Here is a 264,922-nt window from a genome sequence, read left to right on the forward strand (position 1 = left end):
ATTCCACCTCCATGCCTGGGGTTGTTTTGCAGAAAAAAAAATGAGATCATGTTTGTAAAGCACTTGGCAAACCTGAAAGCATGATATAAATGCCGGCTATTATTCATATTTGTAATCTTGTATTCTTATCAAGATGAAAGATCATTATTCTTATAAGAGAAAACACAAGCCAAGTGAGAATTGAATAGTTCACTCCTCTTGTCTTCATCTGATACCATGAGCTATCAGCCTGAGCTCCGGACCTTCCCCTTCCCTTGTCCCCAAGCCAGCTGAAGGATTCCATCTGGCTGTCCTTGGTATCCCCTGCCAGCTGCAGTGCATTCTGGGCTTTCTTGCCCCAGGCCCTATTCTTCCAGGGCTGGGCCATGCTTTTTTTTTTTTTTAGTGAGGCAATTGGGGTTAAGTGACTTGCCCAGGGTCACACAGCTAGTTAAGTATTAAGTGTCTGAGGCCGGATTTGAACTCAGGTACTCCTGACTCCAGGGCCAGTGCTCTATCCACTGCGCCATCTAGCTGCCCCTGGGCCATGCTTTTATGTTGCTGTTCAGACATTTTAGTCACATCTGACTCTCCGTGACCCCATTTGGGGTTTTCTTGGCAGAGATACGGGAGGGGTTTGCCATTTCCTCCTCGAGCTCATTTTACAGAGGAGGAAACTGAGGCAAAGAAGGTGAAGTGACTTACCCAGGGTCACACAGCTAGTTAAGTGTCTGAGGCAAGGTTTGAGCTCAAGTCTTCCTGACTCTAAGCCCAATGATGCTTTTGTATCCACCCTTCCTTGCTTGCATTTGCTTCCATCTTCTCTACATGTCTTTTATTTGTTTTTGGTTTTTTGCAGGGCAATGGGGGTTAAATGACTTGCCCAGGGTCACACAGCTAGTAAGTGTCAAGTGTCTGAGGCCAGATTTGAACTCAGGTCCTCCTGAATCCAGGGCCAGTGCTGTATCCACTGCACAACGTAGCTGTCCCCAACATGTCTTTTAAATATAGGAGTTGGTCATTGAGCATCTTGTGTATGCACATTCGTCTCTTCAAGCAGAGTCAGAGGCCCTGGGTTCAGATCCTGGGCCAGGACCTCTGACTCCAGACACAGCATGCCTTAGGCTGTGCCACCCTCCTTCCCAAATGGACAGAGATGCTGAGACACGAAGACATGGGGAGGAAGCAAAACAAACCCAGAGAAGAGAGTGACCCAGGTAGAGGGACCCAGGCAGGGAGTGGGGAGACACAGGATATGTCTGTGGGATTGCACCATGTGCCCCCAGGGGCTCAGAAGCCACTGGCTGTTGCCTTTCTTCCCTCCCCACAATAGCGGGGTGCCAGGGTTTCTTCTCCCCACAGCAGGTGCCTTGCCTTGCTGAGCACCTCCAGCCATAACTGGCAGCTGCCTCCGGGGATGCCAGGCGAGTAAGCTGGCATGACAAGGGGGGGTTCTCCACGTTGTCACTGGCTCAGCCAGGAGGCCTGGGCTGAAATCTTCCAGCCCCTCCACTGGCCCTCCCAAGTGGCATCTAGTGCCCCAGGGGGGCGGCTCCACACCCTTGGCCTTTGCCCATGAGCTGGGCGAGCCTCTGGTGTCTCTTGTTTCTTCTCTCTTTCTCTCTCTCTCTCTCTCTCCCTCCCTCCCTCTCTCTTTTGGTGGGGCAATGCAGGTTAAGTGACTTGCCCAGGGTTAGTGTTTGAGGCTGGATTTGAACTCAGGTCCTCCAGAATCCAGGGCTGATGCTTTATCCACTGTCACCCAGCTGCCCCCCTCAGGCAAGTCTCTTAACCCCCATGTGCCTCAGTTTCCTTAACAATAAAACAGGATAATAATAGCACCCACCTTTGAGAGTTGTTGTGAGGATAGAATGAGACAATATTTGTAAAGTGCTTAGCTTGGTGTGTGACACACAGTAGGTGCTATATAAATAAATGCTAGCTCTTTTATTGATTTTTTTGTTGTTGGAGTCTGTATCCACTTTGGCTGCATGTTATTAGATCATATGTTCGTCTGTTTATATGCCACGTCTCCTTGTTATGTGTCTGAGCATACGTGTGACGGTGTGTGAACATGTGTAGGCAGGTGGCCATCTGTGTACCTACGTGTCTCTGTGTGTATCTGACTGTGACTAACTGTATATGGGTGTCTGTGAGCTTGGCCCACAGGCCATATGTGATACTCCCTAAGGGAGTCACCTTCCACAGTCTCTCTTGCAGGGTTGTGTGGTCAGTAGCTGTAGCCTTGGGTCTAGAGGTAATTGATTTTCAGGGAAGACACTAATCTGAAGGTGGACATGGCCGGAAGGCAATCAGAGTGGGGGCGGGGGCAGCTAGGGAAGTGTGGAGAGGCCTTCTGCCCCAGAAGCAGCCCCACGCCCTCCGTGGACTCTGGAATGGGGAGGGGGGGAGAGGAGGAGGAGGAAGGGGGTAGAAGAGGAGGAGGAAAGGACAGGGAAGAGGAGGAGGAGGAGGGGGACGAGAGGAGGGGGAGGAGAAGAGGGAAGGGGGGGAAGGGGAGGGGGGGAGGAGGAGAAAGAGGGGGAGGAAGGGGAGGAGGGGGAGAAGGGGAAGTGGGAGGGCGGAGGAAAGGGAAGACACAGAAAGTCTGATTCTCAGAGAATCAAGGGGAGAAGATGCTGGATTGTAGACTAGGAGCTGGGAAGGGCTTTGGTAATGACAGAGCTAAGTTCCATATGGTAAAGAAATTGGACATGGCCAGGGGGCCGGGCCCGGAGGTGGGTTTCAAACCTAGGTCGGCCTGATCCCAAGCCTAACACGCTTTTCACTGCAGCAGGCAGAGACCTTCAGAGCTGGGCAGGGAGTGTCTTCTCTGCCTGCATCTGCGGCTCTCCGTCTTTGTGTTTTGAGCTTTCTCTGGGTTTCTGGGTCTGTCTCCGTGTCTGTCTCTGGGTCTCTGGGTCTGTCTGCGTGTCTGTTTCTGGGTCTCCGGGTCTCTTTGCGCCCCCCCCCCCCCCCCGGCCTCCCTTGCGTCTTCATTTGGTGCGGTGGAAAACACTCTGGGTTGGGAGCCAGATCACCTGGATTTGAATCCCGGAGCTTGGGTGGGAGAAATTGACATCTTAATTTCGTGTCTCTCTGAGGTTTAGCGCTTCCTTCACTTACTTCAAACAATGCTTCTGAGAGGGGCCTTCCCACGGGCTTCCCCAGACGTGGGTGGGGCGTCTGAGGCACGGAGGGTGTAGGATTCCCGGGCCAGGTGATTTCCGCCCCCTCCCAGCTCCTGTCCCATGAGCCCAAGGCTTTCTCTGTGCGTTTCCGGGATGGGGAGCTTCTCGGGAGGCCTTGGTTCACCACCCCTCGAATGCTTAGCGCCGTACCTGGCAGCCAGTAGGCGCTTAATGTGCATTGATGACTGATTAGTTGCTTCTTGCTCCGCCTCCGCCGCCCCGCTCCGCCCCGCCCCGGCTCTCTATCTCTGTCTCCCTGTCCCCTTTTCTCGGCCTCTGTTTCTCTGCGGCTGCTGACACATGTCTCGATGGTGCTGCTGATGCCTTGGGGAGAGAGGTGGCAAGTGCTTCTGACGTCTGTCTCCCGGACATCTCTGCTTCTTGCCAAGGCCCGCTCGCTCTCCCAGCTGGCCTCTTCTCACCCGCGTGCCTTCCCTTTGACAAGGAGGCCAGGCCTCTGGCATTCCCAGAAGCTGAATCCCTGCTCTCCCAGACCCAGACCGCAAGGTCCCGCGGGAACAGCTACCTCCGCCTTTCGACATCCCACCATTTCCCAGGTCACCTTCATCCTCCTTCCTCGGACTCTTTGTCCTGACTTCCAGGTCCTCCTGCCAACTCTGCTAAGCCTCGTTCAGGAGGGTCTGCAGGACCCCGAGAGGGAATGGTCACGCTGCTCTGCCGGCCGTGAGCAGTGGCCCAGCCAAATGACAGGTCTTTACCTACCACCCAAAGGGCTGCAAGGCCCCTCCAGGCACTGCCTCAGTTGGGCTCCCAGCCCTGAGAGGACAATATTATGGATATGATTATGCCCATTTTGCAGGGGAGGAGACTGAGGCTTGGAGTAGTAAGTGCTTCGTCTAAGGCAGAAAACCCATTTGTGTCATGAAGCACTTGAACACTTATCTTCCTGATCCTCGAGTCAGGTTCTCTCTCCACTGATCCTCAGCAAAGGGGGCCGGGAGGTAGCCCAAACACTTGAGCTGAGATGGGGGGGGGGGTCCTCCTCCTCATGACATAGTGGATCAGCAGACTGAGTTCAAATCCTAAACCTGTCCTTTACTAGAGGAATGACTGCCGGCTAGGTGGTACAATGCATAGTGCTTGCCCTAGAGGCAGGAGGACCTGAGTTCAAATTCAGCCTCAGACACTTACTAGCTATGTGACCCTGGGCAAGTCACTTAACCCTGTTTGCCTCCATTTCCTCATCTGTAAAATATGGCTGTAGTTGGATTACAGCTCTGAGCTCTGACTGCATGGTACAAATGAGGTCATGTGTGTAAAGCACCTTTTAAACCTCTGTGGTCTTTGGGCAGAGGAGACATAGGCCTGTTCCTGCTGCCAAGGAAGGAACATTTTGGATACAGGTTAGCCAGGGGTCTTACAAAACGTGCCTCTGACCGTGACCCACTTCTAAATTAATGCCAGTGACTCCTTACTGTCTCTACCATCAAAGAGACTCTTCTGATGAGTATATAAAGTTCTTCACAAGGTGGCCCCAACCCATCTTTCCAGTGTTTTTTTCCTGACTCTCCCTCCTGCCCTCTGCAGTCCTGCCAAAGTGGCCTCTCTCTGCTTCTCTCCCACAAGCCTGCCCTTGCACTGACTGACTTTCATGGCTGGAATGCCCTCCTCAATAGCAAGACTAGCTAACATTAACAGAACACCTACTATGTGCCAGGTAGTTTATAAATAGCGTCTCCTTTGATCCTCATAACAACCCTGGAAGATAAATGCTGTTATTATTCTAATTTTTACAGATAAAGACCCTGTGGCAAACAGAGGATGAGCCTTGATGAGGGTCACTCAGCTAGTTAGGGTCTGAAGAGGAATTCGAATTCAGGTCTTTCTGAATCCAGACCCAGGGCTCTATCCACTGCATCACTGCCCTTCACCCTTAAGACTGCTTAGAAGCCTTTCCTATTCCCAACCCCCCCCCCCAGCTCCCTTGTATAGAACTTCTTTGCATATCTTTGTATTTATTTACTGCCTATTGAGGCTCTTGGGTCCTTAGATTTCATCCAAGAGATTAGTGAGCTCCTTATAAGGAGCAATGGTGGTGTCCAGCCTACAGCAGGTGCTTAATGAAGCCTTGATTTTTCTCTAAGTCCAGAAAGGTGAAGTCCCCCATCCCTGGCTGAGGTCTGGCTGAGGTCTGGCAGACACTCAGTCCGTCTTCCCCTTTGACAGGCTGGGCCAGGAGGCAGGAAACACTCCATCAGGTGTTTCTTAGAGACTCCACAACCTGCGGCCTGGGGGAAAGCAGGGCTTGGACCGTCCCATCAACGCCCCTGTGATGGGTTGGCAAGGCCATATCCTGAAAGAAAATCACAATGACTTGGAGAAAAGCAACTACCCACGGCCTAGGAGGGCACCTTTGGGGAATGCCAGGAGGGTGGGCAGTGCTCTGGACTGGAGGTCAGAGGCCCTGGGCTCAAGCCCGACTGAGTGGCTCATCCCCTCGAGATTGGGGACACGTGGGGGCAGATACTCTTTACGGTGCCTTCCAGCCCCAACCTTCCCTGATTCTTCCTGTCACTCAAGACTCACCACAAACTAGGTGCCCTGTCTCTACCTCCCCCACCCCATGTCCCACACTCCTCAGCTCTCTGATCCTTCCCTTCGGGGGACCATGGAAAGAACTGCATCTTGGGGGTTGGTGCTTCTCGAAAAGCCCTCTGGGCTTCGTGAACCTGAAGGTTCTGACAGAATGCCAGAGGTGGTGGGCCTCAGTCATCCCACCTGCTGCTGGTTCCTCTTCCACCCACATAGATCCCACGGACACAGCGGTCTGCATCCTGCGTCTGCCCCCCTTAGACTGGGAGCGCTTTGAGGCCCGGCACTGGCCTCCACCTTCCTTTGTATTCTCAGCACAGCCAGCACATAATGCTTGATAGGTAAGTGCCAGCCTGCTGCTCTTCTCCATTTATATCCCCCTTCTTAGCACCAAGGGGAGTGTGCGTGCGTGTGTGTGTGTGTGTGTGTGTGAGGAAGTGATGGTAACTTGCAAAACCCTCCATGAGTGTTTCTCCAGCCCTTCTCGCTGCACTGCTGGAAACCCCTCCAGGCTTCGAAGTCCAGGCCCCGTCAGGGGGTGACTGTGGTTAGGGGAACCTCCTGCCCGTGGGGCCCTGAAGCGAGGCTGATTCTCAGAGGACATCCTATCACTCCCCCCACATTCGAAGCTTCCCCAGCTTAGGAGCCCAAGCTGGAGCTCAATGGGCACAGCCTCAGGATCCAGCCCCCTCAGAAAGGGAAACTGAGGCCAGAGAGGTTCAGTGTTGCCCATGGCAAAATCTCGGACCATAGCTCTAGAATCAGAGGGGTCCCCAGAGGCTGTTTAGTGCAACCCCGTCATCTTACAGAGGAGGAAGCCTGGAAGTCGAGTGACCTGCCGATGATTGCCCAGAAACGAGTAGCAAACCCGGGTCTCCTGGGACCCAGGTCTTGTGCCTCCACATTGAGTGCTCTACCCCATGATGAGTGGACAGCTGTCCTGTCTGAAGGGTGCTCTGGGTGTGTGGGGGGGCGGGGGAGGTCCTTCCCAATGACCTAGGAGTAAGACCAGAACTCAAGGTTGGATCACATCAGCTGTTTATTGATTTGTTTTAAAAATACGTCTTTATTCTCTTTCTTTTTACACGAAGCTCAGTGACAAGTGCTTGTTCAGTTCAGACATCATCTGGCACTCGGTTCCTGTCCCTCCCTCCCTCCCTCCCACTCCCCCTTCTTCCCCCCACTTCCCATTCACTGTGCAATTCTGAAATAAAAATGCCAGAAGTATGATAAGAGAAGTCGTCTGCTTCTGTCTGTCCCGGACTGTGGATGGAAGCACACTGCCTCCCCGGTGGGAGGGGGGGCCCAGCCTTCTGGGGCCCGGCCAGCTCTGGCCAGGCAGGCCAAGAAACCCTCCTAAGGGCCCCAGGTCACATTCAATGTGCCCACTGTAGAGTCCATCCTCGGCAGGCACAGACAAAGCCACAGGGGCCTACATGGACAAGCCACCTCCCCTGAGGGTACAGAAAGATGACTCTCACTTGGGGAAGTCTTGGAGAGTAAAATTCGCTGATAGAAAAATAAGGTTTCCACTCAGAAACATAGTAGGAGCCATCACTCAGTGAAATCTAGCTCCACTCTAGATTCAGGAGGAGCTAGGAGCTCATGGGAAGGGGAAAAGGAGGGATGGGAGGACGGGATGGGGGGAGGGAAGGGCACGGAGGGGACCCGAGGGGGGTTGTAATGGAAACATTTTGAGAAAGTGAGGAGAAATAATACTTTACACTCCTGTAGTGCCTTTCATTCTATCTCACCCAAAACTTTGCAGACATTCGCTCTGTCAACACCTGTGAGAGGTAGGTATCATTAAACCCATTTTTCATGTGGGTCCAACTGAGGCACAGAGAGATGAAGTGACTTGCCCAAGTTCACACGCTAATTTGGCTGCTAGACATTGGCCCAGACCAAGGGGCTCTGGAACAAGTCTCCCCTGGCTGCATAAAGATGATGTATAGAAGCCATATAGGTGTGTTACTGATCCAGGTCACTTGTCTCTATATGTGTGTGTGTGTGTGTGTGTGTGTGTGTGTGTGTGTGTGTAGAAACACAAGTGGGGTATGCAGATGTGTGGGGTTTTACATCTGCATGGACAGGAGCTGATTAGGTCTCAAGGACTATAAAAAGATATTGGTTTTCCCTGAAAAATCCTTCCTACATGGGCTTCTCACTGTTAGCCCCATGTGGATTCTGCCTGCCTCACTCAGCAACCCAGGCTGTGACCCACAATCAGCTGTGACACAGGGTAGAGATGTCCCTGGTACCTCCATTTCCCCCGATGGAGAGCAATGGCTACTTTTCCTCGTAACATACCCGTTCTCTGGGCAGACCTTCTGAACGCTGAGGCTGGAAGTTTGGACAGGTGGGAAAAGAGGGGTGTGCTTTCCATAGGGTCAAAGGGAGACCTTGAACATGGCCCAGAGTGTCCTTCCTTTGCCTCTCCCCTCCTGCTGTTCTGAACTCCATTGTGTCGCTCATGTCCTCTCGGGACCAGAGGCTTCATTTCAGGAAGAGATGCAGGCTCTGATGTCGAACCCGGAATTTCCCTCCCTGGGCTGAAGCCACCCCCACCCCCCCTCTCTTTACACACAAAGCCAGGTCTTGGGCAGTAGTCACAGATCAGGAGCCTGGCCCTACTGCTCCCCGACTCCCTTGGCTCTGGCCCTTGGAGGCTCTCACTCCCCTGAAAAAAGAGCCAAGCCAGTCCTTGTCTGGTGGGTGTCGGAGCTGACTTCCTCACTGGCCAGGCTCACTCCCAGAAGGCATGCTGCCCTCCCCAGTGGCCCACCCATAGCCTGCCGGCCTCCCAGAAGAGGCAGACAGGGTCCTCCAAAGTGCCCATGATTGTCATCATGTTTTGTTTTTGTTTTTGTTTTTAATACTCTTACTTGAGTGAGGGCCCTACAGGGAGCTTGTTTCTGGAAGGACTAGGTGGGACACTCCCAGACTCCCTTTCAGAAGGATTCCTCTGTACTTGTGATGCTAAAGGAAAGAGGTTCCACCTTCTTTTTCTGGCCTGGAGGAGTCATCATGAAACTGAAGGGATGTTCTGAGATTGCCTTGTCCAGCCCCTCCATTAGATAGATAAGGAGACCCAGCCAGGGTGGGTGGCCTGCTCCGGGTCAAGTGACAATTCAGCTGCAGAGAAGAAAACAGGACCTGAGCCTCTCGTCCCAGCTGGGCCCCTGTGACATGGGACCTGACTCCCTTAGTGTGGGAAGGAGAACACAGCTTTACTAAGGGCCTCCCAGCCTGAAGCGTAATGTGGCTGTTGCCCTGTCCACTTGTCTGCCGTGGATCAGAGGAGCCAGTGACCATGTGGCTCCAGACCTCGGTGAGGCCGACTGCTTGGAGCTGGGCACCCAGAGAGATCCCCGGAGCCTCGCTCTCCTTGGAGAGAGCAAGCTTTGCAGTCTGTCAGCTCAGAAGGAAGAAGTCACTTGAGCTCAGAAACTGCAAGAGGCGGCACGAGTTCGCATCACTTCTGAGGGTAGGGGGTGGGGAGGGGACCGTTATGGGCTGAAGTAAAAAAATATCAAATATAACAAATCGATGAAAGCCCGTACATATATAGGAAGAGAATCCCATTGTGCTACGACAGCTAGGGTTGAGAAGTTCTCAAAACCCAAGGTGCGGGAGGCGTTCGCCTGACTTCTGTCGGGGCGACGGGCTATGGGCGCTGAGACTAGCTTCAGGCGCCTGGAGTGTGGCCGCCCCACCCCGCCCATGAGGCTGACCCTTCCCGAGTACTCCCTGCGCTTACGCAGCCACATCACTGGGGAGCAGCGTCGAGGGGGCGGGGTCAAAGGGGATCGCTTATCCCTGGGAGCCGGAGGAAGGAAATCTGCGGAAGCCGATTTTGTCACAAACACTCAGGAAGAAGGTGCCTTGGTGGATTGTCGCGGCAGGAGAGGGTTCTGTTGACCTTGTCCCAGCCGTGCGGCCGGGAGGGCCTCACACGATGGACTCCCGGTCCCTGTCTGGGGATGTGGGGTAGTCCACAAAGTCGTCGGTCTGGCTGTACTCGGACATTCGGGCCTGGATGTTGTCACTCGTGGCTCTGGTGACGCTATCGTAGGATGGGGGGAGGGATGTGGAGGAGACCGAGTCTGACGGGCCCGAGCGCCGGGAGAAGTTCTCGTTCATCATGTAGGCAATGAGGCCCTCGCGCTCCGGGGCGTCGTCCCCAGACAGGGTGCCATCGCTGGTCTGCTGGCGGTAGAGGAAGGAGGCGTGCTTCACGGACCTCTGCAGCAGGTGTCTTCGGAACGCCCGCTGGATGACCGTGGCCGACACCTCCTCGTGCTTGCGCCGGAGCGTGGTGGTGATGGGCTCGTAGGAGATCTTGGAGGGATTGGCCGCCATGAACTTCTCTTCCATCTGGATCTTCAGGGCGTCCATCTCCCCAGACTCTCCCAGGACCCGCTTGGTGAAGGCAAAGAGGATGTCCATGCAGTGAATGCGGTCCCCACTGACCATGGGCAGATCCATGTTGATGAGGCTGATCTGGTTGGGCTTGGCAATGCGCAGGGGGTCGGACAAGGCGTCGGCAAAGTCCGACAGAGCGGAGTACTCGATGAACTGAGTGGCCTCCGGGTCGAACTTCTCCCAGATCTCATAGAACATGTCAAAATCGTCCTCGCTCAGCGGCTCTGTGCTCTCCTCCGTGGCCACACTGAAGTTCTCGAGGATGATCGCTATGTACATGTTCACCACGATGAGGAAGGAGATGATGATGTAGGTGACAAAGAAGAGGATGCCCACGGCCGGGCTCCCGCAGTTCCCCCGGGAGTTGGTGGGGTTAGGCAGGTTGGGGTCACAGTACGGGGGCCCCGTGTTGAGGATGGGGCTGAGGAGCCCGTCCCAGCCCGCGGACGTGGTGATCTGGAAGAGGCAGAGCATGCTGTTGGCGAACGTCTGGAAGTTGAACATGTCATCGATCCCGGCCTCCCACTTCACGTAGGCAAAGTTGGCCATGCCAAAGATGGAGTAGATGAACATGACGAGAAAGAGCAGCAAGCCGATGTTGAAGAGGGCGGGGAGGGACATCATGAGGGCAAAGAGCAGCGTGCGAATCCCTTTGGCCCCTCGGATCAGCCGGAGGATGCGGCCGATCCGCGCCAGGCGGATGACTCTGAAGAGCGTCGGGGAGAAGAAGTACTTCTGGATGATGTCGGAGAGGACAGTTCCTGAGCAAAACAACAGAGGAGAGGAAGTCACCGGATGTGACATCCCTAGACTGTGGGGGCTGGGATCAGAGGCACCCTTTAGTGATCAGGTCCTGGGGATTAGTGGGCTGAGATGAAGGGCGGGGCACAAGGGCAGAGGATGACCTAGAATTCAGGTGTCCAAGATTCCGGCCCTCTCTGCACCATGACACACTAGGCTGACCAGTGAAAACGATGGAGCCCTATCCCTGGCGCATTATTTCCTTTTCTTTTGTGAGGCAATTGGGGTTAAGTGACTTGCCCAGGGTCACACAGCTAATCAAGTGTCTGAGGACAGATTTGAACTCAGGTACTTCTGACTCCAGGGCCAGTGCTCTATCCACTGCGCCATCTAGCTGCCCTTGGTGCATTACTTCCAAGCTTTCCTGGTGTTCTATGCCCTCTACCCAAGTCCCAGGGCATGGCTGCCTGCCGAACAGGGCCTTGGCATACCCCCCCATGGGGCTTCTCCTCCAGTGACCCTGTGCTCCCGTCCAGAAGTATTTCTAATAGTTTGTCAGGTAGGTTGTTGGGGATACTTGTTCAACTCAGTCGTCCCTGAGGGCCTTTCCAACCCTATGATTCTGGTACAAGATCTTCCAGGGTACTAATGGGTTAAAGTGCCCCTCTTCCAAGGGGTCCCTAGCCAGCCTGTCTCTTTCTATCTGGTGTGCTTGGCCTTGGCACTTTTACACTTCTGATTTCTAAGCTCTTGCCTGGTCAAGTTCTGTCCTATCCTCCATGTTACTTTTTAAGACTAAAACAGGAGGATTTGGGGGTGGGCAGAGAAAGGAAATGCTCCATTTCTGTCCCCAACCTAGCTTCTAGTCTTATTTCCCAGGATACCTCTAGGGAAGCCAAGAGACAGTAAAAAGCACAGTGACTTTGAAATCAGAGGAGCTGAGATCAAATCTCACCCCCTGAGTCCCCCAGGGCAAGTCAATCTTCCTGGGACTCAGATTCTTCCTCTATAAAAAGAGGAGGGAGGGACCAGGGGCTTCAGAAGTCTCTCTTAGCTTTAGGAGCCAATGACTCTGAAGGTCATTTCTGAGTCTAAACTTCCAAATGTGCTTCAGCCAAACCAGATGGTTCACCCTTCTCCAAGCACTGTCTTTTTTTGTAAGATCTCTTTTCTTTTCTTTTCTTTTGGTGAGGCAATTGGGGTTAAGTGACTTGCCCAGGGTCACACAGATAGTAAGTGTTAAGTGTCTGAGGTCGGATTTGAACTCAGGTCCTCCTGACTCCAGGGCTGGTGCTCTATCCACTGTGCCACCTAGCTGCCCCTCCAAGCGCTGTCATGACTCTGCCTGGAGTGTCCTCCCTTCTCCACCTCTGCTGACTGAAAAGGGAACCATCCTTCAAGGCCCAGTTTGGATGTCGCCTCTTCTCTGAAGGTTTTTCCCATCCCCAGTCCCCATCCACAGGACAGAAGAGGTCTCCCCCATTCTAGGCCCTCATGGCTCTTCCTCAGAGACAGCCTACTTGGGGGGGAGGGTAATCTGTTGGACCATTTGTTCAATGCAGTAAGAATCGCACCCATCTGTCCATGCCCATGGGTTCATGGAGTTGGAGCCAGAAGGGCTGTTAGAGGCCACTGAGTCCAACCTCTTTGTTTTACCAATAGAGAATGCGAGGCTGAGCACCAGCAGAAGCCTGCACCTATGAAGTGTCTGGGGGGATCCCATGCCTGGGTCCTGACCCCCCCATCTGGCGCTCCCCCCTCAGCAATGCTTACCCGCAATGGAAAGAATCACGACCACAAAGTCAAAGATGTTCCAGCTGTTGGTGAAGTAGTAGTGGCGCAGGGCGATGACCTTGATGACGCACTCGCCCGTGAAGATGCCCACGAACAGCAGGTTGATCTTGGCCAGGATGCTGATCTTCTCAGGGCTCTGATCGTCCGTCTCCACCATCATGGTCACCATGTTCAGGCAGATGAGGAACATGATGGTGACATCAAAGGCCTGCTTGGTGACAATGTCGAAGATGAAGCCCTGGTATTTGTTCTGTGAGAAGGAGTGAGGAAGCCACAAGGGTGTTAGCAAGACCTGAGGGCCAGGACAGGCTGGGCCGGGGTGGCTGGTGAACCTGCTGGGACACCCAGTCTGGCCCCTTCACAGTGCTACAGGCGTGGGAGGGAGGGACAAAGATGCTGGGTGGACTGTAGAAAACCTGGACAGGGGTTGGTCATTCAGTCTCTGCTTGGAGATCTCTTCTAAGGGGGAACCCATGCGCTGCCTTGGGAGGTCACGCCACTTTTCATGCACAAGCATTTATTAAGCACTCACTGTGTGCCAGGCACTGTGCTACACCCTGGGGATACAGAGAAAAAATATTCCCCGCCCTCTAAAAACTTCAAGATTCAGCTCAAATTCAGGAGACCTTTCTCAATTCCCCCCACAGATGGTGCCTTCTGAGATTGCCTCCCATTCATATTGTAGATGCCTTGTACATAACAGTCATTTGCCTGTCTCCTCCCCATTATAATGTAAGCCCCTTGAGGGCAGAGCTGTGTTTTTGCCTTTCTTTGTAACCACAGAGATTAGCTCAGTGCTTTCACATAGTATTCACTTAATAAATGCATCATCCATCCACCCACCCATCTACCTACCCACCCATCCATCCATCCATCCATCCATCCATCCATCCATCCATCCATCCATCCATCCATCCATCCATCCATCCATCCATCCACCCATCCATCCATCCATCCATCCATCCATCCACCCACCCACCCACCCATCCACCCACCCATCCATCCATCCATTCATCTATCCATCCATCCATCCATCCATCCATCCATCCATCCATCCATCCATCCATCCACCCACCCACCCACCCACCCATCCATCCATCCATCCAACAATCCAAACATCCATCTATTTTTAGGGTCCAGGGGCAGGAGGGCAGAGAGATATGGTAGATTCAGCTAGGGTCACATCAAAGACCAGAGCTCTCTAGAGCAAAGGTGATGCCTGCTTGGCTTTGCATATCTCTGAGTCTTACCAGGGGCCTTGGGATTGGTTTCTGGGGCTTCTTAGACCCAAGCTTCTTCATTGCATTGTAATACTTCTTCTGTTCCTCTGTCATGAAGATGTCTTGTCCCCCTAAGTGCAGAGAAAGAAGCCCTCTTGTTATTTTTGTGTTCTGAACCATCACTGGGCCCCTGCCCCATCCTGGCAGGTTGGGGTCACTCTGGGCATGCAGCAGGGAGTACCAGAACTTACTACTGCAGCTGGGATAAAGATGGAGCTCAGTTACATTAAAGGAGGCGATTAATCCTTGACTCAGACCACCAAGGAGGGTGTGCCAGGCCACAGCAACAGTCAGGATTGGGGATCTGGGGCTGGAGAGGACCTTGGAGGTCATCGGGTCCAACCCCTCCTTTTACAGATGAAGAAACTGAGAGCTATCGAGGTGAAATGACTTGCCTGAGCTTAGAGGGTGTGAGTGACAGAGCCTGTTCCACACTGATGTCCCCATCTACCTTGGTGATTGATCCCCTGCTCAGAAGGCCAAGGAAGGAGGAACATGGAACTGATCATTTGAAAGTGCCCTTGGCAGTCATCAAAACTATCTGGTACTGGCTAAAAAATAGAGTGGTAGATCAATGGAATAGGCTAGGCACAGGAAACACAGTAGTAAATGACACTAGTAATGTAGTGTTTGATAAACCCAAAGACTCCAGCTTCTGGGATAGGAATTCAGTATTTGACAAAAACTGCTGGGAAAACTGGAAGATAGTATGGCAGAAATTAGGCATAGACCAACATCTTACACCTTATACTAAAATAAGGTCAAAATGGATACACGATTTAGACATAAGAGGTGATACCATAGGTAAATTAGGAGAGAAAGGAATAGTCTACCTATCAGATCTTAAGGAAAACAGTTTATGACCAAACAAGAGATAGACTATATTATAAAATGCAAAATGGATGATTTTGATTACATTAAATTAAAAAATTTTTGTACAAACAGAAGCAATGCATCCAAAATTAGAAGGGAGGCAGAAAGCTGGGAAACAATTTTTGTGGCCAGTACTTCTGATAAAGGCCTCATCTCTAAAATATATAGGGAACTAAATCAAATTTATAAGAATCCAAGTAATTCCCCAGTTGAGAAATGGTCAAAGGATATGAACAGGCAGTTTTCTGATGAAGAAACCAAAGCTATCTATTCCCATATGAAAAAATGCTCTAAATCTCTAATAATTAGAGAGATGCAAATTAAAACAACTCTGAGGTACCATCTGACACCTATCAGATTGACTAAAATGACAAAAAAGGAAAATAATAAATGTTGGAGAAGCTGTGGGAAAATTGGAACACTAATGCATTGTTGGTGGAGTTGTGAACTGATCCAACCATTCTGGAGAGCAATTTGGAATTATGCCCAAAGGGCAATAAAGCTGTCCATACCCTTTGACCCAGCAATACCACTTTTGGGTCTTTTCCCCAAAGAAATCATGGAAAGGGGAAAGGGACCCACATGTACAAAAATATTTATAGCTGCTCTATACATGGTGGCAAGGAATTGGAAGTTGAGGGGATGCCCATCAATTGGGGAATGGCTGGACAAGTTGTGGTATATGAATACAATGGAATACTATTGTGCTGTAAGAAATGATGAGCAGGAGGAGTTCAGAGAAACCTGGAGGGTCTTGTGTGGGCTAAAGATGAGTGAGATGAGCAGAACCAGAAGAAGATTGTACAAAGTATCATCAACATTGAGTGCTGATCTACTGTGATGGATTAGATTCTTCTCACCAATGCAATGGTACAGAAGAGTTCCAGGGAACTCATGATAGACGAGGATCTCCAAATCCAGGAAAAAAAAGAACTGTGGAGTATAGATGCTGAATGAACCATACTATTTCTTTTGTTTTTGGTGCTGATGTTTATCTATTTTGAGGTTTGTCGTCATTGCTCTGATTTTTCTCTTATAACATGACTAATGCAGAAATAGGATTAATGTTATTATGTGTGTGTGTGTGTGTGTGTGTGTGTGTATATAAAACCTATATCAGATTACCTGCTGTCTAGGGGAGGGGAGGGAGGGAGAAAAATCTGAAATTGGAAAGCTTGTATAAACAAAAGTTGAGAACTATCTTTACATGTAACTGGAAAAAATAAAATACTTTATTAATTAAAAAAAGAAAAAGAAAAAAAAGAAAGTGCCCTTGGGCTTCAGTCCAGGCTCTGCCAGGAGCTCACTGTGTGGCCTCAGGCAAGCATCTTCACTTGACTGGGTTTTTGCTTCCGCATGTGTAGAATAAGGACAAAAACTACCATTCCGGCCTCCCAGGGGCCTCAGGTCATGGGAAAACCCTTTGTCACCCGTAAAGCTCTGGATGGCATCATTCCCATCACTGGTGGGTCACCTTTATTATCTAGGTCTTTTAAGGAAAAGTAGGAACATGTGTGAGCTGCAGGAGCTCCCCTTTTCCTCATTTATCCCCAGCCTCTCCTGTCCCTTCCAGCATCTCAGTCCCTCTCTCTGTCCTCAGACCCAGGCCAGACCCCAAACGTTGGGGACCACCTGGCAGGGAGGGATCCTGGTGAGTGAGCCCTGAATCTAGAATGCATGCAGAATTGTGAGAAAAATAGAGACCGGGCCATAGGAAGATTGGCTGAGAACACTAGTCAGGGAGGAGACTCAGAAGGGAGCATGATGACTTTCAGAGGCATCAAGGACTTAGAGTGGCTTGAGGGTATTGGGTGTCCTCAGAGAGCCGATGGCCACTTGTCAAATGTCCTGGAGAACGGCTCTTGTTCAGGCAGGGGCTGGATTGGGGCCCCCCGAGGCCCCTGCCCACTCAGAGATTTCACTGGAGTTAAAGCCATCCCTGAGCAGGAATTCCCACAATTGCTTCCCTGACAAGAGGTCACCCAGCCTCAGCTCGAACACTTCCAATGACTGGAAGCTCGCAACCTATCAACGTTGCCCATCCTTCCTTTGGGCAGCTCTGATTCTTAGAAAGTTTTCTCTTGATGTGGCATAGGGGGTGGAGCATTGGACTTGGGAATTGGGAGGACCTGGATTCTAATCCTGCCTCACACACATAAGGTGTGTGATCCTGGGGAAGTCACTGGATCTTGGTAAGTCTCAGTTTTTCTTATCTGTAAAATGAAGAGACTGAACTTGATGACCTCTAGGATCCCTCGCTACATCCCTAGTTCTAGCCAACAAATCCAATCCCGTCAGGTGGCCTGAAATACCCCAAGCTTTTCTTGGATCTTTTAAATACTTGAAATTAATCTGCTAATCACCACTCTTTGAATCTACTTATTCCAAATTCATCTAATTCTATTGCCTTTGGCCCCATCTCTCTGCATCAGGCTATCATGAAAGACCCTGTCCAATGCTTGGCTGAAATCCAGGTGTCCTTTCTCCCCTCCACTCCCTACCTGTACTTTTCTGCTCCCTTTGGTGTGTTGTCTTTCCTCATTAGAATGTAAGCCCCTTGAAGGCAGGCTTGTCTCTGCCTGTATTTGTATTCCCAGTGCTTAGCACAGTGTCTGGCACAGAGTACCCACCTATTAATTGACTCTTGCCTTGCCTGGACATGCCTAATAACCTTCTCAAAAAATGGAAATGATTCTGACATGACCTGTCCTTGGTGACCCCACACTTGCTTTTAGTGACTGATTACTGCTTCTCTTTCTAAATATTTACAAACCACTCTTTTAATAACACATTCTAGAATTATGCCAAGAACTAAGTCAGTTGAGATTGACTTCTCCCCATTTTGCTTGTTTCCCCTCACTAAGTTTTGTTTCCCCTTCGTTTACGCTATAAACTACTGCTCTGGATGGAGTAGGGAACTGTGACTATACAGTTCAATCACTCAACATTTATTAAACACCTACTATGCACCAGGCGCTATGCCAAATGCTGGGGATACAAAAAGAGGCAAAACGGTCCCTGTCCTCAAGAACCTTACAATCTATTATAGCTGTGTACAGCTTAAAGGGGAAGGGAGGGTTACAAAATTAGGCACAAATCAGATGGACCTCTCTTAAGGACACATTTCTAAATTGGTCTAGATGCTCTAGACAAATACATCCAGGCTGTAGGCTCAAGGAAGACAGGCTGGTATCACTTTTAGAATCCTTGGCCTCTCTCCTGGGGTGCATGAGGCCCCAGTTGGTTCCCATTGGGCTCAGGCTTCACTGTAGTCCCACAGTGCAGCTTCCCTGTGCTCTGAGGGTATTGTTTTTGTCCCTGGCGCCAAGAATTCTTCCTCTGGGCTTCAGGCCATTTTGGGTGGTGACAGGTTGCCTGAAGTATATTCATTAGCCACCCATTAAAGCTGGTTCTCCATTAAAGAGAAGTTCAGCTTTATTTCCTTATAGAATGTAAGGTCCCTTTCTTGGTATCTCTAGTACCTACGACAGTGTCTGGCACACAGTAGACACTTAATAAAATGCTTGTTGATGATGATGGATTGTTCACATCAGTAGTCATAGAATTATAGATATCTATAGGGATAGAAGGGACTTTAAAGACCACTGAGTTGAACTCCCTTATTTTACAGATGAGGAAACTGAAAGCCAGAATAGTTAAGTAACCCAAGGAAGGGGAATTTTCTTTCCAGTGAACAAAAGGCACAAAGGCTGCTCCTTGGGAGGGCACTTACCCCCTGCCCTGCTCCTGCCCCAAAGCTGCCCCAGTAACCCCTCCCCCCCAGCCCTGCAGAACCCGCCCTCTACGTATCTTTTTCTTTTGTTGGTTGAAGTTGTCAATGATAACACCGATAAAGAGGTTCAGGGTGAAGAAAGATCCAAAGATGATGAAAATCACGAAGTAGAGGTACATGTAGAGGTTGTACTCCCACTGAGGCTGTTCTTCACACTGCGAGGGAGAAAGAGAAAGCAGACAAAGGCAAGGAGCAGCTGATCACAGAGCAGAAACATGAGGACCCCGGCATCTGACCCTGATGGGCAGGAAGTCGAGGCTGCACCCGGGAGTGGAGATGTGTGTGAGAGTGGAAAGTGAGAGCATTCTCCTTTAGTGCCAGCCATTCAGAGGGCTGGGGAGCAGCAGAAGGGTACGAGGAGGAGTAGGAGGGAGCTATGCGGTGTCACTATCCCATCTCCCACCTCCAAACCTTTGCTCAGGCTGGCCTCCATATCTGGAATCTATTTCCTCCCCAGCTCTGACTTTTAGAATCCCTAGCTTCCTTCCAAGCTCAGATCATGTCATCTCCTAAATAGAGCTGCTCCTGAAGTCTGCAGCTGCTGGTGCCTCTTCGGAAATTACCTGTTATCTACTTTGTAAAGATGTGCATATGTCTTGTTCCCTGAAAACAGACTGATTTGTTTTTGTCTTTGTGTCTCTGGGTCCTACCTAGTGTAGTGCCCAGCACATAGAAGGCATTTCATGAATGCTTGCTGATTGACTGGGCTGGAAGAATGAAGGAGGCTGTGGGGGCAGGAAGCTGAAGGATGGGGGTGGGGCGGGGCTGGAGGGTGGATTTGTATTGGAGAATGTGTCTGGCACAAGTATGTGTGGACTGAGGAAAGCTTTGGGTGAACTGAGGCAGAAAAGGAGACAGTGATGGAGATGAAGGTGGAGTCAAAGATGGAGATAATGGGAGAGTATAGGGACCACTCATGAGTATCAGAGGACTTTGGGATCTCAGTTAATATATAGATCTCTTTGAATGAGAGAAGACAGAGACATTTGAGAAAACTATTGGCATTTCCCAACCTTGTGCAGTGGAGATTTTGGTGAGGATGGCCAATTGTTCCATCCTTTGAATCCTTGGTGCTTAGCACCATGCCTAGAACACAGTAAGTGCTTTATAGATGCTTGTTGAATAACTGGCAGCCAGAGTGGCCACTGGGAGTTGTGGAAGGGAGGAGACAGTATAGATGTGGCAAGATTGTGCCTCTCTCCCGCCTATCGTTTGGGACTGGAACAGGTTTATTTGTAAGATGCAAGTCAATGAGAATACATTTTCTTTGAGTATTTCTTGAAACATTCACAGCTTCTTGTGGGGCCAGGGGCAGAGCTCAGCCCCTTGTGCTTGGCAGAGAGAAGAGGGCAGTGATCTCCCTTCACCATGGGTGGGCTCTAGCTGCAGCAGAGTCTGATTCAGAGGGCCCTTGCCACTCCTGGACCACAGTCCCTGCCCCCAGAGGATAGATGGGACCCAGGACGGGTTCACTTGGCTGACTTACCCCCCTGGAGTCCACAGCAGCATACATGATGTCCATCCAGCCTTTAAATGTTGCCTGGAAGGAAAATGCACACTTAAGGAATATGTTTAGGTTTGGCATCAGGTTCCCTGACTGGAGGAATGTAGAAAGGGAGAGAGATGCTGACCCAGAAGGCAGAGCAAGAGCTGCCAAGAAAGACTGTCTGGTGTCATGGAATGGGCGCTGGAGGAGGGCTCAGGAGGCCCGAATGAAGCTTCCCTCCAGGGCAGGGGCCAGGCTTTTGCCTTTCTTCATATCCCTAAGACTCAGCATAGTGTCTGGCACACAGCAGGTGCCTAATAAATGCTTGGGGAGGTCTTTAGGGGCTAATTTTCTTTTTGGAAAAATGAGGGGAGGAGGAGGAGGATCATAGAAACTCAGAGGTAGAAGGGACTCAGAGGGTGTCGGGCCCAGCATGGCTCCCCCCACCCCGGGGTCTCCTCTACAACACATCTGACTAATTAGTGGCCCTCCAGACTCCATTGGATGCTGCCAGTGATGGGGAACTCACTGATGATGGTGGTGGTGGTGAGCAGTATTTATACAGTGTCTGAAGGTCTGCAAGCCACTTTATAAACATCATCTCATTTGTTACTCACAGTAAGTCTGGGAGGTAGTTGTTATCATCCCCCTTTTACAGTTAAGGTAACTGAGGCAGACAGAGTTAAAGCGACTTGCCCAGGGTCACTCCTATGTGACTGTGCTTGAATTTGAACTCAGGACTTCTTGACTCCAGGTCTAGTGCTCTGTGTGCTCTGCCCTCTAGCTGCACAAGCTGAGATGCCTCAAGGCAGCCCACATCACTGGTGGGTGGTTTTTCCTGACATTCATCTTAACTCTGTCTCTTCCACCCAATGCTCCTGGTTTGGCCCCCTGGGGCTAAGCAGGACAAGTCTGAGCCCTCCTTCTAATGATAACCCTTCCAATGCTAGCAACTCCCCTAAGTCTTCTCTTGCATAGGTGCAGTGGATAAAGTTCTGGGCCAGGAGTCAGGCAGATCTGAATTCAAATTTAGTCAGACATTTGAGTTGTGTGGTCCTGGGCAAATCACTTTTGCCTCTGTATGCTCAGTTTCCTCCCTTATAACATGAGGGGTTTGAGTGAAGTGACCTCTGATGTTCCTTCTCATTCTTCTTTTGTCATTCTATGACCCTACTGTCCCTGATCTCTCCACCTTGTCCACAAGAATCTGTGAGTAGCTTTGCTGGATGCAATACAACATCCTCCCAGTCCCCAGGCTCAGCACCCAGGAGCCATCCTAGACCCCTTTCTCTCACCTTCCACAACAAAGCTGTCCATCTCACCTTTGGACCATCTCTCAAATTCTGACCTTGCCCTCACCCTGGTGCAGACCCTCATCACCTCACATCTGGGCTACTGCAATAGCTGCTGGTGGGTCCACCTGCCCTGAGACTCTCTCCACTCCAATTCATGCTCCATCCAGTCACTAAAGTGATTTTGCTAAAATGTAGGTCCAATCAGGTCACCCCACCAACTCAATAACTCCACTGGCTCCCTACTGCCTCCAAGAACAAATACAAAGCCTTCCATTTGGCATTGAAAGCCCTTTATAACCTAGCCCCTTTCCAGTCCTCTTACATATCACCTCCCAACACATACTCTTCTTTTTTTTTTTTTTTTAGTGAGGCAATTGGGGTTAAGTGACTTTCCCAGGGTCACACAGCTAGTAAGTGTTAAGTGCCTGAGTCCAGATTTGAACTCAGGTACTCCTGACTCCAGGGCCGGTGCTCTATCCACTGCGCCACCTGGCCGCCCCCAACACATACTCTTCTATCTAGCGATGCTGGCCTCCTGGCCATTCCATGAACATCTCCCAGCTATTCCTCCATTTCTCAGCTCTGGGCATTTTCTCTGGCTGTTCCCCAGGTCTGAAATACTCTCCCTCCAACTACTGACCTCCCAGGCTTCCTTTAAGCCCCAACTAAAATCCCACCTTCTACTGGAAGTCTTCCCTAATCCCTCTTAATTCCAGTGTCTTCCCTTTGTTAATTATTTTTACTCATCCTATATAATCTTGTTTATACACAGCAGTTTGTCTCTGCTCCTTAAAGGCGGAGACTATCTTTTTGCAGAGCTAGATCCTTCAGAGCTTCTAAAGCCAGACCCATAATGAGAAAAACAAAGAGCAAGCATATGAGTTCTGCTTTACTTTATGATGAGTTTTCAAGGTTAGCCACTAGTTCATCTTAAAGAAGGTGTGTCCTAAAAAAATTAATTAAAAAATTAAAAAGAAATAAAAGAAGAAAGTGTCTGAAAAAAAAAGAAGTGTGTCCTGTCTTCATTAAAGCAATTAGTGCTCCCAGGAAAGTGAGTGGGTACTTTAGTTTCTAAGTTTGGATTTCAAACATTTCACAGAAGGGACTCAACTCTTTCCTAGGCTGACTCCCAGAATCAGGACAGAAGGCCTCATTTAAACTAATGAATGGTTATCCTTCACAATAGGGAAGAGTCAACAGCTTCCCCAACATTCATTGTTCTTTTCAGATGTGAATCAGTATCTGCTCTTTGGACTACACTAAGAGCGCCAAAGCAGGCATTCTATTTGGTGGAGACAGGAAATCAAACTAGTCACTGGGTCCACTGACTGATGGCTCCTGGCCCAGCAGTTGACTCAGACACCTCTTTCAATCTGTCTTGAGACTGCCCTAGAATTTTCCACGGGCAGGGAAATTGGAACCTGAGAACTTTCCAAGGTGCTGAAATATTCCCTGAGGAACTCGAGGTTTCCCTGTGTTGATTCTGCCATGCTTCTGGACCCCATATTGCTGGAGTAATCCTCGACCCCTCTTCAGCCTGTCCTCTCTCTTTCCAGCACAGAATCTCCACAATGTGGCTGGAAGAGTTTATTGAAAGGTAGAGACCTCCTACAGGGCTAAGAGTGGGAAACCCCTCTGGGAAACTCACCACTTGCAGCAGGGCCAAGTAACCAGCTCCAACGTTGTCAAAGTTGACTTTCACTTTGATCCAGTACAATTCCCCAGTACTGTTGTGCAGCTCGCACTCACTTTTGTTGTTCACGAAGGTGTAGTTCAAGGGTAAGTCTCCCTCTGTTTGGTTGATACACCTTCCAAACTTCCCAGCAAAGAGATTCACGCCCATGATGCTGAAGATGAGCCAGAAGATGAGGCAGACGAGCAGGACATTCATGATGGAAGGGATGGCACCAACCAGAGCATTGACCACAACCTCAAGTAGGTATAAACACAAGTGCTGGTTACTTGAAATATCCTCTGGAAGAGATTTCCTTGAGAACATCAGGGATCTAAGGTCTATGGACTAGGTGGGAAAATCCATAAAATGACCCAATGGGAACAACATGGGATGAAAGCCTCCCTTTTTCTTTTAGGACCTTGATCCTCCACTGGGGTAGGGAGGTGAAAAAATGACTAGGAAGTATGAGTCCCCCCCAAATTATTCTTCTTCTTTTTTTTTGGTCGAGGCAATGGGGGTTAAGTGACTTGCCCAGGGTCACACAGCTAGTAAGTGTCAAGTGTCTGAGGCTGGATTTGAACTCAGGAGCTTCTGAATTCAAGGCCAGTGCTTTATCTACTGTGCCACCTAGCTGCCCCCCCAAATTCTAAGGGGAAAGTGTCCCACCCAAACTCTTGGGGGAAGGTGTTCCCTCCAAGCTCTAAGGGAGAGATGTCCCACCCAATCTGCAGGGAAGAGCTAACTTGTTAAAATGCTGGAAGAAAGGTATCCCCTCTAAACTCTAGAGGAGAAATATCCCATCCCTCAAACTCTAGGGGAATTACAGAATCACAATTCAGAGATGCAAGGAGCATCTAACCTCATATATACAGTACTTGAAAAAAATTTCCCCTACAAAATTCCCAGAAAGAGTACCTCCAACCTCTGCTCAGAGATCTCCAATGAGAGAGGATCTACCACCTCCTAAAGCACTTGGGGCCAGGTCTAATTAGTAGGAATTGGCTCCTGACACTTGGTCTCAATCTTCCTCTTTATGACTTTATCCAGTGACCAAAGAGATCAGGCCCAGCTCTTCTTCTGTGCGACGGTCCTTCAGATTCTTCAGGATCACACGGGCCATTCTGGGGCTCTCAAGTCTTCCCTTCCCCTGGCTAAACATTCCTAGCTCCTTCAAACTCTATATGTCATCTACTTGAGGTTTTCACCCTTCTGGTTTGTACTATTTGGAAGCTTAAATCCAAGTTCTTCTTAAACTATGTATCCCAGAATGAAATATAATACTTTGGCTGTGATCTAACCTTGGCAGAGGACAGAGGGATTCTCACTTCCCCAGAAACTCTGTGTCTCTTAATGAAGCACAGGAGGAAACTAGATTCTTTGTCTGCCATATTATGCTACTGACTCACATTGAGCTTGTGGTCCACTAAGCACTCCACATCTTTATCAGACAAATCACTGTCTAGTCCTATTTCCCAACTTATTCTCATGAAATTGACTTTTTGGACACATGTGAGAGATTTTACTTTTCTCTTTAGTCTGGATCTATGATTGCATTAGCATGGAGGACTCCCCATAAGGAAACTTGTTCTACCAATACAGATCAGTGGTTTCTCTGTAACCTATGCTCTTTGAGAGTTGCCCAGGGCCCCAAGAAGTGACTTGTCCAGGGTCACCCAGCCAGAATGTGTCATAGGTCACATTTGAACTCAAATCTTCATGACTCTAAGTCAGGAACCCACCATGCCAGCTGCCTCTCATTTACTCCTATCAAACGTCATCTTATTAAATTCATTCCAAAGCTTATCAGGTTTTGTCTTATTTTAGGGTACTAACTCAATCATCCAAAGGGAGATAAACCTTCTAAACTCTAGGGTAGAAATGTTTCAATCAATCTCTCTAGAGCTGCGTCTGTGGAAGAGTCTGAAGGTGAACAAAGGAGAATGAAGGAATGACAAAGATTCCAGGCTCTGTGCAGAGCAGCTAAGATTTGGGGAGTCAGCTCCAGATGGCAGTCAAACTAGCCAGGAGGGGTTTTGCCACTAGGGTCCTGGTTGATAGGCTTAGAGCCTTTGTGAGGGGCACACAGAGGGACCAGGGGGTGGAGCCTCACTCTGCTCCATCACTGTCCCCACGTCTGCTTGCTCAACATTATGACTTACCCCCAGGTGACGAGGCAGCAGACACCCTCATCAGTCTGGTTTTCTCAGAGGGAGACAATATAGATAAAAATAAAACACTTTGCAAAGCACGAAGTGCTTCGGAAATGGTAGATATTATTATTGTTGCTGTTGTCCTCTTCACTGTCTAGAGGGGAGCCTGGAGGAAGCTGGGGGCCCAAAGGCTAGCCTGGTGCCAAGGAAGGAGTGATGGCTTTGTAATCAGAGGCTCTGGGTTTGAATCCCAGCTCTGTCGCTGTGTGTCACACTTTGTGTGTCACCTGTGTGACCCAGACAAGTAACCCCTCTGAGCCTCCACGTGCTTATCTGTAAGAGGAGGGGCTGTCATGGCTTCTGAGGCCACACTAACAGAGAGGCAGTGCTGCCCAGTGGTGAGAGATCTGGCCTCAGAGTCAGGAAGCCCTGGGTTCAAGGCCCTTTGACATAGGCTGCCTGGGTGGCCCTGGGCACCCCTCTCACTTTCCAGGCTGAAGAATGAGTACAGGTCTATACTGGCAGGAGTCTCCTCAGAGATCTAATCCAAGAAATCTACAGTAAAGACAAATATTTGTTATAATGTTTTTTTCTGGTTTGTTTGTTGTTCCACTGGGGGATCAAGAGATAATAATGCATATCAAACCTATTAATGAAAAATCCCCAGTAACAATAATGCCCATAATAGCAAATTGATACGTTGAATCATAGGGCTTATAGGCTCCTCTCATACCTCCCAAGCACTCGTGAGTTAGGCCCAGCAGACAGTCATGTCGCCCTTTCACAGAAGAGGAAGGCAAGCCACAGAGGTGTGAAGCAACTGGCCCAAGACAGCTAGTAAGTGGGACCAGGGTGGCTGAGGCTCTCGGTGTCACTGCACTTCAGGGCTGGCAGGGACCACAGATGGCTCCTTCTTTTTAGGAGCCCCAGCCCTGGAGTCAGGTCTGACTCCAGAGACTTGGCACTTCGGCCCCTGGTTTCCAGAGCTGGAAGTTGCCTTAGAGAGCACCCCCCTCATTTTACAGAGAAGGAAACTGGGGCACAGAATGGTCAAGTGACTGGTTCAGGATCGCACAGCAGGATCTAAACCCAGGTTTTCCTAGCTCGGAGACCAGTGCTCTCCTCATTACTCCACACAGTCTTCTAGGCTGTCATGTAGAAAAGAGACTCGCCTTTTCCCCACTTAGCCCCAGAGGACAGAACTAAGAGAAAAGGGGAAGGGTATAAAGAAGCAAGCCATCCAAAAAGAGGCATGTTGCCTTGGGAGGTAGTGAGGTCCCCATCACTGGAGAGGCTCGATGGCCACTAGCCGGGGATGTTATAGAGGGGCATGGGTTGCATCCCATAATTGTTAAGGTCCCTTCCAATTTGGATGTTTTGTGGTGCTGTGAAGCCTGTAAGGTGAACAGCACATGTGAAATTATCTCCATTTTACAAATGAGGAAAGTCTTTTACATGGTTGCAACACAGACCCTTAGGTTTGTGTGCATCCGGTTTCTGCCCCTGGCCTTCTGTTTCCCTTGTGCTATAAGACTTTTTTTTTTTTTTAGTGAGGCAATTGAGGTTAAGTGACTTGCCCCGGGCCACACAGCTAGTAAGTGTTAAGTGTCTGAGGCAGGATTTGAACTCAGGTCCTCCTGACTCCAGGGCCGGCGCTCTATCCACTGCACCATCTAGCTGCCCCAAGACTTATTTTTTAAGCTTTACAACCACATACCCCAAGACCTGAAGGGGCCCTTAAAGGTTATCCAATCCAAGCCCCGCATTTTGCAGAATAGGAAGTGGAGGAAGCCCCTCCTGGGGATCCAAGCTCCCGCAGACCTGCCGGGAGTGCTGGGGTCTCTGCAGGGGGTCATTTCTGCCCAAACGTGGCACCTCCCACTTAGCCACTGGGCACTCGCATCCCCTGGGACCCGCTCAGTCGATCTTACCCTCATGCCTTCGAATCGGGACAGCGCTCTCAGGGGCCTCAGAGCACGCAGTGTCCGCAGCGACTTGATGGGACCCATTTCCGCGAAGCCGAGTGTGTTTGCCACGAGGCTTATTAGAGAGACCTGGACAAGAGACAGCACGAGAGGGTGTGTGGTCAGTACCAACTGACACTAGCTGGGCCCCATTCCCAGGCAGGGGGCTGATGGGATGGGGATGAGAAGACGAGGCAGGTGTCCCCGTGAGCAGAGAGCAAATTGGGGGGTGGGAGAGAGAATGTGGACACAACTGAGACACATCATGACTCGTCAATAACGACTGCCCCCCCCTTACAGATGTCAGTCACTTAGGGCAAAGAGGACATAGGCTGAAGTAGCTGTATTTTTGTCATTCTAGCTTAGTTTATCCAATGAGTGAAACCGTTTAGTATAAATTCGAACAGTCTCAAACTCATTAGAAAGGTTACAGTAAATGAGGCACCAGATCAAAGCAAGGATGAAAATGAAAACACCTCTAAGTCATTTGGAGAGCTGCCCCCCCCATCCCCTGCTCTCTTCCTGTGAATTAATTGCAGTTTTCTCTCTCCTCTGTTTGTCGGGGGCCCTCAGAGAATTCTTTGCTCTGGCCCTAGAGAGGGGACCTATTGGATCATCATTAGTGGCTTTAATCAGCAACAACTGGGCTTTGCTTGAGGACTTCTTGGCTACATAACATAATAACCCTTTGAAGCAGGCAGAGCAGCGATTATCACCCATACTTTACACAGAAGGGAACCAAAGGCCAGAGACATTAGAAGGTTTGACCAAGATCATAGATAGGAAAAGTGGCGGAGCTGGACCCCCACCCAGCACTCCAGGCTCCTAATTCACGTTACTTTACTTCAAATGGATTGCTGTGCATCGCATGCTTGATGTGATGGGAAGCAAGCCGGTGAGTGATTAACATATGCCTATTAATACATTCATTTAGCATTTAATAAACATCTACTATATGTAGAGAAAGCCTGGGTACGAGAGGGAGATGCAGAGTTGAGTAAGGCAATGGCCCCTGCCTTCATGAAGCTTATAGTCCACAAGAGTAGGAAGGCTGATGCTGGCCTTGACTAAATTCTCAGACATTACAGCACCAGGGTAGACATTCCGAGGGTCATGACTGAACTGGATGGGATCTCAAGGGCATTTAGTCCAGGGCTTCTTAAACTTTTCCCACTCATGACCCCTTTTGCCTGAGAAATTGTTACACGACCCTGGGCACATAGGTATATAATATAGGGATCCCCCACATTCAGTTACTCGACTCTACATGGGGTCACAACCCACAGCTTAAGAATCGCTGATCTTAGTCTACCCTTCTCCCATTTTACAGATGAGGCAACTCTTGGATTAAAGAAGTTAAGTGACTTGCCCAGGGTCACAAAACTAGTAAGTGCTGCAATCAAGATTTGAACCCAGGTCTTCCCAACTCCGGGTGCAGCCATCAACACTAAGGGCCTGGGGCAAAGCCCCTGTCAAGGTCTTCAGATGGTAACACCCAGGGGCAGGAAGGACACAAGACTCACTTTCCCTGCTCTGTTGCAAAGCAGATGCTAAATCGTAGTGAGCATATAGAACTCTAGTGGGACAATTGTTTCAAGGATTCAGGGGAGGAAAATGGGATACCAAGAAGGGTAGACTCCAGACTTGGCCCTTTACCCCAGCATGGGCACCTTCTCCCCCTCCTACTCCCTCTTTCAGGTCTTTTGTCTTCCCTCTTAGACAGGAAGATCCCTGAAGTCAGGGACTGATTTTTGACTTTCTTTGTATGCCAGTGCCTGGCACATAGTAGGTACTTAGTCAATGCTAGCTGACTGACTGATGGATTGTATTTGTATCTCCACATTTAGCATAGACAGTATGGTATGTTCTTAATAAATGTTTGTTGCCTTTCTCTACCATGATGAAATTATACAAGACTCAGAAAAGGGTCCCTGTGAGGCCTCCACACAGAGCCAGAATGGTCGTAGACCAGGTCAGGAATCCTTTCTACCACATCTGGGACAAGGGACCATTTGGCCTTTTCTTGAAGACCTCCAGTGATGGGGAACTCACTACCTCAGCAGGTCATTCATTCTACTTGTTAGGATTCTTTCTTCTGTCTGGCTCTATGTAACCTTCCCCCCCTGGTCCTCATTCTGTCCTCTGGTGTCAAGTAGAGAACCTGGAAGCCCCTTCCTACATGTCTGCTCTGTGGGGGCAGCTGCTCTGGCAGAGTGTGCTGAGGGCAGGGAAGAGGGGGGAACCAGGGGGCTCTCATACCAGTTCCCACAGACTTTTCTCCTGCTTTTCCCTGCTCACAGAATCATATTGGCTCTCCCCAGCCACAGCTCCTTCCTCCCGGCTCATGTCTATGGGAGGGTTTCCTTCCCACTCATTGCTGGGGCCGGTTATTAGCTGAGCCTGCCCTGCCTGGCTGGCTCTTGGGGGCATCTCCATGGCTGCACCCAGCCCTGTTGCCTGAGCCAGGTGCCTTCAAGGGAGTGGTCAGGTCTCCATCAGAGCCAGACACTTCTCCTAGTGCAGATGGGGTGAGATGCTGAGAAGGGGCACAGGGAATGGGACCGGCTGAAAGACTTGGCTCTGGCCAGAGATGTGCTGGGAGCAGGAAAGCAGAGAGGGGAAGGGCTTCCTGGGCCTCTCAGCCATTTCCCAGAAGCCTGATTGCTGGCATGAACCAATCAGTAAACAATGATTAAGCACCTACCATGTGCCAGGCACAGCAAGCACCTACTATGTGCCAGTTTGGGGAGGGGAGTGAAGGGGAAAGAGTCCTATTTGTTGTTTGTTCCCCTTTTCTGCCCATTCAGTTTAATGGGTTTGATCCACTTAAGAATTTCATGGACATCTCGGCTCAGCCACGGCAGCAACCTTTTGGAAAGACTACTGATGGCTGGCGACTGACCACCAGTGAAAACTATCTTGCCTCCCCTCACTCCCCTCCACCCCCTGGGCTGGCTGTCCCATCTGATTGCCTCCGGAGAATCTCAGCAAGGACCCTTTGTCCCAGGACTGAGGTTGGTGGCCCATTCTCCCTCCCCCAGAACCATAACTAGCAGTTCATAGGGTTTTAGATGGAACTGGAAGGAACCTTTTATGCCAATCCCCTCATTTTGAGTAACCTGTGGCTGAGGTTATGTGACTTGTCTAGAGTCATACAGAGAGCACCTTCAGAAGCAGGATTTGAACCCAGGTCTCCCTAGATCCAGGGCCAGTGCCCTATCCTATGTTACACCACCTCTAAAACATACTTACTGAGGGACCTCAGGCAAGTTACCTCAGGTACTCTAAACAGATTCCAACCTGCATCTTGAAGGAGTTCACTGCCCTGATGAAATCCTAGGTCTAGTCCTGGGAAAAGGGCAGAAATCTTGCTTGCTTTGTGCCAAGTTTAGTTGTTTCTACTGGATGAAGGCGCACAGGTGCTGTCAGCACCTCTAAATTCCAGCGCCCTGGGGCCCAAGCCCTGCCACCTCGCCTTAGTTATAACTAGGCCTCCCTCCTCCTTCTTCCAAGTTTTGATCAGCTCCAGCAAGAAGGCCAGCATTGCCCATTCTGTAGCTCTCCCCTCAAAAGAGGCCAGGGAAGATGCACCAGCACAGGCACATGTGTGAACATTTAGGTGTAACCCCTTGTGCAGACCTACCACCAGCCCGCTCATGCCCTCCCTCCCTCCCACAGATGGGCCAGCCAGGAGGGGCTGCAGGGATGCCTGTCCCCAGCCCCAGCCCTTTGCTGGGCATCAGTGCTTGCCGATGCCTCCCTGTGTCACATGCCACAGCTCAGCGTGTCAAGCTCCTGCCCCAGGCTTGAGCCGAGCTGACAGTCAGCCTCTCCCTCTGTCTCAGTCCCAGCTTCAGCAGCTTTTCTGTCTCTGTCCCTTCCCAGCTCTGGTTCTCTGAGTCAGGGCTGGCTTTGTGGCTCACCTTGACTGTCTCTATTCAATGCAAAAGGTGGACTTGTGGGTCCATCCCTCCAGGCATTTCTCTGGGTCCTGGAGCATGCCTCCATAGACAAGTATCTCAGCCCAGGTCAGATCCCCTTGTCTCTCCAACTGCATCAGCACACTCTGCCCTCACTGTCAATCCCCATACATAAATTCCTTATTACCTTCCTCCCCCTTAATGAATCAGGTGTCTCCCTCCTCTCAGTCTTGCCCTCCATGTTTCTCCAGGCAAAGGTGTCCTCACTCCACCCATGTCCCTATCACTTAGCCCCCAGGCTCTCCATGGGGTGGGCCAGACCAGGGACCCTTCCAGGGAGCCTGTGGCTCCCATGGATAGTGGATCCGTACCCTTGGCTCTTGCCCTTTGACACCCAGCAGAAGAATACTGATCCCTTGTCCCCATAGCAGCCCTTCAACTATGTGAAGACAGGACTAGAGGAGAATTCAAAGGGACCTTAGCAATCCTGGAGGCCAAGCCTCTCATTTTATAGATGAGGAAACTGAGGCCAGAGATGTTATCCTGTCCCTGGATCCTGCACAGCCTTATCAGCAATAGGTCTTGCCAAACGAGGCTCATTTACTGTTTTTTTTGGGGGGTGGGGTAGGGCAATGAGGGCCAAGGGACTTACCCAGGGTCACACAGCTAGTGTCAAGTGTCTGAGGCCAAATCTGAACTCAGGTCCTCTTGAATCCAGGGCCAGTGCTCTATCCACTGTGCCACCTAGCTGCCCTTACTTTTTTTAATGAACGAAGCATTTATTAAACACTTGCTGTGTGCAAAACATTGTATTAAGCACCAGTGTTACAAATAGAAAAGTTTTTTTTACCAGGTTATTAGATGGGTGAGCCACAGGAATGTTTCAGACTCCATATGTCTCATGCTGGGGATACAATTACAAAAGTCAAACCAGTCCATGCCCTTAAGTACTCACATTCTTTCAGGGGAAATGACACATACACAGAGAAAGGTAGGCAGAGGATATGGGGATCACATTGGGATGAGCCCTGGGCCCAGCTCATTGACCCTACCTCAGTCCTGAATTCCCCTATGGGGGAGTGCTGGGTGTGTGAGAGGAATGGATGGGGGCTGGCGGCCAGGTAGTGAACATGTGGTCCCCAAAGGTACCCTCGCCCGGGGCAAGGCGGTAGAAGAAGAACAAGGTGTTGGCTGGAGAGGAAGTAAGGAGGCCCCAGAAGGGATGCGGCCAGTTTGGTTCCCACCCCCCTCCACCCCTGCCTCTGCATTCCTTTCTTTCATGACATAGATGAGGAGCTGAAATCCGACATGTGCTTTTAAGATAATTTCCCTGGAACACAAATTGAGTTGTTTGGGAACAAAACTGATTACAGCAGATTGGGCAATTACTGGGGAGGAAAGTGGGTTTTACCTTGGCAGTCAGCGGGGACCAAGCTTCAGGGCAGGCTCTGTCAGCTGCCCCCTGTCAATACTTACCTCTTTGACAAGCACTTTAATTGGCACTCAGAGACAATAAGGCATGTGAGCCTCATGCCATCCCCAACCTGGCTCCTTCTGAGCCTTTCTCCTGAACACTGACCTTCCTCTCTAAGCAGACTGAACCAGGGAAGTTGGCAGTGAGAGGCTCCAAAGACCCTCACACCTGTCCATGTTATGGGACATTCATTGGTTTGTTGAGCCTGCCTCTCCCCTTGGCCTTGAGGTCAGCCTATCTGATTCTCCTTCTTCTGCCATCTTAAAATGGGACAAATCTGATTTCCTGCACTGAAAAGTGTGTTTGTAGAATTCTGAGTGGACATGAAGCCCTGGGCCATGGAGTATGCAGCTATGGGTAGAACCCTGCATCTGGGGTCAGAGACCTGGGTTTGGACTGCTGCTGTTATTGACTGTATGATCTGAATCTTTCTGTGCCTCAGTTTCTTCATTTGAAAAATAAGGGAATTTGACCTGGATAGATTACCTCTCAGGTCCCTTCAGCTCTATAGGTATGACTCATTAAGTTGCCAAAATTCCAGAGCATATTAAAGAGATGGTTGGTGAATATTTAGAAAGGGAAGCAGTGATTATCGAGAACCAGCCAGGCTTAATCAAGAACAGGTCTCACCAGACTAACTGCATTTCCTTCTTTGTGGGGTTACCAGATTGCTAAATTGAGGGAATATCTCATATACAGTTTGCCTAGTTTTTAGCAAAACATTTGACAACGTTTCCCCTGCTCTTCTGATGGCCAGGAAGTAAGTTCAATGATAGCACTTTTGGGTGGAATTGGAATTGGCTAAATGACTCAAATCAAACAGTGATGAGGACTAGATTGATGCTGACTTGGACAGAGGTCTCCGGTGGAGTTCCCAGGGATTTGTGCTTGGCCCTGGTATATTTGTCATATTTATCAGTGACTCAGGTAAAGGCATAGGTGAAATCCTTATTAAATTTGCAGATGACACAAAGTGGTCAGTGGACCACAAGTTCACTCTGAGTCAAGAGTGTGATACAGAAGCCGAGAATGCTGATGTGATTGTGGGTCACATTAAGAGAGGCCTAAGTTTCTGTAATTGTCCTGCTGTACTCTCTCCTGGACAGACCACATTGGGAGCATGGGGTTTAGTTCTGGTATCCACAGGTTCTGTGAAGAGAGTTGACTACCACCCTCTGAAGGTCACATGGGAGAGTTAAGCACTTAGCCTTTCTCTGCTTAGCTCTAGAGGCCAGAGCCAAGAGCAAAGGATGGATGCTACAATGGGGCAAATTCAAGCTTCTAGAAGGAAAAGCCTGTCTCCCAGGGGATGGAGGTGTGGTGCCAGATCATGGGCTCCTCCTCACGGGGGTCTTCTAGTAAAGGCAAGAAGCCTGAAGGGACAAGCTGTCCTAATGCATTCGGGCATCACATCTGGGCTGCTGCTGGCCAGACAAGCACCGATCCAATCCCATGCTCTTCCTCAGTGTCAAGGGTCTAAATTCACCCAACAAAGAAACAGAGGCTTCTGGGATATAGGAGGCACCTTCTGGGCTTGATTTTATCTTCGGTATCCATAGCTTCTGTAATGGGGCTGGAGGAGGGTGTGGGAGCTGGGTCACATTCTAAGGGGATGGGACCAGAGTCTCAGGGCCACAATGGGGTGACAAGAGTGAACATGGCTACCATGCCTCTATTCGAAAAGGACCATAGTTTTATGATCTGGAAGCGACCTCAGAAAGTATCTAGTGCAACCCTGTCATTTTACAGAGGAGGAAACTGAGGCTTATGAAGGCTAAGTGACTTGCCCAGGGTCACACAGCCACCCAACATTGGGGGCAGGATTTGAACCCAGGTCATTTGTCTCCAAGGCCAGCACTGCTACACAGATGATTGTGTCCCCGGTGCTCTGTGATGTCTGGCTTTCTCTCTGTGCTTGGCGCATACGGCTCCTGACTTTGGACCTTGTAAACCTGGGCTCTGGTAACAGCTTCCTGCTGAGCTGCCTGGATCTGCTGTCTTTGGGAGCTCCCTGCTTTGATGTTGGCCCAGTCTTCTGTTTATCCACTCGGATATCCCTTTGGAGTTTTTGTTCTCAGACTCAATTCCCAACTTCCTGCCCATCCCTCTGGATCCACCCCAGGCTTTGTGAGCTCCTGGCTCAGCCCTGTGTCTGGCTTTCTGTTTATCTGTTTGGACTATGCCCTTTGCTTCTGGTGAACCAGCTCATTGCTACTGATGTCCCATCCCATTGCCTGCCTCATCCTTTCTCATAAGAAAAGGGGACCTGATAGAGCTCCTGGTGTCACCACTGAGGGCCATGTGGAATGGACGAAGCTTTAATGGAGAGTTGCAGGCATCATTCTAGGTGGTGGAGAAGACATTTTTGGGTAGGGGTCCTTTACTAGAATCTCTCATGTCATGGATGCCAAGTACATGTCATTGTTGCTGAGTTGTTGCAGTCGTGTCTGACTTTCTGTGGCCCCATCTGGGGGTTTCTTGGCAAAAATACTGGAGTGGTTTGCCATCTTCCTCTCCAGTTCATTTTATAGATGAGGAAACTAAGGCAAACAGCATTAAGTGACTTGCCCAGGGTCACACAGCTAAGCGTCTGAGGCCAGATTTGAATTAAAAAAAATGAGTCTTAGGGGGCAGCTAGGTGGTGCAGTGGATAAAGCACCAACCCTGGATTCAGGAGGACCTGAGTTCAAACCTAGACTCAGACACTTGACACTAGCTGTGTGACCCTGGGCAAGTCACTTAACCCTCACTGCCCTGTAAAAAATTTAAAAAATAAATAAAAGGATGAGTCTTTTTGGTTCTAGGCCCAGTGCTCTAACCACTGCTCTACCTAGATGCCCTTCAAGCAGGTGACTCAAAATGTATCCTCTCTCTATATCTTATATACTCCTGTGAGAAGCCAGTGTCAGCCATCTTTCTACTTTGATTCCACGTTTGTGCGTATAACCCCTAGTTGGAGCTGAGATTAGGGAGTGGAAATATGGAGAGCCCAAGATCAGATACTCCACAGGACAAGGCATGCGCAGCTTCCTTTGTATAACAATGCGAGCACACACAGAATTGGCATCTACAACAACAGTGGGGATGTGGCAGTGGTGGTGATGAAGGTAAGGATGGAGTGTGCAGATGGTGCCTATGTGTCATGAGAGGTGATACGAGAAATGGTGCTGATAAGGGTGAGTGAGAGTGAGTCTGGGATTACAAGGGCAGCTTTGGTGGTGAGGGAGTGAGGAAGCTGGTTCTGGTGGTACTAGGAACTTAGAGATGTCTGTAATGAAGATGAGATGGGTGATGGGGATGACGATGGTAACATTGACTATGGAGATGGAGATGGTGATGGTGGTATGGGGCACTGACAGTGGCCATGAAGAAGGCTACAAATGGAGGCACTAGTAATGCTGGGGTGGCAAGAGTGATAATGGAGATGACGGTCACAGGCTTAGTGTCAACGATGGGGATGATTCCAATGACAATGGTGACAAGAGGGGAAGCTAGGTGGTGCAGTGGATAGAGCACTGGCCCTGGAGTCAGGAGGACCTGAGTTCAAATCCAGCCTCAGACACCTAACACTTACTAGCTGTGTGACCCTGGGCAAGTCACTTAACCCCAATTGCCTCACCAAAAAAACAAACAAACAAAAAACCCAAGACAATGGTGACAAGTACAGTGAGGAGATGATCATTTATGGTGGAAGTGGTGACGATCACACTGGTGTGGGGGGGATGACAGTGGTGATGACAACCAAGGGTTGGGGATGGGGATGGTGAATACTTGGTCAGTGGTGAGGAGGAAGATACTGATGCAGACAGTTATTGTGCTGGTGAAAATGGCGCTAAGGGAGGTGGCAGAGCTGGTACCGATGAAAATCATCGGCCGGTATCAGGACAGGTACAACTAACACTGACAACAACAACAACTAGCATTTGGGTAGAACTTGAACAAAGCACTTGACAAATATCATCTCATTTTATCCTCACAAAAACTCTGGGAGGAAGGTGCTTTATTGTCCTTGTTTTACAGAGGAGTCAATGGAGGGAGACAGCTGACTTGTCCCGGGTCAACCCAGCTAGGCAGGACTCAATTTCAGTTCTTCCTGATTCCAAGTCTCCCACTCTAAGCACTCACTGCCTGGGGCACATGGAAGGCTTATACACTTTTCTTTCCCAAGGGGAGCAAATACACCAACAGGTTTCCAGACCAGCTGCTGTCCTCATTACCCCCATCCCCACCTTCCCCAAGCCCTGACAAATCCAATTCCTGGCAGCCTCAAACACCGAAAAAAAGACCGGTTTCCCTGGTGCCCTTGGGACACAAACAGAAGCCATATGGATCCTGTGAAAGGGAGACCTCTGGCTCTGTACTGGGGGGAATCCCCTGACTGTCTGCGTGACCCTGAGCCAAACCATCCCCTGTCTAAGCCATCATCTCCTCATCTGTGAAATAGGGTTAATCACGCCTGTTCAGCCTCCGGCAAAGGGCTCTTTGGAATCTGACGAGCCCCTGGATGGGAGAACATGTGGCAACAACAGAATTCCATCCAGATGTGTGGGGCATGTGGAGTTCTGCGAGCAGATATTATCCTTTAATGATTCATTGGTCATGGAGGTGAGGAAACAGCGCAGAATGGAAAGCTGGATGTCAAAGCGAACCAGCTGTTCCGTCTCTCTGCTCCCCTGCTCCCCTTACTTCCCCCCTTTCCTCATGAGAAGTGCCCTGTGCTGGGTCAGACATGGGTGGTTCTGGGTGGAGGGGGAAGGGAACAGAGAGGCCCACACAGAGGGGACTCATTAATTCTTGGTCCATTCCCAGCCTGGAAGCCCTGACTGATGGTAGGGGGGCTTCAAGGGTCCAGAGACCCCATTGCCTCCCCCCTTTTCTGATCTGACCCTCCAAGCCTCCCCCTTCCAGCCTAGTGGGCCACAGTTCCCCAGCAGGTGCTCCCATTTCAGGCCAAGAGTCACCATCCCTGGCAGAGGCTACTCCTCCCTCCCCCCATGACTCATAGCAGCCCCACTTCCCTTCTCCAATCCTGGCCAAGGCCCTGCCAGTCCTCCCTGCACCAGAAAGCATCTTCCCGTGCTTATTGCAGCCCACGGTGACCTCCTCCACTGACCGCCTTCTCACAGCACTCACAGCCTGTACCTGACCCTCTTACACTCAGGAGCCACCAAAGGCCTTGGCTTTATTCTCTGAGCGTTCTGTACACGTACAGCTTGTCTCTGAAAGCCCTCGGCTCTGAGTGCTCTCCCGAAGGCAGAGATTGTGGTTTTCCCTTTTGCTTTCTCTCCCTAAGTGCATGGAGTCTAGCACGTGTCTGGGTCCAGGAGACAGAAAGCAATGCCGGTTCATTTATCGATCACCTCTACCCACAATGTCCAACAACTGCTCTCATCTGCACGGATCTCCCATCCTCTCCCCTCCCCTCCTCCTCACTCCCTTCCCCACCCCCATTCCCTTCTCTCCTCTCCCATCCCCCTCATTTCATCTCATCCCCTCCCCCATCTTCTCCCCTCCCTTCTCCCATTCCCTCCCCTGCCCCTCTCATGCCCCCATCCCATCCCCTGTCCTTCTCTCTCATCTCATGTCACCCCATTTTCCATCCTCTCCCATCCTCCCCGATCATTCCTTCCCCTCTCCTTCCCTCCTCCCTTCCCCTTCCCCTCCCCCATCCCATCCTATCCCCCCATCCCCATCTCTCTCCTCCAATCCCTAAAACAGCAGGTGCTCTTCCTGGGAGAAAGAGTTATCTCTGACTCAAGTTGGGAGATGAGCAGAGCAGGGTCACTGAATCATAGACCTGAGAAGCTAATCTCCCCATTTTTCAGATGAGAACACTGAGGCCTAGGGAGGCTAAGGGACTTTCTGAAGGTCATACAGGTAGGAATCATAGTCAGGATCTGAACTCGGGGCACCTGAGGCCAAATTCAGGGCCCACTCCGCTGGATCACTGGTCAGTACATTGGGGACAGAGAATACCACCTTGGCGATATAGGGGACATAGCAGTGGGTGTATGTTTTGGGCATGGGCTGGGCCAGGTGGGCTCTGGGATCCTAGGATCATTTTACTGTCCTCTGCCTTATCCAGACCAGATGTCTGGGGTCCCATGTCTCAGTGGGGACAGTGGTAAGGGAAGGTAAGGAAACAATGAGTCCTGTGCATGAGGATAAGTGCTTGGGGCAAAGGGATGCAGTGGTCACATCATTATCCTATTATGTGCCAGGCACTGTGCTAAGCACTTTACCATTATTATCTCATTGAATCCCCACAACAATCCTGGGAGGCAGGGCTATTATTACCCCCATTTTACAGATGAGGAAAGTAAGGCTGTATTTGAACTCAGGTCTTCCTGACTTGAGGCTTGGCACTCTATGCCCTGCATTGCCTGGCTAGCTGACCCATATTGGGGGCATATATTAGGAAGGCCAGACTTCTCCTGCCTGGTTCTTGTGGGAGAATCAGTGGAAGGCCCTGAAGTTCTCAGGGGGCAGATCTAGGTTCAATATAAGTACAAAGACCCCCACCCACAAGTGCTGTCCTGAGGGAGAATGGACTCCCACTCACTGGGGGTCCTTGAGAGGAGGCCGGATGGCCACTTGCCAGGGACAATGTAGATGGGGCTTGGCTGAGATCATCTCTGATGTGCCGGGTCTCACCTTCCTTGCTTCTCTGGTTGCCCATATGACTTGCAGCATGCAAGGAGTGTGAGGATAGTCATCTCTGACACCCACACACCCACAGACATCTCCACTGTCTCTGTTGAAGGCTTCTGAATCGTCTGCTCCCCTCTCCCCCAGGCCTCACTGGGCACCACTCACCTGTTCATCTTTGTGCTCATGATGGATGGCCTCCCCTCCCTTCCCCCTGCCCTCCTCCTGGCTGCCCCCTAATTACTCACATCCACGATGAGGAAGTCCAGCCAGCACCAGGCATTGGTGAAGTACTTCTTAAAGCCATAGGCCACCCACTTGAGCAGCATCTCTAGGACAAAGATGTAGGTGAACATCTTGTCCGCATATTCCAGGAGGACCTTGATGGTCTTACGCTCCTCCAGGTAGATGTCTTCAAAGGCCTGCAGCCAGAATTTAACAAAAGATGCAGGGGCCTGCTGGAGAGGCGGCTTTGGCTGGGGAGAAAGGTCTTTATGACTGAGATGGAATGGGCAGTGAGCTCCCCTTCCGGGCGGGGAGTCAAGTAGAGGCTGGATGGCCGGCTCTCAGGGACACTAAGGGAGGGATTTGGTTCTTCCTTGGAAGGGGTTTGAATCAGATGACTTCTCATGACCCTTCTGACTTCATTCTAAGATTTAGGGTTGATTTCACTTCTGTGTCTCTACCCAGGTTCTCCCCCAATCTTGGAACGTGCTTCACCCTCCCTCTGTCCAGACTCAATCCTTGGCTTTCTTCTAGACTCTGCCTAGGTTCCCCTTCCTAAAGGACAGATCCCTCCAATGGCTGGGGCTGACTCAATCCTGAAATCACCTTGAATTTCCTCATCTATCCACATGTTATAGCAATAGAATGGAAGCACTCTGAGGGCAGGCACCATTAAATTTCTGTTTTTGTCACCCTGGGGCCTCACATGGCACCTGGCACAGAGCAAGGGCTTGATTCCACTGTTTGATGGGACTGCCCGGGTGTTCCATCTCCTGCCTCTCAGAGTCCTAGACCGTAGGAAACCCTGGGGCACATCAAGGGCAGTATGTGTTTGATGTGGCTATTTGGGTCCTTGCTTTAGAACTCTGGATTAAAGCTGTTTGTTCCAGCTCACAGTGTGCAGCGATGCTTATGACTCTCGAGGCAACCTGGAAGCAACATGAGACATGTGTGGTTGGGAGGCCACTGTCTTCCAGGGCTAGGTGTGGCCCCCACGGTGGGGTGAGTGCTGACAGAAGGCAGAAACTTTACTATGATGCTCTGGGACGGCTGACTGGGGCTGCCTAACGTTGGTCCAGTACACTTAGCCAGGTGAACCCCACTAGGGTTCAAGGAACCTCAGAAGCCCTGAGCTTGCCCCAGTTGCTATCAGTGTCTCCTCCTCTGCTTAGCACCCATCTACGCAAAGGTATCTGCTGCCCTGGCCTGCCAGCCTGCCTCCCTCGGCAGCACACAGTGCTTGCTTCCTTGGGTGGCTGGCTCTTGGTACGTGACTGACTTTGTGTCTGCCGTCTGTCTCCTGTTTGCAGCCAAAACACGTTCCCTGCTCCGATGGAGTGGGCTGAATCAGCAATATGTTAAGTAGTTTTGTTTTTTTTAAACAGTGATAAACAAAAGCCTTTTAAGCCAAGTGCAGCCGTACAGGGGACTGAAGGAGAGGCAAGAAGGAAGGGCGACCTGACCATCAGCCACTTGGTGCAGCCTGGACAGATGGGAGACTCATCACCATCATCCACCTTGCCCCAAGGCAGGTGTCCCCTTAGCCCTTGGATCCCATCCGGGATTTTCCTGGATGCCTGTCTACACAAGTCAAAGAGAAACATGCCAGGTCTACACATAGAGCGGAACCAACTCTGCCAAGGGTGGAAGCTTAGTTCATCTAATTCCCTCCGGCTCAGGGCAGCCCCATTTCCTCTGAGGCTCTGTCTGGCAGATCCTTCTGCTGAGTCGGCAGTAAATTCCAGATCATTTTATTAGTCAAACCTCGCCTGTCCCTTGAGACTCGAGCCCCATCGAAACGACGCCCTCCAGGACTGTTGCGGCCCACACTGGCCTCCAGCCCTTTCGGCAAATGAGAACCCATTCTCTAGTGCTAGAGAGACATAGGGTCAGGGATTTGGGGCAGGAAAGAGCCTGAGAAGTCATTGTACAGGTGAGGGAAACTGAGGCCTGAGGCCAGAGCTAGGATTTGAACTCAAGTCCTCAGACTCCAAATGCAGTGTTCTTTCCAGTAGGCTTCACTGCCTCTGGCTGTTTTATGCCTGGTAATCCCATCTCCCCAATCAGAGAAAAAGCTTCCTGAGGTCAGGGCCTACGTTGCCTTCTCTGGCCTCCCCAGCAGCTGGCGTGGGGAAGTCTGGGCTTCACAAAGACTTATAGAAGATGGGAAGGTTGGAATTGTTGGTCTTGATTTTTCCTGCTCGAGATGTGTGTGATTTGAATCAAGGAATGTCTCTGGACAGATGACCCTAGCTGAGGGCCTGGACTGGGAGTCAGGAGGCGGGGTTCACATCTCAGCTCCTCCATTAGCTGTGTCACCTTGGATAAATCACTTCCCCCCACCTTGGTTTGCTCATCTGTCAAGTGAGAGGGTTGGACCCTCTGGCTGCTGAGGTCGCTTCTGGTCTAGCTCTTGGGTCCCATGAACCCTTGGGGAGCTCATGCTGTTGAGCTTTTGGGGCAATGGACGTGGATTATGGGGCCTTTCCCTACAGGGAGTGGGCATCTCCCCCAGTCCGTTCCCTGCCATTCATAAGGAGACAAAAGAAGCTTCAGATGAGGTCTTGGTGCCAAGGCCTGGCAGGCTCTCATGAGCCCAGAGCAGGAGGCCTTGGGCCCTGCTCTTCCACTGAGCTAACAACCATTGTGGGTCCTAAATTCTCCTAGTGAGCCGGCTAGTGCCAGGTGTGCCTGTTGTGGGCCACCCTGGGAGGCCCAGTGGGGAGCGAGCCCCCTCCCCCCCCACCCCATGCCCTCCTCTCTCCACCGCCCCCCCCCATGCGCTTTGCACCCTCGCCCAGCATTACCAGGGCGCCGCTGCTCAGCAAAATCATGAAGATGATGAAGGTCTCGAACCAACTGTGCTCCACGATGCGGTAGCAGGTTTTCCGGAGCCTCCACCAGACCTTGCCAGGAAACTGTGTTGTGTCCACCGTGCAGCAGGGACAGCGCCGGACACAGCCTGCAGGGGGAAGAAGGAGGAAACAAGATGGCGCCAGGGCTGGGATCATGGAGCCTGCCGTAGGACCTTCGCTCCAACACTACCCAATGGTGAATGAATGATAGAGAAACAGAGGGCTGGGCTGGGTCAGGCGCCCTCGGGAGCTCCGTCCTGGCTTATTTCTCTGTCCCAGAACAAGCCCAGGCCCTGCCAAGGAGCCCCCGCCCTCCCAGGGCCTATCTCTGCAGGCAGGATGCTAGCTAAGTCTTCATGAACAAGGCGAGTGTTCTCTCCAGTACACACGTGCACACGCATGCGTAGCTTTATAAAGCTAGAGCTGAATGTATTGTGTTGGGAGGAAATAATGAAGCACTTTTCAACCCTTCAAGCATTTTATAAATAGGAGTCACTTTGCTCCTTCGGGAGGGTCCCTTGACTTCTTTTCACCTCACTGGAGAAGGACAAAGTCCCTGGAGGCAGCCCGCGGGGCTCCCCACATCTGATCCCCCCCAAAGCAGGCCTGGCCCACAAATAGTGGCACACCACAATTACAGCGATGTAACACAAACCCACGCATGACAAACGTCCCAACAACACACATGGAGCTGTATACCATAGTCCAAGAGTTAGTGCAGCCTTTGGCACACAGCAGGTGCCTAATGAATGCTGACTGACTGACAGTCACTCCCTCTCCAGAAGGCTATGAATCCAGTGGAATGAAAAGCCCTCTGTTATAACCCCATGACAGGCCCGAGCACAACTCCCCACCCCAAACACAAAGGAAGGCTCCCACCTGGGGCTTCTTACCCTCGGTGAAGCAGTCCTCGGGGTCCTTCACGTCCTCCCCCAGGTCAGCTATCTTCTCCAGGAGGTCAGCAGTATTGGTCATGTCAGCGGTGCTGCCCTCGGAATAGGTGTCGTCATCGTGTCTCTGCTGGGGGACAGGGGGAGCACGGGAGAGCGTGGTCAGAGCTGGAGAATGTGCTGATGTTGGGCCTTTGTGGGGTCAACACTCAGAGCTCTGCTCTGGCCAGACCTCCAGGGTCCAGATCCCTGGGCATTGATTCCCATAATGGTAGTACCTTAGAGGTGGCTGACTCTACCCCCTGCCCCAGGTCCTGTCTCCCCCCATTACAGATGAGGAATAGTCCCAGAGAGGCATCAGACTTTCCCAAGGCCATTATGGGTATGAAACAGCAGAGCAAGAATTGGAACTTGGCTCTTCATGAATCTAAAGCCACACCCTCTCTTACCCCCTTTGAATAGGTTGTGGAGGAAGACTGAGAGCTGGTGTGGAGGTAAGACCCCAAAGCTTACAAAGCACCACATAAAATTATCTCAGTGAATCTCATAACAAGTCTGAGGATAAAGTAGTGCATTTGTTATCTCCATTTTACAGATGAGAGAGCTGAGGTTTGACGAACTGAAGTGACTTGGTCACACAGCTACTTCAGTGTGGGAAGAGGGATCTGAACCCACTCCAAGCCCCCAGGGTCCAGCTTCCCTGTGCCTAAGCTTTTTCCTCAGCAAAGAAGCAAAGACCAGCTCAGGTGGGGAGGCTTTAAACACCCAGGGTGGCCCAATGAGGCCCCAACCTCTTTAATTTAGAAGCATTAAGAGCAGAAGCCTCAAGCACACCCAAGTCCCTTTTTTTGTTCCTTGCTTCAAGACTCAGAAAGGAGCAAGGGGGCTGGCCCGGGGGGATGGAAGGAGAGAGGCTGAAAAGCTGAGATGGCTCAAAGGGATGGGGGTGGGGTTGCTTTCTGCCCCTGAACCCATCCTGCTGGTGACTGCCCAGGGCTTGGATGGGTACTTGTGTTGGTGGGCGTGCAGGACTGACTGCTGCCATCCCAAGGTCACGGGTGGCTCTCGCCCCACCATGTGAGGGGTGCTGAGGCGGGGGGTCGGTAGAACTGTTTCTGAAGCCTGGCAGGTTTGCTTTAGAGAGGCTAGAGCATAGAACTGGTTGGAATCTTACACATCATGTAGTCCCCACCTGTCATTTTATGGATGGGGAAACAGGCTCAGAGAGGTCTCCAATGTGGCGCATAAAAAACCGAATGAGTCTTCTAATTCACCAATACACATTTGAAAATCATCGGTCATCTGCCATGCACTGTTCTAGGTGCCAGGGATAAAAAATAACAACAAAACAGACCTTGCTTTCGAGGAGCTCACATCTCCCAGGGGAGATAGACATCTACAAAACAAATACAAAATGGATACAAGGAAGATATGGCCAATTCCATGTACTCCAACCTCTTCATTGTGCAAAAAATAATGTAATTTTGAAGGCAAGCATTCTATGATTTTTGTCTCACCCCGTGACTAGGACAGTGTCTAGAACACAGGAGGTGATTAATAGATGCTGTTTGGATTAGAAATGAGGCCTAGAGAGGGGAGCAGCGAGTCAGTAGCAGAGATGACTGGATGTTTGGAACTGAAATCTTTGTGTGATGGGTGTATGGTGCATTAAGATAGAGGCACTCATGTGAGAGACACCAGGGATTTGGGAGACAAGGACAAGTGAGTGCGGGTGCAGACTTCCACGTTGGCCTACCCGCTGGTTGGGAGCAGAGCCTTTCTATCAGCTGCAGAGCCAAAGACCCCTGCACTGTTTTCACATTCCCGTCTCTTTCCCCAGCACTTAGGATGAAGGACTCCTTCCCTCATTAAGTGACACTGGGCAGCAAGAAAGGGCCTGAGGACCACCTCACTCTCCCTAGTCCACATGGCCCCAGGAAATGGTCTTGGAAATTTGTTCTGTTTCATTTGTCCTTTTCCATTCAAGACACAGGGAGCAGAGTCATATATATATATATTTCTAAAACGTGGATCTGACCCTGTCACTCATCTGCTCAAGAAGCTTCACTGGCTCCTTCTTGCCACTAGGCTGATCACAAACTCCTACAGTTTGGCATTTAAAGACCTTGGTAAACAGGCTTCCCACCTAAATTTCCATGTTCATCATGCATCGCTCTCTTCCATGCACTCTCTGGTCTAGCCCTGCTGATCTGTTCGCTGTTCCCCATACATCATGTTCCATTTCCCTGCCTCTGCATGGGCTGCCTCCCATGCTTAGAATGCGCTCCCCCTACACCTCTCAGAATACCCAGGTTCCTTCAAGGATGAGCTCAGGGGCCAGGACCCCTCAGCCCCGAAATGACCTTGTTTTTACTGTCTATTCACTTTGACATTTACTTATCCACAGCATGATAAAGTAGGAAGGGGACCTGGCTTCAAATCCCAGCTCTTCCATTTTTCACCCATGCAGCCTTCAGCAAGTCACTTACCCTCAATTTCCTTAACTTCAAAACAAAGGGGTTGTATTAGATGGCCTGGAATGTGCCTTCTACTTCTTGCCCTACTGCACATTAACTAGCATTTACAGATGCAGTGCTTTCTGGTCGGCAAAGGGTTTTCCAAATGCTCAATCCCGTCACAACCACCCTGGGAAGTAGGTGCTATTATTATCCCCACTTTACAAATGAGGAAACTGAGGCAGATGGTGGTTAAGTGACAGTGTAAGTGTCTGAGGCTGGATTTGAACGCGGGGCTTCTTGTCTTTACTGCACCACCCAGATGTCCCAGCACCTAGCTGTATGGAAGCCAGCTGCCCCATTTCATTTTGTCCTTGTGTCTCTAGCACCTAGCACAGCACCTGGCCCATTAGGGATATTTAAATGAATTAATGCCTTAATTTTTGACACTGTGTCCTGCTAAAAGAGTGTGCATTTGGGTGGGGAGAGAGGGGGAGTAGCTAGAAAATGTTGAAGAACAATTTCCCATGCCGATTTCTTCTTTCCCCATTCATTCCACAGCTAGTTCTTTCAAAGGCTCCATGCAACATGGTGGAGGTAGCCTTTAGTTCACATGGATGACCAAAGGAACATTGTCAGGGTGGGGCTTTTGTTCACAGGATTTTACTTCTGACCCATTTCTGATCACCCCTGGATTTCTAGGCATGATCACCCAGGACTTAAAGCCCCACCTGGACTCCCCAAAGATTAAGCCAAGCAATGTTTTGGGGATTGCCAATGCAGAAGAGGCTGGGGCTTTAGAGATGAGTCTCCTCGGACCCCTTGGCCACAGAGATTGGGTCTTTCTAGAAGCTGATGCTGGCAATGATGCCACGCAACCTAAGTCATCCTCAGTCCGCCTCAAGGATTGTGATTTAATAAAGCCCCAGGAGGTTAGAGCTGGAGGGGACATCGGAGCCCATTTGGCCCTGCTTCTTCATTTATAAATAAAGACACCGAGATCTGAAAATTGAAGGTTAAATGATTCACCTAAGGTCACAATAGAGTGTAGATCTGTTCTGGAAAGCCACCTAGTCTAACCCCCTCATTTTACAGGTGATAAAACTAAGGCCCAGGCAGCTTAAGTAAGGGCCCCTTGTGTGTCTCATTGTCATGTGGAGTATTTGATCCTGGGCTCTCCATATTTGCACCAGTAGAGCAGAAATAGGCAAATCCTCCCAAGTTGGAAAGACTCCAAGACTGGAGCAGGAACTGAAATGCCCTCTGTGGACTAGCCCAGAGGCCCACCACTTCTGCGGGCGGCTGGCTACCAGGTGACGCATCGACTTGTTCACACTAACTCCTGACACCCTTTAATTCATTCCACAAGCATGAATTAAGCCCCTCCTAGATGCCAAGCACATGCTGGAAGCTCAGGGTACAAAGACAAAAAGCACACCATCCATTCCTTCCTCTGAGTCACCATTAACAATGTGAAACAGCACAGACCAAGGACAGATCTCTGGGGCTCTCTGCTAGAGACCTACCTCCCTGACGTCAAACTGACATCACACAACCAATGATTCCTCTGTGAGGTCAGTAACTTGTTCAGCTCCGAGTCTATCTAGCCCCATTTCACCATCTTTTTCAGAAGAATCATGAGAGAATATGACAAAGAATTGGCTACAACCCAGACACAGTACCCCAGTTAGCCTGGTAACCCTGACAAAAAGGGAGAGTCAGGTTAGTTCAGCACGACCTCTTTTGGGTGAAGACACGACAGCCCTTGCTGATCACTGTTTCCCTTTCTAAATAAGCATGAGCCATCCCTTTAAAAATATGCTCTGGATTCTTGTCCCAAGGATAGTTTGAAGTTCCTGTCCTGATCCTTTTTTGGACATTTGGGACCTCATCTGTTTGTACAGTAGACCCATATCATAGTCAAACTCTGATTCATCCGGATCTAGTTCCCCAAGCTTTGAATCCCTGGAGGCTCTGGGGTCAGTCTGATGACTCCGGGCCCAAATCGTTGACGTCTGACTGGGATTCAATTTCCCACAGCCTGAATCTCTGGCATCTCCAGTGTCTGATTCCCTGACATCATTTACTTCAGCGTCTGATTTCCTGGAATTCTTGGGACCTGATATCATGGGCTCCAATTCTTTAGGATCAAATTTCCTGGGCCTGAATCCCTGGAATCCTCAGGGTACACTTCCCAACAGTTTGAACTTCTGGAATCTCCGGGGTCCAAATTCCTTGGGGGGGGTGAATCTCCAGGCTATTTTCATTGGATTTCATCTTAACCATGACCTCTGCCCATCAGGGACACAGGGATCCACCTTTCACCTTACTCTGTTTGACATTTCTGGCAGGCCCAAGACCCTTGACCTCCAGGAGGACCACTTAGTCAGGGGGCAAGTCCCTCATTGTTTTCTTGCTTGGTGTCAAGGGCAAGATGTCTCCGTTATGCAATCTGTCCAATCAGTCAACAAGGATTTAGTGCCTACTACGTGCCAGGCATTGTGCCAAGCAGCGGGCTCATGAAGACAAGGGAAAACATGGGAGACAAAACACAAACACCTGTGCATGTACAAGTTACACAAAGGGTGGATTGGAGATAATCTCAGAGAGAAGGTACCAACATTGAGGGGGATTGGGAAAAGCTTCCTATGGGAGGGAGCTTTTTAACTGAGACTTGAAGGGAGCCGGGAGTTAGAGATGAGGAAGGAGAGAGTCTCAGGCATGGGGGACAGTCAGGGAAGATGCTGGGGGTGGGAGAGGGCGGGTCTTTGTGAAGGACTCCAACAAGGCCAGAGGTCTGTGCAGGACAGGGAGGGGAGTAAGGTGTAAAGATACTGACGCACTAGGAGGGGACCAGGCTGAGCAGGGCTTTTACAAGCCTAACAGAGGATTTTATATTTGATCCTGGAGGTGATGGGGATGAAGGGAGCTTATTGAATGGGAGAAAGGGACATGAGTGTGTGTGTGTGTGTGTGTGTGTGTGTGTGTGTGTGTGATGGAGAGAGGGTGAGTCAGACCTGCACTTAGGAAGATCACTGTGACAACTGAGGAGACAATGGACTGGAGGGGGTGAGACTTGAGGCAGGGAGCCCCACCAGCAGTTCTTGAAATGTCCAGGTGTGAAGAGATGAGAGCCTGCACTGGGGTGTCAGGCAGTGTCAGAAGGGACAGTGGGTAGATATGAGAGATATTGTGAAGGCAGGATCTCCAAGGGCTATGGGGGGTGGGGTGGGGCATTAAGGATGACACCTAGATTGTGAGCCTCAGTGACTGGGAAGAAGGTGGGAACCTTGAAAGTAATTGTAACAGTAACAGTGAAGTCTGGAAGAGGGAGGGTTTGGGGGAAAAGATAACGAGCTCAGTTTTGGACATATGGAGCTGTCTCAGGGATACCCAGTTGGAGATGGGAAACCAGAGGTCAGCAGAGAGGTCCATACATTGACATCACCAGGTGCTGGGCTCCTGCCTCCATGGCTGCATCTGGTTTTCCTGTTGAATATAACCTTGGATGGTCTGAGTAGGCTCAGCTTTTCTCTCTCTTTCTCTATGTCTCTGTCTCTGTCTCTGTCTCCCTCTGTCTCTGTCTCTATGTCTCTCCCTTTCTCTCTGTACGTCTCTCTGTTTTTGTCTCTCCCTCTTTCCCTCTATCTCTGTCTCTCTCCCTCTCTCTTCTCTCTCTATCTCTGTCTCCCTCTTTCTCTCTGTCGCTCTGTCTCTGTCTCTTTCTCATCCTCCTTTCTTTGGAAAGACTACAAGTTGGTGGCTGGGCTCTGGAGGAAGGACCTCTGGGGCAGCCAAACTCAGTTAGCAAACATGACCCTCGGTGGCTACATGTTTAGTACCCAGCAGGAGTTGTGTATGTAGAGAGGAGGGAGAATTCCTGGGGACCAGAGGGTGGGGGGTGGGTGGGAGTTGGATGGGGGTCATGAGGCCTGTCTCTTGGCAAGGATTCTGTTTAATTTGATTCTGTTCATTATTCTAGCTCATTAAATTAATTTTTTCCTGTTTCAAAGAGAAGCTAAATGATTTGTCCACTATCCCCCAGGGAAGTTAGAGGTGGAACCAAGGTTTGAACCCACTCATGATCCTATCCTCTTTCCCCCACATTATATTCTTGTATCCCCCTGTAAGGCTTGGCAGAGTACCCAGAGAAGTGGGTACCCAATATATTCTCAATGACTGAAGTGGCATCAACAGCAGGCAAGACAATTCTCCCCTCCAGTCCAGCCCAGGCCAAAGGAAGAAGAAAGAAAGGAATGGGAAGGAAGGCAGGAGAGACGATGGAGGAGGGAGGTTCGCAGCTGTCCAGACTCAGGTCCCAAGTGTTAAAAATAACAGGTTGAGAAGATAAGATAATGGCGTCTCTCACACCTCCTGTCTTTGGGGAGTCTTATTTTTAACCCTTGGCCTTAAACCTGGATGTGAGGGTAGGCAAAGTGGGAAAGGCTGACACAATCTGACAGGGTGGACAATTTAACCCGATGATCTTGTCACTTAAAATTCCAAATGGTTTAAGTACCCATGACCTCGAGATCTGCTGGTCAATTTACCAATCTGCAAGTCCAACTTTGTGCACGTGTGTGCTCTGTGTGCATGTGTGTGTGTACGTGTGTGCAAGAGTGTATGTGTATGTGCATGTGTGCCTGTGCGTGTATGTGCACTTGTGTGGGGAGGGAGGGAGATGAAAGGGGACCAGAGATGGGCACAGCCAGACAAAGGCTGTGTCCTCAGAAGGGATCCGGGCATTTGATTTCTCCCACCAATCATCCGACAAGTATTTAATAGCTACTGTGGATCAGGCCCTGTGCCATGACCTGAGGACACTGATACAAAAGCAAGGCAGCTCCTGGCCTCAAGGTGCTTCCATTCCACTGTCCACATCAGTGACATTTCTAGCTCAATTATAAAATTTAGCCGGCCGGCCCCATTAGGTCAGGCTCTCGTTACCTCACAAAGAGCAAGGCAGTACAATTTGGGGGCCATGAGGAAGCCTTAGCCATGAAATGGGTGCCAACAGGCTCTGCCCCCTGCCTCAAGCCTGACCCGTCTGATGGAGACCCTGACCTCTGCCGCACAAGTCCCATTTTCTTCTTTGACATGACTACAGAAAGGGCCTCACCAGATACACCCCCCCCCCAGAAGAGCTGGTAGAGGTGATGTAGCAGGTGGGGGAATCACAGGGTCAGTCATTCAATATTGATTAAGTGCCTACTGTGTGCCAGACACTGTGCTAAGTGAATGCTGGGGATACAAAAAGAGGTAAAGGAAAGTACCTTCCCTTAGGGGGCTCACAATTGAATGGACTGTGCTGAAAAGGGGGTGAAAGCAATCAGGTCAGCCTAGCAGCAGAGCCTAACCCCCATCCCCAGCAGCTTGAAGCAACACAACTGTCAACTTCTTTTCCCAGAATATGCTCAAACTCAGCATAATCCCAAGTGGCACGTCTAGCGTGCGTTAAGCACTTTACCTACATTATCTCACTGGAGTCTCAGAATAACTGAGGAGCAGGGAGGGGGACAGAGGATTGTTAGTTGCATTTTATACAAAACGGAGGAGCCTTGTTCAGGGTCCCGGAACAAGGGAGCTTCACGGAAAGAATCTGAATGGGGTCCTTCCGGCTCCAAGTCCCACCCTCGGTCCATTCTAAGGCCGCCATGTTACTTCTGCCTGGGTCCCAGACAGAACTCAGCATCTTTCCCCCAAATGGCTACCCCTATCTTCTTGGTTTCTGGTGATGGCCTGGCCCCCTCCCATGACCTAATACTATCTTCCTTTCTCCCTATCCCCCTTGAGCCAGTCTGATTTCCAGGCCTGCAGAGTGTGTGTGTATGTGTGTGTGTGTGTGTGTGTGTGTGTGTGTGTGTGTGTGTGTATGTGTGTGTGTGTGTGTGTGTGTGCGCGCATCGCTTGGAACAAGCCATCGTTTTGAGGGGGTTTCAGTTTGTAGCAGCCATGGTCCTTCCTGTGTATTTCTATTGACATAGGGATGACTCAGAATGTCTGACCTTAACCAGATAAAACTGGATCCAGCTGATCCACCCCCAGTTAATTAGTTCTCTGTCGGCTGAGTGTCAGATCTCATGCCGGACACGCGTTTTATTGCTCTTTTTTGTTGTTGTTGTATTTTTAATTCTGTGGTTTTAAAGAATGGACGTTACTCCAAGAAACATGAAGTTTTACCTTTCCATTTCCATGACACTGGTCCAGGGCGTTATTTCCTTTCTTCCCAATAACTGTCCTAATTAATCTTCCTGGCTCTCACCAATCCAATGTCACCTCTCCAGTCTGACTCCCTTGCCCTAAATGCTTCTGTCCTTCCCCAGGAGTCACTGGACCCAATGCGATCCCTTACCCTTGTTCAAGGGGGACCATGGCAGAGGGTGGTTACCATGAGCAGGCTGGGAGGGTCACTCCTGATGGAGCACTTCCTCTAATGAAAGAACAAAGTCCTTTGCTAGGGAATGATCGACAGTACATAGGAGATTTGTTAGCTGCCTTTGAGTATCTGCATTCTTTCTGAGACAGGCCTCCTGTGAAGCTTGACTCCAGTTCCTAGGAATATTCTGGAATGTGGAAAGGGGGAAAAGTGATGACAGACAAGGCAAGGGTTCATCAAAAAGGAGGCTCACCTCGATTTCTTTTATGACTGGGAACTAGACAGGTGAGAGGTGGTGTGGGAGCAGGGGATGGAGAGCCAGCCTAGGGGATGTCCATGTGCTGTCTCCTCTGGTAAAGCATAAGGTTCTTGGGGGTAGGCACTCTTGTCTTTTTTTAATATCCACAGTGCCTGGTACATAGTAGGTGCTTAATAAATGGAGAACATGTTAATAAATATAATAAACTATGTGAGTGAATCAATATTGATAATTTAATAACTGCTTAATATATTAATACTTGACTGACATCTGTGGAAAAGACCAGAGGGCTTTAGTGGACCACCAACTCAATTCATATCAACAGTTTGGCACAGCAAGCAAAAAGCTAATGGGATCCCGGGCTTCATCACTTTCTGTTGGCATCCAGAAGATCTGCCTTGTTCCCAGCAGACGGCACAGGAGTGCCCACAGGATTCCAGGAGGTTTTTGTCAAGAAGCCGGCAGATCAGCTTGCTTTAAGCCACATGTGTGACTAACCTGCTGAGTGGCTGCCAAGGTACCGCTTTTTGCAATGGGTGCATCTGGGGCCTGGGTGAGTGGAAGGACAGAGGATTAAGGGCATCTGTTTGTGGGGTTAATAGAGCCCATGAGATCATCCCCAATGGTGGTAGAGGGATGGGACCAGGGGGTTCCCCTTTTTTCACGTCCAAGGAAAGCAGAAGGCGGTTGGCTGTTGGACATTGTTGCCTTCTCTGACATTCAGGGAAGGGTCCAAGAAAGACCTAGAAACTGCCTGTAACTGCTCAGAAGATGGCATTGTGACCAGGCTCCTCTCCTTCCTGGGCTGAGGCCATGGGAGCTCTGCCTGCCCAGTGGGGGGAGGAAGGAGACCACACTTGGGCAGCCTTGGTGCCTGCTCGACGTTGGCCTTCCCTTCAGTGCCAGGAGCAGCTGCTGGGAGACATCAGGGATGGAATAACACACCTTACACACCTGCTGCAGAGTCCCAGCCAAGCGCTGAGTGGCCAGCTCTGATGGCCTCCAGCAGGAAATAGCAAGGCTCCCAAACCAGCCTGGCTGGCACTCGGAGGCCACAGGCACGGCAGGAAGCTCGGACCAGGGCCTGGATGGCAGCACTTCAGAGGGAGGCCCCATTGCTGCCCAGGCACCAGGGACCAGCATCCTCATCACTGCTGGGCCAGATCCCCTTTCAAAGTCCTCCCACAAGCATCTTATTTGATTCTCATCCACCTGGGACTGGAGGGGTTTGGAGGGAGCTTATTAAGCTCATTTTACAGATGTGGAAACTGAGGATCAGGCAGGGGTTCTAAGGAATTGGGGGGGGGTCATCCAACGAGTGAACAACCAGGCTCGTCCCCAGGTGAATGAACCTTCCCAAAGCAAAGCCCTGATCACCCTTGGCTCCAGAGCCGTCAGTGGCTGCCGTCCACATTCTCAGCCTGGAATTCATAGTGTCTCATGGTATCAGTCCGATCTTCCTTTCCTGCCTTATCTCTGGAGACTCTCCTTCACCTCCATTCAAGGCTAGTCTCCTCATTTCCTCCCACAACTGCCAAGCTCATCCCCACCCCTGAGTCTTCGCTCACACTCTTCCCCTTTTATTCAGTTATCCAACCCTACCCACCCTTCACAGCCCACTTCAGTCCTGTGTCCTCTGTAAAGCCTGTCTTCTCAGCCCATTCCAGCCCACTCAGACCCTTCTCTCCTTTCTCTGAACTCCCAGAATGCCTCATCTGGACTCCACAGGCTCCCATCCCAATTGTCCCCAACCCAAACCGACATCCCTCAGAGACTGGAAGCCTGCTGTCTTCCCCTGGCTGACCTCGGGCCAGCTACCCCACTCTGGGTCTCAGTCTCTCATCTTTAGAAGTAGTGGGGTTGGATTCAGTCAGAGGCTTTTAATCTTTTCTGGTGTCATGGCCCTTGGGACAGGATATTGTTGCTAAATGCATAGAACAAAATACACAGGGTAAAAGAAACCGATTATACCGTAATGTAGTCATTAACAACAAAAACAAAACCCAAGGTCCGGAGCCCAGTCCCTGGAGTGGACTCTCTATGGTCCTCCCAACTCTAATGCTCTGATCATGGGAAATGGCTGTGACAGTCTTCCAAAAAGGGAAGGAGGAGGAAGAGGCAGAAAATATTCAGAGGAGACACCAGGAGCCTAGGATAATGGGACTCTCAGGGTAGGGTCAAGCAGACCCACTGACTCACAGCCTCACTGGGCACTGGAAGTTCACCCAGAAGACCTCGGATTACCAAGAGAAGGATCAGGTGTCTCCCAGCTACAGACGAGGACCCCTCCCCATTCTGCTCACCTGTTTGCTGGACTCCATCTCGGTGCCGAGGCTATTGTCCTCGTCCTCCTCGTGATCTTCAATGTCCGACTCGGCCACAGCAATGGGCACGTGCACGGATGACTCTGGGTCCCCCGTGAAGTCCGCCGGTTCCTTGCCCACATCCCCGTGGCTTGGGTCAGCCTGCTTCTTCTCGTCAAACCTGGTCTCCTTGCGGGTGGCGTCGGGCACTTTCTCCAGCTCTGTGGAACCTTGGCCGGCCACACAGCTGGGCAGGCCGCCGGGGGCCAGGGGCACTGCTGGTGTGCCTGCGGCTTTCTTACTGGCTGCCACGTCTCGTGGCCGTTTGAGGAGGCTGCAGCAGAAGTCCCAGGTGGTGCGCTTGACAAAGCGAAGACCCCTCTGAATCCGGGCAAGGGCCAGCTGGAGATTGTTCATCTCTCCATCCTCATCCGGGGCCGTCAAGTTGTCTGCGCTGAAGGAGCTGAGCAGCAAGGCCAAGAACAAATTCAGGACCTGAAAAAACATGGTACCTGTAAGCTAGCTGTGGGTGGGTCCTTTAACTATTGCCCTCCCCACTGCAATGGAGGAGGGCACTTCTGGTCCCTTGGGACCTTTAATGTTCTCCACCTCCTACCCACTGATCAAAATCCTGCCCATCCTTCAAGGCCAGCTCAGGGCCACTGCTTCCTGGAAGTGCCTACCAGGCCCAGCCACACTTCCCATGACTCCTTGCTCCCTGGCCCTCTCGGCCATTCCTGCTCATCACCGGGCTCATAATCAAATCAGCTTTGCCTTAGCTCCTGGAAGGTGGGGCATGTGTGGCTGAGCTTTCTTCTGCCCCATATCTTTGCAGACCAAAATGCCTCCCCACCCCCGGCCACTACTTCCCAATATGGGCTGTCTTTCCCATGGAGCTCAAGGACTGTCTCTGCTTTTAGAGGCTGGGTTGTACAGTGGTTAGAGCTCTGGCCTTGCAGTCAAGAAGGTCTGAGTTCGATTAGCTGTGTGACCCTGGCCAAGTCACTTGACCTCTCTGCCTGTCTCAGTTTCCTTGACTACAAAATGGGGAGAATAATAGCACCTCCATCCCAGGATTGTTGTGAGGATCAAATAAGAGAATAATTGTAAAGCAATGAGTACAGTGGCTGGCACATAGTAGGTACTTAATAAGCATTTATTCTCTTTCCCTTCCCTTTGTATTTGTACTCCTTTAACCCATAGTAAGTACTTTGTGGTTTCATTCATTCATTCATCTCTCCTTTTTTTTTTTTGGTGAGGCAGTTGGGGTTAAGTGACTTGCCCAGGGTCACACAGCTAGTAAGTGTCAAGTGTCTGAGGCTGGATTTGAACTCAGGTCCTCCTGACTCCAAGACCAGTGCTTTATCCACTGCACCACCTAGCTGCCCCCGTCTCTCCTTTTTCCAATCCAACAAATATTCAACAAGTACCTACTATGTGCTAGACAAAATCTGGGTGCTAAGGATACAAAGACAAACTCAAAGCTGCTCCTGACCACTAGGGGCTTACATTCCACTGGGGGTGGGGATGACACACATGGCCAGCTCATGCAAGCATTTAATTAGTACCCATGACTACCAGCCACTGTACTGGGTCCCCAGTGGGGGTGGGGAGGGAAACAGTCCCTGCCCTCAAGGAGATTACAGTCTACTCATAGGATAAGAGATGAAGAATCAATCCACAATAGTCTGAAGGGAAGGAAGAGGCCACTGACGTCAGGCTGGGCCCTTGAGCTGAGCCTGTGAGGGGCTGGGGATTCTGGGAGGCAGCGACTCAGAGACAAGACTCCAGCAGCGGCAGCCGCGGTAGGAGACCAGATTTCCACGGTCCTAGGGGCCCCGGAATGGAAGGGTTGAGCCTGTCTTGGCTTTCATCTCTGCCCCCCAGCACTTAGCCCAGTGTCTGGCACAGGGTAGGCAGGGGATAAATACTTCATGACTGATCGATTGTGGCATTGGGACCGGGGCCTTTTCCATCAGGATTCTCCCTCAGGATGGGCCCCAGAGCCCTCCTCTCCTCAGACAGACACACAGAGAGATGCTCTCCCTGCCCCCAGCTCTTGAAAGCCTCCCGTTCCATCTGCTCTCCCCACTCTCCATTTCCCATCCTCCCGAGGTCTCACTGTTCCCTGCTCTGTCTTCTGAGTTCCTACAAAGGGCTTTTGTCCCCATTACTCATCTCTTTCTGGGATAAAGGGAAGGTAGGAGGAAGACAGGGAAAAGAGCTGGCCAGAAAATCATAGGAGAGTAATTGGGTTTGAAATTCAGGCCTTCAACATCTTTAGGGGCCCGGGCAGAGCTACTCCAGGACCCTGAGTCTGTCCAGGCCCAGTGTTCTTCCCACTGGGGCACCCTACCCTGAGGGTTCTTAACCTAGGCTCCAGGGACCCTTTCTATGGATGGATTTCAGGGAGTCCATGAATCTGGATGGGAAAAACATGATATCTTTATTTTTACTACCCTCTAACTGAAATTTAGCAATTCCTTCAATTAACTAAAACTATGATTCGGGGAAAGGGACAAGGTTTCCTCAGACTGGCTAAGGGGTCTATGACATACATCTTATTTGAACCTCACAACAACTTTCTGAGGCACATAGTATTAGGCTGATGAAGAAACTAAGAGCTTAAATGACTTGCCCAGGACCACATGGCTAATTAGTGTCAGAGGTGGGCACTGAGAGAAGGGTTTTGTGGCTCCAAGTCCAGCATTCTATCCATTAGTCAGCCAATAAACATTTGTTAAGCACCTACTATGTGCCAGGCACTATATTAGGGATACAAAGAGGCAAAAGACAGTCCCTGCCCTCAAGGAGCTCACAGACTAACAGGGGAGACAATAAGCAAACCAATATGTACAAACGACATTCAGGATAGATAGATAGGACATAATTAAAGAAAGAAGATTGGGGAGGCACTAGAGTGAAGAGGGTTGGGGAAGGTTTCCTGTGGAAGATGAGATTTTAGCTGAGTCTTAAGGGAAGCCCGGAAAGTCAATAGTTGGAGCAGAGGATGGAGTGGATTCCAGGCATGGGGGACAGATGCTAGAGAAAGTGCCAGGAGATGGAGCATCCTGTTCATGGACGTCAGCCAGGCCAACATCACTGGAATGAAGAGTCATTTCTTGGGGAGTGGATGTGTAAGAAGACTGTGAAGGTAGACGGGAGCTAGATTATTGAATGACAAATAGAACATTTTGTATTTTCTTTGGGGAGGGGTGTGAGTATGGGGCCACTGAGTCTGGGGGTGACATGGTCGGATCTGGGCTTTAGGAAAATCCCTTTGGTGGCTGAGTGAAGGATAGATTGGAGTGGGGAAGAGCCTTGAGGCAGGCAGACCCACTGACAGGCAATTGTAATAGTCCAGGTGTGAGGTGATGAGGTCCTGCCCAGGGTGGGGATGGGGGAGTGTCAGAGGAGAGAAGGGGGTGTATTCGAGAGATTCTGCAAAGGTGAAATCAACAGGTCTGGGCACCACGTTGGTAAGAGAGAGTGAGGAGTCAAGGATGACTCCTAAGTTGTGAGCCCAGGAGATTTGGAGGATAGTGGTGCCCTCAAAAGTGATAGGGAGGGGGCATCTAGGTGTGCAGTGGATAAAGCACTGGCCCTGGATTCAGGAGGACCTGAGTTCAAATCCAGCCTCAGACACTTGACACTTACTAGCTGTGTGATCCTGGGCAAGTCACTTAACCCTCATTACCCCACAAAAAAAAAAAAGAAGAAGAAGAAAGTAATAGAGAAGGCAGGAGGGGGAAGGGCTCAGCATTGGACATGGTGATGTCATCAGCTCCCATGCACCTAATTAGCATCTCGATGCTGATGATCCTCAAACCTGCTTCTCCAGCCCTAACCTCTCTGCTGAGCTCTGGTCTCTCCAAGCTGCCCTTCATTCATCTCAAACTGGATGTCCAATAGACATTGTAATGATGATCAACTGTGAACGATTTAGTAATTCTGATGACCCACCATAACTCCAAAGGTCCCATGATACAAAATGCTCTCCCCCTCTAGAGAGAGAACCGATACCCTCAGAATACAGATGGAAGCACATTTTTCCCCTTTATTTTCCTTGGATTTTTTAAACATGGCTAATTCTGAATCTGTTTTGCATGACTTCATATATTAAATGGGTATCATATTTCTTGCCTTCTCAATAAGTGGGGGAGGAAGTGATGGCAAGTAGAGAATTCAGAACAGAAAATAAAAAAAGAAAATTTTAAAAAGAAAAAATATACAGAAAAAAGAAAAGAAATGATAGAACAGGGATGACAGAGGAGGCAATCTATTGGAGAAGGGGTGAAATCACACTGGAATAAAGGAAGCTCCTATCTATCGTGGGGCATCACAACAATTTCCTCTCTCCTGGTATAGAGGAGTTTGGGCGAGTTTACCGAGGGGACTTGGCACCAAATGGGAAAGTTGTAAGCTCACTTTCAGTTTAATTCATTTTTGTCATCCTTGTGGACACGTCTCCTTGAAGGGGCTTGACTCATTTCCATGTTGGTTCCCAGACACTGGCACTGTCCAGGTATGTCTGCCCTTGGCTTTCTGCTGGTGCCTGGCTTCCTGGGTGGTCTGCTCTCAGGTACAGTCATGTCTTTACCAGGATCAAAAGCAGTGACACTCTGGGCCAGGTCAAGCATCACTGGGACCAACCCACAGAGGGAGCCCGGCCCTGGCTCAGGGAGGAGGGCACTTCAGGGTGGTCAGAATTTGAGGATTAACCATCAATATTTCAAGGCAAACACCAAATTTGTCCATTAAGCAGTGCTTGTTATAGGGGAACTCCCCCATGAAAGTCCGAACCCAGGTTTAAGGTAAAGCTTTAACTAGTACAGGCACCTCTGATCTCTAAGGAGAAAAGAGTTTCCATCTAACAGAGAGGAGAGTGTGGCCAGAGAGGGCACTTTGGCTTGAAAGGCTATAGGGATAGTGAATGGAAGCACTGAGCCAGAGGACGTGTCTCTCTTGTATGCACCTGTTTATTTACATGTGTTCTCTCTATGTCAGCTTTTCACAGACAGGGATTGTTTGGGGCTTTTTAGCATATCTTTGCATCTGCAATATTCAGTGCAGCCCTTGGCACGTCTATAGTAAGTGCCTAATAAGTCTTTCCTCCCTTAAGGCAGCTATGTGGTGGATAGGGTGCTGGGCCTGGAGTCAGGAAGATCAGAGTTCAGATTAAGCTTCAGAAACTTGCTGGATGTGTGACCCTGGGCAAGTCACTTAACCTCTGTTTGCCAGAGAGCGAGAGAGCAAGAGAGAGAGAGAGAGAGAGAGAGAGAGAGAGAGAGAGAGAGAGAGAGAGAGAGAGAGAGAAGAGGGTGCAGAATAAAACCTTGTCCTTCAATTCATGTGGTTAGTAGGAGGGAAATGGTTGTTCCAACAAATGGGTTGAGTGTTCAGATGGGTCATAGAGGCATCAGGAGAGAGCATTATCCCTTACGCCAGGAAGGAGCAGCCTTCTGGGAAGATAGTTGGTCAACAGGGTGAGAAGTTCCATAGGGGTCAAGAAGTATGAGAAGGGTGGGGTGGGAGTGGAAAGAAGCCCATGGGCTGAGCAGCAGAGATTGTGGGTCACCTTGTAAAGAACAGCTTTCATTCAGGGGCTGAGCTGGAAGCCAGATTTTGAGGGGTTGGGAAGTGAGTGGGAGGTAGGCAGAGGAAGCCCAGAATGTAAGAGACTTTTCCTCAGAGTTTTTCTATGAAATGGTAAGATGTCGAGAAAGAGGATGACAGCTCATATAATGTAAAATCTGTAATAGGAGAGGCGTGGCCTTGATCGTCGCTATCTATGATTATTCCCAGAAGGATGGTGGGGACATGGTGACAAGTGTGTTCAGGAAGATCGATCTGACTGTATCACAGGGGATGCCACTCTGTGTCTCCATCCTCTTTGTCTTAGGGTCCTGTAACTGCAGGAGAGAGCTGGGCAGGTCATTTACACCCAGGGCTATTCCTTTGGGGATTCTGTGGCCCTTTTCTAGGGAGAAGGAGGTCAGTCAGTCAGTCAACAAGCAGTGCCAGGCGCTGTGGGAATTAGTACAAGGAAAGGCAAAAATAGTCCCTGCCGTCAAGGAGGGAATATTCTAACGTGCTGGACAGTCATCCTCCTGGAAATGAGCCTGCTAGCTCATGGAAGCGGTGTCCTTCTTTGGGGAGAGCCTTACATTAGGTGGTCAAAGCTGTGGTTTCAGTGAGACATCATGGTGTAATAGGAAACTTAAGGTCAGGAGAGACCCGAGTTTGAATCCTGCCTCTGACACCTACTAGCGATGTTACCCATGGCAAGTCAGTCTGAGCCTCAGTTTCCTTATCTGTAAAAGGGGGATGTCTATGTGTATGTATCAAGGGACAGTCACTCGCTGGGCACCAAGTTCAGTACGGATGATGCAAAGACAAAAATGAGAACAGTGTCGTCCCTCAAGGAGCTTGTCTGTGGCTTGGGAGTCCAAGAGGGTTATGGCCAGTGTTTCCAGTTGGCTGCGGATGCTGCTGGGAACATGGGACAGGCGTCTTTGAGAATGGAAGCTCCAGAAGGGCAAGAACTGTCTTTTTCCCCTGGATCCTCAGCACTCAGGACAGTTCCTGGAACTTAGCTAGCACTTAACCCATGCTCCTTGATGGGTTGAATTATACATAACTAGAACTGTGGTATGACCTTGGGCAAGTAACTGCCACTCTCAGGGTTGTTTTTTTTTTTAAACTATAAATATTTTGCAAAATGTAAAGGGGGCAATTTAGGGATGTGATAGTGGGGATTCCTTTTGGGTAAGGGTTGGACTAAACGGAAGCTAAGGGAAGTGGGTATCCCTTTCCAGTTCTGAAATTAAGAGGCAACCCAGCTTAGTAGAGAGGGTCCTTTATGACTGAGGACATGGGTTCAAATCCTGCCCCAGACACTGACCCTGGGCAAATCATTTGTAACTCTGAAAATGAAGCCTTGATGGCTTCTTCCTGGCCTTACAGCAATGATCCTAGGAAATTCTATGATCTTGGGGAAATGAAGGGGCTCAATTGCATGATCTCTAATGTTGTTTTTGAGAGTCTGGGGTCCTTTCAAATTAGTACGGGATCATGGCTATAATAACCTTGGGGAATGTCCCAAGAGGGAAATACACAGCCCAGTGCATGAAGCCCTTTCACTGATGAAAGCCATTCCCTCAAAGTGACCTCATCTCTGTTCCAGACAGAACCCCTGACCTTCTCCCCGCCTCTCATTTCGGCATAACTTCCCCTGTGGCTAATCCAGCCAACTTCTCGGCTTCCTAATCGAACCGATGGGCTCTGAGCTTCCATCTTTGGCTGTTCTCATGAACCTGTTCTCACCCATCTCCGGAGAGACAGAAATAGATTCAGCGAGATGGGGGTGGGGGTGGGGGGCTGCGAGCAAGGGGAGAGGGGAGGAGGAGGAGGAGGAGGAGGAGGAGGAGGAGGAGGAGGAGGGGAAGATCATCCAGTGGAAGCAGCAAAGATGTTTAGGATGCCAGCTGATGGACTGCTTGGTCCAGTGGGAGCCCAGTGAGAGGCAGGGGCAGAGCTCAGCAGTCCCCTTCACTGAGCTAATTTCAGCCTCAAGGCTTTCTTTCTTCCTTAATTTAGAAGACCAAATTGTTTGGGTAATTGAAATAATATGAAATAAGTGACATTTCTAAGGGTTTTACATAAAGTATCTCATTTGAGTCTTTGAGGGAAGGACCTCAGATGGGTACCTTGCTGGGATCACTAATCACTTCACTCTCTGGACTTCTTTTCTTCTTCGATCACCCAGCCCAAAGCCGGCGCTCCTCTTCCCTCTCTTTACCCTCAAGTTCTCTTTTATATATTGTCCTCTCCCATTAGAATGTAAGTGCCTTGAGGGCAGGTACTGTCTTGCTTGTATTTTTATCCCTAGCTCTAGCACAGAGATTGACACCCAGCAAATTCTCCATCCATCCATCCATCCATCCATCCATCCATCCATCCATCCATCCATCCAATCCATCCATCCATCCATTCTTCCATCCATCCTTCCATCTATCATCTGTCTCTGTCTATCTACCTATCCATCTTTCTATCATCTCTACTTATCTATCTGCTACTGGCATTATCTAGCTCTATTTTCCAGACCAACCATCAACAAACATTGATTAAACCCTAACAATGTGCCAGGCACTGGGCTAGGTACTGAATTGGAAGCTTGAGGCCTAGACAGGTTAGATAAATTATCCACAGTCACACAACTATGTCAGAAGCAGGATTTGAACCCAGTTCACAGGTTAGATAAATTATCCACGGTCACACAGCTATGTCAGAAGCAGGATTCGAATCCAGTTCTTCCGAGCTCTACACCCAGTTCCCTACGCACTACAGCTAGGCTGCCATCTGTTTGGGCAGACATGGTATCAGTGGGGCCAAAATGACAGGCCTGTCCTCACTTGAAGGAAAAACCAGCAGGATCTCCCCTATCCCTACCCTGCCCCCTGTTCTGCTAAATGTGGGGCTTGTTTGGAGGTGCCCTGGGGCTCCTTCCATTGTCATTCTGGTCCCCCAGTGCTGTGAGGGAGGGGCTGACCCTCCAGTACTAGGAGATGGGAGGGGGGCTCCTCCCATGCACAGGATGGGCTGAGTGGCCCAGGGTCCTCAGGGCCAGCCTGACCTGCACTCTGTCTCTGCTCTCTCCCACCGGTCTGGCCACCTGTGGCTAAGAGGCAGCAGAGGCTTTGGGGAGCTTCCTGACAGCTTGGGTTCCTCTGTGGAGCTGTGATTGCTTCCTCAGACTTTAAAAGGAAGCCCCCAGCATGTGGTCCAATAGCTCCTTAATTAACATGTAAGTCCCCTCTGACAGTGAGACAGAAAAACCCAAAATAACCCGAGCCTCGCAGCCTGGAAAGAGATGTTCTTCCCACTCGCCTGCGGGATGTGGATCAGGAGAAGGAGAGGCAATGACCTGAGGTTCCTGGGTAACGGGGGTTACTGGGGGCTCCCTTAATCTCCAAGTCTGCACTGCAAGGTATATCGATTCTCTGAACCTCAGTTTCCACATCTCAGGCAACTGATCAATTAAACATTCATTATGCCCTTATTACATGCCAGGCGCATGTATGATATGTCATGTGAGCCCCCAATACCCATGAGGAGAAACTTGAGGCTCAGGCATTCCCAGGAGCCAGGTGCTTAAGGCCACCTAGCTAGGAGGTGAGATTGGGACCCGGGCTATCTCGACTCCAGATCCAGACCCCTGCGCAGGAGACTCTGTCCTTGCTGTCTCTACCCCCTAGCCCTCATGGCTGGGGCCATCTGGCCTCTAACTAGGGGCTCAGTCCAGCCCAGGAACAACCCTGTCCCCATGCTGTCCTGGGCCAGTGTCTTAGCATCAAGCCCACCAGCTTGCTACTATCTCTTAGATCTTTCCATTGGTCCTAATTTCTTAGTTTCAGTCTTGGGATCCTTCCTAATGTCCTTGCACCTGCAGTCCTGGCATCCTGCTTTGGTCCCTCAATCCTTGTAGGAACTTCTGTGGTCCCTATACCCAGGGCTAGGTTCAAGCTCTCTGCTGCTGGGCTTCCCTAAAGCCTACTGTGCATCTGTCAAATTGCCCTGGTAATAACTGCTAGCCTGTCTGCCCCTCCCTCTGCCTATATCCCAACATCAGACACCCCTGCCATGTCTTTAGGAATGACATCTCCTATTGCTTCTTTGAGGCTGGGATTCCTCTGATCTCTGTCCTGACCCTTTGGGTCCTAGCCAGCCACACCAGACTGGTCTGTGCCATCACTGACCGAACCCCATCCGGGCTCAGCTCCGGCACCACCAACTATACAGGGCACATCCCCACCTCCCCACTGTCTTCCTCTGTGAGAACATACGCTCCCTGAGTGCAAGGACTGTCCATATTTGCTTGTATTTGTTTACTCTCTGCTTAGCAAAGTGCCTGGCACAGACTAAGTACTTAATGAATGCTCTCTCCTGCTCGCTCTGGTGCTCGACCTTGCTCTCTCTCCTTTCCCCTCCCCTCCTCCCTCTCCCCATCTATTTATCCACCTACCTATTGCTGTTATTTTTGCTGATTCCTCCCAGGGGTCGCTGCTGTTTCCTTCCTGGAATTGTCAACTATTTCCTTGTATATGTACATGTGCTCCCTCCCACCCCTCCAAAGTGAGCTCCCCAAGGGCAGAGACAAACAGGGGTGATGGAAACACCCTTGACAGAAACGGCTGAACCTCACAGTGGGACATTCCTCTAAGTGTTTCCTCTGTGGGCGCTTGTTCTCCCTGAGGAGACATCAGGGCAGGACCCTGTCTACCCCTCCTCAGTCTGTCAGCTCCAGCAGGAAGGGTCTCCCGGTGGGAGGCACTGGGTACTAAGATGTGGAAGAAACCTTCTAGATACTTAGGCAGATGAACAAGGTTTCACAAAAGTTTAGCTACATTTTTGTTGGAGCACCCCATTTTCTAGACAGGGAGCTGGGCCACTAGGGAGCCCTATGGTATGCCCGAGGCTGCACAGCAACTGTCAGTCAGTAGCAGCATCTGGCTTTGACCCTGGGTCTGGAGGCTCCACGTCCTACCCATTTACGACATCTTCTGCCTTCCCTGGGGGAAGACCCGAATACAGACAAAGGCAAAAGCGCCGTCACCTGCCCTCAAGGGGCTTGGGTGCTGCTTCCCCCTCACCAGCTCCATCCACAGTAGAGCACTCCGCAAGTCTTACAAGCCCTAGATAAACATCATCTATAATAATAATTATTATTATTTTCATTATACTTCATTCATTCTTGCATTCATGCATGTATTCATTCATTCAATCATTCATTCATGCATTCACTCATTCAACAGCCAAAGCTCTCATCCTCCCCCCACCCTGGATGCCCTCCAGAGGAGAAGGGGCAGTTCTGAGGCTGGGGCCTGGCTTCCTTTCCTTGTCTCTGTATCACAGACCAATAGACCCTTGAATCTCTCAGAGCTGTCTTTTGTCTGTCTAGTTGGGGAAGTGGAAAGCTGAAGAGCGAGGCTGGCGAAGCCCGGAAAATGAATGGTGCTCCCTCAGCCTATCTTTTCACAAGAGTGGTAGTGGAGGCAGCTAGGTGGCACAGTGGAGAAAGCATCAGTCCTGGATTCAGAAGGACCTGAGTTCAAATCTGGCCTCAGACACTTGACACTTACTAGCTGTGTGACTCTGGTAAAGTAATTTAACCTGCATTTCCTGCACAGAGAGAGAGAGAGAGAGAGAGAGAGAGAGAGAGAGAGAGAGAGAGAGAGAGAGAGAGAGAGAGAGAGAGAGAGATGTGGTGGGGAGTCTCCTGAGTTATACATGGGTTCTAAACATTATCCACTTGCCGCCACCACTGTGTGCTACTTTGGCCTGAAAGGTGGCTGGAGAAGGTGGTCACCTCCAGGTGTGATGGGAGGACACCCCTGTCCTGTAAATGGAAACACGTAGTCCTTACAGAAGCTGTGGGCTGGACAGGGATTTTTTATATCTATTCTGCAGAGAGGCAAGCTCAAAGGATTCAGTCACTCACCTGAGATCACACCTGAGAAAAGGTAGGAAGAGCTATAACTAGCTAGCCAATTCTACTGTTGTTCAGTCATTTCAGTCCTGTCTGACCCTTTACGATCCCATTTGGGATTTTCTTGGCAGAAATATTGGAGTGGTTTGCCATTTCCTTCTCCAACTCATTTTACAGATGGGGAAACGGAGGCAAACAGGGTGAAGTGACTTGCCCAGGGTCACACAACAAGTAAGTGTCTGAGGCCAGAATTGAACTTGAGGCCCGGAGGTCTGTACCACCTAGCTGCCCTGTGTATCACCAACATCCCCCAGTTAACATGCCCCAACTAAGTAATGCTCAACTTGCTTCTGACCAAACCTCAGGATTTCTGCTAGGATTCTCTTGACCAGTTTCCCATAAATTCTCTAGTGACCAAATGAGAGAATATTTGCAAAGCATTTAGAATAGAGCCTGGCACACAGTAGGCACCATATAAATGCTCCTCCCTTTCTCTTCCTTGCTGACATCCCCCACCGCATTATTCAATGTGCTCTTGGACTCCATCTATAGAGGCTCAACTGCCAGGCTAGATGACAGTCTCACTGCACTCCCCAAACCCTGGTGAAGAATGTTAGGGGGGGATTGTCTACAGCAGGGTGCCACAAGTCTCTATCCTTGGCTCAGCTCCTGAACCTCTGCTCGCCCACCCCAATAACCATCAAAGACTTAGATAAAGGCAGAGATGCCATGCTTATAACATCTGAAAATGACAAACGTGGAGGGAGACATAATGTTGTTGTTCAGCTATATCTGACTCTGTGACCCCATTTGGGGTTTTCTTGACAAAGTTCGTTTTACATATGAGGAAACTGAGGCAAACAGGGTTAAATAGGGTCATGTAGTTAGGAAGGGTCTGAGGCCAGATTTGGACTCAAGGAGATAAGTCTTCCTAACTCCAGGGCTGACACTCAATCTACCACACCACCTAGCTACCCTGGGAAAGAAAATATTTATTGTTAAAGAAATAGGATCTCAAAGGATCTCAGCAAGCTGGAACAATTGACCTGATGTAGGTGAGCCAGCACCCATTGTGGTACATTCCCACTTCCACTAAGAGGATAAGGTGCGGCAATGGTTAATGCATGTATATGAAGCCATGTCTGATAAGAGGAAATTTGATAGGGATGAGTGTAATGATTTACCCAAGGGTTTAAACAACCAACTGCAAAAATATGGGATGGGAAGATGATGCTCAAGGGAAAAAGATCTGGGAGGTCTTGGTGAACCGCAAGGTTAATGAGTTAGCAATGCACCAAGGCAGCCCAAAAGCTAGTTTAATCTCTGTCCCCATTAAGAGAGGGTGAGTGACCTCCATAGGTGGGGCTACAGCCTTATTGTGCCAGATCCGACTGGAGGACTCTGTGGGATTCTGGGGGTCTCATGTTAAGTACATTGACAGTCCTGGAGATCATCCAGAGAAAGGAGAACATAGGGGTTAGATAAGATGCCAGAGCATCACAGATTGAGAGCTGAAGGTCATTCAATTCATGTCCTCACCATTTTACAGATGAGCAAACTGAGGTTCACAGGTGAAGAGACTTCCCCAGCATCACCCAGCAAGTAAGTGCCAGAGCGACCTCCTTGACCTCCTTCCCAGGCCCTTCCAGCTCTTCCCCTCTGCCTCACACTCTGGATCCCTCTGCCTCGCACTCTGGATCCCTCTGCCTTTGGTCCCAGGGAGATTTTTCATCCTGTTTCTCCTGATAAATCATTGATGTTTTTCAGCCCCAAACCATAATCACTTCCCATTTAAATGGCAATCTCAGTGAGTGGTTGGCTTCCACCCACTCAGCGACAGGCAGCTCCAGCCTGAATCACGGAGGAGGCCGGCTCTGCGTGGGCTGGACCAGGCAGCCTTGGGAGGGGGCTTGGCAGCTCATCTCTGCTGCCCAGAAAAGTGCCTCTCAGTCCGGACCCTCATCAAGGATTTAGCCTGGGACTGGGGGTTCTACAATCCCTTCCAGGCCTAGAAAAGAACAGGGAATTGTGGGAATAGTCTAGGCAGAGGCCTGGATCGCGGGTCAGGCTACATGGGCTCTTTACCCTGCTCCTTTTACAATGTGACCTTGGACAAGTCCCTTTCTTTCTCCAGCTCTAATCTCTAAGGTCTCTTCTGGATCTCAGGCACCACAGTCTGGGAAAAGCCTACAGGTGAGCCTGGATTTCCCACACTGGAGGCCTGTGCTTCAGTTTAGTAACTGATAGCATCTTGCTAGAAGGGCTAGAGGTGATAGTGGCAGAAGCTAAATGGTGGCACATAGGTCATGTGTGAGTGCATGGAGTAGGTTACATGGGAGCTAATTTGTGCAAACCATTTGTTAAACGTTGAAATGACTTCTGGGTCAGTGACAGAGGCAGTGTTGCCTAATGGCTGGGGCATTAGCCCTAAAGTCAGGAAGACCTGGGTTCAAGTCTCATCTCAGACACTCAATTAGCTGTGTGACCCTGGGCAAATCACTTAACTCCTTATCTATAAAAGGGGCCTCATCATAGCAGCTACCTCACAGGGTTGTTCAATTCAGCTCAACATGCATCTATAAGTGGTGGGCAGTATCTCAGATACGGGGGATGCCAAAAAGAGAAGCAAAAACAGTCCCTATCCTCAGGGGGCTTCCATTTGACTTGTTTGATGATATTGTTCATAGCCAACATTCTGCAAATGACAGCTGTTATTATAGCTGATGTTGAGCTAGATGAAGTCTGTAATTGTGCAAAGAAATGAAACATCTGTCCTTCAGTCCCTCACATCAGTCAACAGTTATTAGGCACCTACTATGTGCCAGGAGAATGATGGTGGCGATGCTGAGGAGAAGAAGGAGGATGGTCTTTGGGGCAGGGCACCAGGAGAGAGTGTTTGGTTGGGGTGTCCTTGGACCCACAAGAAGAACACCCCACAGAACCTCTGGCTGGAGGTGCATGACCGATACTTGGCCTCTCTTGGATCAAATCAATCAATGACCTTATATTTAGCACGTGCCATGGAAGTGCCAAGGAGACCAAAGGGAAAACCAGTGCTGCTTGAGGAGCTGAGGCTCGGGGGTGTCTGGGAAGGGGGACATGAGCATCCCCCACATTTCTCATCTCTCCTGTGCCTGCTCACTTCCTTCCTTGAAGGCCCTGCTTAGGAGCTGCCCTCAGACTACCTTCCATCCCCTCTGCGTGCATCTTGTATGTACACAGTTGTTTACATGTTGTCACCAGTTGGGGTGGGGGGGGGAGCTCAGGGGCTGAGGATACTTCTGAGGCATGAAGCCCAGGGCTGAAGTGACCCTCCAAGATGCAGAGCTTTCTAATTAGACTGTAAGCTTCTTCAGGGCAGGAACTGTTACCCCCTTTCTATCCCCAGTACTCAATACAATACCTGGCGCATAGTAGGTGCTTAAAATGCTAGTTAACTTATTGCTTTTAGGCATTTCAGTCCCTTTTAGGGCTTGGAAGATTGACATCTGCTGGATCAAATTAATATTTTCTATCCTGGCCCTGTCCTGACCCAGCTTCTAGCTCTACCCACTTCATGCTCTGAAGGGGTTGAGCACTGGCCCCAGGAATGTCCACTCAAAGTCCACTTTTATACTGGACTAGGTGGTCTGGGGATGCTGTGGAAAAAGCATTTTTAGATTCCAGCAAGGCACCTAATGCAGAAGGGGACAATATGGGGAGATATAGCTGGTGGTCCTTGGCTGCTGCTGCTGGTGGTGGTGGTCCTTCATTCCCCAAGAGGACCATGACATCAGGGAGCTCAGATTCTCTCTCCCAGAAGCCCCACCCCCACCCCCTCCATCCCTTCCCTGATCTCAGAATGCTTGTGAAGATGGTGTCTCTAACCGGCTGGGGACGCCGCTGGGGAAGGTTCTGTACAAACCTCCATTCTGCCAGCAGCCCCCACACTCCCCGGCGATACCGAGATCCGCCCCCGGCCTCCATGCAGACAGATAATTGTCGCCTTTTGTTCTTAGGCCCGGGAGCTTGGGAAGCCTGTTAGCACAAGGTATGGGCCCTCCATTCATAAAATCACGCAATACTGGAGCTGGAAGGGGCTAAAGTACATCGAATCCCACCCACTCCCTCGGTTAAAAAAAAAATCTAATGTTGATGTTGATGCCTTTTGCTTTGCAGCAGTCATTTCTGGGATAGCGATAGCCTGATCCTCCCCCATCCCCTGCCTCCCATAAGCCTCCTTTGTAATGAAGAAAACAATTATGCAACATCAATAGACACAGTGACTGCCCGTGACAGTGAGTGTGACATTCCGCACCACTGGGTCCCCACTTCTCCAAAGAAAGGAGGGAGGCTCACTTCCTCATCTCTTTTCCTAGATTCCCTCATGTTAAAGACGTGAAAGTGGCACAGGAGGGCCCAGAAGTCTGCTTCAAAGCCAGTAAGAGAGAGTGGCAGGACTGGGCTCTCCCTCCAATCCAAATTCCTATTATGAAGTAGTGTGTCTGCTTTAGAAGCTGAGGCTGACCTGTTCGCCCCTAAATCCTGAACTCATCTCTGGACAAGGAGTAACAGCTCCAAGTGGACCACAGACATACTAACCAGGAAGGATAGGGAAGGTGGGCAGGATGTCAGTCTTCACTAACCATCTCACTCCCCAGCTCTGTTGATTCAAGGCTGTACACACACAGACTCATTCAAGGAAAATTTCAGGTCATCTCCAAACTCAGCCCCTTCACCCAGCTGCAGAGAATGCCCCAGGTCCACAGGATGTAGTCTACCAAGGTCAAGGAGTCTGGGGGAAATGATGCTGGTCTGGGAGTCGCAAGTCTTGACTTCTGTACTCCTCTTCGACACTAGCTAACTGTGTGCCTTTGGACAAGTCACTTGCCCTGCCCGAAGCTCCCTTTCCTCATCTGTACTGTGGAGAAAACAACACCCACCCTACGTCCCTTGCCTGGCTGGTGTCAGAATCAGACAAAATCATGTCTGGGAAAGTGATCCAGAAAAGGAAAGCCTTGTCCAGATGTGAAGGATTGTAAGAGTGAATGCTGGCAGGCCCAGGCAAGGCATCAAATGCCCTCCAGATGCAGGGATAAAAGCCAGAGCCAGGTGCCGACCGGTGTGACCCCACTCTAATCCTGTGGAGGAGAAGCTTCTGTCTGGGCGGCATCTGCTCCCAACTGCTGTCAGATGGAGCGCGCCCGCCATGGGCGAGCAGCCGACAGGTAAATGAAAGCCGATTTCTGTCTGGAGCGACTGCAGCTCATCCCTGAGTGTGTTGAGGCAGTGGGGCCCCTCCTCCCCTCCAGCGCGCACGCGCGCGCGCGCGCCCCCCCCCCCCCCCACACCAGCCCAGGAAGGGTCAGAGCACCACAGACTCATAGCTCTAGAGTTGTCAGGGACCTCAGAGACTGTCTAGTCCAACCCCACCACTTTACAGATGGGGAAACTGAGGCCCAAGGAAACCATGTGACTTGCCTATGGTGACATTGCTAAATTCAGAGGTGAGATTTGAACTCAGGTCTCCCTGCATCCAAGTCCATTGCTCTAGCCACCAAGGCCATCCAGCCTCCTTGCCCACGAGTCAAGTACCATGCTGGATCCTGGTGTGACAATTGCTAAGAATGAAACAATCCCCTCACTTTATGTTGTAATAATTTTGTTGAAATGGCCTTTCTTTCTCCACCTCACAGCTTGCCTCTCTATACTTTCACATCACACTGGGCATGTGGGTCCCTCCCCGTCTGGAATCACCCCTGCTGGACTAGCCTCTCTCTGGAGGTTTGCACTTTTCCTTCTCCTTGGCGTCTCCCACGGCCCTCGCCCAGCCCACAGCAGGGCCGGGCCCGCGATGACTCACTCACCACCAGGTTACCAATGACCATGACGAGGAGGAAGACGAGGAGGCAGAGGGACTGGCCGGATACCTCCATGCAATCCCACATGGTCTCTATCCACTCCCCACACAGAATGCGGAAGATGATGAGGAAGGCATGGAAGAAGTCCATCATGTGCCAGCGGGGCAGCAGGCCCGAGCTGCTGATGCGGTGCCTCTCCTCCGAGTAGTTCTTCCCAAACAGCTGCATGCCCACCACGGCGAAGATGAAGACGATGATGGCCAGCACCAGGGTCAGGTTCCCCAGCGCCCCCACCGAGTTGCCAATGATCTTGATGAGGGTGTTGAGGGTGGGCCAGGACTTGGCCAGTTTGAAGACCCTCAGCTGGGAACAGAAGGAGGGAAGGACATGGGGTTCTGGATCTGAGCCCTCCCCTCCAGCCCCTTCACTTTAAAGGAGGAAGCTGGGCCCACGGGGGTGGGGGGGGGGGAGGAATCTGTCCCGATCCCTACAGGGAGCAAGAGGCGCGGCCAGGATTTGAAGCCAGGCGCTGGTTCTGCGCTCAGCATGGAGGGCTCCGGGGAGGGGAGGAGCCTTACCAGTCGGAAGGAGCGCAGCACTGACAGGTTCCCCATGCGGGACAGGCCCAGCTCCATGAGGCTCAGGATGACAATGATGCTGTCGAAGATGTTCCAGCCCTGCTGGAAGTAGTAGTAGGGGTCCAGGGCAATGATCTTGAAGGTCATTTCTGCCGTGAAGATGCCAGTGAACACCTGGGGAGGGAAGGGGAGGGGCCAGTGTGATGTCCAGGGCCCCAGAGAGAGAGCAAGAGCCCCGGTCACTGAGCAGCACTGCCTACTGCCCAAAGGTCACCTTCAGCCCCTCTCTCCATTCCCCTTCTGGTCTGGTTCTCCCAGCAGCCCTGGGTGGGGGGGAGCAGAGGAGGTAGGATGGGAATGTCCTTGACAACAGGGAGGCTGCTGGGGCCCAGACAGAAAAGTGGGGTGTCCTTGCCCAGACTGTGCAAAAGGAAGTTGGAGACAGAGTTAGGGGCCAGGGATCCAGGCTCTTACCCTCCCCAGCTGCTCCTGTCTATTGAATTCAGCTCAACAGCCACCGATTAGAGGCCACTGGGGACACAAAGACAGGTTCTGACCTCTGGGAGCTTACATTCGATTGAGTGGGGGATGAGGTGGAAATAGGTACACAGAGAAGTAGGGAGCTAGAGAGGCTTCGGGATGACCCACCTCAGAGTCTGGCTATGTCACGTAACCCCTGCCTGCCTCAGTTTCCTCATCTATAAAATGGGAATGATAGCAGCCCTTCCTTACCTCCCAGAGCTTCTGTGAGGAGCAAATGAGATGGTGGCGAAGCACTTTTCAAACCTTAAAAGCACTGTATAATTGCTAGGTGTTGTTGTTGTTATTCCCTACACTGATGAAACCACAGGTTTCATGCCTATATAAAGTATTTTAATGGTGGTGGGGGAATGGCAGGGGACTCAGAGAGACCTCTTAGCGGAGGTGACAGGGCTAGATTGTAGATGTTTAGCCATGATTTAGCAGAAGGGACCTCAGAAGTCAGAGGGTGATTGATCTCAAGCCAAAAGGGCAGCCCCCTCATTTGGACTAGAGAGGCTGTCACTGATCCAAGTTCATACTAAGTGAGAGAGGCAGGACTTGAATGTTGGTCCATTGATGCTGAGCCCTGTAACTTTCCCCTTTTACTGCAAGGTCATCTCTTCCAATGCCCCCATTTTACAGATATGGCGACTAAGCTCCAGACAAAGAACCCGTAAGCCCCAGAGGTGGTAAGTTGCAAAGCCCAGTTTGAATACAGGTTCTCTGAGGCCAGGTGGGAGCCTCCCTCCACTGCATCCCTCAGACATCACCTCTGAGGTTCTTTCCAGCTCAAAACCCCAAACCCTCCTTCTGCCTGTCTGTCCTGGGCCCAGATGCCGAGGGCAAAGGGAAACAGCCCGTGCACACCCCCACTTCAGGGAGCATGTGAAGGTAGCCGGGGCCTTGGTCGCTGTTCGAGGCTGCCCAGCTGAGTTCGGAGGGCTCCCCACCAGGCTGGGCACAGGGGCTCCTGGTCAGACAGGAGCCAGAGTCTGCGTGGGTGGAGAGCGGGCGGGAGAAGTGGCCCCAAGAACTGACAGAGCCTCCGAGGGCTGAAGTGAACAGGATGAATGCTTGAGAATGAAGTGCACAGATGTGGAGGAGGATTATTATCCGTCAGAGCAATAGAAAAATCATCCTTAATAACCGGGGAGCCGCCAGAGGGTGCGTGCTAACCGAGCGGAGCCCCCAGTGCCCCCGGCCACAGCTGTCACTCTGCGGGACCGAGATCTCTGCTGAAGGGAACATCCATTTCTGCAGAACAAACACTCTCCAGCTCTCATTGGCCCGGAGCTCTCCCTTCCTGGCCCCATTATGCAACTGGGTTATGCAAGGATGGCAGACCCTCTGCCTTCTCCTCAACTCTCGTCTCCAGGGAAGCCCCTGGGGGCCAGAAGCCACAACCGTTGACTCCCACCCCTCCTGAAACAGGCCCCGAAGCCCTACACCACATCCAGAGCCTAACCCATCTCTCACCTCTGCGCCTTTGAAAGAGGGCCCCTCCATACCGGGAATACACTTCCTCCTCACCTCTGCCTCTCTTCCTTCAAAGCACAGTCTAGAGGCCACCTCTACAATGTGTCCTTTCCTGAACCTCGCTGTAATGACTTACTTATATACATGCTATCTCCTCTGGTAGAGAGTTCACTCCCTGAGGACACATTGTTTAGTTTGGGGGGCTGCTTCCCAGTCTCTAACAGCCTTTGGCACACAACAGTTGCTTAATAAATGCATTGAGTGATTGATGTTGTCCCACTGTAGACTCTGGGCTCCCTGAGGGCAGGTTTTCCTTCCTGTTTTGCTCCTGTCTTGGTATCTCTAGCCTCTCATACAATCTCTGGCCCATGGCAGGGGATTCATAAATGTCAGATGTTGGATTGGACACCCCCCGCCCCGCAAGGACTGGGAAGAGCCAGAAGAGAAGGGTCCCTGCTATGTATAGAGGGTGAAGCCCAGGGAAGGCTTTGCAGCTGCACAGGGTGCTGGGAATGTGTCACCGAGAGCCCAGCCAGCACCAAGGAAAGATGAAACAGGGGAGGGAGGGTTTCCAAGGATTCTATAACCCAATTCTGTCTGAGCCCGGAGGACAGATTGAGGGCAGCTGGCAGCTCTGATTGGGAACTCCACTAAGGGTGAGTCAGGGGGAGGAATTCTCAGGGATTCATCAACCCATAAGGCCTCCTTCACTGGAGGCCTGCTGGGTCCCCAGCACTGGGCTAAGGACACCCCTGCTCCCCAACCAACACCAGTGACTGGGGAGTCGGCAGATCAGCAGCCCAGCTGATTCCCAATTATCTGGGCCCATGCTGCTGGGAGGAGGGGGCAGAGGAAATGACCTCATTGGAACCAGTGGGGGCTGCTCTGAACTCCCTGTGGGATGACGCAGGAACATCAACCAGGCTGGTGTCCTCACAGTCCCCATGCCCCAAACAAACCCATGTTCCACATTTGTGTCTTTGATCACGGTGGATCTCCTGCTTCAAGGGCCTTCCTTTATCCCTCCCCACTGATCTCTCCAGGCTCAGTCCAGCTTCTCCAGGGAGCCTCCTGACTGCTGCCTTCTCTGACCACTGAACAATCCCACCCCTTGCTAGGTTGTTCTCTGCTTCCTCCATATCTAGAAGTCTTATCTCCCCAACCAGATTGGGAATTTCCTGAGGATAGAATCTCTGTCTCCTCTGCCTGCCATCCCCCCCCAAATGGAGACCAGAACAGGCAGGGTAGAGCACTTTTGCCCAGGCATGTAGACTGATGATGGCCTGCTGAGCCTTCAAGTGCTGAGTCACTGGAGACTGGAGCAGCTGCCCAGAAGTATCTGAGCCCCAAAGCCCTGGACTTCTTCCTGCACAAGAGCTGGGCATCCCCTGGGTGAGCAGGCCACAATGCTTTCACCTCAGAACCATGATGATTCGGAGAGAGATTGTTTGGTGGAGACAAGGGATGCTACTTGATTGAGGCCATCCCACCCTCCTGAGGAGGCAGGAGTGGCCACAGTGGCCCAGAAAGGCCAGCCTGGAAGGGACAGACTTCAGAGGCTGTCTCATCTACTCTGTCTGTCCACCAGGATGCCTTCCCTCTCCTCTGCCCAGGTCAGCCAACATTCACCAGGAGATACCTAGTGATGGGGAAGCCACTACATCCTGTGACAGTCCATCCCACTTTGGAAGACTTCTGATTCTTAGGGCTGAATGAATGAATGAGTTTGTGCTCCTTATGTGTCACACATTGTGCTAACATAGAAGCCCCGGGGACAGAAACACAAGCGAGTGCAAGAGTCCCTCCCCTCAGGGCTCTTACATTCTATGGGGAAGGACAACACTTAAAGGGCACGAGGTGCTCTTTGTATGTGATGGCATGAAGGGTCTGGAGGTCTGGTTTGCAGCCCCAGGCCCCAGGGGCAGAGTTCATGCCCCATTGGGAGGGGGATGAGGAGGAGAGCCTGAGTCCAGGCAGACTGGGGAAAGTCTGGGAAGCCTCTCCTGTGTCAAACCTAAACCTGCCTCTTATTGACTTCCCTCCAGGGTCCCTCGTCCTGCCCTTTGGGGCCAAGTGGGGCAGAGCTACTTTCTCTTTCACATAACAGCCCTTCAATGGCTCGGAGAGAGTCAACATACTCACCCTAACAGTTCCCTCTTCAATCAGTCAGTCAATCAATGAATGAATGATTCATGTGAACCTACGATGTGTAGGATCAGGGCTGAGCTTCGAGGGAGGGCAAGAAAGTTAGGTGAAGGTGAGAAGGAAGAACTGTCCGAAATGGGCGATGGCCAGGGGAAGAGTAGGAGCGTTAGGTACCAGGAAGGGCAAGAAGGTACCAGTGTGGCCAGAGATGGGGGAGGGGAGGAGAAGGCTGGAAAGGGAGGCGGGGGGGGGGGGGCGGTCATAAAGGTCATTATGAATGCCAAGTAGAGGGTTTTACATTTGACCCTGGAAGCCATAGGGAGCCACTGGGATTTACTGAGTAGGGGGTGACATGATCAGACCAGGGCTTTAGGAAAATCACTCCAGTGGTTGAATGGAGGATGGCTTAGAGTGCCTTGAGGCATGCAGACCCACCAACAGGCTATTGAAATAGTCCAGGTATGAGGGTCTGGACAGCATCAGAAGAGAGAAGGGGGCATTTTGAAAAGCTGTTATGAAGATAGAAACAAGACTGGCCAGGATATTGGATGTGGGGGATGAGAGAGATCAAGGAGTCAAGGATGACACCCAGGTTATAATCCTGGTGATGGGGAGGTTGGCAGAGTCCTTGATAGCAATAAGGACGTTCAGAGGAGGAGAGAATTTGGGGAAAAGATGCCCAGTTCTGTTCCACAAGCTACACAACCATTGTATGGCATCACCTTGGAGCCCCTCACTGCCCAACTCATCCTTTTCTGTACACTCTCCATCTTGTCAACATCCAGATCGGAACCTGATCCTCCAGGTGCCATCTGACTGGAGCACAGAATAGTGGTGCTCTGATCTCTCTGGTTCTGGGAATTATGTCTCAGGTGCCATGTGCTACAAGAGGCTGGAGACAAAAGCTCCCTAGGCTGGCACTACTTACTTTTGCTTCCATGTCACTACTGGATCATATAAAGCTCGTCCATGTCTTTTTCAGATCAGTTCTTGTCTAGCCAACCCCCTCCCCTGCCCTGCTTTATGAAATTGGTTTTTTGACCCCAAAGGTAAAACTTGACATTTGTTTTTTATTGTATTTGATCTGCTTAGACACAGTTCATTGTTCTAGCTTGCTAAGAGTTTTTTGGTCCTGACACTATCCCATGAGTTACCTCTCTGTCCCAACTCAGCTGTATGCATTTTTTTGGGGGGGGGGGCGGGGCAATGAGGGTTAAGGAACTTGCCCAGGGTCACACAGCTAGTAAGTATCAAATGTCTGAGGTCAGATTTGAACTCAGGTCCTCCTGAATACAGGGCCGGTGTGCCACCTAGCTGCCAAAGCTGTCTGCAAATTTGACAGCTGGGCCATCTATGCCTTCATCCAAGGCACTGATGACAATGCTTCCTAAAGTGGAGGACAAATCTTTGGGTCACTCCCTTAGAGGATTCCTTCTGAGTTTACATCAACCCATTAATGACTTTGGATTCAGCTATTTAATCCTTTCTGAATCTGTCTAACTGGATTATCATCACTCCCTGGATTAGCATGCACTGCTAATTGAAGTTACCCTCACCTCTGCATCTTGTGTATAAGGGTGGCATGAGAAAGTCTGTTGTTAAGTGTTTGGCTAAAATGGATGGCTCCCACCAACAAAATTGAACTAGAACTTTCTGCTTGCTATGCATAGTCTCAGAAGCCAGGCTGCTCCCAATTAGAAAAGTGAGTTTACTAGAAGAATAACACATGGTCAAAGAGACTTGTAATCATTGAGGATAAGTCTGGGCTTTCCTGACTCTCAGAAAATGCTTTTCCTCAAGTGTTTCCAAGCCACTTGGATTCTTGTTTGATTCCATTGGATCCCCTCTATGCCAACCCCTTGACCTATGGCTTCAAATAAGCAACCACCTCAAAGCACAAGAATGAGGATGGTACAATCTACTCATACCACTATACCTGCAGACAACAAATGCAACCCAACTCATTCTAATTCAATACCAATTTAATGCCATCTCATCCTAACACAGTCCCACTACAATCCAACCACACTGAAACATTCCCATACAAGAGAGCAAATGAGTTAACATGTAAAGTACTTTGCAACCCTTAAACCATATAAATGCTAGTTATTATTAAGCCAATCATTTCCCAATATCATACTACAACCTAGTCATGATTCAAAGCCCAACCACATGCCAACACCATGAAAATATCACTGGATCACATACCAACATAACCCAACTGTAACCTACCCAAAAACCCAATACTACCCAACTGCATTGCAACTGATTCCAGCCTAATGCTAACACAATGACTCAACCTAATTATATCCCAGTGCAATACAACTGTAACTATAAGCCATTTATAGCCCAATACTTTAATAAAGTTCAATGGCATGCAACACAATTACAAGACAACCCAGTCAAATACCAACCCATCCCAGCAACAACCTAACCATAACCCATGATCACTCAGCCACAATGTAACAAAGTGCTATTGAATGGTAACACAATCACAAATCAAGCCAATCATATACCAAAGCAACAAAAATGTAACCTGATATAACCCAAGCCGCATTGCAAGCAAGTTCGGCCATAAACCAACACCTGTCCCAACAGCAACTACAGCATAGCACAAGTGCAACCACATACACAATAGTCACACAATTGCAGCCCAACCATGACTCAACACAGCTATGACTGTAATATACCTTAACCCCATCCTTCTACCACCCAATCTCAACACAACCAAAGAAACGAAAATTGAATTTAGCCCAATGACATCTCCCCTGGAATCACCCCGCAGGACAACCACCATGTTGAAAGTCTCCCACAAAATCTCGGGAGCCTTTTCCCGCTGCTGTGTTCACTCTGAGGGGCAAAGTGAAGACATGCAAATCCCCCGAAGGAGGTTTGTTCTGGTGACAGTTTCAGAATTCATGCTGGGCATGGCTTGGCACAGAGTCAATGGCTTTGCCAAGCAATAAATTGCTTCAGGAAGGTAAACCCTTCTGTGCTAGAGACCTGTCAGACAGTAGGGAACCTGCTATTTTTAGAGGCCGGAGGATGCTGGGAATATCCAGCCTGAGGCTGCAGGTGGAGCGTGCGCTAGGAAGGATCTGGTGGAGCCCACCCAGATGCTAGTCCTCAGAGGACACCTGTCATGTTTTACTTCTGCAAACCTGAGCAGATAGAAATCAGTGCAGAGGCCTCACACACCCTGACCCATTTCCAGTCTTCAGGGAGGCCCGAACCATTTCTCACTTAGGTTGCTTCTCTTTCTACATCACTCAGTGAGTGATGCCCATTCCCAGGGCAGGAAAAAAAATTATTTTGAAGAGGTAGAAACCATTTGTGCCCAGAGAAGTCTTGATTTGCCCAAGGTCTCACAATGTAGTCTATCTGAGATTGGAACCTGCGTGTTGTGTCCCCTTAGAGAGGTAACATTGCATAGTGGATAGAGTGCTGGACCTTGATTTAGGAAGACATGGGTGCAAATTCTGCCTTACCCTAAGCAAGTCATTTATCTTTTCTGTATCTCAGTTTCTTTATCTGTAAAGTCAGAAGGTTGCACTTGGAGGCCTCAAAGTGTGATTCCTGGTGCAGACCCAGTCCTTCTCCCTCTACCCCCAACTTTTCCAGCATCATCCTTTAGTAATTCCCTGAAAAGACCTTCTGTTCTACCGTGAGCTCTCTGTGCCTTTCCACACATCATCCTCCCCCATTAGGATGACCTGCACCCTATCCCAAATGCCCCCTCCATGCACCTGACAGTACAACCCTTGCCCTTCCTTTCCTTTAAAACCCGGCACTAGAATGTGGTGTTATTATAAGGACCATGCTTAGACCCAGAGAAGAGCCAAGAGGTTGAACTTCCCTCCCTTCACTGTAGAGGTGGGGGACTATAGGTGTAGAATACCATATACATTGTCAGATATGGGGGATGTGTTGGTTAGTTTGGCTGAAGTCTTTTTACTTTCTTTTCAAACTTTTGCTACAAGGGATAGCTTGCTGTTTAGAGGAGGCTGGGAGGGTATATTCAGAAACGAATGTGAAGCAAAGACAAGACATCAATAAAAATAAGATTAAAAACCCTCCTCCTTCTTGCAGCCCTCCTTGATTAATCCCACCCACATCTGACCATTCCTTACTTTCATTTTCTCCTAGAATTCTTTTTAGTTTTTTGTTTTGTTTGTTGTTGTTGTTTTTTGCGGGGCAGTGGGGGTTAAGTGACTTGCCCAGGGTCACACAGCTAGTAAGTGTCAAGTGTCTGAGGCTGAATTTGAACTCAGGTCCTCCTGAATCCAGGGCCAGTGCTCTATCCACTGTGCCACCTAGTTGTCCCCATTTTCTCCTAGAATTTGTAAGGGGCTAAAATTCTAGCTAGTCTGTCTAAAATATCTAATGAGTGGTTGCCAATAAATTATAAGCTTTAACAAGAGTTAGACTTTTAAGCATTTATTAAGGAGAATAAAAATTTGGTGGAGAGAGAAAGGCCTAGATTCATCTATCCTTTTTTTTTTTTGCGGGGCAATGGGGGTTAAGTGACTTGCCCAGGGTCACACAGCTAGTGTCAAGTATATGAGGCCAGATTTGAACTCAGGTACTCCTGAATCCAGGGCCAGTGCTTTATCCACTGTGCCACCTAGCTGCTCCCTAGATTCATCTATCTATTAAAGGGAGAGTGTATCTTTAGCTCTGCTCTCCACCAGAGTCCTGATGAAAGAGAGTGAGAGAGCCAGCCTCACCCCCTTCCTTCCACCACCAGCAAATGTCACTTCCTGGCACCAAAGAAAAGCAACATGTCTTGCCCTCAGGTGCCTTCTCCTCATGGTGGAGCTTTCCTACAGTAAGTTTCCAGCAGGTGGCATCATTCCAATCATTACAAATTGATGGCTTGGAGGACAATTGAATCTTAAAGCTGGCAGGGGCCACCTCATCAATCTCTTTGTCTGATTATATGGATGCCCTCCATGGGAACCTTGGCATAATTTAGGTCTCTCTAGAGTAAATAGTGCCTGCTTACACATCTTGGAAATGTCCACTGACTGTTTGGACTCCCACCAAACTTGCCAAATGTTTCTGCTGAGGCTGGAGGCCTCCTGAAGGTTTCCTAGGAAGTCGGAGCCCCACACAGGGCAGCTCAGGGCTCTCCCTTCAAACTGAGGGCTCTCCATTGCCAAGTCTGCTCTCCCTCCACTGATTCAATCAATCCATATTTATTAAGCACCTACTATGTGCCAGGCACTAAGCCAAGTGTTGTGAATTTCAGAATTGGGAAGGAATGTCCCCCTCCTCCACTACACAAAAAGGAATCCTTACTGCTTGGAGAGCTGGAGCCCCCTACCTTTGGGGCAGCTTGAAGGGCTAGCAAGGTTTTCTGGAGCTCGTGCCCAAATCTCCCTCTCTGTACTTCCCTCCTCAGCCCTTTCTTCTGTCCTCTGGGGCCAAGCGGAATGAGTGGAACGCTTTGCCCACTTGTGGGATCATGGGGTCATAGCTTCAGAGGTAGGAGGATTATGTGGATTATGGCATCTGCACTCCTCACTTTACAGAGGAGGAAACTGAGGCCCAGAGTCACACAGACAGTAAATATGTGAGGGGAGATTTGAACTCAGGTCTTCCTGATTGCAGAGCTCCCTCTTCGGCATTACGCAGCTGTCCCTAGAACTGACTAACCGACTGACTCTTTGCACCATCTCTGAGGGACTTTTGGGGAGTCGCTGAGGGTGGACCTATATCTCCCGCCACCTCGGAAGGCCACGCCCATGCCCGGGGATGCCTGGGCTCCCCACTGCGCCCATGCCCGGGGACGCCTGGGCTCCCCACTGCGCCTGTGCCCTGGGGACACTTGGACTCCCCACCACTCTTACCAGGTTGCCGACCTGCAGCATCTCCTCAAAGTCAGGTGTCATGTTGTAATGCTCCAGAGCCATAAAGAGGGTGTTGAGCACGATGCAGATGGTGATGGTGAGGTCGGTGAAAGGATCCATGACGACAAACTTGACATTCTTCTTGACGGCCAGCCACAGAGGGCAGCACTCCCAGATCAGGTAGTTCTGAGCAAAGCGGTTCCAGCAGGGGGGGCACTTCCGATGTGACTCCTCCAGCTCTGGGGAGGAGAACTTGGCCGTGGGGGGGTGGCTTAGGAAGGCGGGACGAGCCCCCAGGAAAGTGGGGGGGGGGCAGATTGAAGAATGGAGGGGAGCAAAGGCTGGGCTGAGAGGTCACTTAGTCCAGCTCCAGCACTGTACAGGTGAAGACACTGAGGCCCAGAGAGGGCCAGTGACTTGCCCCAAGTCACACAGTGGGAAGTGGCAGGACTGGGATTGACGGAGCCCTCGGGACTCCCAAATTCCAAGCTCCTGCTCTGCCTAGAGCTCTGCAACCCTCTTCTCGTGCCCTGAGCCGCTGATATCTACACTGCTCACATTATCCAGTTCAGCATCGTCTCCACTGTCCACATAGGATTGGAGACGTGGACCTAGAAGCACCCTAAAAGGTCACCTGGTTCAACTCCCTCTCTTTTACAGATGAGGAAACTGAGGACCAGGGAGGGAAGCAACCTGCCTGAGGTCCCATGAGGCAAGAGGCGAGGTTGGGATCCATCATGTGGATAAACACTGTATGGCCACGGACCAGAAATGGCCTTGGCGTCCTGGGCGAGCTCCCCTGGGCCTCAGCTCCCTCCTCCGGAGATCCCTAAGGTTGCTGTGACCACGGGTACCTGGTGCTCAGAAAGCCTTTCAAGCACTGCATCAATGCCGGCGCCCGCCATTTCTGTCACTGGGTCGCCACTGTCTATGCCAGCCACCTCCCCTACTCATGTGACCTGGACGATGGCGTCCACACGGCCGATGCTGTGTACACCTGACATTGAAAACAGGAGGCCCTCTGGGGAGGGCGCTGAACCTGGAGCCACAAGGCCTGAGTTTGAATTCTGGCACCGCCACGTGGGAGCCACGTGATGTGGGGCAAGTCACATTATTTCTCTGTCTCAGCTTCCTCACATATAAAATGGGGGTTGGGAGGTGGGCTATCAGATGAGCTTCTGGCTCCAATTCCATGATCCTAGAGATCCTTCAAGTCCCTTCCCTAGATGGCCACCAGGGGAGCTGGGGCTAGACGCCTAGTAATGGGGTTGGTACAGACAATGTTGCCTTTAGAGCCCAGAGTGAGACCTTGGGCAAGTCCCTTCCCCCCTTAGGGACTCAGCTTCCCCGTCTGAAGAAGGAGAGGTGACCTCTTGGGACTCCCTAGAATCCAAGCCCCTTCCTTTAGAGATGACATAACAGGGCACAGGAAGTGGAAATCACTTGTCCAAGGACACATTGGTCATAAGGATCTGAGGGGGGATATGAACCCGGGACCTGACTCCAGAATGAGGCCTTCCCACTGAATTCCCAATAGGAAAAGTGTCTCGTCTCAAGAGGGTGGGATAAGGGGCAGGGCCCCTGCCTGGGGAAGAAGGAGCCTTTGACCCCACCACCCACAGCCACATCTGGGGCCTGGCCCAAAGGGTCCTGAACCCCAGGAGTCGGGTTCCCACCCTTGTGGTGATCCCAGGAGGTGCCTGGCTGGCACTGAGCCTGGGAAAGGCCCATGGACGGGCCACTGAGTACAAGGGCTCCCAGGCCCTCAGACTGACCTTCCAGGGCGCTGGTGATGACACTGACGGCACTCAGGGCCCGCTGCCGCTCCCGGGGCTCCTCAGAGTACTCCAGGGACAGGCGCTGGGGCAGCAGGAGCTGCTTCTTGCTGACTTCTTCTGACGCCGAGGTCTGGAGGCAGGCAACAATGTTGACATTTAAGGCAAGCTTGAAGGCCCACAGAAGACAGGACTGACAGCATTGTACCGGAGCCCCACAACAGCCCTCCCATGTAGCTGTCATTACTGCCCCCATTTTATGGATGAGGAAACCGAGGCTGAGAGACATCAAGCAATTTATCTGTGGGTCTCATAGTTTGTATCTGAGTGGAGATTCGAACTCAAGTCTTCCTCTCTCCCAGCTGACCTCTCTCCACTGCACCATCCATCTACACGGACACTGGTTCAGAAACACTAATATCTCCCAGATTGATATCCCTGTCTGTGCCACCCCAATCAGGCCAGGGAACCTCTCATTGCCCCAGGCACTGGCCTGAGTTATAGACGAGTGACTGATCTGTATAAGGGGATGGAGTTTCCACACATAGTTTCCTATGGCAAGAATATCACAGTTCTGGGTGGAAAAAAGGTTCACAAAGTACATCTTAGACCTGACTAGCAGTGCAGCCCACTGTACCTCCCTGCTGGGGTTAGGAATACCCATGGGGTGCCATCTTAGGAGGTCTGGCTGCAGCCCCTGGGCTTGGGTCAAGGGGTTCCTAAAGAAGTTAGGGTCATTGTCCAGCCAACTGATGTGTCAGACTTATTATAAACACAAGAATTTATACACACATGTATGCACACACACATGCACACATGTGTGCACACATACGCCCACACACAGATGCCCCCCCAGACTTTCTGTGATCCACTCCCACCAAGGTTCTAGAGACAGACATGGTCCCATTACCTGGCAGTGCTAGAGCGGAGAGGGCCCTTTGAACTGTTTGTCCCACTCCTTTCCTTTTCAGAGCTAGGGAAAGTGTGTTGCTATGACTCTCCACTGGGCCATGTTACCCTCACCACCTCCTTCTCCTCGGCCCAACTGCTCTTTTCTCCTCTCCAGGGCCCCCATGGCCTTTTGGAAAGCAGATCACTTCAAGGGGGCAAAAAGCCCGGCAAGTCTCTGCCTTCTCCTGCCCCTTCTGCCCTCCTGGTCAGCCCAGGCCTTCTGGGAGGAGACACTAGCGTGTCTAGTTCATATTAAGTATGGTAAGGCATGAATAATTCATGCCACAAATGCAGAGATGCTGTCTGTTATATACATGAAGGCCGGACAAGCCTGGTCAAAGCCTGGGGGAGGGGGTATCAGGGGCTCCCCCAGAGGCCCTTGCGCCTGACTGAGTGCCCCCCTACTTTGGGGAGAGGCAGAAAGCCAGCCCCACCACCTCCTCTCAGCCTCAGCCCCTCCCCAAGTCCTACCTCATCCTAGGGCCCAGTGCCCACGTCCTTGGTTTCTAGGGCCTGGCCAATTTTTCTGCTCTGGGTTTTCAGTTGCAGCTAAAATTCCACCTTCTCCAGGAAGCCCTTTCTGATCCCCACTGATTCTAGTGCCTTCTCTCCATTGATTATTGCCAATGGATTCTGTCACCATCTTGTTTGTATAGAGTTACTTAGATATTATCTTCCCCATGAGCTTTCTTGGGCAACAGATGTCTTGTCATCTTTAGTATCCCTAGCATAGTGCCAGGCACAGAGTAAATGTTTAATAAAGGTTTGTTGACTGACCAACTGACTGAAACTTGTCCAAGGTCCACTGGCTTCTTAAGCTCTCAGAGTCACCTCAGAGTCTCCACTCAAACCCACTCCTTCAAAACCGACATCTCCTCCTTCATAACATGGGATCAAAGGAGAAGAGAGGGAGGCCTAGCAGGGACCTGTGTTGTTGTTTAGTTGTTTTCAGTCATATCTGACTCTCCCTTGACCCCTTGTGGGGTTTTCTTGGCAAAGATCCTGGAGTGGTTTGCCATTTCCTTCTCCAGGGCATTTTACAGATGAGGAAACTGAGGCACACAGGGTGAAGTGACTTGCTCAGGGTCACACAGCCAGTCAATTGTCTAAGGCCTGATTTGAATTCAGGTCTTCCTGACCCCAGGCCCCCCTTTCTATCCACTGTGCCACTGACCTGCCCCTCAAAGGGTCCTTGGAGACCATCACATCCAATCCCCCCATTTTACAGATGGAAAAACCAAAGCCTGGAGAATGGAAGGGATTCTCCCGAGATCTCAAAGGCAGTGAGTGACAGGACCGGGATTTGAACCTTTGATGCCCAAAGCAGCATTCTCTTCACCGACACCAAGAATGATGATAACATTTCCCAGAACACTTTACCATTTGCAAAGCCCTTTGTGTGTGTGTCTTCTCACTTGAATGAGTCATATCTCCCATCTGTTCCCTGCCCCCCACCCAGAGCTCTCACTCCCCCCTCCCCCCACGGGCCTCCATTTCTGCCAGCGTCTTCCCCCCCCAGCTGTGTCTGGTAAACAAGCGGCACCCACAGGGGGACAGGAAGAGGGATTGATCCACAAGTGAGTGGGACCCTATGGGAGATCCATTAACCGAATGGAGCCAAAGGGGGCTGGTGACCAGATCAATGTATGCCTGGAGAGCCACAGAGCTCCAGCCTCAGCCCGGGACACATTTTATCAGTGATTTGGCCGGCCAATCAGAAGCTGGGCAAGAGCCACTAATGCCTGGAATGACCATCGAGAAAGAACCAGCTAGGCTGTCTTGGGAAGCTGGTCAAGTTCTGTACTTCGTCTTGATAAAACTGACCTGTCGGCCTGGATAATGTGCCTGGTAACTCACTGTGTGACCTCCTGTAGGTGACTTGACCTCTCTGGGCCCCAGGCTCCTCACCTGTAAAGTGAGGAGGCTGACCTGGAAGCTTTCCAAGGTCCCTTCCAGCTCCAGTGTTCTATGAGCCCACCACCAGAAGGCTTTAACAGACTCTATGTTGCAGATGAGCCAGCCAGGGGACCAGGCTTTGATCGAAAGAAAAAGCCCGTTGGGCAGCTTCTGAGAGGAGCCACAACCCAGGGCAGGTTGTGAAGTGCGTGTTGCGCTCCTCAGCCTTCATCAGCGCACACCCGCAGTGCCGCTGTGTCTAGGTCCTGGCCCCACACGTAGGAAACACTGATAATAAGGCGAGTGCCGGCCAGGGGCCTTGAAAGACTGTAGATGGTAGGCGAGGTATCGCAGAGCAGAGAAAGACTGATGACCTGCTTTTCCCAAGCAAGGGAAAAAACTGAGTCTGGGAAGCTGAGGCCAATGAGCTGCTAGAAAAATCCTGGAAGAAGTCATTAAAGAGATGGATGATGAATTCCTAGAGAGGGAAGCAGTGACTCCCCCAGCCACTCAACAGCTTCATCAAGAGCAGGACACGATGCAGACCAACCTCTCAGCCTTTGTAGCAGTGGTTGGTGTCGAGTTGTTTCAGTCGTGTCCATTGCTCTGTGACCCTATTTGGGGTTTTCTTGGCAGAGGTCCTGGACTGGTTTCCATTTCCTTTTCCAGCTCATTTTATAGATGAGGAAACTGAGGTAAAGAGGGACAAAACTAGTAGATGAGGGGAATGAGTGTCCCTAGATTTTGGCAAAGCTTTGGCTAAAGTATCTTGTAGAAGATGGAGAGATATGGATGAGATGATACTATGGGCTGATGGATTCCCAACTGGTTGGATAGTCCACCTCAAAGAAGAGTCATTCATGGGGAAGGAGGTCTCCAGTGGAGTGCCCCCAGGGATCTGTGCTTGGCCCTGTGCTACTTAGCATTTTTATGAATGACTTGGATAAAGGCAAAGACAGCATGAGGCACCAAACTAGGAAGGAGAGCTAACATACTGGATCTTGACTGGCTAGAGTGAGGGTCAGCAAACCACAGCCTGCAGGCCAAAGTCGGCCCACCACCTATGTTTGTATGGCTCTCCTGCAGGCAGGGATCCAGATTTTGCCCATGGGTCTTCGTTTGCCTTTCCGTGTGCCTAGAGCATTGGGATGAAAGGTAGTAGAGATGCAGGGATCTGGGGGTCTCAGTGGACTGCATGTGGCTGATGTGATCTTGGGCTGCATTAAGGGGGTGGAGCCTCCAGGAACAGGCAAATGAGAGTTCTACTTCCTGGGCCCTGTTCAGACCTCCTCTGAAGGGCAAGCAGGAAAGAGGGCAGAGGAGGATGACCACAATACTGAAGGATCTTGAGTCTATCTCTTATGAGGAAGGAGTGTGTCTAGCCTGGAGGAGAAGAGACTCAAGGGAGCTGTGATGGGCATCTTCAAGTATATGTGGGACCATCATGTGGAGGAGGGATTGGATTTTGTTGTGTGTTCCCAGGGGCCAGAACCAGGAGCAATGGAGGCTCGATGTTCAGCAAGACCACACAATCATTAATACCAGAATCACAGCTCTGGCTGGGTATCACACCCGTCTAATCTTACTTCCTCATTTTACAATGAAGAAACTGAGGCGCAGACAGGTGAAGTGGCTGGCTCAGCATCACATAGCTAGTAAATGCCTGAGGAAGGATTTGAACCTGGGTCTTCCTGATTTTCCATACCTACTATGCACATCATCCCAAAGTGTCTGCCTTGAGAGGGAGTGAGCTCCCTGTCCTTAGAGGACTTCAAGGAGAGGCTGGACAGCCACTTGTCAGGCAGTTGTAGCAGACACAAAGGCTGCTGAAGGCTCTGGGCTTCTCTGCAAAGGCTTTGGTCATCAGAGGTCCATAGAGCCTGAAGTGGCTTCCAACGCCATCTAACCTGACCCTCTCATTTTACGCATGAGAAGACCAAGGCCCAGAGTGGACCACGGAGTTGGAAGGGTCTTAGAGGTCATATGAGTCCAACCTGCTCATGTTACAGAGGGGGAAACTGAGGCTGGGAGGGATTAAGTGACTAGGAAGTGCCGAGTCTCATCTATCCAATGAAGGGGTTGGATCTGGAGACCCTTAAGGTCATCAGTCCTAAATCTGTGACCCAGTGACCCACCCCCAACACCAGTACCATATTAGAGACTATGGCCCCAGAGATTCAGGGCAGGATTTTGACCAAACAGCCATTCTTCATATCTCGTATTATCTTTTTCGGGGCAAGACGGTACAGAGGTTAGAGAGCCGGCCCTAATATGGTGCTAAGTCACTGGATCACCGAGTTAGGATTGCTGACTAAATCCAACCAACTGGATAGAGGCTAAGTGATCTCTTCAGGGTCATACAGCTCCTAGGTGTCAGAGGTAGAATTTCAGCCCAGGTCCATCTACCAGACTCCAAATCCAGCTCTCTATCCATCTTCTCTCAGGATAAACAGAGGCCATGATGCATTCCTAGATCCTCCCTCCATCGTCATCATCACTTCCCCTCAAACCCTGACTCAAGATCAGCAGGAAGGGGGAGGAGCTTCTGGGAGTTTCCTCAAGAACCCAGGCCGAGCTACAGAAAGATGGGCCTCGTGGCCTCTAATTGAGTTAACTTTATAAACGGCCCCATCTTGGCCTGCTAATCCCTTTAACTTTGGAAGCGGCCCCTATCTTGGTCCCCCTAATTCTTTTAACTGTAGGAACGGCCCAGCAGATGTGAGAATCCACAAAAGCCAAGTCTTGGGTAATGAAGTGGATAAATGTGGATGCTGGCCGACATGGGCAGGGAGATGAGATGATTTTCTCCCTAATGAAATTAGGAAATGATATTAACTTACCCGGGGCTGATCTAATTCCTGAGCTATGAGCCTCCCGGGCCGTGACCTCACTGGAGGCAGCCCGCCCTCACGGAGCACCTGTCTCGTTTCCCACATCAGGACATCGGCCATGGCTTGGATGTGGGCCCCTGAGCCTCCCCCGCCCAGGCTCCTGTCTGCCACTACCCTGCTGGGCAAGAGGGGGAGGACTTCCAAGGCACTCATCTCCAGAGAAGGAGGTTTCCCCAAACAGCCGCTGCCATCCCTCTCATAACCTGAACTCTTCCTCCTCCATCTTCTACAGCCCATGGGTAAGATGGCCCCAGGGGAACGGAGGCCTCTCCCTACCTGTCCTAGGTCCTGCTCACACTGTGACTCCTCCCTGAAATTTCTCCAGTCTACACATGTATCTCCTTGATCCAAATTCCTATGGCAACCATGGAACTAGAAATCACCGGTCTTTGTCCTGGAAAAGAGACGAGAGAGTCCCTCCCTCCTTTTGGCAGTGAGATGGGAGATCACAGCTAGGGAATGTCACCTAACTCTTCAGATGGAGTCACTCCCTGTGTACCCCGGAGTACAGATTTAGGGCCAGAAGATGCTTCCAAGTTAATAATTTTCTTCATTACTAGGCCACTTCCTGACAGGCTGAGCTGCCCTAGTCCCCCCCTGCAGACCCCTGGGGCGAGCACTCCAGACGCCCTCTGTGCCTGATTGGTGAGAGCCTCCCTTATTGCTTGTCCTAGGCTCATCACATCTTTCCATCCCTTCTCCCTTGCACTTGTAGCCCTGAGGTAACTGAATCTTCAGTTCACTGCCATTCTTGGAAAGGAAGCATCAGTTACCGCTGCCTGGCTCCTTCCTGACCATTGTTGTCCCTCCTCTATTAGAATGAAAGCCCCTTGAGGGCAGGCACTGCCTCACTTTAGGTTTATATTCTCAGTGTTTTGCACAGTGCCTGACACAGAGAAAGCACATTAGAAATGATTTGTCATTCCTTTCTCCAATCATTTAATTCTTCTATCCATCCATCTGTCCATCCCTCCACCCACACACCCATCCATCCATCCTCAGTTTCCTCATCTGTAAAATGAGGATAATAGTAGCACCTCCCTCCCAGGGATCAAGTGAGATATTTGTAAAGTGCTTCACAAACCACGAAGCACAATAGAAATGCTAGCCTTTATCATCATTATTATCTAAGCCAACCCTCTCGTTATACAGCCGAGGAAACTGAGGCCCAGGGAGGTTAAACTGAGACAGCATTTGTAAAATACTCTGCAAACCCCAAAGCACTATATAAACACTAGCTATTGTTGTTAGTCGTCATTGTCTAGTTCAGTCCCCTCATTGTACAGCCGAGGAAACTGAGGCCCAGGGAGGTTGCCCAAAGGTATGTAGGTGGATCGACAGAGACAGGATTTGAAACCAGGTCTTCTGCCTCCAGGGATGTCGTTTGGTAAAATGGGAGGTCCTGGAGATTGGCTCATCCATCGACCCCTTCATCCTTCCCCACCTCTGGGCCTGTGCTCCTGGAAGGAGGCGGTGATTATCCCCCACCTTCCTCTCCCCCAGGGGACTTGACCCAGAGCTAGGCACACAGGGAGGGCTCAGTAAGGATGTTGATAAAGGCTGGTCTGGCTAATGGATGGAGAGTTGTCTTCAAATATTTGTGGGTATGTTGCTTGGAAGAGAACTCAGCGCTGTTCTGTGCCCAACGACAGAGGGCAGAACCAGACCCGATGAATGGCCATCTCAGGGAAGCGAGCGCTAGCTTCCTGCAAGCGTGAGCTTGCATTGAACGAGGACTGCCCTCAGCAGTACCGAGCTCCTCATCGCTGGAAGTATCCAAGCAGAAGCTGGATGACCTCCTGGCAGAGGGCTGAGGGTTGGGTTGTCACAGAGCCATAGTTAAGTCAGGACCCGAGTGGCTCCCTAGTCTACCCTGTAGCCAGCAAGAACCCCCTCTACAAACATTGGAGTGGAATGAATGCTGGTTTGGTGTCCAAGGACCTGGGTTCAAATCCATCTCTGATGCTTCCTACATGTGTGAGCCAGGTGGGACTCAGTGTTCTCATCTGTAAAATGGGGACGTTGGACTAGATGGCCCTTGAGGTGCTTCCCAACCCCCAATTCTGCTCCCTGTGACCCAAATCCCACAGACAACATGACCCTTTCTGGGGTCTTCAAACTAAAACATCACCAGGAAAATATTTTGTTTGCTTGGCTTTCAGCCCTTTCAGGACCACAGTCCTGTAGCTCTCCTCCAGAACACATGGGAAGGAACCGTTCCCATCATCCCAGACATGCACACACGTGGGCATGCATTGGCACACATGTGCACACGTGCAGACAGGACCCTGTTTACACGGACAGGGCTGGCGGGCCTCGTGATCTGTGACTCACTGAGTGACTGCCCGGCTGCCCAGTGGCTGGCTCACCGAGTCTGGAGGGCGGGGCTTCTCCAGAATCATGGGAGACAGTAGGCTTCCCCCTGGGGACGTGGCCTCCGGGACCCCCGAGGCCAAGAGGGAGACCACGCCATTGCAGTCCACAGCGCTGTTCCTCTTGCCATTGTGTAGGAAGCTGGGAGCATTTGGGAGCCCTGGGCTGGCTTGGCTTTGAGTGCTGGGCCTCCGAGCAGGCCAGGGCACCAGGAGGGAGGCCCGGTGACTCTCCACCTCCCCAGGAGTGCTGATCTCATCGTCCGCAAAGTCTGTCTCAGAGCCCAGGTCCCTCCGGCGGAAGGTGAAGACGCTGCCGTGACTGGATCGGCGCTTCAGGGAGCTCCTGTGGGGGCCGTGGTTGATGCCCAGAAGGGTCTAGGACGGGGAAGAGAGAGGACTAAGTCAAGGCCCCCCACTGTTCCCCAGTGACTGCTTATCTGCTACCCCATCCCCCACCCGAGCTGCCCCCGGGCCACCAGGGCCTGAGGTTGGCTCAGGCATCAGAAGCTCATGCCCTTTTACAGCTTATGAAGTGCTCTCTTGGTGGCCCTTTCCACAGGGACCTCAGGACTCCCACCTCCACCTGCCTGGAGTGTGGCTGTGCAGAACTTGGCACACCCTCCAGCCAGTGTAGACGCCTTGGATGTACCCAGTTGTCTGTGTGACGTCTCCCCAAGGAGGAGGGCTGTGTGTGGCCCCAAGTGTGGGAAGAAAACCACTGACACTCGCTGGGGCTTTGTACAGTGTCCAAAGCACTTTGTATACCTGATCTCATCTGAGCCTCATGACAAACACGTGGAGGGGTTAGGGTAGGTGTGATTATTGTGAACATTATTTCTGTTTTACGGATGAGAAAACTGAGGACGGGCTTCCTCCAGGACTCAGCTCTGCTTCTGCCTTTGGTTGCTAGAACCTTCACCTGACACCCCTTCCATCTGTTCCACATCCATCTTGGACGTTCCCTGTTACTTCTGTGCCTCCTATATCTGAAGAGATTGGAACCTTAATACCGTAGAAATACTCATTTCCTTCCTTCTTGTTCACTAGATTGTAAGCTCCTTGTGGGCAAAGACTGATTTTGTTTTGTCTCTCTCCCCCTACACCTAGCACAGAGCTTGGCCTCCAAAGGGTGCTTAGTAAATGCCTCCTGACTGACTGTCCGAGGTCAGAGAGCTGCCAAAGGTGGGACCCTGGGACAAAGAGGGGTTAGGAGGGTGGTGGCTGAGTCCTATCACAGTGCTGCTGATGGCAGCTGTCCAAAGGCTGCCCACTAAAACTAGGGGTGCTGTAGCACTGACCTGGCCAGGCTGGACCAGAATGCCACTCGGAGGGAGGCCAGCCCCTTGGATCTGGGCACTGGCCCTCTCTGCCTTCCCTCAGGCTGCACAGCTCAGCTATGCCCCATACAACGGAAAAAAAGGGAGTGGGGAACCAGTGCCCAGCACTGTAGTGATGATGCTGTGAGGCCTCTGCCCACTAGCCCACAGCTCTTGCTAAGCAGATCTGCAAGGCAATTAAGCCTCCCTGGCTCATTAAGCCCAATGAACCTACTGTAATTAAAGCATTATCAAGAGCCGGAGTCTTGGAGGCAGCTACTAGAGCAGGCTCCTCGGGCTAATGCAGACAATTCACAAGAAGGCCTCCTCCCTACCCTGATGCCCTTCCCAAGCCCCTTTAAGTCCCCTGGCTGAAATGTAGCTGGGAGGGGTAACAGGCAGGCCACGAGGCATCCAGAGAGAACATGGGATTCATGTTCTGTCTTGGAGACCCTGGACCAGCCAGCTAATTTCTCTGAGTATTATGTTCTTCATCTGTAAAATGGGCACTCGGGAGAGCCAGAGGGGACCTCGGAGGCCAAATAGCCCAGCCTCTCATTTGACCGGAAATGCAGTCTGCATGAACAGAAAGGGAGTGTTGAGAATGAGAGAGGTGAGTGTCAAGCCCCTTACACGTTGCCTTGGTCAGACTACATGCAGAGTACTTACTGTGACCAGCTTGGGGGGGCACATCTTAGGGGCCACAGAAATAGCTCCAAAGGATCAGAGCGGGACAATGCCATGCTATGGGGAGGCGGGGATTACCATTCTCCGAGGACCATCGTCCGAGTCCGATTTGGGGAATCTGTCTTCCCCACATTCATCTGTCCCCGAGGACTGTCTCTTTCTCCTCCTGCTCCTCCTGTCTGGTGCTGTCTTTGGGGCCAGGGGGGACATCTCAAAGGAACTCCTGGACACGGTGTCCATGCCCCTGGCTGTCAGAGCCTAGAGGGGAGAAAGGCCAGGCATTTCCTGGTTAGAGGCTGGGGCTGATGGTGGTGCTGGATTTGCCCTCAGTTTCTCTCTCTGTAAAAGGAGGGGTGTGGCCCAGACAAACTCCAGGATTCCTTTGGTCTTTAATGATCAATGAGCCTGGGCTTAAGGTAAAAATGTTTAACTCTGATCAGTGTAATGATACACAACAAGTCCAAAGGACTCATGATGAAAGATGTTATCCACTGCCAGAGATGGAGCTGGGGTACTCGAAGTGTAGACTTTCCCCCTGCATCACGGCAACATGGAAATGTTTAGTATGACTTCATATGTATAATGAATATAATATTTCTTGCTTTCTCAGTGGGTGCATGAGGGGGTTGAGGGAAAATTTTGGAGAATTTAGAACACAAAATAAAAATTTTAAAAATTTAAAAAGATAATAGCATTTATAATAAGCAGCAATTGAGGCAGCCCCCTTCCTGCTGGGTTGGTTTGGCCATTGGGCACCCACAAAAGCTCAGCTGAGCCCCAGGAATGCAGGCATGTACCTGAAGAGGGTGAAAGGGAAACCTACAAAAGTCCCTTTTTAAAATCCACTGTCTGATTTCCTCAGGCCTCCCCGCCCTTCATGATAATGCTTCTTTTTGGAGCTGGCTCAGACTGTGGTCACCCCTCCTCTTTCACCCAGGGGATGTCCTAGAGTGAATCCCTCACCCCTCCACTGCAGGCTTCCATCCACCTTGGGTCACTAAGTAAGCGCAACCCAGTGAGCGGCTCACCAACCTCGTGCTCCTTCTTCAGCATCTCCATGGCCTCCTGGAAACGCTTCTCCTTCTCCTCAGTCTCAGCGATCGTGGCCTGGTTTTGCTCCTCATAGGCCATGGCCACCACGGCCAGAATCAGGTTCACCAGGTAGAAGGAGCCCAGGAAGATGACGAGCATGAAGAAGATCATGTAGATCTTCCCGGCGGACCTCAGCGTCTGGGGCGGGGGAGAGAAGGTCAGACACACTGGGCACCACCAATGGGCTTAGGGAGCGCTTCCTGGGCCACACGGAGAAAAGGGATCAGACAATCTACCCCAGACTGAGCTGGGTCTGTGAAATAACCCCATGGGGGAAGGGAGGATGCTTCCGGAGGGGAGAATGTCCCACACCCAGAGGAAGAGAATGCCCTTCCTCCCTAGGGAGGGGAGAACATCCCACACCGTAAGGAAGAGCATGTCTCCTTTCCATTTGAGGGGGCAGAATGTTCTCTATTCACCATGGGGAGACCAATTGATGCCTAAAGGGTGAATGCCCCATCCATGAAGGAGAGAATGCCACACACCCAGAAGGAGGGAAAAGCATCCCATACCCAGAAGACGTGTCACACAGGGAGGGGGTATGTCCCATGTTCCTATAGAAGGGAGACTGTCCCCTACCTAAGGGGAGACTGTCCCACACAAGGAGCAGGGAACGTCCTCCTTCCATTGGAGGGGAGACTGTTCTAAACTCACACATGGGGGATAGTGTCTTACATCCTCAGGAAAAGGGGGCTATCCCTTAGCTAAAGGGGTGAATATCTCACGCCCAAAGGGGAGAATCCAAAAACATTGGGACTGTTTCCTCTGAATACTGACAGGTTCTGTGGCTTCTAAACAAAGACACACCACAGGTGGTCATGCCCCAAGATCACTGAGCTAAGAGGAGCCACCCCACTTTGGGCCTAAACTTTGTGGGTCCAAGAGCAAGGGCCAAGCCAGGCTTATGGAGAGGCTGCTTCCTCCCCAGCTGGGGCCTTGCCTGCCCACAGCGGGGTATCCCTGGTAACAACAGAGAGGAGGCTTGGGGCGGTGGAATTCCAACCCCTGCCCTCGAAGATCTGTCATCCATGCAAGCCCCTTGGGGTGAGGCTGGGAGAGGTGTATTCAGGAGCCAGTGAGGCCTTCTGGCATGACATGGCGCAGACTTGCGGGGAGAAGCCTCCCGCCCCTGCCATCCATCTTTCAGGCAGGACAGGCAAGACACACCTGCTGGTAGAGACGCTCCCAACAATCTTGAGTCATCAGGCGGAACAGGGCGAGGAAGGCCCAGCCAAAGGAGTCAAAGCTGGTGTAGCCGTGGTCTGGGTTTTCTCCAGCCTTCAGACAGTGATAGCCTTCTGGACATGTCCTGTGGACAACGTGGAGCCATCAGACGGGGCCTGCAGAGCCACCAAAGCTCCCTCCCTGTCCAGGTCTGTCTGTCTGTTTAAACCAGCACCATGGACAGACCCCTAAGGCTAAAGGGTGGGACCGGGAGTCACCTGTGTGAGCGGGCAAGCCACAACCTCCCAGAGCCTCAGTCCCCTGATCTGTAAATGGAGAACCCAAAGCACCCAGCTCACAGGGCTGCTGGAAGACTCAATGCACGGAAAAGGCTCTAGAACTTTCAAACGTTCCAGAAATGTTGGCTGCCTAGAGCCTCATGGCAGGGGGTGGCATTGTCAGTGGGATGAGGAGTTTCTTCCTCTTCCCGGCTCCCAGCAGCCTCTAGAGAGGGGCCCCAGCCCAACCTCGGCCATTTCCCTGACAGTCTTCTCCTGCTTCGATCTCACATCCTCATAGAGGGGAAAGTGTCATCCTCCCATCCTGAAAGGAGTGTCTCCCCCAGGGGGCAGAGGGGACATTTCCTATATCCCTATGGAGGTTTGCCCAGGGGTCCTGAAGAGAAGGCTGGGGGACCACTTGTCAGGGATGCTTGGGAGGGCACTCTCACCCAGGAATGGGCTGGGTGAAGGGACGCCGAAGTGCCTTCCAACTCTTTGATTTGAAGATGGCAACGGAAGGTACAGCTTACTGTCTGGGGAAGTATGTGTGTGTGTGTGTGTGTGTGTGTGTGCGCGCGCGCGCGCTCGCGTGTATGTGTCCTGGGAAGCAGGGGAGGAAACTGGAACTTATTGAGCGAATAAACTAATGCCTGGAAAAGACCTTAAGTCTGGGTCTAAGTCCATCCTCCTCATTTTATAGATGGGGAAACTGAGGCTCAAGATGCTGAAAGGGTCTTTTCAAGGTCCCACAGGCAGTGAGCTCTTGGTCTTGTCCTGGTGATTACAGATGCCCCCAGAGGGATCGGTTCATTGCACCCCCGAGGTACACATCTGGGGCAGGGGCAAGGCAGTAGGTCAGAGGAAGGGGGAGGCTAAAAGGCAAGCTTTGTGTCTGCCCCTGCTCATACCTAGTGGGCATCCTCATCCATAGCCCCAGATGCACTGGGGTCATGTCCCTAGACAGATTTCTAGAGAAGGACAGAACAAAGCTAGTCTGTCTCCTCTGAAATTTCCATTCTTACAGGATTATACGGAGAGAATACAGAGGAAGGGACCCCCAGACTAAGTCAAAGTTTCTGCCTCCCCCTCAGTTAAGGAAACTGAGTCACAAAGAGATTACATTCCTTGCCCAAGCTGGGATATAATACCAGGCCCTCAGATGCCAGAGAGCCAGGGCTCTTTCCACTGGTCTACTCACTGCCTGGTGAGCGCCCAGCCTGCTCAGGACAGTCCAGGGAAGTGCCAGCGGCACCCCCTCCCTACCCCAACTGAAGAAAAGGTGGCAGGTCTAATCTGAAGCCAGGCAGCAGACCTAGTAAGAGATGCTCTCCCTGTCCCGCCCAAAAGGGAGGACCACATACCCTGCATCCGAACTGTTCCCACACAGCAACACGTCTGAGGTTCCGTTCTTCAGCAAATAGTTATCTGCAAGACAAAAGGGTGGGCTGAGAGGCTCAAAGCAACCATTGGGTATCCAACTGCTTGGTCTTGTGTAGACTCGGGCTTTAAAAACCAGAGCCTTTTCTTCTTCTGGAGTCCTGTAACAACTCATGGCTCCTAACTCTCCCGAACTTCCCCCACTTCAATTGCCAACAGGTGTTTAAAGCACCCACTATGTGCTAGCACTGGGGATCCAAGAACAAAGGAGAAGACGATCCCTACTATTCACCAGGAGCTTTCGATCAGTACTAGGCTGTACTTTAGTTTAATATGAGACAGCCTGAGGGAGGTCACAAGCCAGGGGAGATCGGCAAAGGCTAATACAGGTCTGTCCGTGTTCTCCAGAGAGCACCATCCTCCTCTGAATACGGCGCCCTGGGCTGGCTGCTAGCCAAGTACTGACCTTGGAAAGATGGCTTCCTGAAGCTCCACCACCTTGGGGAAGGGAGAGGGTGACTCCATTTTCTTTCTTTTTTGCGGGGCAATGGGGGTTAAGTGACTTGCCCAGGGTCACACAGCTAGTAAGTGTCAAGTGTCTGAGGCCGAATTTGAACTCATGTCCTCCTGAATCCAGGACTGGTGCTCTATCCACTGTGCCACCTAGCTGCCCTCCCCTTCCCATCTTCTTACAGCTGCTACCCAGCCCCAGCCCCACCCCCATACTCTTCCATACTGGCTGTTCCTCAAACAAGCTTCTCCATCTCCCGACTCCAGGAGTTTTCTTTGGCTGTCCCCCAGGCCTGGGATTCTCTCCTTCCTCCTCTCTCCCTCCTGTCTCTTCGGCTTCCTCCAAATCCCAGCTAAAAGGCCCCCTCTGACAGGAGCCCTTTCCCAGCCCCCCTCAAGACTGGTTGGCGCCTTCCCTCCGCTGCTCGCCTGTAGTTTACTCTGTGCATCTCTCCTGTATGCAGTTATTTGCATGTCACCGCCCCCATTAGATCGTGAGCTCCTTGGGAACAGGGATTGGGTTTGGGGTTTTGTTTTGGCCTGTCTGCATCTTAGCTCAGCTGCCAGGACATAGGAGGCACCGAATGTTGATTGACTGCCTGACCCTTCCCCTTTAAGGATGAACTTCTAGAGGAGGTCCCACACACCTCTGCCTCCGTCCTCCCCAGCCTGGGTGGCCTGGCTTCCCTCCAGTCCCCAATAGCCTGGTCTCAGTCTCCAACCTCCGTGTTCTTCTGCAGCACCCGGAGATTCTAGACCATTCAGAACATGGATTTGGAACAAGAAGGACCTTGGAGGCTGTGCGATCCAAACTCCTCATTTCACAAATGGGGTGACTGATTCCCAATGTGGGGGTCCCAGACTGAGATCTAGAAGGAATCCTAAAGCTCATCCAGTCCAACCCCCTCGTTGGACAGATGAAGAAAATGAGGCCAAGAGGAAGAGGCACTTGCCCACATTCATAGGGATCAACTGAGAGTGGGAGAGCAGGGAACAACTACTGTGTTTCAGGCACTTTGCAAATATCTCCTCCAATTCTCACAACACCTCAGGGAAGTTGGTGCAATCATTATCTCTATTTTACAGTTGAGGACACTGAGGCAGAGGTTAAGTGACTTGTCCAGGGCCACAAAACTAGTGAGGAAATATCTGAGGCTGAATTTGAATTCAAGTCTTCCTAACTCCAGGCTCAGCACTCTCTCTACTGTGGATATAGCTCAACGGGCATTTATTAAGGACCTCCTATGTGCCAGGCACTGTGCCAGGCACTGTGCTAAGCCCTGGGAAGATGAAATAGGAAGCAATTCCTCATTTCAAGGGGAAGAAGTAGGATTGGAACTTGGGTCCCCTGATTCTCCACATAGTGATCTTTCTGTTCCATGCTTCCTTCTTATTCTCTGGGCTTTTTTCGCAGCACTCTCTTACCTGGTCTTCCTACCTCTCTGGAAGCTTGTCTCCCTCTTCCCCTTTGCAACTCATTAAATAGACATGACTCCCTGCAGTCTAGTGGACCTTCCATCACTTATCTTGATGCCTCCTATTTTAAGATGACATCTCTGCCCAGGCTGGAGTCCCAGTGCTAGGGACACCAAAGGTGAGGCAAATACCTGAGTCGCTGATGTATTCCTCCACCGACTCCCACATTTGGCCATCGGACACCACAGTGCCATTGGTCCCATTCAGGACCTCAAAGTTCCGGACACACTTGTTCCTTAAATTGCCCATGAAGAGTTGGAGACCTATGAGGGCAAAGACACTGAGGCAGAAGACAGTGAGGACCATCACGTCTGCGAGCTTTTTCACTGATTGGATCAGGGCCCCCACGATGGTCTTCAGGCCTGGGGAGAGAAGGTCCAGAAGGTCAGGGACCAGCCTGAGGGTGGGAGTCTCCTTGCTACGGGGGCTCAGAGAGAGGTGGTGTCTTGTCTATCTTGGAGAGAAGCCTGCTCAGGCCTAAAAGAGCTTGGAGTGGGCTTGGAGCTGGGGCCTCCTGGACCTGGAGATCTGGGAATCTACTCACCCAGCGGGGATACGGGGGACTGAACTTGGGTCTGCTGGAAGGGATGCCCTCGGGCCCTGCTAGCTGGGCTAGGCTTATGCAGTGAAGTGGGCACAGCAGGCAAGACCACTGTCTAGGTCAAACTCAAACCCCACTCTGCCCAGGTGGCTGAAGTCAATGTCAGCTCCAGCCTTTGTTTCTTTCCGAATTTCTAGGGAAACAGGGGTGTGTACACGTGTCCTTAGGGTGGGATGGCCTATTTGGGACTGAGGGGGTTGGAATTGTCCAGCCCAGGGTGAACATGGGCTTGGACTCCACTCATGAGAATTGCAAATCCTTCTCCCTGGGTCAATTTGGGTGAGAAAAAACATACAAACGAAAACACTCAAAAAACCTCATCCTGTCTCCCCAGGGCCAAACAATTGTGGGCCCCTATGACAGCCAACAAACGAGTGGTGAAGAACACTGGAGGGTGAACAAAGGAACACACATTCAGAAACTTGCCCCCAGCCCCAGACAGGTCAGGAAGAGGAGGGGGTGGGGCTTCGATTGCTCCTTTCAAGGTCAGCCATCCAGGGCAGGGGATTCTTCAAAAAGGAATGGTGGTGGTGGGACCTTAAAGTGGCATTCCTTCTGTGCTTCAACCTGAAACCTCTCATGCTCACGTACAGTTCTGGGTGGGCTTACCATGCCAGGGAAACTGAGAGGTGCCCTGGAGTGTGGCAGCAGCAGGACCAGGCTGCCTTCCCTTGAGAGGGGTCTCCACCTCCCTCCTAACCTTTCCCTCTCGCCTGGAAGAGTCTCTCTGTCTCTCTCATCTTTCTTGTCCTTCTCTTTGTTTCTGTGTCTCTCTGTCTCTGCCTGTCTGTATTTCCCTCTTGCCTCATTAAATTTGGCTGTACTACAGAGAGAGGTCTCTTTGAAGACATGCCCTGAGGATGGAGATGCTCCTGATTGTCCTAGAAATTCACCCTGACATCCCTGGAGGGAAGGAGACAGTTGTCATAGGGTGGCAGGGGGAAGGGTTCATCAGGTATATCACAGAACACCTTTATTGGTGTGAACTGGGACTCAAGCCCCCAACCTCCATGGTGGAAGGAAGTGGGACAGGGAGAAAAGAAGGAGGGGGAGGGGGAATTCAGAAGGAGGGAAGGGGAAGATAGAAAAGGGGGAGGAAGAAGACAAGAAGGAGGAGGAGGAAAGGAAGAGAAAGAGGGACATTTAAGAAGGAGAACACATCATAGCCCACCCCTCTAGAAGTTCCCAAGTGAGATTCCCCTTGATTTATCAGTTACACAGCCAGGATCCCTTAGGGATTTTCCATTTAGTAAAAGACAAGCAAAAATATGTGAATGCATTCACTCTGGCCCATAATACTAAGGTTATTCTTCTAAGAAAAAGCCAGGCTGAGAACTCTTGTCTCATTGTTTCCCACAGATGGTGTCTGGATTTCTGCCCCACCTCACCCCAGCCTTTGGAGACCCCTCTCTGGCCCCCGCTGCCCATTAGCAGCTCTGGCCCCCACAGGAAGAGAGGCAGGGCTCCCCGAGTGTGCCCCCCACTATCCATCCTCAAGCTGGTTAATCTATTAAACCCCCCCCACACACAGTGGCTGGTGTCAGGAAGCAGAGAAGGCAGGCACACCAAGCAGTGGGAAACAAAACTCTGCCCGTGAGCACGCCCCTGACTGTGAGAGAAAGTGAAGAGATGCTCTAAGCATCCTGCAGGAGAAAAAAGCTCTCCCTGGAGATGTTGGCAACCACCTGTGGGAGAAGACACAGCCAGGCGGTTTGAGGCCTGGGGTCCGGAGGCACGTTGGGGGACGACCATCCCAGGAGAGGGGCCTGGCCAATCAAGGCTCCGGGTTTTTCACAAAGGTTTGTTGGGTAATCTCTCTTCTCCGCCCACATTGAGCCACCTTTTACAATGTAAGAACTAGCACTCAAGGGTCTGTTATTCATAGAGGAGACTAGTCTGCAGCGGGGCACACAGCAAGCCCAAGGAGACAGAAACATGAGGTGGGAGGTCCGGGAGTCCAGGCCCATTGGTTTAAAGTCAGGAGAGAACCCAGGGGTCATCAGGCCAGTCTCCTCCTTGCACAGAATTAAAGGAAAGGCCCAAAGAGCCAAGGGACCTTCTCCAAAGTCACACAGGAAGAAATGAGCCTGATTGGGATTCAAATCTCAGGCCTATGATTCTAAGGCTCAGACTTTTCCCACTGTGTTCCAGTCTTGTTTTGTCAAAGTGTCCTTTGATTTCCGTTATCAGGGAAATCTATATCTACAGCTACATCTATAGCCATGTAGATATATAGCATTATCTATCTATCTATCTATCTATCTATCTATCTATCTATCTATCTATCTATCTATCTATCTATCTATCTATCATCTATCTATCTATCTATCTATCTATCTATCTATCTATCTATCTATCTATCTATCTATCTATCTCTATCCATCTATCTATCATCTATCTATTTATCTATCTATCTATCCATCTATCAATCTATTTATCTATCTATCTATCATCTACACCATCTATCATCTACATCATCTATCATCTATTCACCCATTCGACCATCCATCTATCGATCTATCTATTCACCTATCTATCCATGTGCCCATCTATCCATCCATCCATCCCCTATTTACATTAGCTATCATCTGTCTATCTGCCTAGCTATCCATCTGCCCATCCATCCATCTTTCTATCAATTTATCTAAATATCCATCTGCCTATCCATCTATCCATCCATTATCTATCTATATTATCTATCATCTATCTATTCACCTTTCTATCCGTCTATCCATCCATCCATCTACCTATCTATCTCCCGAATTATATGGTCTTAATAATCTATTATCATACTTTGCCCAGAAAGAGCCCTGGAGAAGGAAATTAACTGTTATGTTTCTTGATTTTTCATTAGTCTAGGGAACTCCTAGTGAGAAAATTCTCTCTGCCAATGCAGATCTGCACCTGCTCTGAAACATCTCGTGTTCCAGAGCTGCGCTGAGAGCCAGCTCCCTCTCCATGACCCCATACTATCTCTTCCCATATTTGCAGCCACCTGCCCCCAGCTAAATGTTTCTCATATAGTTTAAAGAGATTATCTTTACATCTGAAGGAAGTTATTGTGGTAAAACCACAGGCTTCTTCCTGGGAAGATCCTAAAGTGGTCCAGGAATCCATTAAACACATCCCTGTCCCTGAGACTGTAGCCAAGCTAAGGAATGTGGGGCAGGAAAGGACTGCCAGAAACGCCTCTGTCTGTGTTCCTTGGACAGCTCCTAGAGTCACAGACGCTGAAGCCAGATGGGAGGGTGCAGTCAGGATGGCAAAATCTCAAGGACTGGACGGGAATCTGCTCCATGGGACACCCGACAAGTTCCATTCCGGCTTGTCCATGTCCTTCCTAAATGGCTCCGAGAGCTGAAAGATGAGGTCTACTCGGGTTGGAGGCGGGAGCCAGAATCCCAGAGACCTCGACAGGCTAAATGGATGGGCCAAAATGGAGTCAGGTGAATGGTCCAATCCTAGGTCCAGAAGCCAAGTCTTGCACCCAGGCTTGAACTTGGGTAAATCACTTCTTTTCTGTGAACCCTGGTTGCCTCACCTTTGAATGGGTGGGCAGGAGGCAGCTGGCTGGTGTCTGGCTAGAGAGCTGGACTGGGTATCAGGAAGAACTGGATTCAGAAGACCTGGGTTTGAATCTTGCCTCATACACTTATAAGCTGTGTGACCTTGGCCAAGTCGACCTCTCTGTATGACAGGTCCTCCTCTATAAAATGAGACCTGGACTTCCAAGATCGCACTGAGCTTTGGATCCATGAAGAGGTGCCCCCCCCCAGGGTCCCTTCCGGCTCTCATTTTATCCTATGATTCTCAAGCTCACTGTGCCAGCTGCCAGCTGCCAGGGCAGGTCAGCCTGGAGATGACCCTGCAGCTTGCCCCAGCATCTCAGGCCTTGAAAGCTCCTCTCTTGCTTTGGCAGGAACACATGTCCCTGGAACAAAAGCCCGGACACGTATTCTTAAATGTCTAAGCCCCTTAAAGGACTGTGTTTGTCATGCCTGAAAACCAAAACCTCTTCCCTTGCTCTTCCTCCTCCTTCTTGGCTCCCCCTCTAGGTGACTTGAGTGCTGATGTGACAGTTTGAAATGGAACCCAGAGAACCAGTGACTTTAATCAGGAATATGGGGGCCATTTATCCCCCTCCACTATGAACAGCCTGGCGCTCTCTGTGAGCCCACAGGGACCTCCCTCCTCAGCGGAGGGTAGTAACAATCCCATCCCCTGTGTGGCCCCAGGGGTGCATTGTGGGTCTGGATGTGGTCCAGCGTGAGCAGGTAAGAGATCTCCTCAGCCCAACCCCTCCGGGCTGAACGAGAGGAGGGGGACGTCCCCCCTCTCCTGGAAGGGCCTCCTGTGCAGAGGGGATTTGCAAAGGGTCATTGCCAACATCTGCCCAGGAGCACGGCCCACTGAAGCCGCCATGCATGGATAGCTGATCCTCTACCTTGCCATGCAGGTTACATCTGTTAAACACCAAGGCTGAAGGAGACCTGTCCAAAGATTACACGATTGATTTAAAGAAGAAAAAAAAAAGAGTCTGTGGGTCGGGGGGATGGGGAGGGCGGCCATGGGGCTCCAGCCCCCAGGGGTCTCTGGATTCTTTCAGTGGCAGCCTGGGGTGGGGAGGGGGAGGTGGGGGAGTAAAGGGATGGCTGATCTGCAGGCTAAGCCTGGAGAGAATAAAAGCTGTCTTATTCTTGGAACGATGTCATAATACCGGCTTCCCAAGATTGTTTCTGCTGCACTGGTGTTTGGGTTTCTCTGTCAGATACAAATACTTTGGGATGGAGCTTTGAGCTTAAAGCTTAGTTCTGTCTGGAGGCCAGAACAAGAGGCTCAGGCTGATTAATGTGATCGATAATGATGACGACGACGATGATGATAATACTAACAATAATAACAACAACAGCAGATTTGGAAATAATAAAGACCCCTGAAAATTGGTTCTTGCTGCCCTGGCAGATGCTTTTTAAGAGAGGCCTTGGTGGGTGGGAGCGCTAAGGGAGAACTCCATCTCCCCACCCACGCATAAGAGCTATGGGGGGGCCCCCCCCCGCAGACCGCACAGACTCAGGAGAGGGGCAGTGTAGTCTAGGACAGGAGTATCCTCTATTGCACTCCATTCCCAGAGCGCTTGGTGGCTGGGGCCGACGCCCGGGAATGGAGTGCCGGGACTGTGGGGGCCGGGGCGTCTGTCAGTCCAGCCTTGATGTTTGACCTGGTTTTCACCTGAAATGACCGATATAGTTTTCAGGGCCCGGAGGACTCGGAAGGTTCGTAGGGCTGAGACATTGCCCAGGTCCACAAATTCAGTGGTGTATCTGTAACAAGGGAAAGGCACACACAAGACAGTGACGAGACGCCAGCGGAGAACAACAGTCAAGGGGACGAGGGACAAGGGGACAGAGAGAGAGTCACTTGGAGCTGCGAGCCTTGAGCGGGGGAGCGTCCGGGGCCTTACCTGGAATAACTGAAATAGTTTTTAGAGCCCTCAAGACTCTGAAAGTTCGAAGAGCCGACAAATTCCCTAGTTTTATATTTTCTGATACATACCTGCAGAATCAAACCACAGTTATTGGGAATTAAAAAAAAAAGAGAGAGCACAGCCCCCCCCCAGCCCCCACCCCCTCCCCAGGAGCTCTCCCTGGGGGAATCCTAGGGAAGGGAAGCCCAAGGGGCTTCTTAGGGAACTCAGCAACAGGCCACAATGTCTCAGTGACCACTACAGGGGCACCAGTGATGCCAGAGAGACATAACCATGTGGTCAGCCAGTGGCTCACAGGGCTCAGGATCAGAAATTACTGACCATTAAGGTCAGGGTTCTCAATGGGGCTGGGAGGGGGATGCAGCAACAGATCAGAGAGACTCTGTGGGATGGAGACCCTGGCCCACACAGGAAAAAGGCACCTCCCCCACACCTGCCCCACAATCCTTTCTCCTGAAAAAAAAAAAAGGTGGAGGAAGCATATTTCATCAGTAGTGGAAAATAACAAGGAGGAAATTCCTTCCATAGACACACTATGCTGTAATGTACGGTCTTAGAGCTGCCTGGTCACTAAAAAGAGAAGTGAATCGTCCACGTTTAGTTGTCAGAAACAATTCTATTTCAGCTCTTCTTGGTTCTCTAGCCACACCCCTCTCCTCAAATATCACAATGACTCAGGGATACTTTCTCATGATTATTCCTTCTCTGACACTTAACACCTGTATGACCTTGGCCTCGATTTCCTCCTCTGTAAAATGGGCTTGATCTTGATGACCTTCCATCTCTATGCCTTGGACCCTCAGATGACTCTTTGTTTTCCATTTCCTTCTAGGCTCGTGTTATTCACCTTGTGGGCCTCGTTCTGCATTTCACTCGGTGGGGGCAGAGCCAATGTCAACGGAGAGAAGTCCTGCCCCTCTGAGAGTTTTAGCAACCTCCCCACCCCGCCCTGCCCCAGACAACAAAAGGGGAGGCCCCTGTGCCGCAGTCACCCCTCACCCGGACAGAAAGATGGCCCACGAGGCCCGGGGAGCAGCCACCATGTGCTATTCCCATCTGTCTAATAGGGGAAAGTATGGTGGCGCACAGGGGATGAAGCCCTGCATTTGGCCTCAAAGGCCCTGCATCCTGGTTCCATCTCTAGTATGTGGGTGCCCTTGGACCCTTCCAGCTCTGGGTCCCTTAGGAACTTATGTCTAGATCCTGGCTTCTTCATCTGGGTCTGGGAACTTTAGAAAAATAAATATTTTGATCGTTGCTTTTGATGTCATTGCTTTCTTTCGTCACCTTCTGTATTTTATTTTAAACATTTAAAACCATCATTCTGAGAAGGGGCTGCTGGGCCCCTGGAGATGATCTCTAAGTCCTCATTCAGCCTTAACCCTGCACTTCTGTGTGATGCTGCGATTTGGGGACCATCGACCAAAGACCCCCATGATGCAGAGGTGTCAGGTGAATAAACAGGAGAGAGACAGAAAGTTTGTCCCATTGGGCTATTTCCCTGGAACACGCTAGGTACTGATGGATAAATTTAACAGTGGAATCATGATCATAAAATAGGGACCCATCTTCCTCACCCCCCAAAAGGGAGATCAGAAAAGCCAGAAACTAGAGAGATAATAAGCGAGGCTCTTCTGTCCAAAAGACAGTCTCAGTGGTTTCTGAGGGTGCCTCTCTCTTCTCCTCAATCCTCCCCTTCCCTCCTCCACCATGACTTCCTGTAGGATGAATCACTGGTTCTGGGACCTCCTGGAGGCCTATTCCAGTCTAGAGCTGGTGGCTCCAGGAGAAGCTTCACTCAAAGGCTTGCAATGTGGCCTAGACCCTTCCTTATACACTGAGCAAATAACACGGGGTCCCCAGCACAGCAAGGGCATGAGGGACACATTAGGCATTTGGAGGAAGGGGTGCCAGGGAATAGTTGGGCACCTGAGCCCAGGCAGTGTCTGCACTAGGGTTTTTGACTTTGGAGATGGGCACAGACGTGGTGAGCCTTGTTTAAAATCTATCCCTAGAATTTAGTATAGTGCTTGGCACAAGGTAGGTGCCTCATAAATGCTGTTTGTTCATTCTGATATTTCTCATCTTCTCCATCTTTCACGTGGCTCTCAGGGGAGTGTCATTCATGAACAGATCTCTTTACATCATTCTATGATCAGGAAACTTGAAGGTTCTTTCTTGCCTATCTGAAAGGAACTTCAGAGGCTCGTGAGTTTAACTTTTTCATTTAACAGACAACAAAACCCCAGCCCAAGAAAGTTAAGTGACTTGTCCAAGGTCACACAGGTGATTAGTGTCAAAGTCAGAACCTGATCTAGTCCCATTTCTTCCTTTTACAAATAAGGAAACTGAGGCCCAGGGAAGTTAGGTGACTGGCCCTAGGTTACCCAGGTCAATATCAAAGGCAGGATTTTATCTAGTCCAATCTCTTTATTTTATAGATGGGGGAACTGAGGCAGGCCCAGGGAAGCCACAAAACTTCGCCAAATCTCTGGGCGGTGAACCCCAGCCACCTGACTGTCAATCTGGTCCTCTTTCCTCTCTATCACATCCTGCTGTCTCCTGAATTGAGAATGAACAAATCCCTATCCCAAATATGGACCAAACCTTGGGTCAAGCTGACACAATTCAATTTAATTCAACCAACATTCTCTGCACACCTACTATGTGCAAGGCCCTGAGCTAAGTGTTGGGAATGCCCAGATTGGGAAAAAATGACAATCATTCCCCCAGATAATTGTAACCACGTGGAGGCTGAGTTAAAGCCAAAGCAGTGTTTCCTGCCCCCCAGGGCCTAAGACCTAAGGCCTGGGGTGAGGAGGGGGGAGGCTTCATGCCAGGAATCCCCACCCAGGCACTGGGGCAGAACTCTGGGCTTCTCATCCCCCTGAGCAGATGAGAGATGCCTGCATTCCAGTGGACATGTGTGTGTGTGTGTGTGTGTGTGTGTGAGCATGAGTATTTCACCCCCTCCTTTTACAGAAGAAAACAGTCCCAGGGAAGTCTAGCTGTCCAAAGCCAAAAGGGCAGTAAGGGTAGGGAGGGAAGTCCTGAATGAGGGTCATCCTATGTGGGGTGGAGAGAAGGATCCGGGCTCAGCCGCTCTGCCAGCTTCCATTAAGAACATCCTCTGAACTGGGCTCTGGGCTGAGGGCTAGAGATATAGAGAAAGGCAGAAGCTGGGCCTGGCCTCAGAGAGCTCCCTGCTGTGGCAGCCCCCCCTTCCTGGCAAGTGGTACAGGAGAACCCGTATCTCAGAGATGGCCAGCAAGGGTAGGGTATGGGTCTGTGTGAGTGTTAGTGCCCATGAGAGGGAGGGAGAAACTGGGGGGGAGGAGAGGGGGTAAAGATGGGGAGAGATAAAGGGGGAGGGAGGGAGAAACTAGGGAGAGTGGGAGGAAAGAAGGGGAGAGAGTAGGAGAGAATGGGAAAACTGGGGGAGCAAAGGGGAAGGAGGAGGGAGAGTGTGGGGGAAAGGAGGGAGAGAGGAAAGGAGGAAGAGAAAGAAAGAGGAAAGAAAAGAGAGGAGAGAGAAGGAGGAAGAGAAGGAGAGAGGAGAGAAAGAGAAACAGGGGAGGGAGGAAGTGAAGGAGACAGAGACAGAGACAGAGACAGAGAGACAGAGAGAGAGAGACAGAGACACACATACACAGAGAGAGAGAGAGAGAGAGAGAGAGAGAGAGAGAGAGAGAGAGAGAGAGAGAGAGAGAGAGAGAGAGAGCGAGAGAGAGCACACGCATGGGGAAATTCTCCTGACTGGATGAAGCCTCCATGGAAGAAAAGCCCAAGGATGGGGGGGGGGCGGGGCCTCCTGAACCAAGAAACCACTCATTCTGGGCCGGTCCACCTGCTTTCCTTCGTGGGGCAAACTTCTGGGGGCTGAGCAGAGGCCTTGGCAAGATGGCCAGACCCAGCGGTCAAGCGGCGGCTGCTACTGCTCCACTGGGGGGTCGGGGAGAGAAAGGGAGTTTTAATGTGTATAATTCCAGTCGCACTCTAATGAATTCCTCATTAAAAACTATTCATTTTCTATTACTCCAGCTGCAGCTCGGCTTGGAGGATGCATTTGAAAACAGGACTTTTGTGACTGCAAAGAAAAGAGAAGAAAGGAGAGCGGCCCAGCAGCTCCCCCTCACACCCACCCAGGGCACAATTACCTCCCAGCAGGGTCTGCTGCTCCGGGGTGCAGGGGCCACATGGGGTGTCTGCTGAATGGGGACACTCTGGGCCTCTTGTTTGGGGGGGGTATGCCCCCTCCCCTCCTCCCTCCCTTCTTTTCTTCCTCCCTGAGGTTCCCTTCACGGCTGGTTTCCATAACAACTCCCCGAGTGATGAGGGAGGCTGGAACACAGCCGTGAAGGTCCCCAAATTGGAGGTGTTGCTATAGGGAAGGCTCTCTCTCTCTCTCTCTCTCTCTCTCTCTCTCTCTCTCTCTCTCTCTCAGTCTCTCTCAGTCTCTTTCTGTCTCTCTCTCCATCTCTCTCTCTCCTCCCTCTCCTCTTTTTCTCTCTTTCTCTTCCTCTCTCTGTCTCTCTGTCTCTCTCTGACACTCTCTCTGTCTCTGTCTCTTTCTCTGTCTCTCTGTCACTCTCTGTCTCTCTGTCACTCTGTCTCTGTCTCTCTGTCTCTGTCTCTCTGTCTCTGTCTCTCTGTCACTCTGTCTCTGTCTCTCTGACTTTGTCTCTCTGTGTCTCTCTCTCTGTCTCTGTCTCTGTCTCTTTCTCTGACTTCTTTCTCTCCCACCCATTCTGCATGCCTCAGGTCTTCTCTGAGCGGGGCAGGGGCTTTTCTCTCCTCCCTAGAAGAAAGCCTGCAGGAGGTGAGGAGCAGGAGGGCCCAATCCTGGCTCCCCGAGTTCCCCCCAGCCTCCCAAGAAGGAGCTGGCCATTGTGGGGCACAGGACCCCACCTTACATGGAGAAAGAGAGCTTGGCTAACCCAGGGAGCTGGCCTCACTCCCTATCCTTCTTAGCCCCTCCTGATTTCCAGTCTAGGATAGCCAAGGATTTGGGGAGCCATTGCTAGGTCCTGTGGAACAGTGGGAAGGGCCCACCATCCCACTGACTCTCGTCCCCAGCCTCCACTAGCTTGCTATGAGACCTCTGGCTTCAGGTTCCTCATTTGTCAATCAGTCAGTCAGTCAACAAGCATTTACTATGCATACCAGATGCCGTGTGCTAGGCTGGGGACGCAGAGAGGCAAAGTGAGGGGGCTGAATCAGATGGGGACCTTCTGGCTGGTATCCAGAACTCAAAGAGCACAGAACAAAGATGTCTCTGAACTGTGGTGGCCAATTGGGAACAGGAGGCAAGAGGACCAGCTCCCCACAGGCCTGGCCTTCAGAATCATGGGCTCCTGGGAGGGCGTTTTTTGTATACGTGCATGTGTGTGTGGATGCACATGTTCCTGTGTGTTTGCATGTGTTTGTGTATTTATGCATGTGTGTGCACACGTGTGTATTTGTGCATCCAGGATCATGTGTGTGTGCTAGTGCATGTTTCTGTATGTTTGTATATATACACGCGTTTATGTGTTTATATGTTTGCATTGCAATGGGGCTGTGGGTCTCTGTTTTGTGTGCATGTGTGCATGTTGCATTTGTCTGTGTGTACATGTGTGTTTGCATGTTTGTATCATATTCTATTTATTTTTGTGTTTATGTGTGTCTATTTCTGTGTGTGCATATTACATTTGTGCATGTGTGTACATGTATGCGTGTATGGTAGGGGGAGGTTCTCATAGACACCACCTTCTCTCAACTGTCCTAAAAATTCCTTGGGGTAAAGGGTCAGCTGTCTCCTCCTTCTGTCTTCCCCCTTCACCAGAGCTGACACAGCAGTCATTACTCATTAAGATTTAATGAAATTAATTTCATTCAATTTATTTCACAGAATTGCAGAATTTTCACGCTAGAAGGGACCTTAGAAGTCACCAAGCCAGTGTCTTCCTAGAACAACAGAAGCTTAGGGCTGGAAGTGGCCTTGGAAGACCTTCTAGTGCAAACTTTGAATTTATGAGGAAGAGACTGAGGTTCAGAGAAGGGACATGATTGGCAGAAGTGTGGTGGACCTTCATCAACAGAGGGTGTCCACAATGGGGAACTGCCTTACAAAAGAAATTAGACAGTGAGGGAAGGAAAGAAGGAGGGAGGGAGGAAGGGAGGAAGGCAGGAAAAAAGGAAGGGAGGGAGGAAGAAGAGAAGGAAGGAAGGGGGAAGGAAAGGAGGAAATGAGGAAGGAAGTAGGGAGGGGGAGAAACAAAGGATGGAAGGAAGAAAAAATAAAGGAAGGAAGGAAAATAGGGAGAAGAAGAAAGGAGGGAAGGAAGGAGGGGAAGAAGAAAGGAAGGAAGGGGGAAGTAAAGGAAAGGGAGGGAGCTGAAAAAAGAAAGAAAAAGAAAGAAAGGAAGGAAGGAAGGAAGGAAGGAAAAGAAAACAGAGAAACTATCTAGTCACATCCCTTAATGGAACATATAAGAAAACTGAGGCAGCCAGTAGATGGGCAGTGATCAGCCCAAAGCCTCACAACAAGCAAGTAGAAGAGGCAGCATTTGAACCCAGGCCCCCTCACTTCTTGTCCAAGGCACTGTCCACTCTCCATTCTGTCATTTAGGGCTAGAGGAGTCAGCTGAGAGCTGAGATTGGAAGGGTGGGGGTGGAGGAAGAAGCCCACAGAAGGGATACGATGTTCTCAATGTGCATCACCATAGAGTAAAAGCACTGATGGAACCTAATGGACAGTGTGATAGCCTAGGAGTCAGGAAGACCCAGGTTCAAATTCTGCCTTGGGCATTTATTACCTATGTCCACTGTGAGCCAGGTAACACTATCCCACTTTACAGAGGAGGAAACTGAGGTTCAGACAGGTTAAGTTACTTCTTCAAGGTAGATCCTTTTTTTTTTTTTCCGGGGCAATGAGGGTTAAGTGACTTGCCCAGGGTCACAAAGGTAAATCCTTTGATGGAAATTGTGACTATGTAAAAATCTTTCTGAGCCTCTGTTTCTCTCTCTCTCTCTCTCTCTCTCTCTCTCTCTCTCTCTCTCTCTCTCTCTCTCTCTCATACACACACACACACACACACACACACACACACACACACACACCCCTTTATAAACTTTAAAGCAAATCAGGATCCCTCATGGTAAAGGGGTACAGGCAGCAGATTCAGTGTTTCTGGGGGATGAAGGGGGAAATAGGGCTGAAGAAGCAGGCTCTTGAGAAAGTTGAGAGAAGCCCCTGCCCACAGGGACTCGCAGAAGCGGTGAGGGCCCACAAGGGAGGCATGTGCTCTGGAACCCATCACTGTGGGTTTGGGTGTGGGATCTGCTGCTCATTCGCTGAGTGACCATGGGCAGATCGTTGTTCTCTTGGTGCCTCAACACCTGCACCTCCCCGAGGCACTGCCAGGATCAGCCGAGGCAACGCAGGAGGCCCTTATGAGCATAATGTGCTCGGCACATAGTAGGGGTTCAGTAAATGCTGGTTGATTAAGTTCTATATTTTACGTTTTAGTGGATAATTCTCTCCCAAGAAAGGACACAGCGCATAGAATGCTGGGAATCAAGAAGACCTGGGTTCAAATCCTGCTTTGGACACATCCTAGCTACAAAGGCCAGCTGCTTAATCTTTCTGGGCCTCGATTTTCTCATCTGGAAAATGGGAATAACAATACCTGTGGCACCTACTTCACAGGATGAAGGTGAGACAGGAATAAGGTCCGCCCGCAAAGCTTTGCAGATGACAAAGCAGTATAGAAATGTGCCTGCAATAATTTGTCCATTTCACGATGTCTATGTGTATCATCATCATGAATAATAATGATCGCTGTTGCTAGTCTGTGTCTTGTGCCCTTGCCCAGGATGTGAGCAGAGACATAACCCAGACCCAGGAAATAGGAGAGAAAGCAGCAATGAGTGAGTGGCCTGGAGATGGAGATCTTTGGGAAGCCTCTGTGTGGGATTTTTAGGGAAATCCTGGGAAGGCTGAGCCAAGCAAATGTGAGCAGAAAGGTCACTAACTAGTCCAAGCTATCAATTTTGTGGCTCCAAATAATGTTAGTAAGGGAAGTCTGTCCCCCCAATCTGCCAGCCTCATAATTCTAGTAGGAACATTAGAAAATGATGCTCAGCATCTTAGGTGTTCTGTGAAGGGCCCAAGGCAAGGTGGCTGGGCCCAGGCCAGGCCTCTCATGCACCATGCCTCGGACAGAGGCAGAACCTTCAGGGGGTGGGAGGAGGGATCAGGGATCCTCCTGCTTTGGGCATTTGGGTTTAAGATGGTGGGGGTGCTCCAGAAAGAGGATCCACCAGGGAGACTGGCTCCTAGTCCCAGCCCCACTGGGGAGGGCTATGTGGCCTGAGGCAAATGGCCTGACATCTCCACATCTTTAAAGTAGGGCTATGAAGCCCTGCCCTGCCCGGTTCTGCTTCCCTGGCAGATGCCAACCAAGATGGCGGCTGCTTTGGAAAGCTTAAAGTGACATGCCCGTGTATATAAAGTACTGATTGAGTGGGATAATTTATGTAAAGTTTTTTGCAAACTAAGCGCTATATAAATGCTAGTTATTATTGCAATTCTGGGTGCGGTTGACATAAGGTATGTGGGCATGTGTTTCTCAGAGGGATTTCCGTTTTGTTTCTTGGCTTATAACCTGCTTTCTCGTCTTTGGGAACACACGGCGGCTATGATGTACAGAACTCTCCTCTGCCCCACCTGTGTCTCCTGCCCCATGATGCTCTTGTGAGGCCCCCTCGTCCACCTCTGGGGTCAGGACCATGCCTTGGTGCTCTGGGTGGACGAATGCCTCATTCTGCAGTTGCAAGCCAGGTTTCTGGGGACAGAATGGCAGACAGGCCTGTGGTCCCTTACGGGCATCTAGGAGATGGGGATATGGAGGGTTTCCCATTTGACCTGACCTCGGCCAAAGGGCGAGAATTGAGGGTACTTACGCCATGACAATCACGCTGAAATCTAGCCAGTTCCATGGGTCTCGGAGAAAGGTGAATGCGTTGAGACAAAATCCTCGCGCCAATATTTTTACCAATGACTCAAAGGTATAAATGGCAGTAAAAGTGTACCTGGAGGAGAAGGGGAGAAGGGTTACAGCATACATGGAAAATGGGGCAAGTGTATATTTGGGACAGTGTCGGGGGAAGCAGGGAACCATGGCTTCCTTACGTCAGTCCTCAGTGTGCAGAAGGAGAGTCAGACGGCCCAATTAGACCAGGCTTTTCCTGAACAGCTGAGCTGGATATGGGGCTGAGTCTCCCTTTCTTGAGGGAGGAGGGGCGGAGAATCAGCACACATAACTGCTTAAGCTCTTTGTTCCCCTCTTTGTCAGCTGCAGTAGTCAATGAGCTGGTCTGGCTGTCAGGTGAGGCACAGAAACACCGATGGGGGCTCAGGAACACTCAGACCCTGCTTGTTTACTGGGCTCTCTGAGAAACCATGACCCCTTCAGCTGGGATGGTGGGAGATTGGGGAAGGAAGGCAGGAACATGGTTTATGGGAGTTAGCAGCCCAGTTCCCTACTTTGATGTCAGATTTGGCAATGGGCCAGATCCCACAGTATCCCACAGGGGTCTCTTTATTTCAGATTATGTGGAAATTCAACTCACTTGTGTTCATTGAACCATTATTGACCACCTCCCTACTATGTGCCAAGAACCATGCCAGGCACTGTTACAATAAGATGACTGATCAATAGTTGGACACTGCCAGCATTATACTTGGGCAAAGCAATAGCTACTCTGGAGAACATAACTAGAAGGCGTCTGACCCTGGCGTCTTTCTCAGGTCTACCAGCTAGCATCCCCCTCTAGCACCAAATGCAAACTCTTCTCTTTGATGTCGGAAGCTAGCTCTTGTCGCCCTTGCTAAGCTGACTAATCACCCATTCCTCCCCTCATGCACCATTCAGCTGAGCTAGACTTCTTGCTGTTCCTTCTTCATGGCATTCTAAACACCGCATCTCCTCTCCCCATGCCTTTGCCCAGGCTGTCCTCCATGCCAGGCATGCCCTCCCTCCTCATTTCCACTTCTAAGAGTCCCTAGTTTTTTACAAAGCTTAGATCGAATACCATCTTCTAAGGGAAGTCCTTCCTGATTCCCTCAGAGCCCACTCCCCTCCCTGAATTACCTTGTATTTTTCATCTTAAGATCTAGAGCCAGAAGGAACCTCAGAGACTATGTCGTCCACTCCCCTAACTCTACAGACGAGGAAACAGAGGCTGGAGGAGTGGACCTGACTTCCCAAGGTCACACAGGTGATAAGCATCAGAGCCAGGCTTGGAAATCGGGCCTCTGCCTTCAGATTCATGCTGTGTGGGGGGCTGCACTCCCAAGGGCTTTCTGGGTTTCTGACTTCAGACTTACAACTGGACACGTCCACTTGGATTCCAGCATGGCCACAGCCTCTCCTCCCTAAAACCTGCCCCTCCTCGTTTCTGCTGATGGTGACCCACCCCCAGTCCCCCAAGCTCAAAGCCTGGGAGTCACCCAGAACTCCTCCCACTCTGCCCAACTCCTTAGCCCTCGGTGCCACCATAGTAGCTCTAGCATCTCTCTGCTCCTCCCTGCTCCTATCGCCACCGTCTGACTTGGGGACCTCATCGCTTCCCACTTGGCCCATGAGAGCTGCCTCCTAACTGGTCTCTGTGTATCTCCTCTGCGACCTCTTCTTCACAAAGTAACCCAGGTCACCTCCCCAGCTGACCATGTCCTTCCACTCAAAAGCTTTTCGAGTTCCCCACTGTTTCCTGAATTAAATACGTAGGATATGTGTAGATAGTTATATATACATAGAATACATATACATATGTGTGTATTTATACACATCACATGTACGCACACGCATACAATACAGATACATGTGTGTTTATACACATCACATGCATACACATATAATACATATACATGTGTGTATTTATACACATCATGTGTATGCACGCACATAATACATATACATATTGTATGTTTATACACATCACATGTATGCATACACATACAAACCTATACATGCACACCCCCAGACACAGGCCCTGCCCCCTTAGCCCAGCATCAGAAGCCCTTCACCATCTGGTTCCGCCTGCTCTTTACAGGCTTTTTAATTCTGTCCATCTTCACACATTCATTCCAGCCCTGCTGGACACCTGCAAGCCTGGAATGTGTTCTCCCCATGACAATCCTTTTCTTCCTTCAGCGCTCATTGGGGCCCACCTCCTCCAGGAAGCCTTCTCTGATTCCCTGACCCCTCCCTGGCTGGAAGGGTTCTCTCTCTCCTCAGATTTCTTAGGGGACTTTGTCTAGATCCCTACATTACCCAACCACAGGCTACCTTGTATAGGACCGCACCGCTATTCCACATTCAGATTATAAGCTCCTTGAGGGCAGGGTCTTTACTGTATTGTCCTTCATCTTTCTATCCCCACAGTCTCTTGCACACAGCAAACACCTGATAAATGCTCACTGAATCAAATTCTATGGAGGGAACAAATGCTTGTTGGACACAAAATGGTGACCACGTCTCTCCCTCCCTTTGGTCACTTCAGCCTCTTGGATGTGTAAGGGGATGGGGCCTGAAAGGGCTAATACGCCTCCCACAAGGAGGTGGTTCTCCTCCTCCCTCTATGACAAGGGCAGCTCTTCCAAAGTCAGGACAGGGCTTTGAGTGGGCCACAGCGGGGTTCAAATCCCACTTTTACAACCTACTACTTATGTGACCTGGAAAGTCACTTCTCTCTGGGCCTCAGTTTCCCTTTCTGTAAAAGGAGGCAGTTGGTCTCTCATCTGCTAATGCTTTGGGTTCAGCCTTCAAAATGGCCCTCAGGGCAGTGGAACTCTGAGTATGCCTCAGTCCCCACAGCTCATGGGGCCTCAGAGCATCCATCTGCCCACCAATCCACCTTCTGCTTGTCCCTTATCTCCCATCTACCACTCTGTATAGACCTTGGCTCTACCTGGATATTTGGATGTTGTCTCTCCCATTAGAATGTGAGCCCCTTGAGAACTGGAGATTGGTGATTTTGCCTCTTTTTCTCTCCCACTGCCTTGCACAGTGACTGGAACACAGTGAACAATGAATTAAGGCTTATTGACTGACTGGTCATCCATGAGGATGTGACCTGCAGGCTGTTCTGCATTCTCAGAAGGCCTTCAGGCCAACCCTTCCTATTGAAAAGAGCCAGGGAAACGGTCACCTTCCAGTTACCTGAAGGAAACCGGGGAGGCAGGTGGGGCAGCTGATCCTGCCGAGCAGCAAATTCCTCAGAAGGTGACCCAGAAGCGTGCTTGAGTGTGTCTATGAGGGTGAGCCTCAGTCTGCATCCCCAATGGGTGCCAAGGAGCCAGATCATTCCCTACTGTGTGAGGGTCTCTCCAGGAACTCAGCTCTCAGGACCGTGACTAATGGACACCTTTACAAAAAGGAGTCAGAGGCTCATAGATTTAGAGTGGGAAGGATTCCAGGGGTCATTTAGTCCAGCCTCCTCATTTTGCAGAAAGGGAAACTGAGGCCCAAGGAGGTTAAGGGATTTGTGCAAGGTCCTACAGTCAGTGAGCTTCAGAAGTGAGATTTGAACTCAAGTCCACCGACTCCAGAATATCACACCTCTGATCTTTCTTACTCTGAGCATTTAGGGGAGCCAGGAGCTTACCCAGGCCCGTAAGCTTCTTGAAAGCCAGTTATCACTGACTTCCCTCAAAGGGAAATGCCATGGATTCTCATGGAGAAATATTTTAAATTAGGAATTTTAATTTGGTGGGGAAGCATGGCATAGAGTTTTTTCTAAAAATGATAGGTATAGGGGCAGCTAAGTGGCACAGTGGATAGAGGATCAGCCCTGGAGTCAGGAGGACCTGAGTTCAAATCTTGCCTCAGACACTTGACACTTACTAGCTGTGTGACCCTGAGCAAGTCACTTAACCCTCATTGCTCTGCAAAAAAAAAAAAAGAAAAAAAGAAAAGAAAAAGAAAGGCGGGTGCCCAGAAAAGGGCCATATTCCACCTGACAAAGGAGTGAATGAATGGTTGGAAGAGCATTTCTCAAGCACTTACTATATGCCAGGCACTATGTCAGGACTTAGGGGAGCAAAGCCAAAGAAACAGGAAGCTTCTGTCCTCAGGAAGCTTCCATTCTGAAGACAGAAAAGCACCAGCCCAGGAATCAGGATGCAAGGGTTCAATCCCAGCTCTGCTCCAGCTCTGGCTGTGTGACCTTCAGAAAGTGAATGCACATCTCTGGACCTCAGCTCCACCTCCCATTCATTGACTGTGATGGGTCTCTCCAGACACTGAGAACAGGAGGAGGGTCAAGGCAGCAGAAAGAGAAGGGCTGAGAAAGGAAGGAGGCTTGGGGAGGAGAGGGAAACAGGAGAGAGATACTTACTCAACATACTTGGTCCATGGTGGGGGCTCGTGTTGGGCCATGAACACACAGTTGGTTAGAATGGTACACATGATAAACATGCTGAACAGCGTAGGACGTGGGAGTTAAAGAAAAACTGGTTATGGGAAAACGAGTCCCACCACAATTTCCTGCAAGCCCCTCTGTGTTCCCCAGCATCTCCCCCAACATCCCTCAGCCCCTGCTGATTTGGCTTATCCCATTGATTCCTGGGCTATTATCATCCCATGGAAGATTATTGTAAATTAACAATCAGCTAGCAGATCAAGATACAGTAACCAGGAAAAACTGGAGCAACAATTGCATTAGCTGAACAAACCATCTGTCCCCCATCCCCACCCCCTGAGTCACATCAAAGCAACCTTGGATTTTTCTTGAAACCTGATTGGAGAGGAGGGAGGGGACTGGGGCTGAGGAAGTGTTGGGTGTTTACTTAAAAAGGACACAGATCTTTTTAGGGCCCAGCTTGAGGACTCAGAGTAGTTTATGAAATGGGACTTTCTATGAAGGGATTAAGGCAACATCATCCTGCCTGGTTTTTTCTCCTTTCTGGCTTTTGTTTTCCTTACAATTTCTCTTAACCCCCAAGCTCCACTGAGACATCTCCCTCCCCATGAAGCCTTCATTAGAATAAAGAAAAACACATAAGCAATACTGATAGAGGCAGAAAGGATGTTTGAAAGTGAAAGGTATGCCACATTTCACACCCATAGCTCCCCACCTCTCCATGGAGACTTTTTCTTCCATTTTACCAGCAAGTTCAGATCCCAGCCAGGGGGAGGGATGAAAAAGTCCTTCCATGAATCTTTCATGCTCCCCTTCCCAACTGAGGCAGGACTCTCGCCCAAGCTTCCAGTGAATCCTCCCTTGTCCCCTCCAAAGGTGCCTGCAGGACTTTTGGGGGACTCTTGTGGCTCTTGGTTCTGCTACTTGCTCCCTTCGGGGCCTGGGGATTGTTTTCTTCTTCTGTAAAACGATTGAGCTGGACTAGATAAACCAAGTCCAGTTCTAAATCCCAGGGTCCCATCTCAGTACACAAATGCTCTGCCTTAAATAACAATTAAAAATCGATATTTTATATACTGCTTTAAAGTCTGCAAAGACTGCTTTAGATGCACTGTCTCATACCTAGGAGGTTAGGTATGCCCTGGGTAATTATTCCCATTTTACAGATGAGGAGACTGAGTTTCAGAGAGGTTGATTGATTTGCCCAGGTCACACAGCTAGAGAGTGTCAAAGGTAGGATTTGCATCCACATCTCCCCAAGTATAAACATAGCACTCTCTCCCGCTGTTAGAGGCCATAACGGGATCACTCCATTTTTCCAAATGCCCCAATGGGTTAAGGATTCCTGTATGGACCAAACTTCTTAGCTAACTCCCAGCTGACCTATTGGACTTCAGGGGCCCCTGCCATCCATTACTGGACCCATTCTGGATGAGTTTCCAAGGTGGGAAGGCCTGACTGCTCATCGACGTTCCAAGCTTGCAAGAAGTATCCTGCCGGGGCTGGGTGAATCTCTGCGGAGCCATGCTGTGCACAGTCAGGTTAATCCGACATCCACCAGCCTGCAGAACGAACTGTTCCCAGCGGGCAGCTCTGGAGCCCATAATTGTACTCCAAGGGCTTCTCACTCCAAAGCCAGAGCCTCAACATTTTCCATTACCTGCCCCCCGCCCTCTGGCTCCTCTGCAGGAGAGAACAGGCTCGGGGGCCAAGGTTCAGGAATCAAATTAAAATCAGAGGCCAGGGATTTTGGGTTGTTATTTTTGCTTGCTGCCACTCAATCAAATTCCTGGATTAAGGATGTAAATGCCCAACTTGGCGAAAACAAAGGATTGATTTCCGTCAGGCAGACCACAGATTACCTTTTCTCTCGGGCCTGAAGCATCTATTTTAAAAAAAAAGATTCAGACCAGGCTGGATGCAAATTCAAAACCAACCAAATCCTTCAGTAATCTTCCCAGGGAACTAAATCCAGAGAGAGCTCTGGGAATGTTCTCCACTCATGTCCCTGCCCTTGGGGCCCGGTTTGTTTTCAGTGCACTGTGACCTAACCCCAGGTGGACCCGGAATGCCTCATTAGTGACAGGACCGAGTGTTCTGCTTCAGCACACCTGAAGGAAGAGCCAGAAGCCAACGGCCTGCCCAGGAAGGAGCCCCTGGTGGGTGGCACTTCTGCCACCCACGATGCCCACTCCAGGACTGCTCCAAAGGCTCTGGAAGAAAGGGGGTATGGCCCTTTCAGCCCCAATCACTCTCCCTGAAGACCAGGATGTTTAAAAGAAGGTATAGTTTAGTGAAAAAACTCAGCCAAGATCTGCATTCTAGTCCTGACACTGCTCTTTGCAAATAGCATTTCACTGGTGCCCCTCAGCCAGAGGGGCTGAACCTCTCCACCATACTGAACCTCATGAAATGGGTCCTAAATATGTCCTGCCTCTAATGCCTGCTGGCTGTGCCCTGGACAAGTCACTTAACCTCTGGTCGAGGGCAGAGGTATCACATTCAGGTCCCACACAATTGTAAAACGTATTGTGATCTAGGTCTTATTTTTCAATATTTCCCAAGTCACTGTTTGACACCTGCTCTAGGTAAACCTTTAAGACTCTAAGATGTAAAAATCTGCACTGGTGGAAGGAATTCCCTCACTTGGGAGTTCTCTATGCTAATAAAGTCACAAGGACAGTTGCCATCTCCCTAAAATAACCACTAAAGTGCTCTTCTGATTCTTTAGAGTGATGGAGAGCTTGTCGACACAGAAGGGTTACTCCAACGGGAAGGGGGTGGCACATTCTGCCAGGGGTAAGCAAGCTGGACAAGACTTGAGTCTAGCCCCAGGGATGGACCATGGCTCTGTCATCCATGAACATATAGGTCAGAGAGGATCAGGTCTGGGCATTTAACAAATCCTTCCTTCCTTTTTTTCTCCCTCTCCCTCCCTCCCTTCCACTACAACTGCTCATAAAGGCTGTGTGTTAATATACATGGGGTTCTCCTCTGCCTTGGTGAAGACAGCAACCACGCCAAAGCCAAGCTCATACACTTACAAGCTCTAGAGTTGGAAGGGAACTCTGAGGAAGTCTACTTCAACCTTCTCTTTTTACAAATGGGGAAACCGAGGCTCAGGGAGATCAAATATCTCTCTCCAGGCCCCACAGGTAGCAACTGTCAGAGGTGTGATTTGAACCCAGGTTCTCTGACTGCTTGCTTGTCAGTAGAAGTCAAAGGGCTAGAGGGATTTCTGCCCTGCCAATCTAACAAACGGGCTGTTAGGCGTCATATGAAAAGAAATGAATAGGTTGTAAAACCCCATGCAGTGCAACAATTACTTTGTATTCACAGGACTTGACCATTCACAAAACGCACCTCTACCAAGGATACCAAATATTTGCTTCTGCATGTCTGTGGACACCTCTGATTAAAGGCACAGGCCTCCACTGGTGCAGGTTGCAGCCTCTTCCCCCTCTCTGCCCTGGGGGCCTCTCCCCTATGCTTGGCCAGGAGGCCTCCTCAGAAGAGATGAGAAGCACGGCTTTTGGCAGCATTCTGCAGATGTCAGAGCAGGCGTTTATGAAACACGGTGCCTACTTTGTGTGAGGCAACCCGGGAGAGTGGAGAGAGGGCTGCCCAGAAAAGCCTGGGTTCAAATCCTGCCCCTACAACATGTGACTGCCACGCAACAACTGGGCAAAACACTTAACCTCTCTGGGCCTCGGTTTCCTCCTCTGTAAAATAAGCTGGAGAAGGAAGCGGCAAACCGCTCCGGTATCCCTGCCAAGAAAACTCCAGCTGGGGTCACAGAGTCTTATTATTGTGCCCCTGGTAGCATAGGAACTCAGGAAGGGCAGAGGCTGCTTGGAGTATCCCCACCGTTTCCCCAGAGCCCGGCATGCAGTCAGTGCTTAATAAATGCAGGCTGAGTCGGAAGGGCTGCTGAGCTTGGGTTTCACCAGATGGGACTCGGACTCTTAGTCCAAGGTCAAGGCCTCCGGTAAGCCCAGGACGAGGGGCAGCCTGGGCAGAGACAAGTAGCTGGGCAGGAAGGCCCAATATCCCAGGCTTCGCTCCCAGGCCCCGGCCCTCACTGGAGCTCCCCACCCCCAGGCCTGCTTGAGCCAGGCCTCTTGCTGACAGAAAACGAAAACCGAGCTGAGAGACACTCCGGGCTGGACCGCACTGATAGGCGGCCGTTCCTCCAGGCCCGTGTTCCCATGACCCAGGCTCTGGGCCCCACACTGGGGAGATAAGGGCCCCCGTGGAGCAGCGGTGGCAGCAGCGAGGGCCTGGCAGCTGGGACAGCACCAGCTCCCGCTGACTCCGGGGGCCGGGGGAGGGAAAGGGAAACGGCCAAGATCGACACCCCGGACGTGTCCCCGCTGGCCTCACTGGCCCCGGGCCAGCTCCCGGCCCGGCTGATGTCCTCATATGGAGTCAGACAGGGGATCCTGGCTGAGGAGGGGCTGCCCCTGGCCTCTCAGCTCTCCTTGGAGTGTGCACGGCTGCCCCCCCCCGGCTCCTCCCTCTCTGCCAGCCCCCGCTTCTCAGGGCCCTTGATAGGGACCGGGTGTTGCCGCTTCTCGGCCTAGCTTGGCAGCTGGGGGTCTGCTGCCCTTGGTGGGCCAGGTGCCTGTCCTCAGATGCTCCCCCCCAACAAGGGCTGGTTCCCTGCTCTTCTCTTGTGGGATCCAACGGCCCGTCCTCAGTCTCTCCTCCATCCACCCTGGGCACTGCTGTCCATTCATCAATCCCCAGCTCAAAAAGCTGCTTCCTTGCCCGCCCCCCCCCCCCCGCCCTGCCCAGCCCACAGTGAGTGAGGATGCTGGAGCCAGGAAGACCCAAGTTCTGATCCTGCCTGAGACACTTACTCATGTGACCCAACGATCATTTAATTCTCCACCTCCATTTTCCTCATCTCTAAAATGGGCTTTCTAACAGCACTTGAACCCTTCAGGACCATCCTGCAGGCCCTTTCCTGACTGCCCATCACCAGACACGGTCACTGCGCAGAGCTTCCCTACCACTCACTGAGGCCTCATCAGCCATATTTCATCACTGACTTCATACACGTGGGGATGTAGGGAGGGTAATGGAAAGAGCCAGCTGGTGCTTGAGTCACGGGCCTAGGTGCAAGTTTTGCCTCTGCCTCTTCCTATCTGGGTGACCTTGGCCAAGTCATTCAATTTCCATAAGCCTTGGTTTCCCCATCTGTAAAAGGGGGGGTTCAGTAGGTCATCCAGCCTGAGAATCCTATTGTCTCTTTTCTCACGGAACTGTCGGGCTCTACCCACACTCACATCTTAGCTTCTCCAGTTAGACAGGGAATTCCACCACCTTCTTCATCTTCCAGGTGCTCATGACAAGCGACTGAGAAGCGCCTGCCAATGAGTGGATTGACTTCAGAGTTGGCTGCTCTGCTTGGTCCCCCGGTCAGCTCAGACCAAAGGTCATGGGAAAACAACTGCATTACATACACATACATATACACATGCACACACACACATGTGCATACACATGTATGCACACACACAGTGTTTTCAAGTAGTTTGTGTTAATTCTCAAATACCAGGATGTGACTTGTGACCGTATTACCCAGACCACCCCCTGTCTGTGCTGCTACATCCTGTGTTCTTATCTGTGCCCTTCCATAAGCTCACCTCGAGGGGCCACCCAATGTCCTGGGGGCCTTCCTTGGGGGCTTTTGACATGCTGAGGATGCCACAGGCTGTCCACATCTCACCCCTCACTTCTTACCCAGGGCCAGCCCATCTCCTGTTGAATCTGACATTTCTCTGTAGACATCCTTAACCACACTTGGCTAATTTCTTGTACGTACCATGTGGCAACCTGCTCCTGCCTGCCACCAGCCTCTCCACTGCCCTTGGAGTGACCCTTAACTTGTGTTTGGAGACTGTGCTCTTCCATGATTCACAATCATACAAAGAAGAATTATTGTTCCTGGACATTCAGGCTCCTCTTCACTGACATCAATGGCATTCCACTTGGGGCAGGAAGAGGGGGCTTTAAAGACTAGAATGAGAATCAAGAGGGACTACCTCTTCTACCACCCTCTCTTAAGACAGTATGGAGGGGAAGCTAGGTGGTGCTGCAGTGGATAGAGGACTGGCCCTGTAGTCAAGAAGACCTGAGTTCAAATCTGATCTCAGACACTTACTATGTGACCCAAGGCAAGTCACTTATCCCCAACTGCCAGAGAGAGAGAGAGAGAGAGAGAGAGAGAGAGAGAGAGAGAGAGAGAGAGAGAGAGAGAGAGAGAGAGAATGAATGGAAAGATCACTGGATCACTGGCTTTGGAGTCAGAGGCCTGGATTCGAATCCCGGCTCTGATATTTACTACTTATGTAATATTTGGCAAGATAAAACAGATTTTGTTTGTAAATATTTGTTTGCAGGTTGTCTCCCCGTTAGATCATGAGCTTCCAGAGGGCAGGACTGTCTTTTCCTCTTTTTGTATCCCTAGCACTTAGCCTAGTGCCTGGCACATAGTAGGTGCTTTAACCACTGTTCACTGACTGAGATCATTACACCTCCCTGGCCCTCGGCCTCCTCGTTTATGAAATGAGGTGGGATTAGAAGAGCTCAAAGGTGCCCACCAGTCCCAAGTCTAGGATTCTGTGATCCTTGCAGCCCCAAATTTGGGCCCCTTCCTTCCAAGCCCAGATGTGGGTCCTACGGGAGGAAGCGGTGCTGGCCCAGGCCCCAGACAGGGCAGAGAGGGAACCGGAGACTGCCTCTTATGGAAGGGACGGCCCGCTGCTGATACTTTTAGTGGAAGCATCTGGCACCCGGTGTCATGGCTATGCAGCAGACAGAGACCTTAGCCCCTGATTAGTCCGGCTCTCTCACCTAATAGCTGAGGAAAGAGGGCCAGAGGAAGCAAGGGAAGTGACTTGGCCACAGTCACGCTGAAAGGCAGAGCCAGGCTCTGGCCCAGGGATCCTCTCCATCTCTGCCGCCTTGGGAGTGGCCTCTCACTGAGCCCAGACACCTCCTGACAAAGGCATGCCGCTAACGGACATGGAGCTTTCCTCTGGGTGGATCCCAGGGATTTGGGGGCCCTCTGTCCATGCCCAGGAGGAGCACATCCCTGCCAGGCCCATGGAAGTAAACAGGAAGATTCGGCCGAGTTAGAGAGTGCTCGTTTTACCCTCCATCTCCAGTAATTCTGATTGTGAAGCAGGCGAGCCCTACGCACTAATTGGTGGCTAATTGCTGCACAGACATGTTTTCCCTCTCTAATTACCTCACAAGCACCCTGAGAGTGGGGCCCATTCTAGTTTCCTTCTGTATCCTCCTCCCCCTTCTTTCTTGGTCAGCCGTCCTCCCTAGGCTTTGGCACCTTGGCATCTGGGAAGGGCAAAACCTGGTGGGCAGGTGGGCTCCTCAGAGCCCCTAAACCACCTTGTAGCTAACCCTGGGGGGCTGGTAGACACTGTTGCTGCTCTAGGCTAGTGAGGTTTTCCTCTGTGAGGCTCATCTTCCAAAGGCCTCTGGGCCCACAGTTTTGCCAGCATGGGTCACCCGCCAAAACAGGGCATCCAGTGGCTGACTGGACCTGGCCTGATCAGGACCACCTGTACACGTCTTCCCTCTGGCAGCCGTGGCCTCAGCTGGTGCCAAAAGTCTCCAGAGGCCTCAGTGGGGGTGTGGGGGATCACCAGGGTGAGCTGTGGGCCCGGGATCAAAGACTCCCCCATCTCTGCCTGCCTTCCCTAACCTCGGAGGGCCCAGGCAGGGGCTCAGCAGGGCCAAGCAGGAATCCTGGGGCAGCCACAGCCTGAGGCTGGGTCCCGGGGGAGCTGTGTATACTCTAAGCAGCCCTGGGTTGGTTAGAAACCTGGAGGAGAGGGCTCCAAGGAGCCCCAAGGATGGCTTAGCATGAGGCTGCTCCCCTGGAGGCAGCACAGGGAGGGACACAGAGCCAACAAGCAAGTTCCCAGCGTTACAGAACAATCCTCCCAACCGCCAAGCCTTGCTCTGCTCATCTGTGAAATGGAGATGTCATGCCCACACTCCCTTACCTCCCGGGGTTGTTGAGAGGCCCAGATGAGATAACGGACGGCTGGAGAGGGCCTTGAAAGCCTCTCAGTGCTATGTGAATGTCAGCTGTGATTATTATTAGCCATGACTCAATTCCAGGCTGACACTCCCTTCCCGCAGAAAAACCCCCATCTGTGGATCCCTGTCTATAGCTTCCCTGACAATAACACCACTGAGAGGTGATGGACAATAACACAATGAGCTCTGAGAGGTGCTAAGATCATAGATCAGGAGCTGGAAGGAACCTGAGAGCCCTCTTCCTTTTACAGAGAGGGAAACCGAGGCACTGAAAAATGATGTAAGGTCACATAGCAGAACCAGGTGCTCTGACTCAAAATCCAGGGCCTCATCTATGACCCTGTGGCATCTCTCAGGGAATGCTAGACCCAGAGTGCATAATCAACCAGCCAGTCGTACAATGAGATTTTATCAAGTGTCTGCCATGCACGAGGAATAAAGACGAAAATGAAATGGACCTTGCTCTCAAGAAACTTACATCCTATCAAGGGAGACAACATGTTGATGTGCAAACACGGATCAGATAGAGACGCAGTAAGTAGCAAAGACTCGGATTCAAATCCCACCCCTGACATTTTCTAGCTTTGTAAACGTCAGTCTTCCCATCTGTAAAATGGGGACGGCGATTTCTGTGGCACCCACCACATCCATCTAGAGGCAGCAGAGTAGAAAGAGAGCTGGGCTCAGAGTCAGGAAGAGAGGAGTTTGAATCCTGTCCCAGACACTTATTAACTGTGTGACTCTAAGAAAGTCCTTTAAACTCTCTGTATCCCAAACAATTCCTGAAAACTAAAAATTGCTAAGCAGGTTCCAGCTGTATCAGGAAGGAATAAGGAAGGAGCATTTATGAAGTACCCATTTTGTGCCAGGCATGTCACAACAACCCTAGCGAGGTTGTTTGCTCCCGTTTCACAGATGAAGAAACTGAGGCGGACAGAGATGGAATGACTTGCCTAGCTAATAAGTGTCTGCTCTCAGATTTGAACTCAGGTCTTCCTGACTGCAGGTCCAGGGTTCTCTCTTACTGCACCAGTGCAGTGTCCTTCCTACCTGGGATTCCCCCATGTGGATGACATCACAGGTCTGATAGAGAAGAAACCTCTACCTCCTAGGGTTGTTGTCAGGTGTAGACAGCACTTAGCCCAGTGCCTGACACATAGTAGGCACTTCATAAATGCTTGTTGATAGTCTAATTGACTGATCAGACACAAATAGGTGAGTGAAACATTCTCTAAGTTTTAAGTGTTTATGAACACCAGGTGTTACTGGGATCTCCATTGATGTTCTCCACAATACATCAGTAACCACTGCCCTTGGAAGGATGAAGAGGCAGCTGGATTTCTTTTAATCTAGAGCCATAACCAGGGCAGGTCGATGGGGCTTTGTCCTAGGGCACTGAAACTGAGAAGGCCTGAACAGAACCAGACAAAGGTTCAAGTCCCAGCTCTCTGGGTTGCCAGGTGTGCAGCCCTGGGCAAATCAATTCACCTCTCCATTTGTCAAATGAGGGGACGGAACTAGCTAGCTTTTAGCTCTCAATCTCTGACCCTTTGGCATATTCATATCCTGCCTCTGATGACCTGTGTGTGGTCCTGGGCCTCAGTTTCCTCATTTTTAAATTGGGGAAGGGGAAGTTGGATTGGAGGCTGCTCCAGGCACAAGAAGAAGGAGAGACCCAGTGGGAGAGATCGGAGCTGCCCCGGTTGATAACACCCATCTATGGAACCATTAGACAAATTAATTCCCCTTTCCACTCAACTGAATTTGTCTTAATTACCGCTGGTGTGGTTTTCTCATCATGAATTACTGAATCAATTCCAGGGCCCATTTCATGCTGGGTGTCCTGGGAACCCAAGGAGCTTGTGACAGCCCAGCCCCAGTTCACATGCTCAGGAACAGGGGTCCACTTCCACACCAGCTGCCTCTCTCTCTCGTCACTTCACAGTCTCTGGGAAAAAAGGCATTGTGGACAGGGAGGCACCAAGAAAGCAGAACCACCGAATGGGATGGAGGCAGTGAGGGCTGGCAGGGAAGTCTGCCCTGGAGTCCACCCTCCTCAACTCACAAAAGAGGAAACTGAGGTCTAAACAGAGCTGCCTTTGGAAGCAATGGAACCAGGATGTGAGGCTGGGTCCTTTGGCCCAAATCTACAACTCTCTCTTCTCTGCTGCGCTGCCTCCTTGGCCTGGTCTGAATTAGGAAACCCCCAGGCTGAAGCTCCCCCCAGGCCTGCGGCTCCCATGCCCAGGTCACATCCTCAGTGCCCTGAAGGACTGGTAATGCCCAGGTAAACAGAGGAAATGTCAGCCATCGAGTCACCAGGAAAACTCCCAGGCCAGACAATTCCTGGGCCGCGATGAATATTAATCTGATTTGTCAATATTGGTAGAGGCTGAGGGAGAACACTCTGGCTAATTACTTCAGTAAGGGCAATCTCTTTGCCGCTGTTTAGCTAGAGCCCATTCTCTGCTGGAAGCAGACAGGCGGGCTCGGGGAGGCTCTCTTGAGTTCAGCGGGGCTGGTCCTCTCAAGACCGCAGGGGATGGCTCTCCAATGCCACAGCAGTGAGCGGAGTAAGTGGGTTTCTAGAGCTCTTTGTGAGGAGAGGGGGCTCGGGATGCCCTTGGTTTCACAAAGAGCTGGGCTCAAAGAAACAAGTCACTTCACTTCCCTGAAGGAGGGAGACCTGAGGAGGAGAGTGACTTGCCCAAGGTCACATGGGTATTTAGCATCAGAGGTAGGACTTGACCCAAGTCCTGACTCCCAAACTAGGGCTCCTTCCACTGGACCAAGCTGGCTTTAGGAAGCCAATTCCCCTCTCTGAGTCTCAGTTTCCTCCTTTGTAAGGTGCCTTCAAACTCTAGATATGGAGATGTTAAGTCCTTCTTTCTCAGTGTATGATCCTGGGCAAAGCCACTGAGTCTCTCCTGGCCCCAAGGGAACTGCCCAGAACTCTGAATCACAGATGAATGCCAGATCTGTCTAAGTGAATGAAGGGTTCACTCTAGGAGTTCCCTACATACACCAAGGAAATCACAGGTCTGGACAAAAAAAATAGAGCACATTAAGGTTTGCCACCCACTACTTCCACTACTCCCCCTCCCTACCACGTTTGGGGATTTTTGTTGGGGGCCAGCATGGAATAATCATGATGATAAGCAATGGGAATAACTGCCATTTCTGTGGCATGCCCATTTGAACTCTGAAAAGTTTATCAAAAGCTTTACCTGCCTATTGATGTCTCTGCCTCACAGTGAGGCAGGTTTTAAGGTCTGCAAGCACTCACAGTCAGGCGCTCACTTGGTCCTAGAGAGAACCCTCCATGGCAGGTGCTACCAAGCCCTGGAATGTCAGTGCCTTTGGTCTGGGAGTGGGTGCTCAGCCCTTGGAATGGCCTGTCCAAGCTGGAATCTCCTTCCTCCTTTCCTGCTGTGATGCCTCTCTCCCCTTTGGGGGGTACAAGAAGTTGGGGCCATCTCTGATCCTCGGAGGAGAAATATCTCTCACACACACACACACACACACACACACACACACACACACGCAGGCATGCACGGAGCATTAATTCCCCAGAGAACGCAAAGGGCCTCAGTGTTCTCCCCAGACTGATCAGCCAGCACACAGGGCAGGAGGTGAAAGCCATGCTATGTCTGCCATCGCGCCCCTCCCAGGGAGGTGAGATTAGGTTACAAGCAAGCCTGAGAGCAGCCTGACGGAGAATAGAAGTGACACAAAAGGCTAGCCCCGGGGGGATGTGGAGAGGGGAGAGGGCTGCCCCTGGCTTTGTCTCAGTGACAGGCCGGACTAGCAGGGGCTGATTGGATGAATGTAGAACAGCCTCTTGTCCTCGGTGGCACCAGCTGGTGGAATGACCTCCTTCTCCCCCTCCAGCTGTCTCTCTGAGTCACTGCTTTGCCACCAGCCACCCTGGGTTCTGCCCCGCTGACAAGGGCTAGGGACCTTCCTGCTCCTATGAGTCTGAATCGGGGAGCAAAGATAGGTGGGAGGTGGGGGGGGGGTCTTGGCACTGAATACTATTTACACAGCCTGTATTTGGAAAAACTAACCCAGGAGTGGTGGGAAGGGAGAGAGATTGCTAACTAGCTCCCAACCCCAGCAGTCGGGGAGTGCCAATTTGTGCCTACTAGAAGCATGGTGACTCTCTGGGCCGGGCACACAAAGAAGGTAGGATGGAATTAAAAACAGAAAGGCTCCCCAGCCCTCCAATCCCGACTCTGCAGCCCACTTGGCCTTCCTGGCCTCAGTTTCCCCATCTGTAAAACAAGGGGGTTGGGATGTGATAGTTGCTAAGGTTTCTTCCAACTCTAAATCTATGTGCCCATGACCTAGGAAAAACGGCCTCCCTGTTGCTATTCCCTAAGCCTTTTCTTAGCTGCCCTAAAACAACCCTAGTGACCTTGTAGCCCTGACGATCCCCAACAAGAGGGCACCGGGGCTCTTCTTAAAGACCTCTTGGGAAGGGGAGACCTCCCGCACCTGAGGCGGCTCCTTCTCAGCTGGGAATGAATGTGGAATTGAATTATTAGGAAGCTTTCCTTCAAATTCCAAGAGTAATTTATCCTCTTTGCAATGCTCACCTACTTCAAGGTCAGGCCAAGTAGAAGGCTAATCCTTTCTCAGGACAGACTCCCAGCTCTCCTGCCCCACCTGCTCTTCACTGCTTTAGGCTAACACTCCCGGTTCTTTGGGCCAATCCTTGCATGGTCTGATCTCCAGGCCCTCACAATTCTAATTGTTTTCCTTTGATACCCTTCAGACTATCAAGATCTTTCCCAAGAGGTAGCACACAGGACTGAGTGGAATGCTCAGGTGTATGTTGTTTGATGAGAGCAGTCTAGCAGCCTAGACTCCGCTGTCATTCTGGACCCTGCTGCTGTGAGATTATGTTAGCTTTTCTGGCTGCTGAATTTTCCTGATTTTGCTCTCCACTGATGAGCCAGCATCAGTTTCCCGTAAATGTCTATCTAGCCACTCCTCCCCAATCCTGTACTTCTACAATTGATTATTTGGACTCAAGAACTTTTTTAGAGCAGCAGGGTGGAGCCTATTTGGACAGACATTATTTGAACCTAAGAAGTGTACTTGACATTTACCCCTACTACATTTTTTGGTTATTACTAGCCTCAGTCAGTGAGTAATCATACAGTAGTAGAAAGAGGAATGGCTTTGGAGGCAGGCAGCCCTGTGTTCAAGTCCTGCCTCTGCTACATTCTAGCCACATGGCCACTGGTAAATCATTTAATTGCTCACTGTCCTAGGCAACTGTCTAAGACTATGAGTTACTCAAATGGCTGATCTGAGTGGATAGAAGAAGTTTCACACTAAGAATTCCCTATGCTGATGAAATCATGGGTACGACTCTTAGCTTTGTGTTAACTTCAAATGAGTCTTCGAGATACAGCTCCTGGGGAGTCAGGAGGACTGGACCCATTCAGTTACCCAGAAGCCCCCAGCTTTCCAGTCAGTCTCTCACTGCAGCCCTAGGCCCCCTCCTCACCAAGCAAGCAGAGCCCCACCCACCCCAGGTCATTTCTAGATGAGTCCCTCCACACAGCACTAAAAAGGATATGAATGAACCAGGATTTTAACTGCTGCTCTCCGGATGGGGTGGAAGGGGCTGAGGATGTACAAGGCATTTGTGGCACTAAATCGGAAGATGGTCTTCCCTTTGTTCAGTACAATGAAGGTCTGTAGGTAAAGAAAGAGACATGGCAGAGAACAGGTTACAAAGCAATCAGCTACTCTTGAATCCCAGATTTAGAGCTGCCCACCACAGGAGAGGCCAGGGTAGGGCCCTGGTGAAAGGGGAGCCAACCCAAGGGACCAAAGAGCCCATCCAGTCCATCCCCTTTACAGAGGAGGAAACAGGCCCGGGCATGATCAGTGACTGACTTCAGGTCACACAGGGAATGTGCATCTGAGGCAGGTTTTGAACCAAGGTTCTCTGCTTCTCAAGCCAATGCCTTTTCTAATGTGCCACACTGCATCCTCTTCCCTGAACAGCCAAATCCAATCCCACGGCACTGCCTCAGAGCTGGGGCTGAACTTGGGGCGGCCTCCAAACTGGGGGCCACTATGAACCTCAGGTCCTCGCTGCTTTTCTCCCTTCCCAGCAGGCTCTCTCTCCTGGGCTGAGTAGGGGTAGGTAAGAAGGAAGGTACAGAGGACCCAGAGGGAGAAATGACAACCCCGGGGTTGGAGGGGGGACTAGCTCTAATCTGGAACATGTCCCTAAACAGAGAGGGTCCCCACCTCCCCAGGCACAGGCAAATCACACACAAATGATATGCAACTTTTAGGCAAAGATGCTCAGGCCCATCGGCCCCACCAGCTCCCACCCCAGCCTGCTCTGAAGATTACACCAAATAGTGGGCAAATGCACAAGGGGCCAAGAGATCCTGGATAGGTCAAGCTCGTCTATACTTAGGGAAGACCTAAGAAAGATCCCTTCTGGTTTCTCCAAGTGCCCCTCCCCTCTTTCCTTGCACTCTTCCAGATGGAAGCCCAGAGGTGGGTGAACTAGATGTGTCTGAGACTCAGTGAGGCTTTGGGGATAATGCCACATGAGGCACAGCCTGAGGAATCTCACCTCTGACACTGACTGGTTGTGTGACCCTGGACGAGTCACTTAATCTTTGCCTGGCTCAGTTTCCTCATCTGTAAAATGAGGGGGTTGGACTGGATCAGGGTTATAAAGTACCACCAGGGTGCATGTGGCCCAGAAGACTCCCAAGTACAGCCCAAACCAGACTGAAATGGTAAAGTGGGAATACGAAGGGGAGATATTTAACAAAATACATAAAAATACATTAAAACACAGATAATGTTAATGTGTGCTTTTCTCAGTCAGTATGTGGTCCATACAGATCCTTCTGAACCGTTCTGTATCCTCCCTCTTCTAGCCTCAGTTCTATTTGAGTTTGACAGCACCAGACTAGAAGATCTCTTAAGCACCTTCTCTCTTTAAGCATATGAGCATTCTGTCAATGAATAGCATTGGGCACCGCTTCTATCTGACTTGTGGTTTCCATGACTTCTCCCTTACTAGGTGGTACAGTGGACAGAGCCTGGTTCTGGAGTCAGGAAGACCTGAGTTTAAAACCAGCCTCAGACATTTACTAGTGGTGTGACCTTGAGAAAGTCACTAACTTCTGGCTGCCTCAGTTTCCTTATTTGTAAAATGGGGATAATAATGTCACCTACCTCCCAGGGTTGTCATGAGGATGAAGCGAGATGATATTTGTAAAGTGCTTAGCATAGTACATAGTAGGTGCTTAGTAGGTGCTTAATAAATCAAATAAATCAAATCCCACCTATTCTTTCCTATCCGTGTGACCTTGGGTATGTCCCATAATCCCCCTGGGCCTCACTTTCCTCATGTGTAAAATGGCAGGGGTGGACTAGATGGCTTCTGGAGTCCTTTGCAGTTCTGGCTAGGACTTTATGACCCAGAGTCACTTAACCTCCATGGGCCTCAGTTTCTTCATCTGTAAAATAAGGGTGGGGTGGGCTACATAGTCTCAGGGGTCCTTTCCAGTTTGAGGTCCAGGATGCTATGACCTAATATCCCAGGAGGCCTGTCTCCATTGCAGCCTGAACTCCTGGGCCCAGCCCTTCTTGGGAAAAGGCCTGCATCCCCATGCAAATCTTGTTTCCTCCTGCAGGGAGATGGCCGGATGCTGGGCCAGGCCACAGGGCAGAGCCAATGCGAGGCAGGAGTGAGATGCCTGCACTCCCAACTGGGGCTCAAGGCCCCAGATGCAAGAGGAGCCTCAGGGAGAACTGCTGGAAGCTCCCAGGATAGGCTCAGGAGGCCCCACCTGCAGGTTAAGCAGGGACAATAGGGAAGGCTCATCAGGGCCCTGGGGTTTCAAGGAGATCCGGGAGGCAGAGTGGCAGATGAGGCCAAGGCTGAGCGGCTAGTACCAGAGTCGAGAGGGTCCCAGGGATTAATGCCCAAGCCAAGAGAAAGAAGGCTACTCTTCTTCCCCAGAGAAGCCGGGAGTGGTACCATCCCAGAGCAACCTGATGGGGCTGGCCTTGGCTTCCCAGACAGGAAGGGCCCACAGCACCCCAAACCTTGCTTCCTCTCAGGTCTCCATCCCAGTGGAAGGGCATAATGACACCAGACCATCCCCCTGCCCTACAACGGCCCCAAGCAATTCCCTGGGGGACTGAAGGTGGGTAACCCTGTAGTTATCTCCTGCTGCAACTCATCCTCCATCCTCCATTTAGCTGAGGCCAGGAGGAAGACCAGAGAGTGCCGAGTGTGCAGAGACAGTCTGACATGGGAACCATGGGTGAGTGGGGAGAGAAGAATGGTGGGAGGGCTGGGGGGAAGCATGAGACCAGAGGAAAGCCGTGGACTGGGGGAGGCAGAGGCCTCAAAGGCTTTAGTCTTGATTCAGTTAGGTGGGACCCTGGCAAATGGGTTAACTTTTCTGAGCCTCTGTTCCCCCATCTATTTTTTTTTAAAAGTCTGAGAGGCAGTGTGATGTAATGAATGAAGAGCTCACCTTTCAGTCAAGAAGACCTGGATTCAAATCCTGCCTTTGATGTACCCTGGATGAGTGACCCTGGGCATGTCATTTAGCTTTTAAGTATCCCAGGTAACTCTTTCAGACTGATCATTGCAAGGAAAATTCTGAACTACACTACAGGAGTTCCCTCACTGGGGAGATTCCCCCCTACCAATGAAGTCATGAATCCAAATCCAGTTAAAAATGAAGAATGGGGGCAGCTAGGTGGTGCAGTGGATAGAGCACCGGCCCTGGATTCAGAAGGACCTGAGTTCAAATCTGGACTCAGACACTTAACACTCACTAGCTGTGTGACCCTGGGCAAGTCACTTAACCCCAACTGCCTCACCAAAAAAAAAAAAAATGAAGAATGGAAAGGGACTGGAAGGACCTTCAAGGCCACCTAGTTCAACTTTCTCATTTTACAAATGAAGAAACCGAGGGCCAGAGAGGGGACATTTCTTACTGACGGTCACAGTGACAGAATAGCCATTTGGAACCAGGCGTTGGGACCGCAGACCCAGCAGGCTTCCCATTATTGCCTCCCCAATCTCAGGTCCCTTCCTTTCTGAGGATTCCAGGAGTCTCGGGAGGGGAAAGCCTGCTGGGGATGAGAATCCTGCCGTAGGAACCAATCCACAAAGCACATAAGCTATGTGAAGATGACAGATGCTTTGTCCTGAAATTTCCCATTTTAATAACAAAACTCTCCCCCTCACTTTGTGTTGCCTTTTACCCTGGAACCTGGAGATGTTTAGAACCGAGATCATTTGGGGACACAATCCTGCCAAACTCACTGACAGAACCCTGGACCCACAGCCCTCTTAAGTACTAGAACCGTTGCCCATGGAGTGTGTGTGTGTGTGTGTGTGTGTGTGCGCGCGCGCGCGCGTGCGCGCTTGCATTGGCTCCTGGGCCTCAGTTAACCTTTTGGGTGCTGTAGAAGGGGTCCAAGTCCTCCAGGGGCTCCCCAATGAGGTCTCGGGGTGGGTTGCCATAGAGGTCGGGCAGCTTCTTGGATGCCTGCAGGTCCAGCTGGGGCCGAGGCTTCTCCTCCTCGGTTGGCGTGTCCCGGCTCTCCTGCGTGACGCTGCGGGCCTGCTTCTCTGCGATCTGCTTCTCAATGGCTGCCAAGGATTCTCGAGTGAACCGGCGGAAGCTGTTGGCGCCCCGAGGTAACAAGAAGTGTGCCATCTTCTCATCCTGCTTCCACGGTGCAGGCCCCCAGTCCAGCTGGTAAGAGCAGCTGGAAAACACAAGAGATCACATAGTCAGGCAACAAGCCTTGAGTAAGGAAGGCCTGATGTGTGCCCGGCACCGGGCAGAGGCATGGGAGCCCGACCTGGCAGTCACTGAAAGCTAAGGAACTCCCAAGGGAGGAAGGTCCTTCCTTGAATTAGTTGGTGCCTTCAGGGAGCATTTGCGCAGGTATGCCCATCTAGTGTGTGTGTCAGAAATCAGAGGACTAGAGACAAGGATTGCATCCATGATCTGTGGTGCAGTGGATAGAACACCAGTCCTGGAGTCAGGAAGACCTGAGTTCAAATCCACCCTCACACACTTACTGGCTATTTGACCCTGGGCAAATCACTTAACCACTGTTTGCCTCTATTTCCTCTACTATAAAATGGTAATAATAGCAGCACCTACCCCCAGGGTTGTTGTGAGGCTCAAATAAGATATGTGTGAAGCCCTCAGCAGAGTGTCTGGCACATACACGGTGCTATCTAAATGTTTCTTTCCTACTTTTCTTCCTTTATGGAGTAGGAAAGACTTGAGTTCAAATCTTGCCTCACACACTCACTAGCAGTATAAGTCACTTAACTTCTACTGCCTCAGTTTCCTTAACTGTAAAATGGGGATAATAATAGCACCTACATGGCAGGGATGTTATGAAGAACAATTAAGATGATATTTGTAAAAAGTGCTTACCACAGGGTCTGGCACACAGTAGGCATGACAGAAATGCTTATTCCTTTCCCGTTCATAGGGTCATAGAGCTAGATCATTTAGTCTATTCCCTTCATTTTTCAGTTAAGTGAAGAGACTGGCCCAAGGTCACACAGGAATTAAACAGCAAAGCCAGGATTTGAACCCAGGTCCTCTGACTTGATATCCCTTGCCACACACTGCCTCCAGTAATCTAGCCCCTATCTACCTTTCTAGCCTTAGGCTCTACAGATCTTTCCTAATTACTCCCCTTACCATTCTCTTCATTCCGGGCAAACATGCCTGCCTGCTCTTTATGTATACATTCCCATCTCCATGCCTTTGCCTAGGCAGTCCCTTCAGGCTTGAACTGCTACCTCTTGGCCTCCTTCCTTCATAGCAATCTCCCCAGGCTTGTTACTATTCTTTCCCTCTTGAAATAACTTTGTATAATGCCGTATTTATTTCTCCTCCAGTGTCTCCCCTAGTAAAAGGGAAGCTTCCTGAGGATAGGACATGCTCCCTTCTTTTTTTTTTTAACCTTGGTATCCTGAGTACCTAGTGCAGCATCGTGCCCTTTGGTGAACTGACCTGTAGAATTTGGGAAGGGCCAGACTACTTAGGAGCTAATACAGGGAGGCGAGCTTTGAAAAGTCTCCAGCCCCATCTAACAAATGCTGGGCAGCCCATTTACCAACCCCCTGGAGGATGCCCAGGCATTTTTAGAACAACTCGCCGGGGTAGGGAGCAGATCTTGACCAGAGGTTGGCTACAAACAATACCCCTGACCTTTCTGCAGCCAGGAAGAAACCCTACTCTCCCTGAGACTAAAACGCTCACAGAGTTTTCTCCAGAGAGTACCTGGCTCTCGAAGGGCAGAGTGGCACACCGTGGGCACGGGTAGGTGCCTACCCCTCCTCTGGGAACCTGGACCTTGGTTCTCTGATCTGTAAAATGCAGGAAGGTTGGACCGGATAACCTCAAAAGTCCCTCCCAGCTCTAAATCTGCGTGACCTTCGACAAGTCACTTATCCTGTCGTGCCCTCAGTTTCCTCATCAGCAAAATGAGGAGGCTGGATTACAAAACCTCGTGGGTCCCTCCACATTCTGAGGTAGCATCCAGCAGCCTCAGGATCGTCACTACCACACTGAACTCTAAACACAAGCCCCTCCCCCAGTCGGAACACCAAGGGACGGGAATGGGTGGCTTTATTTTTCTTTTATCCCTTCTCTGTCCCAGGCAGTCAGTCAACAAGCATTGATTAAGTGCCTACTGTGTGCAAAGCACTGGAGATACAACGAAGGGAGAGTCCCTTCTCTAGAGGGGCTGACAATCGAATGGCGGGGGGGGGGGGGTGTATAGACAGGATAGATGAGAGGTAATCAGCAGAGGGAAGGCACTAGAATGAAGAGGGCTTGAGGAAGGCTTCCTGTACAAGGTGAGATTGGAGCTGGGACTTGAAGGAAGCCAAGGAGGCAGGGTTGAAAATGGAGAACATTCCAGGCTTAGGGGAGCCCGAGGGAATATCCCCAGAGCCAAGAGATGGGGTGTCTTGTGTACAAAGCACAGTAAGAAGGTCAGTATTGCTGGGTGGTGGAGCGAATGAAGGAGGTGGGAGGGGCCCAGGCAGTGAAGAGCTTTCAAAGTCCAACAGGGGAGCTTAGATTTGCTCCTGGAGGAATTGGGAGTTACTGAAGTTTACGGAGGGGGAGAGGAGAAGGGAGAGAGTGTTTTCTGTACATGAGGAATATCACTGAGTGGAGGCTAGATTGGAGAAGGGAGAGCCTTGGGGCAGGCAGACCCACTAGCAGCGATTGTAACAGTCCGGATGTGAGGTGACAAAGGTTTCAGTCAGTGGTGGCAGCATCCGAGGAAACACGGGGCTATATTCAAGAGATGTTACAAAGATAAAATCAACAGCCTGGGGTAATAGATTGGCTACAGGGGGTGAGGGAAGCCCAGGGGTTGAAGATGACACCTTGGTTGGGAGCCTGGGGGACTAGGAGCATGGTGGTGTTTTCTACAGTATTGTGGAGGTTAGGACAGGGAGGGGGAGCATTTGTGCCAAGGGAGGGAGAGTTCTGTTCTGCATGTGTGGAGGGTGAGATGTCCCTGGAATGTAAAGTTCGACATGTTGATGCAAACCTGGAGCTCCAGAGAGAGGTCAGGGCGGCTGGATATTCCCCCAAAAGAGTGCCTGCAGCCCTGAGGTCAGATTAGGAAGAGTGCTGGATTTGGATTCAAAAGTCCTCCCCCGAGTCCTGACTCTTCTACTAACTAGCTTGGAAAAGTCCCTTAAGCTTTCTGGGCCTCAGTTTATTCATCTGTAAAGCAAGTATAACAACACCCACAAGGCATATGTGTGGTGAGGATGAGAACACATGATCTATGACAGAAACACAGAACCAGAAAGAACCTCAGCAGCCATGGAGTCTGGCCCAGACTGAACGAGAACCTTCTCTACAATATCCCCAACAAGTTCGTCCAGGCTTGGGTGGAAGACATAGAGTCACAGGGAGCTCACTACCTCCCCAAGCAGTCTAGTTTGTTCTGTGGCACTTCTAATCAATGGTAGAGCCTAACTTACCTCCCCCCAAAACCAGGATTACTCATTTTTCTTTATTCTGACCTCTGGGGTCAAATTGTCCAACTCTTCCATGTATGCCTTTCAACACTTGAAGGCTACTTCCTAAAGTCTCCTCTAGATTTAAACAGTCTTATTCCCTTAAACTGATCCTCATAGAGCATAACCTCAGGTCCTTCACCATCCTGTCTGTCTTCTAGATGAGAGGGGCTGGGGAGGGGAAGAGAATCTAATGAAGTGCCTACTATGTGCCAAGCACTGTGCTTAACACTTTACAAATATTACCTCACATGATCTGTACAATCCCCCTGGGAAACAGGTGCTGTTATTGTCCCCATTTTGCAGTTGAGGAAACTGAGACAGATGAAGTGATCTGCCCAGGGTCACAAAGCTAGCAGGTATGTTGGAGGCTGGATTTGAATTCAGGTCTTCCTGACTCCAAGTGCTCTTGGAAATTTGGTGCCCTCTAGACACCTGAATGCTCTCCAGACTACTTCCTAAGAGGTGGTACTCCCAGCTGAACATGATATTCTAGAGGTGGTCTGAACACCTCTGAGTACAGAAGGACTTATCATTGCCCTGGTGCTGAACTGTCTTCTGCTTCTCTTCCCATTGTCCAAGCTGGTTTTCTTTCCTGCTGCAGTGCATTGATGGCCTCATATCCAGCTTTCAGGCCACTAAAACCAACCCCCAGCTTTTCCCTCAGATCCTCTGCTCCCATCAGACATGACTCACCCACCGTGTACTTACTTGTGAGGTGGATTTTCTTCCCAAGCCAAGTGAAAGACTTTTACATTTATTCCTCTGAAATGTCATCTTGTTAGATTCAGTTCAATATTCTAACCTATTCAGATCTTTCTGGACCCTGAGTCATGCAGGGGCTTGCTGCCCTTTCCCAGCTGTGTCAACTGCAAATCTGATGAGGCCTCTCATCTCAGCCTGATAGAAATGTTAAGCAGTGCAGGGCTAAGCCCAGATCCCTGTGGCTCGAGACATCCCTGCTCATTGACATCGACCAAGTAATGATTTCTCTTTGAGTCTAGGAATTTCAACCAGTGCCCAGACTATGGCACTGTACCTTCAGGCCAGTCCCCATGAGAAATAGTGTGGCATAGTGGATAGAGAGCTTGCTCAGAATCAAGAGGAGCAGGGCGAGTCTTGCCTCTAACATATTTGTCTGACCTTGTGACCTTGGGCAACTCACTTAACATCTTAGTGATCTTGGACAACTCAAGACTATAAGTTGTAGGAGCCAGTCAAAATTGGCAGAGTTTCCCTATTTTATTCCTCATTGTACGGAGTTCTCTGTATCCCCACCCACCCCCCAAAAGTGATGTGCAAGATTGTGTTGGAGGCCAAAATGATTCAAGTCAAGAAAATGTATTAAGCACCCGCTGAATGTCATCCACTGTACTAGGCACTGGAGATACTAAGACAAAACAAAACAAAACAGGACCTGCCCTCAGGGCACTTGCATCGTACCCTAGAGTGAAGAACTTGTCTCCTTTTCCAAAGGCGAAGACTTTTATTCCCTTTTATTCCCACTCCTTGAGAAGCATCCCTGGTGAGGTGAAATGGACCATATGGGTGTCTTTCACTTAAGAGAGATTCACTTTACAATCAACTTGGCTGAAAGGCATCGAGTCCATTAGTCAAGCCATTAACCAACCAACCAATCTTTACAGAGTGCTCATTATGGACCTTCCAAAACTTGTTCAGTTGGCATCCTTGGCATATTTGAAAGAGCAAATATTAAAAAATCGTTTTATTGATACATTTTGTTTTTTATGTTGCCTAGATTTCCTCTGAAGCAGGAAATTCAGAACTGCTACAGTGCATGGTACTGATGAGATATGCCAGGGAGAGTTAAGTATGGAGTGGGAGAGGGGGGAGGCTGAGAGGAAGAGGAAAGCTTTGTCAAGGAGTAGGGACATGGGGTGGATAGTCACTTATTCATTCAACAAACTTTTACCCAGCACCCACTAAGTACAAAAACCCTATGCTAGCTGCTGGAAAAAATGGATGAATAAGACCCACCATAAGAAGCTTACAATGCAGCCAGGGAGATACAATCGACCACATAGATAACTAGAACAAACACAAAACAGAATTGAATGGCTCTGGGAGACTTACCATGTTTGCTTCTCTGTGTGTTTGGGGAGGGGCAAATTAGCAAAGGCTACAGGAAGAAGGAGAAGGCACTTGAGATGATTCTAATAGGTGGAAACAATAGGGGAGTGGCAGAGGCAAGAGCAGAATTGAGGCCATGTGATGGGCAGACAGAAGGGGATGGTATTCCTGATAAAAGTAATGAGCATGGGAACACACACCCAAGTGGGACTAAGCAACAGCCTCTTAGAGTTGTTATTTTGAGTAATACTAATGCTGCATGAGGGCCAGCCTAGCAGAGCACAAGGATGCTTAGTCCCAGGAGGTTGGCCAGTAGAAGAAGGAGCCTTTGGCCATAACCCCTCCTCAAACAATGTTAAAATACAACATGGCCCTTGGTCCCATGTGGCCCTTCCCATGTCTTCAGTGATAGCAGAGAGGAGGGAAGGGAGTCAGAAGATGCTAAGAACCACACCATTTTTAGCTCATAGGGAAACCCAGACCTAGTTTGTTGTTCAGCCTTCATTTTTGAAGAGGATCAATGACATTAGGAGGGGGATGTCTTGATTTGCAAGTGAATTGGATTTAAGTGAGTCAGGGGGGTGCAAAATCATCAGCCTCCCTCTCTCCTCCCGAGTCATCAGAGTCCAGCAGGAAGACCTGGGTCAGGGCAACTGGCAATGGTCGCTACAGCCCTAGGTGGAAGTACTCCAAATATGTTTTGTCCACTTATTATATTTGCTCCCCAGTGCCTAGCACATAGTAAGCACTTAAGAATAAATGCTTGTTGACTGGTTGATTGATTGACTGATGGATTGATAGGATATCAATCTCTGGACCCCATGTCACAGTGTTATAGAGGAAGCTAACTATATGGAAATACACTGATCAAAATTCTTTTTAAAAAAGTTTCTGAGCCCATGTTAAGAACCCCTGCTTTAGATGAGAAGGTGCTGGTTATGATGCACACCGAACATCACCCAAAATCAACCTGACTCCAACTTGAAAAGTGCCCCGAGGCAGCCCAGAAGCATCAGCCTGAGGAGCCAAGATGGAGATGAGCTGACAGACGAAAGCGGAGAAGGCGACCTAGAGGAAAACTGTGACAGTTTCAATGGGATCTGGTCCAGTGAACCGCCAATGCCCTAAGGTGCGAAATTACTTTGTATCTACTTTTCTGCCTACAGGTCCCGGATGTCCTCCTCTGTCTTCTTCTGCCTCTTGGCTTCCCCCTACCCAGGAAGAAGGAAAGACATCTCCAAGAAATGATCGCGAGGCCTAGCCTGGGGCTTGCAGAGATCCTGACACCAGGGAGCCCAGCTCCTCGGCCACACCAGGGAGCCAGCCTCCCTCCTGGAAAGGATCCTGAACCTAAGAAGGATCCCAGGATTTAGAGGAAGGAACCTTTCATGTAACAGGTGAGGAAACTAAGTCCCAGAAAAGTGACGTGCCGTGTGTGTGATCTCCAGGTTCGTCACCCACTCCTGCACAAATCACAGTGAGAGGCACAGCACTGCTTCATGCCCATATTGGCATCACAGATGGGCTTCTATATGATAACTGAAGCCAAGCATGTTGTGCTCTGTGCATAAAGTGCTGTCTGTCTCCATCCTGGTCACACACCTGGTCCACACCCCAAATGCAGCCCCTGCTGCCACTGCAACTCATTAGGGATGTGTCCGGAACCTACTATCATGATTCACGGCTCTCTGGAAGGGACTTTCCCAAGGCTCAGCTGATGCCACCAACTGTGCAGGCCAACGCTCATCCTTCCTGCCTTCACTCTCCTGCACTGGACACCTCTGAGAGGAGTGGAGGCCCCAGAGCCCTCACCTGACCACCTCCCCAGGCCCCAAGTTCTGTGTGTGGCCTGGCCAGCCTTGGGACGACTCTTGGGATGATCCCCCCCGAGCTGGGAGGGAGGGCTCTGTTAAAGACCAGGACCTCAAAAGTAGTTTCTGAACGCAGAACAAAGTGTCTGAAAGCCCAGTGTGAAGAGGCCAAGCTGGGGCCAAGCCCAGGATGGCTTTGTAGCTCCCCTGACAACACCCCTCTCAAGGGAGTTCTTCTGTACTCAGAGGTGTTCAGACCACCTCTAGAATATCATGTTCAGCTGGGAGTACCACCTCTTAGGAAGTAGTCTGGAGAGCATTCAGGTGTCTAGAGGGCACCACATTTCCAAGAGCACTTGGAGTCAGGAAGACCTGAGTTCAAATCCAGCCTCCAACAAACCTACTAACTTTGCAACCCTGGGCAGATCACTTCATCTGTCTCAGTTTCCTCAACTGCAAAATGGGGACAATAACAGCACCTATTTCCCAGCCCATCACAATGGTACCGACAGGCAGACAGACCACTGGCAAACATGCATATGGTACTCTCAGGTCTTCAAATTGCTTTGTATATATTTGATCCTTATGAGGAACCTGGGAGGTAGGTGCTATTACTATCCCCCTCTTACAGTTGAGGAAACTGAGGCAGAGAGCAGTTAAGTGACTTGTCCAGGGTCACACAGCTAGCAAGTTTCTGAGGTAGGATTCAGACTCAGGTCTTTCTGACTCCAAGTTCACCACTCTAGCCACTATACAACCCCAGAAAGACAAAACAAGAGGGAAAGGTAGCTAATTTACACACATACACACACACACACACACACACACACACACACACACAGCTCCCTGTTTCTCATCTCCACACTTGCCCTCATCCCCTCTCATATTCTCCAGCCCTATCTGATCCCTTTCCCTTGTGACTTATCCCCAAGGGCCCCTGCCCTGGCCCCCACTACCCTGGTATTGGCAGCCTAGTCTGGGACTGTTCTAGGTAGAACAGAACTTCTGCCCAAGGGCACAGAATTTGGACGGAGCACACCAGAATGCTGCTGCCCTTCCCCAGGACTTGGGAGCATCTGGTTAGGTTGACACAGTGACACAAGATGCCCTGGAGGGAAGCCGAACACACACATACACATACACACACACACACACACACACACACACACACTCCCAGGAGAATGATGGGCCAGCAAAGGACCCAGACACAAACCAAGAAGAGTAGGCATGCACAGACCCAAGAACATTCTGTTCCCTGGCCTGCTGCTTAGCACACAGTAGGTGCTAAAACCAGGCTGATTGTATTTACTAGAAGGGCCCCCCAGGTCCTGGCCAATGCTGACTTGCTGTCACTCCACCTGATAATTCTCAGTGAGCAGAATATAAAGGGGCACGGCTCACGTGCTCCAGTGATGCCCATCACTCAGGCACATTGGTCACACATGTCCTCAAGGTCAGAAGAGCATCTGAATCCTCTGGGTGTCAACAGTCACGCCTTCTCCCTTCCTGCCTCCAGGGTCATTTAGTCAGTATTCACCATATGCAAGGCACTCCATGAAGAAAGGCAAGAACACTTGCCTTCAGGAAGCTTACACTCTAAGGGAGGAGACAACTTGCAAATCCCTGTGCCCATCCAAGGTCTCCCACAGAATAAATGGGACATGATGTCAGAAGGAAGCCATTCATCATGGGGGTGACAGGAGAGGCTGAACTAGGCACGGCCTCCCCCCAGGGTGTTGGCCCTGGCTTGGGCACCGGACCTTCCTGTGGCCAATTCCAATCATCAGCCCCCACCTCTGCCATGGCTGATCTCCACCCATCGGGTGAAGACGTCTGAGCCCTCTTTCAATTGATGGTCCCTCACTCAAACTCTTTGCCAGGTTTAATAGTCCTGGTTCCTACCCCAGTCCTCCTATGGCATCATCTGCCTTTGTGACCTTGGTCCCTTTTCTCTGAGCCTCAATTCTCTCCTCTGTAAAGTGAAGAGGTCTCGATTAGATGATCTCTGACATCTTTTCTAGCTCCATATAAAAGTATAGAGTATGTAGGGGTGTCCCCCAGACCCAGGCACAGGGAAAAGTGAGGCTTATGGGGAGAACACACTTCCCTTTCTCCACTGGGGCTAGGGGTTTGCTGGCAGCAACTCAGAGCTGGTGGGGAGCAACTAATCATTAAACTTCCAGCGTGAGCATGTACAGCTCAGAAATGGGTAAACGCTGCAAATCTGGACTTGATTTACTGTTTTGTTGACTGTCTTAAGACTTAAGAAAATGATGGAGAAAATGCCAAAAATGCACATTCAATTTTCAAGCATGTCAATGATATTTTTTCTAGAGAGTTGGTTGTTAAACATTTCCTAGTGCAGCCATGGGCAAGCCCCTTCCAGGAGGTAGGCTTGGCTGTGCCTCCCAAGTGGTCTCTTCCCTTGGATGCCACCTCAGATTAGGTCCCGGGACACTTTCTCATAAACAAAACTCAGACAAGCCAGAGCTCTGGGGGAAACTTTAGCTGGTTCTTCAAAGAGGGGAGAAAGCCCCCCTCACCTCCATTCTCCTCACTGGTCAAGGGGTCCATTGGCTCAAGGTGTGTTGCCAGCTTTTTCATCACCTCATCAGAATGATCCTCTAAGTGCTAAATCTGTTAGCTCTTTCGCCGCCCTCAACCTTCTTGGCCTTTCGGTGGTCTCTGACCCTGCCGATCACCTTCTCCGTCTGGCTGCTCTTCCTTATTAGGTTTCCACGAACCTGCTCTTCCCTGGTTCTCTTGCTACTTATCTGCAGCTTCACTGATTGACTGGCTGAGTCCCAAGGAGTGGGGTAACCTCTATGTACCTCCCCACAGGCCCCAAACTCAGGTTCAGTTGAGATCTAGAGTTTCATTTTCCATTGGGAAAATAAGATCTTTAAAGCCAGAAACGCCTTTGAGTCTGACGTCAGCATAGTGGCTGGGTGGGCTGGGTGGGCTGGGTGGATGACTTCCGGGCTGCCCTGAGGGGTATCCTTAACCAAAGCAGGTGCCCCCTTTCCGTCAATGTGAATTTCCATGTCCCTGGCCTCCACCATGCTGAAAGTCACACTGCCAATTTTGTTCACTCCCCTGGAATTCACAGGATCCAAGAATGTGGAGTTGGCCCGGGCCTCGGCCAGACAGACCAACAAGAATCTCGTTTATCTTCCATCATACTGGTGAATGTCCAGCTCCCTCTCAACAGTCTCTGCTGAGGGGCACCTGCTCCTTCCTAAGCCCCCCAGGTCCAGTAGGGCTAGCCCTGATTGCTGGGAAGTCTTTCCCAACATCAAGCCAAAATCAGGCCCTCTCTAACTTCTACCCACTGTACCTGACCCAGCTCTTGGGGGCCAAACACAATAAGCCTTCTTTCACTTGCCTGCCCTTCAGAGGTTTGGAGGCAGCCAGTATGTCCCCCAACTGTCTTCTCTTTTCCAGGCTAAATAGCCTTGTCCTTTCACCGATCCTCTGGCAGCAAAGTCCTTTACTTGCTTAATGATTTTTTTGATAACTGAATGTCAATATAATTGGTTTCCTTTGTGTTTCTATGTATTTTATTTTATGCATTTAAAGCCACTATTCTGAGAAGGGATCCACAGGGTCCATCAGACTGTCAAAAGGGCCCAGGACACAAAAAAGGCTAAGGATCTGTCACAAGGTAAGAGCTTAAATGAAGGTCTCCTTTTGCTTTGGTGGACCCCAAGGATTCTGGGAGGAAAACACTTGGTCTCTGGTAAAATAGGTTCTGGTTTTCTAACACTACCTCCCAATCATTTGTTATCCAGAAAACATGCTTTATGTATTCAACAATTCAGCAACATATACTTTCATTTCACTATAGTTCTTTTACAAATGTTCATTAAGGCTCTTTACTAATTTGCACGGCTCATTTAATTTGATAAGAACTAAAAGGCAAATAATTCACAGTTATTGTATGAAGAGTTGAAATAATATTCTGTGGTGGCCTTCCTTAAGTTTTGGTTTTCTTTTAAAGTTGTATTCATGCCTCTTATTTTTTATACTAAAGTTATTTCTTGATGAATGAATAAATAAAGTATTTATTAAATGTCTACTATATGCAAAGCACCGTGTAAGTGCTGGTGCTAGAAATAGAAGTCGGCTGCCCCTGCTCTCCAAGAGCTCACGTTCTTTTTTTTTTTTTTTTTTTTTGGTGAGGCAATTGGGGTTAAGTGACTTTCCCAGGGTCACACAGCTAGTAAGTGTTAAGTGTCTGATGCTGGATTTGAACTCAGGCCCTCCTGAATCCAGGGTCAGTGCTTTATCCACTGCGCCACCTAGCTGCCCCTAAGAGCTCACATTCTAATGGGGGACAGCCCATAGGGAAGGTTATAGCTGCTTGGCATGGAAGGTTCCATGGTCCTCAGCAATGAATGCCTCCCAAACAAAAGTAAATATGCAGGCCCCTCCTTTCATGTCATTTTCACCAATAAAATCCTATGGCTTTCAAATGTTTAACCATTTGATAGATAGCACTAAAGACCCCGGTGACTAGAACGTTCCTTCCTGGGTCTCCAGGAGCTACAGCTGCAGCCCTGCAGGAGCAGGACCATGTTGCATCTCCTCAGGGGTAGCTTCCCAGGATGGTGGCCAAGGGCATGGGGCTAGAACCCTCAATGGACCCAAGGCTCCTGGGGAGCTGGGGATCAAGGTGATGGTGGTGGTAGTTTGACTTGCCTGGCATGTTCTGCTTCGTGTCTGTCTGTCTGTCTCTTTCTCTGTATCTCTCATTCTCTCTCACACACATTTTTCTCATATTCTCTGTGTCTCTGTCTCTCATTTTTCTCTTATATTCTCTCTGTGTGTATCTGTCTCTCTCATAGTTTCTCTCACATTTTCTCTCTCATTCTTTCTCATATTCTTTCATTCTCTCTCATATTCTCTCTGTCTCTCATTCTATCTGTCTCACTTCCATTCTCTCTCTGAATCTCATATTTTTCTGTCTCTCTCTCTTAGTCCCTTTCTCCCTCTCTCTTAGTCCCTTTCTTTCTCCCTCCCTCCTCTCATATTCTCTCTCTCTCTCTCTCTCTCTCTCTCTCTCTCTCTCTCTCTCTCTCTCTCTCACACACACACACACATTCTCTTTCTCTCTATCTCTCTCTGTCTCTTTCTGTCTCTGTCTCTCCTCTCTCTCAGCTAGGCTGGCTTTCCTGTGCTGCGGGTAGCAGCACATGGCCTCACAGTTGGTGGGGATGGCTACTCCATTTCCCTCCCCCTGTCCCCATTCAAACCCTCCTTAGTAACAAATTAAAGGAGTTCAGCAAAACTGACTAAGTGATCGTATCCCAGCATATAGAGCATCTGAACCTGTACTTCTCTAGCAAAAGGAAGTTGCTACGTTTCATCATTTGTTCTCAGGGGTCAGTATTGTGACCAGAGTTTAAGACCCAAAAAAGACCAGGTGTCTTCTGTGCTTTTTTGGGGGGTGGGGTCAGTGGTATTGGTATTTTTACCCAAGGTAAGATCCCCATTTTTAGAACTAGTCCATCACTAACCATGTGACCTGACCACAGGGCTTTGCAAAGGTAAGGAGGTAAGTTTGAATACCAAGTTTGGGGAGGAGCAAACAGGAGGCTTTGGGGTAGAATAGAGAGGCTGTGAAGGAAAGTTATGTGAAGTGAGCCTGGAATGGTTCACACTCAGGAAATATGGGCCTCTGACCCCCCTGCAGGTCCCCATTGTTTTTCCCCCTGATCTGAAGGATTTAGAACCATCACATCCTAGAACAAGAGCTGGGATGGTCCTCAGAAGTCAAGTAGACTAAACCCCTCATTTTATACGTGAGGAAACTGAGGCACCAGGTGACTAAAAGGTGTTTCTGGAGTCCTGTGGTTGTAGTAACCACAACCAGTACTGTGTTAAACAGACCCCCAAACCACAGAAGTTCTCTCTTCAAAGATAATATCAGAAAACAAAATCTTGGGCTAAACTCAAAGCACCAGATTTTATTCAAATGAATTTCTCATCAAATCCCAACTCTCTCTCAGAGTCCCAGCAGAAGGTTCCATTATCCTCTGCCTAGAAGGAAGGCTTGTGTGCTCATGCAAGCACACACACACACACACACACACACACAGATACACACGTGCTCTCACACCCACATGTGTGTGCTCACACACACCCAGCCTGTCCCCTAGCCTCCCACCTCCCCTCTATCCTCACTGGTTTTGTCCTGCTGCAGAACTCTCAAGTGGAAGAGGAATCATTCTTACTCAACTTGGCCCCAGAGGACAGAACTGGGAGCCCGGGGTGGGAGCTGCAAAAAGACCAAGTTAGGTTTGAAGTCAGAAAAAAGGAGCCTAACAGAGAGATCTCTCCCAGGGGGCTGTGAATTCTCCTCAGCAGGATCAGATACAAAAGGCAAAGTACCAAGGGCCTTCAAACCCCCTCGTGATCCAGCCCTCTCCTGCTGCCTCCCTGACCTCACGCCTTGCTCCCTTCTACTTACTCTGAGACCCAGTGGCCTCCTGGCTGGTCCTGGACAGGACCCCCCAAGCCTGACTCCCTCTCCTTCCTCACCTCCATCTCTTGGCCTCCTTCAAGTCCCAGCTAAAATCCTACCTTCTGTAAGAATCTTTTCCTGATGCCTCCAGCTGCCCCCAATGCTAATGCCTTCCCTCATCCATTCTCTCCCAATTGCTCTTGCCTATAGCGTTTGTGCATGTAGATGTTTGCCTGTTGTCTTCCTCCATTCTGACAAGAAGCGCCTTGAAATCAGGAACTCTCTCTGTCCTTCCTTTGTATCCCCAACATGTGGCACTGTACATGGCACATAGTAGGTGCTTAATAAATGTTTGTTGGTTGGCTGACTGGAGGTCTTTAAGGGGAGGAGAGATGCGCCCTGATCAGGAATGGACTCTGGCTTGGGGACACATTGTACCCCATGGCTCTGACATCCCTTCCAACCTGGAGACCTAATAATTACTTGCTGACTGTGTGACCCTGGGTAGATCACTCACTCTCCCTGAGCCTCGATTTCCTTTTCTATAAAAGTATAGGGTAGACCTAGAATGCTTGGGAGGTCCTTTCCAGAGCTGAATCCAGGCGCCTCTGATTGATCTGTTTTCTTAGACATGGACAACCATGCATGGCTAGGCCTATCCTCTAGGGTCCCCCCTCCTCCCGCCTCTCCCCCCTCCCCTGTCCCCAGCATCCCTGGCGGCTCTCATTCTGACATTCACATGGATTATGGACAGTGGGAGGGAGAAACGGGATTAAATAATCAGCCCTGAACAAATTTGAAAATACATGGGATTAAATATTGACAGTGTCTCAAGATCTGATAAGGGCAGGCATGGGAGAGGGGGAGGTGGGGGAATCTGGAGTCGGATCTTCAGGGTACAAAATGCTCTTCATCTCATCTGCTAAAGGTTGGGGGTGGGGCATGATCCAGGGCTCAGCATGATGCCCAGCCCTCTGGGGTCTCTGCCCATAAGGGGTCGGTATTTCTCCTTTCTCCTAATGGGCAGTGTGCTGTAGCAGGCTGAAGTCAGGAAAGCAGAGGCTGGATTCTCACCTCTACTTAGGAGCTGGGTGTTATCAGCCTGGGCAAAATCGCTTCATCTCCCTGTGCCTCAGTTTCCTCACCTGTAAAATGATGCCCTTGGACTCTGCAGCTTCCAAGTTCCCTTTTATCTTTAAATCTGAAATTTATGAAATAACTGTGCTTTTAAGACCAGAAAATTCCATCCTTCCGGGAAGGCAGGTGTACGTTTTGAGATGAGCCCAGTGGCAGGGGTCATAGCAAGGGCTCCCAGTCCTCACAGACCCTCATATCCCTTGGAGGACCCCCAACAAAGGGAATTGGGCTGCAGGGGTACTTCTCTCTGACTCTGGAAATGCTGCCTGAGGCAAAGGAGGCAACCCACAGGCTTTTGGGAATCAAAGCAGGCTGTGCTGTCTGCGTGGGAAGGAAACCCCCAGCAGTTACAGTGTGGAGCTCTGATGAGCATTGAGTGGGGTTCATTTCAGAGACAGAATCAGGACTCGGCAGCCACCAGAAACAGCCCTGGGGGACTGGGACAGCAGCTGGGCGGGGCCTCAGGGCCCTGGGAAGGGTCTGAACCACACGGGGGCATGCAGCGGCCCCCTCCTGACACCACCCACCTATCCAGACAGCTGTAATTCCTGACAACCAGCCTCAGTCCACTTCCCTTGCTCCCAGTTCTGTCTGCTGGGGCCAGGTGGGTCATCCAGGTTCTTGGGGCCAGGTTCAGGTCTGAGTTCTCTTCACTCCCCTGCCCAGGCTTCTCTTCTTCAGTCTGACCATCCCAGTTCCATCAACTGATCCCTCCATGCTGTGCTCAAGGACCTTCATCATCTGGGGTGCCTTCCTCTGGATGCTCTCCAGCTCATCAATGGCCCATCACTGATGGACAGGAGGGGCAAGGTTTTTCATTCATTCATTCATTCATTCATTCATTCATTCATTCATTCATTCATTCATTCATTCATTCAACTGAACAGAAACACTCTGAAATCTGCAACTATAAAGTTGGCAATTGTTCTTCTTGATGAGTAAGAAACAAGGATTTTTGCCGAGGGGTTCCCAAATTACCTCCAAACTCAAACAAACTGCTCTTTGAGGTGGCGAGCCTCCCTCAAGATCCTCCTCCAGTGCCTCATTTTTGCTCAGAGGTGGCTATGGGGGCTTCCACAGGCCTCAAGCTTGGGCAGGTTCTATCGGGCTAGAAAAAGCATCACACAATAGAGCAGAAGCTCCTTCAGTCAGGGATGGTTGCCCTTTTGTCTTCGACTCTGCCTATCACATAGCAGGCCTTCAGTGAATGCTTGGTGATTGAAAGCAGGCCCAGTGACAGAGTGTGTGTGCCTATTGTCCAAGGACCAGCCTGGCTAAAGTCAGGGTGGTGAATTCTTGGTCATGGTGACCCCCAATGGCTGTTTAAAATCTGTGCTGGGAGACAGGACACTCACACTGATGAAATGAGAGAGCTAAGAAATGATGTATTGAGTGGAATTGTGTGCCTCCCTACATGGAGGGGGACCACAGTGTTCAAACCTGGCCCAGGGCAGGGAAATCCAAGCTCCCCTACTCATGAGCTGGGGACCCTGGGCAACGCCACTTCTCAATGGACCTAAATTTCAGCATCTGTAAAAATAAAGGAGATCGAACTAAATGGCCTCTCAGAAGTCTTCCTTCCTCAAGATCCGAGATGCTCCTTCCAGGAAGAAAACTGACTGTGGGTTCACTCTTCTTGCTGATCAGGGGTGTGTGTGTGTGTGTGTGTGTGTGTGTGTGTGCGCGCGTGTGTGCGTGCGCGCGCGCGTGCATGCTGGGAGGTGGGGGGGGGTAGACGAGAGGGACTGGAGAAAGGGATCCTCCCGAGGGCCAAACAATGCAGGAGTCAATTGGCATCTTGTCTCATCATTCCTAGCTCAGTCTGCCTCCTGCCAATCTTTCTGTTGCTTCTGGGCCATAGATATAACAGGGATGGACGATCAAAGGTTTTCTCCTTTCAGAGTCTGTCTGTCTGTCTGTCTGTCTCTCCTCTCCTCTTCTTTCTCTCTCTCCTCTCTCTCTCTTTCTTACCCACTCCCCCCCTCCCTCCATCCCTCTCTCTCTCTTCTCTTCTCCCCCCACTCCTTTCTGGGCAGGGTAAGCCACCTGAAATCAGATGCCTGGGCCCACTGTTTATCCTGGTTTTAAAGGCCTGCCTGCTACCCAGCCTCCCTCTGAAAAGCAAACCTCCCCCCACCCAAGCCTGCCTTTGTCTCCAGGCTCAAGTGCTCCACACCCCAGGAGTGTGCTCAGGCCTGAGAGGTATTGGGTTTCTCCCTCTTGTTCTCCTGACCACAACTGACTCCTAACCCAGGGCCTCCCTTTTCGATTGCCAGCAGCTCTGGGGTTGACAAGATCTTCCATAATCAGGAGGGATGGGCTGGCCCAGGGGTTCAAAGCAGCTGCAGGGGCCTTAAGGCCCTGGGCCATGTCCAGGGGCCACACCTCCTGCCCCTCCCTGGGGGCCCAGGGTATCTGCTCTCAGCCTCCAGCCTCCACCTGGCATCAGGAGCAATGGGCCAGAGAATCCATTCTCTGCCCTCTGTCCAACCCTGGATCACAGAGTTCTCTTCCCCCATCCCTCTAACATGGGCCATTGAGGGGCCCAGATTCTCCCCATAGCAGGTTCTCTCCTTTTCTTATGTCAATCAATCAGTGAAGCACCTACTATGTGCCAGGTACTATGCTAAACACACTTATCTCCCTTGAAAAGTTCTCTCCTCACATCACATATGTGTAAGGTTTTGTAAACTATAAAGTAGGGTGTAGGTAGGGAAGGAGAGTAAGGGCCAGAGATGGTGGTGGTTGTTCAGTCACTTCAGTGGTGTTGGACTCTTTGTGACTCCATTTGGGGTTGTCTTGGCAGAGATACTGGAGTGGTTTGCCATTTACTTCTCCAAGTCATTTTACAGATGAGGAAACTGAGGCAAACAGGACCAGGGTTCAAATCTCACTGCATTCCTTACCTGTGTGCCCTTGGGAAAGTAATCTGGGTCTCAGTTTCCTCATTTGCAAACGAGGAGCTGGACTTGCATCACTCTGCAATCCAGATGTCTTGCTGTTCTCTGAACACATGACACTCCTCTCCATATTTCTGGAATATACTCTCCTCACACCTTCCCCTCCTGGAGTCCCCATTTTCTTTCAAGACTCAGCCCAAGGGTTGACTTCTACAGGAGGCCTTTCCTCATCCCCACCCCGCAGCTGTTCCAGCCCTCGCTCCCCAAACTTCCTGGTATCTGTTGTGCATTTATATGTATACAAGTTGTCTTCCCCCACTAGGATGTAAGCTTTCTGAGGGCAGGGATTGTCTCACTTTTGTCCTTGTATCCCCAGCACCTAGTTCACAGCAAGCACTTAAATGCTTGTAAGCTAACTTCTGTCTAGCTAGTAGAATCAAAGGTTTAGAGCTGAGAAATATCTTCAGGGTCAACCCCTCATTTTATGGTTGAGCAAACAGAGATGCTTCGCACAGCACCTCCCAAGAAAGTCAGAACACGATCTTGCCTCTTCCTAAGCAATATTTCATGGCTCTCTGAATTCTTCACTGGGGGTTCCCATCCTGCCCCTCATGACCTTGTTATAACTTTTTTTAATTGGTAGTCATTGAGGGTCTCTCTGGCTGCAAAATTCAATATCCCCCTGAAGCCAGGGGGATAAGTGACTTTGCCCAAGGTCAAACAGTGGCAGAAACAGATTTGAACCTGGGTCTTCTAACTCCAAATTTGGAGCTCTCTTCACCTCCTCATGCTTTTAAGAGCCCTTCTAGCTCTGAATTTATGTCCTGCTGATATAAAGGCAAATGTTCAGTTAACATAACAAAGTGCTTTTCCTTAAAGCACTACAGGAATGCTAATAATAATAACAATAATAATATATCAACTGCTATAATTAGCAGCATTACTCTACTTTTCCCCATGACAGTTCTCTCACTCCCTCCTCAGGACAGCTTCAGTCCTTAAAGTGAAATTGCCATGACCAGTGAAAATGACAAACCTGGTTTTACTACAATAGCCAATTTTTCACCCTGGACCAATCCATCCTGCAACCCAAGACCAGACAAGTCTTCCATCATGTTGCTTTCACTGGTCATGTCAATTTCATTGGTCATGCCAATTTCATTGCAGGTGTCAACTTCACTGAACATGTGGCTTTCACTGGTCATGGCTGGTCATGTCCATTTTGCTAGATGTGTTAATTTCATGTTTGAACATGTGGAACATGTCACTTTCACTGGTCATGGCAATTTCACTGGTCAAAGGAGATGCCATATGTAAAGCAAACCTTAAAGTGCTAAACAAATACTACCAATAATAATATTGTATTTATAACTAACTCATGCTTACCCAAGAGGAATACATGCCTTTCATTCCTGGGAGCAGGGCCCAACTAGTCCTAGTCATATGGAAATTCTATCATTTCAGCTCAGATAGCGCTGGAAAGAAGATGAAAACTTGGACCAAGACTCACCCCTGCTCACCCTGCAGCCAGCTGTTTTGTCTCCTCTGACTCCACTGGCCCATTCACCTTTGCACAAGTTTCCACTCCAAGGTGTTGGAGGTGGAGGGGAGAAAATGAGGAGGGAGAGGCTTATACCAGCTCAGCAGATGCTAAAGCAGAGAACCAAGAACACTCAGACACTTTAATTCCTCTGACCCTGCAAAAACTTGACTTACAAGTGCCTGAACCCCATTTCACAGAGGAGGAAATTGAGACTTGTTTAGGTCAGTCAGTCAACAAATACTGCATCACTGGTGTCTAGACAGTCACATATTTGTAAACACTCTGGTATTTTCCTTTAACCTTGACCAAGATTTTCTATCCCAGAAACCCTATCTCAGGCTCTGAGGATGCAAAGAAAAAGCTTTTCCAAGACCACTCAGGCAACAAGTTGCAGAGGCAGGATTAGAATCCATTACCTCCAGAAACACCACACCAAGCGATGCATTAGCCCATGGTCTTGACTCATTTCACAAGTGTACACCTATCCCACTTGTTTGTGACCTGCCCAAGGACAAGACTTGGATCTTCTCTTCCTCTCACCTTTCTCATAGGGCTATCTCCCTCCTATAGTCCACCTCCCAAGGCCTCCCACTTGCTGCTGCCCAGAAGATGTGAGAGGGGTTGTAGCCATCATCTTTTCCAACCCCCTCATTTCTTTTCCAGTTCAGAAGACTGAGGTCCAAGGATGCAGAACAAGGGGCAGGTTAAAGCCCCCTATGGGTCCCATTACATGGCCCCTCCCTGATTTTCTTCATATGGGAAGCATTTCTCACTTTTTCAAATCAATCCTCCTCTCCGAGACATCAGGAGCCTCGGGATCTAGTCCTCTGGTGTTACCTTGGCCAGCTCATTTACCCCCTCTGGGCCTGATTCCTCTTCTGTAAAATGACTGGGTGGGACAGGACAGTCTCAAAGGTGTCCTTGGATTTTAAAGGCTGGAAATTTGCAATTTTTGTCTCTGAATAAATTCCCTCTATATGAATGTCAATTAACCTCCAATAGTACCAGAGAAGACTGAGTCTGACCACATTTGCCATCACTGAAAATACAGACAAAGGGAACTCCACCCCAGCCAGGAGAGATTATCCAGATCCCTGGAGATGGCCTCTTGAACTAACAAATTTTTCCAGAGTGATTTCTGCTAAAAAAAAAAAAAAAAAAGGAGAAAGCCAGTCTTGGAACCTGGAAGACCGAAGTTCAAGTCCCGCCGTGTGATTCATAATTAGGAACTTTGGCTTCTGGGGCAAATTCAGTTGACCGCCCCTGACTGAGGTGTGGGAGGAGGAGGTGTGGAGTGATGTAGAAAATCTGCCAAGTCGTTGAGATAGACTGGGCATAGCCGTTACAGCAGACGAGGAGGCTTAGGGAGCAGGAGGCTGGAAGGTGGGACTGCTGACAGTGACTCCTCTCCCGAGGCCACATTCCCCCTCCCCAGTCCCTGAGAGGGCAAGGACTCATCTCCAGAGAGCAGCAGGAAGAAATATCAAACATCCCCATTCGGGGATACTCATCTGGGCTGCCTGTGCTTTTTCAAGAAAGTAGGAGATGAGATGTTAGGCAAGGTCTTCTGAGAGGTAGGGCTGCATTGGGGGGCAGCAGAACAAAAACAAAACCAGAGGGGACTGTTATGACCCTGTGGTGGAAGGGAGGGGGCATTTCATCCTGAGGGAGAAGCTGCTTCTCCGTGTGAACATACTTGCCCCATCATGCTGCTGCTTGCAAAGTCCCATCTGCCCACCTCTAGTTATGGCTCTGTCGTTTTTGCCTTTCTTTGTGTCTCCAGGTCTCAGCACAATCACCTGGTACACAGTAGGCACTTAATAAATGTTCATTAACTGACTTCTCAATGGTAATATCTGAAAGCCACTTAGAAAGCCTTCCAGGGCTAAAGAAATGCCAGTTATTATCACTGTTGGGGCTAATTCTCAGCCACACCCCGTCCCATGCCTGTCCCAGGTGAGGGTTTCCTTCTCTCCTCTAGAAGAAAACCAACCGGGAGGAGTAATTCTAAGCGTGGGGCTGGGAATGTTGTCTGGATTTTGTGGGTCTCAGCCTCTACTTCAAATTTTGCCTTGCTAACTTACACACTCCCCTCCATATCAGACAACATGAAAGAAACTGGCCCACAAATGCCTGGGGTGGGGGAGGGGAGGCTGGCGTGCCCCACCTCCTGGCAGGTCCCTCTCTGGGCAGCACCCCCTCCCCCAGACCTGTTTCCCCAAGCTCCAGCTCTATTCCTACGGGGACGAAGCTGCCTCCCCTGCTGATTTCTGGGGATGCCCTCATCTGCATTCTGTTTGCATCTGATTTACATAAATGTTCCTGCTGAATTCACCGGGCTCTCGTTCAGAAGGTAGACTACAATTAACATTAAAGAGTCTTCAGAGGAACATTGCCCTCCCCCTCCCCATCTTCCAAATGGGGGAGGGAGGCCCGCACCTTCTGCCTTCTCTTCTGGCCCCGGCGCCCCAGCCTAGGGGCTGGATAGAAGAGGGCAATCGCCCCCACCTGGAGCAGCCTAGGCCTAAGTTCCACCCCTCCTCCACTTCTCAGGCTCACCTTCCCCTCCCCCCAGGAGGAAGAGAAAACAGCAGCAGCAGCAAAGGAGGTCTCCGGGGAGAGGAGAGGAGGCGTGAAACCTGAAGGGGGAGATGAGGGCACCCGGGAAGAAGAGCTGGAGACCCCCAGGAGGCAGAGACGAGGGGGGAGAGAAGCTGGAAGCAACAGGGGAAGTCCAGAGGGAGACCCTGGAGGAGAAGGGCTGAATGCTCCTAGGGCTAGAACACGGAGGAGAGGGGGCAGAAGCCACAGGGGCTCACAGTGTAGGAAAGCTGGGGCCAGGGGACACACATGTGGGAGGATGAGGGGACTACTTGTGGGAGGAAGACAGGAGTGGGATCCAGGAGGGGAATCTGGGGGTGGGGAGCCACAGACAAAGACCCCTGGGAGACCTTTTGGGTTGGGGGTAGAAGGGAGCAACCCCAGGACCCCACCCTCCTCCCAGCCCAGCTGAAATCTTGGGCACCATCTTCCCCTCAAGTTCAGGGCAGGGCTGGGGCTTCTCCTAGGGTTTTCCCATCCCAGACCCTGTACAGCTCAGGCTCATCACTGGGAAGCCATCCCTATATGGATGGGGTCTAGACAGAATCCAGTCCTTCCCTCTGTTTAATGGGAATATGGTGGGGATGCCGGGAATTTTACAATCCAGACCCACCATTCCCCTTGGCTATTCACAAGTCTGTATTCCTCCCCTTTCTCTTATGCCCTGTTTGTCTCCTGCATCTGGAATGCTCCTTCATCTCCTCACCTCTCTGTCTCTGAACCCCTCCTCTGATCCCTCAGCGGTGCCCATAAGCATTTGTGTGATCACCCCACAAATCACCTTGCATACACGCATATTTACACACATATGCATCTCCACATGTTTACATATGTTATTTCCCTTGGCTAGACTGTAAGCTCCTAAGAACAGGGATTTGGGGGGAGGGTTATTATTGTACCCCTAGGGCTTAGCACAGAGCCTTGTAAATAGTGGGCACTTATTCCTCCTCCCCACTCCCCTCCTGTGTATGTCATCCATTCAATATTTAATATTTACAGATCGCCTGCTGTGTGTAAGGCCCTGTGACAGGGTGGGGAATGTTGGGCTTCCCAGGAAAGGTCTGGCCTATGGAACACAACTCCTGGGAGATGGCATTCTGCAGGAAAGGCCGGCACCTTCCCGTGGTTCATCTGATTATATACAGTCCTGTTGTCTAGGCCTGGGGTGGCTATGAGGCAGGTGCTTAATCGAAGTCTGGTGTCACCCGTGGTTCTTGAACACACACCTTTGATTCGCTAGCTTTGGAAGGAGGCACATCAGGGCGGGATGTTGACAACTTGGGACCCTGTTCACACACTCAATGAATAATCATTCATGGCTCGAAGAAATAACTCATCCCTCTGCTCCTGCCCTTTCGGCAGGGGACTGGAGGCTGGGACATGGCTTTGAAGACTGGCTTTACTAATTACTGCCCACATGACCTCAGGCTACTTCCCCCTTCTGAGCCTCAGCTTCCCCCTGTGTAAAATGAGGCTGGGCCAGATGTCCTTTTTTTGTTTTGTTTTGGTTTTTTTTGTTTTTCAGGGCAATGAGGGTTAAGTGACTTGCCCAGGGTCACACAGCTAGTCAGTGTCAAGTGTCTGAGGCTGGATTTGAACTCAGGTCTTGTGCTCTATCCACTGCGCCACCTAGCTGCCCCAGATGTCCTTTTAGGACCCCTCTGGCTCAGACTTCAATCCAGAGCTGCAGAATTTGGAGACTCCTCACTCCATCTACCCTCCCCTGCTCAGAGCCTGGGCCTGTGATGAGCTAAGGAAGGCTAGGACAGAACTGGGGATGGCGTTGTTCTCCCCAAGGGCCGTGGACCTCCTTTTAAATCATTTAAATTCTGGAAGGCTGTCGACTCCTGGCTCTGCTGTTAGCCAGCTGTGTGTTCTCAGAGGGGTGACTTCCTTCTCTGGGCCTCAGTGTCTTCAGCAGCTCCGTGAGGTCCCTCCCTAGCTCTGAAATTCTCTGACCGTGTGACTTGCCCTGACTTGGTTGGGTACCAACCTCAGGGGCCTTGTTGGCCCTCAGCCAGGAACAGCTCAGACCTCCTCCCTTTCCCCCCAGGCTGAGGGGGAGAGCAGGACTCTAGTAGGGATTCTAGACTCTCTAGTGTTGCTCCAAGGTGAGCTGCTCCTGAAGGAACAAGACCAGGGTTCAAATCCCACCCGTGACATTTATTATCTGTGTGACCTTGGGCAGGGGACAACTTTTCTAGGCCCCCAAATAAAATATAATAATAACAATAAATAATAAATAAAATGGGCTAGACGCAGAAGCCCTTTCTGACTCTAAATCTATGGTCCTATGACAAGAATTCACTTCAATACAACAAAGTAGGTGCCTATTCTATGCAGGCACAGCCAAGACAAAATCAAAACAGTCCCTGCCCTCAAGAGGCTTACATTCTAGTAGGGAAAACAACATGGACATACATAAGAAAATTCAAAATAAACACAAAGTTATATGGAGGAGGGGGGAGCACTAACCTGTGAGGGGAAGGGATCAAGAAGAGATGCAAAAGGCCCGGAGGTGGGGGCTGGAATGGCCGCTTCCCTCAGCATAGCTAAGGGAAGGAGTCAGGACCTTCCAAGGGGCAGAGGGGCCCAGCTGTCCTCATGCCCACAGGCCAGGCCCATCTTCAGCTCCTGAGAAGGGCTCAGCTCACCCCCTTCTCCTGGGAAGACTTCAGGGCCATCTCTGAAGATCAGCTGCACCCCTTCCTGAGAGGGGAGGGGAGCCGGACCTTTGGGCTCAGACCACTCCACCATCACCCTGCACAGATGATAAAGGGCAGCTGCCCACAGCCTGCTCTAATCCTCCCACTAATCCTAATAATAACTGACATTTATATAGTGCCTCCAAGTTTGAATTGATCCTCTACATGAATTATAAATGAGAGAGGTTAAGGGGCCGAGTGGGGGGAGGCTGGCCATGGAGGACTTGGGTTCAAATGCCACCCTGACCTTTATTGGCACGTGAGCCTGGCTGAGTCACTTCACCTCTTGGTTCCTCAGACATCTTTCCATCCTGGATGGTACAGGGCAGTGGTCCCTCTATCCACATAGGTAGAGTGAGCTTCTCCTTGATTCAATCATGGGTCTGATTCTCCCTCTTCCCCTCAAACGAATGAACAAGAAAGAAGCCGGGGCAGGCCAATGGAATGAGAGCTGGAACTGGAGTTGTCAGACCTGGGTTCAAGGTCTAGCTCTGTGAGGTACTCACCTTGAACCTCAGTTTCCTCATCTACAAAATGGGGTGCCTCCTTACACTGCATGATTCACAGGGCAGAGAGGAGGAAGGAATGAGATGCTGTGGGTGGGAAACTTTTTGTACCGGTAATAAAGAAAAACCCAGAGACCGGCTCCCAGAATGATTCACTCCCAGCACCTGTAAGCTATTATCTTCACAGTAAACGGACTCAGACCCATCCCGGGTGGCTGTGGGAGCAGGTCTCCAAGTATTCCCTCGTCCAGCCTCAACTTATCCTAAGTCTGGGTCTAGCCAAGTGCATTCTGCTTGTGTTTCCTCCCTTGTTCAGCAGGCCAACTCTTGGCTTTTTAGCCTTGTCCCCTCCTCCTTCCCAATCACTGGTGCCTGGGGGAAGGGGATGCCCAGCTGCAGAGAATGAGTTTGGGTGACGTTGTCCTTGAAAGGGGCCCAGGCAGCCACCCGTGGGCTCTGCAGGCCCCTCTGGGGAGACCTTCCAGCGTCCAATGTCAAACTCTTAGAGGGAGGGGACTGATCAATCTTGCCAGGATTTGGGGGTGGGCTCTGAGCCTCTGGTCATCCCTGGCCCCTCACCCCACCTCACTCCATTTGCCTTTAAGCTGGTCTCCCATGCTGAAACCCAGGCATGACCCCTCAGAGCTCTAGCCGTAGCTGGTCCTTCTGCCTAAGCCGGGGGACTTTAGTCAAGCTCTGCTAAGCTGGGCCTCCCAGGGGTCCCTCACAGCCAGTGAGGCCCAGACAGAAGGTCAGATTCCACGCAAGCCGTTGCTCGCTATTATAACCATCCTCATTCTTCCCAGGGGGCTGCTCTTCTAGGGCTGAGGTCCAGCCAGGGCCTGCAGCCTGGCCTGGGCCTTCCCCTCCCAGCCTCCACCTGCCCCAGCCCCTCCTGAGCTTCCTCAGGGCACAGGCTCTCCCAGAGAGCAGAGCGACCCATCCCTCTGCTGGGATGCAACTTTCCACTGGGCCTCAGGAGATTCAATCAGGAGAACAGAAGAAAGTTGTGAGAGAGGAGACGCAGGGACGGCAAAAGCCTGGCAGCATAAACATTGTTTTTCCCCTGCCAATAAGTCCAGGCGTTCATTCCTTCAACTCCACAGAGCTGGAGCAGTTTCCACCCCACTCCAAGAAGTCTCCCAGGCTACCCCCATGCACACGATGTTGCCTCCCTCCTGCCCCTTCTCTGGGCCCTTCGTCAGGCTTCCATGAAAACTGTAACATCCCTGGTCTTCCCAGAAGGCTCTTGGTCCCGGAACCCTGACTAGCCTGGGAGAATCAAGGAGCAGGGTCTGTCTTGTTTCCCCTGTGTCCCTGAATGCCAGAGCCACAAACAGGGCTTATAGGGCCTCAGTAGGGACCTCCTGAATGAAGGATAGCCCCCGACCCAGGGATTGGGGGTGGGACAGGTCAGGTAGGTTCAGCGAGATCCAGAGAGTTTAAGCTGCCTGCTCATGGGCAGGCACCAGCTTGGCATGGGCAGGGCCAGAGCTCAGAACTCATTTTACAGATAAAGAAATTGAGGCCCAGAGAGGGAAGTGATTTGCCTGCAGCCCTACAGTTAGTACCTGGGGAAACTCTGAAATAGGGTGTTTGTGTCCTAGAGGGAGAAGAAACAGGCCGGAAAGATGAGAAGTTCCTGGGGCCCGAGATATTGGGGAGTTTGAATGGCAAAGCGACCCAAGGTTGGGGGAAGAAAAAAGCCAGGGGATCCCTCTGGCTTCTGGGACCACGGAGGAGTTTCTTAAATCATTCACTTGGGCAACTTGGCCTATGGGAACTGCCCGGACTGGCAACCCAGAGAAGGACTCTGAGGCAAAGAGAAGGGCCTTGGACAGGCTGTTTCTACTCTGTGGGTCTCAGTTTGAAAATCTGTGAAGTGGGGGAGCTGGACGACATTGTCCCTGAGGCTCCTTCTGGTTCTCAAATCTATCATTGATTAAGGTCTCAGAATCTGAGAGTGTCAGAAAGGCCCAGGACGCATCCTCACGACTTGGCCCACAGGTTCTTCTCTCCCACTCCACAGCCTTCCTATTTCCTCCCATCTACCCCTCCTAGGTCACAGAGTCCCTGTCTTTTCCCCCTGGCCCCTCGCAGGACCAGGCTCACATCCTCACCCCAAGGCTCCCGAGAGTTCTCATGGCTCTCCTCCAGGGCCAGATGCAGGGGTTCCGAGCCTGAGGGCTCCCCAGTGTTCCTCAAAAACTACTTCCAGAGACTCTCCCACCACCATGCCAAGAGGTTCCCCTGTCAAGGCTTTGCTGCCACCAGGCCCCGGGTCCCCCCATCGCTTGCCTGCAAGGTCAACAGCCAAGGCTCGGGCCCCAGAGATCTACCCCCAGAGGCTCCCTCTGTCAGGCTGTGGGTTCCCCCCATCCTTGCCCTCCAGGACTGCCCCTAGAGGCTCTCCCTCAGCCAGGCCCCGGGGTCCCTGGGCACCTATAAATAGCCCCATACCATATTGATCACTGTAAAAGGGTACACCATGTTCTAGGCCCACAGACAGGAGAATCTGAGTCTAAAAATACCAGTGCAGGAGAGACAGCGGCCAGACAGAGGCGTGAAAGTGTGTGTATAGATGCATGTGTGGGGGTTGGGAGGGGGAGAAGAAGGGGGCCGGGTAGGGCTGAAAGGAAGTCTTGGCCAGGAGAGGGGAGGGTCTTTCCCCCTTCTCCTACTCCTCCCATGCTCTCTGCCAGCCTTAGGCCCCTGCTGGGTCTCCAGAAACAAGGGTCCCTTCCCATCTGGGCCCCGGGTATAGCCCTGCTGGCTTCCGTGCCAAAGCCGCTGTCCCAGCGGCGGCCCACCTCCTTCCCCAGCCCCGTGTTTTCCACTGAGCTCCATTCCCTGGACATGGGTGAGTCACATCTCTGCTTATAAACTTCCTGTTTTCTCCCTCTCTCCTCCAGGTTGTCCTGTTCTTGGCTTCCCCAGGTAGGCAGCCCCTCTGTTCTGGGGCTCTCAGCTCCCCAATTTGGCCTCAGAATCTAATTTCTTCCAAGCCCACAATTCTCTGCTCTGGTATTCAGGTCTGCCCACTCACCTGACCAAAGGGCCAGCCCCCTTGCTGTCCCCAAAGACCCTCCCCAGGCATTCATACACCCAGGAGCCAGCCGGGCGACTCCTTGTGATGCAGGGGCTGACCCTGGAGACAGGCCATGTGGCTGGATCAGAGCACACACACCTGTGCCAGCTTCTGGCTGTGTGGCCTCTCTCAGCCTCAGTTCCATCATCTGTAAAATGGGAATGGTTTGCACCTACAAATTGCTCACCTCACAGGTTATTTGGGGAAAGCACTTTGAGAACCTCTGAGCAAGCAGAAATGCTAGCTTGACCACTGTGTTTTTGTCATAAAATGCTAGTTTCCTTCAAAGTTCCGCCTTCTACAAGGGCCCTCCCACATGCCAATGCAGTCCTCCAGCAGTCCACTTGTATTTTATTTTGTATCAACTTAGAGAGCGCGTGCTATCTCCGTGGGGTCAGGGGCGGTCTTATTTTTTATTTTGACTCCCCCCCAGGTGCCAAGCACAGTGCCTTGTGGACTGATTAACTGGTGACATATTATAAAATATCTTAGACTTTGCTATTTACTCAGACACCTCCTTCTTCACCCTCACCCTAGACTGAGGTCTCCCTTCAGCCCATAACTAGAGAGGGTGATTTTTGCCCAAGAGTCATACAAACGCACACAACCGTGTAGCCTATCCCCCTGATTGTGCCTGGGTTGTTCCCACAGTCACTGGGCCCATCCACCAGATGCACACACGATCACACTGTGAAGCCAGCACACACAGAGCCAAGCGTAGACAAACACACATTGGATGTACACCCTGCGTATGCATGAGCGTACCATATGCATGTACGCACACTGCACCTACAAACTAGACGCACCGATACTAGTGATCACCTAGTCGTCTAAGGGCATTCTTTTCTCCATCTGAATCCTTTTTGACCTGTCCACATTGGACATTGTTGACTAGAGATTCTGCCTTTTCTGCTTCTCCTCCTTCCTGTCTGACTGCTCCTTTTGCTAAATCATCCCCCACATTGCTGTGGCCCCCAGCTCTGGGTGGTCCCCAAGGCTCTGTCCTACAACCTCTCCTCTCTCTCCTTACTCTTGCTGACTTTGCTCCAGTGGGCTGAGATGCCATCTCTAAGCCTGTGACTCCAATGTCTATACCTTGGGTCCCAGCCTCTTCCAAGTTCACCAGCACCCTCCTGGACATCTCAACCTCAATGTCCCCTGAAACTCAACACGCTTAGAACTGGGCTCACGATCTCAGCCTCAAACCCCTCCCTCTGTCAGACACCTCCCCCCATTTCTGCTGAGGGCACTGCCACCCTTGTGGCACTGCCACCCTTGTGGCCTCCCAGGTTCACATGCTCATTGTCATCCTCTACTCCTCCCCTCCTTCCTCCTGAAGAACCAATGAGGTGCCAGTCCTGCTCCTCCTACACCCACATATCTCCCCCATCCATCTCTCTGCTCCAGCGCTGGCTCTCATCCCCTCCTGCCTGGATTTTTGTAACTGCCTCTGAATCGGTCTCCCTGCCTTAAATCTCTCCCCAGTTCAGTCCAATCTTCAGCCTGAGCCAAAGTGATTTTCCAGTAGCAAAGATCTGAGTAGTCATCCTCTTCCTACTCGAGAAGCTTCAGTGGCTCCCTATTGCTTCTTGGATAGAAAACAAACTCATCTCTTCAGCTTTTAAACCCTTTGCAATCTGGATGTGGTGACCTACCTTTCCCACACCTCTGTCCCTCACGCACGCACACAACCCTCCATCTCCCACGTCCACGCCTTTGTATCGGCTCTCCCCACTGCCTGGAATTTATGCTTTGCCCATCCCCACCTCCTAGACTCCTTTACTTTCTTCCAGACTCAGCTGAAACCCCATCTTCTACAGAAAGCCTCCCTCCAGCTGCTGGCTCCCTCCCTTTCAGTCTAATCTCCCCACCTCCCTTCACCTTGCTGCCTTCCCCTCCCCTTTCCCACTTTCTCTGGGCATTTTCCTGAAGGCAGCAGTCACCGCCCCTCCCCCAGCTCTCTGAACCCTAGAAAACCTCAGGCAGGACTTTTCCCCATTCCCCTGTGCTTCCATTACAGACAGACACGCTCTGTCTCTCACCTAAATAAATGACTTCTTACCGGGATTCCCATTTCTCCCTATGCTGATCAACCACAGATTGCTGTAATGTCCATCATCTCACCCTTGGAGACCCCCCCCCCAAGTTCTAGCTCAGCTCACCCTTTCATGCTACAAATGGATAAGCATTTATGAATGAGGAGTCTCCAAGAAGTACAACTGATCAGGGAAGGGGAGTTAGTAATAGTAATAATAACAACAATGAACAATGGCTAGCACTTCTATAGTGCCTACTATGGGCCAGACACTGAGTTAGGCAAAGTGCTTGGCAACTATTTTCTCATTTGATCCTCACAACAGCCCTGAGAGGCTGGTACTATTATCATCCCTAATTTACACTCGGGGAAACTAAGACAGAGCTTAAGTGACGTGCCCAGGGTCACACAGCTTGTAAGTGTATGAGGTTGGATTTGAACTCAGGTCTTCCTGATTCCAGGTCCAGGGCTCTATGCACTGCACCTAGCCAACCTGTTTAAGCCAGGTCACCTATGTAACCTTGGGCAAATGGCTTAACCTCTCTGGGCCTCAGTTTCCTCATCTGTAAAATGAAGGTGTTGCATTAGATGGTCCCAATGTCCCTTCCAGCTCTAAACCGCATAGGATTTGTCCCAGATGACACAGCGAGCTCCCGGTCTTCGTTCATCTCCCTTCATCTCCCTCGAGCCTCACCCTCGTCTGTCTCCAAGTCTGGGATCCAGCCAGCTGGTGACCTTTACCCCAGACTCGCCCTCATCAGGGACGGTGACCCAGCCTTGGAGAGCAGAACCAGGAACACAGAGGCTGACTTAAGCCAGACACAAGCTAATGATTGGAATCAGCTGCCTTGGGAGGTGGGGGGCGAGGGTGGGGGGTGAGCTCCCTAGACCTGGACGCCTCTTGGCAGAAGCTGGACAGATGTCTGTTGGTGATCTTAGAGAAGGGATTCCCATTCAGCCCCAAGGTTAAGCTCATGGCAGGCAAAGGTCCTGGCACCTCTGGGGTTCCAGAATCCTCCAGGGGTCAGAAGATCACAAGAGACATTACCTGCCCAGCCCCCTCCTTTTACAGAGGTGGGCATTGAGGCTCAGAAGGAGGAGCTTTGCCCAAGGGCCCATCAGAGGCAGAAGATTGGACAGAGGCAGAGCATCCTCCAGACCTTGCTGCCAGGACCTGACCCCATGCTCTGGATGCCCCTGGGGGCTGTTGTCCTCTGGACAGCTGCCCTTGGCCCTCCTGAAAGCTAAAGTCCTCACAGGAACAATAGCAGACTAGAATCTACCACCTTCCTCAGCTGGAGGCTCCTGGGGGAGGTGAGCAGGACTAATATTGCTAACAGCCAGAGAATGGCTAGATCTGTGGTTACACTACTATAGGAGGCTCTCATGTGAGGAAGTGCCTCTGGCAGGGTGCTAGGGACCCCTGCTACCATTGAGTCTGACCCTGACCTAATCAGGAATCCCCCCTCTAACAGCAGGTGTTCATCATGGGGCAGGTTGGCACAGAATTGTCAAAAGCACTGAGAAAGGAAGTGACTTGCCCAGGGTCATCCAGCCAGTCTGTATTAGGGGCAGGACTTTAATCCAAATCTTCAAGGTTGGAGGTTGGCTGTCTATTCATTGTATCACGCTGCATTTTATTCTATTATAATCACACTAGTAACAATAATGATGATGGGCTAGAACTTATGGTCTCTGCTCCTGAACATGCCCACCAACATGATCCCTCCATTTCCAAAGGAGAATGCCCAGATACATGCCTCTTAACAAGCCCAGAGGGACAGCAGGAGGGTCTTCCAACCTGACACAAAGACCTGCTTTCTCCCAAGCCATGGAAGACACAGCTTGGGAGGTGAGTTTGCTGGTCTCACCAGTGAGGCCACAAGGAGACTGGGAAGCCTCCATACAGTCAATCAGCCAGCATCCCCCCACTCGCCAATGATCCTACCACAAACAGGGCCAAGGTAGCCCAGGTGTGGCTGGAGGGGATGTGCTGCCTTCTCTCTGGCTCCTCTCTGGGGGAGAGCCCAGAAGCTAGAGATGGGCTCTGGGCACCATGATATGTGACTGAACTTCTCAGGTAGGTTTTCAGGTGCTTTGAGCTGGCCTCTGGGGACATGCTCAGCACAGGAGCCCTGACACCTTCCAAGGGTCTTCTGGCTTCTCTCCTATGATATCTTGTTCATCTTCAAGAAACAGCCTGGAACTGTTTTCAAATGTTCTATCCCTGACAGCAGGAGAGCCAAGGGTCCACCCCTGGGGGTACAACGCAGGGATCATCTGAATCTTGAGAAGGGCTTTGTTGGTAGGGGTGTCTTTGTGGGAGGTAAGGGATGAGCTCCCTAGACCTGGATGCCTCTTGACAGAGGGACATGAAAGCTGGGGAGAGAAGGGGCACCAAAGGCAGAGTCTAGGAGAGGTGGGAGCACATAGAGTCTGTGTCCACCTCTATTTTGGGGATGGGCCCAGGCCCGCCAGGCTTCCTCCCTCTCCTGGCTAGGCTTCATCCCTCGGTACCACCCAGGTGTAGCTTCCATCCTCTCTCTCCTCCCCACTCCTTTCAGCTCCCTTTGTCTGTAATCCTCCCCTCCATTAGAATGTAAGCTCTTAGAGGGCAGGGACTTTCATGCTGTTTGCTTACACCTGATCCCCAGCTTTTAGCACAATGCCTGTTGCCTTGTTGCCCTGCCCAAGGGATCATGGGATTTTAGAGTGGACAATGGCCCTATGGGTCACCTACCTCAATTTCACTCATTTTGGTTTTTTTGTTTTGTTTTGTTTTTTTTGCAGGGCAATGAGGGTTAAGTGACTTGCCCAGGGTCACATAGCTAGTAAGTGTCAAGTGTCTGAGGCTGGCTTTGAACTCAGGTCCTCCTGAATTCAGGACCAGTGCTTTATCCACTGCACCATCTAGCTGCCCCTCACTCATTTTGAAGAAAAGTAAATTGAAAGCCAGAAAGGGAAAGTCACAGACAGCAAGAAACAGTACAGCCCAGTGGGAGTCAGAGGGTCAGAGTTACTAGCTGTGTAACCTTAGAGAAGTCTCTTAACTTCTCTGGGCCTCAGCTTCTGCATCTGTACAAAGAAAGAGTTGGACTCGATGCCTGGTGAAACTCCAGCCCGATGATTCTTATTTGAATACAAACAGCAAACTCACTCGTCCCTGGCTGTTCCCTGGGGACTCTTCTTTAGCTACTAACCCAGTGAGTCTTAGGCAACATGGCATGCAAGTCAGGTGGCACAGTACACCTAGATTAGCCCTGAAGAGGAGATGAGAATGTTCACCTCCCTTCCTTCTTTTCAGAGGTGGGGGACCAGGGGTGTGGTACACAGCATACACTGTCAGATGCAGCTGATAAGTTGGCTGGTTTTGCTGAACAGTTCCCCACCCCCTTCTTTTTCAAAGTTCTTTGTTAGAAATGCTGACTCTCTGGATGGGGAGGCAGAGGGGACATGTTTGGGAATGCAAAAGAAATCAATAAAAAATTAAAACCCAATACATACAGTTCCATAACAACAGATAGAAAACACCAAAAAGAAACTGAACTGAGTAACTGAAGAGCTAGTAATGGTTCCAGAGAATGTGAATAAAACAGACCTTGCTTCCCTGAGCAGAAGGTGGGGGACTATGGGGGAAAAATGGTGCATATGCTACCCGTCATGATTACAGGAGGTCGTTGTTTTGCCTTGGAGGGGGGGGGACAAGGCAATCGGGGTTATGTGACTTGCCCAGGATCATACAGCTACTGTCAAGTGTCTGAAGCTGGATTTGACTCCAGGGTGGGCACTTTATCTACTGCATCAACTAGCTTCCCCAATTGTTTTGCTTAGCTGATTTTCTTCGATGCATTTCCAGATAGTGGGAGAAGTCACATTTGCAAAAATGACTGAGATGTTTAGACATGAAGCATCAATACAAGGCAGCACACATTTTAAAAGTCAGGCAGCGTGGAACAGGGGGCACAAACAGCCAGGGCCTTTCTGTGTGACGTTGGACAAATCACTTCTGCCTCGGTTTCCCTCCTCTCCAGAGGGCTGACCAGCTCTAACCTTCCAGGAGTCTTTCTCCAACACTTCTTCCTCCCACATCAGGATTCCTTCTCCTTCCTCCCACCCCTCAGTGTATCTGGGGGAGCCAGAAGTCTTGTCCAATGCACACCCTGGCTGATCAGCCCCCTAGGGAAAGGAGAGAAGCACCACAAATGTGATTCTATCCAACCTCCTTGTCTACCAAGAGTTACCTCGCCAGAATCCCTGACAAGCCCAGGCCAAGTGTTTGAACATTTCCGATGACAGAGGGCTCACTACCTCATTGGGCAGTCACAAGGCAGCCTGCCTGTTACACTGCTGGACAGTTCTCAAAGTGTTAGAATGTTCCTGTAATGAATCACCCGGGAAGAATGTGGAGCCAACCTTCACAGCTGCCGGGCCCTCTCCCTCCTGGCTGCTGGACTCCCTAGTCTCTCTTTCCTCACCCTTGCCAAGTTCAACAGGGAAACCCCTTCCCCCAGCCCTTCAGTGGATACAGCTCAAACAAGAGGGGGAGGTTTTTCCAAAGGAATTGTGATCAAGAAACTGAAACAATGAAAACATAGAATTCAGAACCTTCTGAAGGACAGGTATCAGACCCAAACCTTGACAGGGTCTAGCCAGAGATGGACTTGGCTGCCTAAGGAAATCCCTTTCCCTTTTTTCCCTTGCTTTGGCCCTCTCTGCATGACTTTAGAAGGGACCTCAGAGGCCATCCGATCCAATCCCTCCTTTTACAGGTGAGGAAAGTGAGACCGAGACAGGTTAAGTCTCATCCAAGGTCACAAAGATGGTAAGTGGCAGTCAGAATTTTAATCCAGGACCGGTGAGTACAGATTCAATTTCCTGAAATCTATCCCCAAATTAATTTCCTGTCCTTGGGGCATTTCTTCCACAGACACCTTCTGACTTACTCAATCATTCATTCAACAAATGTTTATTTTGTGTCTTCTGTGTGCAGAGCACTATGCTAGGCACTAGATCAAGTTGGAGAGCCTGAGATCCTTGGGTAGTAAATCAGACAAGCTGGGCCTGGGTCCTGCCTCTTCCATCTGTCCCTCCAAACCATTCATGAAACCTCTCAGGGTCTCTCAGTTTCCTCATCTGTCCAATAAGAGGAGTTGGACTCAAGAGTCCCAGAAGTCCTCAGTTCTCATTCCCCCCTGTCTTCTCTTCTCCAGGACGAGAGGCCTTGGCTCATGTGACAAAGATTTCAGATTGCACCACCATATCGGTCACCCTACCCTGACGACACGCGTTTGTCAATGACCCTCGAAAAATGTGGTGCCCGGAACTGAGCACAATGCCTCAGATGTCATTTGACCGGGACAGAGAGCTGGCTCATCTCCTCCCCATTCCGGGCACCAGATTCCTGCTGCTCTTGGATCCTCAGCCGGCGGGAGGCTTTTGAGCATGCTGATCACCCTGTTGGCCAACACTGAGTTTGTGGGCTAGCACCAACCCCAGGGAAGCCGGCCAAGCCAGATTCCACAATCCTCATGTTTGAGCTTTTTTTTTTCTTTTTCACTTAAATGCTCACAATCCGTCCCAATTGACATTTTTACCGATCAGATCAACCCACCTATAACTTTGCCAACCCTTGTAAATCATAACTCCTGCCCTCATCCCCTTCTTTCCATTCACACATCACCTCTCACCTATAGACTACTGCAATAGGTTCCTAATTGGGCTCCCTGCATCTAGACTTTCCATTCTCAGACCTAATCACCCACACAGCTGCCAAAATAATTTTCCTAAAGCACAGGCAACATGGTGTAGCAGATAGAGTGCAGGCTATGGGAATTCTGACACATAGCTCCTATCCGTTAACTCCTGCCTCAATTTCCCCATCTGTAAAATAGGGATTATTGAGAAGATCAAATGAGGAAATAATTTTAAAATGCTTTGGGAATCTTAAAGTGGTTATAATAATAATTATTATTATTAATAACCAGTTTAAAGTAGATTCCTTGAAGGCAGCCATTTTTAGATGTTATTTTTGTATTGTCGATGCCTTTCATATGGTAGATAATAAATGGTTGTTGAATGAGATTGATTTTGGTCATTCAACATATTCGTTATACCCCCCCATCCCCGATTCTTTGTGTTACCTGCAAGCTTGATAAATATGCCTTCATCTATGCAAATGCTAAAAAGACAACCAGTTCAGGTTTGAGGACAAAAACCCTGTGGCCTTCCACTAGAAAAGTCCCTCCAGGCTGGCACCAACCCTTTCGATCAATAGTCTTTGGGTAAAGGTAAATTTCACAAGCCTTAGCACCTTGGATATCCTATCATCTAACCAACCCCTTTCTTTTACAGATGGGGAAACTGAGGCCCAGAGAGATAAACTATTTTGCCCAGATTCACAAAGACCATCTCTGTCTCTGTAGTAGCAGACCTGGGACTTGAGCCCTTGACATCACACTCCAGATCTGGTGTTCTTTCCACAGTGGCTGCTCGGCCACTCATGATTTGGGCCAGGCTGCTTCATGTTGTTCAAAAGGATATACAGAAATACTCTGCCCAAGAGAGTCACAGACTTGGAGTCAGGAGGACCCGAGTTTGAATATTGCCTCAGCCTCTTACCAGCCTCTTACCACCCATGTGACCTTAGGGAAGTCTCTTAATCTCTCCTACACCCCTCCTACCTCTTTTCTGTAAAATGGGATAAGAATGTGCCTGCCACATAGTAGGAGTTTAAAGAATGCTTGTCTATCTCATAGGGTTGTTGGGAGGATCGAATAACACAAGATATAGAAAACACTTTGCAAATCTTAAAGTGCAATATAAATATTATATATTCTTTTTGTTGTTGTTGTCATTGCAAAATCCACACACATCATACCCCACCAAAGAAGATGATTCATTTTCCATGACTTGTTCTTAGGGAACTTAGGACAGGTCTTGGTAATCACCTCTCTTCCTCCCGCCCTACTCCAAGGGCTCACAAAACATTTGCTTCATAATCCCGCTAGAATTTGTTGAGGGTTATTGGAGCTACCTAAAAGGAATTAGAAATTATTTGGATTTAACAGCATTATAAGAGCGGATTGGCCAATCTGGAAGGAATAGAAAGGTCAGAGAAAGAAGGAGGATTCCTGGGAGAGTCTGGGAAGGGGAGAGGGAGTCAGAGTCCTGTTCAAGTCACAGTACTGCCTTCTCTGTCCTCTTCACCTTACGCTAATGCTACCCATGCCTTAAGATCCAGGTCAGGTCTGGCCTCCTCCTCGAAGCCTTCCCCAGCCACTCACCCTGCTTATCTTTGGATTCCTCGGTGCCTCTCCCACTCACTCTGTCACCTGCCTTGCATTATTACCCAGAAGTCAGCGGCCATTAGAACTGAGATGGACTCCAAGCCCTTTGGTCTAAGCCCTTTATTTTCTAGAGGTCCAGAGAGGGCAAGTAATTTGAGGCCACAAAGGGAGTCTTTTGATCTACGACAAGAAGCCAGTTCTCCTGATTCCTGGCCTCCATGTCTTTCTCCATTGCTCCATATATTATGCTTAACACTCCCTTGGCTAAAAGAGGCACACCTCTTTGACTATGCCTTTCTGGCCCTCAAATCCCTTGTCATTCTTATTACACTGCCCTCCCCCTCACACACTCGACAGTCCAGCTAAACCAGACTTCTTACCGTTGTTCCTTATTACACGGTTATTTCCAATTTCCATGCCTCTGCACAGGCTGGTCCCCAAGCCTGGTGGGCATTCTTAGAATCCCTCTCTTCCTTTGAGATGTAGCTCAAACACCATCTTCTGCATGAAGCCTTTCCCACCAGCCCCCAGTTGCTGGTATCCCAAGCCATCACTCACTATCTATTTTGCACATATAGAACCTATGTATATACATGGACATATATTTGGATAGAAATGTTAAGCTCTTTGAGGTCAGAGACCATTCCATAAAGGCATCTCCAGAGCTTAGAACAGGGTCCGGCACATAGTAGGTGTTTATTAAACGTTTGTTGATTGGCTGATTGACAGAGCCATGTTATAATGGAGCTTCCAAGTTCTATAAGAACTACAGAATCACCCAATTTTTAAAAGTCGGATTCTTAATGAAGGGAGAAGTGAATTTCATAGTAATATATTATATAACACTCCAGCATCCTAAATCTTTAGCCTCTACACACTGAGTCTCTTGAATGTCCATGATTCCTTAATGATAAGGCCCAAGCTCACCCATCCAGATTAGTTTTTGTTGAAAACTGTCTCGGTCACCATCTTTCTTTATCAGTGTATCCAATGTAGTCTGTTTCCACAGGACAAATAAAAGTCTGGTTTCTGGTCTGGGCATAATCTGAGGAGATCTATTTCATCCTACCCAAAGGAAAACGCTTGTCTGCACTGAGAAAAGACACAGAGTCCAGATTCCTCTTTCTTGATACCTTATCCTCCAGAAAAGTCTCTGAGCCCCCAGATTCTTGGGTCCTCTCATTAGGGGCCTCCACATTTCTCCCTCTCTCCCTCCCAGCTACATTCCAGTATCTACTCTTTTTTATTTTATTTTTTCAGGGCAATGAGGGTTAAGTGACTTGCCCAGGGTCACACAGCTAGTAAGTGTCAAGTGTCTGAAGCTGGATTTGAACTCAGGTCCTCCTGAATCCAGGACCAGTGCTTTATGCACTGTACCACCTAGCTGCCCTCCCCCAGCTACATTCCAAGCACCTCCAGGTTCTGGACCCTGCCTTCCCCCTCTCCAAAAATCCTCCCTCCCAACTTGATTGACTATGTGACCCTGGGCAAGTCTGGCCTCGATGTCCCAACATACTTCAACAGGGTTGTGTGAAAAGTGCTTTGTAAATCAAATGCCATAAAATGTTAGCTGTTATTTATAATCATAATCATAATAATTATTATAATTATTATTAGAGTTGGATGGGCCTTCAGTCATTTGGTCCCACCCGTACTGATCAGGCATGGTCTACATAATATTCCTTGACAAGCCCAGCCATTACTTAAAGACTGAGAGTAACAAGCAACTCATTCCTTATCGAAGTACCTAGTTCCTTTTGGAAAGCTCTGATTAGGAACCAAAATCAGCCTCTTTTCCACTTCTGCCCCTGGCTCCTGTTTCTGCTATCTGGGGTCAAGCAGAACAGGCTAACCCTGTCCCTCCATGACAGCCTATTTGAAGGCAGCCATCATGTCCCCTGCCCCCACTCTTCCCTTTCCCAGGCTACACCTCCCTAATTCCTTCACCAGATCTTCGTTCAGCATGATTTCCAGTCCTCTCTGCATCCCAGGAGTTTTCCCCAGGCCTGCTCTAGTTCATCCTAAAACCTATCTTTCCAAACTGGACGTGGCACTGGAGGCCTGCTTCCCAGAACCCCTCTCGTAGGCCAGGGGATCTGCTCTCTTATGGGCCTGAGGCCCTCTCTGCCGCCCCCCCCCCCCACCAGTTTCTCTAACCTGGAAACAAGAGGCTAGCACTTGATCTCTCAGGGCTAAGAATTCTAAGATGCAAAAGCTGAAGAGGAGGAGGACACAGTAATGGAGACGAGAGACAAGCGTGTCACCCCCTTCTGGGTGACATGAATGTATTTCAATAGCTGCCTTCTGGAGAGGAAGACTTACACAAAGGAATGAAATGCTAAGGGCAGAAATCTGGGCACTTTGGTGGGCTGCTGGTGAGTGCTCAGGGCTTTCTTGGCAGCTCTTGGTCTCTGTGCTGGTATTTATTTCTCTGAGACAGCCATTCTCTTTGCCTAGCTATAAACCTGGCCCTGGGCAGCCCACTTAGAGGTCTTTTTCTCCAGCTACTAACAACAATATCAACAGCAATCTGCATATTTTGTGGGTTCTTTGATTAGCCAGTCTGAAGTCAAAGAGACCTCTGAAGTTATCTAGTCTATGGCCCTTACTTTACAAAAGGGGAAACTGAGGCCCAGAAAGGCGAGTAGCAGAGAACCAGAGCCCAGTTATTGTGCTTCCCAGTTTTTAAATAAGTTTGTTTCCTCTCAAAGAGTTACTGGTTTCCCTTAGACCTGTTTTATCCTTTAATGTAAGCTAACAGTGGACAGAGAGTGGACATTGAGGCAGGAAGACCTGAGTTCAAGTCCTACCTCAGGAACATATTGGGACCCTGGGCAATGTCACTTAGCCTCCCTCAGCCTCAGTTTCTTCATCTGTAAAATGGTTAACACTAATAGCATCTACATCATAGAATTGTTGTGGAGATCAAATGAGAATATATATATATATATGTATACACACACACACACACACACATATATGTAAAGCATTTCACACATCTTCAACTAGCTATATAAATGCTAGCTCTTATGATTATCTAAGAAGAGTTTTAAGCCAGGCTGACTGTAAGGACAGCTATGTAGACAGCCTTATTCAAAGGTACTGGGCAATGGGTGAATGCTCTATGGAGCCATTTCTCAATTATATTTTCAGACTTTATATTAATGCATTTATTAAATGCCTTTTGTGTGCAAACATGGGCTTTACTAGGGAAATGATTACATTTTCTTGGGCCTGAGTCTTTATCAGTAAAGTGAGTGGATTGGCCTAGGAATGGGTGACCTCCAAGGTCCCTTCCCTTTCTGGGGCCGGAATCTAATGATGGGCCAGGGTGAAGGGTTCCTAAAGCCTTCCCCAAGAAACTCCAAGGCAGGCCTGGGCTCCCTTCTTTACCTCCTGCCAGGGGCAAACTCGGAGGTGTGGCTAGCCCACAAGGGTCCTGCCCACAGTCCAGAGGCGAGGCGGCTGTGTGGCCAGTGGGCCAGTGCCCCCTCTCACGGAGCCATTGCCTGGAGAAGCCGCCTCCTGCGCCAGCTGGCCAAAACGCACCGCCCAAACGAGGCCCGCAGGTCTCGAGGCCGACAGGTGTGGCAGCCTCAAACTGGCCGACGACACAGCCGGATATCCGTGCGCCCCTTTCTCAGCGGCCTCTCAGAGGGTCCCCAGAGAGGTTTCTGCCCAAAGCCGAAGAGATAAAAGCACATGGGCAAGGGGATGCCCTGGCGCACGGGAGGAAGCCCAGGTCTGGGGACCCAGGGCACTGTGCGAGGTTGCCTACCCGGCCCCTGCCGACACCCCCTGCCGTTCCGTCCTATTCGCTGGGTCGGCAAGCAACCTCCAGATGCAGCTTCTCGGGCAAGGGACTTCCTCCCAGGACGTACAGTGGGGGGCGGTGAGGGGAGGAGAGGATCGGGGAGAGGGCACACCTCTCAGCTCCGTCCTCAGTCCCCCGCCCCTGTCCCGGGCTATCTCACAGGTCCCGGGACACCATGGGCCTCCAGAGATACGCAGAAACATCCCCACAGACGGCGAGATTCCACCCCCCTCCCCGGACCTCCGTTAACAGAGAACACAGAGCCCAGAGCCATCTCCAACCCCCGCCCCCTCTAGCATAGGTAATAGAGATCTCTTCCAGTCCCAGTCATACATAGTACTCCACCACAGGGCTTTGCGCACAGTAGGTGCACAACGAAAAGCCATTTGAAAGGTATCCAAAGGAAGCAAGATTTCTCTCTTCGGAGATTATCGAGATTTCCCCCTTCTACCCCCTCCTCCCCACCCTGTGTACGTACACACACACACACACACACACACACACACCACACACACACACACACACACACACACACACACACACACACACACACACACACACACAGAGAAAACAGTATTCGGACCGAAATCGGGGAAGACACCTGCCCCCAAAGATGAGGGCACCTCTCCCCTTCTATTCCAAGCTTCTCTTGGCTGTCGGCTAATATCTTCCACCTTCTGCCCAACCTGAGAACCCCCAGTCCCTGGAAGCCCCCTCCCCCAGCCGTTCCTTCCACTCCCCCCCCCCAGCCAAGGCTGCTCTGACCTTGGGGGCTGTTCCATTCCACAGTTTTCGGGGTCCGAGGGATACTCGGACCCCAAAAGAAAAATACAGCCCACGATGGCCGGGGGGGGGTTCCGAAAATTCTAAGCAGAGCTTCTACTCCCCTTTCTTCCACTGGCCCCCAACATCGCCACAGTGACGGAAGGAAGCTTCCATCAGGGGACTGGGACTGAGGCGGGGGGTTGGGGGGGGGAGAAGACGAGGACACTATTGCCTGGAGACGTTTCCTGAGCACCGGGAAGGTTGGGGGGGTGTCGAGGGGTGTCGAGGAGGGATCCCTCCAAGCTTTGGCTAGCTGCGCCCCTGCTTTCCCGATTGGGGGGGGCGCAAGTCCAGGATAAGGGAGACTCCGGGGGAGGGGATTCTCTCAGGGAAACCTCTGGAGGGGGGCTTGGGAGCCCCGGAGGGGTGCGAGAGGAGGAAGGGCTGGCGGCAGGGGCTCGGGGCTCCCTCTGTCCCAGCGGGGCCGCCCGGAGCAGCAGCAGCGACAGCGGCTGCGAAAGAAGCAGCATCGCCAGCTCCCGGGCAAGAGAGCGAGCCGCTACCGCCCGACCTGGGGCAAGAAAGTTGGGCGCTCCAGGGCCGGCGAGGGGCGCGGGACCGCGGCTGGCCTTGGCCCCTGGTTCCCCAGCCCTCCGCCCAGGGCCCGCCCGTGGGGGGCTGCTGTTATAGCAACAGCCCAAGCGCTCGTTCCTCACCTGCTCACTCGCTGGCTCGCTCTCCTGCCCGCCGCCTCCTGTTTGCTCCGGCTCCGGCTCCGGCTCCGGCTCCGGCTCCGGCTCCCGCTCCGGCTAGCGCGGCTCCTTCCCAAGCCTCCCGGTTCTGCGCTCACTCGCTGGCTCACTCGTTTCCCGGCTGCCCGCTCCTGCCGGGGCCGCTCCCGGGGAGGCGCGGGCAGGAGGGCTGGCGGGCGGGCTGCCTGCCTCCGGGGGCGGGGCGGGGCGGGGAAGGGCGGGGCAGGGGCAGGGTCCTGCCTCGCCCGCGGCACCGGGCGCTCGCTCGGCGTTGCGCCGTGGTCCGTTGCGCTGGGCTCCGGCTGCCCAATTGGCGGCGCTGGGCTGCCCTCTGCGCTGGGCTGCTCTCTGCGCTGGGTTAAGCCGGGCTGAGCTGAGCTATACGCTGGGCTGAGCTCTTCTTTTCCGCTGTTGCCCCTGCTCTCTGCTCTGGGCCGGGGAAGGACCGGCCGGGGTGGGGTGGGGTGGGGGGTGAGCCGCTCTGCTCCTTGACTCGCTTCTGCTCTGGACGGGCTGAGAACGTCCTCTCCTGGGACGCGCTGCTCTAAGAGCTCAGCCACGTGGCGACCCGAAGGCTTGGACTCGGCGCTGCCTGTACGCCGAATCCAGTGCCATTCAACTCCACCAATCCACGCACATGCACACCTGCCTATGTCCTCGCGTGCACATCTGGACCCAGGCACGAATACACGCGTGTGTGATCACACACACATACTTGCCGGCTCACCAACATACCCAGGGATGTTTAGAGTCAGAGAAACAAGGTTCTTGTCTCGATCTGACCCTTAGGAGCTTTGTGACCTCGGGCGGTTCTCTAGAACTAGGTGGGCCTCAGTGACCTCGCTTCTAAAATGGAGGGGAGAAGGGGTTGTGGGTAGAGGGCAGGCACACATTCTCTCTCTGACACAAACTGGCTGAGGGACCCTGGACAAATCCCGTAACCTCTTGTCCTAATCTTTCTGTTTTGTTGTTGAATCGTTTCAGATTCTTTGTGACCCCGTTTGGGATTTTCTCGGCAGGGATACTGGAGTAGTTTGTCATTTTCTTCTCTAGCTCATTTTTTTTTAAAGAGGTGGAACCTGAGGCCAACAGGGTTAAGTGACTTGCCTAGGGTCACACAGCTTAGTAAGTGTCTGAGGCTAGATTTCAACTCCGGAATAGGAGTCTTCCACTGGGTCACCTAGCTGGGTTTTTTGAGTACCATAAATTACCAAGGCGTCATGGCAGCAGTTTCAACAGCAGAGGTTCACAGGAGTTCAAAACACCCTGCCATGGCTAAGCAAATGCAGGAATTAGCTTAGATAGATATCCCTTCTACCTCTAACTCTGTGTTTCTATGATAAAACAAATACACACAAAAGATGGGTCCACAAAGTCATGTGACAGCTGCTGTAAACAAAACAGACCAGAACTTAGTCTTGCCTTCCCCAATCTTGATGCCTTTAAAGGAGGATCATTCCAGGTCATTTATGTACTTAGTATTTGCAAAAGGCTGATAATAGGTTCATAAACCTAGAGATGGAAGGGTCCTCAGAGGTCATGGGTCCACACTTCTCCTGTCACAGATGTGGACACTTGAATCCCAGAGAGGTTGTGATTGGCTCAGGGTCACATAGCTAGCAAGTGATAACAGGTAGGATTTGAATCTACGTCTTCCTGCTTAGCCAGCACTTTGAGCACTAAACCCTACTTCCTTTCTTAGTTTGGGTCTTTGGAGTCTTGGGCAATTTCTTCTCAATATCTGTCTTGAAGGGTGGGTTTAAATGTTGGAAAAAGCCGGAAAGTTATTGGGTCCAAATTTGGTGAATCAAGAGATGGTCAGGAGAATTCATACAAGGACTCTGAAAAACATTGCAATTGAGTGTGAAACCTGGAAGACATTGGCACAGGACCACTGAGCATGTGTGTCCCCATCAAAGAAGGTTCTGTGCTCTATGAGCGAAGCAGAATTGCAGTAGCTCAAAAGAAATGTTAAATGTACAAATTTAGAACCACTTCCACTACATGTTCGTGCGGACCATGGGTGCCCAAGCACTGGTAGAGCCTCCTGAGCTCATATCAGTCTGATCAGCCGGAGTTGGACACACTGCGCCTTAACTCTGACATGTTGATGTCACCTTGGTCTTCTTCAAAAAACAAAGGACAACAACCAACCATCAGGAGGTGGTCACAGAATCATTGTCCTAGGTCAGGTCATAAGTGAGCCTGACCATAGAGTAATGAGCACCCTTAACTTCTCATCACATAGAACCTAACTGTGCACAGAGATGCTGATCTCTCAGTGATCTAGTTGTTCAGCTCTACTTTCTTGGTTACATCCCCTGGTTCCTGTTCCTCCCTTAACTGTGAATCTCTCCCATGCCCAAGGTTCTGTCCTAAGTACCCTTTCTTTTTCACACTCCATCTCAGTGACCTAGCATGGCTAGACTGGGAGTAGGAAGATTCAGATTCAACTCCCTCTGTCCCTTTCTAGCCAAATGACCCAAGACAAGACACAACCCCTCAGCCTCACTTTCATCGTGTATAAAATGAGGGTTTTGGACTGGATGACTGCTAGGGTTCCTTCTAGCTTTAAATTGAGGATCCTATGACCTTATCCAGTTCCATGGCTTCAATAACCATCTATAGGGATAACTCTCAAATCTTCATATTCGGCCCCAAGCTGACTTCTGGCCCTAGATCTACAACTATTTTCTGGGCCTCCCTACTCGAATAACCCACCAGCTCTTCAAGATCAATCTAGCCCAATTTGAACTAGTCTTCTTTGCCTCTAAATCTTTCCTTTTTGGAGTTCCCTATTTTTGTGGATGGCACTACTATTTTTCTAGTCCCCTGCTCTTGAAACCTGAAGGCATCTTTGATGCTTCCCTCTCTTTTACCCTCTACAATCAAACAACTGCCAAGCCCTGTTCTGCTTCCAAGATAGCTCTCTCAGATTTCCCCAACTCTCCACTCAAATGACAACCACAAGACTATTTCTTATAATAATTCCTTGAACGGATCCCTCTTCCCTCTAGACTCTTCCCTTCTGCAGCCCATCCTTCTCACAGCTACCAAAATAATATAGGTCAGACAAAAAAAAATTCAGTGACTCCCCAGTGCCTAAGGAAGAAAATACAATATTCTTATCATGGCTTGCAAGACTCTCTATGATCTGAGTCCAACCCATTTTTCCTTGCTTATTTCTCCCTGAACACACTAGAACCAGATACATATACTCATTTAAACACCTATTTCTTTGACTCTTCTTGTTCACTTGCTTTCTTCTTTCTTAGAAGATGAGCTGGCTCTTCCCTTTGTCCTCTTCCAGATTTACTAGAGACCAAATAGAACAAACTTAATGGGAGCAGCTTCTCCACATCCCCTCTAGAATGAGGGGGAAGTCATGGCCCTTGTCCTGGCAGTGAATTCTAGATTTGTGCTGGACAGATGGCTGTGGGTGAGCAGGGTGGTGATATGGCTATTTCTAAGAGGAGATCAAGGGAGGTGGTAAGAAGGAGGCACGGGGTTGTAAAAGATGGTACAAATTCAATATGGCACTAGGGTAAGAAGGCGCATGGTGTGTTTGGGAGAGTAGTTAAGCTAACCCCAAGGTTTTAAATGAACATGGAATTCGGGGGGATGGCAGTACCATGGACAGAAACAGTGAAGAAGAAGGACCGTATTTAGAAGGAAAGATAACAGGCTCAGCTTCTGCACCTGTTGAGGTGGGGGGTAGGATATGAGGGGTGGCTATTCTGAATGCAATGGGAATATAAGTCCGGAGCTCAGAAGAAAGGTCACAGCTGGTCACTAATCCACAGGGAAGTTGAGGGAGGTGAAGGAGGGAGTGGGTTATTTTTCCCCTGGAGAAAGAATGAAGAGAGAAGGGGAGCCAAGGGAAAACCCTTAGGGAAATCCTATTTAGGGGACCTGAAAGAGGACTAGAAGTCACTGAAGGAAACTAGAGCAGATGCTGCTAGAGAAGTGGGGGGAGAACCAAGAGCCCATGGTGTCTCTGAAGCCAAGGGAGAAAGAGAGCTCAAGCATTAGGAAGTGGTCTAAGACAGTCTTGTAAAAGTAGCAGAAGGGGCAGCTAGGGGGCACAGTGTATAGAGCACCAGCCCTGGATTCAGGAGGACCTGAGTTCAAATCCGACCTCAGACACTTAACAATTACTAGCTGTGTGACCCTGGGCAAGTCACTTAACCCCAATTGCCTCATTAAAAAAAAAAAAAAGCAAAAGCAGCAGAGGGGTGGGAGAAGAGGAAAAAGCCATTGGATGTGGTGGTGAGAAGGTCTTTAGTAACCATGGAGGGAGTAGTCTCCACTGAGTAATGGGATAGAAGCTGGATTATAAGAATGAGGAGGCAGTAAAAATCTGGGGTATCAACAACTTCCCCCCCACAAAAGTTTAGCAATGGGAAGAGGAATGTGGATAGACTTGAGTCAGAAAGTCCTGGCTTTGAATATTACCTCAGACACTTAGGACCATAAGACCCTACATCCATCATTGGGAGGGACCTCATAGACCACCTTCTGAATCCCCTTATCTTACTGATGTGGAAACAAAGACCCAGGGAGCCTGTGTTCCCAAGGCATAACCCAGACAGTCAAGCTCTGGAGATGGAATTCGAACCCAGATCCTCTGATTTCAGAGACAATGCAATTACTAAATATTACTAATTACTAAGTGACCATGGTGCAGTCACTTCTCTCTCAGCTTCGATTTCTTCATCTGTAAAGTGGGAAAAATTATACCATCTGACCCAAAGGATTATTGTGAGGATCAAATGAAATGATACATAGAAATTGCTGAGTACTATAATATCTAATATTTATATAACCCTTACTATCTTCCAGTCATGGTGCTAAGTACATTATAATTATTATCTTATTCAATTTTCACATCTCTGGGAAGTGGGTGGCATTATTATCCCTGTTTTACAGATGAGGAAACCGAGGCAAACAATAGATAAGTGACTTGCCCTGGGATATACAGCTAGTCATTGTCTGAGACTGGATTTGAACTCAAATCTTCCTGACTCCAGACCCAACATTCTATCTACTGTGCTACCTACCTGCCTCGATTAGTTATTACCATTATTAGCTAAATGGTGTAGATGGGCCAAGAGAAAGCTTTTTTTTTTTTTAAATTGGAACACCTGAATATGTTTGTGGGCAGATGGGTAGAAGCTAAGGAAGAAAGGAAGAAGGAAGAGAAGGAGGAAGATGAGAAGATCTGGTAACCAGGGGGAAAGAGAAGGGAGGGTGAGGAGAAAGAAGCAATAAAATGTTCATTCAGGAAGTAGAGCCCCTGAAACCTATTAGTTATTGTTCCATTGGACATCAAAGGACAGAGGCAGGGCAGTGTGTGTCTTCTGTAAGCAAGGGTGAGCTCCAGCCACACCTCGGGGGAGGGAGATTGAAGATAGCCCCCTTCCCAAGCCCTTTGAATCACCTTACACTAAAACAATGAAAGTCGATGTGTTGGCAGCCTTATTGCCCTGGATTCCTGAGTGGGGAATGTGTAGAGTTTGGGGGCCCTCATGCATATGGATTGGACGCTTCACATCCCCGGCCATGCTCCTTCTCTCCCTCACTCTGTCTTCCACAGAAACCACAGCTTTGCTCTCTCTGTTTCTGGCTCTATCCATTCCCATGCCTGCTCGTGGACCTCCATCCCCCTTCCATTCATCCAGTGAAATGGCAAATGTCAGGTGACCGACACTTCTGACCTTCGGTCTTGGAGACAGGGAGGGCAGCACCTGGGATCATATCCCATTCTCTTTGGGCCTCAGTTTCCTTATTTGTAAAATGAAGGGGAGACTGGGTGCTGCGGTGAAGAGTGTTGGCAGTCAGAGGACCTGGATTTGAATCCTCACTGATACTTTCTACTCTCATGATATTGGCTGTCAGTTTCCCTCTATGAGGCTAAGTTTCCTCGTCTGTAAAATGAGCATATTTGACCTGGAAGCTTCTAAGGGCCTTCTGAGTTCTAAACAGATGATCCTGTGCTCCAAAAAAAGGCTACAGAATTTCACCCAGGTACCTGCATGTCAATCTTGAGACACACACAGGGACATTCATACATGCCCCAGACAACACAACTACCAGGCACACTGGTACTCATACATGCTAGGGTCCTAGGGGGAATGAATGAATGAGCATTTATAGAGCCCTGTGCTGAGCACAGGGGATTCAGATATGAGCCAATGAGAGAATCCTTGGATGAGAGGGGCAGAGATGGATGCAACTTTAGAAGTCGTGTAATCCAAGCCCATCATTTTACAGGTAAGGAAACTGAGTCCCAGAGAAGTGAAACGATTTGCTCAAGGTCATTCAGGAACTGGGACTTAACCCTATGTCTTCTGAATCCAAATATAACCTTCTTCCACTGTCCCTCAGTATTCACTATGCCAAGAGGAGGACTTGGTTTCTTTATTGCCTTCCTGGGGAAAGTTCTCCAAACCTTTGAGGCAGAAGAGAGGAATGATTGGGCAAGAAGACCCAGAGATTGGCTTGTTGGACAATGGGAAACATTTAATGCGATAGACTGCAGGCCTGGAGTCAAGAAGACTCATCTTCTTGAATTCAAATCTGGCCTCAGACACTTACTGGCTGTCTGATCCTGGGCAAGTCACTTAACTCTTTGCCTCAGTTTCCTCATCTGTAAAAATGAGCTGGAGAAGGAAATGGCAAACCACTCCAGTATTTTTGTCAAGAAAACCCCAAATGGGGTCACAAAGAGTCAGATCTGATGGAAATGACTGAACAACAATAACAATGCTCACTCTTGTCTAATCATTCATACTGTGAAATACTTGCTGTAATTAATGTCCATTTAAAAACTGTAAGCCAAATGGTGTCTATTATTATAGCAAACAGAGATTGTCAACCAGCTCTTGAGCAGAATTCACACATTTTTTAAGTCTGTTGGAGGCAGCCTGGGGCTAACAATACAAATCCTCCAATTTCTTTCATGTACAGAAGTGTGGGGACCAAGATAGCTGAAGGACAAGCATATCTGGAATGAACGTGTCCTGGTGGTGACTCAAGTCGTCTCTTGTTTTGAGCCTTCTCCTGTGGGATGCTTGGGTGTGTCCTCCCTTCCCAGACAGGGCCTTTGGAGCCAGTGCCTGTGCTTACAGCTGGACACTGGCCACTGCTGGCCCGGAGTTTAGCCAACAGCTCCCACTGCTGGCCTTCGAGGAGATGGCTGATTTCTTAGTCCTTCAGTTCATCCTGCAAGGGAGGGGAAAATGGATGCTATGGGTACACAGGGAATGAACCCTAAATTTGTGCTGTCTGTGCTTGTCTAAAACTCCAGAAAGAACCTTAGAAATGAGACTGGGAACCTAAAGGATGCCTGATTTCCCCCCTCCAACTCCCCAGTAAACCAAGGAAAATCCAAGGGGAAGGGACAAGGTCAACTTGGACTGGACGTGTCTTCAAACCAGTCCAATCCTATTCAACAAGTATTTTTTAAAATATCCTACCATATGCCGGGCATGCCAGGCATCAGGGTTCAAAGTTCTTCCAGGGAGTTTAGAGCAGGAACCAGTCCATTCTTTTTCTTGGCATCATGAACATAGAGTGCCTGGCACATAGTAGGTTCTTAATACATAGTTGTCCATTGACTGATTTTAGGTTGTGTCTCCCCATCACTGTAGAATTTTAGTCCTTTGAACTGTGCCAGGGACCCAATAGATATTCAATGAATAATTAATTGACAGAGTCAATTCTGATGGTATTTTAGAGTTTGAAAATAATTGTATACACATTAGTTCATTTGAGGCTCACAACAGCATTGTATTGTTCCCATTTTTACAGATGAGAAAACCGAGACTCAGATTAGGAAAACTGCCGGTGGTCACACAGCCAGTAAGTGGTAAAGGTGGGATTTGAAACCTGGTCTTTTTGACTCACAGTCCAGGAATCTACCCACTCTGTCTCCCAGATAAGTTAATATGAAACAATTTGAAAAGGAAAACACTACCAATTGGGGGAGGGGAGGAAATGAAGAGTAGGAAAGGCTTCCCTTAGGAGCTATAGCCTGAGCAGATCCATGAAGGCACCTAGGGCTTTGAAGAGACTAGCTTTGTGAGCTTGGGTAAGTCACTTAACCTGTCTGCCTCATTTTTGTTAACTGTAAAGTGGGGATAAATAACAGCACCTACAGCTGTTGTGAGGATAAAGCAAAATAATATCTCTAAAGTACTTAGCACAGTGCCTGACACATATTAGGTGTTACAGAAATACTTGTTCTGCATTATTCTCCCTACTCCCCCACCCCCAAGAACTAGTGCCCAAGCAGTTTCTTTTGAGGAGAATATTAGAAGTGATGAATGAGCTGCCATGGGAAGGCCACAGACTTAGTGTTGGATAAATCACTTGGCCTCAGTTGCTCCATCTATAAAATAGGGACTGGATATCTCTGACCATGTCACTCTCCTTCTCTAGACACTTCAGTAGCTCCCCATTACTTCAAGGCCAAAATGCAAACCTCTCTATTTCTTATTTAAAACCTTTCACAATTTGGTTTCTGCAAGTCTCTCTAGGTTGATTATCCATGATTCTCAGCACAGTAGAGTCTAGCCACACTGAACCTCCATGTAAAAAATTCCATCTGCCCCCGTGCCTTGGCACAGGCTGACACTCGTGCCCATAATGTCTTCCCTCCTTCTCTCCCTTTAATCTCTCCAGTCTAATTCTTCACCAAGTCCTGGAGGCTTCATTTCCTCAACCTCACCCAGTTCCCTAGTTCTATAATGCCTGCCCTTCTCTTCCTCAGCTTCCCTATTCATGCCTTTCCTCTGAAGCTCAAGCTTCACCTCCTCTGAGAAAACCTCCTGTACTTTCAACCCCCTCCCCAGTGGTAATGACCCTTGGCCCTTTGTTGGCACTTACCACATTTCATTTGGCATTATTGGCATTTATTTGAGGGTATAGTGAATAGAGAGATGGACTTGGGGTCTGGCTCAAATCCTACCCACCTTTGACATTTTTAGCAGGGTGACCCTAAGCTAGGTGTCCTAGTGGATAGAGAGTGCTGGTCCTGGAGTCAAGAAGACCCGAGTTCAAATCCAGCCCCTTACACTTAGTAGTCGGGTGATCCTGGGCAAATTACTTCTCAGAGAGATTCAGTCATTTGCCCCAAATCATACAGGTGAATCTGACCCGGGGATCAAACCTGAGCCCCTTGACTTCAAGGACAGACCTTTCCCCTCTGAACCACAATACCCCCCTCTCTGGCTTATTCACATCCTACCTAAACTATGGCTTCCAGAATGAAACATGATGCTTCAGGTATGACCTGGGTAGGGTGGGGGGGGAAGGGGGACTCTCACCTCCCTGGTCCTGGAAGCTATGCCCCTTGAATTGCCATGAACGGCATTTAATGCCTCATCATGCTGTTAACTCATATTGACCTGACGGTACTAACCCTCCCCCTTTGATTTTCTCCCAGTGTTTAAAAGTGGTTTATGTCCCAGCCAGACTGGCGTAGGTGTAGTCCAAAGTCCCCACGCCCTCTGCTGGCGTCTGCAGGAATAGGCTCTAGGTGAGGGCGGCAGGGGCTTCCTCAGCCCTTCTCGAAAACAACAGAAAACATCAGAAAACACGATGTGCTTTGCTGCTGCTGACATCCTACCCTGTGCTGAAGCGCCCCCTCCTCTCCATTTTTGGCCCATGACATTTCCTTCTCTTGTTCAGCTGCCTCGGAGATGAAGCTTGCTAAGTGCTTCTCTCTTGGCCAAATCTTTCTTCCCACATAACAAAGCAGAACCTGTCATGTCACTGGGTGAGATTTTGGTAGGGAAAATGTATTCATAACATCTCCATTTTATCCTTAGCAAAAGGAAAGGTCTGAGTTATGTCATTTGGAATGAAAATCCTTGGGTTTGAATCCCAGCTCTGCCCTGTACCCTCTTGTCATTCGGGGACTCAGTTTCCTCAGTTGTGAGATGTTATTGGATTAGGTGACCTTTAAGTGCTCTTTCAAATCTGTGGTCCACAACCTCTTTCGATTTTGACTTTCTAGTCTTGCCCAGCTCCTGCTCAGGTCAGATTGCTGGACAGCTCCCTGGGTTGTGGGCTTCTCCCCGGTGTTCCCAAAGCTTGTCTTTCCCAGGGAGATCTCATGGGGTCCTGACAGTCTGTCTACAGCTAATGAGGGAAGCTGCTTATCGGTTATTAGACAGGATGGAAGGAAGCTTCCCCACACTGTTGGCCAAGCCCGGAGAAAATGCAGAGCACTGTCTGGGCAGCCCCTTTCTGGATTATTATAGTCTGAGTCAGGCTCTCTAATCCCTTCTGCAGGTCCCTTTGTGCCAGGGAAACAGGGGTCAGATTCCCTCCAGAGGCTCAGGAAGTTGGCACTCAACTGGTGTGCCATGCCTAGCCTGGGTCAGACACCCCTTTTAAGCCCCATGGCTAGAGGGACTCTGTGCCCAGCAGGGATTTAGGGAGCCCTTTCCAAGGGTGAAAATCCTAGCCGGCCCGATGCTCAGCTGTTGTGGGCTTTCCAAGGGACCACATAGCTATAGCATCTACGAGAGACTGAGGCCTAGGAAACCAGTTGTTTGTCTTCTTCCAGGGGCCATGATGAGGGAGAAGGCTGGTGCTGAGGGGGTGGTGGTGACAGAGTTCTGGTAATGGTTGTTCCAGAGCTGAGTCTCCCTACCCTTGGAGGAATAAGAGGTGGGCTCCCAGCTCCAGTCTCTAGTTAGTCAATCTGACTATGGACCAAGGAATGAAGGAAGGAAGGAAGGAAGGAAGGAAGGAAGGAAGGAAGGAAGGAAGGAAAGAAGGAAGGAAGGAAGGAAGGAAGGAAGGAAGGAAGGAAGGAAGGAAGGAAGGAAGGAAGGAAGGAAGGAAGGAAGGAAGGAAGGAAGGAAGGAAAGAAGGAAGGAAGGAAGGGAAGGAGGGAGGGAAGGAAGGAGGGAAGGGAGGGAGGAAGGATGGGTGGATGGATGGATGGATGCATAGATAGATGGATGGAAGGGTTCTACTTCAGAGTCTTAGGTCACTAGAAACAGTTCTTCACACTATATAAGAGGTATCTACTTATAGCATGTCCATAGCTGGCTGTGAAGCCAGAATGCTGGTGGACAGAGCTCAGCTTTGACCTTGGTCTTGAAGGATGATTAAGGTTTGGAGTAGGAGAACAGATGCACATATACCCAAGTGGGGGACACAGTGTGAGGAGAAGCTGAATGAGTCTTCCTTTTTGGGGAGTAGTACAGAGACAACCCTCCTCTGCACCTCATCTCCCCCTACCCAAGTTCAGGTCTCCATCATCACCTCTCAACTCCACTATTGCAATAGTCTCCTAACTGGACTCCCTGACTCCAAGCTGCCAAGAATGACTCTGTCACTTCTCTGCTCAAAATTTCTGTGGCTCCCTATTGCCTTTAGGATGAAATGCAAACTCTTCAGTCTGATATCTAAGGCTTTCCACAATCTGGTTCTGGTCTGCCTTTCCAGACTTACTTCCTCGTAACACACTCTTTATTTACAGTCAAACTGGTTTACTGGCTCCTTAGATTCAGCTTTCCATCTCCTACCTCCCTGCCTTTGTATGTATTGGTTGACTTGCATGCCTGAAATATACACCTTCCTCGTCTGTACCTGACCTTTCAAGGTGCCATGTTCTCTGGAAAACCCTTCTTTATCCCCCACTTGTCACTGCTTAAATGATGCTGAGTTTACTTATCAGGGTAAACTGGTGAATAAGCTGAGGCAAGCAGACCACATCCCCTCTGGAGAATGTCATCTCTTCAGTGGGAGGCAGGGTTTTGCCTTATTTTGCTCTTGGCTTTCCCAGTACCTAGAACATAGCAGGTGCTGAGTCAATTATTTTTGGACCAAATGGAAATGGGAGCAGAAAAGAGTGGAGAGGCCTTGAGTGCCAGACCAAAATACAGGTCTACAGAGAGATGGCCACCCCCAATGTTCTGCTAATCCCTGAGTGATCAGAACTCCAAGCTAATGAGGCAGCTTGGGTGAACGGTTCAAGGCCAGCACCAGTCTCTGCCCAACGGCATAGATCATCCCCCCATCCCAACCACATGGGCAGCGCCAGAGAAGAGTCCATCCCTGCTAAAGGAGACGGGCAGAATGAGAGCACAGTGGGGCAGGTAAAGGCTGGGGTTTGACATATTCCATCAGTCCAGTTGATTCTCACTGCCTGGCACATAGTAGGTGCCCTATAAATACTCATTCCCTTCCTTCTCTCTCCTCATTTAGAAAATGGCACTTGAGTCTAGCTTGCACTGCCCCCTGCTCCCACTTTACTCCGAAATCTGGCTACCATATTTGTCTCAAAGCTCCTTGAAGGCTACAGCTAACACAATACTTGGCACATAGTAGGTGCTTAAAATGATTGTTCTGTCTATGGAGCTGATACATTTGTAGCTGCCTATATACAGAGCTGCATGTTTTTCCCCAAAGTTCCTTATTTCTCTGGTTTTGTTCACCTGACTTTTCCAAGTACATTTCAGTTCTGTTGATAGCTATTTGGGTTTTATTAATAATAAGCATTATGGCCCATTTCCTGCTGATATCTCCTTTCTGCAATGTTGCCTTTGCCTCCTGGGCTGTCTAACCAAACATGGGGCTGAGCCTTGCAGAAGACCCCTGCCCTGCCCTTCTCCTGGTGCCAGTGTCCTCTGTCTTCCTGCTGAGTATCCCTTGTCAGTGCCAGCCAGCCAGCCCCACTCAGTGGTCAGCTCCTGGGCCAATTTCCCGCATGGTCCAAGTTTCCACCTTGGTCAATTCCAAGCTGGAGGCGGGAGGTGTTCTGTGAGTGGGAGGCAGCCCCAGCCCTACATTCTCCTGCCACTGTGCTTTTGAGAAAGCCGCCTTCCTGAGCCCACCCCAGCCATTGGGAGCCACACACTTCCCAGCTGTCTCTTTCAGGGGCTGATGTGCCCTTAGAGGAAAGTCAGCTCTGGCTCATTCATGCTGTTCTGACCTTTTCAGTTCTTTGGCATCTAGCAAAAAGGTAATTCTCCTACACAGCGAGTGTGCTGCTGCGGAACGTGTCTGGGCTCTAGTGTCAGAAGGGCTGGGCCCAAGCCTGGTTCTAAACCTTCTTCCCTCTGACCTGGGGGCAAGTCTCCTCTCTGGGCCTTGGTTTCCATGCCAGTGAAATCGGGGGCTGGACCAGTTGGCCTCTAAGGCATCTTTCAGTTATAAGTCTTCAATTTCTCTCTTCTTATTCTTTTCAAAGCCCTCTGCAGTCTGGCTTCCAAGCTCATCACTGAACTGAAATGGCTCTCTCCAAAGTTACCAATGAACTCTTCCCTAATTGCCAAACTGGATAGCCTTTTCCCATCCTTAATGCCGCTGCTGCTGTGGACACTGCTGCTCACCCCCTTCTCCCTGGCTTTTCACAACCCACTTCTCTCCAAGTTCTCTTCCTATCTGCTAGCTCATTCCTTTCTCAGTCTCCTTTACTGGATTTTCCTTCAGGAATCCCCCCTACCTATGAGTGTCCCACAAGGCTCTGTTGTGTGTCCTCATTGGTGATACCACGCCTTCAGCTCCCATATGTGCAATTGTCATCTCTGTGATGGTGATGCCCAGATCTATACATTCAGCCCTAACTTCTTTCCTCTCTTGAACATTTCAAACTGGATGTCCCACAAACATTTCACACTCAACATGTGCAAAATAGACTTCATGATATTTCCCTCAAAACACTTCCCTCTTCTGAATTTTTCTAATGTTATCAGGGGCATGACCATTCTCCTAGTTAGCCAGGCTCGAAAACTCAGGGTCATTCTTGACTCCTCACTCTCTCAACCCACTTCCCCCACTCCCCAGATCCAATCTGTTGCCAAGTGTGGTCATTTCTACCTTTACAACATTTCTTGTGTGTGCCCCCCTCCTCTCTTTTGACATCACCATACCCTGCAATCCAGTGTCATTGACTGTTACTTTCTCATGACATTCACCTCCCAACTCCATGCCTTTGCCTTGGCTGTTCCCCATGCCTGGGATGCTCTTCCCATCTACCTTTGCCTCTGGGCTTCTCTGGCTTCCTTTAAGACTCAGCTCAAATGTCACCTTCTGTGGATGATCTATGCAGGTATTTCTTCTCCCTCCTACATCTATTGGTACTTTCCCTCCGCTCACATGGTATTTTCCTTACACATACATTTTTCCATACTGCCTTTCCCATTAGAGTGTGTGCTCCCCAAGGGCAGGGAGTGCGTTTTTGTCTTCATGTCCCCAGACTTAGCATAGTGCCTGGCACACAAATACTTATGGACAGACTGGCCAAGAGATGCTCCCTCCCTTTAGACTTGTGCCTGTCATAGATTCCCTGAATGTAAGAGCTGGAGAGGTCCTTAGAGCTCCTCCCCTCCACCTCTCTCTCTGTACCATGCCCCATTTCACAGAGGAGGAAACTGAGGCCCATAGATACAGACCAACTTTCCCAAGAGGTGAAGAATTTGGAGGTGGAGTTTTCTGGAGTGACACTGTGTTTTTCCTGATGATCCACGGTCTAGGGGCTCCTGAGGGCAGAGAGTCACATTTTCTTCTCAGTCTGGAGGCTTCATGCCCTCTCACATACTCAGTAAGCAATCGACATTTTTGCTCATTTAAATTCAGTTGAATTACTGAAGTGAAGTACAATGAATTGGGCCTAGGACCCTTTCTCCTTTATCAGATGAGGACGTTGCTTCCTGGCTTCTCCCCAAACTCTCCATCTCAGGCTCAGTTTCAGTACCCCTTCTCCCTGATTTTCTTCACTCCCACCACTTTGAGGGCTGGTGGAAGGAGCAATAAATAATCCTTGATGAGAATGAGATAAATGTTCTTACATCCTGCTCTTCCATAGTGAAAGATGGGCAGAGAGTTGGCTCAGCTGGGAGAAGCTGGGGGCAGAAAGAGGACCTCTGGGCACACAAAATCTTAGGCTCATGCTTCTGCCTACTCTCTCTGCCCCTGGGCCCCTCTCCTTTTGCTGCAGCTTCTTTCTGAGGAAGCACCTAGATTAGACATGCTTCTAGTACTGGCTTTTGCCACCATGAGTACTTTCTTCCCTCTTCTGCTCCCTCCCTCAACCCCCACCCCCCAAATGTTTGTTAATATGACTTGACAGGAGAGGAATAGGATTAAAATGGGGGGACAGATGTTCCCAGAAGGTCATGAGACTGAAACTCCTGCCTCCTCCCCTTCCCCTCACCAATGGGTTCCAGTCCTGATCCCTCTGCCCGTGAGTGCGCTCCAGCTCCCTGAGACACTCGAGGGCAAAAGTGAGTCAGATGCCTACTGCCTGCCCCTCTTGTTCTTGCTCTTTGGACAGCAGAGGGCTCAACAAGACTGGGCCTGGACTAGGCCAGGGAGGGATGAACATTGGCCCAAATTCCTACTGAAGCCCCCTCCCCACCTCAAGACCTGTTCAAAAAAGAAAAAAATTGGTAATGGAGGCCTCTCCCTCCCCCTCCCACTTCCCCTTAAGCAGGTTCTTCCTGCTCTGGGCACCCCATCTGACCCAGCCTACTACACAGTGCCTGGATGGTGATTCTGATTTTCTCTGGTTCCATGATTTTAACTTCTATACCAATAAGATTCATAATAATTATGGGGCAGCTAGGTGGTACAGTGGATAAAGCACCGGCCCGGGATTCAGGAGTACCTGAGTTCAAATCCGGCCTCAGACACTTGACACTTACTAGCTGTGTGACTCTGGGCAAGTCACTTAACCCCCATTGCCCTGCAAAAAAAAAATAATTAGAGGCAGTGAGGCATAGTAGACAGGGAGCTGGCCTTGACATCAGAAAAACATGGGATTAAGTCCTGTATATGATGCATGCATAAACCGTATGACCCTGGTCTAGTCACTTAACCTCTAAGGTTCCTACAAAAACCTCTTAGACCATATAAAATCAATTAACATCATTTTGGGGCTGATGCATTTGCACTGGGGTGGGGGATCAGGTAAAGCCTTGCTTAGGAAGCTGGACTTCATCTGAATTCTGAAGAATGCTAAGAGGTGGAGGTGATGAGGGAATACCTTCCAGTCATGGACCCCAGCCTGTACAAAGGCATGGGGGTGGGAGATGAGCACCATGGGTGAGGAATAATAGGAAGAAGGCCCATTTGGCTGAATTGTAGAGTGAATGGAGGGTGACAACATAAATAGTCCTGGGAAGACAGGTTAGAGTCAGGTTATAAAGGGTCTGAAATGTCAAACCAAAGAATCTGTCTATGAACCTAGAAGTCATAGGGGACCACTGAGGCTTATTGATCAGGAAAGTGGCATGTTCAAACCTGTCCTTTGGGAGCAGTCTTTCGGCAGGTGTGGAAGACTGAGCAAAGAAGAGACTTGAGACTGTGTGGGAGTCTTACTTAATAGTCTCTGGCCTATTAAGAGGTGGAGGTGATGAGGCCAGAACTAATGTGGTGGCCATGGCAGGGGAAAGAAAAAAGATGGTTTCTGCCTTCAAAGAGCTCCCGTTGAGGGCCAGGACAGGCTTCTTGGAGAAAGTAAGATTTTAGCAGGGGCTTGAAGGAAGGCAGGGAAGCTGGGAGGCAGTGATGCCAGGCATGGGAGACATGGAGAGAAAATATCCCCAGTTAGAAGCGAGAGGGTCTTGTGTGAGGAAGCTGGCAGGCAGGCATGGGGCACAAACCTGTCAGGTGCACTGGTGAGGAGACTCCCATTCAAGCACAGGTTGGCTGGATGGTTCCATGGCCACCCAAGTCTCCTCCTGCTCTGAGAATCTGATTCCAGAGGAGGAAGGACAAGCACAGGTGTCTCCTATCTCAGGGACCTTTAGCCCAATAGCCAGTTGCCTGGCCCTGACTTTCCTTCAATACCTAGAGGAGTGAGGTCCTGATGCCAGGAGACACTTAGGTGAGCTGGGGAGGGGCAGACAGCCAAGGGCTCAGTCCCCCACCCCGCAGAGAATTACTTGATGGGACACACTGACTTCAGAGAAATTAACTTTAATGACATTCAGGAGAAGGATTGGGCTGCCAGGTCCCTCCTGGAGAATGGCTGTGTTCCCAGAGCTCAGGTCAGCTCAGGGGGCAGAGACCTTGGCAGGCAGATCCAAGATGTAGTCAGGTCATCTTGCTTGTTCCTTGGAGAAGCAGGCCTGCCCACCTGGATCCAAGGAACAAGTGGAACGCATCTGTAGGATATGGTGACCCTTGGCCTCACCTCCTATTCTGGGAAATCAGCAAGACTGGCTTGTTCAGTCCGGATCAGCACCTGGACAGCTCAGTTCTGTGATTGCTGGACTGAACAGAGCTGGGGATGGGGATGTCTTATTCTATGGTGGAATGGTGGCAGCCCTAAAGGTTAATTCTCCCCTGACCATTTCCTGGATGGACAGATCCAACACCAGACTAGGCCCTCCTTCTGGGTTTTTCACACACCTAACAGCACAGGCTCTCAGTTTACTACTGACCAGCATTCTAGGGGTTTGCATAAACCCATTATCCTAGCAGATGCTTCCCAGATCTTTCCTCTAAGATTTGGCTAGTATTCCTTCAGTTCACAATCTCTCTCCCACAAAGAACCAGAACTAGGGTGGAGTAATCAGTGATTTGCTTCAGGGTACTGGATTTAGATGGTGCTAATGCCATCCTCATCCTACAGCAGCACAGAAACAAATGTACTCAGCACTGAGTTTGGAGCATATTTTTAAAGCAAAATTGTGATTTCATCTGAATAGGGAAATCTTGGTGAGGAATTTCCTTTCCCAAAGCAGGTCTGCCGGTTCTCTGTAACTTATATTTGGTGTGTGGGGTAGGGGAAACAACATCTACACAGGGATTGGGACTACTATTAGAGTGGTAGGGGAACTCCCAGGTGAGGAAACTCACTTCAACAAATGCAGGTCAGCACCTTCTCTGCCACCTCCAGTCTTAGAGTATTGCCTGGTACTCTAGGAAGTTAAATGACTTTGCCAGGGTCACACAGCCAGGATGTGTCAATTAGTCAGTCAATAGATATTTATTAGACACCTATTATGTGCCAAGCACTGTGCTAACTTCTGGGGATATAAACAAAGGCAGAAGGCAGTCCTTGGTCTCAAGAAGCTCATAGTCTAGAGTGAAACAACCTGAAAACAGCTGTGTATAATCAAGCTATAGACAGGATGAACTGGAGATAACCAGCACAGGGAAGGTGTTCTAATTAAGGGAGAGAAGGAAAGGCTTCCTGTAGAAGATGCGATTTTAGCTAGGACTTGAAGGAAGCCAGAGAAGCAGAGAGGTGGAGGGTTAGGAGGGAGGGCATGCCAGGCAGGTGGAACTGCCAGAGCACATGCCTGGAGTCCAGAGATGGAGAGTCTTGTTTGAGGCACATCCAGGAGGCAGAGTCCTGGGGCGGGGGGGGGGGGGGGGACAGGCACAAGATATAAGAAGACTGAAAGGTGGGGGTGAGGGCAGGTTATGGATGTTTCTGAACACTAAACAAAAGATTTTATATCTGATCCTGGAAGCAATAGGGAGCCACTGGAGTTTATTGAAGGGGGATGGTCATACGGTCAGACCTGTGCTTTGGAAGATCACTTTGACAGCTGAGTAGAGACACGGGGCAGGCAGACAAACCAGGATGCTCGTGAGTGGTCCAGGTGTGAGATGAAGAGGCTTTGGAGTAGCCCAGGCTGCAGTGTCAGAGGGGAGGAGAGTGTGTGTACAAGAAATATTATAATGGTAAAAACGACAGATGTTGGCAGCTGATTAGATATGCAGGCTGAGAGAGCAGACGGAGTTGAGGTGACTCGTGTGAAGTGCTCTGCAAACCTTCAAGTACCATGTAAATGTCATTGTTATTGTTGTTATTATTTTTCTTCCGTTCCCTCCCATCTGGAGCGTTTTGCCTTCTCATCCCCACCGCTGAGATTCCAGCACCTCTGTCTTCACTCTGGAATAAAATACAAGCTTCCTTGCCTGGCATCCCCAGGTCTGACATCAATCAAATATTTAAAAGAAGATGTATAACATTGGACCTCCTGTTATACAGTTTGGGTCCCCTTGTTTATAAATCACATCTTCACAATGACATCGGTTGTATAAATGGGCACTAGATTGATCTGTACTTTATGACTCTGGCTAGGAAAAATTCCTCCCTAGTGCAGGAGATGCTGGCTTAATAAACCAGGAGGTTTTTTGTTTGTTTTGGGATTTTTTTAAAGCAGATTCTGTTCTGACATAAAAAAATATCACAGCTACGCTTGGCCAGGGGTCAAAAGATCATCTGCTCCATCATGATAATTTTATAGCTAAGTTATATAAGGTTCAGAGAGGGGAAGAGAGTTGTCTGAAGTCATATAACCAATGATTGGCAGAGAGATAACTGGGGCCCAGGTCTCATGACTCCAGATCCATGCTGCCTCTTGGTGTTTCCTTTCTTCCATGGGTGGAGGCAGGGCCCAAGGCTCATGTTCAATCTCCTGTCTTTCTTTCTTTTTTTGAGGCAATTGGGGTTAAGTGACTTGCCCAGGATCACACAGATAGCTAATTTTATATCTTTCTGAAGTATGGCCATAGACTGAAACAGAGTCTGGGAAGTCTTTACCAAGCTGCCCCTTCACCCTCATGTTATAAAAAGGGCAGAGAAAAGCAAATTAAAATTAAATATATATATATATATATACATATAAATACATATATAGGACAGAACATGATATAAAATATATATAGGACAGAACATGGTATTTTTAGATGAAGAACAGGGACAAGGCATTTGCATGCCCCAAGCACAAGCAAAGTCTGGAAATTATCATCTCTGAGTGTGACTGTACATGGAATGCTTCTAACCCTCAAAGTAACAATGCAAGTAGAACAGCTTAGCTATCTATAAAGCATGGAGAGTTGGTCTTGAACATGTGTGCATTTATAAAAAGTCATATTAAAAAGCATACTTCCTTGCTCCTCCTTGAATATTGTGCCCTAGGAGGCTGCCCATATTTCCAATCCCTAGTTCCAAGTCCACTTAGACATTCTTCTCATCAAGGAAAGCTTAATTTTTAAAGGATGTTTTAAGTAGTTTAAGATCCACTCATTGGCATGCAGTGTTATAGAAAGAGCACTGAACTGGGAAGTCAAAGACCTGGGTTCCATTTTGGCTCAGCCAGAATGGAAGTTACTAGCTGGGTGACTCTGGGAAAGTCATGTCAACTCTTTAGAGCAAAGATTCTTAATGTGGGGTTCATGAACTTAGCTATTGTTATGATTATCCAACATCTATTTGGATGGGGTCATACCCCACCTTTGAAGAGAGCCCAACCCGTTCCACTTTTAGACAACTCTGATTATTCAGATGGTTATCCTGATATCCAGCCTCAAATCACCTTTTTACTGGAAGAAGTCTTGTAAGCCTCTTATTTTATGTGTGAGAATAGAGGCCTGGGTAGACAGGTCGAGCCTTACTCAGATCTTCTGCTGCATCCTCAATGCATGACCTTGGGCAAATTCCTTAATCTCCTTCATGCTCAAGTGAGGGGTTGGGATTAAAGGTTATCTAAATTTTTTTCAGCTCTAGCTGCAAAGGGACACATTTCAGCTGGATGTCAGAAATGTCCAGAGTCAGAGCACCAGACCTATGTTCCCATGGTCCCTGACACCACCTACCTCAAGAGCCATTAGCAGTAATGACAATAACTAATTGAGTTGTAAAATACTAATGGTGAAGAAGGGAAGGGGGAGTGTTAATGACAAATGTCAACATCATTTCATTAAAAAATTATGCTTTAAAATAGGATGTTGGTCTTGACAGTGAATCTTTCTTGAAAAATATCCACTTTAATAACTGTATCCAAGTCTTTTTTTTTTACAGCATCTCCAGTGAGTGGTACATTGGGCCAGAGGGGGTGACACTGGATCTCTAGCATGCAGCCATGCAAAGTTCTAACTAAGGTCCCTGGTCCCCACAGGCAATGCTCGCTGGCCTGGCTCTGTGCTCCAACATGCTGGTAATCATTCCAATCCTGAGTTTTCCCCATAGGAATCCCTGCTCCTCTTGTCTCCCTATCAGGGAAGGTGCAGAGGAGGAGGAATAAACTCCCAGTGGTCTCAGTGACCAGGCTAGGGGAATAAAGTTCTTTCTTCTTCTTCTTTGTTCTTTATAAGGGTGTTGGAAATCACTCCTATATCCTACCCTGCCCATGATGGATATTTAATCTTGGGGCAGGGAGGCCAAATGGAAAAAAAAATAATAAAGTTATAGGTCCGGATTCTCTCTCTCTCCCTCCTCCCAAGGATTGTGAGAAATCCAGTTTCAGTTACCAAAATTAGAAAAGGAAAGAAGAAAACAGTAGGGTCCTTGTGTTCTTTTTAATAAAGTTGGTGACCCTGGCTCCTTCTTGGCAAAACAGTTGTTTCTCCCTCCAGTAGGGATGGGTGGCCCTGAGATATCTGCATGCTCTTTCCCAGACACCCCTGGAGGTTCTTGGCATGCATTTATGAGAGGGAGGCTGAGCTTTGGGGGAGGGGCTGTCTGTGGTCAGGGAAAAAAAGCTAAGGATGCATCAAAAACTGTGTATGAGTTTCTGCTGAGCAGATTTCAGTCCTGTCCAGGGTTCTACACTGATGATGCCTTGTCCAAGTCCTGAGATAGCTGGTCATAGCTAGCATCTTCCTCCTGTAGACCGGTATTGGATACGCTTAGCTGACCTTCTTCACTGAGCCCTCTGGTGACACTATCATAAGACGGGGGGAAAGACAAGGCTGATGCGGTTTCTGACTTATCTGGAAGCTCACTGTTTTCCTTCATCATGAATTCAATTAAGCCTTCATCTTCAGTGGCCCTCTCACATACCCGTTGACCAACATTGTTTAGATACACAGTGGTGACCTGTCTCAGGGACTGCTGCAAGAGATAATTTCTGTAGGCCCTTTGAATGATGGCAGCAGACAGATTTTCCTGTTTTGATCTCAGAGTAGTTGCGATCGGTTCATAGGACTCTTTAGAAGGATTAGTGGCCATGAACTTTTCCTCCATTTGGGCCTTCAGAGTGTCCATCTCCCCAGATTCCCCCAGTACTCTCTTGGTAAATGCAAATAGAATGTCTAAACAGTGGATCTTGTCCCCTGTGACCAAAGGCAGGTCCATCTGGATGAGTATATTCTGGTTGGGTTTTGGAATGCGCAGGGGTCCTGTCAAAGTATTTGCAAAATCTGAAAGGGCTGAAAATGTAATGAATTGAGTGGCCTCCGGGTCAAACTTCTCCCAGGTCTCATAGAACATGTCAAAATCATCCTCACTCAGTGGCTCCGTGCTTTCTTCTGTGGCCACATTGAAGTTCTCCAGGATGACAGCAATGTACATGTTGATCACAATGAGGAAGGAGATGATGATGTAACTGACAAAGAAGGTGATGCCTATTGTGGGATTTCCACAGTTTCCTCTGAACTTACTGGAGTTTCCTTGTTCACAGTATGGCCATCCAGTGTTGAGAATGGGGCTGAGGAGCCCGTCCCAGCCCGCGGATGTGGTGATCTGGAAGAGGCAGAGCATGCTGTTGGCGAACGTCTGGAAGTTAAACATGTCATCGATCCCAGCCTCTCGTTTCACGTGGGCAAAGTTGGCCATGCCAAAGATGGAGTAGATGAACATGACGAGAAAGAGCAGCAGGCCGATGTTGAAGAGGGCGGGGAGGGACATCATGAGGGCAAAGAGCAGGGTGCGAATCCCCTTGGCTGCTCGGATCAGCCGGAGGATACGGCCGATCCGGGCCAGACGGATGACTCTGAAGAGCGTTGGAGAAAAATAACTTTCAAGCGACTTCATAATGCCAGAAAACACCACGCCTTTAAAGAAAGTGTGGGGGTGTGTGATTTTAAATCTTTAAAATTTCAGGATCCAAATAAGAACAAGAACAACAAACTGTCATCTCTTGATCAATTCCTTAACTGCTATACTTCTTTCCTCCTTTCCTCTCCTCCTCCCCTTCTCTCTGTTTGTTCTTTCCCTCCCAACTTCCCTCCTTTCCTTCCTTCCTTCCTTCCTTCCTTCCTTCCTTCCTTCCTTCCTTCCTTCCTTCCTTCCTTCCTTCCTTCCTTCCTTCCTTCCTTCCTTCCTTCCTTCTAGTACAGGATAGATGCTGGATCAATGATTGTTAACCGTTTGCCTGATTGAGTTCTACTATATATGTCTATTTACAACTTAGAAAGGCATCAGTGCCAAGGGTGTCATAGTGAACTTGTATGTAAGTTCTTGGAGAATTTGCTTAGCAACCTTTGTTTGATGCTCTAGAAGCTCTTTTTTCTCCTTTGAAAATTTCTTGGGGGAGAATTCATTTTGGGCTAAAGGAAGCTAGAAGAGAATGGAGAAATGAACATGGAGAGGGAAACGAAGTATTTCCAGATGTTTTTCCTCCTCTCCCTCTTTTTCCCCTGCCTCTTACCCCCACCAGGTAAAATTTTGGAGAGGAAAACCAAGCAATTTTGACTTTTTCTGTGATCATGGTTATAATCTGAACCTGAATGGGGGAAGATGTTTATGTAACTGAGCATCTGAACGAGTCAGATCCCAGTTTTCCTTCCAACAGGAAAATATCACTGGAACAAAGCCAGTCATTATGGCAATAAATACAAAATTTTCTTGACTCTCTTTGGAGAGACACTCCAGAGAGACTCTGAGACATGTCCCCTGTCTTCTTGGATTCCATCTGGGAGGGACAGCTGCAAACATAGCTAATGTCTACACAAGCTGGTCTATATATTGTACTTTAAATGAAGTACAGCTGGCATGCTCATAGGAGTTCATTTCCCATAATTCATGATATTAAGAGAGCATTATTTATTGGAAGAGATTCCCTGAACTATGTAGAGTAGTTCCCTTTTTTTGGAGGGGGTGGTACTAGATGTGATTTCATTAGTACAGGGAATCCTTAGTGAGGAAACTATACCGATACATATGGGCAAGCGCTTTGCAATGTGGAGTTTCAGAGAGTTACCTGGGACATTGAAAGGTGAAGTCACTTGCCCAAGATCACACAGCTGATATATGTCAGAGATGGGACTTGAATCCAGGACTTCCTGACTCTGAGGCCAATTCTTTAACCACTCTCATGCCACACAATTTGCTATAACAAACTCCAGAGCACTTACTCCATCCAAGATGGTCCTGTATTGGTTATCTTATCAAGAAGACTGATGGTAGGGACATGTGTGAGAGACCTTAAGGAGAGCCATATGGCTTCTCCAATGAATGAGTCAAGTTCAAAGACTCATTGCTTTGTGACTCCCTCACCAGTTTCTAAAGTGCCTCAGCTACTAATTCCACCTAGACCAAGACCCCAGTGCTTCTTTACCACATGATCACTTACTTGCAATTGAGAGGACCACAACAATTAAATCAAAGATGTTCCACCCATTGATGAAATAGTAATGTCTCAGGGCAAAGATCTTCAGGACACACTCTGCTGTGAAGACAGCAACGAAGAACTGGTTGATCCTGTTGAGGATTCTGGTCTTCTCCTCACTTTGGTCATCTGTCTCCACCATCATGGTAATCATATTAAGGCAGATGAGGACCATGATGGCCACGTCGAAGGCTTGCTTTGTTACAATGTCAAATACAAAGCCTTGACATTTGTTCTGAAAAAAGGAGAAGAGTCATGTTGACTAATCAGTAAACATTTATTAACTACCTAGTATGTGCTAATGAGGTTTGGAAATAGGATCACATAGCATGGTAAGGTAGGAGTGGGGTCATAACTAGAAATTCTGGTGCCTAGGACAAGCACCTCAAAATGCTTTCAGGACAAAACACATCTTTATGTGGGCGTGTGTGTGTGTGTGTGTGTGTGTGTGTGTGTGTGTGTGTGTTTGCAGAGAGGAGTGGGAGGAATGTGGATGGGGACAGAAGGAAAGACCTTGAACTTCAAGAGATGAGACACTTCCTATGGCAGAGGAGGAAGCCCAGCATCTGGTAGTTTGCTGTTTAATTGATTAGTCTACATAACTCAGTCCTACACTCAGTTGTATCTGCTGAAAAGAAGTATTCTCCATGCCCTGGAGCAAAGCTCTGGTCATCCTCCCCTGGTCATGGGTCTGGGTGGAGGTTCTTTAACTAATGCATGTTTTTTTTTTTTACCTTTGGCTTCCCCATCTCTCCCCTCCTCACCTTCCATAGCTAATATGCCACCAAGTTGTGCCGATTCTTCAGTTGTAGCATCTTTCCATCCCTATTGTCACCATCTAGTCTAGTCCTTCATTGTCTTCTACCTGGGTTATTGCCCTGGGCTCCTAACTGTTCTGGTCTTCAGTCTCTCACCCTTCCATGGAGAGTAGAAGCAGGTGTAGTAGAAATAATGCTGCTTTTGGAGTCAGAGAGCTTGGGTTTGATTCCTGAATCTGATATTTATAGTGTGAGCATATGCAAGTAATTTCACCTTGCTAGACCTCTTTTCCAGACTTGTAAAATGAGGGGGTTGGACTAGATTGCCTATGAGTTTCCTCCTAGCTCTTCATCTACTATCCTTTGGTCCTATGACAATGACTATATTAAAACTAACGATGGCAGCAAGATTGGCAACAGAAGAAGAGATTGGAAAGAGCACGAGAAGAAACTTGGCAGCCATTGTTATTGATAGTCTAGTTCTTTCCCTTTTTTCTTTTTCTTTGTGGCAGGGCAATAAGGGTTAAGTGACTTGCCCAGGGTCACACAGCTAGTAAGTGTCAAGTGTCTGAGGCCAGATTTGAACTCAGGTCCTCCAGAATCCAGGGTCGGTGTTTTATCCACTGTGCCACCTAGCTGCCCTGGTCTAGTTCTTTCTTAAACAACTATGAATTCTCTGGAATTCATGGGGCCTTGTGGGATTTTGTTTTTTATTTCCTTTATTTATATGAAGTTTTGCTATTGTTAATGACTTTCTGTTGAGTTGGCTTCTTTGGCCAGAGGACCTGAGATTTCATCAATATGGTGAAGAAGGGAACTCCTAATATGAAAACTTCCTTCAGCAAAGTAGACCAGAAACTCCTATATAACTTAGAGTCTTAGGGATTTCACTGGGGACACTAAGAGGCTGTGATTTGCTCAGGGTCACAAAACCAGTTGGTGTCAGAGGTGGGATTTGAACCCCGGTTTTCCTAGCTCTAAACCACTACACCATCCTGCCTCCCTGTTGATGGCTATTAAGTTTATGAGGCAAAAAGACCATAAGAAATTCTCGGACCTACCAGAGGCCTTGGGATTGGTTTCTGAGGCTTCTTGGATCCCAGTTTTTTCATGGCATTATAATATTTCTTCTGTTCTTCAGTCATGAATATGTCTTGACCACCTAAGTATAGGAATTAACATTACCATTAGCAAAGAGGAAAAACAAGATGGGCCAGGTAGACACACACATAGATAGCTCCCTCAAATTTCACAGACTCAAAAGAACTTAGAATTGGACAACTTCTAATCTAGGCTATGGGGTCCCACAGAAAGTAACTCTGGATAGTGACCATGCTCATACTCCATTCTCCCCACTCTCTGACTCAAACCTCTCACCTCATCATCAGTTCCATCTCTAGGACCATAAAGCTATGTCTACTTATAAATTCAAACTCTCTTCTCAAAAGAATCATCACAGACAGCTAGGGGCCAGACCTTGTTTGGTGCAAACCTGTAGCCAGCTAAAAAGGCAGGTAAGGGCATTCTTTATGTAGTCTTGGGATTTGTAGCCATATGCATAGTCTCAGGTAGCTGCCCACCACACCAGGCTTTTCCTGGTGTCATAGATTTGTTTTCAATCCTCATCCTAGACTGGGAAATCCATGAGGGCAGAGACTAAACTTTTATCTCCTTCACTACCTAGTGTACACAGGACACACTGAAAAAGTGGATTTTTGAATAAATGAGTGAATCACTAGTAGAAGAAAAACAGGGGCTCCAAAAGTCCTTTCCTGGCCACCTCTACCATAGACTACCACCATCCGGTCAGAGAAAGCCACATGCCAAGATCACAGAAGAGATTTACCAGATGATAAACTTAAAAGAGACACTTATCTTTTTCTTTTGTTGATTGAAATTGTCAATTATGACTCCGACGAAGAGGTTCAGTGTGAAGAAGCCCCCAAAGATGATGAAGATGACAAAATAGAGGTACATGTACAGGTTGGCTTCCCACTGGGGCTGCTCCTCTTGCTATGGTGAAACAGAGCAGAGGAAGCATCGTGAGCTGGGGCTATAGGCTCACGTGGGCAGAGACAAACTGAATGGATAGGGACCAAGGGCATGCTCCGAGGGCTGGTTGCCCAAAACAGTGGTCAGTGTTGACCCAGCCCAAAAGATGGGTCTGGAATGGAAGTTAATGGCAGCAAATGAGATAAAGTCATGAAAAGTATGGATTGAAAAGCAAAAAAGGCACAAATGGGAGACTGCGATGACTGAGTGAGGAGCCCTGAGCAGAATCTTGACTAGTAGCCATTGATAGGATTCCTGGGAGATCCTGTGCCCATGGGGACACTGAGAAGGGGTTTCCTTCCTTTCTGCTTCAGTCAACAAAGTTACAAGATGCCTTCCAACCTCACTGCTCAATGAGCCAAACCCACAGGAGGAGTAGGTATAAGAGATGCCAAGAAGGTGCCTTTCTCTAAACATTTTCCCCCATTGTCCTGATATTGGGCTTGAAATGATGCCCCCCTTAAAGATTCATTCTTTGGCTGAGGCATGGGCTTATCTGGGTTTCTGTCTTAAAATGCAAATTATCTTAAGGAGAGAGGAGAGAGATGGTCAGTTTTTAACGTCTTAGGGTGACTGATTATGTCATATGGATACAGGAGAGGTGAAAGTTGGAAAATATCCTCACCCCTTCCTGTCCTCATCCATCCCTTACCTTCTTCTCCAAGGCTCTATTCCACCTGCACTGAATTTGGCTTGTATGTACTGCTTTGGATGTCTTATTTCCCTCATTGGAATGGAAGCTCCTTGAGAGCAGGGACTACTTTTGCTTTCTGTTTCTATCTCTAGCATTTAGCATAGTGCCTGGCATAGAGAAAGCACTTTAAAAAATGCTTGGTGACTGATTGGCTGATTGCCTGCTTGAAATGCCACCATTCATTTCATCACATCAAATGAAGAATTGCCCTCTCTAGTCTCCTCTTAGTCCCAGGAGGACCCCTTGCAGTCAGTCTCTAACCTCTTATCATATGCCTTCCTCCTGTTTGGGAATGGGGAGGGGGCTAAGAGGAGGCCCAAGGGCACAGGGAGCACCAGGGGGTGGGGGCCCCCTTTTCTGACATCCTGATTTGGCAAGGGGCTAGTGCCAGTGACAGGTGGACACTTTTACTCTATAGGGCAGATAGGAAAGACTTCTTTGGAGGTAGGAAGGAAGACAATTCCAGTTACCTAAGCTTTACTAGTGGGAAAAGGCTCTTGTTTTTCACTGATTGTTAGCATGCAGTCACTGCTTTTGCCTTCAACTATGAAACAGGGGGAGGAGGATGTTGCTACAGACTGAGAAAAATGGCATGAAGACATGAGGCACCAAGGATTCTTTCCCAAGGTCACCGACCCACCTTTCGGGAATCTACAGCAGCATACATGATGTCCATCCACCCTTTAAATGTTGCCTGGAAATAAAGGACAGATGGCAAGTTTCAGGTTTGGGCAGCAGTGTGTGCCTGAAACCCCATTTTCACTTTATATCACTTAGGTTACCATATAGCTGGCAAAGAGTTCTTACCTCATGTGCCTTCAGAACCTAAATGTTGTTTTACACTTCTGTGTAACTGAAGGAGCTTCTGAAGCTGTCTTTTGCTTCCATTAACATGGTTGGGAGCCAGAAGCTGGGGGCAGGCTAGGGGAGGTTTCTAGAGATATGGATAATATATTTACATCTGTAACTGTGGGCAGAACAGTGAATTCATTCATTCTGTGGGTCTGACCCAAAGTGCCCTTTACATAAGTGTGTTATAGTGGAAAGAATTTGGGATTTGGAATGTGATGATCTGGGTTCAAGTCCTGTTTCTGAATTTGACACTTAAAATTTGGGACCTCAGTTTCCTCTTCTGTAAAACAAGGGAGTTGGACTATATGATCCTTTCCAGCTGTTATTTATTACCTGCATGACTTTTTCTTTTGTTGATTGAAATAGTCGATTATGACTCCAATGAAGAGGTTCAGTGTGAAGAAGCCTCCAAAGATGATGAAGATGACAAAATAGAGGTACATGTCCAGGTTGGCTTCCCACTGGGGCTGCCAGTGGATAGAGTGATGGGTTTGGAGTCAGGAAGAACTGAATTTAAATCCAGCCTGAGATACTTATGAGCTATGTGACTCATGGCAAGTTACTTCTCTATTTGTCTCAGTTTTCTCATCTGTCACGTGGGTAGCATAATAGCACCTACCTCCCAAGGTTGTTTTGAGGACCAAATGAGATAATAACTTGTAAAGCACTTAGCACAGATCCTATAACATAGTGGGCACTATATTAATGTTAGCTATTATTATTGTTGTTGTTGTTATTATTATTATTATTATTATTATTATTATTAACAACCTCTGTGGGCCTCAATTTCCCCATCTGTAAAATGGGAGGGGTGGGCTAGATGACACTTCCTTTCTAACTCTGTGATCTAATGATTCTTGTTGATACCTGATTTATGTTTGATGGGGGGAGGTGATGAGGGGTGGAGAGCCCAATTTTTACATTTCTATATTCCTAGCTTATAGAATAGCCTAGGATAAGACTAGTATGAAATCTGAGCATCTCAGCCTTGGCATGACTCTCAGACATCATTCATCCTGGCTGGTATCTGAACAAGAATCACTCTTATATGGTCCCTGCCAAGCAGTAAGTGCTCCAGCTTCCCTTTGAAGACCATCAATGATGAAGAGCCCATAACATTACAGACAGTGCTTTCCATTCTGGGGAAATTTTCCTTATAACCTTATAAGTCAACTTAAATAGTCATTTCCCATGACAATCCTGTAGGTCCTTGAAGACAGCTATCACATTCTTCCCAAGTCTTATCTCCTCGAGGCTGGACATCCTTGGTTTCTTCAATGGCTTTTCCTAAAAGATGGTGCCCAAATGAAGCACATGTCAGACATATAGTCTGACCAAGGAACACTACAATGAGACCATTGGCTCTTTTATTGAGGACATATTGATCCAAATGGTAGACTGGAGTAGGGAACTCCAATGCAGAGTAGCACCTGCTCTGCAACTTCAGAGTCTTGTAGGGTTGCCTGGATCACTAAGAGTTTAAATTATCTGCCTAAGGTTAAACAGCCAATATGTGTCAGAGATAGGACCTGAAACCAAGTCTTTTAGACTCCAAGCCCATTTCTCTGGCCACACTCTGCCATGCTGGCCCCTATTCTGGACATCATACCTCTCTCAGTGCAACCTCAATTTAGGTTGGCTTCTTTGGTTGTCATGTTATACTAGTTCATCTTGAGTTTGCAGATCTCTGATGTCTGGCCATATGGCTGCCATCTTGGCCTCATACAGCTATGCATAGCTGTCACTTGACACTGAGATAAACACAAACATTATCCACTCTCTGAAGTCATTGGAAAGTCTCTCCTGGAGAGGAAGGAGAAAAGTTTCCTTTCCATCCATACTTTCTGGAAGTGATGACCCTCCATTCCTTGTTATTTTTAATCATAGCTCTTGTGGAAAACATAACTGGGGCTTAGAGTGATGGTGGTGGGGCATCCTTGGTGAGGTTCTATTTATAGTGTTCTATAAATATATTGGTTTCCCCAATTTTCCTTGTGAGGCTTCTCTTGCTTGCTCAGCTGCCTTCTATTTCTAATTAGTAGAGGTCTGCATCTAATTCTCTAATGCCAAGAGAATTTGTTGGTGGAAGCTCTTCAATAGAACTCAAGCTGACAGGCCTCCCATGCCTCTGGTTCTCTCTTGGGTAGATGGTCCCCTTTAATCCCTTGACTGGGGCCCCTGTGCTCCTTGACACACTACTTGGACTTCTCAAAAAATACAGACCATGTGTCCAAGGCTCAAATGTGATGTAGTCTATGAAAAGAGATTGTATAAGTGGAAGATTTGCCCAAGGCACAGCCTTGAGGTGGTACAGTGGAACCTGGTGCAGGAGGTGGGGTCAGTAGAGATAGTGTCATGTTTCCATGAGGGGTTGCTATTGGCCATTTGTGGCCAGACCCTTGGCAGCCATTCCAGGATATAAATAACCATCATGGCTCCCTATGGATATTAAAGTGTTAAAATAAGCCCCAGAAGCCTAGGGGGACTCTCATGGGGTCTTCTGTGTAGTTGTAGAGATCATAGGACCATCCATACAAGTTGGTATTCTGTTGGAGATGTGGCCTCCACATTTTTTCAGGTACCTACATATCCCATCTTGAATAAAGATGCATCCCACTATTAAGCTTCCCCAATACGACCCTGGTCCAATGGTCATGATCCACTGTGGAGGGTGTGGGGTAGTCTGGAGCATAATGGAAGCAGCCTATCCAGCCCTGCTGGGAGGGCACAGAGATATGCATCCAGCATTTGTGGTGAATCAGGCCCATGAGGCATAGCTGGGGTGGAGGAGCTGTTGAATTTTCTGACTGAGATAGTGACAGTATGGGAGACTGAAGATAGAAGTCCCACACAGAACTCTGAACTCAGAGTCTGGATGGTTCACACACACTAAATGTACAGCCATGGTAATCTGTCTGAACACCTGTGCCCAGCCTTCCCTTTAGAATGGAGATAAAGACACCTGCCTTCTGTACCTCCCAGTGTTGTTAAGATTGCATCATTGTGGGGGATGGCAAGTGGAGAAACTCCTTTTGTTGATCAAGAAAGATGCTGAGTTTAGAGTCAAAGGATATAGGTTCAAGTCCCAGTTCTGCCACTTATTACATGGGTGACCTTGGGTAAGTCATTTCTCTCCAGGCCTCTTTTCTTCTCTGTAAAATGAGGGATTGCCAGATCATAGAGCTGGAGCTAGAAGATACTTTAGAGGCTGAGCCTTTCATTGTGTGGATGAGGAAATGGAGGGCCGGAGAGGTTGAATGAATGGGTTGGACCAGATGGACTTGGCAGTCCTTTCTAACTCCAGAGCTACAATTCTATGATGCAGATAGCTACCTCCCCCACAGCTTCTTTGTCTTAGAGAGATGCCTGGGTCACTGAGGAGGTGTGACTTCCCCAGGGTCCTATAAGCTTTACGTCAGCAGCAGTACTTGAGTCTTCCTGACTCCAAGACTAGACTTTACCCACTGTGTAAACATTAAAATGATATAAAATAATGTGAGTTATTGGTATAATGCCCTAATTCCTGGGATGAGGCATTGGCTTGATGGCTGTGGCATCTAGGAAGAGACAAAACAGCCAAGTTTTATAGAATCACAAAGTTAGAACCAGACAGGACTCAAGAGGTCTTCTAGTCCAATCCTCTCATAAAGAGGAAGTAATTGAGGTCCAAGGTCACATAGAGGTAGGATTTGAAAACAGGTTATCTGACTCCTGATGCTTTTCCCCCTATACTTTGCCTGATCTGTTAATGATTAAATTTAATTGGACTTCATTTAATTTCCATTAATCGTTGGATTATTTTGTTGTAGCTGCAGACTTGTATTGATATTGATGTAGAAGATTCCCGATGATTTAGCATTCTTGTGGCAAGAGAGGTGATGCACACCCTGGAAACAACATCTTTTTACTGACCAATTGAGCAAGAGTTATATGTTTTCAGTTCCCTAGCATGCAACCCAGGCAGCATGGGAAGCAAAAGCAAAGGACTCAAGCTGGAGAATTCATTCTCTGTAGGAATCTGCTGGAGGGAGCACCCTTGCATGCTTGAGGGAATGGGGTGAAGGTTTTCTTTCTCATTTATTCTGCTCTGCTTATTCTTTAAATGTCTTTTGCCTTGGACCAGTAAACCTCTAGTTGGTTTAGCAAAACAACATTGGTGGGGGCTCATGAGCTGAGGCTTTAAATGAAAGCTGATTTAAAACATACCTTTAAGCTGTAATAGTTTTCTATGCTTAGAATTTATAAAGAATAGACTGGGGGCAGCTAGGTGGCACAGTGGATAGAGCACCGGCCCTGGATTCAGGAGGACCTGAGTTCGAATCCGGCCTCAGACACTTAACACTTACTAGCTGTGTGACCCTGGGCAAGTCACTTAACCCCAATTGCCTTACCAAAAAAAAAAAAAAAAAAAGAATAGACTAACCTGTCCACTCTAATGAATGGCATGAGCTTTACCTATGCATGAATTCCTAGTGACATGTCCATTTCTTCCTGCCATTTTTAAAGACAAATTAGAACTGGCAGAATGCTCAGTAACATTCAGTTTATACAAACTCTTGCTGCCCTTTGGCTTTCAGTGCCATATTTCTATGATTTCTCCTTGGCCATCTCCTCTATCATATTACTCTCCCAATGACAAGAGAGGAGAAACAGACTTACCACCTGCAGAAGAGCAAGGTATCCTATTCCCACATTATTAAAGTTGACTTTCACAGTGTCCCAAAAGAGACCTGAGTTATTACATTGGGTCTTGTTATTGGCAATTGACACATTCACAAGGGAAAATTCTCCCTGGGTAATGTTCATGCATCTGCCAAATTTTCCTGAAAAGAGATTCACTCCCATGATGCTGAAGATGAGCCAGAAGATAAGACAGACCAGAAGGACATTCATGATGGAAGGGATTGCGCCAACCAGGGCATCTACAACCACCTGAAAATATAAAGAGAGAGAGGGAAAGAAAAGAGAGAGACAGAGAGATAGAGACAGACAGAGATGAAGAGATACAGAGACAGAAAGAGAGATAGAGACAGAACAATGATTATAATTACTTATAAAATGGATAAGTTACAGAAGGAATTGAGCTGTTTGGACAATAGAATAATTTTCTAAAAGTGGTAAGATACTGGGATTGGAAAGGCATCAAGATTGCAGAATTATTTTTCTTCAGGGTTTTTAGAAAAGTAATTGGGTTTCATTTGTTAGGGATATATTTAAAACACTCCCCTTAGGAAAAGGACCACTGGCATCCAACAGTGTAGTGCAGTAGATAGAACACCATACCTGGAGTCAGGAAGAACAGGGTTCAAATCCTATCTCAATCCACTTGTCAGCAATATCATCCTGGACAGATCAATTAACCTCTCTAAGTCTCAGTTCCCTTAATTTTTTTTTAAAAAGGATTGCGATCTGTGCATTGCCCACCTCAGGGGACTGTTGTGAGACTCAAATGAGACAATATATGTAAAGCATTTCACAAAGCTTCAAGCACTATGTAAATGTCAGTAATTACCAAGATGCAAGGACAGACAATTTCATAGGCATGCTGAACACACACACACACACACACACACACACACACATTCTGGATCCTTGCTTTGATATAATGAATCACAACATGCAATTTGGTGCCCTGTGTCCCTCTAATTCTCAACTAGCCAAACAACAAAGCAGACATAGATTCATCCATCACCGACAACTGCAGCTGCCATTTTTTTCTATAGTGTTTTTAGGTTTGAAAAGTGCTTTACTTACATTCTCTCATTCAAGCCTCACCAGTGCCCTGGAGGTGGCTACCATACATATTATATTACAGATGTAGAAAATGAGGCACAGAAAAGTTGTCCATAGTGACACAGGTGGAAGTATCAGATTTGAACCCAGGTCCATTTTGACTCCAAGTCCAGGGTTCTATCTACATTTCTGTGATTCCTTTCCAGCTTACATCCTCACACAGATGCACACCTTTCTGACCACATGTGTATAGTGGAACCTCACTCTGATGCATAGAATGATAATTTTTGTTATTCTTGCTAAATATAGCTTTTTATTTCTGACCACTGTTGCAAGAATTCTGGAGGCAGGGAAGACACAAAGATGTACATTAAGGTATATGATGGCAAGAAACCAGCCACTCTGGAAGTTTGGCAGCTAGGACCTGCCCAAGTAATTGTCATAGATGACATTTATATAGTACTTTGAGATTTGTAAAATGTTTTATGCATTATCTCATTTACATAGGACTACTTGAATCGAGACTGAAAATATAATCAAATTCATTAAAATAATTTTTAAATTTAAACAATTTGATAAAAGTTAAAACTTTGACTTCAGAAATAATTGAGTCAACTAAAATTCTCTCTTCCCCCATTATTAAGATGAAGAAGGAGTATAGTATAGTAGAAAGAACCATTACCCTGGGTATTAGAAGGTGTGAGTTTGAATCTTGGCCTTACTCCCAAATACCTGTGTAACCTTTGCATGAACAAAGATGATGCTGGAGGAAAATGTGGAGAAATGTTTGGGGCAACAGCAAATAGTCCTTTGTCGATGCATTGTCAGTTATGTAAGCAAGGGCACGTAGAAAGTGCTTACTCAGTTTGTTGGATTGGATTGGATTGGGATAGGAAGTAAGACTAAATAGGGAAGGTGGGGCAATATAATATAGGACCTTCAGTGCCTGGATGAGGAAACTGGAATTTATCCTGTAAGCAACAGGGAGCTATCAAAGATTTTGGATCAGAAGAGTAACATGATTGGAGCTATCCATTAGTGGGATTCCTCTGCTAGCACCTGTGTATAGTGGATTGGACTAGATTGGAATAGAGAAGACTATTGAGATGGAGCAGTTCTCATTTGTCTGGTGGGACGGTTCGTGGATATGGACTTTAAGGTAAACACATTGGGGATTTATCAAGGGATAAATCATTGGCATGAAAATGACTATGATGGGGGTCCATCTTGGAACCCCTTCAAAGGGGGTCTTTCTATAGTAACCAGGAGGACTTTGCACAGCCTTATCCCAAGTGTATGTATTTACAGGAAAAAGAGGCACTATCAGTGAAATAATAACTAGCATTTATATAATGTTTGCAGAATGCTTCCCATACATTATTGCATTTGATTCTCATAACAACCTTGGGAAGTGAGTGCTATGAATCTTATCTCCATTTTCCAAATCAGCAAATTGAATCTTGGACAGGTCAAGCAATTTGCCCAGTATCACACAGTAGTGAGTCTCTGAGTCTGGATCTGAACTCAGGTATTCCTGATCCCAGGTCTAACTTATCTTTTACAGGTAGATTGTTGGAGACACTTAAATGCCATACCCAGACCCAGAGCTAAAAGTTCCATGAAACATGCAAATGTCCAAACCTGGATAAAAAAGACACTCAAGGAATCAGAGGACTGTGGTGTGAACTTTCATTCACATGTTCATTTTCATTTTCAAAAGGACCTTTCCCACTCAGTGGTGACATCTGGTCAGAGACTAAGAAGTCCTTCTAAACATTTCCCAGTTGGATATCACTCTTTCTCTGCAGTGGAGATTAGGAGTAACCACTTTATCCAGATTAAGACAAGCAACATTTTCTCTTTCAGGCTTGTCCTGTGTCAATAAAGACACATGGAATGAGTGCTGGATTTAGAGTCAAATTCTAATTCTGTTTGCTCTGTGTAACCTTGAGTCAGTCACTTCATTTCTCTAGGGATCACTTTCCTCATCTGGAAAGTGAAGGGAATTGGACTTGATGGATCCTAAGGTCTATTCCATTTCTTAATCTACGAACCCAGGAGGAAGGAAAGGGACTTCAAGTGATTTGGAATGGATATGGTTTTTTTTTTTTTTTACAAATTTTAACATTTTAGCCTTACCCTCATGCCTTCAAAACGTGACAGTGCTCTCAGGGGCCTCAGTGCTCGGAGGGTGCGGAGGGATTTAATGGGACCAATTTCAGAGAAGCCAAGTGTATTTGCTACTAGACTTATCAATGAAACCTGAATGAAGGTAGAAAAGTTACAGAAAGTCAGACTGTGATCAAAACCAGTTCTTTGAATTTGTTTTCTTCACAAAGAGGAAAAACAACCCCACAAACTTGGGAGTGAGTGTGAATACAGTAGATGTTAAGCAGGAGTTTGTTGGTAAACTATTCTTGGGGGAAAATGTATCTATGACATGCTTTTAATTCTTTGTTAACTTTCCATCACTTTCTTACATCTAGACAATAAAAAAAATAAATAAATAGAGCCTTAACTTGTAGCATCCGCTGATTCCTGAGGTATAAACCCTCACACTGGGATAATCTGGCTCCAGCATACCCATTGACCAAGCTAAGGATCCAAAAGGTTCTCAACATGCTAGAAAGTTGGGCTCAATCTAATCAAATGAAAGCTAATTGGGACAAATGCAAAGTTTTACACTTGGGTTCAAAAAATGAACTTCATAAATAAAGGATGAATGAAGGGCAGATAATAAACACTTTATGCGAGAAAGGTCTAGATATTTTGATGGACTAAAACTCAAACTTGAGTGGGTTCTTCTCCAGTCAGACACAAATCGGGCTGTACCCCATGAGTGGAATTCTCTCCCTCCTCATCTCCATTTCCTGACTTCTTTCAAGTTCAAGCTCTAATCCCACCTTCTCTATGAAGCCTATAGGAGAATCAGATGAACAAACTGGGAGTGTTTAACCTGGAGAAGAGAAAACTTAGAGGGGACCTGATAGCTGTCTCCAATTTGCCTTGTGGGAGGAGGATCCCAGAAAACCCAGAGCAGAAGTGCTGGACAGATGGAAGATGCAGAGAAGTAGATTCAGTCTTGAGTAATGATGAACTTCCTGACCATTAGATCTCTCCAGACAGGCTACCTCTGGAGGGAGGGTATTTTCCCTCATGGGGGTCTTCAGGCAAGTTCTGCGCAACCACCTGCCAGTGCTATTTCAAGTTTGGGTCAGATGAAAAGGTCACTGAGGTCTCTAGAAACACGGAAAAGCAGTGATTTTGTGATTCTTGTGGCTTGAAACATTGGCTTGGATACTTGGGAAGCATTTTTAAAATTTTCCTTTGATTCTGGATTTGAAATCAGAAAACCTGTGTGTAAATCCTATGTCTCACACACTACTTGGATGGCCCCTTGGCAAATCCCTCCCCCTCACTGAACCTCAGTTTCCATATCTGTAAAATGAAATGGAGAAGGAAATGGCAAATTTCTCCTCTGTCTTTGCTAAGAAAAACCCAAATGGGATCACGAAGAGTCAGACACAACTGAAATGACTACACGACAACAATAACAATGGACCAGGAGGGCTAAGGCCCCTTCCAGCTGTAAATCCTAGAATTTCATGATTCCAGATGGATGTGTGGTAGGTTGAAAAACAATCTATGAATCCTGTCTGCTTCAGCCGTTTGGGTTCTTCTCCAAAGTTAGCTCATTTACACAGTCAACAAGGGTTCCAGTCCGTGGCTCTGAAGTTTCTCAGCTCCCATGGCAGAGTTCTCTCTGCAATCCTGGTGCCAATTCCCCACCCACCTTTTCCAAATGGAAAACATACCGCTCAATAGCAGTACAGAACACCTCTTGTGATATCTGTGCTCCACGCTGACATTTCAAGGCCTATGGAAAGGCAACAGAAAGCACACAGGGCTCTCAGTTTCTCTTTGAACAAGGAAATCAGGGCCTGTGAGTGACAGACACTGCCTCAGCATGAAGCCCTTTCATCTCAGATGTTCCAGAGAGCTGCCATTGTTCCCTGTCTCATCCAACAGCCATCTCCAGAGTCTCTCCTTTGTCCCTAGAGATGCTGTGGGAGCCAGTCAACAGATGTATCAGAAAAGGGCCCCCTTGACTTGTGACTCTATCTCACCTGGCTTTCTGTGCCCCCCCCCAACCCATGGGAGGGGAAGGTCTGGGAGGGCAACACTCACATCCACAATGAGGAAGTCCAGCCAGCACCAGGCATTGGTGAAGTAGGCCTTGAACCCGTAGGCTACCCACTTCAGCAGCATCTCAAGGACAAAGATGTAGGTGAACACCAAGTCAGAAAACTCCAGGATAGCTTTCAGCAGGGCCCTGTGCTCCAGGTAAATATCTTCAAAAGCCTGGAATGAAGAGAATGTGATGATATCATGCCCACCCACATCATCACTAGGGGAATGAATATTAAGAGATCCTAGCGCTCATCCTTTCTCATGGTCTTCTAGAATGTCACTGATCAATTTATTCCTTTCTCTCTCCTCTCTATGCGGATATATGCCTATGCATATATTGTACATGCTTGTGCACACACATGCATACATGCAAATGTATGAGGAACATTGGGCATTGGTGAATGGCTCAGATCCCCAGATAGCCACAGCTGGTCGGACCTCTTTAAAGAAGCACACCAGGGGGACGGGTGCTGTGTTCCAGAGGACTGGCAGGATTCAGCATCAGAAGACATAAAGGAGGACCAGTAGAAGGAGGAGTGCAGAAAGTGCAGGAGTTTGAGAGAACCCAGGTTTAAATCTGGTCCCCAGAACTTGCTATCAGCTGTGTGATCCAGAGCAAGTCTTTTAAGCTCTGTGGCCTCAAAGACCATAAATTCTGTAAATTCTGGAGGAGCTGCCAATCTGACTCCCCCCTCATCACATCCTACTGATGCAATCACAGGTCCGGATGGAAGCAACCCCCCAAAATATCCACTATTTTCCACTCAATTTGTTTCATGAATTTACACTCCTGCTTTCTTTTCTTCTTTTTTTTTGGGGGGGGGGTGAGGTGGGGCAATGAAGGTTAGGTGACTTGCCTAGGGTCACACAGCTAGTAAGTGTCAAGTGTCTGAGGCCGGATTTGAACTCAGGTGCTTCTGAATCCAGGGCACTACCTAGCTGCCCCTACACTCCTGCTTTCAATAGACGTCTAGGTGGTATAGTGGGTAGAGCACTGGGCCTGGAGTCAGTAAGACCTGAATTCAAATCCTGCCTCAGATACTTACTGGTTATATGACCCTGGGCAAGTTAACTTCTGTTTGCCTCACCTTTCCTCAACTACAAAATGGTGAGAATAATAACACCCACATGACAAGATTGTCGTAAAGATTGAATGAGATGATTTATAAAGGGCTTAACACAATACATGGCACACAGTAGGCACTTAATAAATGCTTCTTCCCTTCCCTTTCCTTCCCATCTTCTGGGTTAGAATGTAAGTTCCAGGTGAGCAGTACCTGGCAGTGTCCTCACTCTATAAATGTTTAATCAATCAGACTTCAGGAAACAGTGCTCTCCCCCACCACATCATCCCACCACCCTTGCTCTCCATCTCGACCTCCAATTACCAGCGCTCCACTGCTCAGCAGAATCATAAAAATGATGAAACTTTCAAACCAGGTGTGTTCCACAATATGGTAGCACGTCTTTCTCAGGCTCCAGAAGAGAGATCCGGGATACCTTCCTGTGTCCATTGTGCAGCAGGGACAGCGCCGAACGCAGGCTGGAAGGAGAGAGGGCATTGGTAGCCAGACAACATCCACATCTCCAACTCCCTACTCCATCGCCCACCACCAGAAGTCAGGTACCCTGACTGCTATGCATTCAGCAAGGACTTCCAGAGAAGATGGATTCTAGTCCCTTCTCACTTCTGCCTCCTATAAGCCATAGGGTCATATGGAGTTGGAAGACACCTTGGGGGTCATCTATTCTCACCCCCTTATCTTGCAGATGAGGAAACTGAGACCAAGCAAAAGGAGATGACTTGCTCAAGGTCACATAGATGGTAATTAGCCAGATCCTCTGACTCCCCATTCAGGGGTCCTTCCACTACCCCAAGCCCCATCTTCTTTTCAGGCACAGCTCTGGTGCCCCCTCCACCCAAGACCTGACCTGATCATCCTGGTTGCTAGTGTTCTCTATGCTGTAAAATTCCTCTATGTATACTTTTGTATTTACTTACCCATGTACATCTTGAGCCCACTCAGTTGAAAGTAAGTTGTCTGAGGGCAGGAACTGTTTTAAATTTTTGTTTTTGCAATCTCAACCCTTAGCCCAGTGCTCTGTCATAGTAGATTGCTGAATCATCATTTGCTGAGTTGAGTACTAAATCCCCCCTTCATTTGCTTGGAAAGGTCACTTGTTTTGTTTTTGTTTTTCCAATTATAAGGCTCTTTTTAGATTGAACTTGGTAGATTTTATGATCTCACAGATCGTAGGCTCATCAGCCTCAAAGCCTCTCATGGTAGATCTTTACTTTAGGATCCCATGGACAAAAATTCTATAGGACAATTCAGTTTAGGTGGGGTGGGAAATCTTACCAGGATGAAATTCTGAAAATTCAGACAATCAGCACTGAGAAGGAGGAAAAACTGCAGTTTTCTGAAGATAATAATAAGAAATCTGAGAAACTCAACAAGCAACCTAGATTTTTAAAAGACATGAATGGGAGTGAGCATAGTAATAGAGCATGTCATGGGACCATAAAAATAGTGGCAGGAGCACTAATATAAAGAATTATCTGAAGCTAGTGGAGACAGCAAGGGACAACAAAATAAAAGGGTTATTAGAAGTTATCTTAGGGAAAAGAAGAGGATCAAAGAAGGTGCAAGATGACTGTATCAGTGAATAAGATAGTAACTGTCAATAGAAATCAGAGGTGTTCAATCTAAATTTTACTTCTATCCTCTCTGTCACAGAGAATGTTCCTGTAGACTGGAAAGGATAAGACAAAAATGACCCAAAGGGAGGATACCCAAAACAAGTATGGTGCTAGTTAAAAAAAAAAAAAAGGACACTCAGCTATCCTGAATGAATTTAGAAAAGCAGCATCCTCAGGTGTTATGATTGGCAAACCACTATCTGCAATATCTGAAAGATCATGGAGAATGGGAGAGGCCTCCTGGAGCCTAGAGAAGGACAACTGTGGCAATTTTCAGAAAAGGAAAGAGAATTAACTCTGAAGATAAAGGCAACAGAATCTGACATTGATTCCTGGGAGAATTGTAGAACCACTAAAAAAAAAGACTCTCTAGATAAGGAAGCAGTAATTGCAAGGGTCATTGTGGCTTCATAAAGAATAAGTCAAGATGATAACTGTTCAATAATAAAAAAAAAATTAGAGAGCAGGTCATGCCTGACTAACCTAAGTTATTTCCAGAACCTACCTTCTTAAACTGTGAGTTGGGATCCCATTTGGGGTCATGTAACTGAATGTGGGGGCTGCAGAAAATTTGACAACAGTATACCTATTTAAGATACCTATATCCCCAGGGTCATGTAAAAATTTCTTGGAGGAAAAGGGGTCATGAGTGGAGAAGTTTAAGAGGTCCTGGGCTAGAAAATAGTATAATTAGATGGTTTCACAACTAGTTAGATGATTAGAACCAGTAGACTTGTTCAGTGTCATCATGTCAGGAGTTCTTCAGTGGAATACTTCAGGGGTCTATGCTGGATCTGGTGCCATAACATTTTTAGCAATGACTTGAATAGAAATACAGATGTTGTACTTATCAAATTTGCAAATGGCACAAAGTTGAAAATAATAACTGATACATTGGATAATGTAGTCTGGATAAAAAAAGATCTTTGCAGGAAAGAGCATTGGACTGAATTAATTAAATAAGATGCAATTTAAAAGGGATAAATTAAGGTCTTAGACGGGTACAAGAAATTGACTTCATATGCACAAGAAGGGGAAGGCATAGTTAGATAGTAGTTTGTCTGAAAAAGTTCTAGGGGTCTTAGTGGATTGCAAAGTCAATATGAGTCAAGGGTGTGACATGGCAACCAGAACACTACTTTGATTTTGGTTTCCATTTAGACAGGCATTTTCATGACAATTCTACCTAAATTAATTTACTTATTCTGTGCCATACCTATCAGACTACCTAAAAATTATTTTATAGAGATAGAAAAAATAATAACAAAATTCATCTGGAAAAACAAAAGGTCAAGAATATCAAGGGAACTAATGAAAAAAATGCATAGGAAGGTGGGCTAGATTTGGTATATCTGAAGATACACTATAAAATGGCAATCATCAAAACTATTTGGAACTGGCTAACAAATAGAGTGGTGGATCAAGGGAATAGGTCAGGCACAGGAGACACAGTAGTAAATGACTATAGTAATCTACTGTTTGATAAAGCCAAAGACTCCAGCTTCTGAGATAGGAACTCAGTATTTGACAAAACCTGCTGGGAAAACTGGAAGATAGTATGGCAGAAACTAGGCATAGACCAGCATCTTATACTGCATACTAAAATAAGGTAAAAATAGGTACATGATTTAGACATAAAGGGTAATGCCATAGGTAAATTAGGAGAGGAAGGAATAGTTTACCTCTCAGACCTATGGAGAGGAGAACAATTTATAACCAAACAAGAGATAGAGAAATTTAAAAGGTTTTATACAAACAGAAGCAATGCAGCCAAAATTAGAAGGGAAGCAGAAAGCTGGGAAGCAATTTTTACAGCCAGTGTTTCTGATAAAGGTCTCATTTCTAAAATATATAGGGAATGAAATCAAATTTATAAGAATGTCAATCATTCTCTAATTGAGAAATGGTCAAAGGATATGAACAGGCAGTTTTAAGATGAAGAAATCAAAGCTATCTATTGTCGTATGAAAAAAAATGCTCTAAATAACTATTAGAGAAATGCAAATTAAAACAACTCTGAGGTACCACCCCACACATATCAGATTGGCTAATATGACAAAAAAGGAAAATAATAAATGTTGGAGAAGCTGTGGAAAAATTGGAATACTAATGCATTGTTGGTGGAACTGTGAACTGATCCAACCATTCTGGAGAGCAATTTGGAACTATGCCCAAAGGGCGATAGAACTGTGCATACCCTTTGACCCAGTAATACCACTACTAGGTCTGTATCCCAAAGAGATCATAAAAAAGGGAAAAGTACTCACGTGTACGAAAACATTTATAGCAGCTTTCTTTGTGATGGCAAAGAATTGGAAATTCAGGGAATGCCCATCAAATGGAGAATGGCTGAACAAGTTGTGGTATATGAATGTAATAGAATACTATTATGCTGTAAGAAATGATGAGCAGGAAGATTTCAGAAAAACCTGGAAAGACTTAAGTGGACTGATGCTGAGTGAAGTGAGCAGAACTAGGAGAACATTGTACATAGTAACAGCAACATTGTGTGATGATCAACTGTGATAGACTTAGCTCTTCTCAACAGTACAATGATCCAAGACAATTCCAAAGAACTCATGATGAAAAATGCTCTCCACATCCAGAAAAAAGAACTGTGGATTCTGAATGTAGATTGAACCATACTGTTTCTACTTTTGTTTTTGTTTTGTTTTTTGTTTTTTGAAGTTTTTCCCTTTTGTTCTAATTCTTCTTTCACAACATGACTAATGCAGAAATATGTTTAATGTGATTGTGCATATATAACCTATATCAGATTGCTTTCTATCTTGAGGAGGGGTGAGGAAAGGAAGGGAGGGAGAAAAATTTGGAACTAAAAATCTCATGAAAACAAATGTTGAAAACTATATTTACATGTAACTGGAAAATAATATACTTTTATGATTTAAAAAAAGAGAGGCATTTTCAGTTATCTTTTCAGTCATGTGACCCTTTGTGACCCCATTTGGAGTTTTCTTGGCAAACATAGTGGAGTGGTTCACCATTTCCTTCTCCAGCTCATTTTACAGATGAGGAAACTGAGGCCAACTGGGCAGTCACTTCCCCAGGGTAACACAGCTAGTAAGTGTTTGAGATGGGATTTGAACTCATGAAGGGGAGTCTTCCTGGTCCCAGGCCCAGCACTCTATCCACTGTGCCATATAGCTGCCCCAAGCTATGCCTTAAGATATAGCTTCCAGAAATAAGGAGAAGATAGTTCTGTGGTACTCTGCCCTTGTTCAACCACACTGGGAATAAAGGGTTCAGTTCTAGGCACCATATTTTGAGGACAATGACAAGCTTGAGAGCACTAGTCAACTAGATTTGATTATTGGATTTTGAGAATCAGTAGAAGGAAGTAGGAACGTTTAACCTGGAGAAGAGATGCTCGGGTATGGGTAGGAGGGGGGAGGGGGCGTCAAAAGAGCTGTCCTGAAGTATCTGAAGGGTAGCCATGAGGAAAAGAGAATAGTTTTGTTCTGCTAGGCCCCAGAGAGTAGAATCAAGAGTAATGGAGGAAATAGGCAGCTAGGTGGCACAGTGGATAAAGCACTGGCCCTGGATTCAGGAGGACCTGAGTTCAAATCCGACCTCAAACACTCGACACTTACTAGCTGTGTGACCCTGGGCAAGTCACTTAACCCTCATTGCCCTACAAAAAAAAGAGAGTAATGGGGGAAAACTGGAAGGAGGCCATTCAGGCAAGATGTCAGGGAAAACAAAGCAACTTCCTAAGGATTAGAGCCAACCAAAAGTGGAAGGGACTGGTCAAATGGCTCCCCCTCCTTCAAGCAGAGTGGGTGACCCTATGGGGCGGATGCTATAGAGGATTCTTTTTGAAGGTATAGTTTGCATTTAATGGCCTCTGAGGCCTTTCCCACTCTAACACTCTGTGATTCATAGAGCAGATTCCTCTGTCTCTGTGTCTGCCCTCTATCCTCTTTCACCCCTCCCCCCAACCCACTCTCCATCTCTCTTTTCCCTTGTGAGAAGTTGAAAAGTCTTAAGTCATGTCCTGGCATATTCTTCTAGGTTTAGGACAGGTACAGATTTATAACTCAGTGCCTATCTCTTCAGATAAGTAATTATATGCCTTATATTTCTAATGTTATTATTATTAAGTGATCTGCTTTTATTAAATGGGAGCCTTTATTGAGATAATTCATTGTTGATGAGCTCACGATTACCCTGATGATCCATATGCTTGGCATTTCAATTGTTACTGAATCAATATGTTCATTAAAGAGCCGTGAATTCCCTCGTAGGTTATATTCTGATAGTACCTGTTAAATGCCTCTTCCATGTCATTATTTTGTGGGTTAAGTTTGCTAAGATGAAGGCCAAAGAAAACCAGGAGTCGGGACACCCCAACTGATTTGGGGGGGTGGCAGACTCAAGAACTGGAGAAAGTTGGGGGTTTTCTTCTATCTTTGTACCTCAGTCATGCTAACACTCTGTTCATGTGTCTAGATTAGATTGGAAGCTTTCTATGTCTGTGTCTGGGTCATTTTCTAGGTATGATGTCCAACTTAGCACCAAGTAAGAATCAGGAGAATAGTGGCTTTTTGATGATGAGAAGAAGGAAGTTGGCCAGTGTTTGAAGGTATGTTTCTGATGGGCTTTAGTTAACTTTCCCATCACAAACTTGGAGCAAACTCAAGTGAAGGAGAAATAAGAGGGAAAAGGTGACCTTTAGGGCTAGCTAGGTACTGACATGAAGCCAGTTACTGACCCTCTGTGAAGCAATCCTCAGGTTCCTCTAAGATCTCGCTGAGATCTGTAATTTTCTTTAGTATTATCTCGGGATCAGGGATGTCCACAGTGCTGCCTTCCGAGCAACTTGTGACATCATCTTCTTTCTGCAGGACAGAAGCACAGACAGGTGAATCCCATGCTTGACTTGTGGTCACAGAGCACAGGATGATAAAGGCACCTCGGGCATCTGCTAACACAACTCCTTCAGGAAGAAACTGAGGCCCAAGGAGGGGATGTCACCAGCCCAAGTTCACACAGGGAGCAAGTGGCAGAGCCCAGACTGCATCAGCCTTGGTATTCACATTTCTTCAGTACCCTCCTGCCCCTGCCCCTCTGATTGGAGAGCAGGAGAACTGAGCCAAAACCTCCTCCCAGAGCCCCCATTTGAAGGGGACTCAGAAGAAGGCCAAACAACTCTTCATTTCCCACCAGTTTCATTGCCTGAATGGACTCCACCATTACCATGCCCTTCTCCCGGGTCCCTTCCCCTTCTCCCTTTTCAGATTCCTTTTGTGTCTTGTCTTCCCCTCATTAGATTGCAAGCTCCTTGAAGGCAGGGACTGTGCAGCCAGCACAGCACAGTGACCAGCATATAGAAGGAGCTTTAGCAATACTTGAGATTGATTTCCTCAGCTCAGGTGCTACCTTCTACATGAAACCTTTCTGTATTCCCCTCAGCAACTAGGACCTTCCACTCTGGGGTTACCTTGTATTGACTATATGGATTGTTAATATACTTTTGGTTTATATGTAGATTATATACATATATGAAAAATATATAGAGATATAAGATATATAGGTATATCTTTCTACCTGTTTATATGTCTATTGTATGTATCTTTACTATTCCCATTATTATAAATATAATTTTATGTCCTTAATATATCTATTATTATATGGATATTTCATAAACATTATTACATATGGATAGCTTTGCACCATTCACATGCCTTTTAATATGCCTGTTTATTTACTGATCACCCCCTATGTAAGCCTCTTGAGGACAGGACCCACTTCACTTTTGTCATTGTCTCCCTAGCACTTAGCCCACATACCATGGACCCCAGCTTCTTAAACTGTGGGTAATGACTCCATCTGGGCTCAGGTAACTGAATGTGGGGGTTGTGAAAAATTCGGCAGGAACAAAAGGTTATGTAGACCTATTTTCTATACCTATATATCGGGGGTCACATAAAACTTCTCAGGTGAAAAGGAGTCCCAAGTGGAAAAAGTGTAAGAAGCCCTGCCGAAGACAGGTCGATTAATTGATTCTTAGGTTACCAAAAAAGGCATGGGTGAAGTGAGACAAGAGGAAAATGTCCAAACCTGACCAATGACATCTGTTTCTCCTTGCTTGCTTCTATAAAAGCCTATCTTCCTCAGTGCATTCCCCTCCCACATTATTCTTCCTCTCTCTCTCTCTCTCTCTCTCTCTCTCTCTCTCCAAGCCTAGCTCCTGAACCTAAGCCAGCACCAAAGATCTAATGAGGCTTGAATCTCTCTTCCGTCTCTAAGGCAGGCTGAAATCTCCCAGCCATGGGCAACCCTGACTTCAGGGAAGGTCTCATTTTGCCTGGTGCCCCTACTCAATGAAGGAAAACAGAGTTAAATAGCACTGATGCCAGGCAACCAAATTAGTCAGCCTTCAGCCCCAGTGCCAAGGCATCCAATATTACCTCTCTGGGGCTGACACCTGACTGGGTATCCTTCCATGGCGTGTCCATGTACAAGGCTAAGTCTTCAGAAGAAGTCTCAGACATGAGGTGGTGGTGTAGCCTTCCTTCTTCTTGCAGGGGGACTTCCTAATGGGAGGAGAGCCCAATGGTCATTCACCTTCAGCATCAGCCCTGATGGGTCAGCAATCCTCCCCTTGATGGGTTTCAAATTCTCAGACATAGTTCTTATATGATAATAATTTAAACAAATGTAAATATGGAGGTCATTGCATGGGAGGCCATCCCTCAACAAACCATACTTTCAAAGCTTCTCAGATTACTACTCACACTTTCCTCTTTGACTTGCTTCACAAGGAAAAGTTCATCTCTCTATGAGTGCCCAAGATTTTATTCCCACCTACATCAAAAATGGGTTGTGGGGGCAGCTAGGTGAAACAGTGGATAGAGCACCAGCCCTGGATTCAGGAGTACCTGAGTTCAAATCCGACCTCAGACACTTAACACTTACTAGCTGTGTGACCCTGGGCAAGTCACTTAACCCCAATTGCCTCACCAAAAAAAAAAATGGGTTGTGAAGCCAGCAGGTAGGTAGAGGAGGACAGAAGAATTCCCCCTCTTTCCACCAGCAGGACCTTATTCTAGTGCTGATTCCTTTTTCCTCAGGTACCTTTAATTTTTCCTCCATTGATTCCTTCCCATCTGGTTTCAACATGCTCGGATCCAGAGAAACCTCTGAAAATATGTTCTTGATCTTTGTATATCAACTTACTACCATCACATTCCACTTGACTCCTTCACTGACCAACTCTTTGGGAGGTTGTAGGTTGCCACTCACAAGAGGGCTTCCAATAAAGGCTGGCCATTAATGCTGAATATATGTAGCTCTCTTTGTCAAGGGTATAATCTATGATCCAGTGATTCTTGAAAAAGATGTCTCCACTTCTTTACTAGCCACTCTTTTCTCAGGGCCTTGAAATCTGACCTACCTGCCCCCATTCTACATTCTTCTGAAACTGTTCTCTTTAAGTTATCTAAGACTTCCTCATCACCAAATCCAATGGCTTTTTAGTTATATTGGAAGCAAAAAGAGGATCAAAGAAGGGCTAGGACCTTTGCTTGGGGTGGATGAGACTATGACAAGTGACAAAGAGAGAAGGTAGAAATGTCTTCATTTGTTTCTGTTTCTCTTCAAAGGAGAATGATCTTTATATTGTAAATGGCAGAACAAAAAAGACTATGAGTTGATAATTATTATAAAGTAAGAGTACACTTGGCTGCTCTCAAGTCTCCTGCTTCAGATGAACATTGTTCTTCTGTATAGGAAGACCTGACAGGTATGATGGCTGAACCATTACAATGATCTTTGAGAGATCATGGAAAACAGGAGAGGCAGTACAAGACTGGAGAAGGGCAAATGTACTGATTTTCAAAAAAGGGAAGAGAACAGAGTCTACAAACTATAGGACAGGAAAGACTTCAATTCCTGGGGAAATCCTAGAAAGAGTACTTAAAGAGATGCTTGGCCAATGCACAGGAAGGGAAGCGGTTATCCCAAAGAACCACTCTGGCTTCATCAAGAAGGAGTCATGCCCAATTAACCTATTGTTCTTAGTTTGGTGGATTACTAAGCAAGTAGGTGAAAGGAAAGCTGTGGATATAGTTTACCCAGATTTTCACAAGGTTTTTAACAAATAATAATGATGGTAATGATAAAGAACAATGATGGTGATGATAACTAGCATTTATATAATGCTTTCAGGTTAGGAAGACACTTTACAAATATTATCTCATTTGTTCCTCACAAAACCCCTGAGAGCCAGGGATTATTATTATCTCCCTTTTATAGATGAGGAAACTGAGTCAGACAGAGGCTAAGTGAGTAGCAGATATCTGAGGCATGATTTGAACTTGAGTCCTCTCGACTCCAGGTCCATTATTCTCTTCTCTGTACTTACTAACTGCCTTTCTAGAACTATTCTTGGGAAGATTGTGGAGAGATATGAATTCAGCAATGAAACAGTAAGATGGATTCACAAGTTGTTGGATGTGATTCAGTGGTCCATTATTGATGTGACAGGAGGTCTCCAGTGTAGTACCCCAGGGAATTGTACTTGGCCATGTGCTAACAGTTTTTATCAACAATTTAGATAAAGGCATTGAGGACATCCTAATCAGATCTGCTGATGACACAAACCCCAGGAGGAGAGTTAAAGCAGTGGATGAGAAAAGTCAGGATCCAAAAGAATCTGGACAAGCGGGAGCACTGGGCTCAATCTCATTAGATGAGATTGGATGGAGACAAATATAAAGGCTTCCCCTTGGGTACCAAAGATCAATTCCATAAATATAGAATGGGGGAGGCATGATTAGATAGACGTCATTCTGAATGGAACCTGGGGCTTTTAGTAGATGGCAAGCGCAAGATGAGTCAGCTGTGTGATGAAACCACCCCCAAGTCTGTTGAGACCTTGGGACTACACTAGGAGGGGGCATGGCCGTCAGTAAAAGGGAGGTGACAGTTCCAATGTTCTCATCAGGAGTAGTGTGTTCAGGTCTTTTGCACTACTGTTTAAGGATGACATTGATAAACTGGAGAGGAGCCAGGTATGGAATGAGGATGGTGAAGGACCTTGAGTTCATGACACAATAGTGAAGGATTTGGGCCTTTGTAGACTGGAGAAGAGAAGGCTTGGGGGAGGGGTAGGGATGGGCACGATGGCTGTTGTCAGGTTTTAAAGGCTGTCCTATGGAGGAGGGATTAGGTTTGTTCTGCTTGGCCTCAGAGGGGTGGCACCAGGAGCTATGGGTGGAAATGGAAAAGAGACAGATTTCAACTTGCTGTCAGACAAGGCAAAACTAGCTGACAATGCACGCCGTGCCAAAGCAGAGAGAGGGGGCTGTCGGTCGAGATGGTGGCCTCTCCCTTCCTGGAGACCTTCCAGCAGAGTCTGGACAACTACTTGTTGGGTCCCTTCCCATATGGATAGGACTAGATGGCTGCTGAGGACCCTTTCAACTCTCCACTTCTTCTGGGGTTCTCTGATACTTGAGCCCTCTGGGCATGAGCCACCCTCTCCAATCTTTTCCTGTTGGAGACAGTCTCTTCCCTTGGCAACTGTAACGATTGGAATGATGCCACCTGCTGGAGACTTACTGTAGAAGAGTTCCGCCCATGAAGCGAAGGTCTTTGAGGGCAAGACCAGGAGTCTTTTCTTTGGCGTCAGGAAGTTATGCGGGCGAGTGGGAGGAGGAAGGAAGAGACTGGGGCTCTGTCTCACTCTCTTTCCTGAGGACGCTGGTGGAGAGCAGAGCTAGAAATGCACTCTCCCTTTAATAGATAGGAATCTAGGCCTTTCTCTCTCTCTTTACCAAATTCTTATTCTCCTTAATAAATGCTTAAAAGTCTAACTCTTGCTAAAGCTTATAATTTATTGGTGACCACTCATTGGATATTTTAGACAGACTAGCTAGAATTTTAGCCCTTAACACTACAGAGACCCAATACTCCCCTGGGTTTCCTTTGACCTCTTTGACCTCTTTCCCTCTCTGACTCCTTCCCTTGGTCCAGATGACCTTTTCCCAATTCCTTATGGTAAGTGACCTCTAAGTGTGGGCACCTCGGTGGGGCAGTGGGAGAGTGGGAAAGGACTGTAGTCATGAGTTCAAATGAGTTCAAAAGAGTGCTGTGGTCATGAGTTCAAATCCTGATGCGGATACTAGCTCTGATTTTGAGCAAGTCATATATAACTTTTCTGTCTCAGGTTCCTCATTTGTAAAATAGTAATAATCATAGAATCTACCTCCTCCCATGGTGGTTGTGATGATAACATAGTAAAGCTATATGAGTGCTAGTTTTATCCTCCTCCTCAAATGTCTGCCCTTTACCCTTTTCTCTCTTCTCTCCTTTGGCAAACTCATTCACTCTCTAAGCTTCACCTGCCACCTTGACGTAGGCATCTCTCATGTCTCTCTGACCTCCTTTTTCAAGCTTCAGATTCACAACTTTGACCCCCTGCAGGTGAAGTCACAGATCCTATACTTACCATGTTATCTTATTATATATTCCAAGCACTATGTTCAGTGGTGGAAATAACGCAATAGTGGTAATAGCATTAGTTATATTACTAATAATTAATAATTCATTCATATAGTGATTTAAGGTTTATAAAGCACTTTATAAATATCTTATTTGCTTCACAAAAGCCCTGGGAGATAGGTACTTTTATCTCCATTTAACAGATGAGGAAATGAAGGTAGACAGAGGTAAGTGACTTGCCCAGGGTCATATAATTAGTCAGTTTCTGAGGCCAGATTTGAACTCAAGTCTTGCTGACTTCAGTGCTCTAACCACTGTATCTCCTAACTATACCCAGGGAAGTGTAAATCACTCTACACACACATCTATGTATATGTGTATGTATTTAAAGAATCCCATAATTCTTTTGGCACAGGAGAACATAGAGATTTCCCTCTCATCACTTTACAGATGCCCCAAATGAAAAGTCTTCACCTGTTTTAGAGGAGCCCCTTCTAATGCCAGGTTTGACTCATCACCGCCACTATCTTCTTCATCTTCATCATCCTCATCTTCAATATCAGATTCTGCCACAGCCATAGGGACTGTGATCTCCATGTTGCTGTTTCCAGCGTCACTGACAGGGCACGTGGCCAACTCCAAGGCCAGCCCATTGGGAGCTGGGTTATCTTTGACACTCCCAACACTGGCAAGAGCCTGGGCAGCCACGTGGTTTGGGACCCCTGATTCCAAGAAGGCCATTTTCACCACCTCCTTCTGCTTCTCCTCTTTGGCTTTGGAAGTCCAGAACTTTCTGCCCCAAAAGTCCCGAATGGCTTGCCCTGTGAGGTGCACAAACTTCTGAAGCCTGGCCAGAGCTATCTGGAGATTGTTCAGCTCTCCATCATCTTCTGAGGCTAGGTTGTCGGCACTGAAGGAATTCAGGAGCAAGGCAATGAACAAGTTGAGGACCTGGAGAGGAGGAGAGAGAAAAGTTAATCAGATGGGTCGCCATGTTCCATGTCAGCCATGGATTGGATGTGTGTAGAACACCTTCCTTATCTCTACAGTACCTGAGGGCAATTGCAAGCTGAAAACAAGGCAGGATGGGAAAGGACATTAAACAATAGTTACCATTTTTGATCATGTTTATTATGTGCCAGTCACTGTGCTAAGCACTTTACAAACATCAGCTCGTTTGATCCTTACAACAGTGCTGGGAGGTAGGTACTAGTATTAACACCATTGTACAGTTGAGTAAGCTGAGGCAGACAGAACCCTAGTCAGGGTCATATAGCTAGTAAGCATTTGAAGCTGGACTTGAACTCAGGCTTCTTGACTTCAGGACTATTGCCCTATCCACTGTGCTACCAAGCTGCCACCAAGACCTGATGATTCTAGGCTATACTGACATAAGCTGAGTGTCCAGGCTGAGGGAGGTGTTAGTTTTCCTGTCCTCTTCCTGACCTGATTCACAGGGGACATCACGATGTGGAGAAAAACCTGTTACCATGTTGTGAAGCACAATTGGTGTGAACATTCTATCATTTTTATGATTCTGCTCAGCAGCATAGCCCTGGTCATTGGAGGTTTGAATTGGAAGTCAAGGTTGGTAAGGGAGGTAAGGGAGGCAGTGGGGTACAATGAGGAGAGTACTGTTCTCTGAAATCCTCAGACACTTCCTAGCTGTGTGACCCTAGGAAGGTCATTCAACCTCTGTCTGCCTCAGTTTCCTCATCTGTAAGATGGGGAGAAGAATAACACCTACCTCACGTGGGTCACTCTAGGAATCAAATGAGAAAATATCCATTAAGCACTTGGCAAAACCTAAAAGTGTGAGATCCCATTAATTATCATCCCATCAGGAGCACCATTCTTGGTATTGGATACCACATTTCAAGGCTTATCGGAAAATCGGTTTCATTTGTGGAGAAGGAACCAGGCAATGTGGATACATCCACATTTAAGGGAGGCATTGAGGAAGATTCAGCAAAGACAGAACCACCAGAGGGATAGGGAAAGAACCATGAAAGGACAATCTCTTCAATGCCAAGGTGGGAGAGAGCATCAGGAAAGCAGGGTGAAGTGTCTAAGGCCATCAAGGTGTTTCAAAGGATGGAGACAGGGGAACAATAAGAGCACCAGAAATAGGGTGGGCTTGAAAGTGATCCAGGCACCCCGGGGCAGGCTATTTATCCCCTGGGTCAAAGGTTTCTTCATCTAGAAAATCTAGAGTTGCCAGGACACCAATGATCCAGCTTTGCAGCCCAGGATATGCACTTATAAAGGAGGACACAAACCTTAAATGGAGTCCGGACACTTACCACCAGGTTCCCCAGAACCATCACCATTAAGAAGACGATGAGGCACATGGATATCTCAGACACCTGCATGCAGTCCCACATAGTCTCAATCCATTCCCCGCAGAGGATTCGAAACACGATGAGAAAAGAATGGAAGAAGTCATGCATGTGCCAGCGAGGCAGGTGCCCTGTGTCACGATCACAGAGTTTCTCATAGTTATCTCCAAATAGCTGCTTTCCAACCACAGCGAAGATGAAGACGATGATGGCCAGGATCAGGGTAAGGTTGCCTAAGGCTCCCACAGAGTTGCCAATGATCTTGATGAGATTGTTCAAGGTTGGCCAGGACTTGGCCAGCTTGAAGACCCTCAGCTGGGGAAAAGCATGGAGGGGGGGGGGTGTTACTCACAGGTGTCTTCATCATGCAAAGACCCCTAAATTTTCAATGAAATGATTGCCCTTGAGAGATAGTGGGCTGAGAAAGACCTGAATTTTGAGACCTGTGACCAAATCCTCACTTGGCCACATGCTGAGCTATCAAGAACCTCTCTGAGCCTCAGTTTTCTCATCTGTCAAATGAAGATAATGATATCTGATCAAGTGAGAAAATGTATACAAAACCCTTTGAAAACCTTATGATGTTTCATTAGCGTTAGCTTTGGTATTCATCAATCGATCAATCAAAAATCAATCAATAAGCATTTATTAAGAGCCCACTATATGCCAGGCACTGTACAAAGCACTGGGGACACAAAAAGAGGCAAAAATGGTCCCTGACCTCAAGGAGCTTGCAATCTAAGGAGAGAGACAACATGTCAACAAAAATAAGCAAAGCAAAATATATACAGGATCAAGAGCAAATAATTACAAGAAGGAAGGTTCTGGAATGAAGGGGTTTAGGGAAAGGCTCTTGGAGAAGCATTGAGCAGCTGAAATGCCCTTTTAAAATTAACGACCTTTGGGTTCCCGCCTTTCCAGTTTGATTTCAGATCAGGCCCCTTCACACACTCTCCCTTCCAGTCCATGTGTCGGCAGCTGCCTCCCTGACTATAACTGCCCACCTGTGCCCTGCGCCCAGGTCATCACCCTTCATGTCCTGAATGCAGGCCCTTCACCCTTCGGCCTCTTAGAATCCCAAGTTCTTTCAAGGCATAGCTCAGGCCCTGACTCAGGTGCGAGGCCTTTCTTCATTCTCCCCGGCATCAATCCTCGCTCTCCCTCTTAAAATTCCTCTGCATAACTTCACGCCTGCTTGTTTCTGTGCATGTTTCCCGCTCCTGGTGGGCAGACAATTTTGGCTTTGCCTTTATGTCCCCAGTGATGAGCACGAGCCCCTTAATCAATGCCTGTTGACATGAATTCTCTCATTTTTTTAGAAAATGTCTCCTAAGCTTAGCTGGGCAGATATAGGATCGACTTCCAGTGACTTCCAAGTTTCGAGGCTGTGGCTGGTGACTTAGGGGCTAACAAGGGCAGAGTCGTGGGTTTCAGTCATGGTTAGTGGGCTACACTCTGTTCCATAATTAGCACCACCCCCCCAACCCCCTTATGTGCCTTTGGGTGCAAGGCTGGGGTGGGGGAGGAAGAAAGAGGGCTGCTTGGAGTGTGTGGGCGAGTCCAAGTAAACTCATCACCCAGACTGGCAGAAATGATTGAGAAGCTAAGGCTGGATCTCTGGATAGCTACAGATCATGGATTTAGGCCTGTGGGGGACTTCAGATGTCATTTAACCTAACCCCCTCATTGTCATCAGCATCTGTCTCCAAAGTGTTCTCTGAGAGCTGAGCACTGCCCTGTGGGATACAGAAACAAATAAGGCCTGGTGGCTTTCCCTGGGGAAGCTGGGGGAGGGGGGAAGAGAAGTCCTGGTAGTGGTCTCAGAGGGCCCTCCAGCGCTGCCACCTTGCACTTGTGTGGCTGAGAATAGGCCAACCCCTTTCCTCCACCAGCCTCAGTTTCTTCATCTGTAAAATAAGGGGGTTGGACCTCTGTGAGGTTGTCAAGCTCTAAATGTATGATTCAAAGAAAATTAAATACACAAATGCATCTATTAGAGAGCAATGCTAGATGGTAAGTGTACAGATGCTGGTCTAGATGAAATCAATGGCTTGGCATGCCTGGTTCATCCCATTGGTGATGTGTGAGGTCAGGGATGGGGTTAGCGATCCATGGATCTTACACCTGGAGTCCTCCAGTACTCTCTTAGGGTAAGGGGTAAGGTCTCAGAGCAACAATGATGGTGGTGGTGGTAACAAAATACCATTCATATACACTTCTGGCTGTTCCCCAAACCATGCCACCTACACTCTGGTCATCTACCCAGACTATCTATCCCCATCACTCTGGCCTTTGATATGCAAGCTAACTTCTTCTCTTGCCTGGAACTGCCCCCCCCCATCACTCCCCTTTCCAAGCTATGCCACCACAAGCACCATCTCTATCCCCTTCTAACTCACCTTTAAATGTTGTCTTACCCCCATTAGAATGTAAGCTTCTTGAGGGCAAGGAATGTTGTGTTTGCTTGTATTATTTGTATGCCCAGTGCTTAGCACAGTGCCGGGCATAGGTGTTTAATAAATGCTTTTTCTTTCTTTTATTTATTTATTCATTCATTCATTCACTCACTCATTCATTCATTGTTTTGGGGGGTGGGGCAACGAGGGTTAAGTGACTTGCCCAGGGTCACACAGCTAGTAAGTGTCAAGTGTCTGAGGCCGGACTTGAACTCAGGTCCTCTTAAATCCAGGGCCCGTGCTTTATCTGCTGCACCACCAGCTGCCCCTCATTCATAGTATTTTAAGGTTTACAGGGCAGTTTACAAACATTTGAGCCTCACCACAACCCTAGGAGGTAGGTATCAGTGGTAATATTATCCTTAATTTACAATTGAGGAAACCGAGGCCCTGAGGAGTTGAGTGACTTGCCCAGGGTCACACAGCTAGTAGGTGTCAGAGGCAGGATTCAAACCCAGGTCTTCTTGACTACTAGTTCTTTCCACTGTCACAAGCTGTAGCTGAATAGGCTCAGGAGCCCAAAGCTGCTGCTGAGCCGCCTGAGCTCCTCCCAGGACCACGTGTCACATGTGTCCCTCTGCTAGTCGTGCGATGGATCCATGCTGTACTCATGACTCTCCTTGGGGCCTGCCTTGCTCTGTGACCATACTCTGTGACCATACTACGGCCTTGGAGCCCCTTCCAAGCTTTTCAGCTGACCTGCTTCGCTTATTTGCGAGTAACTTCTGTTGGGAGCTCCCAGCATCCTGATTTTTGCCTGATTTTTCTGATATCAGGACCTGGACATCACCGAGAACAGGACCTTAAAACAGCAATGTCAAACCCCTTACCCCCTCAGCCTCGACACTCACTAGCTGTGTGAACACAAGGAAGCTGCTCATTCTCTCTAAGACTCAGTTTACTCACCTGGAAAGAAGGGGTCCTGGGGTCCTAGATGGAGAGTTGTCAGGGATCTCTGGGGCTGCTGAGCCCAAACCCCTCATTTTACAGACAAGGAAATGGACCCCTGCCAGGTTGAAGGCATAGTCCAGGATCCTGCACATTGGAAGTGGGAAGAACTGGGGTTCGAATCCAAATTTTCTGACACCTGGTCTAGTTCTCATTCTACCTCAGAAAGTCTTTCTAAGGTAGGTACTTTGAAAGTCTCAACCTGCTGCACCAATATGAACTGTTGTTATGAATAATTAGCATTTACACTTTGCAAAGGAAGCTACGTGGCACAGTAGATAGAGTAATAGATAGGCTTGGAACCAGGAAGACTCCCCTTCAGGAGTTGAGTTCAAATCCAGCCTCAGACACTTCTTAGCTGTGTGATCTTGTGCAAGTCACTCAACCCTCTTTGCCTCAGTTTCCTCATCTGTAGAATGAGCTGGAGAAGGAAATGGCCAACCACTCCAGTATCCTTTCCAAGAAAACCCCAAAATGGAGTCATAAAGAGTTGGACACAGTTGAACAGCTGAACAACCACATGGTTTGCAAAGTGCTTTACAAACAAAATTTTACTTGAAATGTTTGTTAGTTTATGATTTTTAATATCACTTATCAGTAACATTATTTTTCTCAGGAGCAAGTCCCAAGCAAAAGTCACTCTTTCTAAGTTTCCACTAACAAAAACTGCTACAACCTAATTGGGAGACAGAAGTACAAAGCTGAATCTGAAGAAGCAGCTATGCCTGCCTGAGGATGGCCAGTGTCCACTTCCCTTAAAAGCAGAAGGCAGGAAGATGGTAGGCTTGGGCCGGGGTGAGGCTGCTCTCCTGGAGGGCAGAGGGGGCGAGGCACAGTGTTGGCACGTGGAGGCTCATACTATGAAACCAGCATTTCAGGCATGACTTGTAACTCATGCTCTGTCCCCTGAGTCTTGGAGAAGTTTGCCCCAAATCCTTCTGAGTGAAAGGGAAGTAGTACTTTCTTTGGTAGAAACCAACCAGCACCACCTTCTCTATTTCCCCTAAGGTCACCTCTGAATGTCAGAGACTCAGCCTGGACTCCATCCAAGTGGCCTCATCAACACAGACTTGCCCTGCCTTGAAAACTAGCCCCTTACTGAAGGCACAGGGAGCAGACCATGGCGCACAAGGGCCCTTCAGGCAAGATGAAGAGAAGTTGTGCCTCCGTGGCTTTCTCACAGAGGCACATGTAGAGAGTCATCCATCAAGCGGTATCCCCTGGGTAATAGTTGGCTCCTCCCTGAACCCTGGAAGCTTACCCGTGTCTGATTCTCATCCTACAAACCACCCTAGAGTCACAGAATTTGAGAGTTGGACAGGACCTCAGTCATCATTTAATCCAACCCATACACGAAGGAGTCTCTGTTCAGGGGTCATTCAGCCTCTGCTTGAAGACTTCCAAGAGAGAGACCCCAGGCCCTCTCCAAGGTAGCTCATTCACTTTGGGACAGGTCCAAAAGGGAGGAAGCTATTCTTGACCTCACGACTCAGTCTCGCTCTCTGGAGCTCCCAGTACTGCCTTCTGAGGCCAAGCACACGACTAATCCTTTCTTCATTTTTTTCTACATCACATCCACCTTTCAGGAAGCTGCTGTGGAAACCTCTCAGAACAATCATTTTAGATGCATAAAATAAAATACGCAAGAGTAGAAAATGATATTTTGGGATCCTTATCGACATATTAAAATAAAACCAAATCCACGAACCTGTGTTAAGAGCTCCTGATTTAGACCGATGCCCTCGTCTCAAAGATTAGGAAACTGAGCCTCCCTTCCAGTGTGGTGGTAACTCTCCTTGGCTCACCCTGCACGCTCCCCACACACATCCCACCTCTTGTCTCTGTGCCCGAGGATTCTGTCGTCCACACCTGTAATGCTCCGGCTTCCCTCAAGGCCCACCTTGGGTACCACTTCCTACAGGAAGCTCTTTAGGATTCTCCTCTTCCTCCAGCTGTTAGTGCCCCCTCCCCACTTTGTATTGACTTTGTGGATATTTTGAATCTATGCATATGTTGTCACTTTTAGGCCTCTCCCCCTTCCCTAGCTGCAGTCACAGATATCCTCTGCTTCCTTAGTTCTATGAGGATTATTTTAATTGCTGAGCTGGAATTCCACGGATATACACGCAATCATTTAGATGGTGCTGTGAGTAGAATGCTGGGCCTGAAGTCAGGAAGATCTGAGTTGAAACCCTACCAACTGTATGACCCTGGATAAGTCCCATCACCTGTCTGCCTCAATTTCCTCAACTATAAAATGGGAATAATAATCGCTCCTACCTCCCAGGGTTGTTGTGAGGGTTAGATGAGAAAACATCTGCAAAGTCCTTAGCACAGTGGCTGGCCCATAGTAGGTGCTATAGGAAGGTTAGCTATTGTTGTTATGACGGTCACCCCTCCCCCTGTAGACTAGAAGTTCCTTAAGGGCAGGGACAGTTTTGTGGGGTTTTCCCACTCAGAGTATGGAGCACAGCACATGCATAATGTAGGCTTGTTGAATGGAGATATGCTGAAGTGACTTCAGCGGAATAAAGGTGCGCTTCCCAAACTCCCCAAGAAGAGATCTCACCAGTCTGAAGGACCGCAGCACCGATAAGCTCGCTCTTTGGGGCAAACCCAGCTCCACCAGGCTCAAGGTGACGATGATGCTGTCAAAGATATTCCAGCTCTTTTGGAAGTAATAATAGGGATGGAAGGCGATGATCTTCAGCACCATCTCAGCAGTGAAAATCACCGTGAAGAACTGTGGAGGGAGAAGAGGCTTCAGCAAAGCGATCCCCTCCAGACAGAACACAAAGCTGAGGGTCTCTTCCCCAAAATGCTCCCTCTTGGCTACAACATAGTTATCAGGTACAGAGTCCTCCGTTATAGCCTGGAAGGTTTGGCAGCGAGAATGACAGCTGCATTCTGAACCCACCCTTTCATTGATGGGCTGTGTGACTATGGGCAAATCACTTTCCATCTCTGGTCCACTGATACATGCACACACCTATGTGTATGTGTATGTGTATGCTCATACACATAGACACATATGCATGTGCAGACATGAGCATGTGTGTTGTGTGTGCCGATATTGTATCAATACACATACATTTATCCATATACATATGTGTGTATGTGTGTGTCTAAGGCAGCCAGGTGACATAGTGGCTGGAGCACAGAACTTGGAGTCAGGGAGTCATGGTCCTGGGAGTCAAATCCTGCCTCAGACACTGGCTGGGTAACCCTGGGAGAGTCACTTCACCTTCGTCTGCTTCAGTTTCCTCATCTGGGGATGAGGGTGGAGAATGGGGGTGATAATGACACCTACCTCCCAAGGTGGTTATGAGGATCAAATGAGTGAACATCCATAAAGGCATTTAAAAGTGTAAAGTGTCCCTAAATTCTGGGTGTTTTTATGTGTGTGTGTGTGTGTGTATTTATGTTTGTCCATGCATATACATTCAGACATACATAAATATGGAAGGTCCAAATGACAGACTTGCTCTTCAATAGGGGGAGGGCGGTGTCCCTAAATGCTCCCATTTGAAGAAGGCATCATGGGAGTTGCTTCTATCCCTGGCCCACTGCTAAGACTCCTCAGTGACATTCATGTAATGAGATAGAGACTGATCTTCCCATCTACTCTGATAAAACATGGTAGATGAAAAACTTCTCTCATCCTGCTAATGACATCCAGCCGGATGGGCCATTTACTGAATTTGGGCACCATTCTGAGTGCCTTGGCTGAGGAGATAGGCCTCGCTAATAACACCATCCCCACCATCAATAATAGCAACAGCAGCAGCTATGAAGTCCTTTGTTCTACAGAGTACATTACACACATTATGACATTTGGGAAATTACTCCGTGGTTTCAGCAACCTCAGTCCACTCACTGTCAAGGCTCCAGGTCAGGGAAGGCAATGATCACAGAAAAATTAAAACCAGTGAGAAATCAAAGGTCAATGCGGGGATGTAGGGGGTGTGAGAGTGTTACCAATTATGTCTGCTTGCAGTGGAAGAAGTGGAGCAAAAATGTGTGATTAGAAAGCAAGGGGAGAACAAGAGACAGCAGATTGTGGCCAAAGTGGCCTGGTGATGCCCTTGAGTTAAAAATGAAAGCCCAAAGCCCAAGAGGAATAGGCAGCACTGAGAGGTTGCAATCTGCTTCATTAGAGGGAGTGGTCATGTTCCTGAAATCACACATCGCCCAAAGTAAACAAACTACAAGGCAGGCAAAGGTATTTTTTCTTTCTGCTGCTATGAATCTGACACATACATGCTAGACTTAACTCCTTGGGGAAGCCCCATAGGACCCAGCACAGCTAGGAAGACAAGGTGGCACAGTTTTCCTCATAATCCTAAAATAACAAATCTGGGAGCCAGAAGGGACTTTAAAAGACCATCTGGCTTAGTCTCTTGTCATCAGACTGGTGAAATATTATTATACCCATACTGAGAGATAAGGCAGCTGAGGTTAGATGACTAACCCAAGGCCACACAGTTAATTAGTGGTAGAGAGAAAAGTAGAACCAAGCTCCCCCTCCTGCTCTCCAAGTAATCTTTTCAGTAACATGATGCTGTCACTCACCTCCTGGCACAGCCTGCATTTTGGTAGTCTCTTTGAATTCCTCCTTCCCCAAATCAGCCCTATATCTCATCCTGTCCCCCTGTCCTTATTCTAGCTACCACAACCTGCCTACTAGCTAAACAATGATCTCTTCCCACCACCTGCCCCACAGTATAACCTTTCCTCAACAGAGATTACTTCAATTCCTTCCATCAGTTGGAGTTTGAGGTTGCCCCTTTCCCCAACAGTTGGTTAATAGAAAATATGATTTACTATATTGCCCACTTGGAGCATCGAAGAAAAGGATGGGGTCATATTGTAGTGCTCCATGGACATGAACAGTGTGTTGGTCACAATGCAGAGGGTGACGCCGAGCTCCGTGAAAGGGTCCATCACAATATTTGATATCATATCCTTGAACTTCACCCAGGGCTCACAGCATTCCCAAATGAGATACTTCTGAGCAAAGCGGATCCAGCAAGGGGGGCACCTCTGCTCAGACTCTTCGAGTTCTAAAAAATAAAATAATAAATAAAATAAAATAAGAGCCAACCAACAATGCTCAATTACAGGTCAAAAGAAAGAATTTCTACCATGCAGAAAGTAACTCAGAATCTGAGCTAGGAAAAGACCTCATGAAGGATTCCTATTTTTCAAAAAGTCCCAGGCATGGAAAGTCCAAACATCCCTCTCTCCCCTGGCCCAAGGTTAAATCATGCCAAAGTTTAGAAAGTCCCTCTCTCCATGTTAACTGACTACTTACTGCTCTAATGAAGATTCTCAGTTCTCTCCGGAGATAGAACACTAGGGGGTAGGGTTGCATTGGAAAAATGCTTTAAAGACCTGATCAAGTTGCCCTTCAGTCTTCTTGTGTCCAGGATAATCTGTCCCAACTCTTTCAACCTTGTTCTAGAGAACTATTTCCATCCTTTCAGGCAGATCCACTGATCTTGTCTGGGTAAGCTCTGACTTCTCTACCTCCCTATTCAATACTCAGGAATCTCTGTTTGGTGGGATCTCCAAAATTCATTGACCCAACTCACTATAGTTGTCCTGAATATACCCCCTGCCTTATAGAAATTAGAGTTAACTTAGCACATGCACAAACATGAGTCTGTAGACTTGGTCTTTGGGACTCTTTATCTCTGTACCACTCAAAGTTCTCTGACCAGACTTTGTCCATTTGCAAAGGTAAAGAAACAGAAAAGGGAATAGGGCACTCCAGACTTAGTGTTCAAATTTCTGAGTTCATAATTATTTCTACAGAGAAAACACTTGCAGAAAACCTAGCCATAAATAACCTTGAATCGACATAAGTTGAAGTGATTTGACCAGTTATTATGCCTCTTGATAGGTCTAGATGACAAGTACTTAACCTGGGGGCTTTATGAACTTGTCTTTAAAATATTTTAATAACTATATGTCGATATAACTGGCTTCATCTATAATTATATTATGTATATGCACATATATGTATACATGTATATATGTGTATGAACATACACACACACACACACACATATATATATATATATATATATATATATATATATATATATTGTGGTGAGTAAAAACTATATATTTCTATCCCAAGTTTAGGGAAAATGAGCTGGGGTTGCTAATATATTTGTTACTTATAAATTAGAAGCTTTAGCCCCAGTTTGGGGGCATTAAACATTTATGAAAACATATCATGAGAGAACACTTGGGTCAGAAAGTTAAAGCTCAGCCCACCCCACTTCTTCCTCCAAGTCCTCTTCCAAGAGCCTGTCTGAGAGCCAAGCCGAGTGCGGAAGCTTCCTCTGGGTCTGGACAAGAGGCAGTCCTTACACATTGGTTGCTTCAAGCTCATTGGCCAGCATCACCCAAATCCATTGTTTCCTGGACTTGAGGGCCGTCCATGAGCAGAATGTGCCCAGGAGGTCAGAAAACCCACCCCCTGAGGGCCAGGCTCTCAGGTAGGTGTGGTTTCAATCACGTCAACTTCAAGTGAGTCAATCAGCAAAGTCAATCCAATCAATCTTAATGTAACCCCCTTGAAACAGGGAGGGGGCGCCTCTGGGCGTTCCAAAACCCATTCTTTTCTCGAAATATACACATATATCAATTTTATGTCTTTAAAATCATGATTCTAAGAAGGGGTCTGTAGTGGGCTTCACTACTCCCCAGTGAGCATGACAAATTTCTTCCCTTGTCCTTTTGCCTCCTATGCCCAAAAGGAGGAGGGACATGAAAACCATCATCCATACCCAAAGTTTCCCCAAATTTATTTTTAAAAACCTATTCCCTCACCTTCTAAAGAACTTCTCTAAAACACAAGGCCAAGCACTTAGGCATGATTTATATTAGGACTTTCCCCTGGACAGGAATGTCTATTATCCACAGCCTGTGGGTTGCTATCCCTGTCGTGAACATGGTGGAACATCTGGCTGAAGAGTGAATGTCCCACGGGGGCCCATACCCATACACCTCACGGGAGCTCAGTCTCCTTCTTCCTTGGGGATTTAGGGCTACTGTTTCTGTCTTTGGAAGACTTCCTGACTATTGTCATTTTGGGACAGGTATATTTCACACTTCCAGCTCCTGATTGTTCTCGATCAATTGATTCAGTCACCCCAAAACAGTTTCCCAAGATCAATCCAAAGAACCGAATGATAACAATGATATTTATACAGTACTTTAAAGTTCATGAAGCACTTTACACACAGGTGATCCTCATAGACACTCTTTGAGGTAGGTGATTTTATCATCCCTATTTGGCAGGTGTGGAAACTGAGGATCCAAGAAAGGGAAAGGATGAGCCCATGTTCTCACACTGCTAGCATGCATGTGTCAGAGATAGGATCTGAGCTCCTGAAGTTTCTGATGCTTCACATTGGCAGAGGAACACCAATGGAGAGCAGATTTGGGCTACCTCTGGTTCTGTTGGGGACTTTCTGGCTCTGTGCTCTAGATTTCTAGCAATTGGGTTATTATACTCCTATTACTGGGGGTAGACTCACTTATTCTCTACTCAGAGGTCTCTACAATCCTCTAGCCAGTTCTCCCATCCCTTAGGTCCAATCGTGCAGATGGCTCATCTCTTGATGCCTGCTTGAAAGATGCCTTCAGACCTTCCAGCCATCCTTTCATGGTTCTCTCTGTCTACATATTAGGGCTGAGTGCCTTCCATGCCAGAACATCCTCTAGGAACTCTTATGTCCAGGATATAAAAGGTCTACCTTGATCACATGCTATGCTCAAAGCAAGTGGTACAAATTCTATCCTCAGTTAAAGTGAAGTTAGAAGTGACGCGATAGGGAGACCAATTATTTCTGGTCACAAGGTACTAAGTTCTATTGTTTCTCTGCTGCTGAAGTACTATATATATGGTCAGGACCCTCTAAATTTGGTGCCCTAGGGCAAAGGTCTAATCACCCTGCCCTAGTTATAGCTCTGCTTCTTGTTTTGAAGTCCTGACTGTTTTACTTCTAGACGTGGTTCTAGTTTTTTTTTTCCTTTGCTTTTGTCTTTCTATGTCCAATGCTTAGTGCATTTTTAGGGGTCTAGACCCATGATTTCCTTGGTAAAAGGATCTTGCAATTAAAAATGCCCTCTATCAACTATTCATTAGCTTAGATTCTCTTTTTTTGTTGTTTTTTGTTTTTTTCTATGGGGCAATGAGGGTTAAGTGACTTGCCCAGGTAGTTTAGATTCTCAAGAGAGTCATGTAGGGCCCTGAGAAGTTAAAGGACAGCTAGTATGGGTTAGACACAGGATTTGAACCTGTCTTCCTAACTTTGAAGCCAGCTCTTTAGACACTTTTAGCTACACTTAGCCATACTGTCTTGCTATTTTGCACATAGTAAGTGCTTAATATATGCTTATTGAGTTGAATTAAGTGGAATCCCCATTCCTCTTGTTCTATTCTTGTTAGTCCTTATAAAGTTGGCTGTTCCCCTGATTCACACCACTGACATACTTAGCCAAGTATTTATAATATACCAATGTGGGCTGGTGGGGGTGGTTGGTGATTAACTTTTACAAAGATGTGAGGCATAGGGCCACATAAGCATGACAAGGAGACCCTGGCTAACTGGTGGTGGTTCTTAGCAAGGACTGTAACAAAACCAACAAAAGGAAAGTATTAAAGTGAAAGACAGTTTACCTTCAAGGACAGAAGTAATGATACTGACTACACTCACTGCCCTTTTCTCTCGGAATGGTTCACCAAAATACTCTGCAGACAAGGTGTGGGCTGCCACTGCATTCTTCTTTCTGGCTTCCTCAGAAGTCTGCGGACACACAAACATGTAGTTAGGGTTGGGCAATCCAACAGGGCTTACTTGGCATCAACTCTAGTAGGGAAGGAATGCAAATTGTGGGGGAAAGATATAGAAGTGAGCAGTAAAATGATGGCTTATATGATGTAGCAGCTAGCCTTCTGAAAAGCTACTGGGGATGTAGAGGGGGAAGGGGACTATCTTCTCTTTACCTGCAGCACCTTCTCCCTTTCATTGGATGGCTCTTCCTAGAATCTCCAGACCAACACTCCATACTTCCTCTGGCATGCCCCCCTCCAGCCAGGTACCTTTGTCTTCCTCCCCACTCCCCTTTTCAGCTTCCTTTTATGTGTTATCTTCCCTCATAAGGGTAGTGGCTATCTTTTTTTTTTTGACTTATTTTTGCATTCCCAGCACTTAGCACAGTGCTTGGCACATAGGAAGAACTCAATGAATGCTTGTTGAGTTGACTGACTTGGAGATCATCTGGTCCAGTCCCTGTTGTAGAAAGCATTCCTGAAGTTGAAGGGGATTTGGCCTGATTTATGAGAGCCCTTCCAACCCCATGTTTCTGTGCTTCTCCTTGATTTTACAAATGAAAGAATGCCCCAAGAGAGAAAGTGATTTCCCTAAGTTCACACACCTGGTAAGTGGTCAACCCAGGAAATGAACTCAGATGGCCTGAGCCCCCAAGTCCTAGTACTCTTCCTAATTTTTATCCACTTTGTCCATGACATGGTTTCCAGGACCCACCATCCTGGTGGTCCTGAGACAAGTTGGTAGAGCCTGGGTAATTCGCAAACTGGATATTGAACTCCTGAGAAAATGTGAATTATAATGAGTATTGAGAATACAGCAGGATGTGAAACCAGCACTATGAGGGGCCTCAGGATTGTAGAATGTGAAGCACAATTAAAGAAATTAGGGATGAGGAGCCAGAAGAGAAGAAGGGGGTGGGATGGAGAGGCAGATAGGATAGCAGTCTTCAATTCTCTAAAGGGCTTTCATGTGACAGGGATTGGACCTATTCTTCTTGGCTCTAGAAGAGAAAATCAGGGCCAATGGATGGGAGCTTCAAAGAGATAAATTTAGATTTGATAGTGGGAAAAATTTCCTAACAATCTGAATTTCCCCAAAGTGAAATGGACCACCTAGTGACATAGTAGGTTTTTCCTCTTCCTCCACTCAAACTCTTTAAGCAAACAGAAGATGGGCATTCCTAAGGCATTCCTACCAAGCATGGTGAGGGACCAGATGGCTTCTGAACTCCTGTACCCCTCAAAGAGTCTTGGATTGTTCCATTCTAAATCCCAGCCTGCACCAATATTGGCTTTCCCACTTACCATATCTACTTTTCCAGATGTTTCAGTTGCCCCTGAGGATGTGACATTCCCAGAAGTGGGATCTCCACCAAGCAAAGAAGGCTTCCCATTGCATTCCCCAGGGTTGCTTGACTCTTTGCCCTCTGACCCGGAGGTGGGCACGGGAGGTTGAGATGAGGCAATCCCTTGATTTTGCATACTCATGCGTCTCCCCATATGTGCCAAAAGCAATGACCCTCGACGACTCTCATTCTCCTTACTGGTGGTTTTCTCATCATCGGCAAAGACAGAGTCCAGACCATCTTGACTCTTGAGATTAAAGTTTCCATAGCTGTACCTTCTCTTGCCCAAATTGCCACTGGGACCATAGTTAGTGCTAAGGAAAGACTGGGTACCACCCCCAGAGGAAAAAGAAGGTCATATTTTTAAAAATCTTATAGAATGACAGAGCCATCCTTAATCAAAATTGCCCCTTTCTCATTATTTCTTGGGAAAATTTCACCCCCTGAACATCACCCCTCCCCATAGTCTCAAATGTGATCTTTCAAGTAACTTCATTCTCTCATTTATTATTGTTCCAGGCTCCAATAACTCACAACTACATGGTTTTTGGGGAAGTAAGGGGTCCCTATCACTGGCACATAACATTACGGTTCCTCTGCAGAAGTGTGGTTGCAGCCTTTCATTGGAGTTACATTTTAACCCTAGCTTGTTTGGAAGTACCTCTTGGAGTTGGAACTCTACTTCAATTCAACCTAGCAAACATTTATTAAGTGCCTACTGTGTACAAGGTGAGGGGCAGTGCAGTATGGGGAATAGAAAGCTGGCTTCAGAGCCAGGAAGACTCACATTCAAGTCCTCACTCTGACCCATCCTGACTGTGTGACCCTAAGCAAGTCCTTTAATCTCTCAGTGCCTTAGGCAACTCTTTGAAGCAATAAACTTTTGGATAAGCTGCCAATATGCATCAGTGAAGGAAGTTTCTCTAAAGGAGTTCCTTATACCACTAAAGCACAAGTACAGACCAAAGTGTGTAAGGAACTGCACTGCAAGGTATTAGGGACACAAAACCAAGCAAGACTTGACATTTTGCTGGGGTGTGCCTCAAGGAGCTCCCATTGAGGAGCCCACGCTCTGCTCTATGGGACGATGACACATCAGAGGCTAGACATAGAGCTGGGAGGGACCAGAGAGTCCATCAAATCTAATCCACTAATTTTATAGAAGAAGAAGCTAAGGCCATCTGCCTGAAGACACAGAAGTGGGAAGAAGCGCTGACTTTAGTGGAGTCCAGCTAAATATCTTTCTGAAATAAAATAGTCACTTTAATGACTCTTTGGGATACTTGTTGGGGAGGGAGACAGAACTGCTGAGTGGTCCAGACATGGTTCTCCATTAAGCAGGAGGAAAAAATTCAAAATTCCTAGTGGGGATAGTGGAGGGGATGGACAACTCTATTAAAATCTGATGATCCTAACTTTCACTTCTCATATCAGATTACATTATAAACACAGGAAAGATACAGGGCTCTGGAATATTGGGATGCAGTAGTCACCCACAGGGGACAGCTCAGTCTCTGGCCTGTCAGCCAAGGCCATCTGCAGCAGTGAGGTTCCCAAGTTTCAGCTTGTCAGGAGAAAGGATACACAACAAAAAATCAAAAGAAAAGAGCCTCCCAGAACCTCAGAGCTGAAGGACACATTCTGATATCTACCCAAGACTTGGGGAAAGTTCATTTCATTTTTGTTTTTGTTTTTTTTTTGTTGTTTTTGCAGGGTAATGAGGGTTAAGTGACTTGCCCAGGGTCACACAGCTAGTAAGTGTCAAGTGTCTCATTGCCCCGCGCAAAAAAAAAAAAAGGAAAGAAAAGAAAAGAAAAAAAGAAGAAACTGATATAGCTGCAAAAGGATCTCATTAACCAATTCAGATTAAGTGAAGGTGGACAATTGAGGCAATTCTAAGAATAGTGTCAGGGGTGCACAATGATTTGAGGCTGTTGCTAAATGTCAAGAACAAGTAAAAGAGCTGCTAGAGGGGACAGGAAAATCAAAGAAGAACTAGAACCACCGATCAAAGCGAATGGGACAATGATAATGGAAGATAGGATGAAAGTAAAAACACTCAACCTTTATTTGATTCACTTCTTTGGCAAAGGTGAATGATTTCTGTATTAGGAAGAGAAAAAATGACTACCAGGAGGTTGAAACCCTCAATGAACTCAAGTCACTAAGCCCAGACAGATGGCATCTTTGGGGATTAAAAGAACTGGCAAATGTAATTACTGAGCTGTCAGAAATCTTTGAAAGAACATGTCGAGTGGATTTGGAGTGCAGGACTGGTGACAGGCGTACATTGTACTAATTTCCTCCCCTTACATTACGTTGACATCTGCTAACTGCTGATTGGTAAGCGTGATTCTACAATGGATTCTACATTGTCTACAGACGATAGTCAATAAACATATGGAAAATGAAGCGTGGATCACAAAGAGCCAACGTGGCTTCACCCAGGACACATCTTGTCAGACTAACCTCTTTTCCGCCTTAGCTTGGATTACTTGGAGGGGTGTGTTGGAGCAAGCTGCAATGGCTTATGAGAACTGATGGGTAAATGTTCAGCGTGAGCATTTCTACCTCAGAAAATGCTGCAATGCTATCAGAACTTGACTTATTGTTTTGTTGAGGTCTCCCCACCCCACCCCAGAGCTGGTCCTTAAATACTTATCAACATACGCCTGATCACTAGATCGTTATGTTAGAGGAATGCTATAGATATAGCTTACCTAGATTTTAGCAAAACATTTAACAAAGAATTCTACACATGAGGAAACCAAAGAGCATGGACACAACCATATTAGCGATTAAAGGCAGAGGTAAGTGATAGAATAATAAAAATAATGATAGCTAAAGTTTATATAACACTTTAAGGTTTGTGTACACACATACATGTGTATATACACACATAGATAATGTATCATATATGTATGCACAGGCATACATACACACAATCATTGGATTCTCATTCTTCACAAGAACCTCCTTCCAAAGAGACATATTAAGTGACTTGTCCAGAGTCACATAGTCAGCTAGTAAGTGTCTGAGAGGAAACAAAAAATAGGACTTTATGACTAATTCAATGCTCTACCTTAGGGATTCTTAATTTTTGTGTATGTCATGAACCCATTGGAATTCTGGAGAAGCCTAGGAATCTCATCTCAGAATAACTATTTTAAATAGTTAAAGAAAATGCTAAGTTTCAGTTAGAGGCTAGTGAAAAAATAGAGATGCAATTTCCTTCTATCCAAGTTCAAGGATCACCTTAAATCTAGCCATGAATTCCAAGTTAAGAACTCCTTCTTTAGGGGGAAGAGCCAACATGGCAGAGTGAAATCAGCATATTTGCCAAGCTCTCTCAACACACTTCTCCACAACAACTTTAAAAGATGTGCCAAACCAAAATATGAATGGGGAAGTCAGCAAAAAGTTACAGAGACTTGTTAAGTCATTAAGGGTAGCTAGTGGAGAGAGTGTAAGGATTGGAGTCAGGGAGACTTGAGTTCAAATTCAACCTCTGATACTAGCTGTGTGACCCTGAGCATGTTATTTAACCCTGTTTGCCTCAGTTCCCTCATCTGTAAAATGAAAGAAGAAAATGGTGAACCACCCCAGTATCTTTGTCAAGAAATCCCCAAATGGCTTCATGAAGATTCAGACAGGACAAACAACTGAACAATTATCAGCTTAGGAAGTCAGAAAAAGAGGTCTAGAAAAACTGGGATGGGGGGTTGGTTGGGAGCATGGCATGAGAGGAGCAGCACCATACTGTCTGTGGGCTGCAGTAATTTCAACAGGCACTAGGAGCAGCTAAGCACCCAGGAGTCAGTAAGGGGACTAAATGACTGGTCAGAAGGAGATCCCAGAAACAGAATCCTATACTACCAGGAGCAGGAATAGGGGCTATCTGGCAGTATCACCCAGTTCTGGATGACAGTTCCAGGGTAGAAAGGAGCAGTCCCAGTCATCAGGGACCAGGGGCTCTACATGTGTAATGACCAGAGAAACACAAAAAAGGTAAACTTGAGTGAGAAATCCTAAGAGATTTAACAAGGTTAAACAGTTTACATTCCTACATAGACTGTACTCCTTAAGAATATTATCATCGGGGCAGCTAGGTGGCGCAGTGAATAGAGCACCGGCCCTGAAGTCAGGAGGACCTGAGTTCAAATCCGACCTCAGATACTTAACACTTACTAGCTGTGTGAATCTGGGCAAGTCACTTAACCCCAATTGCCTCACTAAAAAAAAAAAAAAAATTATCATCATTAGGGCAGTTAGAAGGAGTCTACTTAGACAGAGGATGTGAGTGTGAGTTCAGTATGATCTCAAAAGAATGGAAGGGTAAGAAAGTGATGTGCTGGGAAAGGGGGAAAGAAAAAGAGGAAATGGAGAATATTCTCTCACTTAAAGGAGGGATGCAAGGAAGAGTTTTTATATGGGGGAAAATGAGACTGGGCGCTGACAATGCTTAAACCTCAATCTTATCTGAACAAGCAAGGGAAATGTGTATGCATACACACACAGAACATGTACATGCAGAATTGGGTATAGAAATTCTTCTTGTCTAATGGGGAAGTAGGAGGCAAGGGGCTAAGAAAAAAAGGGAGTGGGTAATAAGAGGCAGGTAGATTAAGAGAGACAGAGATTAAAAGTAAAATAGACTTGAGGGGCAGCTAGGTGGCACAGTCAATAAAGCACCAGCCCTGAATTCAGGAGGAACTGAGTTCAAATCCAGCCTCAGACACATGGCACTTACTAGCTGTGTGACCTTGGAAAAATCACTTAATGCTCACTGCCCTGCAGAAACAAAAACAAAACACAAATAAAAAAATCAAAACAGACTTTTGAGCAGGGGAAAGGGTAGAAAAGAAAAGGATAAATAGAAGAGAACAGGATGAAGGGGAACATACAATGAGCAAGTATAACCATGAATATGGATGGGATAAACTCACCCATAAAATGGAACAGGATGCCAGAATGGATTAGAAACTAGAATCCAAAATATATTTTGTTTACAAAAGACACACTTAGGAGGAAATTAAAATTATGTTTTATTATTTAATAATTAATTCTACTCTGTAATCAACCCTAGTCCCCATTTTGTCAAGCCCCATTTCTTAGTTAAGCGAAAAAAAAAGTGAACTTTCCTAATAAAAATTGACTTAAAGGCATGGTTGAAAAGGAATGATGCTATCATACCTTTTCAAATAGCCCCTGGGACATTTGCTAGATAAATTAATTAAACTGGGACCTCTGTTTTGTTGCCTGTAAATAAAAACCAGTTTAGGCTGAACCCCTCCCTAAAAGGCAATTCTGAAATTAAAGGTGGTTTGATCTCTACATGACAACCAACTCAATGGTCCTGATTGGAGTGGTTCAGATACTACTGGAGACAGCTGAGACCCTTAAAGCAATTAACATTCCTGAATTGTCAAAGAGACATGATCATCTACACCTGAAGGCCAACTCACTTTTTCCAGTTGTAGACAACTGTGACATTCCCCAAACACCCAGAACTCCTTTTCCTGTGTTTCAGTAAAGAGGGTTTGGGGGCGGCTAGGTGGTGCAGTGGATAAAGCACCGGCCCTGGATTCAGGAGTACCTGAGTTCAAATCCGGCCTCAGACACTTGACACTTACTAGCTGTGTGACCCTGGGCAAGTCACTTAACCCCCATTGCCCCGAAAAAAAACAAAACAAAACAAAAAACCAAATCAATAAAGAGGGTTTCCCCTTCTCATCTTGGTCTCTAACCTGACTGAGGAGACTTTTTAAAATGACCTACTTATATTAACAACTATCTGTGTTGCTGTTAATAAATTATCTTGCTTGGAAAAAACAAAGCTTGGTTGTATTTTAGTCACCACAGTTCTTGAAACTGAAAGCTACACTGAGTTAAAATAAGGGGCTGGAACAGAATTTATTATGCCTCATCTTAAGTAAAAACAAAAAACATCTTTTATCTACAATGTAAAACTGCCTCTCTGGGGAAAAAATGCAGTGAAATAAAACAAATGGAAGCATCAGAAACAGAAGTTAGAATTTTGTCAAGACAAAAATATGTACAATTAAAAAAACAAAGAATTATGAAATGAAATTAGCAAAATTAGGAGACTAAATTTTAAAGGAAATTGGTACAATGAAAGATATTACAAAATTGTAATGAAACACAAGAATTTAGAAATATCTTTGAAGAATTTGATAAAATAATGCTTTTACATCTCATTTCCAGTAAATAAAGGAATGATTAAAGTTTATAAGACTAAAAATCATTTTCTAGTTGCTAAGTAGTCAATGGTTATGAATACAGTTCTTCAGAAGGAGAAAAAAAATAAATGCTTGATAATTGAAAAAAATTGCTTTTAAAATGTTCCAAATCAATAATAAATAGAGAAATGCAAATTAAATACCTCTGAGGTTCAACCTCACACTTATCAGATTGTTAAAATTGATGAAAAAGAAAAATGACAAATGTTGGTTGGACTGTGGAAAAATAGGCATATTAATACACTATTGTTTGAGTCGTGAACTGCTATAGCTATCATGGAAAGCAATCTGGACCATCAAATTATGGATACCCATTGACTGAGCAATATCAATACTAGGACTATACCCTCTAAAAAGAAAAAGGGAAGAGGAAAAGGACATATATATATATATATATGCAAAAATTGTGGGTTTTGTCTTTTCTTTTCCAAGAGGACCAGAGACATCTCAAGGTAACATTTTGATGTGCATGTGACTTGGAAAATATAGCAGTTGTTTTTGTTTTTGTTTTTGCTTTTTTGGTGGGGGCAAAGAATTGGAAAGTAAGAGTAGGATAGGTGTCTGTCAATTGGGATATGGATGAACACAATACGGTCTATGAATTTAATGGAATACTATTGTGAAAAAATATGTTTTCATAACTGTCTCCTTTGGAGAACAGAGTGAGAAATTCATGGAACATATCAGCGAATACTTAGGAAAACAAAGCATCTGTTTATTGTCCCAACAGCAGGCATGTACATGTAGACACTCCTTCCAAAGAAAAAGCTCAAAAATCCTTTTGTCAGTGAAAGTACTGTAACGATTGGAATGAGGCTACCTGCTGGAGACTTACAGTAGAAGAGTTCCACCCATGAAGCGAAGGTCTTTGAGGGCAAGACCAGGACTCTCTTCTTTGGCGTCAGGAAGTGACTCGGGCGAGTGGGAGGAGGAAGGAAGAGACTGGCGCTTGGGCTCACGCTCTTTCCTTTGGACTCTGGTGGAGAGCGGAGCTAGAAATGTGCTCTCGCTTTAATAGATAGGAATCTAGGCCTTTTTCTCTCTCTTAACCAAATTGTTATTCTCCTTAATAAATGCTTAAAAGTCTAACTCTTGCTAAAGCTTATAATTTATTGGCGACCACTCATTAGATATTTTAGACAGTTTAGCTAGAATTTTAGCCCTTAACAGTACTTAATTTTCTCTGCTCATTGGTTACAAATCTTAGTTATCCAATCTTTAGGTCCCTATTGGGAAATCAATCAGATACAGATTGATTAACTTTTGGTTTTCCTGGATCTTTAGTACAGGATCTTTAGTATTAGTTACATTAGCATGATACAAATCAATTTGACAGTTCAACTTAAAAGGGAACAATATGACAAGAGTATATGATTCAAAAGGGGTTGTCACAGATAAGAATACCTAGAGGTTTTCAGGAAGAAAACAGGATGGCTCTAGAAAACAAAGCTTTTCCTTGGAGAGCCATAAAATCTACCAATTATTCTGGGGAAAGAAGTCACAGTAGATGGGAACTTATCTTCTAGCTATAAACTCCCAGACATTTGGAGGGGCAAATAATATGCAACACCCCAAATAATTCTGGGCTTTCCTTAACACTCACTTGTATATTATCTGAATTCAGTTGGAGTTCAGTTGAAGGGAATTTTGATCACGTTAATCCAAGGTTTCATAAAATTCTTTTGGATAATAAGGCAGCTCCATCAAATCTAGGTGGTTTATATATTCATCAACCATCCAATTTGTATCTAGATTATTAAATTTTACAAAATATCATTGTGCTGTAAGAAGTAATTGTTAAAGGAATGATTTTAGAGGAAGTTGGAAAGACTTATGTGAACCGATGGAGAATAAGGTGAATAGAAGTGAAGGGAACAGGTTTTATATAACATCAACATTATAAAAATGAATAATTTTGAAAGATTTAATATTCTGATCAACTCAATGACTAACTGATTCTAGAGACTTAATGATAAAAAATGCTACTCACTTCCTATAGAGAGGCAATAAATTAATATACAGAATGAGATGACTTTTTGGATATGGTCAGTATAGTAATTTGTTTGCTCATCTATGTTTATTTGTTACACTGGTTTTCTTTCTTTTTAGTGTGGGGGGAAAGAAAAGTTCGATAATTTAAAAAATTGTCTTAAAGTTCAAAAGTAAAATAATAGATTCAACGAACTATAAAATTTTATTCCTGAAAGAATAGTAGAAGATACAATGGAAGGAGAAAAACTAAACTATCACAATTATGGAATTTAAGAAAGATCTGGAAGCAAAACAATGTGGCATGCATATATATATATATATATATATATATATACACACACACACACACACACACACACACACACACATATACAATTATATACACACATATACATATATGGTATGTGTGGTTTACACACACACACATATACAATTATATACACACATATACATATATGGTATGTGTGGTTTACACACACACACACACACACACACACATATATGACACATCAGAGAAATAACATTGAAGAATGACTATTCTTCCTGAAAACTGTGAAGAAAAGAATCCAAGCTTTATGTTTTGGCATTATACAAAAAAAAAAATCTTTCCTCAAATATTAACATGAATAGACTATAAAAAGAAAGAATTCTCAAAATGCCAAAAGAAATGAACCTCAAATTAAAATCACCTAGATACATTATTGTTAAACCTTAATATTACATCAAAAAGGAAATGATCCTACAAACATAAAAGGTATCACATATAAAGCAGTCATTTGAATTTTGCAAGATTAAAAAATAACAGGAGTTAGAATATTATATTTAGAAATATAATGGGGGAGTTCCAATCTTCCCCCTCCCCATGTCATCATAGATGATGAAGTATAAATGTGCTCAAAAGTATTAACAGCTTCATCCAACCCTTTATACCGTTAATACCTTTTTCTTACAGAATCAAAATGGGCAATGTCACTGGCTGGGCTAAAAATTGGCCAAACCCTTGGGGGATCCTAATTGTTGCATCTGAACCCAGTTCTGGCTGGAACCTATAGTCTAGAAGGAACCCAAACTCTGAGGAAGGCTGGAAAATTTGCATTTCCTCCTCAGCCATCCCTTCTCTAATAGCAAAGTTACTCATTCAGAATGAGATACTCTCTTCAGTTATTTGAGAATAAGTCTGAATTAGTTCTGGGGCACCTAGGAGGCAAAAGAGACATACAGTTATCCCTTGAACATCACAAGGGTGGGCCACAGCATCCCTGCAATCTGGAAAATCTACATAAAATTTTTTGGCCCCACCTAAGAGAGGTAGTCTGAATTATTATGGCATTAAAGATAAAAGATGTTCATATTATATAATAATATAAATATATACTATGCATTTCTGAATTTCTAAACTTTTTTTTGTGTCATTGCCTGGCCTTTTAGTATAATCTCTGACTTCCACAATGCTCCCCCAAATTTCTCATTTAGTTTCTTCCGCTTACCCAATGTAGTGAAACTCACAATGGGGAAAGTTGTGATGTGGAAGGGATAGCTATATATTATTCAGGCAGACACAGAGAGGAAGCAATTAAAAAGTTTAAAGGAGTATCATCTTTGGCTTAATATGAATTCAAGAAATGGCTTAGCTCTGGCACTTAAGAGTCAAGATGTGAAAAAGACCAGACCATGGGAGTTTCACTGACAAGCAGAAAAACTGTACCCAATGGGGTGCTTTATGAAGACCATCCAAGGAAAGAAAGGAGATGGAGAGGTTGCAGTACCACAGCTGTGAACTGTCTTGGACATATACACATCCACTCTTATGGGTGTGCCTTACAATCATTATCCTTTAAGTGTGTGCCCATTCAACCCATGGAAACCAAGTGCCTTTGTGGGTGAGTACATCTGAGGTTTATGGGGAAAATGTTTGATAGCTACTTTTCTTACTGTTCCATCTTAGTAAGTGCTTTTTGCTAAGGCCTAATTATGTCTATGGGCTGACTATTCAGGGGAACAAACATTGGTAGGGGACTGTGAGTTATAGTTTTTATGAATGAATACCCATAGGGGGTCACCCAGACCCAGAGGTGGTAGCTGCCCTTTAGTAACCCAAGCTATGAGGAGGCGTGCAAGTGGAGGGAGTATCCCAGAGGGTATGCTACAGAAAGATGAGAAACAGAGCACCCCCAAATTTTAGCCTCCCAGAATTCTTTTTGAAAACAAAGGACTGACATGTAATAATCAAGAGAACTTTAACATACAAAAAAGCCCAATTTTGGAGAAGCTTTGGACTGGAAACCAAGAGAAGCCTCCAAACAAACTGGGTCATAAAGCTAAATGCTTTAATTAGCAAGTTCTTTACAATGATAAAGAGCTATATTAATACAATCACCACAGGGGGATTCAAAACAAAACTGTAGTATTGTTTTGGTAAACTACTGAATGACATAATTGGGCTCCAATGAAAAAGGGGAAAGGATGACTATAAATGGATTTATTATGACGATTACAAACAGAAAAAGGGATGGGAGGAGAAGGCTCATAGGTGAAGAAGCTAGGAATCATTTTTATAACAAATAGAAGGATTTGGGCTGACCTATAATATTACTGGTATAAGGAACTACTAGGTAAGAAAGTCTCTCTACTGATATAGGTTGGTACTGTTTGGGGGCACTTGTGACCTGGATTGGGAAGGGGGACTAGTTCACCCAAAGAACTGGAGTCTCATCATGAATCTTGTAAAATAAAAAGAGATTTCTTAGGAGACTTAGGAGAATATATGGCAGGAAAACAGATCACCTTGGTGACTGTCCTGCTAGAGTAAGAGAAGATATGGTCTTTCATGGCTTTACATAACAACAAGGAAGGAAGGATATTACAAAGAACTGGGAGAAAAATGCAACAACAGGGAGGGGATTTTGGAATAATGGGGCATCTGTAAGATATGCAATGTGGCACCCATCCATATCTTGTATATCATCTTGAAGACCTTGATATTGCTTATCAGCATACTGGGGTCATATCTTGCCACACCTCATACCTGAGGTGGGAGAGAGAGTTGCTTTTCCCTTTGCCTTGAGGGTTGGGATCTTTAAGTTTTTGTGGGTCCCACTGCATTCCCATAACATTCCCTTTCTGAAATGTATTGTTGTAGACAGCTACGTAGAGCACTCAGAAGTTAAGTCACTTTCTCAGGTCACAGAACCACTTTATATCAGAAATGGAACTTGAAAGCAGGTCCCAGATCCAAAGCCAACTGTCTAGTCACTATATCATACTGTTTCTATGCCAAACAAAATTGCCCAAAAACAAAGTGGGGGGAATAATTTTCTTAAACTTATAGAGATACCTTTTATCCAGAGAGAGCTTTATTTAATGGACAGAAAAGGGCTATTTCTGAGTGTGTTTGGGGAAAGGATTAGCATTAGTGAAATAAGGAATAATTCATTTCTGTCAGGCACAACTAGTAGTTTAATTTAAAATAGTAGAGAATGTAGCAAATGTAACAATTATAAACTTGACTGTAAGCAGACTGAATTCTAGAAAAGGATAATTGAAAGAATAAGTTATTGGATGAATGAAAGATAATCCAATATTATATTGTTTACACATCTAATACTGAGGGGTGTATATAAATTTAAGATAATGGATAGACTAAAGCTTCTCACGCTTCAACTAATTAAAAAGATCTAGAGATTTGGTGATATGGTTTGACAGAGCCAAACTGAAATTGGAAAGCTTTAAGAGAGATGCCCAAGGAAATTATACTGAAAGGTACCATTAATAGCAAAAGTACAGCAGTATCAGGGGGCAGCTAGGTGGCATAGTGGATAAAGCACTGGGCCTTGATTCAGGAGGACCTCAAATCCAGCTGTGTGACCCTGGGCAAGTCACTTAACCCTCATTGCCCCCCCCCAAAGTAACATGCTAAAATTGGACTATGTGCAAGAGTATAATTCTTTACAGAGAAATACCTAAAGACCCCCACCTTTTCCCCTGTGACAGTACTAAGTATATAATGAAACAGTTAAATAACTGTCAAAAATTAGGAGGAAAATCAATAATAATGGGAGATTTCAATACCCCAGTATTGAAATACAATAAATCAAACAAAATTAAATTGCAGATTAAAGTCCTAAAGAAAACAAATTTAATAAACACATGCAGACAATCATATAAAAATTAGGAAAGATACATTTTCTTCCAAATATACATTTGAAACATAGATAAGTTGGAACTTTGTAAAAATTTATCATGTTCTAGGACACAAAGAAAACACAGTTTCTGTCATATAAAAACTGATTTCCAAAAAAGTGAAAGATGGAATTCTATCTCAGTCCTTCTATCAAGGAAATATAGTTCTGATCTTCAAAACTGTGAGAAGAAGAAAACTATAGGTCAATAACATCACTGAATATCACTGCAGAACTATTCAATTAAATACTGGCAAGTAGAATACAGCGAAATATTAAAGAATCATTCATTATTATAAAGAAGGCTCATTATTGTGAGAAAGTAATTATTAATAATTATTTTCTCACAATGATCAATCAAGAACACAGGAATGGTTCAGTGTTAGGAAAAAGAGTCAGGATAAGAAATGAAACAAAACTTTCATGATTGTCAATAAATATCAAAGAGGCTAATGATTAAATACCATATCCATTAATTTTTTCAAAGCTTAAGAAGTATAGGAATGAAAGGATTTGTTCTGATCATGAAAAATTTATCATGAAAAATTATCTAATCATCAAAATTTATCAAGAATTGGCATTGCAGGTCATTGGAAAACATTAGAGGTTTTCCCACTGAAAAGAAGAGTTGGTAAGTCTAACCATTCCACATTGATATAGAAACATTAGCTACAGCAAAAAGGTAAGGGGAGAAAAGTTAAAGAAATAAGAATAGGTTTATAGATTCTTTTGGCAGATAATATGATCATAGATTTAGAACCAAAAAATAATTAATCAGAATAATATACTATTTTCACATTATAGCAGAATATAATACAAACCCACAAAATTCTTAGTATTTTTATGTATTCCTAAGGGAAAAAATGAAAAGAAATAGAAATTAGGAGAGATAGCACAGCCAGGGTGCTAGACTTGGAGTAAGGACAGTCTGAGTTGGATTCCTACTTTTAATATTTACTGGGAAGGTCACAGCATCACAGCTCTAGAGCTGAAAGGGATCTCTGAGGCCATCCAGATTATTCCCTCATTTTACAAAAAAAAGAAACAGAGGGCTGGCAAGGGTACATGACCTGCCCAAGGTCCCTTGCCCAAGCATCAGAGAGGGGACTTGAAATCTGGGACTGCCTCTTTTCCTGTTCCATCACACAGTCTCTCACTTCACTTATCTGAGCTTCAATTTCCTCATTTGTAAAGTGGGAAATAATGAAAGCTCCCCTATCTCCCTCAGGGTGTTGTTGTGAGGATCAAATGAGATCATGTTCATGAAAAAACTTTAAAGCATTCTACAGATGCCTATTATTTTTTGTTTGTTTGTTTGTTTGTTTGTTTTTTGAGGCAATTGGGGTTAAGTGACTTGCCGAGGGTCACACAGCTAGTAAGTGTTAAGTGTCTGAGGCCTGATTTGAACTCAGGACTCAGGGTCGGTGCTCTATCCACTGCACCACCTAGCTGCCCCGATGCCTATTATTTTTAATGACTATTGAACACTTCTACCTTAATTGGCCATAACTCACTCAAGTCCTTTGAGTTTTTGTTGTTGTTGTTGTTGTTTGTTTTTTGTTTGTTTTGTTTTGTTTGCGGGGCAATGGGGGTTAAGTGACTTGCCCAGGATCACACAGCTAGTGTCAAGTGTCTGAGGCCAGATTTGAACTCAAGTCCTCCTGAATCCAGGGCTGGTGCTTTATCCACTGCACCACCTAGCTGCCCCCACTCAAGTCCTTTGTAAAGACAAAAAGAAAACAATTTTAATGGAAAGAATAGAAAAATTAAATAATTGTAAAGTTATCCAATGGATACAGGTAGGTCATGCCTATATTATAAAGATGAAAATACTCCATGGATGATTTTGTTGTAATAGGTTCTAACACCAATACCAGTGGGCTATTTCATAGAATTAGATAAAAGCTGCTTCCAGGTTGAGATGAATAGGCAAAGAAAGCAGCGGACTATAAAAAGCCTTTTTTAGGGAAAAGTAGACTAGAATACACCCTCAGAAGAAAATAATAACAAAGTTAAAGCTCCAACATTCAAAACTTCCAAGAAAAATATGCATTGGTCTCAGGCCATGGAAGCACTCAAAAGGAACTTTGAAAAGAAAGTAGGAGAGATAGAAGGAAGATTTAGAGAGGTGGAGGAAAGAAATGAGAGCAATGCAGGAGAGTCACGAGAAAAAAGTCAACAGCTTGAAAAGCCAAATGGAAATGGAGATACAAAAGCTCTCTGAAGAAAATAATCGCCTAAGAATTAGGATTGAACAAATGGAAGCTAGTGACTTTATGAGAACCCAAGATACAATAAAGGAAATCCAAATGAATAAAAAAATAGAAGGTGATATGAAATATCTCCTTGGAAAAACAGCTGACCTGGAAAATAAATCCAGGAGAGATAATTTGAAAATCATTGGACTACCTGAAAACCATGATCAAAATAAGACTTTAGATATCATCTTCCAAAAAATTGTCATGGAAAATTGCCCTGATATTCCAGAAGCATAAGGTAAAATAGAAATTGAAAGAATCCACTGATTGATCACCTCTTGAAAGAGATACCAAAAGGAAACCTTCCAGGAATATTATAGCCAAATTCCAGAGCTCCCAGGTTAAGGAGAAAATACTGCAAGCAGCTAGAAAAAAGGAATTCAAATACGGTGGAGCTACGGTAGGGATAAAACAAGATCTAGTAGCATCTACATTAAAGGAACAGAGGGCATGAAATATGATATTCAGGAGGGCAAAGGAACTGGGACTACAGCTAAGAATCACTTACCCAGAAACATTGATTATAATCTTTCAGGGGAGAAAAGGGGACTTCAATAAAAAAGAGGACTTTCAGGCCTTTGTGATAAAAAGACCTGAACTGAATAGAAAATCAAATAGATTGGACTTTCAAATACAAGACCCTAGAGAAGTATAAAAAGGTAAACAAGAAAAAGAAATCATGAGGGATATTAAAAGATTACACTGTTTACATTCCTACATGGGAAGATAATACTTCTAATTCATAAGAATTTTCTCAGTATCAGGGCAACTAAAAGGAATATACTTAGAGGGCACAGGAGTGAATTGAATATGAAGGGATTATATCTTTAAAGCATTTTTTTTTGTTTATCCTTGGGTTTTTTGTGTGTGTGTGGGACAGGCAGGGTGGGATAGCTTATGTCTGGGGGCAAATTTGGGCTCAGGGCCTTCTGGGTCCAGGGCTAGAGTTTTGTCCACTGTGTCATCTAGCTTACCCATAATGACATCTTTAAAATAAAGGCAAGAGGTAAGAGGAATGCACTGGGAGAAAGGGAAAGGGAGAGGTGGACTGGGGAAAAGGAGCTCACATAAAAGAAATAAGAACAAGCTTATGGAGTGGAGGGGAAGATGGGGAAAGAGTAGGAGAGTGAGTAAACCTTATTCTCATCAGAATTGGCTCAAAGAGGGAATAACATACACACTCAAGTGAGTATAGTAATATATTTTGCCCTGAGTGAAAGTGGGAAGTGAAGAAGATGGGGGGGGGGGGAGAAGAGTTAGAGGAAGGAAGGGCAGGTTGGGGGAGGGGCAGTACAAAGCAAAACACTTTTTAGGAGGGATAGGGTTTGGGAAGATAGAAAATAGAGTAAATATCATGGGGGAGGGAATAAGATAGCACGTAATACAGTTAGCAATAGTAACTATGAAAGAAATGATGAGCAGGACGATATCAGAAGGACGTGTGAAAAATACAAACCATCAATAGAGGAAGAACTGATGGTATCTGAATACAGATTAAAGTATAGTTTTATTTGTTAGCTCATCTTTCTAAAGTTATTTTGTCTATATTCTTTCACAACCTGACTAATGTGAAGATGTTTTGCATAACTGCACATGTATGACTTATATTGAATTGCTTGATTTCATAGGGAGGGCTGAGGAGGGAGGGAGGGAGGAAGAAAATTTAGAACACAAAGTTTTAAAAAATCAATGTGAAAAAAGTTATTTTATTTTATTTTTACATGTAACTTGGGGAAAATTCTAAATAAAATGAAAATTAATTTTTTTAAAAAAAGAATTAGATAGGGGCAGTTAGGTGGTACAGTGGATAGAGCACTGGCCCTGGAGTCAGGAGTACCTGAGTTCAAATCCGGCCTCAGACACTTAACACTTACTAGCTGTATGACCCTGGGCAAGTAACTTAACCCCAATTGCCTCACTGAAAAAAAAAAAAGAATTAGATAAAGGGCTGGTAATTTTATCCAGAGTAATTGATGGACAGAAACACCAAGGCAGTGTACATAGGGGGGAAGAAGGAAGAAGACCTATGTGGCCACATCTCATCTGCTAAATGGATTGTTATCAGAACTGTTC

General features: G+C 48.2%; 2 protein-coding genes across 3 annotated transcripts; both read right to left on the reverse strand.

The window, feature by feature from the left end:
* Nucleotides 1-6,925: 6,925 nt before the first annotated feature.
* SCN5A (sodium voltage-gated channel alpha subunit 5) lies at nt 6,926-180,468 on the reverse strand. Of its 2 annotated transcripts, none has more exons than XM_043976098.1 (27): nt 180,421-180,468; nt 137,331-137,649; nt 133,454-133,572; nt 119,767-119,856; nt 115,330-115,458; nt 106,128-106,219; nt 100,429-100,659; nt 98,296-98,359; nt 96,657-96,798; nt 95,430-95,627; nt 94,476-94,655; nt 92,389-92,769; nt 84,282-84,414; nt 82,507-82,745; nt 72,512-72,685; nt 71,940-72,296; nt 54,606-55,100; nt 43,215-43,341; nt 42,274-42,428; nt 39,490-39,663; nt 27,167-27,289; nt 23,059-23,340; nt 20,116-20,169; nt 18,647-18,784; nt 13,934-14,038; nt 12,663-12,933; nt 6,926-10,909 (listed from the first exon to the last, which is right to left on the reverse strand). In XM_043976098.1, the coding sequence occupies exons 2-27, from the start codon at nt 137,595-137,597 to the stop codon at nt 9,675-9,677; spliced, it is 5,955 nt and encodes a 1,984-aa protein (XP_043832033.1). In that variant the 5' UTR covers nt 137,598-137,649; nt 180,421-180,468; the 3' UTR covers nt 6,926-9,674. The 2 variants fall into 2 exon arrangements, with proteins under 2 accessions (XP_043832033.1, XP_043832034.1); XM_043976099.1 differs by lacking the exon at nt 106,128-106,219 and adding an exon at nt 106,360-106,451.
* Nucleotides 180,469-201,988: 21,520 nt separating this feature from the next.
* LOC122735223 (sodium channel protein type 10 subunit alpha-like) lies at nt 201,989-248,477 on the reverse strand. Its single transcript, XM_043976594.1, has 17 exons — nt 248,121-248,477; nt 246,663-246,789; nt 242,789-243,027; nt 240,534-240,707; nt 234,525-234,875; nt 232,696-233,172; nt 228,186-228,311; nt 226,487-226,613; nt 220,442-220,596; nt 219,051-219,224; nt 217,002-217,124; nt 213,789-214,061; nt 208,918-208,971; nt 207,403-207,544; nt 206,593-206,693; nt 204,738-205,008; nt 201,989-203,217 (listed from the first exon to the last, which is right to left on the reverse strand). Exons 1-17 carry the CDS (start codon nt 248,313-248,315, stop codon nt 201,989-201,991), a joined length of 4,338 nt encoding a protein of 1,445 aa, XP_043832529.1. The 5' UTR covers nt 248,316-248,477.
* Between the last annotated feature and the right edge of the window lie 16,445 nt (nt 248,478-264,922).

The sequence above is a fragment of the Dromiciops gliroides genome, chromosome 1 (assembly GCF_019393635.1).
Source record: "Dromiciops gliroides isolate mDroGli1 chromosome 1, mDroGli1.pri, whole genome shotgun sequence".
Classification (NCBI taxonomy): domain Eukaryota; kingdom Metazoa; phylum Chordata; class Mammalia; order Microbiotheria; family Microbiotheriidae; genus Dromiciops; species Dromiciops gliroides.

What these genes read in the sequence shown, in the direction of transcription:
- LOC122735223 (XM_043976594.1), bottom strand. Translation starts at nt 248,315, where the DNA reads ATGGGGAGACGCATGAGTATGCAAAATCAAGGGATTGCCTCATCTCAA. An exon ending in CACGTTTTGAAGGCATGAGG is followed by an intron (nt 214,062 to 217,001) that starts GTAAGGCTAAAA and finishes TTATATTTTCAG; the next exon opens with GTGGTTGTAGATGCCCTGGT. An exon ending in ACCTTGCTCTTCTGCAGGTG is followed by an intron (nt 208,972 to 213,788) that starts GTAAGTCTGTTT and finishes CTTTATTTCCAG; the next exon opens with GCAACATTTAAAGGGTGGAT.
- SCN5A (XM_043976098.1), bottom strand. Translation starts at nt 137,597, where the DNA reads ATGGCACACTTCTTGTTACCTCGGGGCGCCAACAGCTTCCGCCGGTTC. An exon ending in CCTTCTACAGCACCCAAAAG is followed by an intron (nt 133,573 to 137,330) that starts GTTAACTGAGGC and finishes CTTTACCTACAG; the next exon opens with ACCTTCATTGTACTGAACAA. An exon ending in TGCTGCGCTCCTTCCGACTG is followed by an intron (nt 72,297 to 72,511) that starts GTAAGGCTCCTC and finishes TTCTGTTCCCAG; the next exon opens with CTGAGGGTCTTCAAACTGGC.